Source organism: Eleutherodactylus coqui, chromosome 3 (genome assembly GCF_035609145.1).
Source record: "Eleutherodactylus coqui strain aEleCoq1 chromosome 3, aEleCoq1.hap1, whole genome shotgun sequence".
Lineage (NCBI taxonomy): Eukaryota > Metazoa > Chordata > Amphibia > Anura > Eleutherodactylidae > Eleutherodactylus > Eleutherodactylus coqui.
The window spans coordinates 82775801-83064158 of NC_089839.1; the positions used below are offsets into that span (position 1 = coordinate 82775801).

Here is a 288358-nt window from a genome sequence, read left to right on the forward strand (position 1 = left end):
GCCCCTTGCAGTGGGCGATACTCTCAAGGTGGGACAGGTTAGCGCGATCCCTCGAGGGGAAGATAAGGTTTCCACCAGGAGTTCAGCTGTCACTCCAGTGGTGGTTGGACTCGCCACGCATCCAGCAGGGCAGGTCGTTCCTGCCCCTGCAGTGGTAGGTGCTGGCTACAGTCGCCAGTATGACGGGCTGGGGGTGCATCAATTCCTTTCTTTCCTCGGATGCTCAGGAGGATCAGTAAGGAAGGGCTACCAATGATTCTCATAGCCCAGATTGGCCGCGAAGAACGCGGAACGCTGAGCTCATGGACATGTTAGCAGACGTGCCCTGGCGATTACCCCTACGAAAGGATCTACTCTCTCAGGGGAACCATTAGCGGAAGTACTGTGGCGCTTGCTGTCTTGGAAAGTCGCTTTCCTGGTGACGGTTACCTCCCTTCGTAGGGTTTCGGAGATTGCGGCGCTGGCGGCAAAACCACCCTTTTACGGCGCGTGGCCTGGACCATGAGGAGCTAAGTCTCACATAGCAGGAGCTCCGTCCTTCCCACGCCAAAATAAGTAAGAAAAAGGCATCCAGACCTTCCAGAAATAGCCCAAGAGCAGGAATGGGCAAGAAGAAGAGAGGAGAGAACACACCAGGAGGCAGAGAAGAAGACGCGGGACCGCTGGATCGTTTTATCAGGACCGCCGGTGAGCGCCGCAAGCAGCAGGAGGACAACGGCGGGAAGCGACCTCCAGCGACACAGACGGAGGAGAGAAAAGGGAGAAGACGCCGGCCAGCAGAGGACGAAGACTCCGGTCGGAGCGACAACTCCCCGATCCAGGCGCCAAGGGGAGCACCGCACGCAAGCCCGCCACCATCTGCAGCCCAGCCGAGCGGAATGGCGCCGGAGGAAAGCGCGCGAACGCGCGAACACTCCGAACCGCCGGACACCCACCGCGAGCCGACATCGAGCCCCAGCTGCCCCCCGACATCAGACAGCAAGTACTCACCATCCCCGCGCGGCTGCGGGGCGCCCGGGCCGGAGCTGCAGAGCGGAGAGGCCCCGCCGGAAGTGCGCGCACGGCCGCCATCTTCTCGAACCCCGAGAACGGAAGTGCGCGCACGGCAGCCATCTTCCCCGACCCCGAGACCGGAAGTGGGGAGAGACCGGGACGCGGCGGCCGGGGGGACGGCGGGGAGCAGCGAGGACACCCGGGGAGCCGCAGAAGAGCGCACAGGTACAGGGGCGGGGAGCCACATTAACCCCTTAACCCCCACTGAGAACAACCAGACACCCACAGGGGGAAGGGGCGCCGAGGGACATAAGAAGGGGCAAGCAGAGGCCTTTAAGCAGGCACATAAGCCCCTGGAGCTCCCCCAGGAAAGTGAGGAGGAGGAAGCAGATCCCTCAGGATCACCACCAAGGCCCCAGGGAAATAAGGGGAAAGAACCCCCCATAGATCCAAGAGACTCCGAGTGGTGGGCTACCCCATCAAAAGATCATGAGGGGGGAGCGCACATGAGACAAGGGGCAAGGAGGAAAGAGCTGCCATGCACACCTACGCCCCAGATAAGGGGCAACAACAAACACTCTGAACGACATACTCCCGCAACTGCAATCTTAGCTCAGCAAGACACACCAAGGCCAGGAAAGAGCAGCATGAGTACAAAATCGCATCAACCCCAGGGCGATGCCAGCAACCAGATACAGTCGTCCGAATCAGACTCGGACGATTGGAATTGGAAGGAACACCTCCGATCCATTCCTACTAAAAGGGACTTAGACAACCTCTTTGCTCAGTTTGCCTCATCCCAAAAATCCGCGCTACAGTCCCTACAAAAAGAAATCCACCAGATGGGACAACGTCTCCTGGAAACAGAAGAGACACAAGAACAAGTGTTCCACCGAATAGACGAGCATCATGATGTCTTATGTGAACACGCGAGCCAAATCGCCGAGTTAGCAACCCAATTAGATGACATAGAAAATCGCCATAGGCGTAACAACTTGAGAATACGGGGACTAAGCGAGGAAGTCGAGAACAAACACCTAGAGGCCTGGGCACAGAAATGCTTCGGCGATCTCCTGAACAGAAAGCCGAACAACCCAATCGAAATGGACAGGATCCACAGGGCGCTGGGCCCTAGATCAATAGATCCTGCAAGACCACGAGACGTGGTGTGTAGGATCCACTTCTATAAGGAAAAAGAGGTAGATAGATAGATAGATATGACATTGATAGAAAAGAGATAGTAAGATAGATCCAATGGATAGCAGCGATCACGGAAAAGTTCAGAAAATTGAAATAAAGTTAAAGTTTCACCTCCCCTCATGGATTGGATGATGTCTTGTGGTGGTATGGTCCTTTCAGGACCTCATGTCCCCTTCTTTGCATGTGTGCTCGACAGAAACGTCGGGCGCGTGCTCAGAAGGGCACGCGCCCCGGGAGATTTAAAATCCCTCTGCTCCTGGCCAGCATGTGGAGCCTGGAGCAGAGAGATATCACTGGGGACCACTGTATGTGGTTTCCAGTCACATGATCAGTGTTATCCAATGGATATCACTGATCATGTAAAGTTAAAAAAAAGTGTAAAAAAAAAAAGTTTAAAACGTTTAAGCTTCATCTCCCCTCATGGATCACATCTGTGAGGGAGGAGAAAATTACCTAAGGCTCTCGGCTTTATCCACGGACCTTACCCTGGCTTCTGAGCACGTACCTGTCGCCAAACTGGCGGATGCATGCGCAAAAGCCACAGATTGCCAGGGTAATTTAAAATCTCCCTGCTCCTGGATACCAAATGTAGCCGAAAGCCTGGAGATTTCACTGGGGTGCCATGGTATGCAGATCCTGGTCATGTGATAGCCGCTATCCAATGGATAACAGCGGTCACGTTAAAGTAAAAAAAAGTTAACATTTCACCTCCAGTCACGGATCTGATCCTAAGGCCTCTGACGGGAACTTTATCTGTGGCCCTATTCCCAACTTTGGCGGATGCAATCGCAGAAGCTGGGAGGGCCTGGTAATTTAAAAAAAAAGGTATCCAAGAGCCTGGAACAGTGACCGAGGGTCGCGGTGAGCAGTCTCAGATCATCACATGATCACTGTTATCCAATAGATAATGGCGATCATGTAAACGTTAAAAACAGTTGAACTTCAATGGTCCTTTCAATTTGGCACCGTAGCAATGAAATCCTTTTTCAACTTTAATGAAACTTGTCACCGAAAGGACCAAAAATAATAAAACTTAGCTTTTATTGATTTTTAAATAATAAAAAGGCGTCCTTATATTTTCTCATATGTGCTAAAAGTCACACAATAATTAAAAACAGTAGGGCTTAGATATATAGACGAATACTGCTCTGTCCCAACAATCTAGGTGCATTGGCCGGGAATCGAACCCGGGCCTCCCGCCTGGCAGGCGAGAATTCTACCACTTTTGTATTCCCTGATGTCTTTTTCTATTCAGGGTTACTCAGATTTCTATTTGTCAACGACTTGCACCACCAGATGTTTATTAAAGTGTGGTGAAGCACTCACTGTCAGTGACCTTGAACACTTATAGTTCTCTATCACAGGGTAGGCCTGATGTCCTCTGATTAGTCACGGTACAGTGATGTCTGTTAATTTACAGTCAGTAATATTGTACCTGACACACACATTTACTAGTACTGTCGTCCCATTTATAACAGTTGCTCATTAATATTGCTTGGGTCGTATTTGTTCTTATTATTTCTAGACCAATATCGTGGTGATTGATTTATATAGAAATCACCCCGATATGTCACCATTAGGTGTTAAGTCCGGAGTATGTTTTTGTATAACGCAGACCCAAGCTTATATTGGCTTGATACTCTATGGTATTCCCTTATGCCTATGACTGATCGCATGAGCCATTCATTTCTTATGGCTCATGTGATTATATACCAAGGTTAATTGCAACCAGACGACAGTTTCAGTGATTATCAAGGATAGAGATAAGTTGTTCCAAATAATAGTGTGTTTTCAATATGTTCTCTCTCCTACTTATACATAGGCTCTATTCCGGAGAGATGATGCTCCCACTTGTATAAGTGATTATTACAGGTAGAACATATATAAGATGAATAAAGACAGTGGCTGCATTAAATGGAACAGCTGCAGTATTCATCTATGAGCTACTCATCCTTCAGGATTTAAATAGCTGCAATAAAATGCACATAGATAGTTTGGTGGTAGCCCAGAATGAATTCTAGGCTATCACCTATATCCAATGCCCTTTTGGATAAATCTCTGTCTCTGTATATGCAGTCTGTTGTGATGCACCAACAGCTGCTGACTAGAGTGATAATGATAGACTCTGTCTGTTATAGTTGTAGTTGTATATGTCTACGTGGGTTGCATTATGATGAACATACAACCCCCACATAGATTAGTTCTTATGGAGAGAATCGGCCCATGGAACCTATCCCTCCCTCTCTGAGAGGGAGGGATAGGTTCCATGGGCCGATTCTCTCCATAAGAACTAATCTATGTGGGGGTTGTATGTTCATCATAATGCAACCCACGTAGACATATACAACTACAACTATAACAGACAGAGTCTATCATTATCACTCTAGTCAGCAGCTGTTGGTGCATCACAACAGACTGCATATACAGAGACAGAGATTTATCCAAAAGGGCATTGGATATAGGTGATAGCCTAGAATTCATTCTGGGCTACCACCAAACTATCTATGTGCATTTTATTGCAGCTATTTAAATCCTGAAGGATGAGTAGCTCATAGATGAATACTGCAGCTGTTCCATTTAATGCAGCCACTGTCTTTATTCATCTTATATATGTTCTACCTGTAATAATCACTTATACAAGGGGGAGCATCATCTCTCCGAGATAGAGCCTATGTATAAGTAGGAGAGAGAACATATTGAAAACACACTATTATTTGGAACAACTTATCTCTATCCTTGATAATCACTGAAACTGTCGTCTGGTTGCAATTAACCTTGGCATATAATCACATGAGCCATAAGAAATGAATGGCTCATGCGATCAGTCATAGGCATAAGGGAATACCATAGAGTATCAAGCCAATATAAGCTTGGGTCTGCGTTATACAAAAACATACTCCGGACTTAACACCTAATGGTGACATATCGGGGTGATTTCTATATAAATCAATCACCGCGATATTGTTCTAGAAATAATAAGAACACATACGACCCAAGCAATATTAATGAGCAACTGTTATAAATGGGACGACAGTACTAGTGAATGTGTGTGTCAGGTACAATATTACTGACTGTAAATTAACAGACATCACTGTACCGTGACTAATCAGAGGACATCAGGCCTACCCTGTGATAGAGAACTATAAGTGTTCAAGGTCACTGACAGTGAGTGCTTCACCACACTTTAATAAACATCTGGTGGCGCAAGTCATTGACAAATAGAAATCTGAGTAACCCTGAATAGAAAAAGACATCAGGGAATACAAAAGTGGTAGAAGTGGTAGAATTCTCGCCTGCCACGCGGGAGGCCCGGGTTCGATTCCCGGCCAATGCACCTAGATTGTTGGGACAGAGCAGTGTTCATCTATATATCTAAGCCCTACTGTTTTTAATTATTCTGTGACTTTTAGCACATATGAGAAAATATAAGGACGCCTTTTTATTATTTAAAAATCAATAAAAGCTAAGTTTTATTATTTTTGGTCCTTTCGGTGACAAGTCCTTTCAATTTGGGCCTCGTTGTGCATACAGACATAAGATTAGGGCTACAATGGGTATGTCTCTGAACACAGGACAAACAGGGGGATCCATTTTTGGGTGAAAGTCTTCATTTATATGTATGCTGTACAAAAAAATGGTTTTGAAATTAAATAATTGGCAAATGAAAATCATAATTTTTTCCTTCTGCTTTGCTTAGATTCATTCAAAAACTATGGGGTGAAAATATGCAGTGCACCCCTAGATTAATTCGTTAAGTGGTCTAGTTTTCAAAATGGGGTCAATTGTGGGGGTTCTCCATAGTTTTGGCCGCTTAATGGCTCTACAAGTGGGCAATGGGGCCTAAAACACCTTCAAGCGAAATTTCTGTTCTAAAAGCCACTGGCTGCTCCTTTCGGTTTGGGCCCTGTTGTGCATACGGACATAAGATTAGGGCCACAATGGGTATGTCTCTGAACACAGGACAAACAGGGGTATCCATTTTGTTGTGAAAGTCTTCATTCATATGTGTGCTGTACAAAAAAAAACTTTTTAAAATAACACGATTGCTTCAATTCATTCAAAAACTGTGGAGTCATTTGTGGGGGTATCTATCATTCTGACACCTATGAGCCTTTGCAATCTTGGCTTGGTGCAGGAAAACAAAGTGTTCCTCAAAATGTTGCTAAGTAATGTTAATTTGTATGTCTCCTAAATGGTTAAAAAAACAAAACAAAGTTTTTCAAATGTGCGCCCAGAATAAAGTAAACAGATGGAAATATATATCTTATATGTCTCACATATTTAAGATGTTATCATTAGAGATGAGCGAGTATACTCGCTAAGGGCAATTATTGTCCTTAGCGATTACCTGCCAGCTCGGAAAAAAAGATTCGGGTGTCGGCATAAATATGTCCATGTCCATGGGCATTAGCCCTAATCCATGTGAAGGAGGTTTGGGATTGGAGGCGGCTGGGAATGTTCAGCTGTCTGTGCTGTGATTTGCAGCAGATTATTGCTACAGTATTTGCACTTTGCAGGCAGCAAGTGGGCGGAGCTCTAGGAACAGAAGCTCCAGAATTGTTACTTTATGGGGAACACAAGTATTTACTAAAGCAGTCTGGTTTTCAATAAAAATAGTGTCTGGAACAATCTAAGTACGGTTATGTCCACACATCGCAGATTCGCTGCAGACTGCGCTATTTTTCCGTCCAAAAGAACGGAAACCTGATGGAGTGGAAGCGAGCCAGAGGCTTTCTGTTTGCTTTCCTTTTTTTTTTAAAACCCCTTTGAAATCAATGGGAAGAAAACTGTTCAATTTTTTCAGTTTAATTTCAGTTTCTCTCCTCCGAAAACAAGGGAGAGAGGCGGGAACTCTGAACTGACCCTACGGCCTGAGTGCTGCGCAATGAACGATGCTTCTTTACATGCGCATCGGAGCTTTTGTTGCACTTTTTGCCCCCACAAGGCGTATTCAGTTGCACGGCAAACAAAGATGCACCAATAGAAAAGGCTAATTAGTTTAATGAGTTCCAGATGTGTTCCTTTTGTTGCACAATCATGCAGTGTTTCACGCATCTCCTTGTAAATTGCGCATGCATTTGCGCCCCCCCCCCCCCACTGAATTCTATGTGGACCTTTGGTACACAAATATGCGAAAAAATAGTTCTATTGGTTTTTTTATTTGCACGACCGAAATGTGCAGGTAAAATACATAAATGTGAACGAACCGATTGACATCAATGGGTTTTATTCTCTGTGTTTTGCGCACACAAATTGTGCGCCCACAAATACAACCATGTGAAGTTGATCTAACGCAGGTCAGAAAGCAACCTAGTTTCTACCGGCCTGAGAAAGAGGCTGCGTTAGACTAATGAGATGCGTTGAATTTTGTACGGACTGTATGTGCATATTACTACAATAAATCTGATGATCCCTCTACTTACTGAAGCCCATCGGTCCCGACCCTGCGATTCCATTGGGATTGGTTTATGGGCGCACCTAGAAGGTGGTTGGTGTCCACGAACCCCCCCTTCCTCCTCGTAATAAGTCGTAGTGTATTCTGTTTCGCCAATTATCAGGCTACATTCACACTCACGCAAGTTTTGTGTGTTGTTACATGCACAAAACTTGCGCAAATAATAACTATGTTTGATGCTGCGAAGTAAAAAATCGCTGCATGTCCCTCGGAACACATCGCCCATTGCTTTCAATGGGACAGTCAAACGCACTGAATGCTGGGCGCTGGGCACACGAGTGCAATGTGATGTTTCCCACTAAAAATCAATGGGAGATACTTGCCAATCCTCTGACGTGGGTGATACGGGCACCAGGGGATCGCAATTTCACAGAAGTGATGTGAGGCGTTTTTGTATGAAAAAATCCTCGCTTCCGTGAGTAAAACACACGTTGACAAGCACGCTATCGGGCCGGGTATCTCGCCGCAATATCACACTCACCTGTGTGAATGTATCCGAAGGGCTTAAAGAGATGGGCGTGATTTTGTCCTGTTATGCGGCTGTAGTTTCAATGGTTTTGTTTTCACTGGAGGTATTTTCACCCATTATTACTATGTATGAGAAAGGTAAGGCAGGTCCTATCTTCACGCTTTTTGTTTTTTTTTCAAACTCATGCACCAGTGCGGAGTTTAATTAGTCCGAGAAAAAGTAAAAAACTGGTTTGGGCACAACTTCGCTCCGTAGCGGTGAGCATAGTTGCGTGTACACCCATCTGTTTAACCCCTAACCCTGGATTCAGACGAATGTATATCGGCTGCGTTTTCACGCCGAGCCGATATACGTCGTCTCTCTCTGCAGGGGGGGGGGGGAGGCTGGAAGAGCCAGGAGCAGTGCACTGAGCTCCTGCCCCCTCTCTGCCTCCTCTCCGCCCCTCTGCACTATTTGTAATGAGGAGAGGCGGGAAGGGGGCAGGGCTAATTCTCGGAAATATAGCCCGCCCCCATCCTGCCTCCTTTCATTGCAAATAGTGCAGAGGGGCGGGGAGGGGGTGGAGAGGAGGCAGAGAGGGGGCGGGAGCTCAGTTCCTGCTCCTGGCTCTTCCATCCTCCCCCCCTGCAGATGAGGACACCGTATATCGGCTCGGCGTGAAAACCGAGCCGATATACGGTCGTCTGAATCCAGCCTAAGGCTGCTATTACATTGCAGCATTTTATCCCTGTAAACCCAGGTGGAGCTACACTGATAGCAGCCGGCAACAGTTCAGTGACTATGACAAGTCAAAGTGCCGGTGGCAATCAGCGTTTCTCTGCCCGCATCATGGGGGGAGTATCACTGGTGTTTAGTTGTCACGGGAGGTGGTATCGCGGGGCAGATTCAGAGTACAAAGCAGCAGAGAGTTACAAGAATGCAATATTTATTGTAGAGCAGAATAATACAAACGGGTAATGTTATGAAAACACGGGGGCAGTTTGGCCTCTCTCATATCTATCTATCTATGTATCTATGAATCTCTCTCATATCTATCTATCTATCTCTCTCATATCTATCTATCTATCTTTCTCTATTAGGCCTCATGCCCACTTGCATGCACGGATTTAACTGCTGAATCCCGCAGTGAAATCTGTGCATGCCCACGGCCATGGAGAGGGAAAATACATTATACTCACCTCTCCAGACGCTGCGGGGCTCCCCTCTGTGCTGGCCTGATCTTCTTTCTTCCGGTCGGCGGACGGGCTCGGCATGCCGGCAGTGTGCCGCGTGCATGTGCACCAATATTTAAAAAAATCTCCTGTTCTCCCACGTATCCGCGCACAGCACAAAAACAGCTGCGGCTGTGCCGCGGATACGAACAGCTTCCATAGGCTTTAATGGAAGCTGCTGCGAGCCGTCCTCGTGGTAGATCCGCAGAAAAATGGCGCATGCTGCGATTTCTTCCTGTGCGCGTTACCCGCACTCTGGGAAGGAATCCCATCTGCATGCTTTTAGCTGCCCTAGCGAAGCCATCTGTGTGGATTAAAAATAGCAAATGGTTTCTGCTTGTGGACAGGAAAAAGCGATTTTAACAGCATGTTTATGGGCGGTATTTGCTGCAGAAACCAGAGGCGCACGCCCGCTTTGAATTCCACAATGCAAACCCGTCCGTGTGCAGCCGGCCTTTAACTTGTACTGTAGATTCACCTGTTGCTAGTCATGGCTAAGGGTGGTTTCATATCTGCGTCGGAGCTTCCATCACAGGTGCGGACTAAATTATCCGGAGAAAGGGCACTTTTTCTTCCATCGAAAGCCGGGGCAGCTGGGTGGAAAGCAGAAATAGGAAAGCGGAATCCCCGGCGCAGATGTGAAAGCAGTTTACTAAATCCTAGGATGGATGGATGGTCCATCCGTCCATGTAGCGAAAGGAATTGATTTTGATGATCCGCTTTCAAAAGTTAGGCTGCCTGTCTACGGGCGATATGTCACTGTGTTATCTGTGGCGATAATCCGGCCGCGGGTAACGCAGTGAAAGCTTTCCATAGGCTATGGAAAGCACAGCGCGACATCCATGAGCAGAGAATCATAGGGATTCTCCATTAATGCTGCGATTTGCCATGATTCTCTATGGTGAGCCTATCTATAAGATAGGCTCATCACGAAGACCTGTCAGTGCTCCCCCCCTCCTCCCCTGCGGTGGAATATCACTAGCGAAATTCCGTCATGGCCATGGACAGCCAGCCTTAGGAGACAAAGGTTTTAGGTGTTTATGCCCACGATGTTAAGTAAATAAACCAGAAAATTACACTTGCAACTGTGTCTTGTCTTTTCTTCTTTTAATAATTTCAAAATTGGGGTTGGGGGGACATAAACGTTTTCTTCACCAGGTACCACCTGACCTCGCTACGCCACTGCATATAAATACATGCACCACACTATATACCACACAGTACAGACAATGACCAGCCAAAAATGGGACAGTTGGGAGGACTATATTTACACTGTACACAGACTACATGCTGCTTCCTATATTCAACAGCCTCAGACTATATACTTTACATATCTAATATTAAACATGCTGGAAAGATAACTGTATATCGGCTGTTTCATCCCATTTCTTTTTGGTTCATAAAGGAGATTTTTCCTCTCTACAAGTCTGTGGTATTAAAAGAGTTAAGTGGGGTGGAGATCATCATCGCAAACTTCTTGGTAGAGAGGCATATTTTGCAAACAGCATGGTATGAACTGCTGACTGGAATTTTTATTGCATTATTAGTTATTTTTAATGATTGGCTGTGCGCTGTGACCAATCACAGCCAGCGCTCAGCTGTCATTCAATGATGGCTGAGCACTGCCTCTGATTGGTCACAACACTCAGCCTATAAAAGGCAGCATTTTCTGGAGGCAGGGATTTTTCAATCCCCGGCCTCCAGAAGACGACTGCCGGGGACGGAGAGAAGAGCTGGAAAATTCGTCTAGGTGAGAAATTTTTTTTTACTGTTTTATACAATTTGGGATGATTTTCAGGGAAGTGCTTTTATGTCAAGTCCTTTCCCGAAAATCATCGCTGCTTGAGTTGCCTGCAACCTACTGCTTTCAATGGGGCTGTAGCAGTGCCGGCCACATTGAAAGCAATGAGAGAGTATTATGGACCTCTGCCCCAGCTGTGACAGCTGTGGCAGGGGATTCCTTCATTCTCGCGGCCCCTGCCGGCCCCCATTGACAACAATGGGCGATAGCACCCGCTTCGAGGAATGAGTGAAAACATTGCAAACGAGAGAGAAACCGTTGAAAATCATTAGTTTCATTATCATGCGTTTTCACTCACTCTCGCATTGAAGAAAGCCTATCGCCAGTGTGAAGCCAGCCTTACTCACAAATGCCTTGATGTCTTTGATTAAGGGTGCATTCAGACGACCGTATATCGGCTGGGTTTTCACGCCAGCCGATATACGGTGTCTCTCTCTGCAGGGGGAGAAGGCTCGAAGAGCCGGGAGCAGTGCTCTGAGCTCCCGCCCCCTTCTCTGCCTCCTCTCCACCCCCTCTGCACTATTTTCAATGAGAGGAGGCAGAAAAGGGGCGGGGCTAAGTTCCGTGAATTAGTGCCTCCCCCGTCCCACCTCTCCTCATTAAAAATAGTGCAGGGGGGTGGAGAGGAGGCAGAGAGGGGGCTGGAGCTCAGAGCACTGCTCCCGGCCCTTCCAGCCTCCTCCCCCTGCAGAGAGAGACGCTGTATATCGGCTGGGTGTGAAAACCCAGCAGATATACGGTCACTGAATGCACCCTAAGGGCAACATGCTTGCCTAAAACATATGAGATGGCACGTGCTCTTTGTTCCTTCACATCTGTCTGGATTGTTTAACCCCTTAACGACCAGCCCATAGTGTTTTTACATCCTCCCGAAGTGGGCTTTATTCTCTGAGGACGTAAAATGTGTCCTGCAGAGAATAAAGCCCCTTGGGCTCTGGATGTGACAGCTCCATGCTGTCAGTGCCCGCAGGTAGCCGACAGCATGGAGCTGTCATCCCGGGCTGCAGGGACCCCCCCCCCCCCGGCAATGCATTGGATAGCGCCGATCCCAAAAAAAGTAAATAAAAGTGCAAAAAAAGTTACATATTCAGCTGCCCTGATGGATCGGATCCATCAGGGCAGTTGAAATTACTCACCTTGGTCCGCCGCACTGCTCCCCGCTCTCCCGCTGGCCCCGAAGCCAGTCTTCTGTGCATGCGCGCAAGGCGGCATTACGTCAGCGACATGCGCAGAAGGCCCGGCGGCGTGGGAGATTTAAAATCTCCTGGCTCCCAGCTCCTGTAGGTAGCCGGAAGGCAGGAGATGTCAGCAGGGACTGCGATCGCCGTTATCCAATGAATAACGGCGATCGCGGAAAAGTGCTAAAAAGTTTTTTAAAAAGTAAAGTTTCACCTCCCCTTATGCATCGGATCCATGAGGGGAGGTGAAAATACTCACCTCAGGTCCGCCGATGTCCCAGGTGTTCCGGGACCCGAAGTCTCCCTCTGCGCATGCGCGCCCGATGATTGACATCAGGCGAGTGCACAGAGGGGCTCGAGCCCCGGGAAATTCAAAATCCCTCTGCTTCTGGCTGTCATGTGTAGCCTGGAGCAGAAAGATTTCACCCAGCATGTGATAACTGTTATCCAATGGATAACAGTGATCATGTAAAGTAAAAAAAAATGTAAAAAAATAAAAAAAAATAAGTTTTAACTTTTTAAAAAAAAAGTTAAAAAAGCGTACGTTTCATCTCCCCTCACGGATCAAATCCGTGAGGGAGGATGAAAGTACGAACATAAGGCCCCCGGATTTATCCGCGGACCTTACCCCAGCTTCTGCGCATGCGCCCGTCGCCAAAATGGCGGATGCATGCGCAAAAGCTGTGGATTGCCAGGATAATTTAAATTCTCCCTGCTCCTGACTACAAAACTTAGCCAAGAGCCTGGAGGCTTCACAGGGGGCCGTGGTGAGCGGTTCCTGATCACATGTTCGCCATTATCCAATAATGGCGATCACGTAAAAGTTAAAAAAAAAATTTGAAGTTTCATCTCCCCTCAACGATGTGATCGGTGAGAGAAGATGAAACTTTTTACCAGAGGCCTCCGTATTTGAACCCCGACGCAATCCTCCTTCGTGAACCTTCCCGAATTCTGCACATGCGATTGCCGGCAAAAAGCCGGACACATGTGCAGGAGTCGGGGAGCCCAGGAAATTTAAAATCTCCTTGCTCCCAGCGACCAATGGTCAGCGAGAGCCTGGAGCAGTGACGGGTGGCCTCGTTGAGCGGTTGCCGGTCACGTAATAAAAAAGTAGCAATCTAATATAGGTCGGTCTCACATGACTGGATAGGAATCGCTAAGCGATGGTGCGGGAAATACAAACAAAAAAAGGTGTACTGTGCATGACCGCCCGTGTAAGTACGCAGTTATGCGCAGTACATTACGCGGCCGTACGCAGGGTCACAGCCGAGCTCACAGATGGGATCCGTTGCGGGCCTCCGCAAGCGGATTCTGCCTACAGCTGCGTGAGCCTGGCGTTATTCAGACCGCTACCTGTAATATGCAATTTACAAGAAGCCCCGGGAACGCTTGCCTTCATGCAGTTCCAGGAGCAGCTTGTTGAGCGCCTTGTGTGTGAGACCGCCGCACCTCATCAAGCTTACGGAGACTCACGGAACGCCACTTTTTACACCACATACCCACCACTGAGGTCAAGAAATGACCCCCAAAAAGCATAAGAGGAGGGGGGATACACGGTTTTATTGCCCCATGGGCCCATTCCAACCAGCCTCCGTAATTACCCCTGTCTTCGGAAATACCACACAGTTCACATTATTACTTTTATCTAAAATTTGCGAACGCCGTAAAGGGCGCGGAGTGTGTGTGTGTGTGTGGGGGGGGATTTTAAGGGAGTCAATTTTTATTCCGTACAAATAAGCAATGGGGCCGGGAATTTATTCAGTTGTGCCCTGAAATCGGGTGTTCCCTCCTTTATAGGCCTTGCCATGGGTCCTGTAAGTAGATGAGGGCCACAATGGGTGTGTTTCTGAACACGGGACAAACGGGGGTATCCATTTTGGGGTGAATGTCTTTATTCCTATGTACCCTGTACAAAAAAAAAAAAGTTTTGAAGTTTAAAAGATTGGCAAAAAAAATTGAAAATCGTAACTTTTTCCTTCTGCTTTGCTTACATTCATTCAAATACTGTGGGGTCAAAATACGCAGTGCACCCCTAGATGAATTTGTTAAGGGGTCTAGTTTTCAAAATGGGGTCATTTAAGGGGGTTCTTTATAGTTTTGCAGCTCAATGGCTCTATAAGTGGGCAATGGGGCCTGAAATTTATTCAGTTGTACCCTGAAATCCAACGGGTATTCCTTTCATTGTGGGCCTAGCCATGTGTCCTGTAAGTCTATTAGGGCCACAATGGGTATGTTTCTGAACACGGGACAAACAGGGGTATCCATTTTGGGGTGAAAGTCTTCATTTATATGTGTGCTGTAAAAAAAAACTGTTTTTAAATTGACGCAATAGCCCAAAAAATGAAAATCGTAATTTTTTTCTACTGCTTTGCTTAGATCTATTCAAAAATTGTAGGGTTAAAATACACAGTACACCCCTAGATAAATTCGGTAAGGGGTCTAGTTTTCAAAATGGGGTCATTTGTGGGGGTTCTCTATGGTTTTGGCCGCTCAAGAACTCTACAAGTGGGCAATGGGGCCTAAAAGGACTACAAGCAAAATCTATGTTCTGAAAGCCACCGATTACTCCTTTCATTTTGGGCCCCGTTGTGCATGCGGACATAATATTAGGGCCACATTTGTTATGTTTCTGAAAACAGCACAAACAGGGGTATCCATTTTGGGGTGCAAGTCTTCCTTCATATGTGTGCTGTACAAAAAAAGCTGTTTTTAAAATGACAGAATTGCCATAAAAACAAAAATCCTAATTTTTCCCTTTGCTTTGCTTGAATTTATTCAAAAACTGTGGGGTCAAAATACACAGTACACCCCTAGGTAAATTCGTTAAGGAGTCTAGTTTTCAAAATGGGGTCATTTGTGGGGGTTCTATATGGTTTTGGGCGCTCAAGAACTCTACAAGTGGGCAATGGGCCTAAAAGGACTTCAAGCAAAATTTATGTTCTGAAAGCCACTGACTACTCCTTTCATTTTGGGCCCCGTTGTGCATCTAGACATAAGATTAGTGCCACAATGGGTATGTCTCTGAACACGGGACAAATACGTATATCCATTTTTGGGTGCAAGTCTTCATTCATATGTGTGCTGTACAAAAAAAGCTGTTTTTAAAATGACAGAATTGCCAAAAAAACGAAAATTACAATTTTTTCCTTTTGCTTGGCTTGAATTCATTCAAAAACTGTGGGGTCAAAATATGCAGTACACCCCTAGATAAATTCCTTAAGGGGTTTAGTTTTCAAAACGGGGTCATTTGTTTGGGTTTTCTATGGTTTTGGGTGCTCAAGAACTCTACATGTGTGCTATGGGGCCTAAAACGACTTCAAGTAAAATTTCTGTTTTGAAAGACACCGACTACTCCTTTCATTTTGGGCCCCATTGTGGACTCAGATATAACATTAGGGCCACAATGGGTATATTTCTGAACACGGGAGAAATAGGGGTATCCATTTTGGGGTGTAAATCCTCATTTTCATGTAAACTATAGGAAAAAATATGTCTTTAAAATGACAGATTTGCAAAAATATGAAATTTTACTTGAATTAATTGAAATTGAATTAATTCCTGAAAAAAAAATGTGGGGTCAAAATACTCATGACACTCCTCAGTTAATACACTAAGTGGTGTAGTTTTTAAAATGGGGTCATTTGTGGGGGTATCTATTATTCTGACACTCATGAGCCTTTCCAATCTTGGCTTGGTGTAGGAAAACAAAGTGTTCCTCAAAATGCTAAAAAGTAATGTTAAATTTGTACGTCTCCTAAATCGTTAAAAAAAAACTAAAGTTTTTCCAATGTGCGCCCAAAATAAAGTAAATGGGTGGAAATATCAATCTTAGCAAAAATTTCTACATTATGTTTGCACATATTTAAGATATTGCAGTTGGAAATGTGAAAAAATGATGATTTTTTCAAAATGTTCCCAATTTTGGCACTTTTAATAAATAAACACAAATTCTATCAGTCTATTTTTTCCGCCTAAATGAAGTACAACATGTGGTGAAAAAACAAAGTCAGAATCGCTTGGATATGCAAAACCTTTCTGGTGTTTTTCCATGTTAAAGTGACACATGTCAGATTTGCAAAATTTGGCCTGGTCATTAAGGCGCAAACAGGCTTGGTCACTAAGGGGTTAATAAAGACTAAAAGCTTTTAACTAAACGCTGTACTCTAAGCGCTGCGGAAAAAGTTGGTGCTATAAAAATAAAGATTATTATTATTTTCCTAGAAACCATAGCATAGTCGAGTGCACTGTTCTTGCCAGCACAAACGTCGTAGACAGTTGCATTTATATATATATATATATATATATATATTTTTTTTTTTTTTTTTTTTAATGGCACCATTTAATGTACCATATAGTGTATTGAAAAGTTTTTTTTAACTTTTGGGGTGAAATGAAGAAAAATGTAGTTCCACCAATAAGCTTCACTATTTAAAGGTGTTGTTAGAATTAATTTTTAGTTAATGTCTTCCCCACGGCAAAACATAATAAAACAGTTTATACTTGCCTTTTTCAAATCTCTTTATGTCCTCCATCACGGGCTCTGTCCTCCATGTCTGGTTTGTGTTTACTAGCTGCAGTCAGTCGGTGTATGGGAGATCACAGGCTGCTGCCTGTAAGCACCGTGTCATTGGGGAATCCCGGATCTACCGCCACAGAACATACAGCGATACAAAATAATATTACAGCCTGTTATGTTTGCCATGGGGAATGCAAATTTATTTAAAAAAAAAAAAAACTTAACTCTTGACAAGCCCTATAAACTTAGTGACCCTCTGCTTTCAGGAAAAAAATTCTATCCCAGGACTGAAGTGGGAGAGAAGTATATTACATGCAGTTTTTCTTCTCTGTTGCTCCTCCAATCCACCGGTTCTGGGTCCTATTTTTGCCCATTCAAGATGGCCAACACAGACTCCAGACTAACTAATTTCCCACAGTACATTGGTAGGGTTAGACTACCAATGCACTATAGCAGCTCTGGTTGGCCAGAGTTATTCATGTGATCAGTACTGGCCAATCAGAGCAGTGCACTATGTAGATAGAAAAGCATCTTAAAGAGCTGAAAATGGGGCCTGAGTCGGTGGATTGCAGGGCTGGCAGAGAAGAACTGCAGGTAATATATAAGAACTGCAGACCTTAGACAGAATTTGTCCTGAAACTAGAGGGTTGCTTTAACCCCTTCCCACCACAGGACATAAATGTATGTCCTGGCAGAGGGGTACTTAACGCAACAGGATGTACACTTACATCCCGTGGGTAGCGCAAGATCAGAAGAGATTCCGCTGCCAATGTCTCTGATAGCCTGCCTCCCACTGCAACAGCATGGGTGCATCAGGACAGTGACCCCTGCTGTTAACCCCCTTCCCTGCTGCGATCTATGTAGATCGCGGCATGTAAAGGGTTTACAGAGGAAGCGCACTCCCTCTGTGACGTAATCTGACTCTCGCGATGAAATCGCAGCGAGCCTGAAGGGTTGCTGTGACATTGCCAGTGCCTATGATCGCTAATACAAGCAATAATACAACAATGAACGACTTGTTAACGAAAACTGCACGATGTCCGTGCAGTTAGACCCAACGCTTCTCACTCAAACGACGGCCCTTACACACAGCTGACACTCACTTTGTGCTCAGCGCCTGAGCCCCTTCCATACACTGCTTGTGCACTTGTGATTTATGTGTGTGTCAGATGTTACTGAGGCGTTAGGAAAATGTATAAAAACTATGTTATAATTTACTTTCAGTTTAACTATTTATTGATTACAAGAAGAAAATTCTGATGACTCAAGGATGAAGCCAATACATTTTACACAGTAGGAAGGACTAAGAAAGCTGGAGTGTAAAATAAAAATAAATCAATCAAATTTCCAGCCTCCAGTTTGTTCTCCTTAGAATTTACATAAATTTCCATACTCATATACTCTGTAACTGGAGGTTCTTCATTGTAGAACCTGGTGAAGATTACAGCTCTTTGCTCTGCAGTGGTCGGCTCGGTTAGGTCCATAGATCTCATTTCAGGAATAATAGGCTTCCCCTCCACTGCTGTGTTCTCTCTAATCCAAGTAATATAGCTGGCTGCCCTAGCAAATATCACTGTTCTGGTGCATTCTGTCTCTTCCACGGATGCTATTCCTACCACCATCCAGGCTTTGGTCATGCCATGCTGGCACATGAGAGCATCTCCACTCTTTACCTGTTAAGAAATATAACATTTTGGTGAAACTGTCAGAAAAAAACATGTAGTCTCGTTAGAGGCGTAACTTGAAGCTCCTGGGCCCCAATGCAAAACCTCTAACGGGGCCCCCAACTATAACGCTTTATTCATAGTACTGGGCTCCCTATATGGAGAAGAGGGGCCTTATGGGCCCCCTTAGGCTCCTGGGCCCGGGTGCAACCGCATCCCCTGCATCCTCTATAGTTACGCCCCTGAGTCTCGTCCTCCGGCTGCAGATTTATATTCACCCAATACAACATCTACATGAACCTTGAATATTCTTCCAAGATTGAGCATGAGCTATGAATAGAGATGAGCAAGCGTACTCATTAAGGCAAACTACTCGAGCAAGTAGAGCCTTATGCAAGTACCTGCCCGCGCGTCTCTAAAGACTCGGGTGCCGGCGGGGGGCGTGGAGATCTCTCTCACTCTCCCCCCCCCCCCCCCCCCCTCCCCGCTCCTCCTGCTCACTCCCGCAACTCACCGCTCTCCCCCGCCGGCACTCGAATCTTCAGAGACAAGAGGACAGGTACTCGCATAAGGCACTACTCGCTCGAGTAGTTTGCCTTAGCGAGTATGCTCGCTCATCTCAAGCTATGAAGTCTTCAATAAAGTCACGCGATATCATTACCTTTTAGGGTAAATTCAGTGTAAATGCTGCAGATTTTCGGCATGGACAATTCACATTATTTACAGTACAAGCCATTTGATTAGATTTTAACAAATCTCATCCATGTGATACAAGAAAAATCTGCATGTTGTGCAGAATTTAAAAGCCACAATATGTCATTTTTTTCCTTGATAAACGGGAAAGAATTGAATTTTTTTTTTAAATGTTAAACTTTGTTTTGTGTAATACACAAGTATTGCAGTATACTGTGTCTCAGCGTGGTCTTATTAAAGAGAGTATCCGGCCGTGACATGTACATCTATACACTTCTGTATGACCATTACAAAGCACTTTGTAATCTAATATAATGTGTGCTTTGTAAATGAGCCATACAGAACATATATACTTACCTGATCAGGTACTTCCCCCCCCTACACACACTATATTTACCTATCCGTCATCCTTATATACAACAATTCCAGACGGCTCTCAGCTTCTTCTCGTTGCACAGGCGCAGTAGCGCTTGTCAGCTGGTTGGGTCCTCCTAAATGCGCGTGTCGTGCACTGTCACAGTAACTGATCATGCCGGGAGGGGGTTGGGCTGTCACAGTAACTATTTGCGCTGGGCAGGTTAGGGTGGTCGGGCTGTCACAGTGACCTGTTGCGCCGGGGGAAGGTGGGGGGTGGCTGTCACAGTAACTTGTCACAACAGGGGTTGTTGGGGGGGGGGGGGGTCGGGCTGTCACAGTAACTTGTCACGCTGGGGAAGGTGGTCGGGTTGTCATAGTATTACTTGACACACTGGTAGGGGGGGTAGTCAGGCTGTCACATTAACTTGTCGCGCCGGGGGAGGGTGGGTGGGGGGGGTAGTTGGGCAGTCAGAGTAACTTGACGCGCCAGGAAATGTGGTTGGGCTGTCACAGTATTACTTAGCGCGCTGGTGGAGGAGGAGGGGGGTGAACGGGCTGTTACAGTGACTTGTCGCACCGGGGAAGGTGGTCAGGCTGTCACAGTATTACTTGGCGCGCTGGTGGGGGGGAGGGGGGTGGTCTGGGGTCACAGTAACTTGTAGTGCAGGGGGAGGGTGGGGGGTGGATGGGCTGTTACACTGACTTGTCGCACCGGGCAAGGTGGTCGGGCTGTCACAGTATTACTTGATACGCTGGAGGCTTGGAGGTGGTTGGGCTGTCACAGTAACTTGTCGCACCGAGGGGGGGTGGTCGGGCTGTCACAGTAACTTGTCACACCGAGAGGGGGTGGTCAGGCTGTCACAGTAACTTGTCACACCGAGAGGGGGTGGTCAGGCTGTCACAGTAACTCGTCGCATCGGGAAGGACGGGGGGGTGTGGTCGGGCTGTCACAGTAACTTGTCGCGTCGGGAAGGGGGGGAGGGTGGTCAGGCTGTCACAGTAACTTGTCACACTGAGAGGGGGTGGTCGGGCTGTCACAGTAACTCGTCGCGTCGGGAAGGACGGGGGTGTGTGGTTGGGCTGTCACAGTAACTTGTCGCGTCGGGAGGGGGGGGGGTGGTCAGGCTGTCACAGTAACTTGTTGCATCGAGGGGAGGTGGCCGGGCTGTCAGAGTAACTTGTTGTGTCGGGTAGGCGGGGGGGCGGACTGTTACAGTAACTTGTCACGCCGGGGTGGGGTGTGTGGTCGGGCTGTCACAGTAACTTGTCACGCTGGGGGGGGGAGGTAGGTGGTTGAGGAAGATGGAAGAATGGATAATGGATACAAAGATGGATGGATGCATGGTTTTAACTTTTTAAAAAATTTTTCTTTACTGCTATTTCATTGCTATGGGCAGGGCCAAGAGAGACTGATGAGAAGTTCAATAGAGGTGGGCGGGGCCTAGACACTGCCCATGAGTTCAATGGAGGTGGGCGGGGCCTGGGCGGGAGCTGAGCGGGGCCAGGAGAGACTGTTTTTTTTGTTCTCCTCTCATCGGGAGTGCACACACAGAGGGGAGATGCTCAGGGCATTGTGGGAAGGCAGCACAACGGCGCCATCTCTGAAAGCTGCTTCTCACATCAAATTAAGAAAAAGACATTACAGTTGATATGCTTGCCGGTTTGAACCCATGTATGCTGTGTTATAATGCTTAATAAAAGGAAAGCATTACTATTCTAAAAAAATTTCTCCCTGCGTAGCCGGACAACTCCTTTAAGCTCTGCCAAGATATCATTTTTGGGGACCTTCACAACCTCCCAGCACTGCATCGTTGGGTTTCTGATCAGATGACAGAGTGGGTCCCCTCCTGCATTTAGATGCTGTCGCATATAAAGGGGCTAAAGGGCCAGGATAGGAGTTATCTCCTATCCTAGCTGTTGCCAGCTGTAAAACAGCTGGAACCTGACCTGTATGGAATGAGTTTGGCTCCTAAACCCTCCTTTCCCTTATCCACTGTAAATTATACAATGGATGTCGAGTATGGGAATAGATTCTAGCCTCAGATTATACACACTAGGGCCAGTGACAGATTAGTGTATTTCAGACACACTTATGCTCATAATTCAGGTCAGGATACCCATGGTTCGGCCAGGGCACTCATCCATATTATGGACTCTTCTATACCTAAGGTTTAATGTGCTTGGAGGGTAAGATTCATGACAATAATTACTTGGTTCATATTGAATTACTGGGGCAAGGGGGTCACAGAAAATTAACACCTTTACTTGAATCCTCAACCCCTACCTGCTCACAATTTCACTGCTTACAATTACACAAACACTGTATCATATCTATCATCTAATCAAAGAGTCCCTCCTTAATTTTACTATAGCATGATGATGGCTATTTGCCTCCGGAATCAGCAGTCACGTCTTAGGATGGAGCAGGAACAGGAAGAATCAAGATTACTACTTCAAGCACATGCTTCCTCTATTCTAAAGGCTTGTGGCAGTTACCTCTCCACTACTGCATACCACCAGGGATATTCACATTAATCCCTTTACTACACTGGCACTCCAGGAATATTATCATTAGTCCCTTCAGCACTCTTGGGCACCATGAAAATTTAGCACTAACCCCTTAAGTACACTACATATTAAAAATGCCTTCAGTACCCTAGACCACCGGGAGAGCTGAATCAGAAGAAAGCTTCACATTTACCCTCCAGTAGCAGCTACATTACTGAACATTTTTTGCTGATAAGCTGCTTCAATGATTAATGAATGTGAACACTTTTGTTCAGGTCATTCAATTTAAATATGAAAAGGATGTAACTTTACATATTCTTGTGGGCATACAGGGAAAAGTGGACCCAAACATTATTCTTATACAGGGGAGACTAACTTGTCCTGGTCCTCTCGACTTTTTATTTAAGTACGAAATTGCGCTTCTAAGGGTAAAAATCAACTGCTTTCGATAGAAGATAACATTATAGATATTAGCTTAACAAGTTCACAGTGGCAACTGTATGAAATGTTGACATTTTAACATCCAATTATGTAGCCGAGGGCGCCATTAGATATATCCCATCAAGGTCGTGTGGTGGAAAAGAAAGTTCTGGGTATTTCAATATGTTGTAGAATAAGATTATGTTATGCTGAATGGACCTTTAGTAAATTACAGTATCTTTTTACACATTACATAAATGACTTAGAAAATTAGATTCTTACCGTACAGTCAGCACTTTTCACAGTGCTCTTGGCGCATATTACATCTGTCATATCGTAAAAGTCACAATGAATGGGAGTAAACTGAGTTAGCATCAGAACAATTGCAGTATTATCAGATCCATCTGGAAGAAAGACATGTGTTCTAAAGGTTTGTCCTCATTAAGCTATAACTAATATGCAGCATAAGGCCGCACATCTCACTACAGCACAATTAGCGGCCTAGCAGGACCAGTTTCTCTAAAGTATCCTGCGATATAATATACTCCACCTTGTGTACTTTCTTTTGTTGTTGCTACCCGGCAGTTGACTAGGAGTTCAGCATCTAGCAGTTTATCATCGGGGTAGCATGCCGGCAGGACCATGTCATTAAATATGATTGGCTTCGAGGTCTCCAGTAAGGCAATGTTCTTGTTCAATAAGTTTTCGTTGTAATTCTGATGGCGTACCAGTTTCCTTATTGGGTAAACCTCTCCTTGAAAATCAAGATTTAGTTCTCCTACTTTCATAAGTATGGTAGTTGTCCTTAAACAAAAACATTAAAAGAAAAACTCATAGAAAATTAATTCTTAAGACAAATCCTAAATTCAGAGTGAAAAACAATCAACACTTTTTTGCTTTTGGTAAGGAATGGTTCCTTCACTTAAGGAATGAAAGTTGGGATCTATTTGGCTGTCAATGGCAGAGGCTTCTTATTAGGCTATGTTCACATTTTGTCTTTATTCATAGAATCATAGAATGGTAGAGTTGGAAGGGGCCTCCAGGGTCATCGGGTCCAGCTCACTATTCAAGGCAGGATTCACTAAATCATCCCAGATAGATGTCTGTCCAGCCTTTAGTTGAAGACTTCCATTGAAGGAAAACTCACCACTCTTCCGTGGCAACTTGTTCCACTCATTGATCACCCTCACTGTCTAATATGTAACCTGTGTCTCCTCCCTTTCAGTTTCATCCTATTGTTTCTAGTCTGTCCTTGTGCAAATGAGAATAGGGCTGATCCCTCTGGTTGATACATAGGAAAATCTATGCCATTTAGGACGAAAATAGTAGATCTTGCACTATACGTTTTTTGCGGGATGCCACTACATTTAAAAGTGTAGTGGACTGTGGTTTTCAATACAGTTGAAAAAAAGGTATGCGTCCAGGACTCTTTTTTGCATACATCTAGTCTATTAAAGGCTATGAATATTTTTGGCATATATGCCATGGCCAGTGCATGCACCTAACCTATTAAAGGAAACAAAATATGAACGTAACTAGAGATGAGCGAGTATACTCGCTAAAGGCAATTGCTCGAGCAAGCATTGCCTTTAGCGAGTATCTCCCCGCTCGAGACGGAAGGTTCGGGTGCCGGCAGCGGGCAGGGAGCTGCGGGTGACAGCGGGGCGGAACAGAGGGGAGATCTCTCTCTCCCCCCCCCCCTCCCTCCTGCTGACTGCCGCTACTCACAGCTCCCCCGCGCCGCCACCCGAACCTTCCGTCTCGAGCGGGGAGATACTCACTAAAGGCAATGCTCGCTCGAGCAATTGCCTTTAGCGAGTATACTCGCTCATCTCTAAACGTAACCTAAGCCATACTTGTGATACTGACAACTGTCTTTATACATATACAATATCAAGAGTAATTTTATAACTGGAAACGAGTGGATCTTATAAAGCAGAACCAAAAATCTCTTGTTTAGTAAAAACTTGGATTCGCCATGATGTAATCATTTTGGAGCACTGTATCATTCCTCTTAAAATGTATGAATAAATTGACAACTGGGCATTAACATTTACCTGGTCAGTTGGGTATATGCCTACACTGTCCGATACTGGTTAAGCAGGCTTACAATTTCTACAGCTCTTTGCTTTAGGGCATGTCCTGCTCAAAGAAATACAAAGGACCCCATATTCTTCCAGTTGGAAATGATTCTATGAATGCCATGGTCATGCGGGTGAGGACTATAATCATATCAGGATATGGATTACTTACATGTCAGTAAAACAATTTGCGGAGGTCAAAATCCAAAATTCACTTATGATAGTGCCTGAGCAAATATGACCGAAATCTGGCTTCATATAGACCTGCCAAGGCCATTCTTCGCTTGATGCCCCACGTTGCATTACATTTTCTGATGTATCCTTCAAAACTCCACAACCTATTAACACGCAATAAAACATTTTAAGCATGTTATTGATTATCTCAAAACTTGTTTCTCAAAAATATCCTGGAGCAATAATAAGGGTAAGGTTTCTCAATGGCAACATCTGACACATAGGATGGAGTTTGCTAAAGACTGGCATCTTAAGCAGCTTTGTGATGGAGAAAGATGCAGCAGGTTTATTAAGAGTTCCATACTCTTAATAAAGTTACTTGGTAACAACAAGAAATTAGTACATGCCATTGAGAAAAATCACAAAAATCTTATTACAATCGTTACTCCAAAACAGGAACTTAAAAAGCATTATATCCGGCCAGTAAAGAGTACAAGTCTCAAAAGGGATACCCATAGATAAATAAGTAGGGAAAATTTCATCAAAGGGGTCGTCCCACCACTAGCGGTTTTCAGACAGCTCTGTACATAGCACAGTGGCTCAGGTTGGTACTGCAGGCATTGCTAATTCCTATTCACTTCAATAGGATTTGTCATGCAGTACCATGCCAGGCCACTGTGCAATGCCCGTAGCTGTTTGAAACCATCTATAAGTGGGAGAACCCCCTTTAAGTCACTTAAATAGATACCAACAGTGCATGTGCATTTTAGAGAAAGGGTATGCATACCTAGGTCCACAAGACAATATTTAACCCCTTAAGGACCAGGCTGTTTTGTACCTAAAAGACCAGACACTTTTTAGGGATTTTACCCATGTGGTGGTTTTACTGCCCTATTTTTTTCCTTTAGCTATCAAAATTGTTTTTGCTGCGTATTTTTTTCCATGACGTATGATTTCTTTAACATTTCTAGTTATTTTTCTTAAAATTATTATATTTACGCTAAAATAAAGTATGAGAACAGGTTCCTTATTTTGTTTCGGACGTTTTGATATAGAATATGTATGGTTTTGGTTTACAGGGCGCTTATAGCGACGGTTTTGGTTGGCCTCGGTGTTGGGTTATTTTCTTTCTTATGTATACATTGTTGTTTTATTCTGTAATTTTATTTTACTTATTTATGTAATTATGTTTTTTACTATCTGTGTCCCCCATGACGTCATGTAAGACCTCTGGGGGACATTCACGCTTTTTTTTTAAATTTGACACTTTTCCACTGAAGCATCTATTGGAGCCCTAGTTACAGGGGAATGCAACCCCTGTAGTGACATTAGTCACTGGCAGAGCTGGTCAGGGTCTAGTAAAACCCTGCAGCTCTGCTATAGCAGGGAATGCCGGCAGTCACGTGACCCACCCCCGACTCCCGTAGTGAAAGCTACACTTCCACTTTTCAGTACACAGTGCTCTATGAGCGCTGTGTACTCGGGGAAGGAAAAGGCAGAAAGGGTTAAAAAACCATCCTGCCTCCTCCTCTGCGTTATCAGCTGTCACTAACAGCTGACAACCCGTCCTGTCTCTGCTTGATTGCAGAGCAAGAGGCTTAAAGGGTTTGTCTCGCACCGAAACGGGTTTTTTTTTTCCATAGGCCCCCCGTTCGGCGCAGGACAACCCCAAGGGATGTGTTAAAAAAAACAAAAAAACATATTTCTTACCTGAATCCCCGCTTTGCGACGTCTTCCTTCTTCTTCCTTCACCAAGATGGCCGCCGGGATCTTCACCCACGATGCACCGCGGGTCCTTTCCCATGGTGCACCATGGGCTCTGTGCGGTCCATTGCCGATTCCAGCCTCCTGATTGGCTGGAATCGGCACACGTGACGGGGCGGAGCTACGATGACCAGCTCTCCGGCACGAGCAGCCCCATTCACCAGGAAGAAGACCGCACAGCGCAAGCGCGTCTAAAAAAGCAAGAAGACATCAGAATTAGACGGATCCATGGCGACGGGGACGCCAGCAACGGAGCAGGGAAGTGAATAACTTCTGTATGGCTCATATTTAATGCACAATGTACATTACAAAGTGCATTAATATGGCCATACAGAAGTGTATAACCTCACTTGCTGCCGCGAGACAACCCCTTTAAAGCCCCGCTGTAATTTTACATATGGCTAGGCTTTAGGCCCAGGACCAGGTGCAGTAAATTTACAGTGTCTGGTCCTAAACGGGTTAATGATATGGTATGGAGATCACAGACATAGGGGTTGTCCCGCGAAAGCAAGTGGGGTTATACACTTCTGTATGGCCATATTAATGCACTTTGTAATGTACATTGTGCATTAATTATGAGCCATACAGAAGTTATCAGAAGTTATTCACTTACCTGTTCCGTTGCTAGCGTCCTCGTCTCCATGGTGCCGTCTAATTTTCAGCGTCTAATCGCCAGATTAGACGCGCTTGCGCAGTCCGGTCTTCTGCTTTTCTCAATGGGGCCGCTCGTGCCGGAGAGCGGCTCCTCGTAGCTCTGCCCCGTCACGTGCCGATTCCAGCCAATCAGGAGGTTGGAATCGGCAATGGACCGCACAGAAGAGCTGCGGTCCACCGAGGGAGAAGATCCCGGCGGCCATCTTCACCAGGTAAGTAAGAAGTCACCGGAGCGCGGGGATTCAGGTAAGCACTCTCCGGTTTTTATTTTTAACCCCTGCATCGGGTTTGTCTCGCGCCGAACGGGGGGGGGGGGGGGGGGGGCTATTGAAAAAAAAGAAAAAAACGTTTCGGCGCGGGACAACCCCTTTAATAGACCATGATTAAGCATCTGCTGAACCCATACAGCCTTAAATAGCCACAAAAATATTTGTCCGTAGTATGGACCCCTGGAGTATTGCTGCCAAATGGCGGCTTCCTCAGGGAAACTAGTATCCCACCTACAATAGTGTAATTTTATAGTTAAAGATAATGACATACCCCAGTGGATAATCAATAGTTGAATCGCGGGGGTCCGCCGCTCAGGATCCCTGCTGATCAACTGATTGCTGGACCTACCGTCAAGGCGGCTTCACACGGATATATTTGTGCATGCAATATGCAAAGAATTTTCACATTTTGCGCACACAAAAAAACTCAGCATGCTCCATTTTCGTGCACATTTGCGCACCATGAGTTCCCCATAGAAGTCTATGAGAGGCATCTAAATGCGCAATTCCATGAAAATAAAACAACACATCTGGACCTCATTAGGCTTAATACCCTGCCTTGCGGTTGCAAAAACGTATAGTAAAATGCCATGATATGCTGAGGTGTGCGCAATTGCACATAAGATCCTGTGCAGGAGCACTCCATGTGGACAGCTCTGGAAGCAGATAGCGATGTCCGTATTGCAGTGGCTCAATTTGGTAGTGCAGATGCTGCTCCTGTTTAATTCAATAGTAGTTACGTCTGGAGTACCAAACAGGACTGCTACAATGTTGACGGCGCTATCTGACCAGTATTGACCACACTGACAGTGGGGTCAGTGATCAGCAGAGATCCTGAGTGGCAGATCCCCACCGATCAACTATGGATGACATATCCTGAGGCTAGGTCATTAATAATAAAAGTCCCAAACAACTCCTTTAGGGCTTTTACCCACTAGCGTTTTCTTTAATGCTGCGATATCACTGCGTTTTTTTCAATGGAACTTTCTAATGTTAAAATTGCATCACACAAAAATCGCAAAAGCAGGAACTTGCAATTTTTGTGGAATGCGATTTTAACATTAGAAAGTCCCGTTGGAAAAAACGCAGCGATATTTCAGCATTAAAAAAAAACGCTAGTGGATGAAAGCCCTTAAAGGACAGTTTACACTGTCCAACTCATCACAATAATTAGCGATAATAATGATAAATGATAGAAGTATTTGTAGTTGATCCTGATTGATCCTGCCTTGGTAAAAGTCATTGGCAACATTAGTCATTGCAACTGCGGCTTCTAGCAACATGCACATTGGGCTTTGCTGCCGAGTGCATCATCGCATTGAATGGCTGTGATTGGTTCATCGAGCACTGCAGTGATTGGCTAAGTTGCGGCACTTAAGAACCAATCAGAACCAGCTCTTCCTGGATTTTTGAACCCCCGAACCAGGAAGCGGTAACTGAAGATTACAAACAACTGCCAAGGAACTGCCAGGGAGAAGTGCGGTGGAGCGGACAGCGCCCGTTAGGTAGTGTATTGTTTTCTTGTTTTTTTTAACCCTTTCGAATCCAATGTCGGGCCTGCCCCGACATCATCATTTTCCTCCACAGTTCCGATGTCGGGACAGGCCCGACACTGCAGTGCAGGAGTGCATCTGCATCCGGTCGTCAGACACATCGGGTGCAGATGCACTCCTGCACTGATCCTCATCGAGGACCCCCGAGGAGAAGGAAGAAAGGGTTTTTAACCCTTTCTGCCTTCTCTTTTACACATTACACAGCACTCAATTAGCGCTATGTAATGCACGGAGTTTCCGCCTGGCGATCATGTGACCGCCGGTGTCACCTGACCACAGCTGTCACATGATTGCCGAGGCTGGGGGTTGAAGGGAGAATGCGGAAGTATTACTTCCGCATTCCCCCCACGGTGTAGTGACTGCCTGCACCCTCCTGAACTCTGTCAGATCAGGAGGGTGAAGGGAAAATTTATTTTTTCTCATCCATTCTCCCCAGCTGCAATTTATTTGGAGCTGGGGAGAATGGATGAGAAAAAATAAATGGATTAGAAAGGGTTAATGTAGCTAAGACTGATTTTTGGGGTAGGACTTATATTTCAACCCCCCGTAAATTCGAACAAAAAAAAGAGCGCCACAAAATCGTGATGTCACCACAAGAAAACTCAGTGATACTGCTCAAAACACAGCTGCGATATCGCTGTGATTTTCTCATGCTGATATCGCTGTCGCCCGCGTGAGAGAGGCCTTATTGTCACAGGAAGCTTCATGACATATCTCCCTTGACATAATCATGCTACCGTAGTATATGTAGTATCTACATAATAGATGAATACCTGTATAGTGAACATGGCTTTATATAGTATGACATCCCTAAGACCCAGTACAGCTTTTACACAAACGCTATGAGCTTCACCAGCGACACTTAGATATGATAAGCCCATAACTATTTCCTACGAACTACTTCCCCTTCCATCTGGCCATAGTTTGTTGTGTTGTGCAAATTTGTTCATAAGGGCGGCTTCACATGACTGTATGAGCAAAAACACTCCCAGGGCGTATTTGCGTATGAACAAGATTTCAAGAGGTACATAATCTGTGGGGCTAACCCTATGGGGCTTCTGCTTTACAAAAAGCAGAAAAATACAGCAGGTCCTACTTTTTCTCGTGCACACTAAATGCACTCAAACAAATCCATTTAAAACAATTGGTTTTATTCTCTGTGTTAAGTACATGCAGATTTTGCATGCGCAAACATGGTAGGGTGAAGAAGCCCTAAATACGGCTTAAGGGCTTATTCAGACGGGCGTATATCAGTCCAGTTTCAAGAGCTAGTGCACTGAGCTCCCGCCCCCTCTCCGCCCCTCGCCACTGTTTGTAATTGGAAGGGACAGGGCGGGGTGGAACTTAGCTCTGCCCCTATCTCGGTCCTCCCATTGCAAACAGTGGCGAGGGGCGGAGAGGGGGCGGCAGCTCGGTGCACTGCTCCTATCCCGTCCCGCCTCCTCCGCTTGCAGAGAGGGGCAGCATATATCCGCTGGGTGTGAAAACTCAGCCGATAAACACCCGTCTGAATAAGCCCCAACACTGACGTATTTCTATGTGGAAAATTTGTGTGAAAAAAATACGCAGAGAATAGAAACCATTGATTTCAATAGGTTTGGTTCTTCCTATGCGAGGTAAGCAAATGCATGCTCAATGTGCACGTAAATGTGCAATACACTGCACAATTCCATGAAAAAAAGAACACATCTAGACCTCATTAGGCTAAATAGGGTGTGGTAGTGCCTCATGCGCAAATAAACGTGCCGTGTGGGCAAAAAGGACAGTAAAATGTGCCGATACGCAAATCTACTTCGTTCAAAACGCAAATACGTTGCGCTAAAGCATGCACAATAGCACCTATATTTATGTGAAGCTGCAGTAAGATCTAATCACAAATAGACTAGACAAGAACATTCACACCTACTTTCACAGGTCCTTCGTAGAATTGTCACTATTAATAACAGTGAATAGAAAAACCTCCCCATTTTGGCAGAAATCGTCTTTTATGTCACTTTTGTGGCCTCTGTGGATACATAAAATACACAATAAACATTCCTGATAAACATAGATCGCCGGTTCGAAATTTTCTTTCAATATACCACAATAATAGAGCTGGTGAAAACACACAAGTCCACCAAGTCAGCATTCACCACCTTCCCGCCATGGGTCCGGGCGCGATAGCGAGGGGTCCACCATATCAAGAGAAGCAGCAAGGATCCAGCGCCATGTGCTGTGTTGGGACTAAAAAGCTCCTGCTTTAGGGCGCCTACCCACTTGCGATTTTTTCTCAAGAGCAATTAGTATAGAATGTGTTCTTGTCCATCTGGGTTTTTTTTTCCGTTTCGTGGGTTTTTTTCACATAGGAACTGTCAGTTGCATATGTCTCCTTATTTTTCTCTTAATGCACCCATGATTGTCAATGGAGGGCTGCAAAAAACGCCGCAAAAAAACGCAGCGAAAACGCAGCGTTTTTCACGCGCGAAAATCGGCACCGCAAGTGGTTAGGCGCCCTTATAGGGAAAACAACCGTAAAACATACAGCTTTGTGGAAGGAAGGTGCAAGGCTACGCGTTTGAGTCCTTTTTCGCAATAAAGTATTGTGCAACAGCGTGGAATCACTGTTGCTTTACCTCTGTAAGGCCGGCTTCACACGGGCGTATTTATGCACGCAATATGCAGGGAATAGAACCCATTGATTTCAATGGGTTCATTCACATTTTCGCACGCATTTCAGTTGACCAGAAAAAAATCAAACATGCTCTATTTTTGTGTATTTGTGCACCAAAGGTTCCAATAGAAGTCATTGACGGTTCACAAATACGCGTAATATGCAAGGAGATGAACAGGAAAATTAACACATCTGGAACTCATTAAGATTAATTAGCCATTTCAATTGGTGCATCTTTGTTTGCCACGTGCAAATGAACATGCCTGGCGGGCGCAAAAAGTACAGTAAAATATGCCGATACGAGTGCAAAAAAGCATGGTTCATTCTGCGAATACGCAGCACTCAGGCACACGCAAATATGTGCACGCTTGTGTGATGCCAGCCTAAGGGCTTATTTACACGGGCATATGTCGGCCAACGTTTTCACGGCCAGAAGATATTCGCTACCATCTCAGCTGTCTTCCCCTTTCCCTCCCTCTCGCTGGCTCTCTGCCTTTCTCCTCCCCGCCAGCTGTTTGCAATGGGAAGAGGCTGGATGGGATGGGGCACAGCTTAGCTCTGCCCCACCCCTTCATTGCTGGCTATAGACAAGGGGCGGGAGCTTAGCTCCGCCCTCTCCTTGCCCCCTTCCATTGCATTGCAAACAGCCGGCGAGGGAGAGGAAAGGGGGAAGCTCAGATGGTAGCGTATATCGTTCGGCCTTGAAAACGGTGGCCGACCTACGTTCCTGTGAATGAGCCCTAAGGCTGCTTTTTTTGCAGCTTTTTTGCCGTTAGCTGTCAGTCAATGGCAAATAATTAAATGCACTACAAACACTGCATTTTTTTTTTTTTTTGGTCGGAATTGCGTTGTCTGGGTCCATCGCATTTTCGGCAAATTGGAGCATGTTCTAGGTTTGGCTTTTTTTTCCTTGCGTTTTCTCATAGACTTCTCCCCGCATTGTGAACTTGGCTACCCAAGAAACCCCATAAATTAGAGGGGTTTTTTCCATTTGGTTTTTAAAGTTCAAAAAAGCTGCAACAAAAAGACGATTGGGGGAATTTATCATGTAAAATTCGCAAGTTTTCTGGTGTAAAATAGTCACACATTTTTTGCACATGCTATAGTTGTGCAAAAATGTGAAATTATTTAGTTTTTGCCACCACCCATGCCCCTTCTCTAGAAAATGTGGCAAGGACTAGTGGTAGCAGGTGGCCTGGCAGATTTACTACAATTTACCCCAGAAAGTGGCAAAACGCTATACCAGCTACAAGGTGGTTTCCTTCAGTGATGCACGGGGAGTCAGACATGCACCGAATTTATTACAATGTGAGCACTTAGTAAATCAGGTGCACGTCCAACTGGAGCACTTTAGACTTAGACCGGCCTATAAAGCACCACTCTAAGGGCTCATTCACACGAGCATATATCAGCCGCCGTTTTCACGGTCGGCTGATTTACACTAGCATCAGATGCATTGGAATCCAACGCATCATATCACATAGACGTATTCTTGCAGCGTAAAAGCGCCCAGCTGGCCAATATAGCACCAGGCAGCAAAGATAGTCCAGGAACTATCTTTCTGCCTGGAACACGTCAGCCACTGCATAGACTTCTATAGGAGCCAATGACAGCGGCCGGAGGAAGGAGGTGGGAAGGAGTTTAGCAGCATGACTGCTAAGCTCCCTCCCCCTTCTCTCCTCCCCTCTGGCTCTTTGCAATGGGAGGGGGCGGGACAGAGCTCCACCCCTTCTCATTGCTGGTTGCAGACAAGGGGCTGGGAGGAGGTGGGAGCTTAGCTATGTCCTCCCCCCCCCCCCCCCCCCCCCGTCCCTTCCCCTCCCATTGCAAACAGCCGGAGGGGAGGAGAGAGGTGGTGAGTCAGAGAGGGGGAGGGAAGGGGGAGACAGCTTAGCAGAGCTAAGTTGTCTCTCCCCGCTCAATGGCATTGCTGTCTCAGCGTATATGCGCCAGGCTTGGGCCGTCTGAACGGGCGCACAAATGTTAGATTTGTTCGCCCGTTAACGCGTTTTTACAGTGCAGCAGGCGCACGTAAATCCGCCTACGGCCGTGTGAGAGGCCGCTAAAGCTGGCTTCATACAAGCGTAAGCACATTTACACGTGCATAAGCATAGCTTTTTTGTTGGACAAAGAATGCTTTTTTGCCTGTGCGTTGACGTATTTTACTATACTTTTTGCACCCGCAAGTCATGTTCATTTACGTGTGACAAAGATGGACTGATTAAAATGTCTGCGTTCCAGTCCTGCGCAATTGCGTATTGATTCACGCATCATATTGCGTGCACATTTCGGCATCCCCCATTGACTTCTATAGGAAATTATGGTGCGCAAACACGCACAAAAAAATAGATCATGTTTTTTGTTTTTTTTGCAACAAAAAATGCGCACGCAAAATACGGAAATGTGGATGAATCCATAGAAAGCAATGCGTTTTATTCTCTGCGTATTGGCAAATACAGCTGTGTGAAGGCGACTGAGTGAATCTACCAGTATGTGTGAAGAAAGCCTAACTGCTGCACAACTACTATGGGGAACTGGTACATGCACTCTTTAATGGCAGCAGTCCATCATTTTGAGATAAAACGTGGACAGAATTGCTACTTGTTCACATCCAGGGCTGCATCACCAGGAAGGCAAAATAAGGGCAATTGCCCGCAGGCCACCACCCACATCCAAGCAGCCAGACCTGGGAGGTTTATCAAGTGATTGTGTCAGAGGCCTTAACGCACTTTGGGGCCATGTGCTGCCCATGTAATTCCACAGACAGCACGCAGCCCCATTATAGCTTATAGGACTATGCATACAAACCAATGGTATGTGTGAAAAAAACCTCACAGCGTGTCCCATTCCTGTCCGGTATACGGATTGCTGTCAGTCTTGTCTCATGCGAGGTGCACCTGAGTATCTCAGACACAACTGACTGTTACAGCTAGTATACACCCAGCCTATGCACAACAAGGTAGCTCTGGCGGTTGCTCCATTACATAGCACTTGGCCTTCTTATCCAACCAGCTGCCAGTACAGCTCTTGACAGGGCATGAAGAAAAAAAAAAAAGGCAAAATATCCCCCCTTGCCGCAAAAACACTCAAAAGTTCACCTAGGAAGGACAACTTCAGCTAGCAAGAATTGGTGATTGTGTAGACATTGCGACTTAGGCCTCTTTCACACAGGCGACAGATATCGCAGCTGTGCTTCTGCAATTTCTGTGTTTTCTTATGGCAATGGCAATGTTGTAGCATTCTTTCCAGGATTTACAGGAGGAGGGGGCTTGAAATATAAGCGCTACCCTGAAAATAAGCCATAGTGGCATTTAAAAAGAATAAACCAATACATTACCTAACAGGCGCTGTTCACTCTGCCACTCTTTTCCTCCCAAAGCTCCGGCACACTTTTCTGCAGTCTTCAGATGCCACTTCCTGGTCTCCTGCCTCCAGGAAGCATTGGCTCTGATTACTTCGAGTGCTGCATTGATTGGTTCATCGAGCGCCACAGCTCAACCATTCAGAGCCAGCCCTTCTTGGAGGCGGGTTTTATGAACCTCCTGACAAGGAAGCAGAAGTTCAGACAAATATTGTGGAGCTTCAGGAGGAGAAGTGCAGTGGAGCGGACAGCGCCTGTTAGGTAATGTAATGTTTGTTTGTTTTTTTAAAGGCAGCTAGGGCTTATTTTAGGGGAAATGGTAGGATTTCCTACACAGGCTACAAATCACCACATCTTGCGGCAATATATAGCATGCCATAATTTTTTTGTGCAATGTAGCAGCCTACAAAGCATTGCTAATGTGAAGGAACCTGTCAGAGAGCATGGGCTTCAGATACATGTGATTTGTAGCGTTGTCGCTACACACTCCCAATCTAAATTTGAATAAAGACATTCACAAAAGAATTACTGCTTGCACTACACAAGCTCCTCTATGCGATTCTCATTAGCAAAGTGGGCTCAGTAATTGACAAGATTCCCTACGTCACGAGTAGTCTGGTGTAAAAAGTCAGTGACTAAACCAAAAAGCACTGCCCCTTCTGGAATATAAAATGTGACAGATTTAATAAATGGCGTGCAACATTCAATATTGTCATAAAACAGTAGTGAACAGAACTGCCACGGAAACAAAAAGGACACAGCAATCCAATACGGAGACATGTGGAGCACCAAGTTATGCCTAGAACAGTGCCCCATGGATTGGTGCTAGAGACAGCGATTCACTCGGACTTGGACACCAAAGCACTCACTTCATTCCCCATCTGGCAACTTCAACTTTCTTTAGGTGAAACTGATGAAGACGGTAGAGAATTGAACCACAAAGTACACAGTTGCAGAAATCAGCTTTATTAACAAAAGCCTTAAAAACATTATGAAGGACAGCAGCCCCGATGCACCACCATCACTTTACACCACAGATTCTCAGTCTTTGTCTACTGGGACAATACCAGTCAGAACATGTCTAAGTCCATGTGATAATGGAACCAAAAGGGTTTTAAGCACCTAAAACTGGGATGTACAGGTCGCTTGGCCTTCACGTCAACACGATGACGTCACCAGCTCGTTCGGTTAGGCAAATGAGAATCGTCCGGTGTACGAGGAGCATAAGAACCTCAATATGAACAAAAGACTCTGCACGAGCATCACAAGAACGATGAACACCATTCCTTCAGGCAGGAAGAACACAACTCAGCTTGCAGAGAATTTGCCCCACAGGAATCTTTCAGCCAGTCTTTAAAGAAATCATCTGAATCTTTCCTTAGAATTAGAAATTGTCCCAGAAGCACGTAGGCCTGAAAAATAAAAAAAATATATATATTTTTCTTAAGATGAGCATGTCAACATTTGTTTTCAGAACAAGTTACATTTAACATAAACTGCAGTCTTTACCATATATGTGCAATTGTATCAGGACTCCTTTATAAATATGACATGTTTTAAGTGACAATTCATCTCAACTAAAAGCCTTGAAGGAGCAGCATAAGGATAGCTTGTCTGATGAAGGAGATAGGCAATAATGGACTTTCTCTTGCCATATCCATATCCTAGTTACCAATGTTTTTGATATACGGTATAGTGGCTTAGTTGAATATAACATTTCAAAAGGTTTCTAAATTCCTATAAAAAGGAAATATGCAATAAATTCTGCCTTGAATAAGAACACTTGTACCGTCTCCAATTCCACAGTGGTGGGAAGGAGATACGATGCACTTCCGGGAGAGCTGGGTTGGGAGCCCTAGCTGTGTTAATAAGACGTTTAAGAATTTGCAAAAAATAAATCGAGAAAAATCAGGAAGATGCAAAAGGAATAAAGCCAGAGATTTGGGAATTTGCAAATGATATGGCGAATCCCCTCCTAAAAAATAAAAGTTACAGAACACTTATGGGCACTCCCAAAAGATACATAGGAGAGAACCTTCCGTTCACCATAGCGAAGAGTAGGAAGGATACATAGCATGCAGTCTGGTGGGGATATACTACCAATGGGACAGCACTTTATATCACACCTCATGAAGCTTACTAGTAATGGAGGATGTGTGGGTGAATTTGAAGATTCTGTCCAGTTGTGCTGGGGTGAAGGAGAGGTTTAACTATTTCTCCCATTTACGTAAACTGTTTTGAAATCTTGGAGGATAAAGCAAAAGTGTTTATATAAAAAAACACCACAAAAAACCCCAAAGCAAACAGATTGGGATCGGGTCTCACCCGTGATGTGCTTTCAAAAGATGGCACAGATTGACCAAATCCTTCAAGTTAAGACATTGAGCTCAAAAACTGTAAAAGATGACGAGATCTCCAAAAGCCCAACTGGACAGGATTCCAAACACCCATTAGATCCATTTGAGAGCAAAATTAACTCCTGATAGAGCCCAACACCGACCTGCGGTACCCTGAACTGAGGGGACCTGGGGATAAGCCTGCGACAAATTCTGGGTTTCCCAAAATAGGGAATAAAGGGGAGGGAGAAGGGGGCATGCCATTAGTGTGGGCCTATGGTTGGGTGCGACCTTAGAGATGTGAAAATAGGGAATTCATCTATGGTAGGAGATATAGCAAGGAGGCAAATATGTTCTATGGACACCCATTGTTTAACCCCTTAGTGACGGCGCTATCGTCTTTCTACGTCCTGCTGTCGCAGGACGTGTATGGAGGGAGATAGCGCCGCTATCTCCTTCCATACAGCACGGGCGTCAACTGTTTATTACAGCTGACACCCGCGGGCAATCGCTGCGCTTGGCCGTTTGCGGCTATTAACCCTTTAAATGCCGCTGTCAATTCTGACAGCGGCATTTAAATCCCCCGAACGCTGTTCGGGGGAGCCGTGCAGGTGTCATGGCAGCCGGGGCCTAATGAATGGCCCCAGGGCTGCCTTAGCAGACTGCCTATCAAGCCATCCCCGTGGGGTGGCTTCATAGGCTGTCTGTGAAATAGCAGTATGATGTAATGCTATAGCATTAAGTCATACTGCAGGAGCGATCAAAGTATCGCATGTTAAAGTCCCCCAGGGGGACTTCAAAGTAAAGTAAAAAAAAAGATCAATAAAGTTTTTTTTAATTGTAAAAAAAAGTAAAAGTTATAAAAGTTTAAATCACCCCCCTTTTTGCAATATCTATTAAAAAATCTAAATCAAAAACTAAAAATATATGTATTTGGTATCGCCGCGTCCGTAAAAGTCCGATCTATCAAAGTAGCGCATTATTTTTCCTGCACGGTGAACGTCGTCTGAAAAAAAATAAAAATAAAGAAGGCCAGAAATACACTTTAGTCACCCTGTCTCCCAGAAAAAACGCAATAAAAATTGATCAAAAAGTCGTATGTATTCCAAATTGATACTATCAGAAACTACAGGACAACCCGCAAAAAATGAGCCCTTCCTCAACTACGTCGATGGAAAAAAAAAAAAAAAAGTTATTGCGCGCACAAAATGACCGCAGAAAATAATTGAAAAAAATAAAATATCTTAAAAAAAGATGCAAGTACTACAGCAAAAAAATACCATATAAGTTTGGTATCGTAGTAATCGTACTGACTAGAGATGAGCGAACGTACTCGGTAAAGCACTACTCGTCCGAGTAATGTGCTTTATCCGAGTACCTCCCCGCTCGTCCTGAAAGATTCGGGGAGCGCCGCTGCTGACAGGTGAGTTGCGGCGGGGAGCAGGGGAGAGCGGGCAGGAGAGAAGGAGAGAAAGATCTCCCCTCCGTTCCTCCCCGCTCTCCCCTGCAGCTCCCCGCTCCGCGGCGCTCCCCGAATCTTTCAGGACGAGCGGGGAGGTACTCGGATAAAGCACATTACTCGGACGAGTAGTGCTTTACCGAGTACGTTCGCTCATCTCTAGTACTGACCCATAGAATAAAAATATCAGGTCGTTTTTGTTGCAGTTTGTGCGCCGTAGAAACAGGACGCACCAAAAGATGGTGGAATGTCGTTTTTTTTCCATTTCTCTCCGCTTAGAATTTTTTAAAAGTTTTTCAGTAAATTATATGGTACGATAAATATTGCCATTGAAAAATACAACTCGTCCCGCAAAAAACAAGCCCTCATACAGCAACGTCGATGGATAAAGGAACTACGATTTTTTTAAAAGGGAGTAGGAAAAAACAATGGAAAAAAAGCAAAAAAGCTCCGTCACTAAGGGGTTAATAGATGGATGTCTATACCAGTCTAAGACTATTTGCGAAAGGAGCGTGGTAATAGTTCTGTATATCTGGCAAACCCATACCTCCACTAGATTTAGGCAGAAATGATTGGAAGTGCCAGTCTAGCTGCTTTATTAGCCCAGATGAATTTGATCGTGTCTGCAGATAATGATCTAAAAAAACTGGACAGTATTTTAATAGGTTCAGTCAGCAAAATATCCAGTATTTGCCATAAAACATTTATTTTGTATATAACACAATGACCAAAACAAGTCTAGAGGTCCTTGGACCACCTGTTAAATCCCATTTGATGGTCCTGAGGAGAAGGAGATGATTCCAGGTGATCTCCTTGGACTTATCAAGATATTTAATAGTTCAAAATGTGGAGACAGAGGGGTATCATAAAAGTTCAACACCTTATACATCCAGAAGCCCCTAGATATAAGTCTTTTAGGGAGCTGTGCATAGAACACAATTTACCGACGTCACATTTCCTCCCATACGCCCAAGTACGAAACTTCTTACAGAAAAGACTAACCGATATAACAAAGGAGGCAATATCCAACCCCATCGATACACTAGTTATAAATCTCTCACATAAATATTCAATTTCTGTTTTATATAACAAATTTAGACAGGGGTGGGTGACAGAGAACAGCTCTAACTTATTCAAAAAATGGTCCCGCGACCTACAGGACTCGGAACTTCCCGAGGGAATAATTAAGAGCTGGATCTCTGTGAGAAAGGCGATCTCAAATGAACGGTGGCGAGAAACATATTTTAAAATAATCCACGGAGCAATTTATGGGTTTGACAAACCGCAGAATCCAAATGGCCCAACAAGGTTACAAGCTTGCCCTAGATGCTCCACGCCTAAATCTGATTTCTTACATGGCATTTGGCAATGCCCGAAGATAGGTAGATACTGGGTTGAGATCCAAAAGTTGGTGCAAGACATAGGGGGTCAGAACCTGCAATTAACACCACAAGTATTTATACTTCACCAATTTCCAGAACAGATGAGAAAGGTTAATATGACCCATACCATACTCCTGATCCGCAAGAGGTGCCTTTTGAACAACTGGCTACTGCCCAAACCCCCGGGAATAAATGATGTCTTACAACAGTTAAAACCCCTCCTGAAAATGGAAAGAACTGAGATTGAACGATGTGCAGAATCTCAAGCCCCTAAGTTTTTCAAAAAGTGGAGGGATTTCATGGAAAAATTTCTTGGCCACGGGGAAATTATAGAATGTATGTCCCAGTTCACCAACACTACTTGGTACCATAATAATGATCATATGAACAGTCTAGGATTATTGAAAGTAACGTGACTGACCGGGGAAGGGAGGAGGAGCTAGGGGGATACGAAGTATATACGATAGTTGTATTCAGTTGGATGTTATATGTTTATTAAAATGTTGATTAATAAAGGGATATGGAGGGAGGGGGGGGGGGGGGGGGGGAGAGGGGAATAAAATGTTTGAAGACATATAGGCGACCGAGAGTTAATCATCACCTTTATATAAACTATAGAGATTGTTCAGCATTGTTTCATAATCGATCACTGCAATTTATCTGTAAAAGTAATATAAGCTGTACGGTCTTCTTTTTGAGTTGTATTTATAATATACTCATGTTTGTATACCATGAAAATTTCAATAAAAACGAGTTATAAAAAAAAAAAAAAAAAAAGGTATTTAATAGCTTCAGAAAACCACCTATATGAGAATGTGGAAACTAGGGAGTCTCGGGGACACGTTAAACTTTAGAAATCTGAAGCATTGATTTCAAAAATTGATCATACATTAAAATTTCATCAATAGACCAAGGAGAGCGCTCACAGGGTTTGTCACGAAAAAAAGCAGTTGTCCACATATGCAGCAATTTTCAACCTGCAACTTCTTAAAAACCACGGCATATTAACCCATAAGTGGCAAACTGCTGAAAACAGTAGTCGCTCTTAACAAGTAGTAACAATGGCCTTGCAAGACTGGGGAACTCCATGTGGATTCTGTGAACAGAAGGCAGGTGCTCACAAGGGCTCAGATTTGCAGACAAGTAATAAAATGGGGACAACTGAATGTTAACGCAATACAATAATGGAAATGGTCAATTTTATTGGACCGCATCACTCCTTAACCCCTTCATGACGCGGCCCCTTTTTCCCCCCATTTTCGTTTTTTCCTCCCCCCTTTAAAAAAATCGTAACTCCTTTATTTATTTCATCGACGTCGCTGTATGAGGGCTTGTTTTTTGCGGGATGAGTTGTATTTTTCAATGGTGCCATTTAAAGTACCATATAATGTACTGAAAAACTTTTGAAAAAATTCTAAGTGGAGTAAAATGAAAAAAAACTACATTCCCCCATCTTTCAGTGCGTCTTATTTCTACGGCGCACAAACTGCAACAAAAGCGACATAACTTTATTTTATGGGTCAGTACGATTACTACCATACCAAACTTGTCTAGTTTTTTTTTTTTTACTATACCACTCTTTTTCAAAGACATTTAATTTTTTTCAATTATTTTCTGCGGTCATTTTGTGCGCGCAATAACTTAATTTTTCCGTCGACGTGGTTGAGCGAGGGCTAATTTTTTGCAGGATGTCCTGAAGTTTCCGTTAGTACTAATTTGGAATACATGGGACTTTTTGATCGCTTTTTATTGCGCTTTTTTCTGGGAGACAGAGTGACTGACAAAGTGCATTTCTGGCGGGGTTTTTTTCCGAAAACGTTCACTGTGCGGGGTAAATAATGTGCTACTTTGATAAAGCGGACTTTTACAGACGCGGCGATACCAGATATGTATTTTTATTTTATTATCTAGATTTTTTAATTATAGATATGGCAAAAGGGGGGTGATTTAAACTTTTAGTACTTTTTTTTTCACAAGTAAAAAAACTTTATTGATTTTTTTTTTTACTTTACATTTAAGTACCCCTGGGGGAGTACAATATGCAATGCTTTGATCGCTCCTGCAGTATGACGTAATGCTACAGCATTACGTCATACTGCAATTTTACAGGGATGGCTTGATAGGCAGTCTCTCAAGGCAGCCCTGGGGCCTTTCAGAAGGCTCCCGGCTGCCATGACACCTGCACGGCTCCCCCGATCTCACCGCGGGACAAATCCGCTTTTAGAACTGACAGCGGCACTTAAAGGGTTAATAGTCGCAATTGGCTGAACGGACGATCGCGGCTATTGCCCGCGGGTGTCAGCTGTAATAAACAGCTGACGCCCGCGACCTCTTCATACATACCCCGACGCTCCAGGACGTACATTTATGTCCTGGAGCGGGAAGGGGTTTAAGGCCCTTTTAGACCTGAAATTTTAGACCTCATTCTGGGTATTTTTGTGCCACCGATTGCGAAAATACCATTCACTTCATTCTAGGATCTCTAGTTTTTTGTTTAAGATATTCCTGATGTCCCTTATCTATTCTTGTTATATTTACTTTATTTTCCCGCCAGCATTTGCTTACTATTAGCACATATGATACATGTCACCACCACTGTACATCAAACTTGTGTTGATGAAGCAATGTGTAAAGACATTGAATAGAAATGTAGAACATTTCCTGTGAGGCTGGAGAAGCTAAACGCATGTAAATTTGATGGGCCACAAATTTAGGAACTCAAGAAAGACCAGCGTTTCCAAGATTCAGGGGCAACTTTGAGGCGTGCGCGGTCATTGGTCTGTATGGTTGTAAAGTATTTCCTTGGGAACTATAAGGCTGCATTCACACAGGGCGGATTCCCGTCGGAAATCTCGCGGTTTGTCCGCAGCAAAAACCGTGAGATTTCCACCGGGAGAACCGCCGCGGTTTAAGCCGCGGCGGCTTTGAAGCGGCTCGGCCGCATGCTTTTCCGTTGCAGCCGGCGCTCCCATAGAGAAGAGCGCGGCCACGATGTAAATAAACAAACAAAAAAAAGTAAATAGACATGCTGCATCTTTTGAAACCGCGGCGGCCGCAGCTGCGGTTTCAACCGGATTTACCGCAGCGGATTAGAAATCTCATCCACATGGCTGGCTAATCCCGAGATTAGCGGCCGCGGGCGGTTTTGCCGCAGGCGGATCTGCTGCGGCAAAACCGCAGCAAATCTGCCCTGTGTGAATCCAGCCTAAGGCCATAAACTCCAGTGAACTTGTGAAGCATACAGGCACTTCTGTTCCTGAACACTTGGGTGTAACATGAGCATCAGATTACATGACCTGCAGTCATTGTGGATGGATTTCCAGATTGTCTTGATGATGTAAGTGATGAACGGGGTGAATGACTCCACCAAGTAGTAAGGGCCGTAGAAGAACAGGACTGCAGACCATGGGATACACAAATGATGGCGGACTACTGGTGAAGCATCCAGCGCGAATGTCCATAAACATCTCATCAGAGGAAATCCCAGAAAGCTTGTTTCGTTAGTGCTCTAGGCTTCTTGGGATTTATCTCTGTACCTTCAGCTTCTGATTGGCAGTCACTACATGTATAATACAATAGGTGTACATGTATACATTTATATGGACATATGTCACATTTTGAGAAGCAAACCTGATGGAGAAAAAAAACTTTCATTTTCAGAATCTAAGACCCCAAAATACCCCAAAAAAGTACCAACATCTCAGTCACCAAAAATTGGTTTCCCCAGTGTAATCATTCAGTGTAAACGCAGCCAAGGACCAAATGATAAACGATAATCGTTCCATTTTTGTTAATTTAATACAGGCATAAAAATCAGTGTTGGCTTGTTCACTAATCGTTCGGTTTAAGCCGCGCTCGTTCAGTCGTTCGCATCACTTATACAGCGAATGTGAACGAGCCAACGATGTATCTGCTGTATAAACAGGCTGCACGAATGAATTCTAACACTGTTCGGTGTAAATGGGCCCTTAGGTCTCCTTCACACTGGCGAGGGCAATAACAGGTCATCATTCACGGACCAATATCGCACTTGCCAGAACGTGAAAGCCCCGTGGATGCGAGGAGTTTTCATGTGGAAATAGGCTCGCATCACTGGGCAGATGAAGGGAATCCCCGCCACAGCAGAGGATCGCAGAGTTCTTCCATGGCTTTCAGTGGGGCCTGCACTGCTGCTTCTGCCGGCCCCATTGAAGACAATGGGCGATATCACAAGATAGGACATGCTGTGATTTGTTTCCTGCGTAGCATCACATCGCCGTGCCATTCAGGAAAGTGCTAATGTGAATGAACCCATTCAAGAGAATGGGGTTCATATCTGTGTGAGACTTGTGCGTCTCGCAACACAGAAATCTTGCGCGTTTTTCTCACCAGTGTGAAGGCAGCCTTAGACATAAGTATTACCTTGTCAAACCCTAGATCTTCTAATTTGCCACCAAGAACATCTCCAATACCAGCCAGCGCTGTAATTGGCTTATCGCCCATGGGCTCAGAGACGAAGTCTCGATGCTTCTGTGACGTGTGAGACATCTTTCCTGCAAAACGGAGAAACGCAAACAATTAGGTTTTCCCAACGCTAAACCTGACATTCCCAACTAGATTATACAGTACTTTACTAAGACCAATATTCAGGGTAGCTCATAGGGAACCATCGATCAGCCATACAGAGCGCCATTACTTCTAGAGGAGCGTATCACCTTACATATGCAGCACAGACCTGTACCAGCAGCATACACCGCGAGCCTTAATAGTCCTGGTAGCCAGGAAAATAAAGAGACACCCGGGTGTACTTGCGTACGCAGTATACAGAAAATACTGTAGAAGCCATTGATTTCAATGGGTTTGTTCACATTTCCATATTTTGCATATTTGTCGGTCAAAAAAACATAAACACGCTCTATTTTTCTGCGTATTTGCACACCAAAAGATCCCCACAGAAGTCAATGGGGCGTATACAAATGCGTACGCATTACACAAGGAGATGCATGAATAATGGAGATGCTGGAATAAAAACACTTCTGGAACTCTGTGAGGGAGGGAAGATGAAATTAAGTATCTAAGGCTTCCAGCGTTGTCCCCCCCATAGGATCTTTATCCGTGGACCTTTCCCCAACTTCGCTGCATGCGCCCATCTTCAAAATGGCGGATGTAAACGCCGAAGCTGGGGAGGGCCCAGAAAATTTAAAGTCTCCTTACTCCTGGGTGCCACAGGTAGCCAAGAGCCTGGAACACTGACCGAGGGCCGCAGTGAGCAAAAATATGAATTTTTTTTCTCCTCTAAATTGCAGTAATTCCTTAAAAAAACTGTGGGGTCAAGATACACATGACACCCCTCAGTGAATACATTAAGGGGTGTAGTTTTTAAAATGGGGTCAATTGTGGCAGTATCTATCATTCTGAGGGCTTATTCACACGAGCGTATATCGGCCACCATTTTCATGGCCGGCCAACATATTGGATCCCAATGCATCAGATCACACAGGCGTATTCCCGCAGCGTAAAAGCGCCCGGTGGGCAGGAAGGATAGTCCTGGAACTATTTTTCTGGCTGGACTACAGCTGCTGCCATAGACTCCTAAGGGAGCCAATGACAGCGGCCGGAGAAGGAAGGTGGGAGGGAGTTTAGCAGCGTGTCTGCTGAACTCCCTCCCCTTTGGCTGTTTGCAATGGAAAGGGGTGGAGCTAAGCTATATATACGCAAAGCCTATGCATCACATGGTAACGTATATCGGCCGTCTGTCAAAACGCTGGCTGATATACGCTTGTGTGAATAAGCCCTGACACCTATGGGCCTTTACATTCTTGGCTTGTAGGAAAACAAAATGTAAATCAATTAAAAAATGGGAACATCTTCTAATGTGCGTCCAGAATAGAGTAAACTGATAGAAATATATCTTCAAAAATATGGACAGTATGTTTACACACTAAGGCCTCATGTCCACGTGCGAATTCTATTTTAAAATCCGCAGCGTTTTTCCCGCAGCGTGATCCGCGCCCCATAGAGATGCATTAGACACCCGCAGGTAGTTAAATACCTGCAGATGTCATTTTTCCCTGCAGACACGGATCCGCGTGCAGGAAAAAATCTGGACCATGCTCCATTTGGTGCGGGTCTACCGCAGGCTTCTATTGAAGCCTATGAAAGCCGTCCGGATCCGAGGGAGACCTAAAATCTGAATATACTCCCCTGCAGCGGTCCGTGCGCGTCTTCCCTTCTTCCCAGTCGGATCTTCTTGCTTCGGCCCGGCGGATGTACCCGGTGGTGCGCGGTACGCAGCCGGCGTGCCGAGCACATCCGCCGGGCCGAAGAAAGAAGATCCAGCCGGGAAGAAGGGAAGACGCGCACGGACCGCTGCAGGTGAGTATATTCTATTTTCACTGCTCATGTCCGCGGGGCAGGAGGGACCCGCTGCGGATTCTCCATGGAGAATCCGTAGCGGGCCTGATTTTCCCCGTGGACATGAGGCCTTAAGATATTGCAGTTGAAAATGTGAAAAAAAAAATGACAATTTTTAATAAAATGTTCCCAATTTTGGCAATTAATAAATATACACAAATTCTCTTGGTCTATTTTACCACCTAAATGAAGTACCCTATGGGGTGAAAAAACTGTCAGAATCAATAAGATATGCAAAACCTTTAGGGAGTTATGCTATGTTGAAGTGACATGGTCAGAATTCTAAAACTTGGCTCTGTCACTAAGGCGCAAACAGGCTTGGTCACTAAGGGGTTAAAAAAAATCTTTGAATACAATTTTTTCACTTTTCTAAAACTTTTTGTTTTAGGTTTTATTCACACAGGCATTTCGATTTTTGAGCGCGATGCGCATGAATGAAAGGACACTGCAGCTCAGTCTCACGTTTTCTCGCCCATTTACACAGCCAGGTGCTCACCTGCCCCTTGCTGGCAGCTCCCATAGCCTTCTGTGTGAGCTGCTGGTGATCGTGGCCAAAAGATAGGGCAAGATCCATCTGAATGAATGCATTGGGATCCAATACTTCAAAAAAGCGCCATTTTTGACCAACGTTTTATTGCGGCGAAATAGCCAATATTACCATTTATATCACACGGTGAACGTTGTTAAAAATTTAAAAAAAAACATGCCAGAATTGCAGATTTTGTTAAATCTTTCCTCTGGAATAAAAAAAAGCAGTAAAAAGGCAATATGTTCCTAAAAGTTGGATAAATGAAGACTAGAGCTCATCCTGTAGAAGACAAGCCCCCATAGAGCGCCGTCGATGGAAAACTAAAAGCGTTATGGCAAATTTTAAAAAAAGTTTAGTGTACAAAAATAGCCCAACACGAAATATATATATATAAAACTTGATATCGTCTGAATCGAACATTATCACATTGCTTTGCACGTTGAATGCCGTAAAAACAAAAACAAACAAAAAAAAAGGTGGAACTTTTTTTTCCCCCCTAAAACAAAAATAAAGTTATACATTGTATGTACCCAAAAACATGGGAAAAAAAACAAAAAAAGACAAACCACATGTCCAGGGAAAGAAATGAGCCCTCGTATGGCGAGGTCGATGGAAACATTAAAAAAACTATGGCTCTAGGAATGTGTTGGGAAAAAAAACCCATAAAAAGGAGTTGGTCGTTGAGGCGCAAACCGGCTTCATCACTAAGGCTGGGGTCACAGGACGGAACTGCAGTGCAATGCTCAGGGAAAGACCGCACGGAAATTCTGCGAGAATTCTGCCGGAGAAGCGCAGCTTCAAAAGCCACTGTATTTTGCAGCGGTTTCGCCGTCAGCATTCCGCTGCGGCTTTCTCTCCCCATAGAGAAGAGAGAGGGCGCTGCGGAGTCAAAAAAAGAATTGACATGCTGCCGAATTGAATTCCGCGCCTCACGTCCGTTTCCATGCGGTTTGGACGAAGCACGTGGGCAGGATTTTTGCAAAATCTCGTCCACTCCGCTGTCTAATCCCGGGATTAGGAGCCGCGGATGGGTATTCTGCACGGAAATTCCATCCCTTGTGAACCCAGCCTAAGGGGTTAATGTGACGCAACAATTACATCCACATGACTGGCCAACCATGTAACAGAGGGGAGCAGGGCCCCCAGTATGGCATCTGTACACCCTATTCAGGACTATAGAGGGAGGTGTGAGACAAGCCCCTACACAACTTAGTGGGAACACCTAATAAGCACACCACGGATTCTGGGCAGCCTTGACCTATGAGGGGTCACATGAGGCAACCTCACCTCTGCATGCAGAGGCCTCTCCTCCATAGAACAGTGCATACAAACCAGAGGGACACGTTTATCAAGGGAACTGTCAGTCACAGCTCCAATCAGAATGAATTACATGGCACCGTCCAGCAGGGGGCAGTGTAGCATACGGAATACAAGCATCCGTGCCAGTCACACAACCATAGATTAGACCGGTGTTCTACCAAGGGTGATGACAGCAGCCGCGGAGACTCCACGCCGGCAATCCTCCTAGCCCCGCCTCCTTTCACTCGTATATCAACTCCGCCTCGTGACGTCAGAGGGAGGGAACCAATGAAACCCGACCTTCAGAATTGGGCGGGAAACCTGCCTAGCAACAGTTCGCTCCTCACAAGGTGTTGATTAGAAGGCTGTGCTCACACATGGCGCTATGGATGCTGCTATGTTGGTGAATGTGTAGAAAAACCACAGGCTGCATTTTTTAAGCATGCATTTTCTAAAAAAAAAAAACACTTGGGGCTTTTAACCCCTTAAGGACGCGGCCCTTTTTTTCATTTTTGTGTCGTTCTCCCCACTTTAAACAAATCATAGCGTTTTTATTTCTCCGTTAGGCTGGGGTCACACTGCAGAAACTGCACGTATTTTTTGGACGTGATTTCTCCTTTTTGGCGCTGTTAATAAATGTATTAAAAATGCATTCAAAACATGATGTGTGAACGTGGCGTAAGGTAACCTACACGCGGGCGGGCGCGATAACGGGCCGAGAAACTCAGTCCGATATTGCGCTTGTCAACCTGAATTTTACCTCACATCTCTTCTGTGAGATTCTGATCCTTTTGCGCTAGTTGCAGGCGCGATTGCGGATCAGAAGTGTCTGCCATTGATTTCAATGGGAAACCTCGTATGCGCACCGCACAGCATGCGATGTATGTAAGGTCCTACAGAAGTCAATGGGCGATGCGTTCCTAGAAATTCGAAAAAATAGAACATGCAAGGTTTTCTTACCGCGCCGCATCGCTGTAAGGGTATACATAAGGGTATATATATATATATATATATATATATATATATAAAAGGGTATACCGCTCACGTGTATGACTCCGTATAAAAGGATGGAGTTCATATTCCTGCGAGTTTTGTTATAAACCCCATTCTTCTGAACGGAGTCGTACACATATGCGGTGCGGGAAAAAATCGCGGCATGTCCTATATTTTCGTGATCCTCAGAACGCATCGGCCATTGTTTTTAATGGGATAGAGAAACACATCACGTGGCGTGCAATGGGCACCGGAAGGCGATGCTAGGTTTCCCATTAAGAACAACGCGTCGGCGGATTGCTACTTTAGTGTTTTTGACAGAAAAACGCCTCGCATCCGCAGATAAATTGCACGTTGCCGAGCGCGATATCAGACCGAGTTTCACAGCCTGATATCACGCTCGCCCGTGTGTAGGTAGTCCAAGGCCGCTCTCTTACACATGTGCTTTTTACCGCGATTACCGGCATTTTCTATCGCTGACATTTTCAACCGCTGTCTGCTTTATTTTTACGTGTTTTCGTGCTTTTTAACACGCCTCGTCACCCATCACAATGGTAGGGTGCGGTAAAAAGCACTGTGAATGCTATGACATGTGCTTGAAAATTACAGTAAAAATGGCGGCCAGCGCCATGTGTGAGAGTGGCCTAAGAGCAGTCAGACAGCGCTATTTGCTATGCCGTGTGATTTGGTCAGCGGGTTCTGTCACTGCTGCTGAAAACAACGCTGTGACGGAACGCAAAACACAGCCGTTCACTTGCATTGGTGGATTGGACGCCACTTTGGTGCCCTTTTAAATGGGTTTCCATTCGTTTCTGTCATATTTAGAATATAAATTGCGCTGTTGACCCGACCATTCTATATTACAAATATTACAAAAACAGACCCAAAGTGCTGTCCGTTCCAGCAATGTAAGTTCCGGGGGCCCAGCACCGTGCTGTTCTCTGCAGCTGTGATGGAATCCTGACATAATCCCACAGTGTAGTAAATGGCGCTGTGTCAACAGAGAAACGTGAACCTCAATTCTTGACAGTGGGGATACTGGATGCAGTAGGGCCTCGTTCCCACTGCGTGGGGTGCCGTATGGGGGTTACATTTTAGGTGCTGAAGACAACATTGTGACAGAACTCCCGGGTGGAACCATTCGCTGTCATTAGTATAACGGATACCACTGTGGTGTCCGCTTGGCGAGGGTTCTGCTCGTTTCTGTCATATTTGAAAGACAGAATAGCGTAATCAAATCTGCTATTCTGTACTCCAAGCATAACAGAAACTAACAGAACCCTCGTCAGGCGGACCCCACAGTGGTATCCATTATACTAATGATAGTGAATGGTTTTGTTCAATTCCGTTTTGGGTTCTGTCACAATGCTGTTTTTGGCGCCTGTGACAGACCCCCCAGACGGAATCTCACATTATTGTGAAAAACGCTGTGCAAAAGCTTCCTAATGTGAATCAAGACAGGCAAAGTATTTTATTTAAATGGCGATTTTACTTAGTAAATTCCAGATGGGTTCTTCTTCCTGCAAGGTTGCGCCCCATATTGCGCATCTCCTTGCATATTGTGGGTGCATTGTGGGTGCATTTGCACACCCCCACAGACTTCTATGGGGACCTTTATTTGCGCACAAAAGTAGAGCATGTTGCATTTTTTCCACACATGCAAAATGCGCACGAAAAAAAGAGAAAATGTGAACAAACCCATTGAAATCAATTATTTCTATTCTCTGAGTACTGTGCATGCAAATACGCTCATGTGAAGCCGCCCTCACTGAGGAGTTGCCCTTCTTGCTTCTTTAGCTGACCCTTGAGCCTTTTTGCTTTACCTCCTGCCTGCTCCTTGCTTTGTGTGCAGTGAAGTGAGGGTGGCGCTGTACACGCAGAACAATGCCTGGGGAGCTCCGTGTAGTCTGTATTCTAACCATACAGTGCAGCCAGTGCAAGGTGCTGTTCAGATGTCATGGCATCAGGGGGCCTTCTGGGCCCCCAGAGCTACCGTGTATTTCTGCCTATTGAGACCAACCTGTGGCCTGTGTTAATATAAGGCCTGCAGAATATCATGTACTGCAATACTGTAGTATTGCAGTATATGGTATAAGCGATCAAATGATCAGAAGTACAAATAGGTGAACTTTTTTTGTTACTATTGTAAAACAAAGGATATTGAAATTTTAACCCCTTAACCCCTTAATGACACAGCCTATTTTGGCGTTGAGGACCAAGCGATTTTTTGGTATTTTTCCATCTCCATTTTTCAAAAGCCATAACTTTTTTATTTTTCCGTGGACGCGGCCGTATAAGGGCTTGTTTTTTGCGTGGCGATCTGTAGTTTTTATCGGTGCCACTTTTGGGTATATAGACTATATCGTAAAATTTTTTTAAATTTTTTTTAATGATAACAGGGAGAGAAAACGCATCAATTCTGCCATAGATTTTTTTTTTTTTTTTACAGCGTTAATCATGCAGCATAAATGACACACAAAATTTTTTCTGCGGGTCGGTACGGTAACAACGATACCAAAATTGTTATATTTTTTTTAGGTTTTTACACTTTTTTGCAATAAAACCCCCTTTTTTTGGAAATCTTTTTTTTTTCTCTATAGCTGCATTCAAAGTCCTGTAACTTTTTTATTTTTCTATGTGCGGAGCTCTATGAGGGCTTATTTTTTGCGAGACGAGCTGTAGTTTTTATTGGTACCATTTTGGGAAATGTACGGCTTTTTTGATCACTTTTATTGCATTTTTTGTGAGGCAAAATGCTAAAAATTAGCATTTTGCCTCTGTTTTTTAGCGGTTTTTTTTACGCTTTTTGTCGTACAAAATAAAAAGCGTGTTCAACTTTTTGTACACGTCGTTACGGACGCGTCAATATCCAATATGTGGGGTTTTAGTTTTTTTTCCCTTTTTTTATGCTAATATTAGAAAAAGCATAAAAAAGGGGTTTTTTACATTTTTTTTTTTTACATTTTTCTTTTTTTTACACTTTTCTTTTCTTTTTTTTATACTATTTGAGTCCCTCTGAGGGACTTACATCACTGTGCCTATGATCGCTGTCATAAGGCATGGCAAAGCTACTGCTCTGCCATGCCTTATCGCTTATACAGCGATTATAGGCACAGGCAATACAGGACGCCAGTGTCTGGCGTCCTGTTGCCATGGTGACAGGCCGGGCTCTCGCGATAACATCGCGAGTTCCGGCCGGAGACACACAGGGATCGCGATCCCTCTGTGAACTCTTTCCTTGCCGCGATCTACTTAGATCGCGGCAGGGAAGGGGTTAACAGCGGCGGGCGCATCTCCGATGTCCCCCCGCTGTTGGAGCGGGACGCCGGCTGTGACTGACAGCCGGCTCCCGCTGCGGGATAGCGCGGGATCTTATGTGATCCCGCGCTATCTCCAGGACGTACCAGGTACGTCATGTTGGGGGAAGTACCAGGCTGCCATGACGTACCAGGTACGTCCAGGAGCGGGAAGGGGTTAATGACGCGGCCCCTTTTTCCATTTTAGTTTTTTCCTCCCCCCTTCAAAAAAAGTCGTAACTCCTTTATTTATCCATCGACGTTGCTGTATGAGGGTTTGTTTTTTGCGGAACGAGTTGTATTTTTTAATGGTGCTATTTGAAGTACCATATAATGTACTGAAAAACGTAAAAAAAATTCTAAGTGGAGTAAAATGAAAAAAACCCACATTTCGCCATATTTCAGTGCGTCTTGTTTTTACGGCGCACAAACGGAAACAAAAGCGACATGATAACTTTATTCTATGGGTCGGTATGATTACTACGATACCAAACTTGTATGTTTTTTTTTTTACTGTACTACTCTTTCTTTTTTCAAAGACATTTAATTTTTTTCAATTATTTTCTGCAGTCATTTGTGCGCACAATAACTTTTTTATTTTTCCGTCGACGTTGTTGAGCGAGGGCTCATTTTTTGCGTGATGTCCTGTAGTTTCTTATAGTACCAATTTGGAATACATACGACTTTTTGATTGCTTTTTATTGCGTTTTTTCTGGGAGACAGGGTAACTAAAAAAGTGCATTTCTGGTGTTCTTTATTTTTTTTTCGGACGATGTTCACTATGCGGGAAAAATAATGTGCTACTTTGATAGATCGGACTTTTACGGACATGGTGATACCAAATACATATTTTTATTTTCTGATTTAGATTTTTTATTAATAGATATGGCAAAAGGGGGGTGATTTTAACTTTTATAACTTTAACAATTAAAAAAACTTTATTGATTTTTTTTAAACTTTACTTTAAAGTTCCCCTGGGGGACTACAACCAGCGATGCTTTAATCGCTCCTGCAGTATGACGTAATGCTATAGCATTACGTCATGCTGCCATTCAACAGGCAGTCTATGAAGCCACCACACGGGTCTGGTAAGGCCCCTGGGTGCCATGACACCTGCACGACTCCCCCGATCTCACCGCAGGAGGGCCGTGCCGGACCTCCGAACATCGTTGACAGAATTGACATTGGCATTTAAATGGTTAATAGCCGCGATCAGCCGAACGTCTGATAGCGGTTATTGCCCGCGGGTGTCAGCTGTAATAAACAGCTGACGCCCGCACTGTATGAAGAGAGGTTGCCCCGCATCCTCTCTTCATACATACCCCGCTGCTCCATGACGTATCTATACGTCATGGAGCAGGAAGAGGTTTAACTCCCCCTGCGCCACATTTATAAAAAAAAAAAAGTTTAAAAACATATATATTTGGTATGGCCTCATCTATAAAAATTCAATCTATTAAAGTAACAAATGAGTGTAAAAATTCCAACAAAAGTCACTTACTTTTGATTCTGCAATCAGCCTATTATAAAAGTAAGTGACTTTCTCTTTTGATTATGCTTGCAAAATGGGTCTTCTGTGCCCCGAAATGAAAAGTGATCAAAAAGTTGTATGCCCTCCAAAATGGTACCAATAGAAACATGACGTCCTGCAAAGACGAGCCCTCATACAGCTATACTGATGGAAAGATAAAAAAATTATGGTGGTCAAAAGATACAGCAGAAAAATTTTCAAAGACATTTTATTTTTTTAAAGTAGTACAGCAGCAAAAATAACTATAAAAATGTGGTATCCTCATGATCATACTGACCCACAGAATAAGGTTTTCATGTGAATAAAGTTATAATTTTTGCTATAGTTTTTATACCATAAAACTAGACTTGCCTTATTGATGGACCACCCCTGCCAGGAACACCCACAACATTTTCCAGAAATGTTCTCACTGTGGCACATCGGCATAAGCTCAACCCCTTTTCAGGTCTCTTGTGGGTCTATCCCATGAAAAACGGAACAGTTGAGCGTTACGTCTAGCTCGTGCCTCGAGTTGCCAAGTCTAAATTTCAAAGTGAACCAACTGAAAAGATACCCCTAAATATCCCAATGTGAACATTATAAAAAGACGTAGTAAATTATAGTAAAAAATATTTACATATAAGTAGTTTCTGGAATGTTCTGCTTTATAATCCAGGCTTCCTAGAATACGTTTTTTGGCTTTATCTTTCAGATAATATGGTATAAAGTACAATTATCATAAATCATTATTTCTTTAGCTTAAATACAGTAAATGGTCACTTTGTATCAGCTTGCAGGCAGTGTTTGTGTGAGTCTCCTCCTCCTCTCACTACCCTCTGCTATCCATACACTTCAGTGAACACATGACTCATCCTCCTCCCTCCCCACCTCTGTTCTAACATCTCCACCTCTCCTAACAATCATCTGAGAGCAGGCACAGTGGACAGCAATCTAGGAGGAAGAGAAGCCCCTAGTGGCCGGCACTTTAAAGGGATTTTCAGCACAAAAATTTAATTTTAGGTAAATAAATAGCAGTTTTGCTAGTTATCACACTGGCTTTCATATTAGCATAAGTTGTTTGATCATTTAAAACCGATTCCATTGGGCATACAAAGTACAGTAATGGTCCTGTGCACTTGAATAGGGTTCCTATTACAGCTATGTAGAAAAGGGTGTGTAATACGATGATACTTGCTAATGGACTGTCTCTTTCTAAGTATCTTTGGCATGTGCAGTGTGGTGGATTGATAGCTGTGACAATGTCTGTTTAATCCAGTATACCTTATCCTAGTTCTGACTACCTTGTACTAATTCAGTCTAGGTTATCCACTCAGTGTGGTCTTACTCATTGATTATTTCTTGTTTAGCCTAGTTTCCTAATCCTTGGTTTGTCTCATCATTCCTTGTATTAGGTTTCGAGCCCTGGACCGCCTGTGCTCCAGAAGGTGGCTCTCCCCAGTTAGCAATCCAGCTCACTGGACAAACTCCCCTGCCGAACCTGGCTTTGTTTTATGTTCCTGTTAGCCTAGTTCCTGCCTCCCTGTTCTGGCCACACCCTGTTTCTAATTAGGACTTCCTATAAAAGCCTGGCCCTTCCCCCAGCTCCTTGTGATTATTCCCCCTCCACCCCTCTATCTACCTCAAACCACTTGATACCGATCTCTGGCTTTCCTGCCGACAACAATACCCACCCCTTCTCCCTCCCGCAAACCTCAGACCACCTGATACCGGTCTCTGGCTTTCCTCACGACAATGATACCTGCCTCCTCCTCCCTCCCACGAACCTCAGACCACCTGATACCAATCTCTGGCTTTCCTCCCAACAATACCCACCTACTCCTCTCTCCTGCAAACCTTAGGCCACCTGATATCAACCTCTGGCTTCCTCCTGACTACTCTATGGACCCGCACAATAACTACACCGATAACTCCATACCTATCCAGTGCCGGAACATGTTACACCTTATTTGTTTCAGTCTACCCTGGTTCATGTTTCTGCATTGCTCTCGAGCTCTCTAGCTTCTTGCCTGGGTCCTATTGCCCGCTTGCTCTCAGGAATAGTTTTAGACAGGGATGCAAGTGTAGACAACTGAGGACTACTTAGTACCAATTTGGCCTTGAGGGACAGAGTAACAGAGAGATTAGGGAAAGACATAGGGAGAGCTAGCATTAGGGATAGCATTTTTCTGCTTGTTATTATTTCGCTTCCATACTGTCTGCTCCAGTCTTCACTCCCAGTTCCAGCATCAACATTATCATCTTTATCCTCATCATCCAATACCATCACCCTCTGTCCCTGTCATTCTATAGCAAGTTCCTAGTATTATTTGTATTTTACCGTGTTGATACGTGTTTCACATCTATATTTCTTTTTTTTTTTTTTCCAAATATTTTTTATTGGGTTTTACAATGATAAAGAAAAAACAAAAAAACAAGAAATAGTATTACATACAAGTCACCGCAGTAATTGCATAGTCCTGCACGGATACAGAGCGTTTGAGAAACAGGGTTGCGGTGGGTTGCATCAAACAACAACAGTAGTACTGGGTGATAGTAGTTTTGATAAACAGAAGTTATAAAGAAAACCCATTTGGGATTGTGAGAGAAACTTTTTTTTTTACAAAAGAACATTAAAACTTTGTAACCTTAGTGCGGTCCACTTACACCCCAAAGAAATTGTATACCTGAGCAGATTTTACAAGTAATCCCGGTTAGGGGATAGAAGAAACGTATTTTAGCCAGGGAACATCTATATTTCTTGAGACATCCGGTTGTTACACAATGTGACTCTTCTATAAGCCCTTAGGTTATTTTAGCAACATGGCTAGTACCCAGAAAATGGGATTGCTTAAAGGAGTCGATTTCTGCCTTTTGTCTCAAATACAGTCTTACTTTTCAATATCATCTATTGGCACTCATCAAGGAGATCAGATGCTTTTACACAGAAGCGATATCGTTAATGGAAGTGGAACGGCCGGAGATTTCGTCAGGCTGCATTTGTTGTAAACAGGCAATTTCTCAAAGATTGAGTGACTCCTGTTTGCACAGGCAAACAGTTGTTTGGTTTTTAGGTGAGCTAAAAACTAAGTGACTCCAACAAATGATCAATTTGTTGCTCAGTGCCCTGTCAATGGCCGCTTGTGCATAGGACAACTATAGGACGGGGTACCAAAGAGAGAATGCCACATAGGGATGCTTACACATTCTTACAAGCAGGTTTTAGCCTGGCAGAAACATTGCATAGCACTTGCTCCCTAGGTATTACTCATCTGCCACAACTCGGGCTCACTCCGACAACAGCTCTGGGCTCGATACGGGTATTTCCACTATGCCGGCTATGACATCTGCTCACACAGGCCCTTTTAGCATTGTCCTCTTTAGCACAACATCCATGGAAGCACACAGCTCTGCTCCTCTGTATCTCACAGCAGCGCACTACAAAACCATGCTGGAGTAACATACATCATTACTGGGGTATAGCTAAGGGTGTGCAAGTGGGGCAATTGCCCTGGGAACAGAAAAGACTGAAGGGAAAGGGGGCATCAGCCCAGACTCACTGTATCATGCAGCATCTACAGGCATAACTTCACTCCTCCTGGCTCCAGATTCATAGGGATGAGAGCAAGGGGTGGGGGAGGAGTGAAATAATCTGTATGTGGTGAGCTGCCAGGTCCTAAGTGATTACTACAGGCTGTCAGGACCTGTGACTGATGGCTGCCTTTACTGTAGATGAAAATAGATAGTGGAGTGCAGTGTCAGATTGTGGTGCCTAGGGGCCACCAGTAAAAGTCATTCTGGGGCCCTCTGTACAACTGCATGCAAACATTGCCAGATCCCCATTCATATGTTCTCTATATACTTCAATAGAAAGGTGGCTGCATTGGCATGTGACCCTGTTTCAACTGAAGTATATGTGGCAGGTGGGAATTGGTTGACTCCCAATGTGTAGATCTTGTGTTGAGCGCTCATGCAGGGGGTGGGGGACAGGAGGCCTACCCTAGCTCAGGACCCAACCGGGGGGATTTACTTGTACTCTTGTGGGCTAGTCTGAGTCTGGTGGAATGGGCGTATTCCACTATCTACTTACTAGTTATAATTCCACTCTTAAGAGCACAGAAAAAATGGTTTTCTCAAACGTCTTGTTGTCCTTTTTGCCCCATAGTAAAAAGTTTGGTGCTGTGTTAGCCAGCAGGACAAAATGTTGTTGCTCTCAGTAAAAGCAGCAACATAATCTTGTAGATATATCTTTTAATGGCTAACAAAAAATAAATGACGCTACAGCAAGCTTTCAATGCTACTCAGGTCTCTTCATCAGGTTTCTAACGGGATATATCTGAAGAAGAGTATACAGTATACATGCAATATTGCAGACATGTCGCAGGGAGGTGGTGCGTGACACAGATTTCAGGATACGATGGAGTTACAGAGTTAATAAAAATATGTGCTTTATTCAAGAATATAGGAGTGATTATTATACCGGTTTGAGCGTAACTAGCAACAAGAGTAAAGGCACATTTAGACACAAAAATGATCGCTTAAAAATCGCTCAAGCGACAGTTAGAGTGACAGCTTTGAGCGATCATTTTGCATAAACTACTAAGTTGCTACTCAGCTACTTAGTAGCTTATTAGTATGCAAATGAAGCCTTTCGCTGAATGCAGATAACAGCTAGAGGTCTGTTATCTGCATTCAGATTCATTGTTTTCGAGCTGGACTGCAGCTGAAAGAATACTATCAGCGCTACGCAGGGATAACTCATCATGTGGTCCTGATAAGCAGGAACGGCTGTTTTCAAGCTAGCTTGAAGTCAGTGATGAATGAATAGTGCACCGAAAGTGCACGATGGGCGTGCGTTTAGACGCAGCAATTATCACTCAAAAGATCAGCTAACTTTGAGCGATAATCATTGTGTCTAAATGGGCCTAACTGACAATAAACAAACAATCGATTTTCACTCTGTGGTCACTTAATGCTGTGTGCATCAATCAAAACAATATGAATGTTATTTGCAAGTGTTAGAGTGGTAACAGTGGAACGCAGATATGGCAGGTGGTACACAGTCCTTTTGAACAAGGTTGTAAGTGCACTACTATTAAGGTGCTAGAACTTAACGCAGAGTCTGTACTCCCAAAATTAAGTCTCTGTAACCAGGAAACACTGTATCTTTAACTATAAATCGCTACAGGCATTCAATGGGAATCCCAACCGGTCACCCCACTCCGTACAGGTTTGTCGGGATTCCCCTCATCATTTGGGACCTCACCATCCTTAGGTCTAACTGTCTATATACTTCAACCAGCTGAACTGATGAAGGGGTTTTACCCTAAAACGCGTTTTCCCATGCTGTACACATTATTTAATAAAGGAAGAGTTTCGCACTGTATTATCTTTCATATTTAGAGTGTTGCGCCAAACCACCAGTTCTTTTACAACACCCTTAAGTTCTGGCAGCGCCTTCTCTTCTCAGTCTTGCACCCTCAGACCGCCTTCACACAAGCCCCTTTCACTTGCCACCATGCTCTAGCCCTTGGACCACTTCCTGCAGAGCTCTAGTGACTGTAGGACCTGTGAAAAGGGGGCAGACTCAAACCCATCTACTATGCACAGAGGCTGCCTGTATTAACCCCTTAGCATGGCACATCAGCGTTCACAATTGTTTTTTATTACATAGAGTTTATACAACCAAGTGCTTGCTGGTTAAAATGGGATTAAGCTTGGAACCCACCTGTCCCCATTGTCAGGAGCCCAACATGGATCTCCTTCATATGTTTTGGGCTTAAACCTCGAGAACGTCCTTTGTGCAGGCAGTTTATAATCTCATCAGAGATGTTGGTGACATTCAGGTTCCCAGTATTCCTGTAGTTGGAGTTTTGTGGTATGTGGGTAATATCCCGGTGGGTCAAATGCAGGAGTGAGCATCGCTGAAAGCGCTGCTAGCATGGAGGCAGGGTGACCGAGGAGCGATTTCCCCTACCCACCCGCCTCCATTCACTGTAAGCAGACTGTCATTCAGAACTGAATGGCTGCTGTTTACACTGAGCAACTAGTTGTTCAGGTTTCTGCATGCAGAAACTGAGTGACTGAACAACTCTCATCCAATCGTTCAGTCTTTGCATGACTATTATTTAAACTTCCATGGGTTTGAAAGAAACCCAATCAGCCACGGTGGAGGATCGTGGAGTTTCCCCCATTGTTTTCAATGGGGAAACCTCGCATCACACTGCGGTGCTGCTGCCAGCCCTATTGAAAACAATGGGAGATGCGATGCGAGGGCACGTCCAAAGATAGGACATGCCACAATTTGTTTCCCCGCATTGTGGTGTGATGCAGGAAAAAAAATCACTGATGTGTATGATCAAATTCAAAAGAATGGAGTTCATATTCGTGCAAGATTTCTGTGTCTCGCAACATACTAATCTCGTGCAATTTTATTGGCCTTGTGAAAACGGACTAATTGTTCCGTCTAAAAGCACATTTATTTCCACACCTTGTGAAGACTCTTAAGTCCAACCATACCAGATACAAGAAACCACATTCTGTCGCCAGTGCCGGGCACTATAGCAGCCTTCAGACATTATCCAGCACCCATGGTGGTTGGAACTTGAATTACATGGAGTTCAGGCAGGTGGGGAGTTGCTCCTGGCAGGGCAAGGATGGCTTCTTGGGATAGACATGGCAGTTGAGAAGCTTGTGTGATCTGTATATTGATAACAGTCATCTGTACGAAACGTCAGTCCTGAGCCACAGCTATGTATACTGACCCCTCTGGTGATGTGGTGTAGTATTATACCTAACTCTAAACTGCTCCCCCAGTGATGTGTTTTACAACTGACTATACACTGCCCCCTCTGGTGATGTAGTGTATGATTGTACCTGACTCTATATTGATCCCTCTGGTCATGTGGTGTAGTATCATATCAGACTCTATACTGCTCCCTGTGGTGATGTGTATTACAACTGACTCTATACTGCCTTGTCTGGTGATGTAGGGTACGATTATACCTAATTCTATACTGACCTCTCTGTTGATGTATATTACACCTCACTCTATACTGCTCCCTGTGGTGCTGCTGGATATTGCCTCAGATTCTATACCGCCATCTGGAAGTGTTGCTGGGTATTGCCTGAATTCTATACTGCCCCCTGTAGTGCTGTTGGGTATTGCCTGGGCTCTATACTGCCACCTGTGATGCTGTGGTGTGTATTGCACTTGCCTGTATGCCATTATGGTGACAGATCCTCCTCTGTACTTACGCGGGTCTCACAATGTCTCGTGGCTGTCACATTTTACTCCTCCTCATTGTCCTCAGCCTTCCTGTCCAGAGTGGGGTGCTATCTTTGCTGCTTTACCTGCAAGCCTTCAAATGGGACATCTACCCCCCTGAAGCAGCCACCCGCAAACCTCTAGTATCTTCCCAACGCCCCATCTAAGATGAACACAACTGATGACCAGTGTCTAGCGGGAGCCAAACCTAGAACTGTATCCTCTGGATGGCTGTCACTTCAGTGTACAGCATGGATGGTGGGGGTAGTCATCCTGTGCTGCGCTTCATGCCATCCATGATGGTCCTAGTACAGGCATATCCACATCTCCTAGATTTTTAGCTCTTAAGTCCTTCACTACATTTTTGACACATCATCTTGCCATGTACAATGTTCAATATGTACTTATATTGTACTTCCAAAGGTAAGTCCTGTGTTTTACTCCAATCACATTCAGAGCTGCATCCACAGCAGACAGCAATATTCTTTGACTACTCCCATTAACACTCTTTGGCCATGTCAGATGAGCATATTTCTATGGAGGGGATGAGCGGCTCTCAGGCACATCTGGTGCTGCTTATCTTGGGCAGAAAAAAAAATACACAGCTCCGGGTGTAACTGGAGTATAGGTATTGTGAAATTTTTCCCTACACTCAGGCACTGCTCTGTATCCTTGTGGCAATGGTGCTTCGTGTCCCATTGCAGATGGTGAATCAGTGAAGGACGTCGTGCACAGAGTTGTCGGAAGAAGAGATTGCCAAGTTTGGGGTCTTGGTGTTCAAGTGCCAGGCAGAGGGGCTCAAGATGTACCCCTGTACTGATAACATGCTAAATGTCTAACCTGGATATATTTTGGTAAATAAGTGTCAGTCTTTACTGTGGATCCGGCATTGTATTCATGAAGCAGAAAGCTCAGGATGATGAAGGAGAAACGTTCCACTAAGGCCGGCCTCACACAGGCGAGATTTGTACGTTGCTAGAAGCACAAGTCTTGTACTAATATGAACCCCATTCTCTTGAATGTTGTCATACACATAAGCGATGATTTCCTGCACCGCGAGCAACCCGCCTGCTATTAGTGTGTGGACCCATCTGACAGCAGGGTCACCTGGACCTTGGTGGATGGGCCAGTATACTTGGATCAAATTATATACTCAGAACCTTGCACTATTTAATGTAGCTAGTATATACATTACAGTTATGTATTTTTTCTAATAAAAAATGTATTTTGAGTACTGTTACCATTTGTTTCTCCTACCTCCTATCATGTGATTCCTCTGTCAAGTGGGAAACAGCACCATCAATACTTAAAGGCACAGCGGCTTAATAATAAAACTAGCAATGAAGGAAACAATACTGTAATAAGCATAAACATTTTACAGATGTTACCTCACCCCCATTACATCTATAGCTATTCATATGGCCACATTTTGCATGCCTGTGCTTTAAAAACGCAGCATGACCTATTATTGTCTGTTTTTGCCTTCACATTTGCATTAATTGGTATTATTTTCTAGAGCTCTCTCTGCTGGTGTGCTACTGCACTACAGGTCAGAGAGCTCCCTCTGCTGGTACACTAGAGAACTGCTGCACTAAAGATCAGAGAGCTCTCTGTCTGGGTGTATTGTTGCCCTCCTTCCCTCTGGACCCGAAAGCTCCCTGTGCCGGGAAAGTTGCCCCCTATGATCACAGTGTTTTAGTGAAGGAGTCCTGTTCTTTAACCCCTTAATGCTCCATGACATACATGTATGTCATGGAGGTTCAGGGTTTGGATGGAGGGGGATCAGAGGTCGATCCCGCTCCATACAATGGGGGTGCTGACTGTTTCTTACAGCTGACAGCCTCCGGCAAGAGCTGCGACCAGCACTGGCGCTGATCGCCGCTGTTAACCCTTTAAATGCTTCCATCAATTCTGACAGCAGCATTTAGATGCCCTGATCAGAATTCGGCATCCCAAGGCCTCCTGTGATGAGATCTTGATGGGGCCTTCTAAAAGCCCCCAGGGCTGCCATTGCAGATTGCCTATGGCGTGGCTTGATAGATTGCCTGTCAGATTGCGGTATAATGTAATACTATAGTATTATATCATACTGCAAGAGCGATCAAACATCCAAAGTTCTTGTCCTGGATCAAAAACTTGTACATACCCCAAAATGGTACCAATAAAAACTACAGGACGTCCTGCAAAAAACAAGTATGTTGATCTCTCTCTCCCCCCACTCCCTCCTGCTCACTCCTGCAACACAGCGCTCACCCACGCCGACCCCTGAATCTTTGCGGGCGAGCAGGCAGGTACTCGGTAAGGACGATATTCGCTCGAGTATCTGTCCTTACCGAGTACGCTCGCTCATCTCTAATCCTTAACAAGTTAAAAAGTTTGTCCTGTCTCAAGGTATCACTGTTTGATTCCCTGGCCTTACCATCTTATATGCTTGTTCTTTTTGTATTGTCATGATGAAAGAGGAAACCCTATCCGACCTCATGTGGAATGGAGTTGTCGAAGTGCTGCTCTTTATCCTGCTCCATATGGAGGAGAGTTTTGCAGATTTTGCGCATTACTTCAGTTTTTGGAGAACAGAGCATTTATTGCAGATGATATTATGGATTGTCCTTCAGAATCTGGAGCTATGTGGTCCCTGATATGGGCCCTTGCCTGAGATGATTTGCCTGTGACCCTGTTCCAGAAGGCTACCATATTTAACCTCCATTCTGCATTGCCTCCTATTTTGCAACATCTTAATTTTGGTTTTAGCACTTTGCATCCTATGATTCATTGGCTTTATTTCGATGAAAAAGGGGCCTTTATGATTTTTTTTGAGGCTGGTGGTACTTTCAGAGGAAGGCAAAAAAAAACAATGAGGCAGAAGCCAATTTAGCACATCCTGGGGGGAAAAAATCCTTCCCGACTCCATAATGGTAGTCAGAATAATCCCTGGATCAACATGCTTCAGAGAAGGTTCCTTCCTGACTCCAAGGGATGAGAACTATATAAGGCACTTGTCAGGCCTCACATGACACACTGTGTACAGTTCTGGACACCAGTGCTCAGGGAAGATGTTACAGCGCTTGAGGGGGTTCAAAGAAGGGCAACTAAATTAATAAATGGAATGGGAGGACTAGAATACCCAGAGAGGCTGTCAAAATTAGTATTATTCACCATGGAAAAAAGACTGTTAACCCTTTCCAATCCATTTATTTTTTCTCACCCATTCTCCCCAGCTCCAAATAAATTGAAGCTGGGAGAATGGGTGAGAAAAAATACATTTTCCCTGCACCCTCCTGAACTGACAGAGTTCAGGAGGGTGCAGGGAGGGACCTGCTTACCTGACCGGCGTCTTCTGCATTCTCCTTCTGCCTCCCGGCTCGGCGATCATGTGACCGCTGGGGTCAGGTGACACCTGGCGGTCACATGATCGCCGGGTCGGGAGACAGAAGGAGAATGCACAAGACGCCGGTCAGGTAAGCAGGTCCTTGCACGGTGCAGGCTCCCGGCTCGGAGTTCATGTGACCGCCGGGGGTCAGGTAACACCGGCGGTCACATGATCGCCGGCCGGAATCTATGCATTACATAGCGCTAATTGAGCGCTATGTAATGTGTAAAGGAGTGGGCAGAAAGGGTTAAAAACCCTTTCTGCCTTCTCCTCGGGGGTCCTCGATGACGACCAGTAAAGGAGTGCATCTGCACCCGATGTGTCTGACGATCGGGTGCAGATCCACTCCTGCACTGCAGTGTCGGGCCTGCCCCGACATCGGAGCTGTGGAGGGAAATTATGATGTCGGGGCAGGCCCGACATTGGACTGGAAAGGGTTAAGAGGCGACCAAATAACTATGTATAAATACATGAGGGGACAATACAAGGATCTCTCCGGTGATCTGTTTATACCCAGGACTGCGACGGTAACAAGAGGGCATTCGCTATGTCTAGAAGAAAGCAGGTTTCATCACCAACACAGAGGGGGAATCTTTACCGTAAAAGCAGTGAGACTGTGGAACTCTCTACCTGAGGACGTGGTGATGGCAAAATCGGTAGAGGAGTTTAAGAGGGGACTAGACATCTTTTTAGAGTGCTATGATATTACAAGACATAGGCATTAGGTGTCCAGTGGAGTTGTAGATCCGGGTCTTGGAATTAGGTAGAAATCAAACATTGATCCAGGATTACTCTGATTGCCATTGGAGTTGGGAAGGAATTTTTTTCCTCCAATGAGCTAAATTGGCATCTGCCTCGTTTTTTTTTTTTTGCCTTCGTCTGGATCAACAAGAAGGTGTGTGTGTGTGTGTGTGTGTGTGTGTGTGTGTGTGTGTGTGTGTGTGTGTGTGTGTGTGTGTGTGTGTGTGTGTGTGTGTGTGTGTGTGTGTGTGTGTGTGTGTGTGTGTGTGTGTGTGTGTGTGTGTGAGTGAGTGTGTGTGAGTGAGGGGGGGGGGGTAGCGGTGGAAACAGGCTGAACTAGATGGACATTGTCTTTATTCTGCCTAACATACTATGTTACTAAGATCGGCAGTCGTAGATCCCCTGATCAGCGACCCTTCTGGCTATTTAATGTCTATTACCTGTAATGTCTTATTGCTCAAAGCAGACATCTAATCCCCTCTTAAACTTTTGCCATCACGTCCTCAGGCAGAGAGTTGCACAGTCTCACTGCTCTTACAGTAAAGAACCTGTGGAGGAGGGAGCAATAGCCTGCAGCAGCGCCACAGACCATCGCGAGTACGAAACACCGGCAACAGGTGAGTATGGATCCCTCCACTGAGCCTCAGCTTGTGAGTTTTTTGACTTGCAAGCAGGCTCGTACCCCGAGTTTTTGCTCGTGCATCAGAGCAAAAATTTGGAGGACAGCCTGCTCACAAGTCAAAAAACTTGCAAGCTGAGGCACTCACATCCTGAGGTACCACTGTATAGTGGAAGAAGAATGTTTTCGTCCCTCGCCCCTATACCTCTTTTAATGCAACCCAAGACTTTATTTGCCTTTGCAGCAGCTGACTGGCATTTATTGCTCCAGTTATGTCTACAGTCCACTAGTACCGCCAGGTCTTTTTCCATATCACTTTTCCCTAGCAGTACCCCATTTAGTGTATATTGGTGGCATCTGTTTCTCCTGCCCATGTGCATCACCTTACATTTATCAATATTGAACTTTATTTGCCATTTTTCTACCCATGCCCTCTGCTTATCTAGGTCCGTTTGCAGCTGTACATTGTCCTCTGTTGTATTTATCTTGTATAATTTCGTATCATCTGCAAATATCGACATTTAGGCCTCCTGTCCACGGGTGTAGCGATATCCTGCGGCAGATCTCCACCGCGGGAGCCACCACAGGGAAGAGCTGACAGCTCTTCGCACTGAGCCTATCTGACAGATAGGAGAATCGCGGCAAATCGCAGCATGCTGCAATTTAAATCCTGCGAGCGGAGAATTGCTATGATTCTCTGCTCGTGGACAGCGGGGCTGTGCTTTCCATAGTAAGTCTATGGAATTGTTTACTCCGGATAATCGCTGCAGGAAATGCAGTGAAAAATCGCCCGTGGACAGGAGGCCTTACTGTGCATGAATGACCAACTCCTGATCTAAGACTTCCCTCATGTGGACATGTTCCTACCATGCTAAGTGTTATGCTGTGTCCAGCATGTGATGTGTATTTGCTGCATATGTTAACTCATCATAGCCTATGATTGGGCGCGAGAGGCCCAATAGAAACCAATGGGCTTTTAGCAACACATATTTTGCGTGTGAAAAATACTCAGGCCACATACGCCTTTGTGAGCCCTAACTCACAAGTCCCAGCAGAGCTTCATTCCTGGACTCATTTCTCCTTCTACAGCCTGTGATCTCCTCTCTCCTTTGCAGACATTGATGTGACCTGTGTTTGTGTGATTTTCCCCTCTAGAAGACCCTGTTGTGTGCTTCATTCCTGATTTACTTCTTAAGGTTTGGTACCATGTTAGCCAGTACAGCAAAGTGTGATTGTTCTCAGTGAAAGAAACTAAGTAATCTTGTAGATATGATACCTTTTAATGGCTAACAAAAATACATGATGTTACAGCAAGCTTTCAGGTCTTCTATCGATCCTTCATCAGGCTAGAATGGAACTGGTTTGGATGGGGCACATATATAATATACAAACGCAGAGAGGACACCCCTCTTGATTGAAAAACAAATGTTCACGCACAGATATTTGAGACTGTTTTGCACTCAAAACTTAAAACAAAAGAAAATCTGAGCTGAGACATAAATACTTAATTAGTCCACTGAGCTCAGGAATGTGACAGTTTTAGGATGTGTCTTATCTCTCCTTCAACCTGCACATGGAAGGAGATGCAGCACCACCTATTGGATGGCAACATTATTACAAGTCAAGTTCTGAATTTTTATGACGTTTAAAAAAAAATGATTGGGAAGAGGACATCCCTCTTAACCTCCTTCAGACCTTTCATACTCTCCACTTATGCAAGAATTCTAGGCTGAGATTCATTCCATTCTTGAGGGTATCAAACGTGGCCATAAATTTAAGGCAGTTAGAAGTGACATGTGACTACTTCATGCAAATATGTGTCAGAACTCTGTATTCAAATTTTGCCCATTGGCAAAGCTAAATCCATGTGCAGATGCATTGCAAAAACCACAGCGAAATAGCCGCAAATATTCTGCCAGGGTTTTCCTGGCAGAATCCATGCAGATAATTCTGCTGCAGATTTCACTAGGTCAACGTACCCTCAATATTTGTCCGTCATCCATAGCCGAACAGAAAAATGCAGTTGTGTCTGGCGCAGGAAGGCATGTGATGTGCCGGATATTTCACTTCAATGCCAAAGGTAAAAGCAGGTGGGCCAGACGTGTGGGAAGCCAATCTTACTGAAAGTATAACAAAACTGTGTGAGCAAACAGAGGAGCAGAAGTATTACAGACAAGTGCTAGGCAAAGCAAACATAAGTGAGCTTGCAAGCTGAGTGAGTGTGCTAGGCTGTATAATAAGTGTATTGTATTCTAAGTGTCCTGTTTCTTAAGTGTGTGATTTGGGATTAGTGATTTTGAATTCAGGGACTTTGGAAAAATCACTTGTATTGGATTTCTGCTTATCTATTTGAATTGTTGCATATATTACTTCTATCTAATCTATCTGCAGGGTCCCCATTTAGAATGTGCTCCATGATTGACAATGCCGTCCAGTGTACATCTTGTGTCATGTATGCAGTCCTTGAAAAGCCATTCGAGGGTGCATACTGCTATATGAGATGTGAGCGTCTTGCACATTTGGAAGTCCAGACCCTGGATCTAAATGCGCAGCTTGCAACACTGAGATCCATCGACAATATGGAAAGGAGTTTGCTGCTCGCTGGGGTAGATGTGGGAGTGGATGGTAGTTTGAGAGAGCAGGATGAGCAGGCAGCTAGCTGGGTGCGTACTGGTTGCATGCCGCCCATAGTCATGAACTTTCATGGCGTGTATGTACTCATAATACGCACCAAGATAGAACATACTGCAATTTTTCTTGCACGTGTATTTCACGCAGATCATGTGAGTGGCAACATTGCTGCCTTCGGCAGATTGGTGCAGCAGGTATTGTGCGCTGAATACGCTGTACCTACACGCTCATGTGAGTCCAGCTTTAGAAGGGTAAAGCAAAGAGATGCAGGGAAACTAGTCCTGAACTAGAGGATGCCATTACAGGCTTAGCTCTGCTGCAGCACGACATGGCCTCAGACCACCATAGGAAGTCTACTCCAGTAAGAAGAGGAATAGGAGGGCAGGACAGGCTAGACAGGTCCTGGTAGTGGGAGACTCAATTATTAGGGGGACCGACAGGGCAATCTGCCACAAATACTGGGATAGTCGAATGGTGTGTTGTCTTCCTGGTGCTCGAGTATGACACATTGGGTTGCCAGATCACTGGGGGAAGGGGGGGGGGGGGAGGGGCTGGTGAGGATCCAGTGTCATGGTACACATTAGCACAAAATTAGAGGTCTTTGGAAAGTCCTTAAAAATTATTTGAGGGAACTAAAATGTAAAGGTTAGGAATAGAAGAAAACCAACGTGTGTCAATAAAGATGAAAGGGGGCAATAAACAGCTAAAGGAAAGCATTTAAACTAGTAAAGCAAGAAGACAGCGAAGAAGCACAAAAATCTACAAGGAAGAAATAAATTATGTAAACTTGGTAAACTTAAAGGGGTTGTCCCGCGAAAGCAAGTGGGGGTATACACTTCTGTATGGCCATATTAATGCACTTTGCAATATACATCGTGCATTAAATATGAGCCAAACAGAAGTTATTCACTTACCTGCTCCGTTGCTAGCGTCCTCGTCTCCATGGTGCCGTCTAATTTCAGCGTCTAATCTCCCGATTAGACGCGCTTGCGCAGTCCGGTCTTCTCCCTTCTGAATGGGGCCGCTCGTGCTGGAGAGCTGCTCCTCGTAGCTCCGCCCCGTCACGTGTGCCGATTCCAGCCAATCAGGAGGCTGGAATCGGCAATGGAATGCACAGAGCCCACGGTGCACCATGGGAGAAGACCTGCGGTCCACCGTGGGTGAAGATCTCGGCGGCCATCTTCGCAAGGTAAGTAAGAAGTCACCGGAGCGCGGGGATTCGGGTAAGTACTATGCGGTTTTTTTTTTAAACCCCTGCATCGGGTTTGTCTCGCGCCGAACGGGGGGGCTATTGAAAAAAAAAAAAACCGTTTCGGCGCGGGACAACCCCTTTAACTGGAGCAACCAGTGTCAGGCAGCTGCTGCCAAGGCAAATAGGATCATGGGGTGCATCAAAAGAGGTCTAGGGGCAGATGACGAGAACATTGTTCTTCCTCTTTACAAGTCACTGGTCAGATCACACATGGAATATTGTGGACAGTTTTGGGCATAGGTACTCAAGAAGGACATATCAGAGCTTAATCGGATACAAAGACGGGCAACTAAAGTAATAAACAGAATGGGCGGGCTACAATACCCAAAGAGGTTATCAAAATTGGGGTTATTTAGTTTCGAAAAAAAAAGGCGGCAACCTAATACCCATGTATAAGTATATCAGGGGACAATACAGAGGTCTCTCCTATCATCTATTTATACCCAGGACTGTAACTGTAACAAGGGGGCGCCCTGTATGTCTAGTGGACAGAAGGTTTCTACACAACATAGAAGGGGGTTCTTTACTGTAAAAGCACTGAGACTATGGAACTCACTGCCTGAGGATGTTGTGGTGGCAAACTCGATAAAAACGGGGCCTGGATGTCTTTTTTGAGTGTTACAATATGATGTTATAATCATTAATTACTTCAGGAGGGTCGGTGATCTGCAGATAATTTTGATTGCCAGACATGGACTTGGAAAGAAATTATTTTTGGCCCCTTAACCCCTTAACGATGGCCCCATCGGGAAACTACGTCCTCAGAAAGTGGGCCTAAATCCTAGAGGACGTAGTTTTATGCATCCTCTTTGGATTGATGCCCACTGGCCTGAGGACGTGACAGCTCCATGCTGTCGGTGCCCGCAGGTAGCCGACAGCATGGAGCTGTCATCCCAGGATGCGGGCAGTCCCCCCCGGCATTGCGATCGGCGCTATAAAATGAATAGCGCCGATCGCAAAAAAGTAAATAAAACAGTGTAAAAAAGTAGTAATTCAGCTGCTATGATGGATCGGATCCATCACGGCAGCTGAAAATACTCACACGGCTTGTCGGCGGTGTCCCCCGGAGATCTGGTCCTCCCGGACCCGCCGGCGGCCTTCTGCGCATGCGCGCCTGACGATGACGTCACGCGCACGCGCAGAAGCCCGGGTGTCCCCGGCAAATTTAAAATCTCCTGGCTCCCGGCTCCTGAAGGTAGCCGGGAACCAGGAGGTGTTACCGGGGACCACTGCGAGCGGTCCCCGGGCCCGCGATCACCGCTATCCATTGCGATAGCGGTGATCGCGAAAAAGTTTAAAAAGTAAAACAAAAGTAAAGTTTCACCTCCCCTCATGGATCGGATCCATGAGGGGAGGTGAAGATACTCACCCCCGGTCCTCTGCGATGTCCCGATGTCCCGGGACCCGAAATCCCCGTCTGCGCATGCGCGCCCGATGATTGACATCGGGCGCGTGCACAGAGGGGCTCGAGCCCCGGGAAATTCAAAATTGCTCTGCTCCTGGCTGCCATGTGTAGCCAAGAGCAGAGGGATGTCACCAGGGACATGATCACTGTCATCCAATGGATGACAGTGATCATGTAAAGTAAAAAAAAAAGTGCAAAAAGTAAAAAAAATAAAAATAAAAAAAGGGGTAAAAGGTAAAAAAAAAAAAGTGCAAAAAGTAAAAAAAAAGTTTTAAAAAGTTAAAAAAAGCTTGCGTTTCATCTCCCCCCACGGATCATATCCGTGAGGGAGGATGAAATGACGTACCTAAGGCCTGCGGATTTATCCGCGGACCTCACCCCAGCTTCTGCGCACGCGCCCGTCGCCAATGTGGCAGGCGCATGCGCAAAAGCCGTGGTTTTTTAAAATCTCCCTGCTCTTGGCTACAAAACTTAGCCGAGAGCCTGGAGATTTCACGGAGGGCCGCGGTGAGTGGTTCCTGATCACGTGTTCGCCGTTATCCAAAGAATAATGGCGATCACGTAAAAGTTAAAAAAAGGGGAAGGTTCATCTCCCCTCACCGATGCGATCGGTGAGAGGAGATAAAAATTTTTACCGGAGGCCTCCATATTTGCACCCCGACGCAATCTTCTTCCGTGAACTTTCCCGTATTCTGCGCATGCGACCGCTGGCAAAACACCGGACACATGTGCAGGAGTCGGGGAGCACAGGAAACTTAATATCTCCTTGCTCTCGGCGACCAACGGTCACAGAGAGCCTGGAGCAGTGACGGGTGGCCTCGTTGAGCGGTCCCCGGTCACGTGAAAAAATGGTAGCAATCTACCTTTGGCCGGTCTCACATGACCGGATAGGAATTACGGATTCCACATGCGTTTGATTAGCGGTAATACGCAGATCAATCGCATTGGATTACACAATTCCGCTCACATTAGTGGGTTGGAATTGCGTAATCCACTCGCAGAAAAGAGAACGCAGCAGGTTCTATTTTACCGCGGATATCCGCAACATAGAGCCCATTGTGCTCCATGGTCGCGGATATACCCGCAGCCCATACGCAACTACGTTGTATACGGGCTGCGGGTACCCGCGTCATCGCTAAGCGACGGTGCGGGAAATACAAACAACAAAAAAAAAGTGTACTGCGCATGACCGCCCGTGTAAGTACGCAGTTATGCGCAGTACATTACGCGGCCGTACGCAGGGTCACAGCCGGGCTCACAGCCGGGATCCACCTACGGCTGTGTGAGCCCGGCGTTATTCAGACCGCTACCTGTAATACGCAATTTACAAGAAGCCCCGGGAACGCTCGCCTTCCTGCAGTTCCAGGAGCAGCTTGTTGAGCGTCTTCTGTGTGAGACCGCCGCACCTCATCAAGCTTACAAAGGCTCACAGAGCGCCACTTTTTACACCCCATCCCTGCCACTGAGGTCAAAAAATGACTCCCAAAAAGCATGAGAGGAGGGGGGATACCCGGTTTTATTGCCCCATGTGCCCATCCCAACCAGCCTCCATAATTACCCGTCTTTGGAAATACTACACAGTTCACATTATTACTTTTATCTAAGATTTGGGGAACGCCGAAAAGGGCGTGGAGGAGGGGGGGGGATTTTAGGGAGTCAATTTTTATTCCGTACAAATGAGCAATGGGGCCTGGAATTTATTCAGTTATGCCCTGCAATCCAACCGGTGTTCCCTCCATTACAGGCCTTGCCATGTTTCCTGTAAGTAGATTAGGGCCACAATGGGTATGTTTTTGAACACGGGACAAACGGGGGTATCCATTTGGGGGTGAAGGTCTTCATTCCTATGTAAACTGTACAAAAAAAAAAGTTTTTAAATTGACAAAATTGCCAACAAAATGAAAATTGTAATTTTTTTCTTCTGCTTTGCTGAAATTTATTCAAATACTGTGTGGTCAAAATACGCAGTACACCCCTAGATGAATTCGTTAAGGGGTCTAGTTTTTAAAATGGGGATATTTGTGGGGGTCTTTATAGTTTTGGACGCTCAATGACTCTATAAGTGGGCAATAGGGCCTGGAATTTATTCCGTTGTACCCTAAAATCCAACGGGTGCTCCTTCCATTATAGGCCTAGCCATGCGTCCTTTAAGTAGATTAGGGACACAAGGGGTATGGTTCTGAACACGGGACAAACAGGGGTATCCATTTTGGGGTGAAAGTCTTCATCCCTATGTGTGCTGTACAAAAAAAACAGTTTTTAAATTGATACAACTGCCAAAAAAATGAAAATTGTAATTTTTTTCCTACTGCTTTGCTTAGATTTATTCAAAAATTGTAGGGTAAAAATACACAGTACACCCCTAGATAAATTCGTTAGGGGGTCTAGTTTTCAAAATGGGATCATTTGTGGGGGTTCTCTGTCGTTTTGGCCGCTCAAGGGCTCTACAAGTGTGCAATGGGGTCTAAATCACCTTCATGCTAAATTTCTGTTCTGAAAGCCACCGACTACTCCTTTCATTTTGGGCCCCGTTGTGCATCCAGACAAAAGATTAGGGCCACAATGGGTATGTCTCTGAACACGGGACAAACAGGGGTATCCACTTTGGGGTGCAAGTCTTCATTCATGTGTGTGCTGTACCAAAAAAGCAGTTTTTAAAACGACAGAATTGCCAAAAAAACGAAAATCACAATTTTTTCCTTTTGCTTTGCTTCAATTCATTCAAAAACTGTGGGCTCAAAATGGGCAGTACATCCCTAGATAAATTCATTAAGGGGTCTAGTTTTCAAAATGGGGTCATTTGTGAGGGTTCTCTTTGATTTTGGCCGCTCAAGAGCTCTACAAAAGTGCTATGGGCCTAAAACTCCTTCAAGGAAAATCTATGTTCTTAAAGCCACCGACTACTCCTTTCGTTTTGGGCCCCATTGTGCATCCAGACATAAGATTAGGGCCACAATGGGTATGTCTCTGAACACGGGAGAAACAGGGGTATCCATTTTGGGATGAAAGGCTTCATTCATGCGTGTGCTGTACAAAAAAAGCTGTTTTTAAAATGACAGAATTGACAAAAAAATGAAAATCACAATTTTTTCCTTTTGCTTGGCTTGAATTCATTCAAAAACTGTGGGGTCCAAATGGTCAGTACACCCCTAGATAAATTCGTTAAGGGGTCTAGTTTTCAAAATGGGGTCACTTGTGGGGGTTCTCTTTGGTTTTGGCCACTCAAGAGCTCTACAAAAGTGCTATGGGGCCTAAAACGCCTTCAAGCAAAATTTATGTTCTGAAAGACACCGACTGCTCCTTTCGTTTTGACTCCCGTTATGCATCCAGACATAAGATTAGGGCCATAATGGGTATGTTTCTGAACACGGGAGAAACGGGGGTATCCATTTTGGTGCGTAAATCCTCATTTTCATGGGCTCTATAGGAAAAAAATATGTCTTTAAAATGACATATTTGCAAAAATATGAAATTTTATTTTTTGGCCCCTAAATTGAACTAATTCCTGAAAAGAACTGGTGGGGTCAAAATACTCATGACACCCCTCAGTGAATACACTAAGGGGTGTAGTTTTTAAAATGGGGTCATTTGTGGGTGTATCTATTATTCTGACACTTATGAGCCTCTGCAAACTTGGCTTGGTGCAGGAAAACAAAGTGCTCCTCAAAATGCTGAAAAGTAATGTTAAATTTGTACGTCCTCTAAATGGTTAAAAAAAACACAAAAGTTTTTCAAGTGTGCATTCAGAATAAAGTAAACAGATGGAAATACATATCTTATCAAAAATTTGTACAGTATGTTTGGACATATTTGAGATATTACGGTTGAAAATGTGAAAAAATGACAATTTTTTCAAAATTTTTCCAATATTGGTACTTTTAATAAATATACACAAATTATATCGGTCTCTTTTTACAATCTAAATGAAGTACAACATGTGGCAAAAAAACAATGTCAGAATCACTGGGATATGTAAAGCCTTTACGGAGTTATGCCACGTTGAACGACGCATGTCAGATTTCCAAAATTTGGCTCCGTCACTAAGGCGCAAACAGGCTTCGTCACTAAGGGGTTAAATGAGGAAAATTGGCTTCTACCTCATTGTGGTTTTTTTTTTGCCTTCCTCTCAATCAACATTGGGGGTTAATAGACAGAACTGGATGGACATATGTCTTTTTCGGCCTTACATACTATGTTACTAAATGATTGTTCATTCAGATGGTCCTCTCTTTAGAATGTTGTGTTTGTCATTTAGGCTACATCCACACAAGTGCCAGTTTTCTGTGTTGCAAGATGCACAAAATATGCGCGAATATGAACTCTATTATTTTGAATGGAGTCATACACAAGACCGATGTTTTCCATCACAGCGATGCTGCAAGGCAAAAAGAATCGCTGCATGTCCTATTTTTTCAAGTTCCTCAGAACATATAGATCAGGGGTGTCAAACTCATTTTCACCGAGGGCCACATCAGCCATATGGGTGCCTTCAAAGGGCCGATTGTAATTGTAAGACAGTATAGTAATAGTGACCCCCATAGTGGCCGCAGTAGTAATAGTGACCCCAGTAGAAATAGGGTCCCCATAGTGGCCCCAGTAGTAAGTGACCACAATAGTGATAGGGACCCCCATAATGGCCCCAGTAGTGATAGTATCCCTATAGTGGCCATAGTAGTAACAGTGACCCCATAGTGACCCGTCATAATAGTGGCCCCAGTAGTAAGTGACTCCAGTAATAAGAGGGACCCCCATAATGGCCCTAGTAATAACAATGACTCCCATAGTGAACCCAGTAGTGATAGTGAGCCGCATAGGGGTAACAGTAACCCCAGTAATAATAGTGACCACAGTAATCAGAGTGGCTCCAATAATAAGAGTGGTTTCTATAGTGGCCCCAGTAGTAACAGAGCCCCCCATAGTGACCCCAGTAATAATAGTGTCTCTCATAGTAGCTGCAGTAGTAAGCAACTCCAGTAATCAGAGTGGCTCCAATGATAAGAGTAACCCTTATAGTGGCCCAAGTAGTGATAGGGTCCCTCATTGTGGTATCAGTAGTGATAGTGACCCCTCCAAGTGACCCCAGTAGTAATAGTGACCCCCATTGTGACCCCAGTAGTAACAGTCACCCTCATGGTGGCCACAGTAGTAACAGTGACCCTCATAGTGGCCCCAATAGTACCAGTAGTAATTGTGGCCCCAGTAGTAACAGTGACCCCCATAGTGGCCCCAGTAGTAAAAGTGACCCCCACATCATCCTCAGTAGTAATGGGTCCCTGGCCAGCCAGCATTTCTACAGACATTCCGCTCACCCAGCCTGTAGCTCCAGTCCGGCGGCAGACGCTTCTGAGCCTGTAGCCACTGGCCTCTCCCCTCGACATCTGCGCTGTGTACAGGACGGCACACACAGACATGGCAGGGAAGTGGTCAGTGATCACAGACTATGCACTACCGCTGAACTGGAAATGCAGGCTGTGTGAGTGGAGTGCATATTTGGTTGTTGCACGGCCAGTGGGCCACATAAAATGAGGCGGCAGGCCCGCGGGCCTTGTGTTTGGCACGTGTGGTATAGAGACCATTGTTTTCTATGGGGCATTAAAGACATCACATGGCACTCACATGCTGTGCGATGCGCATGCGAGTGAGATGTTTCCTATTGAAATTAATGGGAAACACTCGTGATCTTCTTATCGCATGTGAAACACACACGGGAGGATTGCTATTTTGCCTAAAAACGCCTTGCATCCACTGGTAAAATGCACGTTGGGAAGTGCAATGTCAGGCCCAGTTTCTCGACCTGATATCTCGTTCACCTGGGTGAATGTATCCTCAGGGCATGATCACATGGCAGAATCCGAAGCAGATTATTTTGCGTTGATTCCACCTCTAAAAACTGCTGCAGAAATCCGCTGTGATTTCTGCTGCGGATTCACACGTGGATTTGGATTTGTCAATGAGTAAAATCAGTGTGCGGTATTTTCGATGTGATTCCACATGGATCCATGTTAAGAAGTGACATGCTGACTATGAGCATGTACCATAGCAAAATGACTATAATACGGTTTACTCTTTTTCAGTTCAGCTGCCTGGCATTTTACACTACAAAACTGCGCTGCACGCTGCACTATTAGCTCCTGTATTTTAACGTAAATCTGCAACAGAATAGCTCAGTGAATAAATACAGTACTAGAACCAAGCTCATAACATAACTACAGTATCAGAATCAACCTCAGTACATAAATACAATACTTGGACCAAGTTCAGAACATAGAAACAATACCAGAACCAAGGTCAAGCTATAGATACAATACAATAACCAAACTCAGTACATAAATGCAGAAGCAGAACTAAGCAATTCTGTTGTGGGGTCCCGATGGGCTGAAAGTCGTACCCCAGAACATCAGAGGGGAACAGCCAGAGCCAGGAAGAGGATGATTCTGGCAAGTGCACAAGACGCTACCACCTGGAGGAAGAAGGACAACTGGCTGGGTAAACCTAAGGGAGAAGATCGCTGTCCCCCGTACAAGTTGGTGACCGGCACCCTGTGCGACTCCATGCACAGTTTATATGTAGTGAAGGGTCCTTTTAGACGAGCCGATTCTTGTTTGAACGAGTGAGTGACGTCACCACTAGCTCATTCGCTGTCATGCAGCCTGTTTTTACAGGCAGATACATCGTTGGCTTGTTCAAATGAGAAATCGTTCAGACGTTCACATTCGATGTGTAAGTGAGAAGGACTGAACGAGCGCTGTTTAAACATAACGATAAGTGAACGAGCCAACCATGATGTTTATGCCTGGATAAAATGACCGAAAAGTGAACGATTATTGTTTGTCATTCAGTTGTTAGCTCATCTATAGACCGAACGAGCACCTAAAGGCCAGCCATGAATATTAACCCTCTCTTTTAGGAAGATGTGACTCCCAAGCTGGCCATCTTGGCTTGTATTACTTTCTGAAAGCAACAGAGGTATGGCCTACTACTGATGTCATCTTCTTGCAGAAATGTATGACGTCAGATGATCATTTTGGGGTGGATTTCCCTTTTATCTTTAAAGCCGAATGTTCCTATATTGCAGCTCTGGTCTGATCCCAGCGTTTGTAGCCATCCAAACTCACACTGACAGTGTACATAGAATGAGGAGTAAAGCCACCTCTGCTATTACAGGAAGGGCAGATGCTAGCCAGGAGACAGTCAGCAGGTACAATAGCTGGGAGGAGCAGGGGAGGAGCAGGTTGGTATTTGTGACCCTGTGTAGAGGAGGCAGGTCTGCAGAGTACAGAACACACAGCGCATGTACATCCCTCCTCCTTCCTCTGCAGCTAGAAGAGAGCCTTCCGACCTACACAGCGCTGCACACCCAGCTCCCCTCTGCTGAGCCATGGCTGCCCCACTGTCTGATAGTGACAAGAGGAAGCAGATCAGTGTTAGGGGCATCGCAGGGCTCGGAGATGTAGCTGAGGTCAGGAAGAGCTTCAACAGGCATCTGCACTTCACCCTGGTGAAAGACAGGAACGTCTCCACCCCAAGAGACTATTACTTTGCCCTGGCACATACTGTCAGGGACCACCTGGTTGGAAGATGGATCAGGACCCAGCAGTACTACTACGAGAAGGATCCCAAGGTAAATGCAATCCTCACTTCTACATGATGCCAGTCTATAGCAATGCAGGTCCAGTGGCACATCATCCATCTTGGCATGTTTTTTTGCAGAATCAATGCAGCATTCTCAGAGCCCGATGCCAGCCATGTAGTAGGATTGAATTCCTACACAGAGCAGTGCCATTATAATGAATATTTCATTGCAATTTTATTTTTAATGTCACATCCACTTCTACAGCTGGGCTTCAACACTAGCTTTTATCAAGTCTGTTGTGTATTTGCATTGAATGTTATTGCACTGCAGGGGGTAGGGGCAATGCAAAGTAGGACTGCAGTGAGGCTGCTTTTATTACTGTGCCAGTGCTGCAGTGATCCAGTGTTTGTCTGACCTCACTCTCACCCTACAATCCCCTTTGCAATTATGGATGTGTTATATTGATGAGTTGTGAAGCTGTGATGACTATGTAACATATTCCTGTATCCTCCTGTGTCATCAGTGCAACAGAGCTGTGTCTTCTGTGCCTCCATTTATAGATCAGCTGATGAGGCCTTCTCCAGGAGAAGCCACAGAGTCCCCTCATCTGTTGACCTTGAGGGAATCATCTCCACATCCTCTCTGCAGGCAGCTGTTTTTCTGTACATCCTTTTTTTCTATTTATATATATATTTACAATTAATGTTTGTATCCTTTGAACACTTATCGCAAATGTGTAACAACACAGTTCAGTGTGTCATAATACTGGGATCACCTACAAATCTAATGAGAAAGGAAAAACTATTTAATCTGTTTGTTTTGTCTTTTGGGGGGTTGTAAAAACACTATGAATTTAAGGCCCAGTGTCCACTTCCATGCACGGATTCCACTGCTGAATCCCGCAGCGGAATTCGTGTGTGCCCACGGCCATGGACATAAAAAGACAGTTTCTTACCTTTCCAGATCCAGCACGGGTCTCCTCCGTGCTGGCCGGATCTTCATTCTTCAACATGGTGGATGTGTCTGGGCGCGCCGGTCGACATGCCTGGCGCAATTGAGGTGCCTTTCCCGCAGATCTGCAACACTTTCACAGTGACAGCTCCTTGTGGGCCACGGATCGGACAGCTTTCATTAACTTCAATGGAAGCTGTCCCTGCAGGATTCGCAGGAAAATGGAGCATGCTGCAATTTCTTCCCGCACATGCAATTCGCACACCGGGAAAAAAAATGTACATCCGCATGCTGATAGCTGCTTTGCGGGCGCCCATGTCTCCCCATGGGCGGCTTGATTTGCGGATCTCAAGCAAATCAAAAAAATCAAATCCACCCGTGGACATTGGGCCTAATCCTAATGCCAGGAAAACGTTGCAAAAAATATTTGGCGACGATACCCAAAGGGCTTATTTACACGAGCGTATATCGGCCGGCGTTTTCACAGCTGACTGATATTCGCTTCCATCTAAGCAGTTTCCCCCTTCCCTCCCCCTCACGGGCTCTCTGCTTCTCTCCTCCCCTCCAAGCGGTTTGCAATGGGAGTGGGTGGGATGGGGGTTGAGCTAAGCTCCCGCCCCTTGTGCATAGCCAGCAAAGGGAGTGGCCGGGGCAGAGTGGAGCTTAGCTCCGCCCCCATCCTATCCACTTCCATTGCAAACGCCGGAGTGGAGGCAGGGAGGGGGAGGGACTGCTTAGATGGAAGCGTATATCAGCCGGCTGTGAAAACCCTGGCCGATATACGCTTGTGTAAGTAAGCCCTTGGGGCGCTTTCGCACAACAGTTTTTGTGTTCAGTTTTTTTATGAGCCAAAACCAGGAGTGGAGAGAAAGTATAAATGGGAAGATCTGCAGTTCTTCCAGATTTTGGACCCACTCCTGGTTTTGCTTCACAAAAACTGCCGTGTAAAAGCGCTCTTAGGGCTCTTCCACACTTGCGTTTTCTTGCACTTTTTTTTACACGACTGTCAATGGGACTTTTTAATGTTAAAAACACATCGCACAAAAATCACAAAGCACAAACTTGTAGAGCATCCAGAAGTTGGCAATCCAGCGATGATTTTCATACTGGTTGAAAGTGAGTGACTAACGAACTGTAAACGAATTGTGCATGATGGCTGCGCATTTAGACATGGTAATTATTGCTGAAATCCGTTCATTTGAACTAATCTTGCACAATAATCGTCCCGTGTATATGGCTTTTAGGGCTTATTTACATGAGTGTATATCGGCCGGCGTTTTCACGGCCGGCCGATATATACGCTTCCATCTAAGCAGTTCTCCCCTTCCCTCCCCCTCACCTGCTCTCTGCCTCTCTCCTTCACTCCGGCGTCTGCAATGGGCGGGGTGGGAGCTTAGCACCGTCCTGCCCTGCCCACTCCCATTGCAAACCGCTCGGAGGGGAGGAGGGAGGAGGGAAACTGCTTAGATGGAAGTGTATATCGGCTGTCTGTGAAAACGCTGTCCGATATACGCTCGTAAAATAAAATAAATAAATCTTGGTATTTGTATAGCACCAACTTATTCCGCAGCGCTTTCAGGTAATTATTACTTATTACCCCCCACCAAGCTGGGTTCTCATTTTACCGACCTCGGAAGGATGGAAGGCTGAGTCAACCTTGATCCGGCTACCTGACTCATATGCGGGGATCGTACTTGCAACCCTCAGGTCGTAGGTGAGAGCTTACACTCTGCACCACATGAGGCTCATGTAAATAAGCCCTTAAAGGTGCCTTAAGTAAACCCTGCTCCTGGCTACAAGCACCAAATATATTTAGACGGGCAAAACTCCTAATACAGGTGTCTTATCTAGTGGCACTTCTGTGTGCCACATGAAAACCTACTCTGCTCCGAGCTGCAATAGCTTTTTGCTATGATCTTTGCCAGTTTTTGGCATGGATTTTAGTAAATGTGACCGGATGTGTGCAGCCATTCTCTTGTCCACTTTAAAAACACAAATGGCAAAGATGCGCGTAAATCTTTGAAAAGTTGCAGTTTTGTCACATACGCCATACTTGCAACGTTTGCTTGACATATAGCTGCTATTGCTTATTAATTTTCATGTCCCATAGTGGTCATACTTACCACAGTTTCAGTTGAGTATGGTCTGTGCTATAAAACTGCGTACAGTGACAGGTATATCAGGCTTTTACCATAATGAGTTGTCAAAAAAGATCTTTTTTTATTTCATAAAGGCAGGTGCGATGCCTTGGGCAAAGCCTTGATAAAAAAAAGGACAATGCTCAGCCGAAATGTCGCACCTGGTTCTATGGAATCCAATGCATCAGATGGTAGCGTATATCGGCCGGCTGTGAAAACGCCAGCTGATATACGCTCATGTGGATAAGCCCTAAAAGTGTACTAGAAAATGTCATTTATCCATAAATATTTGGTGTTTCACTTCGACCTTCGATTGACCCCACTTACCTGTCTGGATTCTTCTTTATCTGTACTGCGGAAACATGGGCCGGCGCACATGCACAGTACAGATTATGCAGCACTGTCACTAGCAGATGACGCGTATCCCGCTACCCTTCTGCAGTGCTCACAGTGTGCCTGTGTGCAGTGAGCCCTAAGTCTGAAGACTGTACAGGCCATTCATTCTTTGAAGCCTACCAGCTTCTTCTTGTCGTCTTAAGTAGTTCTGATATAACCTAGTAGTATATTTCAGATCATTGTTTTGCTGTAATATAAACCCCTGACCAACTAGGAGTATACCAGAGGGTATTGCATGGCATATCAAAATGCTGTGGTAGCTCTTTTTGTCCAGTCGCCCTGTGCAAATTGTCAATTCAGGATCCAGTAAAAGAGCTCCAGACCTTCATGCTTTCTCCTCTATGTTTGACAGTTGGTATCACACCCTCGAAAACCATCCTTTCACCTATTCGACAGCATACAAAAACCCTGCATGATGTAACCCAACCCCCTCCCCCCAATGTTCTTGAGAATGGGGGTCCCATGTCCTCCTTTTCTTGTCCTATGGATAGATGATAAAATTTAATATTGGTCCAACCCATTTAATATGTGTTTTGAAGATATTGCAGCGGAGTCTTCTAGTAGTCCATGCTGCAGGCTTGGCAGAAAAGTGCTAAAATGTAGACAGAGCTTGGCATTGTCTCCTGGCCTTGTGTGTTCACTTCTGGAGCCTTGATATACAGAATCAATCTCAGTGGATAGGAGTTTTTTGGCAAGACCCATATTGCTAATTATGCAGTTGTATTTTTTTATTTTTGCTACTAAACAGAAATATAGAGGAAGCTCCCCACAATGCATGGTGCTACCATTTATATACATTGCTAAAGCATTACCATGGTCACAGAATAGAAACTTCCAGAAGTGCATTCATATAGAAAACAAAATGTTCAGAATTTATCTTATGTGCAAGTAGTAAATATTTTAAGTGTTTGTTTGGCTTGATAAAGGGCAGCAGATAAACTATCTGAATCAGATCATGCCGAAACGCATTAGTGAATAGATATATAATATGAAATCTATTAGATGCTTCTAAATAGAAGAGCTGATGTGATTGATGGTTGATCAATTGAATGACCTTCCAGCTAGAGGACTGTGCAGTGAATGAGTTATACAGCTATTTGTGCACATAATTTATGGATAACCTCTTAATTTCCTTAGATAGGACATCAGTATCACATCAGTGGGGAATCACAACTCTCAACAGCTTTTGATTTTGTAACTAAAGGGGCAAAAGCAAAGCACCACATCCTCTTTATTGTTTACCCGATACAGCTCTGTAGATTTGGTAGTCCCTGTGCCTGGCACTGCAGCTTATGGCAACACAGTCCCATTCAAGTTCAATGGGACTGAACTGCAGTACCTGACATAGCCACTGCCTAAGGCCTCATGCCCACGGCCGTGACTGACTCTGCCAGTGGAATATTGCAGCCCAGTGAGTCCATCACTGCGTCCCCCCCCCCACCCCCCACCCCAAAGACCCCATACTCGCCTCTCTGGATCCACTGTGCGAAAAAAGCGTACTCGGATAAGTACTACTCGCTCGAGTAATTGGCTTTATCCGAGTATCGCTGTGCTCGGGGCTAAAGGTTCGGGTGCCGCTGCGGCTGACAGGTGAGTCGCAGCGGGGAGCAGGGGAGAGCGGGCGGGAGGGAAGGAGAGAAAGATCTTACCTCCGTTCCTCCCCGCTCTCCCCTGCAGCTCCCCGCTCCGTGCCGGCACCCGAATCTTTAGACCCGAGCACAGCGATACTCGGATAAAGCCAATTACTCGAGCGAGTAGTGCTTATCCGAGTACGCTCGCTCATCTCTAATGGCTGCAAAACTTCTCACCGTACAATATTAATTTTTATTTGTATCAAGCCCCATAAGCACTTTAAAGGGAAGCTGTCATCAGAAAATGACCTATTATATAAATCACATTTATATGTTTATTGCAATCTATACTTAAAAAAAAAAAAATCCTAAAATTGGGCATTTTTCAGACTGACCACAGAGCTTGATAACAGGCTGATGATACTTTCTGTTATGTATAGAAAGTTTTGCAGCCGTCTTCTTGCTATCACAGACAAGATTGCACTAAAAGGTGACACCTATATGTAGATAACACAGGATCGACCATTCACAATAGGTATAAGCTGTGATCATCTACTCCCCTCCCTGCACAACGACCTCTACACAGGTCACAGAGCACGTCTAGAGCAGTCTCCATAATAGTCATTGTTCTATCTCTAAATCCTGTTAAATCTAGCTCAGGCAAGATAGTCACCTATAGACCACAGAATTAAAAAAAATATACAATCAAAAAATAAAAAACAGATGAGAAAATGGAATAATATGTTTTTCTATCTGGTTTTAATTTATAAAACATGTTTGGTGATACAATCCCATTACGATTTTTCTTAGTGTAGATATCTTTTCAAGTAGCCTTATGCAAAACCCAAGGGTATACGGTAGATCATAGTATACTCCAAGTCAAATTAAAGGTAAAGTTGATGCGATCAGCTGCCTGTTATTGGCAAGGGACGGTCATCCTGTAAAGATGCTCTGCCGGTCTCGCCTGCACCGATGGCCTATGTGTAGTGTCATTCACAGTATTTTTACCTACAGTGAGAAGAACCCCCGCTTTCTGTTAATTGGTTCATCTGCTTTTTCCATAAGCTCATTAGACACATTGCTATCCAGTGATGTACGATGAGCTGTATAAACAGCAGTCATTCACTTCTGAACGACTATCTGCTTACAGGGAATGGAGGTGGGTGGGTGGGAGAATGCTCCCCGGCTGCCCCACCTCCATGCCAGCAGCGCTGTGAGCGATGCCAGCTATACTCGCGCCTGTGTAACAGTGAGCATCACTGGGATGAGTGTCGGGTATCGTTTGCCTGAATGGGGCATTAGACTAGACCGTTTTAAAATTTGACAGATTTGGCATTCAGGAGAGCTATTGTAATAAATGTGGCGCGTTTTATGACTGTCTAGTCTACGTTTGTGCTGACTTAGACAGTAAACAAGCTCTATTGTGTTTATTACACACTTATCATGTGCCTTGTGTTTATTGTATTATGACTAAAGATAAATTAATAAGGGAGTCCTTCAAGTTAAATTAGCCTGACTAAACTAATTACTATAGGTTTCACGATTTATGGTTAGTGCTTAGTTCTTTATTGGATTAGTGCTCCTTATGGTTTTCACAGACAGCTCTGTACAATAACAAAGTGACCTTGACAGCTGACCTTATTGACTGAGCCTAATGCTCCACTTATCTATTTTTCATTGTATGGATCCGGTTCAGAAAATGCTTTAGACCATAACATTTAAGGAAAAGCTTTGGATCTCCCTGGTATAATAAAGCTGGATTCTACAATTTTGCTAAATGTAATCATTTTTAATAGCAAAGGATTCCACTATCATTTCATACTCTTCAGTCCCTAACATTGGGGCATTGCTATTGATTAAAAGGCTGGTGACTCGAAAAGACTCATTTGACAGTCCTCACAATATACCATGTCTGATGACACAAGTATATTTACTGTACTTTTATTTGTTTCTAAGCAAAGCCCACCAGGGTCCTTTTAGACGAGCCGATTAGCGTTTGATCGAGCGAATGACATAATCGTTGGCTCGTTTACACAGGCAGATACATCATTAGGTCGTTCAATCGGTATTTAAACTGAATGATAAGTGGACAAACCAGCAATGATTTTTATACCTGCCTAGAATGAACAACGATTAAAAAGTGAATGATTTGACGTTCGGTTATTGACTCGCGTTAAGACTGAACGATTATTGTGTATTTTCGCTCGTTTGAACAATTTTGTTTTCGAACACTAATCATTCCATTTAAAAACACCTTTAAAAAGTCGCTTTATGGCTGGCCTCACACGGGTGTAATCCACTGCTTGCCATGTGTAAGGCGGCACACTAAAAGTGCGCAATGACATTGTATACTTGCTGCGTGCCACCAATAGCCATGCACTATTTTGCCTGTATATGTGCAAAGTAAGCCCCAAAATATAACATGCTGCGATCTGTGCCATATGTCGAACAATATTTGAGCCTATGGCAGATCGGTATACCGTATTTCACGCACAATACGCTGTCACCACACGCCCCATGTGAAGGAGCCCTGTAACTTCTGTGCATTGCATGAATCCCATTGATTTGAATGGCTGCTCTGTTATACTTCACGTTCGAAGCTCCAGGGAAGTGCAATCTGGCTGAGACGTTACACTAATGATAGCGTCTGATAGCGGGGAATCTATGCCATAATGTATTGTCTGCATATTACTTCATTGGATGGGTGGGAGCAGCAGAATTATAAGGAATAGCAGGACTGACAGCAACACAGGGCTTTGGAATATAGTTACAATTTACTCCCCATTTGTATGAACCATAAAAATAACATTTTATCAATATGCGGAAAGAATATTTTGAACCTGAAACCCTTTTGTTGTATGACTTGGAGACAGAATCATTTTCTGGGATTGTAGTATATAAGCAGTACAACTAATGGTAAGAATGTATTGCAAAACCGCGTCTGTTTTCTGTTTATTATATCGTATTAAAAGAAAATACAAAGCACAGACCATTGTGTACTAAAAGAATGTTACACAAAGCTGCCTTTGTAGTTCGGAGAGGCAACTATAAATAATTTATGAGGGAGTTGCATAAATACTAATCTCTGATACAATGTTGCTAAAATTACTGTTTTAGTCACAGGAGAATTAAGGTACCTTTTACACTGGGCGATTATTGCTTGAATCATAGCTGGAAACAACAATGATATTTGTACGCAAGATAGTCGTCTCGTGTACAAACCACCCCTGAAAGGGCATTGAGTGACGTAGCAAACTGCTCACTTGGAGTCGCTTGTTCTTTTTAGCTTAACTAAAGCAAGTGACTATCAGCTGCTGTAAACAGTCAGTAGTTCATCTATTTGCCTGTTTACGGTGAATGGAGGTGGGCGTCCGGAAGCGATCTGCAGCATCCACCTCCATTCACAGGAGCAGTAATTATTGGGATGGATATGGGGCACTTTAGATGGATTGTCTTGTGAAGACAGCCATTATTCACATGAACTGTTAAGGAATATGGGCATCATAGAAGGGGGTCTCCTGTCATGGAATACTAAATTTTCCCTGCAGTAACATAGTAACAGTTCGTAAAGTGGAAAAAAGACATCCATCTATTTCAGCCTATTATCTTCTTGTGTTAATCCAGAGGAAGACGAAAATCCCAAATAAATTAGTAGCCAATTTTCTTCATTTTAGGGGGAAAATTCCTTCCCTACTTCAAAAGCGATAATCAGAATAATCCCTGGGACAGCCCTTCTGAAATAATCAGTGACTATAACATGTAACATTGTATCATTGCCATCACTACAATATCCTCTGTCAGAGAGCTCCATAGTCTCACTGCTCTTACAGTAAATAACCCCAATTTTCATAACCTCTCTGGGTATTGTAGATGCTAATTCCATGTATTAACCACTTAAGTGATGCATTTTTTAGTTATTTACGGGTTAAAAAAATGGCACTTTTTTATTAGCAATTCAAATTCTATGATTCTTTCTGAACTTGGGAGTGTATTGTTTTTAAAAATATTTTGTGTAGTTTAGGAAATATGATGCTACACCCGCCGGCCCCATTAAAAGCAATGGTATGCAGTGATTTTTGGGAAAGGGCTTGAAATATAAGCCCTTTACTGAAAATCATACCTACGGTAGTTTGTGTAAAAAAAAATAAAAAATATGTATATTCACCTCCTCGCCGCTGCCGGGGCTGAATTAATGAATGGCTGAGCGCTGCCTGTGATTGGCTGAACGTTCATGCCAATCAGACACAGCACTTTCAGGAAGTGGGGATTTTAAATCCCCACCGAATTAAAGATCTTCAATTCAGAGCCAGGGAGCTAAGCAGGAGGTCGCGCCGAGCCCCGGCAGCGGCGGAGAGGTGAGTGTGTGTGTGTGTGTGTGTATATATATATATATATATATATATATATAATATATTCTTTTTTTTTTTTTACGCATGTTTGGGATAGTTTTCGGGGAAGGTCTAGTATATCAAGCCTCCCCGCCCCCTCACCCAACCCCCTGAAAATCATTGCCACGGGGAGTCCCTTCATCACTGAACCCTGTGACAGCACTGTCACAGTGTTCAGTGATGAGGGGCCTCCCCGCGGGGGTGAAGGAATCCTCTGCCACTGCTGTTACAGTAGTGGCAGCGGATCACGATTATCGCACATTGATTTCAATGGGGCCAGCGCCGCTCTCACGCGTTGCATGTCATGCATTGGAGACAAATTTACATTTTTTTTCTTCCAAGCGCATGCCTAACGACTGAGTCAGGCAAGGGGTTAATTTAGTTACCCGCCTTAGAACCCACCTAATCTCCAATAGGTCTTTTTTGAGTATCGGTACCCAAAACTGCACACAATAATCCGTTTGTGGACTGACAAGTAACTTGTAAAGAGGAAGAACAATGTAATCATTCTGTACATCTTTTGTTGCACACCATGATCCTATTTGCCTTGGCAGCAGCTGCCTGACACTGGTTGCTCCAGTTAATTTTTACAGTCTACTAAAATTTCTTTTCCATGCCGGAGTAAATGTTAGGAGACCCAAGGCTTCTCATTGCAAAATCTGCTTCTGACTTCTGAAAGGGGTTATTTCTGATTAGACAACCCTATTTACAGAGTTTTCCCACAAATGTTTATCAATGCGATATGCCATACACGTTTGGGGTTGGGGGGAGGATCCAACTGATAGTGCATGCTTATTTTTTTTTCTGTATCTCCTATATGCAACCACGTCTGAACTGCAAGTAGGAGGATGGAATAAGCTAGTTTTTGGCATCTAACACTATCCATTATACTCCATTAGAGATGCAGAACCCAGTGAGCATTGACATGCTTTTAAATGTGGTGAGAAAATTCCTTTGGTACCTTTTTAGCATTTTTTCTAATTCAATGCAACATTACATATCACTCCTGTGCAATCACACAGTTGTTCAGAGAATGTAGATGGAGCGAGCTGGAGATCTCTTCGGCCACCCGCCTCCAATCAGACATAAATGACTGCCTCTTTATATGGGCTTATAGTCGCTTGGCTTTTAGGTAAGCTAAAAATCAATTGACTCTGCCAAGTTAACGATGACTTGCTCAGTGCCTTGTCTGTGGCCGCATGTACACGGGACGACTATCACTTAAATTCGCTATTTCCTGTGATTACACGGGTGATTATTGCCCAGTGTAAAGGTGCGTTTAACCCTTTGCAATCCAATTTTGGATTTAGTGTTTCCTAGGGGGCTTTCTCTTTTTGCCATTTTACAACGGCTCCATCTGCTGGCTAGAGCCAGTACTGCAGTATGTGACATGCTGGAAAGGCCCCCGACAATAAAAAGGGGCCAGTAATATACAGTAAGAATACCCTGCCGGACGTCTTCCGACATTGGAGCTGTATAGCCTTCAATCAGAATGTCTTCTGACGTCAGACAGTGGATTGGAAAGGGTTAAACAGAATGATTATCGCTTCAAAAATCGTTCAAACGAACAAAAGTCAGCGGTAATCGTTCATTTTATACTTGTCCAATGAATCACACACTTCTCTTTCGTTGTTCAGTTTCACCCGGCATAAAAATCATTGTTGGCTTCTCGTTGCATTTAAACACTGATCGTTCATTGTTTCACATAGCAATGTGACATGTTGAACGAGAAGTTCACAATTCCCAACGATGATTTGCCTGTCTAAACAGGCTGGCCAATTGCGAACGTGCTGATGATGACGCCACCAGCTTGTTCACTCGGGTAAACAAGAATCGTGAGATGGAAAAGGGCAATACTGCTACTTTAAATTGTATTAAAATAATCTGACTGTCCTCTAACCACTGCCATTGGGGTAAAGGCTGATCAGATACGTTGGATTTAAAAGTCCACTTCTTTGTTCCCACAAGGACAAGCTGCTGCTGCAAGGGGTGTTTTATCTTTTCCCTTAATAGAAATAAACATGATTGCTTAAGGCCCTTTGACATGCAAAGATAATGTTTCAAACTGAAAGATTGAAAGATTTAAGGCCCATTTAAACCCGACGATTCTCGCTCAAAAATCGCTCAAAGCTGTCTTTTGAGCGATAATCGTCAGGTCTAACTGCACTGATATTGTGCAGTTTTCATTAACAAGTTGCTGATCGCACTCTTACAACATGCTGAAAGAGAACAATCAGCCTTATCAGGAGTTCACAGCGGGATACAGCTGATACTATTGTTTCAGCTGATATCCCGCTCTGTAAACAGCGGTCCAGCTGCGTTCTGCATATTCTGAACGGAGCGCACAGCTGTATAACAGCCCGGCGCTCTGAGCAGAGAACAGCTGGATGCAGAAGACAAGCAGCCCCGCTTGTCTTCTGCATACCCCACTAGGAGTGCAAAGTGATCGCTCAAAACTTGAGCGATCACCTTGCCCTGCAAATGCACATAACGATTATCACTCAGAAGACATATTTTGAGTGATAATCGTTGTGTCTAAGCCAGGCATTAGTGATCTATTTGCATAAAGTGTTAATGGTGATTGACACACATCCAGCTGTGCAAACAGTTTCTGACACCTTCCATTGCTCTGCTCATGGCTAGTGTATACATGGCACGGGGAGAACATCATGCAGTCTATTGAAAGATAAGCGAAATACATTCAAATGGAATGTATTTGCTTCGTCTTTCAGCTGTTGAATGATTGATTTTAAGTGAACTGAAATCCATTGTTTAAACAAACTGTACAATGCCCGATTATCGCTCATTTTCAGCTGTTTAGATAAACTTTGAATGATAATCATTGCGTGTAAAGGGGCCTTTAGCCAGTACATGTTAAAGGGGTTGTCCCGCGAAACAAAGTGGGTCTATACACTTCTGTATGGCCATATTAATGCACTTTGTAATGTACATTGTGCATTAATTATGAGCCATACAGAAATTTTTCACTTACCTGTTCCGTTGCTAGCGTCCTCGTTTCCATGGAGCCGTCTAATTTTCAGCGTCTAATCGCCAGATTAGACGCGCTTGCGCAGTCCGGGTCTTCTTCTTTTCTCAATGGGGCCGCTCGTGCTCCGTGTAGCTCCGCCCCGTTACGTGCCGATTCCAGCCAATCAGGAGGCTGGAATCGGCAATGGACCGCACAGAAGCCCTGCGGTCCACCGAGGGAGAAGATCCCGGCGGCCATCTTCAGCAGGTAAGCAAGAAGTCACCGGAGCGCGGGGATTCAGGTAAGCGCTGTCCGGTGTTCTTGTTTAACCCCTGCATCGGGGTTGTCTCGCGCCGAACGGGGGGGCTGTTGGGAAAAAAAAAACAGTTTCGGCGCGGGACAACCCCTTTAATGGTGTGTCAGTCTAAATAGCTATCTTATTTGTATGTATGCTTTTAAAAGGCTTATCCACATCTGTACTAATGATAACCTATCCTGTGGATAAGTCAGCAGTAGGTAATCTGTGGGGCTCCTCCACTGGACACCCCTGGCGATCAGCTCTTCGCCAGGCCATGCGGAAGGACCCGAAAGCTGATGGCTCCCTACACATGGTAGTGGTCAAGATTAGTGTTCTATGCACTGTTCACATTAAATTGGAAAGATCTGTACTAGAGATGAGCGAACGTACTCGGATAGGCACTACTCGTCCGAGTAATGTGCCTTATCCGAGTACCGCTGTACTCGTGCTGAAAGATTCGGGACGCGCTGCGGAGCGGGGAGCTGCAGGGGAGAGCGGGGAGGAACGGAGGGGAGATCTTTCTCTCCTTCTCTCCCGGCCGCTCTGCCCCGCTCCCCGCTGCGACTCACCTGTCAGCAGCGGAGCGCCCCGAATCTTTCAGCACGAACACAGCGGTACTCGGATAAGGCACATTACTCGGACGAGTAGTGCCTATCCGAGTACGTTCGCTCATCTCTAATCTGTACATTTTTTTTTTAGCATTTTGGATTTGCTTCTGCTGTAAAATACTGACGAAATACACCTGTGTGAATGAGGCCTTACTGATAATGTCTGAACAGTTTTGAGGTTGTTGAGTTGGCTCAGAGTTCTAAACATTTTCATTTTTGGTTTTATATAAATGGAACCTAAAAATAGAATGACGCCAGAGAATTGAACATGATGTGTGCAGAAGAAAAAGGAAATGTTTATGTAGTTCGCTCAAGGAAAAAAGTTCACCGACTCACGTCCGCCTGCGCCTTGTACAGGAGCTATAACGTTCCAACAGGAAAGAAAAATAATGTTACTACTTATCATAAATAATGCTGAGATCACGTGACGTACATTTCTGAAAATTGGTTCTTAGAAAAACAAATAGATAATAATTTGTTTTGTAATATCTGTAGCAGGAAGTCAAGTAATTTCGGACAATGCAACTTTCATACCAGTCGTGTCATTTTAGTAGAGGAAAAATGATTGGTGCTGTCTGGTTTACGAAGAGTAATGGGCAAACCTCATAAAATGCAAATGTAAAAATCTTTATTGCAATAACCTTAATTCTGCCTCATTATTGCTGCAGCAATTCCGTCATGTCCCAATCCGCTGTGTTTCAAAGATGTCACATCACAGCAGCGGATGATCTCTAGCAATTGATGTGATGTCACCATAGATGGATTGTCAAGGCTTAGAGCTGCAATTGTCCAACCTGTGGCAAAAGTGCAGTCTACAGTGTTGTATTGCAATGGGTTATATAAATTGTACAAACTCATGTATGTGCAACTATCTATTACTTCCAAAGTAGCACATCCATGTTCTTCCTACAGGTGTAGTCTAAGACCGCTTTCATAACTGAACGGAGGTTCCTAACACAGAGGTTCCTTCGCAGCTCCAGCACAAAAAGCTGAAAGTAAAAGTCCGGCATGCAGGACTTTTTCATCCGGTAAGATGCCGGTTGAACGGAAACTAAATGGACCAGTTAGGTGCTGTTTGGTTCTATCATAAGACTGATCTGTTTGAGCAGCTGATTCCCCTTACTTGCTTTTATAATGGAATCTCCACCGCAGATGTGAAAGCAGCCTGACATGGACTTTACAAAGATTATTTTGTGTTTTCCAAATATTCCAATATTTCCACATTGCTTTTCAGGAAAGTAATGGCAGTGTATACAACATGTGTGTTGATGACCAGCAGTTGCATTCAATAGAAATGTGCATATTTCTTCCAGGCAAAGCTGGATAACATTTTTGTGCAGTTTGAAAAAGTTGTATGACTTGTTTACCCTGTTATGTATCTGCACTTCTGCTGCCCAGTGAGCTGGTGAAAGGATTGACGAAAGGGGATGGCAATAGCCATTAGTGTCATAAACTGCGGAGAAGCAAATTGGAACGCAGTTGCAGGGAATTTGCGTTGCTCTGCTAAAGAGAATCTGTTTACTGTATATGTGCTGTAATAGAAAAAAAGGTGAGCAGGTGCTATAACCTTCCCTGAGCTCCAAATCTGATGACTGATAGTTGCAGTGGCCGTGTCAAAATGACTCCATAGCTAGAATGTGCCCTAATGCTGTGCAGCAATGGTGTGCCTCCAGAAATTGCAAATAAGGAAGATGGAATTACTTACCTCTGTAGCGCCATCTATTGGATGGCAGTATTCCTTCATATCAATGTCAGACTTTTTATACAGGTCTTTTTAACAATGATTGGGAATAGTAAACCAAGACAGAAAACTATACACAGACAGCTGTTTTGGGGTGTTTGCCCCTCATCAGTGTGCAGTAGGTTTCTGGCTGAGTTGGTGAGAGGCCTGGGATGTGGGTCAGAAGGGGTTTCGTTAAGGAGAGCTGCACAGGCAGTAATTCCATCTTCCTTATTTGCATATTACCCAGAGGAGCTTGAATGGCCTTATAAGTCTCCTCACTCACTTCTAGGTGTCTTCACACACTTTGTGGGTGCTCTCCTTAAGCAGACGCGGCACCCTTTCTTATCCAAAAATTGCTGGACATAATGTCCCTTGTCACTTACAATGCGCCCCAAGTATACACCATACACAACATTAATTCAGTCCTAGGCACTTTTACCTCATCCCTATTTCAGCCACAGTTCCCAATCACAATATAAACCTCTTGCCATAAAGAATGCCGTCCTAGTGTCATCCATGTCCTCTAGTCACAGTAACTGCTCACCTCTTAGCCCGCCTCCGCTTTCTGTTGTTGCATCAGGCTGTCAGAACTTGATGGTATCTTTACACTGAGCATCTATTGTTCTGAAAAGTCGTTTGTTTGCTTTTACACAGAGCAATCATTGTTCTTTAGGTGTTTGCTGAGAGATCGTTCATTCAGGGGATTTCCATGCAAATATGTTCTCAAATCGTAAAATACTATAACTTTACACGCATTAGTTTTTTGATCAGCGACTATTTTTTGGTAAAATGAAATGATTAGTGAGCAACTTATCACTGGTTGTACAACGACTATCGTTTGATTTTGCTCTTTTGAGCAATTATTCAGTTGCCAGTTGTCCCATGTAAAAGGTACCATAAGGTACTGCCTATGCATCATTGCCACTAGACTGAGTTCTAATCTTCATCTTTCTTCTAGGTGCTTTTGCCAAAAGTTATTAACATAATCGGAATTGCTGTCTGTTCTGAGAGTTTTCTCTGGTCTTATTTTACACTTTGTTCATTGTTGTTTGTTTACGTGTCTTGCTATATTTTGGGCGAGTCTATACACATTCTTGTTTGCATTCAGGGGCTGTATTTTAAATTGAATGTATACTAGATGTATATACCTTTATGATGTCTAAGCTTCAAAAGAATTGCAAACTTTTACCATCCGTCCTGGTTGGTTCACATATGTATGCAGTAATTAGTAGTGTATATATTCTAACCAGCATTTGTTTCTATCCTTGCAGCGTATATATTACCTCTCTCTGGAATTCTACATGGGGCGCACTCTGCAGAATACCATGCTGAATTTAGGTCTCCAACATGCTTGTGATGAAGCTATATATCAGGTATGCACTGCGGGACGAATACATGGTTTGTTTGTTTTTTTAAACCCATGAAATGTAGTTTGCTTGCTAGCATGTTCTCTTTTAACGTATTATGTAACTGTAAGCTGCAAACGCGCATAATATGCTTTCATTAAAAGAATTGTGATCCAAAGTGACAGAAGGCAGCAGATCATAAATCCACTTCCATTAGGCTGCCTTCACATCTGCAGCGGGGATTCCATTATCCTGCTCCGTTCGGGAAAGGGGAATTTCCTAGCAGAACAGGTCTGACTTATGATGGGACTGAACAGCGCTGAATTGACCCCATTGACTATAAGGGGGCCATTCGATTTCCACTCAGCAGCCGGCATTTTACTGGAAGAAAAAACGCTGCATGCAGCGCTATTTCTTCCTGTATTTTGTGCCGGGTCTGCTACCGAACCAATGCAGATGTGAAGGTTGCCTTAGTTAACCCTTGGAGTATGTTCTCATGTATTTGGGGGCATGTGTTGTTTGTGTTCATTCATTGACAGCACACAGCCCAATTATACGGCTATGAGGCTATGCACATTGACGCTCCTCCTGAAAAAAACCTCATGTCCTATACCTGTCCATATCATGAATGAGAAATGGGACCTGTTAATGCACTGTGTCCATGTAAATCGGATCGCACACGGACTAGTTTTCATGTGCTTTCCGATACGAAAATCTGTCAGGTGCAACTCCCATTCACTGGTAGTGTAGACTGAGATGCAAGTTCTGGAGAAGCTGAAGATCACTGATGGTTTTTATACTGAGAAGTCTGCAATGTAGGAGAATACACGCAGGTTGGAGAAGACAAATGCTTCAAAATTTTTAATAAAAAACAATTGAGGAAAAGGTTTTTTTTTTTTTAAACACCAACTAGGTATAATGCATTAAAAAATTATTCAAAGGTGTCCATGGGCTTTAAATAGGATAATGCTTGTATGTTTGAAACTCCTCAAAAGGGCAAAGTACAAACTAAACCTAATACAAAGAACTAACACTTTCATGTACCGTACATATGGCAATGTTCCTGAAAATTCCCAGAAGAGGAGATAAAGTAGTGATCATAGGACAGATATTTTATTTGACTCCCTGTCAGTCTACCCCATCCTTGAATTGGTTGATAACAGAGATAAAGTGTCCATTTAAGACAAGCCCTGTGTATATTGAATTAGCATAGAAAATATTTGACTTTGACTACCCCCATGGCAGCTATCATAAGCTATGAGCATAAATGTAATGTGTATTTGTTTTTGCCATTTATGACAGTGGTTATGACATTTTCTAGATGTTTTTATCAATGGCTCTCCATAGAGTGCTTGTCATCATTAGGAGCTTGTGAAGGGCAGATATAACCATGTGATAAGCCATTGTCAAAGTGCTTTGACATTGCCACTTTCTTACATGAAGAGCTTTGTATGGTTTATGCTTGGTGTGTATTATGGCTTCCGCTGTTCACGACTTCTTTCCCAGTCTTCCTCACATATAAAGATGCAGAGGTTATGTTCACACTTTGGCCCTGGAGTCCAAAAGGTTCCTCTGACCCATATGAGGGTGCTAGTACCATCAATAAAAACATGAGACGACAAGAAGTCTCAATATTACCTTTTCCAATCCAGTTTTGGACCTTGCCCAACATTGAGATTTTCCTATGTTGGGTGAGGTCCAACACATTATTCTAAGGGGCAGTTTACACCAGACGAATGTCGAGCAAACGATGCCTGACACTGATGGAAGATAAGCTCATTGCTGATCGCTCCGTGTAAATAGCGGCCGTTCAGTACTGAATGGCCGCTGTGTTATGTCAATGGAGAGGGGCAAAGGAGCATGAGAATGAAAAAGTCATCGCTAACAATGCCTCGCATGAGCCCAGGAAAAACTTCACTGGACCTTGGTCACATGACAAGGTCATCTGGAGTGACAAATATCATTTCCTGATGAACCATATAGATCGCTGAGTCCACATTTGGCATAAACAGCATGAATCTGTATCCCGGTGTCATGGTCAAAGTTTTGCCATGCGGCGGTTGCTGGTCCTACCAGGGCGACAGTGTGCGGGGTCTCGCAGTCGGGGCGCGTCCCCCCCCCCCCCCCCCCCGGCTTGTTATCCAGCTGCCAGTGGCGCGGGTGCCTGGCCGGTAAGGGCGGCATGGTGCTGGTGGCGCGCAGCGCCATGCGCGTCCACACCTGTGAGTGCAGCTGCCGTGCACAAGCTCCCTTTTGTTGTGCTCTGTTGGGAGTTGGCTTTCTTCCTCTCTCCGCCCCCGGGCGGAGGCTTTTGTTTTTAGGTCAGGCAGAGACTTGCAATCACTGCCAGTTATTGGTTTCCCTCAGTGTGCTAGCTAGTCTTCCTCTGTTGGTCTCCTGCTTCTGTCATCTTGTCTGCTATACTTTGCTATTATCCGCTATTATTTTCCATCTGCCTCAGTTCTGCTTAGTATTGTTCGTGTTGGGTCTTTTCATCTGCCTATTCTGTCGGTATTCTATCCCTTCCATCCAGGTACGCCAGTGTCCCTTTTTTGGTCCCTAGTGAGAGTAGGGACCGTTGCCCAGTTGCCCGCCTGGGGTTAGTCAGGAATGGAGGCAAGTAGGCACGGACAGGGGTTGTGGGTGAGATCTAGGGCACCCAGGCTGGCATATCAAGGGTAGTATACGGTAACATAATAATTGGCTCTTAAAATTGCTCTCCAATGGAGGCCATGAGTACCCTCGCAAGTCAGTTGCAGGATTTAGTGGTCATGATCCAAGACCTGTCCAGTCGTATGGTGGCCCAGGAGCAGCGGGAGTTAGTGCATGTTTCTACTGCGCCTTCTATTCCTGAGCCCAAGTGTCTGCTTCCTGAGGTATTTTCAGGGGAGAGGAGCAAGTTTTTTGTTTTTCTGCAGGCATGTAGATTGTATTTTCGGATGCGGCCCTGCTCCTCCGGCTCAGAATCCCAGAAAGTTGGATTGATTATGTCCTTACTTCGGGGTCCCCCCCAGACATGGGCCTACTCCTTACCAGAGAGTTCGGCTTGCCTGCAGTCAGTTGATTTGTTTTTTCGGGAACTTGGAGGTATTTTTGATGAGCCGGACCGTGCGGGGTTGGCGGTATCCCATCTCATGTCTCTACATCAGGGGCAGCAGTGGGTAGAGGACTATTGCTCTAAATTTAGACTGTATGCAGGTGAAACCGCTTGGAACGATAGTGCCCTTAAAGATGTTTTTTGTTGGGTCTTTCTGACGCTGTCAAGGATCTACTCATTTCTCATCCCGCCCCCGTGACACTCAATGATACGATGGAATTGGCGGTTAAAGCTGACAGGAGGCTGAGAGCTAGACAAGAGGAACGTCAGGCCCGTAAGGATAGGGAATCCAGCAGACCCGTCCCCACTTCTCCCATGCCAACTTCTAGTGCCAAGCCTATGGAAGTGGACCAGCTAAGTCCCGAGGATTCATCGTCTCTGCCTCTATTGTGCGAAAGCAGGACATTGTGTAGCAACCCTTCCTCAGAAAAGTCTAAAGCATCAGTCCGAACCAGCAGAAAACTTCAGATCCTAGGCGATTTTGGGAGGATCGCCTAGGATCACAGGTACTCCCTCAATTATTGGTGCCTTGTCAGATTGGCTTCGGGAATTTCACTCGGTCCGGTCAGGCTTCTATTGATTCGGGTGCTGCCGCCAATTTGATTAGTTTAAGTTTTGTCAGACATCTGATGACTGAATTCTCGTCGTTAAAGATTCCATACGCTTCACTAGTATTGATTCTACCCCTCTGTCTGCAGGTGTTGTACAATGAAGGACTCCCATTTTACAGTTCACTGTGGGTGTTCTTCATTCTGAGAATCTGTCGTTCTTGGTAATGGAAAGGATGTCCGTTGATGTAGTGCTTGGTATGCCCTGGTTGGCACTGCACAATCCCCGATTTGATTGGTCCACTCGGGAATTGACACATTGGGTCACTTAGCTACTATATCCATGTACTCAGCAGATACCATACTTATTTGTTTGATTTTCACAATGTATTTTCCAAGAGACTGTCTGAGACTTTGCCTCCCCATAGGGAGTGGGACTGTGGTATTGATTTGATCCCTGACAGTTCCATCCCTAAGGGAGCCATTTTCAGTTTGTCTGGGCGTGAGCACAAAGCCCTTAAGTCCTATATCTCAGAGTCTCTGGCCAAATGACATATCAGGCCGTCCAGGTCCCCTGCCGGGGCAGGTCTCTTCTTTGTAGAGAAGAAGGATGGGACATTGAGGCCTTGTGTGGATTATCGGGCTTTGAATAAAATTACAGTGAAGAACCAATGCTCCTTACCCCTGATTCCTGATTTATTGAATCAGGTGGTAGGGACCCACTGGTTTTCCAAATTGGACTTAAGGGGTCTTACAATTTAATTTGCACCCACTGTGTTCCAGGGGTTTATGAACGCGGCCTTCCATGACTTCCTGGGGGTATTTTTGGTCATATATCTCGATGACATCCTGGTGTATTCCCCAGACTAGGTTTCACATGTGCGGCACTTGAGGCTGGTTCTGATCTGTTTGCAAGAAATGCATTTTTGGTACTAAACAAGTGTCTTTCCTTGGTTATGTGATTTTACCCACGGAGATTCAAATGGAGTCTGATAAAGTGGCAGCAATCTCCCAATGGGTCAGACCAGATAACCTGAATGGTCTCTCCAGTGGGTTTGTAGGTTTCACGAATTTTTACCATAAATTCATTAAGAATTATTCTGTTATTGCTCAACTCTTGATCGATCTTACCAAGAAGGGTGCCGACTTGGTAAGATGGTCGCCAGAGGCCCTAGAGGCTTTTATTTGTCTCAAAAGGACGTTTACTGCGGCCCCGGTGCTAGTACAGCCAGACGCGCGGCGACCGTTCTTCATTGAGGTCGATGCATCTGAGGTGGGGGCAGGGGCTGTATTGTCTCAGGAAGTCAGCGGGAGATCTGGGTATAGTCCATGTGCGTTCTTCTCACGGAAGTTCAGTTCGGCGGAACATAACTACGACGTGGGTAATCGGGAGTTATTGGCGATTAAGTGGTCTCTAGAAGAGTGGCGTCACCATCTTGAGGGGGCAAGGCATCCCATTACCGTGTATACTGATCATAAAAACTTGGTATATCTCGCCAACGCTAAGAGACTCACAGCTCATCACGCCAGGTGGGTGTTGTTTTTTGCCAGGTTTAACCTTGTCATTACATATATTCCAGGGGAGAAGAACGTGAAGGCAGACTCCCTCTCACGGAGTTTCGGTTCGCCGGAAAGTGAGACAGTGGCTCCTGAGAATATCTTGGCAACTGGGATGGTGGTGGCAGCTGTAGAATCTGTTCTAGTTCCTCATGTACAAAATTGTCAGCAGGACGCTACCTCGGGGTGCTGGAGGGCAGATGGTTTGTGCCAGAGACCTTGCATCTTAGAGTCATTGAAGAGTCTCACTCATCTGTTCTTGCAGGCCATCTGGGGGTTCAGGGGACTCTGGATCTTTGTTCTAGACACTACTGGTGGCCAGGCATGTCTCGGGAGATCCGCGACTTTGTTAAGGGATGCTCTGTCTGTGCACGCAGTAAAAGTCGGCATCGGCATCTGGAGGGGCCTCTGAGACCGTTACCGGTGCCTTCTCATCCGTGGTCACATTTATTGGTAGATTTTATCACCGATCTACCGGAGTCTCAGAAGTTCACCACGATCCTAGTTGTTGTAGACCGTTTCTTAATAAATGGCACATTTCGTGGCGTTAAAAAAGCTACCTAGTGCGATAGAAGTTTCCAAGATTTTTGTAAAAAATCATTCGTCTACATGGGGTTCCCGAGAACATTGTATCTGATCGTGGTGTTCAGTTTGTTGCGCAATTTTGGCAAGCCTTCTATAGAAATCTGGGAAGGTTGCTTTCCTTCTCGTCAGCATTTCACCCGCAAACCAATGGTCAGACTGAGCGGAAGAACCAGGATTTAGTGCAATATTTACGGTTGTTTGCTAGCGAAAAGGCTCATCAGTGGGCAGAATTCCTGCCGTTGGCAGAGTTTGCGCTAAACAACTGTACTTGTTCTTCCACTGGGGTATCTCCATTCCTTTGCGTATATGGTCAGCATCCCCGCTTCCTTACAGCTATTTCTGTGCCGTCTGCCTGTCCTGCAGCTGATGTGGCCACAGATGCGCTGCAGGGGGTATGGAAAGAAGTACAGAAGAACCTGGAAGCAACAGGGGCTTGTATGCAGTTGCATAGTGGGAAGAGTCCGTCAGTATTTGAACCTTAAAGGGGTTGTCCCGCGGCCAAAACGAAAATTTTTTCACACCCCAGTCCCCCATGTTAAGTAAGCATCACAAACTACCCATGTAAATTGTTTTTTTAGAGCGTTTCTACTCACCATGAAGCTGTTTCATGAAGTTATAAAAATCTTCTTCCAAGATGGCCGCCGTCATTTCCCAAGGTGCACCGCTGGTCTTCTCCCATGGTGCACCGTGGATGTTCTTCTCCAGTCTGAGCTCCACTGCCGATTACAGCCACCTCATTGGCTGATCGGCACCACGTGATGGGGGCGGAGCTACGCGATGACGCTGAGAAGGGGGAGGAGCCAGGACGCAGCTCGTGGAGGAATCTTCAGTGCGCAAGCGCGACTGTTCGTGCGACCAGAGCAGAAGTTTAGTCGTTGCCATGGAGACGGGGACGCCAGCACCGGAGGGGGTAAGTGTATAACTTCTGTATGGCCAATATTTAATGCACGATGTATATTACAAAGTGCATTAATATGGCCATACAGATGTGTTTAACCCCACTTGCTGTCATGGGACAACCCCTTTAAAGGATGAGACAGAAGGTATACTTGTCTTCTAGAAATCTCAAATTGAAGGTTCCGTCTTTGAAACTGGCGCCGCGTTACGTGGGTCCCTTTGTCATCACGTGTGTAGTAAACCCGCTTGCTTATGAACTTGATTTGCCAGTTACATGGAGGGTTCACAGGGTTTTTCATAAGTCATTATTGAAACCTTTTGTCCCTTCAGTGTATATGCTGTATGATCTTTTTATTCTAAAAATAAAAGCAAGTTATCAGTCTGTTGCATAAATCTGCTTCCCGCATCAATCGATACATAGCCGCAGCTCATTTCTCATCTGCAAGCCCAGCCACAGTATAATGGTGTTTCAAGAAGGCATGCCAGCATTCTGAATTATTTAGTAGAAAGCTGTAAAAATAACAAAATGCGGCATGATTCACTTGTATATTTAAAGCCTACTCATCCTTCTAGAAAACAAAAGCATAATTACTGAATCTGTAGATGTGGATTAGAAATAATGCACCCAGAAATGTTGGGTCTCAGGTTCTATTCACACACCAAGGTATACTTTGGAAGGATTTCCCAAGCTACACATCTGACAGAACGGTCTGATGAAAGTTGACACTACATAAAAAACTACATTTATCTATACAGTTGCAAAAAAATGTTTTACTGACTTACAATATACTGGCTTGATGGAATCTAAAAAGACACTCTTTTGGCATCCACTGGTAAATGGAGCCCTATGGGTATGTTCAGCTAATGTGCTAGGAGTTTTTCCAGGCACACATACGAAACGTAGGGGATTTCTGATCTGAACATAACATAACCTAACCTGCACGTTTTGGATCTTTCCTCCCCTCTCCATTATTTTTACTATGTAAATATGATAAATTGGGAAGGTGCATGATCTTTTTTTCTTGCAAAAAACTTTATTTTTCTGGACAGGGGAGACCATCTTTGGCCTAGAAGGGGAAACTTGACCTGAAAATGGGGAGGATGTCTGGCAGAAAAACGAATAGATTTATTGGTGATACACTCGACATCTGCTCCCCAAAGGAGATTGACCTCATCATTTTAAGCATCCTTTGCCTGATGGTTATCGTTTCTCATAAAGTTTATTGTATTTTCAATAGAGTAATAATACATTAAAATAAATATAAACAAAGCTGTCATTATTTGATAAACATCGGATATAGGATACACCAATGAAACTTATAATCTTGATAGAAGGTCATGCGTACCTCGTCAAAATATAAAAAAACAAACTACTTCCTTTTATCCAAGTCAAAAATATAATCATTAGAAATAATTATCCAGAATTAAAACTGCCAAGACATGGGGGGTGGAAGAAAAAGGGAGAGGGTTATTGAGGATAAGACACGGGGTTTATATGTGAGGATAGGGAATGGTTAGAGGTTGGGCACCTTCATATCTGCCTGCTCTATAAAGTTCTTACAATCTCATGGTTTCACTTGAGCCGCTTCCAGTTATACAGGGGGTGTAGAAGAGGCACTAATAGGCTGACTCAGATCGCAGGGGGTAGTCTGGGCAAGGGCCGTGGGGTTCCAGATTCGCATAGTAAGCAAATATTGGTACCAGAATGCCCATGTGCAATCAAAGAGTTCCTCCTGGTCCATGCCTGATGGTTATTGGACCTGCCCAGAAGATGGGACCTTGTAGAAGTGATGCTCTCAGGGTGCACAAGGCTTGATGTTGCTGCCCTTATTCTACTTTCTGGCTGTTAAACCATATTTAAACCTTTCCAATTCACTGTCTGACGTCTTCCTACATTCTGATTGAAACTTGTACAGCTCCAATGTCAGAAGACGTCTGACAGGGTATTCTTATCGTCTATTGCCAGCCACTCTGCTGTCAGAGCCTTTCTGGCGCACACACTAGCTTTAGCCAGCAGATGGCACCGTTGTATAACAGCAAAAAGAGAAAACCATTTAGGAAACCCTGCATCCAAAATTGGATTGGAAAGGGTTAATGTATGACTGTAAAAATTACATTCAAGATTTGAATAAAAATCCTTATTTTTCTATACGTCGACTCTTTCCCAGTACGCTGTTTGTCTCTGCCTAGACGCAGATTTGGTGTTTATCGGTTTGCTCCTCTTTGTTAGGATATTTTAGTGCCTGGAAGGAAATGGCTTTCTGCTGCCAAGTTTCTTGCTCTTTAGCTGTGACTTGACTTTCTTAAACATGACAGACCAAAGTTGCTTATTGATTTCCAGGGTATTTCCAGCTAACTGGTTCTCTTATCGTAACCACTCTAACCCTACCATTAAAACATTTGGAAATCTAATTGAAAAGATCGGACAGCGAACAGGCTCAGCATTTCAGCTGTGTCAGCCAGAATCTAAATGCACCATAGATGATGCAGATTTATGATGCGACTTTATCACTGCACATCTGCAGCACTTTACAGCACAATCCCATCCACATACACCAGAAATTTTCTGCGCTGAAATTAGAACTTGAGTATCTTCAAAGCATGCTCATTCTGTAACGCTGTAGATTGTTACTACATATTTCACCCTTTTGCAATGCAATGGGTAAAATCCTCTACAAAATCCACAGTGGAAATGTGAAAGCCCCTTGATTTGTAGCAAAACAAAGGAAGCCTTTTTATGGGGGTTATGTTAACACTTCTGTATATTGTAATAAGTAGCTTGAAAATATACATATTATATTTTTCATAGTAGACTACAAATATGGCTTTCACGACCTTTTGGCCACTCACATACAGAAGTACCCTTCACTTGCTTCAAAGATCTTGAACTTTAAAGTGGATGTCCTATATGTGGTAACTTTGCTTGAGATCCCCTCTGTTGGCCAGACCAGAGTGATTCCTGTTCTGGAGGAGACCATGACCATTTACCAGACCATGTATTACATAGCCATCCAAATTAATGACATGCTATTTGGCGCAGTTCATTAGTTAAGCCAACCCTCTTATCCGTGGCTTTTTACTGTTGTAGTATTCTCCATGGTTCTGTTTTTAGTTTGACCTCAGCTCATCAACCTTCCAGGCATGGGGTGCAATAACTGATTTCCGACTTACACAGGTCCGTTGGATTCCACAGTGGAAGACCTGTGATCATTTGTGTAAAACAATTGTGAATGATTGCGGATGCACCTGATTTTCTGCACGGATATACGCTATGCACAGAGTATTGTCCACACGGAAATTAGCTCTCTTCTGCTTGGACAATACGCTCCAGCAGACCGGCTTTTCAATTGAAGTAGCGAGCGTTTCCGCCACTTATATGCAATGTTAATTGTGCATGAGCAACGAAACACTCACATGCATTGGCTTCAGTTGGGGCTGTCTGCATGGAATCCATGCAAAAATAGAACATTCTGCGACTTTGATTTCGCTCACGGGAAATGCAATTCCTGTCCTCACATGTGAGCGAAGCTTCATGCCTTTCAATGGGCAAGTGTTACCATGTACTGTCCACGCAACTGCGGATTGTGGGTTCCACAATTCAAATCTGCCTGTGTGATCCCGGCCTGACTCAAATTAACCCCTTGAGTGGCGGGTTTCCTACCACCCTGTCGTGCCCACCAGGGCAGGTTTTTTAAAATGGTCTAATCATTGAATTTCAACTAATTTTGCAGTTGCGTCTCAAGAGCCATAACTTTTTCATTTTTCCATTGACATGGCCATATGAGGGCTTGTTTTTTGCGGGACAAGTTGTGATTTTTTTAAACAGGTGGGAGGAAAAAAAGAAAAAAAGGGGCCATGTCATTAAGGGGTTAAATAATGTATTAACTTCCTTCTCTGGGTCATTACGACGCATGGATACCACATGTGTGATTGCATTTTTGATTTTTTACAAAGTAAAGGGAGACAAGTGCTTTTATAATTTTTTTTCATAATTTTTTTACTTTTGTTTTTTTTTTTTGTCCCTTTAGGGGACTTCCACAGGGACCCATCAGGACCCCCTGATCACATTCTGGGGTCCGATGGTGACAGCCCTTTACATGCTGCAGTGACAGCCCTTTACATGCTGCAGTCACATAGACTGCAGCATGTAAAGGGTTAACACAGCAGAGATCGGAGGTTTTCTCTGATCTCTGCTGTAAGAGCTGGTACCTAGCTGTCCTCTGACAGCCAAGCACCAGCTCTCCCTGCCATAGAGACCATCGGCTTGCTTCTGACAAGCCGATGGTCTCTATGGCAACCTGTAAACAAAGCAGGAGACTTAGAAGCAGGAGATTGCCGGCAGATCGGCAATATCTTCTGCTGGTTTTTCAAAGCCCTTGATTTGTTCTCTGTGGGACTGTGCAGGCAGAGCACAATGTCACAGCTTGTGGCATTGCGCTCTGCAGCTCCCATAGTGATACATAGCCCGGAAATCTTCCGGGTTATATCACTATCGGCAGTGGAGCTCGTCCCGGAAAATTTCCGGGCGTGCCACTCAAGGGGTTAAAAGGGACGTGTCCTATGGATGTGCAACGCTAAACCACCACCAGGGGTGTATGTAGAGAGGGTGCTCCAGGCCTGATTGCACAAAACCCTGAGAGATACGGTTTCTGCCCAGATAGTATGACTGTTCAAAGGATCGAAGTGCCCAGATTGTTGTTGAGTAGCATATTGTGCAGGCTGGATTCAAAGGTCACTTACAGTGTTAGGGCGGGTTCATGTCCACTCTCGAACCTACCGTTGCAGATCCGGCACAAAATATCAGAAGAAAAGCGCTGCATGCAGTGCTATTTTTTGCGGTAAAATGGTGGGTAGCAAAAAGCGAACGGACCACGTTATAATCAATAGGGTCCGTTTGGCTCCGTTTGGTTCCATCATAAGAGGGACTAGTTCGGCCAGAGAATTCTCCTTTCCTACTCCTCCAACAGAGCAGGAAAACAGAACCCCGAGCAGAGATGTGAAAGCAGCCTTCTAACTAGACTTTCTGCAATGGCGCAATGTAAAAGCTCACTTTTAGTATTTTGGGCAAATCGTCCCGTGTAAATGGCCTTTAAATTGTAGCCCATGTATTATGGACCATTTACACGGGATGATTATCACGCAATATTCGTTCAAACGAATGAAATTGCGCAGTAATTGTCCTGTGTAAATGCAAAAAAATATCGTTTACTATGCGTTCACTTCACGTTATCGCTGACTTTCAATTAGCATAAAAAAGACAGTTGAGTGTAAATGCGGTGAACTCTGCCTGTCCAAACGCTGTGCACGAGCGCTAATGACCTTAGCACTGACATCAGCGCTCGTGTGTCATTTAGGCAACTGTCTTCCTGTGTAAATGGGGCATTAGTTGTTGTTTTTTGTTTTTTTTAACACCAAAAATTGAGCCAAACGTTAGGTGCAGTTTAGACAACTCCCCTTTTTTGGGTAAATTTGAAAAACTGTCCAAAAGTGTCTAGAAGTACAGTAAATGTGGTGTAAAGCATGTAAGACAGTTTTCTGAATTATTCTGAACAGTAAATAAGCCCCGATGTGTCTGTCACTATTCTCTACTGCCCAGACAGCTCAATAGAATTGACGGGTTCCCTTTAAATTGTCCTCCTCTTATTCTATATTCTCTGCTGTCTTTATATAAACTAGGCGTACATATATAAAGTGGACTACAATATATTTCTAAATACTGGTAATCCTTTATGTGCCAGCAGGAATGGCATATTGAGAACTGGGTTAAGCCGCATTTTCAGTATTCTGTTTTGTTTTGTTTCTCTTTTTCGATGAAGCTTGATTTGCTGCAGCTTTCCAGTGGTTGCTGCTAGGTCTGTCCCAAGGAAGTGATAATATATGTGCAATGTGTGGGGAAGGGATAGTGCGGACAGCTTTTTGGATCTGTCAGACTGGCGTTCCTCAGTTTCTTGCTTGAGGTCATGTCATGCTGCACGTTCACAGCCCTGCCATTGTGTATTGTACAAATCACATTACATCTAGTTGGCTGTCTGTAATCTCAGTTATGTATTCTTATAAACCTGAAGGTTCAGGATTAGCCAGCAGTATCTTTCATAACTTTTTATGTCATATGGGGTAAGGTGGACGAGGGACATGTATGTTAAATGTGTGCTTTAGATACACTTTGTAAAAAAAATATCAAGCCCCTAGAAGGAGTTTTTTTCTGCTGCAAGACTCGGGCATGCAGTTACATTTTAGGCAGATATACAATTGATTGTGCCAACTGAGATGATAAAACTGGTTACACACGGAGGCTACTTGTGTGTTGTTACCTCTCTTTCCGCTTGTGTGGAGCTTGTTGACCTCTAAACGCCTGTATGACACAATCCAAATTTCACCCAGTTAACAGAGTCTGAGAGGGGGCGCATTATTGGAATTCGAGAAACTGTTTGGATGAGTAGATGTGTGAGGGCACATACAAGGCAACCGGGCACAGGACACACTCGTCAGACCACCAGTAAAGGGGATCCAACCGTTTCATTGTTCGCCATCCAGAAACGGGTGGCACCATCGTTACAGGCCCTGTTTCTATTGAAATTGTTTCCAGTCACTTGGCTGAAGGACATTTGGTCTTGCGGTACCCGTTTACATGTTCTGTCTCTGACACCGACGCATTGTCTCCTCCGTTTGCAGTGGTGTCCTGAATGACAAAACTGCAGTGCTATGGAGTTGAACTGCATTGTCTTCAGCGACAAACAAAGGTTTGTTTTGGGTACTGACAATGGCCGTGTTCGTGTCTGGAGACCTTGGGGTGAGCACCTAAATTCTGGCTTTGCTGTGGAGCAGCACACTGCCCCCATTGCTGGTGTGATGGTCTGCATATGAAAGTCAGCCACCCCTAGTAGTGTTACAACAGTCGTTTACCAGTAGAACATGTATGTGACCATCTGGAATGCCAACTTCAATAGCCTGCGAGTTTGCACAATCTAGAGGTTGTTACAGCAAATGTGGAGCGATAAACCACAGGATACCATACAGAAGCTGTAGTATTTCCATGCCCGCTCATATCACATCTTGCATCCAAGCTTGAGGTCGCCCAACAGGGCACTAGAGCCTCCATGCCCACCTGTATCACATCTTGTAGCCAAACTAGAAGCAGTACAACAGGGTACTAGAGCCTCCACGCCCCCTGTATCACATCTTGTATCCAAGCTAGAGGCGGTACAACAGGATACTAGAGCCTCCATGCCCACCTGTATCACATCTTGTAGCCAAACTAGAAGCGGTACAACAGGGTACTAGAGCCTCCACGCCCTCCTGTATCACATCTTGTATCCAAGCTAGAGGCGGTACAACAGGGTACTAGAGCCTCGATACAAGGGGTTTGTTTTCCACAATAAATTCTCCTTTTGCTCTGATGTTGTAATCACTTATATCAACGTTACATTGACACAGAGAAAGTTTCATTCCGTTCCGACAACTTCTAGGTAAGGGATTATTTTTTTTACAAGGGGTGTATATTGTGAATAAAAAAACTTGCAGTATATTGTAGTTAGAACATGTGAGAATACATTAGTCTATACCTCTGAGGCCATTTTCATTTAAGTGTAGGTATATCTGTGCACAGTGTATAGTATGTGATGCTATCACTGATTGGTAAACACAGGTAAACCTAAAAAATAACTGACTTTTAATCTTGAGACTTTGGGTTCATTCACATGACAGTATCCATAAAACGCTGCTGGAGTCACACAGCATTTTAACAGCCATTTGAGGCTGCGTATGGCCACCAATATGCAATGTATTGTGTATGGACAGTGTTGCATACGCTGCCCATACAAAAGGACCTCACGCAGCGTGGTTCATGGAGAAATAGAGCATGCTGCAATTTATTTATTTTTTTGTGTGTATATCAACACACAGTGTCCACACGCTAATGTGAACAGATTAATGAAAGTCTATTTAGTTTTATTGACTCCATTCACTGCGTGTCACCCAACCGTGCATTGTGGCCGTAACATATGCCGAAAGCACAGTCGTGTGAATGAGCCCTTACAGAAGTTGTTCCATGAAAAACACTTTATCACTATTTGTCCACATGATGGGTAAAAAATGTATGACCACCACTGGAACCTCCACGATCACTAGAATGCCGGTACCAAGCTTTCGTTTAAATGGAGCAGTGGTCATGCGCTACCAGTCCAGTCAAACTCTTTGGAACTCAAGCAGAGTACAGCACTTCATCGAAAAAGCTGCTGAAATATTTTGATCATCGGCTGGCTAAAATGGTTGTTCATTGTTATATTTCACCCAATAATGTTTTTGGTTGAAATTGTGTGTTTTCATCAACTGTAGGAGTGCAGTGGTTAAAGTGGCTAATAGAGGGCCAAATTAGAGAATATTGAAGATGGTTAATGTGAAACCCAGAAAAAGAAATGTGGTGGGCTCTATTCACGGGCGGGTTTTCATTGCGTTCCCTGCAGCGATAATTCGGCCGCGGGGAACGCAGTGAAAGCTCTCCATAGCGTTGCTATGGAGAGCGCTTACCCCCCCCTCCCTGTCCACGAGCGGAGAATCATTGTGATTCTCCGCACGTGGACGGCAAATCGCAGCATGCCGCAATTTGCCACGATTCTCCGTGGTCATCCGCAGTCAGCCTATCTGTCAGATAGGCTGACCGGCGGAGATCCGTCTGCCGGCTCCTGCTCCCAGACGGCAGCTCCCGCAGCGGGGTACCACAACGCCTGTGGACAGGCAACCAAATTATGAGGCACTTAAGAGGGCTTAATGAAAAGGACGTGTGCCTCTCTTAAAATGCTCCAACTGGGAAGTGACGGCAAATTCGTGCCAAAGGCCTCTGGAGTCACTATTATGTTTTGAAACCATTCTGTTTGCTTGAGGTGTGAGGCAGAAGGCCTACATTTCAGGAGTAAGGGATATTTGTATATGTTTAGTTAGAGGCTAGACGGCCAGGTGTTGATTTGATGTTTTGCACTGAAACTGTGAATGTTTTTGCTGTGAAGAGATGCAGTAAAGCTGGCTGAAGCTAGTTTAAAGAAGATCTCTGGTGTTGGACTGAGTTCCACTGAGTGTATGCCAACCATCTTGCCCAGAATATGGTGATCCAGCATGACACAACCTTAGTCTAATGTGTATGAGCACTTTTAGGCTGCCCATACATTTTAGATAGCTGTTAGGTATGCACTTTTCAAGTTGACCATTATCTCTCCCGACCCTCGCACCTTGGTCAAGCGCACATGTGTTCTGAATGTGGAGAGTGAGAAAGCTGCTGCCAGACAGCTGTAGCGGCAGCTTATCACCCAAAAATAAAAGGATCAGACAGGTGAAATCCAACTACCCATTCCTTCTCTCCCCAACATCCACCTTCAGGCAAGAGTCAGGAGGCCACCATACATGTTAGGAGATCTACCAAGATACTGCTGAGATCTGCATGTTCGGCCAGTCTGTATCAAATGTGTATGGTCGCCCTAAGATATGCCAAAGGCATTTTGGAATTAAGTGCTGTGGTCCAATGAAACAAAGGCTGAAGTCATTAGTTATAATCACCAAAGGTTTGTTTTGCAGAAGTAAAAAAGATGCATTTCAAGGAAAAAGCATCTTGCCAACCGTGAAGCGTGTTGATGGTTTGGTTATGCAGCAGTTGGTAGCACTAGAGATATTGTGAATGGATTCCTTTAACTGTCAACTAAGGGTGACTACCCACTACAGTTTTTTTTCACTGCGAAATTCGCAGTGTTTTTTTTTTTTCTGCAGGGGTCTATGGGACTTGTAATGTTAAAATCGCAATTTTGCGGTAAATTGCGATTTTGCGCAATCGCGATTTTAACATTACAAGTCCCATAGACCCCTGCAGAAAAAAAACGCTGTGAATTTCGCAGTGAAAAAAAAACTGTAGTGGGTCTCACACGAGCGTATTGTAGTCGCTCGCGACACACGATGCCAATAGCTCATTATTTGTATTAGGTCACTCGCACACACCTGCGTATTTATTTATTTTTTTTTTACGCATGTATTACCGCAATTTTTTTTTTCACGCGAGTATGTTCTATCTTTGTGCTTTAACACGTGGATACACACCAAGATAGTGCATGGGGATTTGTGGCATGCAGCAAGTACATGGCATTGCATGCTTATGAGTTGGCACACACAGTCTTGTGAACCGGCCTAATTCTGGAAGCCGGGGCCCCATAACTGGTTTGTTCTACAGCTGTTTGAAAAGGGCAACACTTATGTATATATGACATTGTGGTGTCCGAGAATATCCAGTTTTCTACTAATGTAGGACAACAAGCTATAAAGAGGTGAAAAGCAGTTTTGTATTTTATCGTCTTAAAAAAAAAAAAAATGCGGTATTGTGATCCGTAGGAAAAAAAACCTGGTCTCTTGCAAGTTTGGGAATCGTAGATGGAGGGGGAGTATCAAAGTGAGTAATATGTTTTGCAAAGGATACAGCTGCACAACCCGCTGGGATGTCCGTGGTGACCCCCTCCCCTCTGCTGTTGTTGAATCTCGTCAAGAGAAAGTTATTTTGATAGTAAATAAAGCTTAATCCCATCTTCTTGAATGGCCTACATGGCTCCCCATCCCACGCTTCAGAAAAGTCTATCTGCATAGTCTCAAAGCATGCATTTGTATTGTACATGGGTCAAACCAGCTTACTATAAATAATGATGACTGTACAGCCTCAAAAGGGCATGAACTAGAATCTGTGTGGAAAAGTCATATCTGGTACTCCACTAATATCGGTGATACGATTTTTGTAGCACCGAACCATGAAAACTTGTAAACTCACATGATCAGAAACTAGAAACTGACCAGAAATGACCACTTATAACATTCTTCTCATAAAACAGTGTCTTGTAGAATATTCCATGTTTGCACTGAATTCTGAGCTGTTTTTTTGATTTACTAGTTAGTTTTTATGTACTTTTTTTCTTCTTCCTTTAATGGCTGTTGGCTAGCCCAGAACTTTTGATAATCCACCCTCAGACAGGTCCCATTATTGCCAGATTTGTTTTATGCATTTACAAAAGGGTTAGAGAAATAGCTGGGTACTTTTATAGCCTTTTAGTTCACTCCAGAAGCCAGCTTGATTTTTTTTTTTTATTTCTAGCAGACAGAACTCTTAGGCCGCCTTCACATAGGCTTTAAATGTATCTGGTTCTTTTAGGGAAAGGATTGTTTCTGACAATGAGTGTATATAGTACGAAAGTCAGAAGTTGTTTTTCATTTTTATTTTTTTTATGCTGAGAAACTAATATACATGATTATGCTATATATTAATTACATAATGATAAATCTGAGATTTTTGGGTTGTTCCTATATTTACACCAATAGTCCCCAACCTGTGTCCCTTCAGCAGTTGTAAAGCTACAACTCAAGCTGTCAGGGCATGCTGAGAGTTGTGTTTTTGCAACTGCAGGAGAGCGGCAGGTTAAAGACTCCTGGTGTAGACCATGCACCACGGTGAATGGTTTGAATATGATCTTTGCTCTTTTATTTCTTCACAGCTGGGCCTGGACATGGAGGAGCTGGAGGAGATTGAAGAAGATGCTGGCCTTGGAAATGGGGGGCTGGGCCGTTTGGCAGGTAATTTATCCATTCCCTCTCTGAGCAACTTAAATCATTTTCATAACTTAAGGGTCCTTTTACACGGGACGAATGTCAAGTCCTTCAGCGCCTGCCAGTCGTGTGTCCCCCCTGACCTTGGGGTGCAGAAGGTCTGCATAAACCGGACTGTTACACACTAGAAACATCATATTAGCTGGAGGATTCCTCACATATTATTATGCTTAAAGGGGTTGTCCCGCGGCAGCAAGTGGGTCTATACACTTCTGTATGGCCATATTAATGCACTTTGTAATGTACATTGTGCATTAATTATGAGCCATACAGAAGTTATCAGAAGTTTTTTACTTACCTGCTCCGTTGCTGGCGTCCTCGTCTCCATGGTGCCGACTAATTTTCGGCCTCCGATGGCCAAATTAGCCGCGCTTGCGCAGTCCGGGTCTTCTGCTGTCTTCAATGGGGCCGCTCGTGCAGAATGCCGGCTCCGTGTAGCTCCGCCCCATCACGTGCCGATTCCAGCCAATCAGGAGGCTGGAATCGGCAATGGACCGCACAGAAGAGCTGCGGTCCACGGAGGGAGCAGACCCCGGCGGCCATCTTCAGCAGGTGAGTATGAAGACGCCGGACCGCCGGGATTCAGGTAAGCACTCTCCGGTTTGTTTTTTTTAACCCCTGCATCGGGGTTGTCTCGCGCCGAACGGGGGGGGGGGGGGGGGGGTTTAAAAAAAAAAAAAACCTGTTTCGGCGCGGGACAACCCCTTTAATTTTGAAAAACTTCCCTTGTGGTCGTTCTCCATACTACTGGATTAGGCTCTATTCACACCGCTGTTAGCATTTAAGTGTTTTTCTTTGCCTGCTTGCCGTTCTATATTTTATTTTATGTGGCATATTGAAATTCAATGTCCCAACATTACGTGTCGATGGACAGTTGAGCAGCCACCATACACATTAGAGAGTCGCCCAGCCCTGCTGAAATTGGGGAGGGGAGTTTGAACGATTAAACACCAATGTGTATGGGTGCCTTAAATAAAGTTGTTCTCCTCTATTTAATCCTCTTTCATGGAATTAAATGAACTCTGGTAAACTGGGTTATACAGGGAGTAGGAAAGAGTGTATGGACCCTGAATTTTAATCAAGCCTGGCTGACATTGTGTATAATTCCTCAATGGCTGCTAAAAATGGCTGCTGTTTCTTTCCTGGATGTAACCGCAAGAGCCCAGGAACATAACTGGATGCCATAGGAAGTAAACCACATTAGCAGGGAATAGAGAGAAAGATTTAAACGCTATTACAGGCCTGAACTTTCTCAGTCCAGCTTTAGTTTGACAGTTAGTTTGCTAATGTGCCAATTATTTGGGTGCCAGCTTGGCATGGGCTCATGTGGTGCACTAATGACTTTTCGAGAGATGAAGAGATTGTCCCAGAAGCATTTCTAGGCTTCTAGCTTGAGTACCATAGATACTTGTCAGCACTCTGAAACACACAATGCATTCCTTATTAGCGGACTGACACTTTGCGCTTTATTCTAAAGCAGCTTCACTAGAGCGCACTGCATTTTTCATTAACGTCCTGCAATGATTTGTCTCTTTTCTTTTCCTAGCTTGTTTTCTTGACTCTATGGCTACTTTGGGACTAGCCGCCTATGGCTACGGAATTCGCTATGAGTTTGGGATATTTAACCAAAGGATTATCAATGGCTGGCAGGTAAATCTAGACATAAATGTACTACTATTGAATGTTATGAGCAGAACGTATCGTCATGCTTGACCCTTGCAATGTAGACTGTGTAATCTTCTTTGTTTTAAACATAAAGGACCTTTAAAAATATATATCTTCTTGATTTTAAAAAAAATGTGCAGGGTGAATGCTGAGCCAAATTTTGTTTCAGGAAAGGGCCTTCATTACATTGAGAACCTTTTTTTTTTTTTTTTCCCCATGAACTGCACAAAAAGTGTGTAAAATCTGATTGTTTTGCTCTATGAAAAAGGAGCCTGAAGTTTTGCAAACTTGAGTATCAAAAAGACCTCTAAGGCCGGCTGTACACGGGCATATTTGCATTGCAGAATCCAGAGTGGATTCCACCTCGGGATTCCGCAGCAAATACCGCCAATGGCATGCTACGGAAAAACGCTTTTTCCTGTACACGAGCGGAAATCAATTCCGATTTTCCGCTTGAGGAGGAAAAATCGTAGCATGCTCTATTTTTAAGCAGATTCTGCATGGATGGCTTCCATTGAAGACAATGTAAGCCGTCCGACCCGTGGCCCTTCTACAATTGACATTGTGGAAAGGTCGCGGATTTCACGTCATTGCCTAGCGAGGTCGTGAAAAATCTCTACTGCACATCTCTGACAGCTCGGCGTGCAGACCATTCGCAGTACAGAAAAAGAAGAATGACAGTCATCGGCCGGGCACAGGGTCAGATTCCGATGCGTGTTTCTGCATGCAGAATCCGACCCGGTCATGTACAGCCGGCCTTAGTCTCCTTGGTACAACTTTTAGGTAGTCACATTAAAGATACCTTTACATGGGGCAACTGTCACAGTAGTCCCAGCTACTATTACTCCTGTGCTTTTATACAGAACGTTAGTCTGCTCAGAAAATTGAGACGGAGCGGGCTGGAGAATTCTCCCGGCGGCCTCTATTACTTACATGTGCATTTGTGGGTTGGGCACAAGCTTGAGGCCTATGGCACGCCTTCATAGATTGCCTGTCAAAATGCACGATGGACAGCAGTCAGTTGTGCATTATACTGTATGAGTGATCAGATGATCATAAGTTCAAGTCCCCTACAGGGACCGAAAAAAATAAAAAAAAAAGAAGTTTTAAAAAAAAGAAGTGTTTTCCCCCCTCCCTTTTACTTATTGGGAAAAAAGAAAGTAAGGGTTTTTTTTTTTTTAAATCCTATTTGGTATCGCCGTGTCCATGAAAGTCCGATATATCTATCAAAGTAACACATTATTTATCCTGCATTGTGAACACTGTCAGAGAATAAAAAATAAACAATGTCAGAATTACGCTCTTTTGGTCACTTTGTTTTCAAGAAAATATTTAATAAAAAGCGATCAAAAAGTCACACAAACTCCAAAATGATACCAATATAAACTACAGGATGTCCCACAAAAAATGAGCCCTCCCACAACTATATTGACACAAGAATATTATAGCAGTCAGAAGATCGTGGCAGAATTATTTTTCCCCAAAGATTTATTTATTTATCTATTTTAAGTAGTACAGCAGAAGTAAAACTATATTAATTTGGTATTAAGCCCTTATGTAGCTATGTGAAGGAAAAAATAAAAACGTTTTATGATTTCTTTGACAGTGAGGAGGGAAAAACAAAAATGGGCCCGCATCCTTAAGGGGTTAAAAAAGAGTCAACTATGTTCTATTTTTTTATAACAGGTTGAGGAGGCTGATGATTGGCTGCGGTATGGTAATCCCTGGGAGAAGGCTCGTCCGGAATACATGCTTCCAGTACATTTCTATGGCAGAGTAGAGCACACAGCTGAGGGTGCTAAATGGGTTGAAACTCAGGTTTGTATCAATATTTTCTTTATCCTATATTATACACGCAGGTACAGTACATGCTTATTGTTGCAATGCATTACAGTGAGCCAATATAGCTGTGAAGCTACCTTATTACATACAGATAAATATTTACATACGGAATTTGCATTTTCCTATGGCAATGGTTAAAGGCCCATTTACACGGAGTGATGATTGCTCAGAATTTGCTCAAACAGTATGAGTGACACATTTGAACAATCATCTTTGCATAACTGTAAGTAGCTAATTAGCTACTAAATAGTTATGCAGGTGGAGCAGGATACCTCCACGATTGCTCTGAGAACAATACAGCTGTTTTGTATAATCAAACAGCTGCATTGTTTTCGGAGCTTTTAGCTGGTGTCCAGAACTGCCACAATCTGTCAAAGTTTGATAAGTCAGAGAACAAAGTAAAGTGTTACATTGGTTGTTACCAGTTGTTTTAGAATCATAGATATGACTATTGTTAAAGCAACCTTCTGGTTTCGGACAGAATTCTGTCCCTGGACAGGCAGTGTATCACCTGCAATTGTTCTTCTCTACCGCCTCTCTCCAATCCAACAGTTTTGTGCCCTGTTTTCGGCCATCCAAGCAATTTTCTTACTACCTAATGCATGTTGTGCTCTGTCTGAGATATGAGCAGCTCTGACTGATCAGTGAGGTATAGTGCATTGCCAATGCACTGTGGGGATTAGGTTGTCTGAATATTGTGTTAGCCAACTTGGATGCCAAAAGCAGGACTTTGAATCGGCAGATCAAAGAGACTGCAGAGAAGAACTTCTGCAGGTAATACCCCCGCCTCATCAAGTCCCGGGATCGAAATTTGCACCAAAATCCGAGGGTCGCTTTAATGATCTTTATTTATGACCAGACCATTAAAACAATATCACTCAGGTAATTAATTCAGTTTCCATAACTATAACGTGCTAATTTTTTTTGTGTGAACTAAGGGTTGTTTCACATCTGCGGTCCGGGGTTTTGGTTTACTGCTCCATTTGGGGAGCAGGACAGGGAAATCCCCATGTTGAACGTTTCCATCATATAACTGAATCGAACAGCGCTGAATGGACTCATTGACTATAATTGGGTCTGTTTGGTTTCTGCAAAGGCTGCCCGGCTTCTTGCTGGGGGTAATAGCGCTGCTTGTGCGCCTTGTCTTCTTGTATTTTGTGCTGGATCTGCGATGGAACCTCCGACTGCAGTTTCGGGCGCAGACGTGCAACCACCCAACAAGTAGTAAATTCGCTCTATGTAACAATTGTCCCTTTTCCTGTCTGCAGATAGTCCTTGCGATGCCTTATGACACTCCGGTTCCTGGCTATAAGAATAACACTGTGAACACCATGAGGCTTTGGTCAGCAAAAGCACCAAATGAGTTTGACCTGCAGGAGTGTAAGTTATGTTGGGATTTTATTCTATATATCAGAAAGAATATTTCCTAAAACCCTCGATTTAGTGTGACTTCACACACAGGTTTTTGTGGCAGCTTTTCATGTAGTTTTTTGAGCCAAAGCCAAAAATGGATCCAGCAAGTAGAAGTACAAGTCCTTCCTTTTATACGGGGTTAGTGAAATTAAACTTCCTCTACTCAGAGGCCTGTTGAGGACGTTCTGCTGCTTCACATGATATGAAATTTGGGCAACGGCCACTTCAGACGATGTGCTCGCCATTTTTATTTTTTAAAAGTTTGTAAAGTCACCAGTAAGTGGCGCTGTAGCTATGCAAATAATGCTAAAAATGTTCAATAAGTCCCCCTTGGTCTTCAACGCCGCTCTCCATATGCAAAACCGTGTTTTCCAACATTGAACACAGTGAGTCATCTTTAATCGTTACAATATACCGATGAATGCTGTCTTTCAGATCTGACACTGATACAAGTCTGTCATGGTAGACCTGGCATGCTACAGCGCAACCTATCTGCAACTTTTTCAAATGTTTTTTTCCCCATAAATTGCAAGTGCCGAATTTCGCCACTTGAAGCAGCAAAACGCCCTCCAGAGGCCTCTGAGTTAGGAAAGTATAATTTCGCTAACCCTGTGGTTCACATTGCTTTTGAATCTACATCTGACTTTGGCTCAAAAAATTGCATGAAAAACTGTCACAAAATCCTGTGTGTGAAACCACCCTTGTAATGGGGAAAAGCTGCTCAACCAGCAGTTCGAAAACATGTTGTAGCCAAATGCTGATGGTAATATAGGTGACAAGTCACCGCTGCAGATACAACAGGAAGGCATAAGGGACACATCTGACTAGTGCCATGTGAACGTGTGAAATGAATATAAAAAAAATGCAAGTAAATGTCCCCAAAGGTCATTCAAAAAGAAGTACAAAAAAATGAAAGAATAAAATATATATGAAAAAACAAAAATTACCCGATTCCAACATAACCAGTTGCAATGTTCGCCCTGTAATCTGAGATTATACAGATCATATATCAAAATGTGTTCAAAACAAAATGGCAAACCCATTTCTGTATTTTATTTTACTGTCAATATAATTTAAAAATAAAGAACTTTTATACTTTTTGTATGCATGACGTCTAATAAAATAAAAAATAGAGAAAAAACTTCAGTGAAAAAAGCCATGAAAAATAGCCCTATATGTGACAGGAAACAAAAACTGCAAAAAGTTATTTCGTCAGGGAAGAAAAAAAAAAGGCCATAAACACCCTGATCCTTAAAGGGTTAAATGAATGAAGTAAGGAGCATGTACTAAAGGAAAAGAAGGCAGTGTAGTGCAGCTTGCCTTGTGAGACGTACAATCTAGATAACATTAGTTTTAAAATGTCATGCTGCTGGGGCTCAAATTGTCGCCTGAGTCCTTTTAAAAATGGATTGTGAATTGTAGCAAGTGAAGAAAAGTTCTGCAGTGCCGTAAAATGGTGAGATCTGTTTCCCAGGATAAATCCAGAAATAATAACACTGCGAGTTCCTACTATTCAGGCTCTCCAGTGGCACAATCATATTGTTCTGCTTGTAAGTGACATTTATGCTGGAACGGCTCCTGGAAAGTGATGTCACTCTTCATTTTCTTTACTTTTAATGGAGTTTTAAAGTCGGCTCCAGGGAAGCAAACTTCTCGAAGTGAGTTACAGCAGCTCACTAACAGATGAGCCTCACATCACAATTATAAAGATTGTGTATATGTGTTTTATCAGTAATGGTCTGCACCCAGTACTTCTGGGGACCATCGCCCAGCCAGATAAACTTACTGTATTGTTGACTTGAAATTGCTGTATATGTGGTAATCAAATGGTGCTCAAGGCTTGTAACATTAATGTATTACATGTAGATATTGTTCATACAGTCTAATCTCTATTGATGGGGGTTTGGCTGGCCAGTCCAGTTGATTCCATCCTCTCATCTGTATTGAAGTTTGCTGTATTCATGTGTAATGCATTTACTTGTCTGTTCACATCTTGTTTTAGCCATGTTGGATGTATATATCAGGAGTATTCCCTGTCATATACTTTCAACAGAGGCATCTAATGCATGCGTTGGCCATTGAAAGCTTATTGTTTAAAGAAAACCTAAAAAGTGTGTCTGTGTGTATATATGTATTTATGTGTATGTATATATATATATATATATTATATATATAATCTCCCATTGTAGGCAAACAATGGGCATAGGAGTCTTTTGATAATTTGGAGATGTACCTCAACAAATATTCCCAATACATGGGGGGTATCCAAAAGACATGGGAGTCTTCTTCTGATGGACGGGGTGTTTCTAGTTCAGGCTTCTGTTGCTAGTATGCCAGCCGATATTGTTGGGGAAGGTTGCGTTCGTTCAGCTCATGTGATTTTTTTTTTTTTTTTTTACCCAACAAGTTGTTCATATGTATCGTAGAAAAAGTAAACCTGTAGCTGTGAAATCTTGTTTGTACAGAGCAAGATTGGGTAAATACGGAGGGTGAGGCAAGAGTGTCATGCCGTTTATCGGCAAAAAAAGGCTAAAGGCTCAGCTTGGCATAGGCAAACGGGTGACTGGTTCTTCCATCATCATAACACGCACCTGCCCACAGCTCGTTACTGTAATACCAGCAAAATAGGACTTTATCATTTTGTTGAGATCTAAGTGCATCAGACTAATGTGACAATGTTTTCCGGTAAGACATCTGGATGAAGGACTTCGTTGAGTTGAGCCCTGCGTTAGATTCACTCTCTATTCTCATACATTATTCGCTTAAAGGCTATGAAAAGCTTTGCATGAAAAATCGATACGCACAAATCTTCTAAGTTCCTGCAGAAAAAAAGATGTGCCTTTGAATTTCCTTTCTCATGCATTTAGAAAGACTCATACTTGGTTTGCAGACTCTCCTACACTCAAGGTTTCTAGCTCGGGAGTCAGCTGAACACTCATCAGCTTGTCTTCCTCATGAATTTGTGCAAACTAAGCTCCATCTTACCTTCCCTTCCTTTCCCTCTTTCAGAGGCTGTGTAGCATAGCCACACCCACTCAGTACTACACAGCTACCTCTGAGTAGCTGCAGGTTTTTCCTCCTCACCATTGATAACAGCAGAATTCGCCCAGAGTGATTTACAACCCTCTGTAATATTAGCTTTCTCTGATCTCTGTCTTCCTGATCTCCTCCATGATTCCCCAACACCATCATACAGCCTTTTGTAACAACCCAGTGGAAAGACAGTGAATGCACGTTCACAACAGGGAAGCAGGCTAGGAGAGAAGTGTGTCCGTTTTCTTTGACTGACTGAATTAGCTACGATTTCAGTCCTCCAGTTTGCAATGCCTTTGAAAATATTACAAGCATGGAAGCCAAACAATCAAACATTTTTAATGAAAGACAATTGGAAAAAGTCTTCATTTCCCAAAACACACTGGGCACATTTATTAACCCTTCTTATGCAAGTTTATGGCATCTAAAAGTTGAAACAATTTGCAATTGTTCTCCTTTCTGCGCTGGCCCTACCCCTTTTTTTTTAAACTAGTGAGGGCATGGCCACCCCAGACTAGGAGAATTATTTGTAATTTACACCAAAAACTGGCGTAAATGATACCAGAAATATACGCTAAATTGGACCTGGTATACATTTCTGTTTAGGCGCATGAAGCTGCCAGGGATGCGCTAAATACATGAAGGGGCGTTAACCTCTCCATTCATTCAGCGTACCTCGCTCCCGGGAAAACTGTACAAAGCCTGCCACAGGAAATGCCGGGTTTAGTAAATTTCTCCAATGATTAAAAGAATAAAAAAGTACAAAGGCATACATGGCCTTAAATCATTTAATTAATGCACAAAATCACATTGAGCAACTAATTATGTGTATAACATACCAACCCAGAATTCCAGTACTTGTAGCCAGTGGTTACACTTGTCAGCGCCTCTTCCTAATGTTGGTTCTGTCCATTCACTGCAGCTGGTTGGCACAGCAGTGTAGATAGAGGCTTCTTTCACCAGGATTCCCCATAAGAGAACATTATAAGGGCTTTGACAACATCAGGCTCTTGTGATTATCACTGCAGGTCTAGTAGCAGCTCAGAATGGCTATAAAAGGCAAATGCGTAATTCCCGAGCCGTCGCTATTTAAGGGTGAACTCTGGCAAGGTCATCAGGTTGTAGTTTTACTTATATCTGAAAGCTGATTGTTAAGCAGATGGTAACAAAATAGAAAGAAAGAAAAATCATTACAATGGGAAAACGCATATATATATACATATATGTATGTGGAAAGGGCTTTAAAAGGGATTGTTTGGGGAAATAAACTTAGTCTGCGTTTCCTACAGGCACCTCTACTTACAGCCTGGTTCTGACATCAGGAGGAGAGAAGAATATCTATATATGATAGATATATGTGATATTGTGTTGGTACTATGCCAGACATGGAGGTGCTGGCACTGCTGGACCTGAACTGAATTTGGGTTTATTTTTCTCAGACAACCCCTTTTAACCCCATCCTATACTATGCATGTATGTCATGCAAAGGAAACATATTGTACATGTATGGCACATAGAAGGTGTGGGCTCAGGAGCAGAGCCCACTCCATTTGCAGTGGAAGACCACTGCCAAGTCTGGGTTTCTACCATTAACCCCTGAAATTTTGTGGTCAACATCATCAACAAAGGGAGGGAGCTGACTGTGTGACATCATCAGCCCTCTACCATCCACTCACAGAAGGCTGATAGTTTGCCATTGCTAGTGCCATGATAAAAGAAATAAGATGTATTATGAGCAATTAAAGAATTACAAGTTCATGTTCCTTACAAGGACATAGAATAAAGTTCAGCTTTTGATCAATCAAAGGCTATTTTATTTATTTTTTTATAAACTGAAATGAAACAAATAGACTTATTGCTCATTGGTGGCCATCTTTACACTGAAATATCATTTGAATTCACTATGAGTGATTATTTGAATGGTCGTCCTGTGTAAAAGTACCTCCAGTAATTATCTCGGGTATGAGGGTCAGAAAGTCTCCATCTATTTCAGTGACATGCGGTTGAGTTCCTTTTTTTTGACATTTCATAGTTTTGCAGTTTGTTGCCGTATGTACTGCTAAACTTTAGTTTAAAAACCTTTTGATGCGGATATGTCGGCATTACTTAACTGTACACTGGATTGGAAGTGTGCTATACATGGTCTAAAGTGATTAATTTCATATTTATTGGGAAAAATTATAATGTGATTAGAGTGAAAGGGTGTAAGGCAGGGGGCTAAAGCCCTTCTTAAAAGACCATGCCATTACTTTGTGCTTGCTTCCCCCATACAGCTGAGAATTTGTGCTGACTTCCTATATAGCAGAGGCGGTGTAGTTACCCATGCCGGCCACTGGTTGGTGCCGCTACTCCACTAATGAGAAAACTCTCAGTTAAAATAACCTGGAAATTAGCACACTGCACAAATATGTTTAAAATAGATTTCATTATCAACATCATTAAAAAGAATATATGAAGATGTCACAATTCTAGACACAGGGTATAATAGAGGCTCATACAATATAGGTGACTGCTGCATTAGGAACTACAGTAATAAATCTACAGAAAGCACAGATTGCCAACCTATACATAATAGCGAGCTGATATAAAGTATGGCTGAACAAAGTCACATAGTTACCAACCCTGGGAGTGGTCGCACCCTAACATGCGTTTCGTACAACTTTGACAAAGGATAACCAGGCTTGGCATATATAAAATTTGTGTGTATATATTCATATAAAGTAAGGGTAAAGTGCAATTCTATTTTTTTAGAGACTTTGCTTGGTGGGGGTCCAGGTGCTGAAACTCCCACTGATCGCTAAAATGAACACGTAGAAGCGCTAATCTAAGCTACTTGCCTATTCAGCTGTCATTGCCTTTCTGAGAATTCGGAGCAGTGATGAAAACTGCGAATGTGCTCAGAAGAACGCTTCTGCCTTTCATTTTAGCGAATGGTAGGAGTCTTGGCTCTGCAAACTCCACCAATCAAAACTTCTGACATGTTACTATTATATATCAGAAATTTAATAAAAGTTTAATTTATACTTTTTTTAGTTTTGCCTCCACCTGCCTTTTATTCCTGCACCATCCAAACCAAGCTGCCCCTGTACGTTACAGGGCTTAGCTTAGTCACAGGTGTAAGGCCGATATTTCTCTAGTGCATATTATAGATTTTGTAGAAGATTTTAAAAGCTAGAAGTCTCATGTAATAACCATTACATCCCTTTCTATTGCAGTTAATGTTGGTGACTACATACAAGCTGTTTTGGATAGAAATTTGGCTGAAAATATCTCCCGGGTTTTGTACCCCAACGATAATGTGAGTCGATGTTATCTTTGAATACAAACTCTGTAGTTTTTTTTATTGGGCTTAAAGTTCTTGTACATAATTGTATGTGGATCCATTATATGTTGCCTGCAACCCGCCATTGGCTTATACTAAACCTCTGTGTTCCTTTTAGATTTAATGCAGTGCCCTTCTCCCCATTGCATGCTATATGACGCATTCTACTAGATGCATTTCTTTTGGGGAAGCATATAGTGTCTCCCAGAGTAACTATATACAGCACTGCAACGAGTACCTACAGTACAATAATGCAGGCCTGTAGGGACTCCTTGTGCTGCTGTAAAGGGACTTGTACACATGGCAAGTCCACAGTGTAATGTAGCTGCTGTGATATGAATAAAGATGATAATCTGCTGCCCTTTCTGCAGTTCTTTGAAGGTAAGGAGTTGCGTCTGAAGCAGGAGTACTTTGTGGTAGCTGCCACTCTGCAAGATATTATCAGGCGGTTCAAGTCTTCCAAGTTTGGATGTCGTGACCCAGTTAGAACCTGCTTTGATACCTTCCCTGATAAGGTAAGTCACTGATTTTATAGACTGACTGTAGTATGGAAACAGTGACTTCAGTCATATGGTGGAACGACCTTACAAAGTGTAAGCAAAAAATATTTTTTAGTGTGGCCAGCTTTTTTTAATTTGCCTTATAAATAGTAATGTCACTTGAATACACAACAGGTTGGTGGGGCGCACAAGAGTTGGCCCCACTCCTAATGGGTCACTTAAGTACAGTTACTTTAGATTACAAGAATGAAAATGTCATGAAAGGAGTTTATTTCTGCTCATCCACAGAGGGCTGTCCAGCTGTCTTCTTCATAGAGTGAAGACTGAGGGGTACAGCAGCACTCACCAACCGTATAGGGGGACCCTTCCAAAGAAAATTGCTGCTCGCCTGAAAAAGGGATTGAATCCACAGGAATCCCAATGTATCAAATCCAAAAGGAAGCAGGGTCAGGCAGCAGATTAGGTGCTTAAAGGTTTTAATGCATAAGCATCAATTATAAACACCTCATAGCCATAAAAGTAGCGACGTTTCGACCCTATATAAAACGGGTCTTTGTCAAGCCTATTTGTTTTAAGTTGTTGTAGGCTTGACAAAGACCCGCTTTATATAGGGTCGAAACGTCGCTACTTTTATGGCTATGAGGTGTTTATAATTGATGCTTATGCATTAAAACCTTTAAGCACCTAATCTGCTGCCTGACCCTGCTTCTTCATAGAGTGGGCATTATTTTGTGTGGTTTCATATATGATACATTTTTCATAATTTTTCAACAATTAGATTTATTTGCATATTCACGGCATCGTCTTATAATTAAACCAACTTGACTAGTAATTTAGTTTTTTTTACTTTTTTAATTTTGCAATTTTCAAACAATGAGACAAAACTAAACTTGTAAGTAGGTCAAACGCACACACTGATCGGCTAGTACAGAAGAGCAAGAAAAAGGAACGGTATACATAGAAGTGAGAATAAACCATAATTAAGGTATAGAAGCAGAAAATAAAGAGCAGAATCTATGGGTCCTGACGTGTTACCAAAGGGTAGTACTGTAATGTGATCCTATGCAAAGATCAGTTATCTGGAGTACCTATGATACGCTCAACTAATTAGCTAATTGAACTTCTAAATACAGTATGTTACTAAGTCCCCAAAGCTTAAAGGGAAAGTGTCAGAAAATGACCAATTTTTTGTTTCAAATTTCAATGTCCCTATCTGTATTTAGAAAACAATATCCTAAGATCCTGCAGTTTTCACACTGACCACTTAGGGCCCTTTTACAAGAAATGATTGTCATTCAGATTACCAGTGAATTGTGCAAAACTGAACGCTATTCATTGCATAAACACACAGTCAATGACTGAACAACTAACCATAATTTGTTTGCTTATCCTTTAATTTTTATGCTTGCATAAGCTGAACAACAAACAACGATCATCCCAAATAAATTGGCAGTCGTTCATAGATTTCGCTCCTTTCTTAAAGCACAGGAGTGTTAGTTGTTGGAATAGTTATCCTTCTCCAAGGACCCTTAACCTTAAGGCTCATGCCCACAAGCGATGTGGGATACGCCCACAAACTTACGCCGTGGGAGTCCTGCGATTAAAGACAGAAAAGTGCATGCCAGTGATCGCAGACTCCCACGGCGTAAATCTATGGAAAATAGAACATACCATGTTTTTTTCCCACTCGTGGAAATCCGCGGTAGAATTCTTCATGTGAGCATTGGAAGGCAGAAAGCTATTATGTTCAATAGAATCTATTAGCTGCGGAACTTACACATGTAGCGATTCTGTTCGTGGGCATTCACCCTAAGGCCTAAGTCACACTGGTGTTTTTTCCTGCAATTTGCGGATCGCATAACGGATGCGCATCCGCAAATCGCGTGACCGGGGCTGACGATTCGCTGAAAAATCTGCACTTAGCAGCGTTTTCAGCGAAACGGCCCAGTGCTGCCCGCTATCCTCTGCCACAGCTGTGGCAGAGGAGAACGATGTTCGCTCATTAAATTCAATGGAGCCGGCAATACAGCCGGTTCCATTGAAAGCAATGGGCTGCCGGCAAGCGCTGGATGAATTTTCGGGGAAGGGCTTAAAATATAAGCCCTTCCCTGAAAACCATCCTGAAAATATGTAAAAAAAAAAAAAGTATACTCACCTTTTTCCTGCAGCCGGAGTTCAGCCGCGTCCGTCCGGCAGTTCTCCTGAACTGCTCTCTGTAGTATTCAGCAAGCGGGGATTTAAAATCCCCGCCTGCTGAATGGGCTGCCTCTGATTGGTCGCAGCCCTCACCAATCAGAGGCAGCTCTCACTCACCCATTCATGAATGGGTGAGTGAGTGCTGCCTCTGATTGGCTGAGCGCAGGGACCAATCAGAGGTAGCTCTCAGCTGTCATTTAATTGCAGTGTATTTCAGCGTTACAAACATATTGCATCACTGTACATGCGTTTTTCAGTCACATTAAAAAAATCGCATGTGCTTCATTGGTTAAAATGGTAAAAAAAAACAATACAACCCACTCACATACAAATTGTATGGCATGCGAGTGCGACACGTGTGTTTCTTGGTGTTGTTTTTCAAGCTCCCATTGGAAATAATGGGCGATTCTTGTATAAGAACTGCCCAAAAATAAGAAATGTTGCAATTTTTAGATCTCTGACTCTGTCCTAGAGAAAAATAGCTCATGTGAATTAACCAATTGAAATAAATGGTTTCTTTACACATGCAAGTCCTTTCCTTCTCGCAATTAGATGCGTGAATACACACTAATAATGGTCTGACACTTTCTGTCTGGTAGAGAAAACCTTTCAGCATTAATCTCATTATCCTCACAGAAAGGATTACAATGAAAGGTTAAAGCTATACAAATAGATAACCCAGGATCCACCAATCACAGCAGGTGATGGTCACCGTTCCTCTCCGAACAATGACCTCTGCACGTTTCACAGAGCAAGCCTGTGGTACTGTCCCATAAAAGTCAATGACTCAGGTCCTGTCCGTCGTGTGAATGGCCCATATTTTTTGCACTAAAGCATCTCTAAGGCCCCATGTCCACAGGGAAATCAGGCCCGCCGCGGATTCTTTATGGAGAATCCCGCAGCGGGTCCCTTCTTTCCTGCAGACATGAGGCTAAAAAGAATAATTTACCCACCTGTTCGGACGCTGCGGATCTACCCTCCATCGCGGCCCGATCTTCTTTCTTCGGCCCGGCCGATGTGCTCGGCACACTGGCAGCATGCCGCGCGCATGCGCCAGGCACTCCATTTTTTTTAAACTCCTGCGCTCCCGCGCACAGAGAGCAGAAATTTAGGCGCGGGTGTACCGTGGATCCGGATGGCTTCTATAGGTTTCAATAGAAGCCTGCAGGAGCTGTCCCCGCGGGAGACCCGCACTAAAATGGAGCATGCTGCGTTTTTTTTCCTCGCACACGCAATCTGTGCCTCAAGGGTAAAATGACATCCGCAGGTATTTAACTACCTGCGGGTGTCCAATGCACCCCTATGGGGCGCGGATCCGCATGCGGGAAAAACGCTGCGGATCTTAAATAATCTTTTTACCGTGGACATGAGGCCTTAATGGTAACTGCAGCTTGGGCAATATGGCCGCTTCCATATTCATGTACAGACAATAGAATAAAAAATATCAACAATTAGAACAACTGAAAATGTTTCGCTATCTAGTTTTAATTACAAAAAACCCATAGGTGATACATTCCTCTTAACTTAACTTTGACTGTCTACATTTTTATTGCACAGGTTGCTATACAGCTGAATGATACCCACCCTGCACTTGCTATTCCTGAGCTCATGAGGATCTTGGTAGATGTGGAGGACATGGAGTGGGACAAGGTGAGGCAACGCAACAGATTACAAAAGAAAGCTAGTATGGCACCAGGGGGAAACTATTGATGACCTATTCTCCGGACTGGTCTCCAATAGCTGATCGGCGGCGGTCCACCTCTTGGAATCCCCTTCCATCAGCTGATTAGAAGGAAGTTTGGACGTCTGTAAGTGACAAAATTCCGTCTATGGTGCAGTGGTTCGGTTTGGCAGTTCAGCTTACTCTTGTTGCAGTGAATGGGAGTCAAATCCAAACAGAGCCAAGTTTAATTAGCACAGAATGTTGGACCTAAAGATTACATAATGTTTAAAAGTAAACATTCACCTTATTCCTTTATTTCTTTGAATTAGTTACAACATATTAACCCTTTCCAATCCACTGTCTGACCTCTGAAGACACTATGATTTAAGGCTGTAGAGCTCAGATGTTGGAAGACGTCCGTCAGGGTTCTCTTACTGTATATTGCCATCCTCATTGCTGTCGGAGCCTATCCAACGTGTCACCTCATGCAGTACTGGCTTTAGCCAGCAGATAGCGCTATTGTATAACAGCAGAAAAAGAGTAAGCCCCCTAGGAAAACCAGGATACAAATTGGACTGGAACGGGTTAATTTCCTCACGCTCTTTATTTATGTTGGATAAATTGCATTCTCTTTGGTCACTGTTTGAGTGAAATAAATAATATACTGTATATCGAGACTAAAAAAAAATGACTGGATGGATGACTGAATACACATTTTAGCAATTTATTGTGTTTATACAATAGAATGAAATCTAATGATTGTGTTGATTGTCATCTGCACAGTGTAGCAGTTCTCCAATGTATTTACCGTGATAATGAACTGCGCTGTTTCCCCTCAGGCCTGGGACGTAACAAAGAGGACTTGTGCTTATACCAACCACACCGTGCTGCCTGAGGCTCTGGAACGTTGGCCGGTTCACTTGTTTGAGAAGCTGCTGCCGCGCCACCTTGAGATTATCTATGCAATCAATCAGAAACACCTGGATGTAAGAGCTCACGTGTTGTCTACGGGTCACATTTCAGTAGGCTGGGGTATTCATTCCACAAAGCCTCATTATAGATAGCATAATTAGGAATATTTCAAAAAGGTTTCAAAACATGTTCTTTTGCGGTTATGATCTCCACCGTGATGTCGTAAGACCTGCCAGGAAGTTTTGTTTGTAGTTGGTTGGACTTAGAACCAAATCTAAGTGTGAATTGTAATGACACCAAAAATACCACGGAGCTGATTGCTTCTTCTATATAATGGTGATGTGGATTGTTTCAAAATGTGCAGAATTTTTGCCTAAATTTGGATAGATTTTCACGAAGAAAAAATAATCCAACAAAGTCTAAAAATCCTGTAGGTGTTGGGTGCTCTTCACATCCAGTAAGGCCCAATGTCCACAGGCGGATCTGATTTGCGGGTCACCTGCAGAGAAGATCCACAAATCAAGCCATCCAGAGGGATCCATGGGCATCCGCAAGTTAAAAAAAAGCTTGCAAATTAGATTTGTGGACTTTTTGGTTCGGAAAAAAAGTCACAGCATGCTCCACTTCACTGCGGATCCCACACGGACGGCTGTCTGATCCGCAGCCTGTTCAAAATTGAATTGCGGACAGGCCGTGGATTCTGCGGGAAAGCAAGAGTTTAAAACCCAAAACTTCACTGCGCATGTGCGATGGTGTGCCAGACGGCACTTCCACACACATCAGTGAAGAAGAGCGAAGACCCACAGTAGACCCGGACGGGTAAGTGGAAGTCTCGCAGTGTGCTCGGTGGCGGGCTCCTGCATGCGGAATCCAATCCGCTCGTGGACATGAGGCTTAAGTGTTGCAGTAAATGGAAAAATCTATTCCATGACTTGTACAGGCAAAGGAAGGCTGTAGTAGAAGGAGTTATATCACAAGTTCCTAACCTCCCATAATGTCAAGAATGAGGAATCAAAGCACTGGAACACAGTAACTTGTACTTCTTTACATCTTACGTCTAGTAATGACCACTGCTACTGATTGTATAACACCAGAGGTGTCTATAGAATTATATTTTTACCTACCTATTTGTAGGAAGTGGCAGCTTTGTTTCCCGGGGATGTGGAACGCCTGCGTAAGATGTCCATCATTGAAGAAGGTGACTGTAAGAGGATAAACATGGCTCACTTATGTGTGATCGGATCTCATGCCGTCAATGGTGTGGCTAGGATCCACTCCGAAATAGTGAAGCACTCAGTGTAAGTATATAGAGGAAAAACTCAGCATTATTTAATAGTGTGCAGAACAATCAGACATCTGACATGTGAGGGCTCCTTCACACGGCGTATTTACATACGTAAAATTTATGTGCGCAATACGCAAGGAATAGAACTCATTGATTTCACTCGATTTATTCACATTTCCGTATTTAGGTTGTGCAAGAAAAAAACAGAGCATGCTCTATTTTGCTGCACATTTGCGCACCAAAGGTCCCTGTAGAAGTCAGTGGGGGGTAAGCAAATGCATGCACAATACAGAAGGAGATGTATAATGCACTATGTAATTCCGATGGAAAAAGAACACGTCTGGAAGTAAGCCATTTCAAGTGGTGCATCTTGTCATGAACGTGCCCTGCCGGTGTAAAAAGTACAGTAAACTACGCAGACCTACGCTCAAGAAAGTTTGCTCTGGTAAAACGCAGCGCTGATGCACGCACAACTGAATATACGCCCGTGTGAAGGAGCACTAATTAAGGAATGTGGAAAGATGTTATCCATAGGGCTCAAAAAGCTAGGACAGGGGCCTTTATTGATAACCTTTCCATAAGTCTAATTGCCACCAGCAACATTATCACCTCCATTTAGCCCTATAAGCCAAGCTTATGGGCTGAAAGTAGGTGCCCCGTGGAATTTGGGGATGTAAGTTTTATACTTGCCTCATGTTATTGTGAGTGCTGAAGGCTGGCTCTGCAGTGCTTTGAGCGGTGCTGCTAAGTCATCCCATTATAAAATTAGAACAGGCGGACTACTTAGTGCATTGAGCGGAGGCTTTCAGCGGTGATACCGGGGGAATGACAGTGGGAGGTGAGTATAACACTTACATCCCCAGACTCAGCGGGTCACCTACTTTCAGGCTATGAGCTTGGCTTTTAGGGTTAAAAGTAGGTGACTGAGTCCCTTTAAACATTGCCTACATGATATGGTTAATACCAGAGATTAGTACATTTGGCATTCAGGTATAAATGAAATCTAATCTTAGTATCTCTCTAACTTAATGTGGTTGAACATGTCATTCTGACACACACACAGCTCATGTAATAATACAGCTTTGTTCTTCATGTTATAGCTTCAAGGATTTCTATGACATCGAACCAGATAAGTTTCAGAACAAGACAAACGGCATCACTCCAAGGAGATGGTTAATGCTTTGCAACCCCGGCTTAGCAGACATCATTGCTGAGGTAAACTGCATTCATACCTTGGGGGCTGTAGTATGGCAAACTAAAAATTACAAAAGCCTTCAAGAATTATCATGTATCTATATACACTGAATGGACAGTTTATTAGAGGCATCCATCATGTATTGAATTAGACCTCCTTTGGTCTTCACCATTGCACAAGAAACCCGACGGAGTGGCCTATTTCTGAAATTTTGACCCTGACTAGCCTAGCACCGATGACCACGCCTCATTGGAAGTCTCAAGGATTGCTCTATCTTCCCATTGTAATGTGGACTCATGATGATGAACCCCATTATAGTCAATAGGGGCCATCCGTCACTGTTGGTGTCTGACATATTCTGCTCCTGTAACGGAGCAGAACAATGGCCAAGTTATAACAGCTGCAAGTGTGAATGTGAACGAGCCCTTAGTCTGCTGGGTGTTGTATGTGCCTATATATCTAATTTGTATTGTGAGGAAGAGGAGTCCTTGCAGAAAGGTAAGGTTGGACGCATCTGTAAAAGGTTTTCTTCTTTTTGTACAGAAAATTGGGGAAGACTTTGTGACTGACTTGAGCCAGCTGAGGAAATTGTTGGATTTTGTAGATGACGAAACTTTTGTGCATGATATCGCTAAAGTCAAGCAGGTAAGTGCACAACATCTGTGGGCTTTTGGCTTATTCATAACTTTTATCTTTACCCCATAAAAGTTAAGCACAGTATCATTCCAGGCCATACATTACATTCAGCATCCTGCATCTCTGTAGCAGAGATTTGGCTGCACATACGGTAGATGGTCACTCTACATTTAGAATCTAGGTCACATACAGAAAAAAGCTAAGTGAGCTCGCTGAGTACATTTGTCCTATTCCTTGTTGTGGAGAGCAATCTAACATGATATATTACATTGGCGTGCCAGAAGTCATGGGACATAAAGTGATATCTTGTAGGACCCGCTGTAGTCCAGTGAAGTGCAGAAACTCAATGTGGCATTGATTCCACAAGGTTGAAGACATCTGGAGAGATGTCAAGCCATGCCACATGCATAGCCACCCACAGCTCCATTGTATATGTAAGCGCAGGATCTCGGGTGCGAATGGACCTCTCTACCATATTCCATGAATGCTTGATTGGGCTCATGGTGGGCAATCATGTAGGCCATATTATGCATAGGAATTCTCCAGAATGCTCCTCTAACCAATTCTAACCAACATAGGCCCAATGCCATGGTGCATTATCCATCTGGAATATCCCATCAATGTGGGAGTACAGGAAATCTATGAAGGGCCTCAAATGGTCGCCAAGTAGTGAAACATTGAGCACAGGCCAATAATGTGTTTAGGTGGAGCAGTGGACCCAATCTTTGCCAGGAGAACACTGCACACCAGTATGGAACCACCACCAGCCTGCACAGTGCCTTGTTGACAACTGGGGGCCATGGCTTCATGGGATCTACGTCACACATAACCGTAGCATTAGCCCGAAACAATTGGTACTGTGACTCCTAGCCATGCGCCACATGTTTCCAGTCCTTTAGGATTCAGTTAGTAACCAGGTGAGGCACTCTGTCAAGTGTTATGGATATAACATGAGATATTGGATATATTGTAAATATGGGTATTCCCATATTGTATGGAAGCTAAAGAATTTTGCACGGACCTGCGGGATGTGTATGTGGGGCCTCCTGTACTGAATGTGGATGTGATTTCTGCCAGAGTCGTTTGTCTGTTCACACGGACAATTCTAGCCAGAAGCTGATGGTCATGATCATTAAGCCCCCGTGCGCAGCTACTGTGGTGTCCACTGAGTAGTGATGCGTTCTATGATGTTTTCTCCGAACATAAGTGACACTGGATCAATGAATGAATACTGCTATCCCATGACTTTTGGCACATCAGTGTATGATACCAAAACAGTTCAAAAGTAAGGGTGTCTGAGGCTGCAGTAAGAGAAACTGAAGGCTGCATGCGACCCCCTAGGCATTGGCCACCACTGGGATGGACGTGTCATTTTCTGTATTTTACCTGAGCGGGGTTTCAGTCACAAATGGTTTATGCAGCATAGGGGCCAGTTTCACACAAGCATTATAATAGTGCATAATACAGACAAGTGCCCCGATCCAACTGAACTGAACGCCAAGTATCACCTGGACAGTCGTTCATATTACAGGCATGTAAATGATGCACCTGTAAGACACTCATGTCAAATGACCTAAAGATGTTCTGGTCCACTTACTACTCTTTTTTTATTTCCCTAATTGCCAGGAAAATAAGTTGAAGTTTGCAACCTACCTTGAAAATGAATACAAAGTGAAAATTAACCCTTCATCCTTGTTTGATGTACAAGTCAAGAGAATCCACGAGTACAAAAGGCAGATTCTAAACTGTTTACACATTATCACTCTGTACAACAGTAAGTATCCTGGTGGCGGCCCGTTCACTAGTGGCCGAGGGTCCTAGAAGTATCCGGGCCTTGTGATTGATATCATGGCAGGAAGAATCCTGCCATAACACCGATGTGTGGTAAAGTGTGTCACAATGTTTGTCTCACAGAAACCATGAACCTAAAGCGCTGTGTGCTTCCATGTGAACTCAGAGGGGCGCTGTTTTTGTAATTTGTGTGATACAAGTCCAAATCCAGCTATGTGTATGAGGCCTTAAAGGGGTTGTCTCGAGGAAGCAGTGAATTTTTTTTTTTGCCCAGTCCCCCTAATTAAGCATACATTACTAAGCCCCCCTGTAAATGACTTTTCTAGCTGGTTTGTACTTACAGTTCCAGCGTTTCAGCAACTTATAAAAATTTTCCCAAGATGGCCGCCAGCTCTTTTCCCATCGCTTGCTGTAGCCCGACGTGCGCGCTTCCGAGACGCTACCAGCTGTGTCTCCCTGACAACCAGACGCCCCGCAGCCGCCGACCGGACCCCTGGATTGAACGCGGCCGACCACGGCACACAGTCACCCACCGCCAGGCAGCAGGCAACCGACACAGCGGCAGCCCCCCCCCCCCCCCCCGGCACAGCGACAGCCCCCCCCCCCCCCCCCCCGGCACAGCGGCAGCCCCCCCCCCGGCACAGCGACAGCCCCCCCCCCCCGGCACAGCGACAGCCCCCCCCCCCCCCCCCGGCACAGCGACAGCCCCCCCGGCCCATCACTTACCTGGGTGGCAGGACAGCGAGACAGCTGGGCGGCTTCTCGGGACAGCTGGGCGGCTCTGCACCTTCCTCTAACAGAGGATGGTACAGAATGGCCGCTCCAGCGCGCTCCCGAGCAGTGACAGCTCGTCTGCGCATGCGCAGAAGAGCTGTAGCGGCGAGCACACCGGACTGCGCAAGCGCGTCTAAAAAAGCAAGCTGCCAGCGAATTTAGACGGAACCATGGAGACGAGGACGCTAGCAACGGAGCAGGTAAGTGAATAACTTCTGTATGGCTCATATTTAATGCACGATGTGCATTAATATGGCCATACAGAAGTGTATAACCCCACTTGATTTCGCGAGACAACCCCTTTAAAGGGAACCTGTCGTCTCCAAACAACACCATAAACTAAGTTATGATGCTGTTTGGGGAGGTGACGGGGAGCATGTGCACAGTAGTTTGAAAAGTTAGATTTTTGGACTGTGCGTGGAGTGGGTATAAAAAATACATCCTTCGGCTCCCGGTCACCCACCCGAACAGCACCATAACCCAGCTTAAGGCCCATTTACATGCATTACAGCTTAAAAAACGAGTGAAAGTGAGTGATAATCGTTACGTGTAAACGCAAGCCATCATCCACTATTCATTCCCTTGTCATTTATCGCTGACGTTCGGCCTGCTAAAAATAGTAGTTAGTTCACTTGTCGTTAGGTTTAAATTAGCAATCGTTCAGTCTTTAAAAGGACTTGAGGAGAGAGGTGATTGTTTGCTTTGCTCTTGTCAAGTGATGTTATGTCTGTTATAGGAGACAGAAAAACAGGAAAAATAGGAGGGGGATGAGACATCCTGTTCATTGAAATCTAGGAGAGGGAGAAAGAGGGAAAGAAGCAGAGACTCACACAGATGTGCTGTTAGAGCTAATGCTCAGTTATTTACTGCAATTTATTTACATATCCACTGCTCAGTACTGCTTGATATGTCTCTCTGTGTGTTACAGACAGTTAGGCACAAATTACATACTCTGTTCTCTTTGTATAGAGAACACAGCACAGCAGCCAGGCTTCTCTCACCAGTTTTGAGAGAACTGAGAATGAGATCAGAACTGAGAACCAGACCCACAGCCTGCAGAGGGGAAAATGAAGGGGCGGTTAATACAGGATACATGTCATATCATAGGAATATATAGTGTTATTCCTCATGTACACACACGGCAGCTTATTCTGAAAAGTAGGGTGCACTTTAACTGTAGGTTGTTTCAGAGGGTAAGTATATTTGTTGCAAAAAAGGTGCATGTGGTAGAAAACCATGCCAACCTATTATGGGTGGGGTTTCAAATACATTTTTAATACACTCCATGATTTTACAGTGAATAGCAATGTTACCCGCAAAACCGAATGACCAATAATTATAATTAGTATTAATGGCAACACAGTTTCATGGGTACAGCTGCAAGTGTCCACCACAATGTGTGTCCTTGCCCCTTCTATTTAAGCAAGTCAATTCCTTTTAAATTATCGTCTGCTTCTGCCCTTGCGGTCAGTTAGCTACCAGGTCTCCCTTGGTTGCTCCATCCCATGACACCCAAGTATATTCATAGGGAACACAGCTATGACTCAAACCCATTTTATATCGTGACACAGATGTAAAAGCCCATTTACACGGAGCGATGACTGCTTTAAAAAAAAAAGCGCTAAAAAGCGCTCGTTTGAGCAATCATAGCTGCGTCTACACACTTGGCCATCGTGCACTATTCGGGCACTGCTAGCTGAGCGTTAAATTCAGGCCAACCTAAAAATCGTTGTTTGATCTTGTCAGCAGTTCTCCACGGGTAGTGTTGATAGCATTGTTTCCTGCTGGAGAACAAAGGAACTGAAAGCAGATAAGAGCTCTCGGGCTATTAACTGCTTTCAGCTAAAGGCTTCATTTGCACGCTAATAAGCTATTAGGTAGCTGAGTAGCTACTTAATAGTTTATGCAAAATGATCGCTCAAAGCTGTCACTCAGACTGTCGTTTGAGCGATCATCGCTCGGTGTAAATGGGCCTTTACTGTCCAAGGTCTCATTCACACAGGCGTATTTATGCTCCGTATTACACTCGTAATATGGAGTGCTGAAACACCATTTATTTACATTGGAGTATTTAGGCGTGTGTTTTTCACACAGGGGAAGAAAAATTGCATGTCTCATTTTGTTCTGTATTATGAACTAAAACAGCTGCAATCAGAGACCATAGCATCGCTGTTTCGAACTTCTGGCATCATGGTGCCAGTGATGTCAGCGCTAATGCCAGGATAATGGGCGGTGATGCTACAGCCATCAGATGACTTCCTGTGATGACATACTCCACAGCAAATACAGGGAAGATGGCAGGCCTACAGCATTGGATCCCTGCAGCAGTGGAGGGCATTGCTATTTTACATTTTCTCTTTTAATGCAGTTGCAACTCTTGGGAAATATTGTCCAGTAACCGGACAACCCCTTTAAGTGAATACAGATCTATCTCATTACCAAAACAGTTTGTAGATTTTATAATTTTCACTTTTTATAACACACTTATAATTTTCCAGGAATCAAGAAGGATCCATCCAAAATATTTGTGCCAAGGACCGTTATGATTGGAGGAAAGGTCAGTATATAATCAGCTCTATCTATAAATAATTAACATTCATATATATATTTTTATTATATTATTTATTTATTATGTTATAATATAATCCTGATATATTACAGTTAAAATATTATAAGCTAAAAATGTAAATAAAGTGCATTGTTCGCAGTTCAGTCGTTTGCTCACATTTCAAAAAATAAGTTGCAATGCACAAAGTAGAAGTTGCTTTGTCTAGAATAACCATTCTGATTGCTGCCCTCGCTCTCTAGTAGAGGCTATAGTATAAAATCACTGCCCTGATTCGGTTTACTAATTAGCCATCTCGTTACATTATGGTTTGTTTATGAATATTAGTGACTCCTTTTTTTTTTCTTCACCTGTTACGTGTGCAATTAATCTTTTCTGTATGTTACAGGCAGCTCCTGGTTACCATATGGCGAAAATGATCATCAAATTAATTACAGCGGTTGCCGACATTGTGAACCACGATCCAGTGGTGGGAGACAGACTGAAGGTTATATACTTGGAGAACTACAGAGTGTCTCTGGCAGAGAAGGGTAGGTTTATTATGGGTCCAGAAGTATTCCATTAGGGTATGTTCACATGTAGCAGAAAATCCTCATAGTTTCCACGTCAAAATCCACACTGTTTATGCAGATTTTGGTGTTAGATCCACAGCAGACTTCATGCCTTCTCTTGAAACGGTAAAATCGTCTGTGCTTGCGCACCAATGGGGCAAATTTAGACGCAGAAATCGTGGATTTTCCACTGAGGAAATTCAGCACCATTTCCGCTACATGTGAACGCACCCTCATACTCTATGTATATTGTATCAGAGCCTTCCGTTGGAGCTATGCCTGGAGGATTTACCAATGTATTTATTAATTTAAATAAAAAATAAAAATAAATATATATTTTTTTTGCAGAATGCCTTTGTATAAAAAAGTGCGGTTGACTAAGCTTTTTTATACAGTTAAATAAAGTATATTGAAATATACGAGCCCAACTGATACAAAAAGGACATTATTTTGGTGTCGATTGAATAAACTGGGGCCTATAGATATATTTGGTATATGTGCCAAGAGTTTTTTGCACTGCAAACATTGTACACATGGCTTTATCTTAATCATAATCATTTAGGACACAAGCTAGATTCACACCACACTTCATGGTTACATTCATTGTTTGGAATAGCCTTGTTTAAAGGCCCATTTAGACACAACAATTATCGCTCAAAAAACGTCTTTTGAGCGATAATCGTTGTCATTCACATCAGAAGATGATCGCTCAAATGTTGAGTGATCACCTTGCTCTCCGGAGGAAGTGGAAGACAAGCGGGGTGTGCACTTGTTCTCTGCATCCAGCTGTTCCCGCTTCGAGCGCCTGGCTGTTATTCAGCCAAGCACTCTGAGCGGAGGATGCAGAAGACAAGCGGGGTGGCCCCGCTTGTCTTCTGCATCCTGCTGTTTTCTGCACAGAGCGCCCGGCTGGACAGCTACGTTCTTCGTACCCCGCCTGTCATCAGGGAGCAGGATACAGCTGAAACAATAGTATCAGCTGTATCCCGCTGTAAATCCCTGAAAGACAACGCTGAGCAATGGTTTAACGAAAACTGCACAATGTCAGTGCAGTTACACACAACGATTATCACTCAAAAGATGGCTTTGAGCGATTTTTGAGCAATAATCGTTGTCTAAATGGGCCTTAACATCTTAGGCAGGGTCCACATCTGCGCTGCAACCTCTGTTAGGAGGTTCCAGCACAAAATACTGGAAAGAATAGCGCCGCATGCAGCACTTTTTCTTCTGGTAAAATGCCAGGCCGCTGAGTGTAAACCGAACCGACCCCATTAGAGTCAATGGGGTCCGTTAGACACTGTTCATTTCTGTCATAAGACGGATCCATTCAGCTATGGGATTCCTCTTTCCTGCTCTCCAAATGGAACCCCCGACGCAGATGTGAAAGTAGCCTTAACCTATCTATATAGTCTGTAGGACCCTGATGCATCCCAGCCAAAAGGACGCTTCTATATCATGTTTGCCCATAAGTCTGTGAGCATGGGCATTACAATTTTTTGGTTAGCAATAAAAGTAAGTCTGGGATACTTAGTAGAACAGTATATGTTATGAATTTAACAGTCTCCAGTAAAGGATGGGAGCAGATACCAGTTGTATAGTATATAGAAGGCAATATTAACTGACCAACATGCAGCATCGGGTGTAATAAAACCGAACAGAATAACTAGGAAAACAAGGAAGGGCGAAAGGAGTAATACAAGGAGTCAGGACAGACAGGCGAGGAAGTAGTTAAATAAAAAGACGGGATCTTGTGCTTTAAGGGAGTTAGAGAGGAGGTGGTGTCATGTGAGGGGGCTTCTGAAGTGCATAAGGGGGTCATAAAGATGTTCTCTTTTTAAAATAAAAAAATAAATATATATACACATATATATGTAATATTGCCAGATTCAGAGGTTTCCACTTGGCGTTATTTTCTGAGTATCTACTCACAAGTAATCATTTAAATATTTTTTTTTTCTAGTGATTCCTGCTTCTGACCTATCTCAGCAGATCTCCACCGCTGGCACTGAGGCTTCTGGGACTGGGAATATGAAGTTCATGCTGAACGGAGCACTTACCATTGGTACAATGGATGGTGCTAATGTGGAAATGGCAGAGGAAGCGGGGCAGGACAATCTGTTCATCTTTGGCATGAGGGTGGAGGATGTAGACGCTCTCGAGAAGAAAGGGTTTGTATTCCTTCAGGATTACTGAGGCTTGAGACACCGGCTCCTGTTGCATTGTCATGTAATCTGTGCCGTGATGGAATTCGCAGTATTCGTCAGTTCGTAGTTAGTAATGTGGCCTTGTGAATCTGACATGCCACTGACTTATTTTATTAAGTGCATTGGACGTATGTTTAGCAGAGCTGTATGATCTGGGGCAGGGTAATCATCGAGAGCTGACTTTACAGTCTACCAATGTAGAGAAAAAAGAATACAATTCCAAATCATGGATGATGTGATCATGGGATATATTCAGTGACGTCGGTACACATGACTTTTAGCCTACGCTGCTCCTTTACTGTTTACTTGGAGCGCTTATATAACAAGATCTCTGAATAGGGGTAGCATTAACCCCTTTAGTGGCACGCCCAGAAAATCTCCGGGGCTTGCTGCACTGACCATCCAGTTAAACCCTGGAAGATTTCCGTGGACAATTCTAGTGCTGAAATGTGCAGAGCGCTGAGCCATCATCTGAAATCTTCCAGGGTTTTTACTGCATACTCAGCGCAGCAAGCCCCGGAGATTTCCCTGCCATAATACCAACTGTCAAAATGTGAGGCATGTCATGGTAATAATAAATCTGCCACTGAAGGGGTTAAGCCACCAAATATATTAACCCAACTAAGGACATGGCCTATTTTGGGCATAAGGACGCAACAATTTTTGGGGGAATTTCATCTCAACTTTTCAAAAGCCATAACTTTTTGTATTTTTCCATCAACATGGCTGTATGAAGCCTTGTTTTTTGTGTGGCAAACCATAGTTATTATTGGTACCATTTTTGGGGTAAATGTACTATATTGTAAAATTTTAATACAGGGCAGAGAGAAAACATCAATTCTGCCATTTATTTACTTTTTTCATGGCATAAATGACACGAGGATTTCTATTTTGCAGGCTGGTATAGTTGCAATGATACCAAAATTATTACTATTTTTTTAGGGTTTTCCACTTTTTGATCTTCCAATCTTTCACATCTTCCAATAAAAACCCCTTTTTTGGAAATTTGTTTTCCATCATTGCATTTAAAGTTCCAATCTATAGTTTTCATTAATACATTTTTGGGGTACATATGGCTTTTTTGATCACTTCCATTGCATTTTTGGGAGGCAAAATGAACAAAATAAGCATTTTGCCTCTGTTTTTTGTTTTATTTTGTCTTTTTTTACGTTTTTTTGCCATACAGGATTAATAGTGCGTGCAATTTATTGTACAGGTTGTTACAGACACAATGATACCAAATATGTGTTTGTATAAAGAAAATAATTAAAAACAAACGGGAAAGTGCGCAAAGGTGGGTTTTTTTTTCCAACCTTTTTTATATGTTCCTGAAGGGGACTTAAATCATAAAAGCTCTGCTCTCTATAATAATACATTGTACTACTTCTGTACTGCAATGCAATATCGCTCACAATAGCTATCACAAGTCATAGCCGGGACGGAACACCAGTGTATGGCTTTCTGTTGCCTTGGCAGCCCATCGGCCCTCCGTGATGTAATCAAAGGGGGAATGCATTCCCTCTGTGAATCCTTTCCATGCCGTGGATGTACATTGATCGCAGCATGTAAAGTTAAGAGTGGGGATCGGTGTTCTCATCCGATTATTGCTGTTGCAACCAGAGTCCGGTTGTCTGTGACAGCCGGCTCCCGGTGTGGTATGGCGCAGGCTCACTTTGGATTCCACATCATCCACAGGATGTAAGTTTACGTCCTGTTGCGTTAAGTGTCCCCCAACCAGGAAGTAAACTTAAGTCCTATAGCGTTAAGGGATCAAGTATGTTGTAACATTATTTGATTAAGTCGGCAGTGGCAGGAAGTGTGCTGTGTGGTCAAAAGCCAAGCGGCAAACTTGCACATCTTTTACTTAGAGTTTCCGCAGTTTTCAGAGACGCTGTTTGTACGGGTGAAGCACATTATTTTTTTATGAGTGCAAGCTGGTTGGTCGAGCTGCAGCAGTTCTACGTGTAGGGTTTCTTGCACGACCCACTGCCTGCCCATGTGAATGCACTCTTAATTAGCAGGATTTAACAATTAGTATGGTCACGTGTTCACAATTCATGTTTTTGACATTATTGTCATCTTCTAACTAAAGGTTTTATCAATTTGGTCTTGTTTAGATACAATGCTAAGGATTACTATGACAGAATTCCAGAGCTTCGGGAGGCAATCAATCAGATCAGAGATGGACGCTTTTCCCCCGGAGAACCAGACTTGTTTAAAGATATTGTAAACATGCTGATGTTCCATGACAGGTGAGAAGAGTCCCAAACTGTCCGTTCAATGACCCATTCAAAAGGCCATACATTTAGTCCGTGTGCTGCCTGTGTATTCCACGGACAGTACATGCCCAATTAATTCACAAGGACCTATGAAGAATAGCAATGCATGTCCTGTTTTCGTCTATTTTCACAGAGACGAATAGCATATATGATTTGCAGGGATTGTGAATATCTGACCGCACATTGATGGGTGTCCATATTCTATTCAAGTTGCGACAAAGTTAATTGGACACAACACACACATATGACCATGTGAATAGGACCTTAATCTGCAGCAGCCCTGCATACTGAAATATGATAAAGAAAAGTAAAACTTTCTAACAAGAAAAGGAACAGCCATAAGCTTTTCTTCACAGCACTTATTTTGAAGGGGTTGTTCAAACTAAAATTGATATCTAGTATTTCTGAAATGAGTGAAGATTATCTATAAATCCCCACTTGCTAATGTTATTGTCAATGGTATTCTGCCAGCTAACTTTCCCCTCTAATAGCACCCATCAAGGTTGCCCTTTATCCCCTGCCTAATTTTTATAGCCATAGAGCCCTGGGCATACGACTGTGCTGCACCCCTGCTGTCATTTGTTGGGGGGGACGGGAAAGTGTGATGGGGTTATACGCTCATGATATGGTTCTCTTCCTCTAAAACCCAGAACATTCATTTCCTTAAGCTGGGCAACTTATAGATTCCTTTCCCAGTTTTTTGGGCTGCATATGAATTGGCAACAGTCTGCCATTATGTATACCGCTCATAACCCATTCGTTGACCCTCGCATTTCTAGTTATGGCCTCTCTGTTTTGAAGTTCAAATATCTAAGGGTTTAATATCAACATTATATATGCATCTACTATCTGCTAAGGTTAGTTATGACCTGCTACCTGCATAAGACAAGTAAGTGCCCTATATTCCTACATTAAATATCAGAAGGTTAAAAAGTTGGGTATAAGGCGTGACCTCAGAACATATAATTACACAAGGTAGATTTGGTCAAACGTCTCTGTTCATTATAAAACGAGCACATATATGCATTTTGAGGTCAGCAGATCTCTTCCTCAGTACTTAATGGGGACACACTATACATGTTACTATAGCCATTATAAAAGGGAAAGGGGGTGGGGGAGGGGAAAACGAGGAGGAACAAGGGATAAAAGTAATGATGTATACAAAAATGAATCCAAGGGATAGTTACAGGTTTGGGGTTGAATGTGAAATTATACATGCGAGGAGCAAAACAACAAGAAAGAAATAATTTAAAAACAAATGCAATTAATGATGAACACTTATTAGGCAAATGAGCAATAATAAAATCAATTTGTTTCTTATTTAAATGTATAGTAGATATGTAAAGGCCATAGGTGATGTGATAAAAAGGTAGGGCCCTCTCCATTTTCCCCATGTTAAATAAAGCTATCATGTTAACACTCTGATTTACATGGGACGATCCCTGCACTAGTAACAGCCGGAATGTGACATCTTGTGATCAGTACGGCGTGATAGCCACATCACTGTCTCCTCTGCCAACCTCTTCTCTATGCAGCAAAAGGCAACATTTGGCAATCATGGGTAACTGTAGTGTCTTGAGTGACTTTGACCGTGGGCAGATTGTTGGTGATCGGAGATGTGGTGCCAAAATTTCTGAAACAGTCACACTTGTTGGCTGTTCCTGAACCATGGTATCCAGAATGTACCAAGACTGGTTGAACCATGCACAGACATCTAACAGAAGGCCACAAAGCAGCAGGCCACATGTGATTGATCTTAGGGGGAGTGAACATAGAGTAGCATTGCTTGTTATCACTGCAACAACATGCCACTGTGCACCAAAACATCCAGCAGTACAACCGTGGGGAAGTTTCCATAATCACCATGCGGTGTCGACTGGGGGATAAATAGGCAAAGACCGACAAAAGTGCTCTTCATAACCCAGCATCATTGCCAACACCTCACATGGGCCCAGGAAAGAGGTCAGTGGACACAAGGCAGCAGTTCATCTGGAGTGATGAGTCTCGTTTCCTGCTGAATCATTTGGCTGATTAGGTCTGCATCTGGTGTAAGTAGCATAAGGCCATATACTATTTTGGTTTAACAGGCAAGTGGTGTGGCGGTGTCATGATCTGGGGAGCATTTTCCTGGCATAGCTTAATATCGTTGGTTGTCATACCACCATCTCCACCCATATCTTCAGTCTTCCCCGATCACAGTGCCATCTTTTAGCAGGAGAGCATGTTGTGTCATCAAGCTCTGATCACTACGGAGTGGTTGGAGGAACCCGACAGTGAATTCTGCACATTGCCTTGGCCCCCAGACTCACTGGACTGTAACCTTGTTGACCATGTTCGGGATATGCTGGAAAGAGCTGTAAGATTTGCACTCACTTATCTGCAGAATGTGCACCAAGTGATGAAGCTGCTGCAGGGGGCATAAATCAAGTCAAGTATGGATATTTGTCACCTTTTGTTATATTTTCCTCAATGTCCGAAAACCGTAATCTCCCAAAAAGGTGGAGCAACCTGTTATTGAGTATATTTTCCTAATACAGTGATCATTCAGTGTACTTATATTAAAAAGTCTAGTTTTATGTTTGCCTTGATCAGTTATGGGCACGTGTAAAGAATGCAGCCACAGCTCAGCCATTAGTGGTTCCTCACCCCTCTTCCATATATTGCATGGAGCATAGCACCATATGGTGGCCATGAATAGTAATAGAGCTGGTAGTATACAATTACAGCACAAAATCTATTGGATGAAGCAGCGGCCATATAAGCAGAAAGGGGGAAACAATGTACAAGCTTCTGCATTCCAAAAAGGAAGAACAATTTTTATTACCAATAAATTAGAAAGTTAATGTACTATAGTCACATGATCACGTCTGAACAATCCCAAACTTGAAGAACTCCCAAGTCCTCTCAGCACTTCTAGGATTGCAACAGAGGAGATAGTCACCACTCACACTCAGCAATATCTTCCAGCCAAATGATCAGTACCTTGGTGGAATATTTAGAAATCCGCTTCAGGCTGGTGACACAGAAGCATGTGCTCTTGAGTTTGGGTCCAGATATCTGTGGTCAGGCCGAAACATTCCTTCATATTACAGACTAATAAGTGCAACCAGAATACGCTCTATTCACTTGCTGAATAGAGCGTAGCTCTGTCACTGGCTGAAAGCTGATAAGCCTGCTGATGGAGCCAGTGACTGAAACCCTTTGCTTTGAACAGACTGGTACAAGAAATTCTGTTGGCTCACAGTTGTCACAAACCAAGGGGCATTTCAGTAGCATTGTACTGCGAATAACTTTTTTTTAAAACAAATTTTAATTGATATTTTTTTGAAAAACAAGGATACAGAAAATAAAAAAGAAGGGTACAGGGTACAAATGATGCTCCTGTACCAACGAGCATAGGGAAGAAGAAAGATTAGGAACATTGGAGGGAATACAACCTCACATTGGATATTTAGGGAAAAGAGATGGTAGAGAGAAAGTAGTCATCCTCATGTAGGTATAGGGCAGCAGAGAACGAGTCCCACAAAATCATATATGCCCATGGTGTTATACAGCGAAGCGGTAAGGTATACCATCTGGTGAATATCTTCAATACGAGTGTAGAGATCCATAGAGGAAGGTGGTCTGCCTCGAAAAGAGTCCTATGAGGCATGTAACTCCTGCCATAATACAACAGATTGGTCTGGTACTAAATTTACCAAAATTATTTGGGGGTAGATTGAGAAGATAGATGAGGGGATCAAGTGGGACATCTGTGCTATAAGAGATTTCACTGAGTGCCAGTAAGGTTGAATAAGAGGATACTCCGAGAACAGATGCTGTAGGATGCCTCTATAAGATTGACAATGCCAACAACAGTCAGGACTTCCAAGGTTAAGTTTTATGTAGCTGTGAAGGGGTATTATACAATTCCATAATTTTATATTCGTTTTCTTTACGTAATGGGCAAATCGAATTCTTAGCTGCTCCTGTCCAGATCCTGGATCAGAGGGACAATTCCTTATTAAGCCAGGCAAATAACTATTTCTTATATGTGCATCAACCCAGTATGCCTTGACTAAGTTTATATTTCTAACGATTAGTTTATATTTCTTTTGATAGGTTCAAGGTATTTGCAGACTACGAAGACTATATTAAATGCCAAGCTAAAGTGGACCAATTATACATGGTAAGACGGAGGCACTTGGCTATAGCCACTCGCCATATTCTATTCAATGGTTCACTATAAAGTAATTGTAATATCTCTTGTTGCAGAACCTCAGGGAATGGACCAAGAAAGTAATCAAAAATATTGCTTGCTCTGGCAAGTTCTCTAGCGACAGGACAATTAGCGAGTACGCCACTGAAATCTGGGGGGTAGAACCCTCAGCTGTGAAGATTCCTCCACCCAACATACCCAGGGAATAGCTCTACGGAAATGCATGTGCTCACCGTCTCTGCTGGTAGTTTGGTCGGCTCAGGATTAGTGTTTGTTCACCAGTTGTGATCGCTTTCCCATCAGAGCATAGTCTTGTCTTTTGAGGGAAACAAAATTGTGTTGTTCTACTCCAACTATCAATATTCTAACCTGTTATTCCAGTTTTTTGTAGAATGGACTACATAAATGGGTAAATGTTGAGGTCACAATGGAACGTTTTGGCTCGGTCCAATAATTATATAAGAGCCAATCCCAACACCTTTGCTTGTAGATAACTTAGTCACGGTCTCGGTGTGTGTGCTGCTGTGCTTCATGTTAAGCAGCAAACTTCATCTATGAACAAACCACTATAAGCCACAACTGTTCAGTGTATCCGTGCCCATTTACACGGGATTATTTTACATACTTTATTCGCCCTGTATGATCAAATGGGAAGCACACATGTAACGCCTCTCCACTTGCATTTCACATTTACAAGTGTATCTTTTGTTTTAAAACTTTTATCACTGCTGCTTTAGTTTTTTTTTCTACCATTTTAATGTATGAACACCTTGTGAACTGCTGGTGAAAGCAGTTTGAGACTTAGTTTTTAGAATTTAGTTTATTCACAAAGACTTCTAGAGAAGATATATTAGGCAATTGTAGCGGAGAGGAGCCCTGTATGTCAGGAGATGGAGCATCCTCAGCGGTAAAATTGGTCTATAGACTACTATTTTTGTGACATAAGCCTCTGGGAAAAGCCCTGGCAAGAGCTTGAAGTACTGTAATAGAAGGGATTAACCCTCGTGCAAGCATAGTTTATGGTGTCAGACCAGAGAGAGTAACACTTTCCAATGCCACAGTGATGCATCAGTAAGTACTGTATGTGGAAGTCATACTCATGCTCTCCACACAACCTCATATAAGGTGGGAGAGGATGAGCAAACTTTGTGTGAAGCATTATATTCCGTGTCTTTGTCTTTGTAAGGACGCCGTTGTTTTAGCATTTTGTGTGTGTGATTCCAAAGTACTGTATTTCTGACTAAAGATTTGCACGTTATCTTCACCTTCATGCTTGTGGGATTCTTCCTTCAATAAACCTAGTACCTAATTTGAGCTTATTGACTGTCATTTATTATATAGTCTCTGGTTATTGGGACTCGGGAATGCCTCCTTTATCTGCAATGGACACTACTAGAGATCAGCGAGCCTACGCGGTAAGGCAGTTACTCGAGCGAGCATTGCTCTTCTCAAGTAACTGCTTAGTGATCCGAGCAGGCTCAGGTGGGCTGCGGGGGGGGGGGGTGAGAGCGGAGCGGGGGGATCTCTCTCACTCTTCCTCCCGCTCCGCTTAGCTTCCCCTCGCCCCCGCAGCCCAACTGAGCCTGCTCGGATCACTAAGCACTTACTCGAGAAGAGCGATGCTCGCTCGAGTAACTGCCTTACCGAGTAGGCTCGCTCATCTCTATACACTACAAAGGTGTCAAATCACACTTCAAATGTTACTGTTGCATTGAGGCCGTATAGGTTCCAGAAAAAAACGTTTTAGGCAAAGTAAAAACACCAACACCGATCAACAAGACACAGATCCGGAGAAAAGGTTTCCATCTCCGCCTTAGGTCATGTTTACCTTATTGTTCTTCATGTTTAGATCAGCAGAGCTCCGTTGGAGCATGAACTGGGCGAGGCAAGTATAAAGTTCTTTGAGACAACAGCTCAGCGAGTGTGCTGGCAACGCGTTTCATGACTGTACCAATAGCATTCTCAGGCAATACAGAACACAGAAAAACTGACAAACTCCTTGTAAAGCCATGGGCAGTAATGTCAGCCCATTATCACTGCCCATGGCTTTATAAGGATCATGTCAGTGCTTGTTCTGCATTGCCTGAGGGAAGTGATTAGTACAGTCGTGTAATACACCTCAAAATAGGACATGCTGCGTTTTTGTTTTTTCTTTCACGTGCGTAGTAAATACGCAGGTGTGACTGGCCCAGTGGAAATCAATGGGCTTTTAGCACCGCATATTATTGCGGGTCACATACACCTTGTGTAAATGAGCCCTAAAGCCGCTCCACACAGGCAGTAAACACTGCAGATTTTCTGATAGTAGAATCGCAGTGGAATTTCCGCAATGCTTACAGTACAAGCCATGTTGGGGACATTTTAAAAATTCCCTGTACATGGTGCGGTGACTTTCCACACTGAATCCGCAGTATGTCTAGGCTGCAGAATCAAGCTGTGGAATGCAACCCTTGAAATCCAATGGTTAAATTCCATAGCTGTTCCACAATTAAAAATGTGGCCAAATCCGCACCTGAATGATGCTCTTTTTTTGCGAAAATGCAGCACGTGTTCACATACACAAAAGCTATGTGCAAAGTCACATTGATTTGGTATTTATATGTGCAGTGAATATGCAGGTTTTTTGCATGCGCCATGCTCATTTACACACATTCATTGATTTCAATGGGCTCTTGCGGTGCGCAAATGCACACTGTGATAGGTCACGCTGCATATTTTTTCACACGATCGCACGGAAAAAATACACTTGTAAACAAACCCATTCAGATCAATGGATTCTACCATGACTTCATAATACCACCATACTGGGACTTGATAACACCACGCTATAGTGACTGAATAACGCCACCATACTGTCACTGAATCAAAAACACACTATGAGAAAACCAAGATTCCCCCCATAGTGTCTGTGAACGTTGCCTCAGTGCAGTGGTAGACTATTGTGATCATACTCTGGTCAGACACCAAATTGGCAGTATGCAGAGTATTACCACACTGCAGAGTAAGCAATAAAATACTGATCATAAATGGCTGCACATCCAAGTGGAAGAATGTATCAAGTGGGGGACCACAAGGCTCTGTCCTAGGACCAGTGGTGTTCAACGTTTTTATAAATGACCTGGAGGAGGGAATTGATGGGAAACTGGTCAAATTTGCCGACGACACAAAGCTAGGAGGGATAGCTAACACTAGAGAAAAGAGAGGGAAAGGATTAAAAAAAACTAGAAAAGCTTGCACAGTGAGCAGCAACTAACAGAATGGTATTTAACAAGGAGAAATGCAAAGACTTGGGTATACTAATAGATCATAGACTGAACATGAGTCAACAATGTGATGCAGCAGCCAAAAAGACAATACTGGGATGTATTACGAGAAGCATAGAGTCTAGATCACGTGAGGTCATTATCCCCCTCTACTCTTCCTTCGTCAGACCTCATCTGGAATACTGTGTCCAGTTCTGGGCACCGCACTTTAAAAAAAGACATTGACAGACTGGAGCAAGTTCAGAGAAGAGTTACCAAGATGGCGGACGGTCTGCAGATCATGTCCTATGAGGAACGGTTAAAGGATCTGGGAATGTTTAGCTTGAAAAAAAGAAGTCTGAGAGGAGACTTTATAGCAATCTACAAATATCTGAAGGGCTGTCACACTGCAGAGGGATCAGCCCTATTCTCATCTCCACAAGGAAAGACTAGAAGCAATGGGATGAAACTGAAAGGGAGGAGACACAAATTAGATATTAAAAAAACTTTCTGACAGTGAGGGTGATCAATGAGTGGAACAGGTTACCACGGGAGGTGATGAGTTCTCCTTCAATGGAAGTGTTGAAGCAAAGGCTGGACAAATGTGTCTGGGATGATTTAGTGATCCTGCACGGAGCAGGGTGTTGGGACAGATGACCCTGGAGGTCCCTTCCAACTCTACCATTCTATGAAACTGCATGCCTTCAGTTTACTGACATCCAATTGAACTGGTCTCGTTATTTCATTACCATAAGTAAGGGTTTTTCTCATATAAAGGCATTGGCGTCGCATACAGATATCAGCAGTCAGTACCTAAACTACGCAGAGACTCTTACCAACCGCCTGCTGTGCGAGTTGCCATATCTGTCAGAGTAGCTGCCACTGTGACAAAGTATAAACTGACACCACCCACTCGAGCTACCTCTGGCTCGCTGCAGATGTTCCTGATATTATTATGTTTCTCTCACCAAGGGGCTTTGTACTGTTTGAGAGGGAAATGCAGGGAATCTTGGTAGCTAGAAGTCCAGGTTTTTGGATGACTTAAGAATACCTAATTCACATTAAAGGGGTTGTCCCGCGGCAGCAAGTGGGTCTATACACTTCTGTATGGCCATATTAATGCACTTTGTAATGTACATAGTGCATTAATTATGAGCCATACAGAAGTTATCAAAAGTTTTATACTTACCTGCTCCGTTGCTGGCGTCCTCGTCTCCATGGTGCCGACTAATTTTCGGCCTCCGATGGCCAAATTAGCCGCGCTTGCGCAGTCCGGGTCTTCTGCTGTCTTCTATGGGGCCGCTCGTGCAGAATGCCGACTCCGTGTAGCTCCGCCCCCTCACGTGCCGATTCCAGCCAATCAGGAGGCTGGAATCGGCAATGGACCGCACAGAAGAGCTGCGGTCCACGGAGGGAGCAGACCCCGGCGGCCATCTTCAGCAGGTGAGTATGAAGACGCCGGACCGCCGGGATTCAGGTAAGCGCTGTGCGGGTTGTTTTTTTAACCCCTGCATCGGGGTTGTCTCGCGCCGAACGGGGGGGGCGTTAAAAAAAAAAAAAAAAAACCCGTTTCGGCGCGGGACAACCCCTTTAAGGTAGGAGGAGGAAAGAGCTGGAGAGGGTCTACTAGAGTAAGGAGTCAGCACCTGTTCCCACCCCGTTATAAAATTAAGAGCCCTTTTACAGGGAACAACCTGTCTGGCACAGATGCCCAGGGAGAGAAAGCCATCCATGGCCTGTATATAACTGATAGCCAGAGAGATCTATACGTAGATGGATATACTGTATGATGAAACTAGGTGACGAAATGGGGCTCTAATAGAGATCCGAGGTCCCACCATAAATTCTAACAAACCCAGCTAATTATAAATGGCCAACAGGTCACACAAGGGTCTGCAAACACTAATCACTGAAAGGCATAATTGCTCTTCGGCAAAACTACCCCTACGGTATGCCCATATATATATAAAATACAACCTTTATTATTCTCTTTAAAACATCACAAGAGAGAGAGAGTAATAAAAATCCAGAGCCATGTCTCTGACTAATAAAGAATTGGCTGGAAAATCCTAATCCAGCTAAGTAGGGAGTACATCACCTAACTTTCGAGAGCCTGGAGCTAAAATTAGGCAATAAGCCGCTCCAACATGTTTCATCGGCATTCTCAGGAAATTGGGGCTATCTGTGGGTGGCCCAAATGACAGATCTTAAATTTTTTTTTCCGTAAAAATAAAACTAGAGACCAAAAAAAAAAAAAAGTACAATTCCAGAGTTGTACATTTTTTTTCCATGGTGACATTTACCATGCAGGATAAATAATGCATTTCTTGAAAGGATCAAACTTTTACAGACGTGGCAATACCAATTTTCTTTTTTTTTTTTACATTTATCAGAAATATGGGAAAAGGGGTTTTAACTCTTAATATCCTTAGTGTTTTCAAATAGCAAAAAAATATAAATTTTTTTACTTATTTTCCTTTTATTTTAGTTGCCCAAGGCTAATTTCACTTGGGCGAGCGTGATATTGGGCCGTGAAACTTTGTCCAATATCGTGCTTGGGAACGTGCAATTTTCCCACGTATGTGAAGTGTTTTTGTGTCAAAAGCGCCTCGCATCACCTGTAAATAAAACGCTGCTGAAGGCATAGCATTTTTCTCAATGGGATTTTCTATATAACTTTTAATAGGGCTGGAAAACCGCAACTAAAAATGCTTGAAATACGAATTTTTACATAAACTTTTAAAAATGTGTGAAGATTGCATGCAAAAAAATAATAAATAACTCTTTGTATAGCGCCAACATATTCCGCAGTGCTTACAAAGACTGGGGAAATACAGAAAGACAAAAGTACAAAAATTACAGAACCACGGTTACATAGTAATCAGTTGATGGAAAGAATAGGGGTGCGGGTCCTGCTCCAACGAGCTTACATACTACAAATAGTGGGGTAATGCAGAAGGTAAAGGGGCTGGAGATGTGCACGGTATGGAGAGGTGGAGAGTGAGGGGTGATATACACATAGACAATAGTTTTTTTTAAATTCGTTTTATTTATTGATAATGAACATTCTGTGAGACATACAGTATAAAGGAATTTGTACAGTACATAGTAGTGTGAAAGCAACCAAAGTCATGTAATAGATTAACTCGGACTTTGTTACTGCATCTCCTAAACTGTCTGACTTTGTATTTATTGGCATTGAACTTTTTTTAACTTATAAAAACAATAAAATCGAACTCTGCTCTTCTTGTTCTGGATCTTGGAAAGTGTGGGTTACAAGTCTTCCAGGCGTTTGCCAGTGGGAGGGGGGGTGTTGGGGAGTGTGGAGGGGGGGGGGGGGGGTTAGTGTAGGTTGGGTTTGCGTTTCAGTCAGTGGTCAAGGTAGAGTAGGAGTCTAACCAGGTTCCCCATACTTTTTGGAACTTAGTCGGGCATCCTCTATTTTGATATATGATTTTTTCATATGAGATAATGGTATTTACGGTTTGGACCCAGTGTGGGATCGAGGGGGGCTCTGTTGCCATCCATTTCATGGCTATCTCTTTGCGTGCCAGGAATAGTGTCTTTTCAAGGAAAACACGAATGTGGTATGGCCACACCTCCTCTTCCAACAGGCCAAACAGCGCCACCTTGGGGTCCAATTCGATAGATAGTGGGGGTTGTAGAAGTGAGTTTACGAGGTTTGTCACCTTTAACCAGAATTCCTTAACGAAGTGACACTCCCAGATCAGGTGCCAAAAGTCTGCTCTTGGTTGGCGGCATCTCTGGCATGAGTCTGAAGTGGTGTTGCGCATTTTATGTAAGCGGTTGGGAGTGAGGTAGGCTTGGTGTACAATGTATAATTGGATTAGCTTATTGTTTGCGGCTGGTGATACTGACAAATGGGATTCAGAGATATCCTGCCAGTCCTCCGGTGTGAGGGAAGTAATGGCGGTTTTCCATTTATCGTACACTGGGGGAGGGTTGGGATCTATTTTAGCTGAGAGGAGGTGTGTGTATAGAGCCGATATTAAGCCTTTGGGTCCCTGGGATTTGAGGATGCCTATTGTGGGGAATTTGGATATACGGGTCGAGGGGGGAGGGAATTGGGAATTTAGTGCATGTCTCAGTTGGAAAAATCTGAATAGCTGGAGATGTGGGGCCTGCATCTTGTCTCGCAATTGTGTGAATGTGGGGAATGTGCTGTCTATATATATGTCTTTGAGTGTTTGTACCCCCTGTGCGATCCAGTACTGTGGGTCTGGAACGGTCTGTAATGCAGTAAGGCCGGGGTTATTCCAGAGGGGGAGTTCTGGTATCACTCCCCGGTAGCTCTGTAGTGTCTTTGCTTCTTTCCACACGCTGAGAGCCAGTTTATGAAGTGGGATTAGTTCAGTTGTTTTGGTGTGTTCCGGGAATTCTAAAAAGTTCAGGAGGTTATGTCCTGTTACTTGTTTTGCAAGTTGTTTGTCTGCTATGGGCAGTTCTTTTCCCAAAACCCAAGCTCTAATATTTCGCAGTTGTCCTGCTAGGTAGTAAAGCCGGAGGTCCGGAAGGGCCATTCCGGCTTGCTCTTTGGGTCTTTGTAGGGTTGATAGGCTCAGTTTGGAGCGAGAGGAATTCCAAATAAATGTTATAATTAGGGAATTTAGGGATTTGAAGAAACGCCTGGGAACACTTGTTGGCATATGTTGTAGTATGTATAGGCATTTGGGCTGGACGACCATTTTGATGAGATTTATGCGCCCGGCCACAGAGAGTGGTAGTTTAGCCCATCGTTTCAGTTTGTGTTTTATGTTCTCTAGAAGTGGGTTTATGTTATCCGCTATTGCGTTGTTGTGGTCATATGACATGAGCATTCCCAGATACTTGAATTTTGAGACTGGTTTCAGTCCATATCTTGCGATGCAGGGGTCATTTTTTGGGTTGGTCTCTGTGTAAAGGATCGTTGATTTGGACCAGTTGACGTGTAGTCCGGAGAAGTGGGAAAATCTATCTATGTGTGTCATGGCTTGGGCAAAGGAGTTTGACGGGTTCGATAAGAATAGGATTGTGTCATCTGCGTACAATCCTAGTTTGCTTTCAAGATCCGACCATTTAATGCCGGTCACACTGGGGGCGCTTCTCAATCGGATCGCCAATGCTTCAATGGCTATGGCGAACAAGGCCGGGGATAGAGGGCATCCTTGTCGGGTGCCTCTTGTCAGTTGGAATTCCGCCGATGGGACACCATTAACGACAACATTTGCGCTCGGGGATTTATATATGGTTTTGACCCACTGTTGAAAGTTAGGTCCAAATCCGAACCGGATCAAACAGGCTTCTAAAAAGGGCCACTCCACCGAGTCGAAGGCTTTTGCCATGTCGAGTGAAACCAAGGCCCAAGGCATGTTATATTGTTTGCCTAGCTGAATAGCTGTTTGGACTCTGCGGATATTTATAGTTGTGGATTTTCCTGGCATGAAGCCCGTTTGGTCAGGGTGTATGATAGAAAGGATCACCTGGTTCAGTCTAGTAGCCAGGATTTTAGTTAGGATCTTATAATCTGTGTTCACCAGTGATATAGGTCGATAGGATCCGCAATCTGTGGGGTCTTTCCCTGGTTTCAGGATGACTACTATGGATGCTTTATAAAAAGAAGTTGGGAGTGTTTTGTCCAATTGCGCTTGGTTTAATACCTCGAGGAGTTGTGGGCCTAATTGTTCGTAGTATTTACGGTATGTCTCTATTGGGAGCCCATCGGGTCCTGGCGATTTATTGAGGGCCATATCTTGGATTATTAGTTGGATCTCTTCCAGAGTAAAGGGAGCCTCTAGAAGGTCGATCTGTTCTTCGGAAAGGGTTGGGAAGTTTAAGTCGCTAAGATAATCTAAAATGTCTGTCACCGTGTTATGAGAGGAGGAGGTATACAGGTTGGCGTAGAATTCTTTAAAGCAATTTGTAATGGATGGGGCATCAGTGAACTCTGTTCCGTGTTGGTTTTTAACCTTAAGGATCGTGTTTGTTTGGTTTTCACGTTTGATGAGGTTGGCGAGTAAGTGGCTGGATTGGTTCCCTAGTTCAAAGTAGTGTTGCTTGGAGAAGAATAATTGACGTTTGGTTTTGGCGTATATTTGGTGCTTGTATAGTCGGGTTAGACTAAGCCAAGCTATTTTATTGGCTTCTGTGGGGGCTGATATATATGTTTTCTCGGCCTCCAGGGTCTGATTTTCTATCTCTTTATCGGCCTGGGTTGTCGATTTTTTGATATACGAGATGGCAGATTTGAGGAATCCTCTAATGTAGGCCTTTAGGGTGTCCCATTTCAAGGCAGGGCGAGTGTTATCCTTGTGGGCATCTAGGAATAAGGAGATATGGAAGGGCATCTGGTCATCCGATCCAAGAAGTTTGAGCCAAAATGGGTGTAGTTTCCAGGTGGGCCTTATTTTGATTTGGGGAAATTTTAGGGTCAGCAATATGGGGCTGTGGTCTGAGATGCCTCTCGGGCAATGTGTTATGTTTGAGAGGTATACTGCCAGTTCTATGGAGCTGAATATGTAGTCGATTCTTGTCAGCGCATTGTAACCTGGTGAGTGGCAGGTATATTCCCGTGTTTCGGGGTGGTGGAGTCGCCAGAGGTCCACCCATCCTACGCTTTCGATAAGTTGTCTTAGAGGGGAGTTTGAAGTGGGGGTGGGGTTAGAGGGTATGTAGAATTTATCTTTGATAGGGTCCATTGTCATGTTAAAATCACCTAGACAAATCACCTCCGCCGATGGGTAGTGGTGTGCAAATGCAATAGCAGTCTGTAGAAGATGGAGGTTATTGTGAGGTGGGTTATAGATGGATAAGATGACATATGGTTTAGAGTCTATTTCTCCGTATATAAATATGAACCTTCCTTCGGGGTCCCTACGGGTGGTAATTGGGTTCCAGCGTACCGACTTGTGAATTAGCACTGAGACGCCCCTTGAGGAGGAGGTGTGGAAGGAGTGGGAGGTCCACTGGATCCATGGTTTTGAAAGGGTATCTGCCTTATCTCTGATAAGGTGGGTCTCCTGCAGGCTGATGATGTGTGGGCCTAGTTGTTTAATATATGAAAATACTGTCCTTCGTTTGAGTGCTGTACCAAGCCCTCGGACGTTCCAGCTAAGACATTTTAGGGACGTCATTGTCTCCATGGGTGTAAAGTTTAGCCCTCTTATCTGTGATTTTGGGGTGGGGGAGGGAGCAGGGTATTGGTGGGTGTGAGGGGAGGGGTTGTGTTAGCGCCTGTTTGTGAAGAACATTAGTGAAGAGCAGTATACAACAATACAAACTGTTAATTATTGACATCTCGCTAAAATTATACCGCGGATATCAAAGAAAACAACAAAATAAAGAATTTAAGAAAAAGAGAAGAAAGAAAAGAAAACGAGGAGAGAAAAGGGAAAGTATGAAAAAGAAAATCAGGAAGAGAACAATTTAGCTACAATCTAGTTAGAAGTAGCAGATGTTGCGTTGCTGGGGGGAGTCTCTTGTTGGCCTTTAGAGGCTTGAGATTGACCGCTGGGCTCCAGCAATAGCTTTAGAGGTGTCCCGGTCGCGTTGCACACCGCCCACACGTCAAGGGATGTTGAAACCTGGGACGTAACAAAATTTGGAGTCCTGCTAGTAAACATAGGGAGTCTCTTGTTGGCCTTTAGAGGCTTGGGATTGACCGCTGGGCTCCAACAATAGCTTTAAAGGTGTCCCGGTCGTGTTGCACACCGTCTATACGTCAAGGGGTGTTGAAGCATGGGTCGCCACAAAATTTGAAGTCCTGCTAGTAAGCATGGCGGGGACGATCATCCTTTTGGTGTTTCGGAGTGCATATCCAGCCACTCCAGGGCCTCCGTGGGGGATTGAAGGAAGACAATCTTCCCCTGGGCCACTATTCGCAGACGCGCAGGGTATGCCATTGAATAGGGGATCTGTCTCTCTTTAAACTTTCGCTTCACCTCTGCGAAGGTGGCTCTTTGCTTTTGTAACTCAGCAGAGAAGTCGGGAAATATGGATATCGCTGTGTTATTATATTTTAGCGGACCTTTTAGTCTGGCTTGGCGTAGTGCAGCGTCTCGGTCTCTGCAATTTAGGATCCTTACTAGGAAAGGCCGTGGGGGGGCTCCCGGTTGTGGTGGCTTTGCAGGGACTCGATGGGCTCTTTCCACTGTAAAGTGGGCAGAGAAGGTGTCATCTCCCAGTAGCGTTTTAAGCCAGGTTTCTGCGAATGTTTCCAGATGGGAGCCCTCTGATTTTTCGGGCAGGCCTATTATACGCAGATTGTTGCGGCGCGAGCGGTTTTCCAGATCGTCTGTTTTAGATTGACAGAATTCTATTGCTCTTGTTGCTTTTTTGACCGCCGTAGTTAACGGGCGTAGTGTGTCTTCTGCGTTGGAAACGCGATCTTCCATTTCTCGCATTCTGTCACGCATGTTGTGTAGGTCTTGTCTTAATAGGGAGACATCGGATTTAATCCCCTCTATTTTGTCAGTAAGAGAAGATTTGCAAGCGTTAATTGCGTCTAGGAGTTGACGCATGGTGGGTTCTGGGTTTTGCCGTGTTTCGTTTTCAGGTTCTTTCGCCTGTGTGGGTCGCGTTGCTCGCGGGGTGTGCTCAGGGGTTTCGGAGCGGGAGAATTCCTTTAACTTTTCGGCGCCGCCGCCGCCTTTCGCACGTGTACTCATGTTAAAATCCGTTAGATTGGTGCGGCGGGTTATGAGGGTTGTTATAGTATAGACGGTGTCGGTGTTTACTTGTAGAAATCAGGGGTCTGTATCTTTGTTTTTTTTTTTTTTTTCTTTTTTTTTTTTTTATGGGTTACTAGAGGAGAATGCTCAGTCGCTTAGATCTTAATAGCGCCAAGTTGTCTCTGGCCCAGGTCTGGCCGCGGTAGAAGAAACAGGGGGCCGCACTAGTTGAATACAGTAGTCCGTCAGCCGCGAGGTACAACAGTTCACCTCCACCGGAGCGGTTCAGGGTCGAAGATGGGTTGGTGTCCGCTACGGGGTCTCTTGCTTACTAGCCCGGTGCCGTACAGTCTATTCGTAGGAGAGTAATAGGGTAGCTGGTCCCTCGGTTATCCTGGGGGGTAGGGTAGACTTATTATGTTGTGGGCCTTCTGGCTAGGGTTTGTATCTGTGAGGTGTCTATGTAGTTCTGAATGTTGCCCTCAGGCCCTTTATGGGTAACTCACGGTTTGTTGCCGGCTCCGCAGGGCCGGTTCCGAGGGGGGGAGGGGTCCCTTCAGGAGTGGAGTCCCGGGTGGTGCAGTCCGCTGGCAGCTGAACGGTCGGTGGATGAGATGTGCCGTTGAGGATGGGCTGTCGGGAACGGCCGGGCGCACCACAGCCGGCACTAGAGATGGAAAGAGGGAGTCTTCAGCCCGCAGGGCCGGGATCAAGTCGGCGCGCGACCTCACGGCCAGCGCGCCCTGCAGCGTTAGATGTCGCCTCCGTGAGGTAGTAGGAGAGCTGCCGTGCGGCGGGTCCAGCGAGACGCGGCCTCCTGCAAATCCCGTGGCAGCCGCACAGGTATGGGGATTCCCCTTGTCGCCCTCCGAGGAGGCGGATGTTCGGCGGCGGCGGCGCCGCGAGGCAGGGAGGGGGGAGCGCGTAGTCCCGCTTCGGGCTCAGCCAGGGCAGGCACCCGCCAGCAAGGAGCGGGCAGTGAGCGGGGTCTGTCGCCGTTGGATGGCGTCGGGGCGGTCGGCAGTTGGTCTGCGGCTCCCGCGGCAGCGGGTCAGGCACGGGCACAGGGAGGAGCGGAGCACCTCGTTTTCCAGAGGTGAGTCTGGTCGCTTCAGCGGAGGGGTTTCCCCCACCCGATTCGTGGCGGGCGCAGGTCTCTGCGGCCCGGAGACAGAGCGGAGGGGGCTCCGGTATGAGTGGAGCGGTGTGGACGGTCCCCAACACCAGCGGGGTCTCCTGCCGGGTGGTAGCTGGGAAGAGGTGGTCCGTCAGGATCTTAGTGCATCCGAGCAGCAGGATGGAGTGGTGAGGCAGGCTGTTTGCAGAGCGCGGGAAAAAATGGCGGGACGCTGGCGCCGTCTCTCATCCGCAGCTCTTTTATGGGAGTCAGAGGGCTGCAGTTGTTTCTCACCACGGTCTGGTTTGTTCCTGATGCTTTAAGAACCCATTGGCATCGTTTGGGTTGTTCAAGTTTTGGTCAGGCCAGGATTTTGGACGGATTCTGGTATCCCCCCTGGGGAGCTCCTCTCAGTTGCGACTTCTCATGCCGGTCGCAGACCACGCCCCCCACATAGACAATAGTTAGGCGTTCAGCCGTGTGCCGGCCGAATCGGTATGACTGCAGGGGTGGTTTATGGTGCCTAGCAGGGATTGCAGTCACTAGGACAGGGAGCATGTTATCAGGCGGAGTACAGAGGGGTTTGGTTTAGGGGATGTGGTATGCCTCCCTGAAGAGGTACGTTTTTAGAGCACGCTTGAAGTTTTGTGAGTCCTCGACTGCCCAGATAGCCTTTGCGTTCCAGAGGACCGGTGCTGCTCTGGAGAAGTCTTGGGGGCGGGAATGAGAGGTTCGAATTAAAGAGGCACGCAATCTAGTTTCGTTAGCAGAGCAGAGAGCCCAGGCTGGTTGATGGATTGAGATGAGGGAGGCAATATAGGGGGGCGCTGCGCTGTGGAGGGCTTTGTGGATTAAGGTAGTGAGTTTAAGTTGAATTCTGAATTTAACGGGCAGCCAGTGCAGTGACTGGCACAGGGCAGAGGCGTCCGAGTAGCGGCTGGACAGGAATATGAGCCTGGCTGCCGCATTCAGGATGGATTGGAGAGGGTAGAGTCTGGTGCAGGGGAGGCCGATCAGCAACGAATTGGAATAATCGATGCGGGTGTGGATGAGGGCAACAGTGAGCGTTCTTAGAGTGTCTAGAGTGAGAAAAGAGCAGATTCTTGTGATGATCTTTATGACCTTGATCATTAATGACAACATCTGGGTGCAACAATCACAGCTGGATTTATAATGTAAATGAAAGGTAGTAAACAAGCTCCATATACTGTAGCTGGTGGGAATATTTCCAGTCTTAATTTCTATGGGCTCAGTGGATCCCATATGTCTCACATATAGTTGAGTATGGTGATACCATATACTCTTTTTCTCATCATATGACATGCAGCCCTAACCTAATTTATACCGAGTATAGCAACTCCATTGCAAGTGGAACTAGCAGATGGTAGCTATAACAGGTTGTAAAGGTTCTGGGCTACTGATAACAAGCGCAGGTCACTGACAAGTCTATTACAATTACAACCTGAAATTTCTAGATCACAAGCAAATTAGAATACAAAAAAAAGTGGTGATTTAGTTTTGGTCCTTTGGTCTCATATTGATGCTTGTTCTAACAACACATTTTCCTGTAGAGACATGCTTATTGGGCCTTTGGAGTATGTTTTATATACAAGTATGTACCGGGACCCATGTCACTGCAACATGGCCCATAAAGATACAGGGGCACTAGTTTAAGCTAAGCTCACCTGCCAAAGCACCAGGTTCTTCTGACCCGAGTAACAGGAGTGAACTAGCTATCCACTACACGCATCCCCGTAATCTTGTAGATATGATACCTTTTAATGGCTAACAAAAATACATGACGTTATAGCGAGCTTGCAAACCTCTCGGGTTGTTCGTTCAGCTAAAATCTTTAGCCTGACGAAGAGCCTGAGAGGAACAACCCTTCAATACGCGGAGTGCAGACTAGTAGGGAGGAACGCAAACTATCACTCTACGCAGATGATCTCCTGTTGTATGCAACTGAACCACACGTTAGCTTCCCCAACATCATGCAGGAGTTTGCTACATTTGGCAAGCTCAGCAATTATAAAGTAAATGCTCAGAAGTCAGTAGTCCTAAATATCACCATCCCACAACAGGAGGCCAGTAACATTGCCGCAGCCTTCCCGTTCCAATGGAGAAGCGACTCATTCAAATATCTGGGAATCCAAATCCCAGCCGACCCAACTCAACTGTTCGAGTTGAACTACAAACCGCTGCTACCGACCCTGAAAAAGGACATGGAGGGCTGGGCAAGAGGTTCACTGTCATGGTTTGGTAGAATGAGTGCTGTTAAGATGGACATTCTCCCTAGGATACTGTACATCTTCCAGTCAGCACCATGCAACCCCCCTAGAATCTTTTTCAATAGACTGAGAAGTTTGATACTCCAGTTCATATGGAAGGGAGGTTCCAAAAGACTCAGCTACAAAAGTCTATCCAAGCCAAAAGCCAAGGGAGGGGTGGGCCTACCCGACTTACATCTCTACCACAAAGCCACAATCGGAACCCTAATATTAGACCTACAACCTCATGAATCAGATAAACTTTGGGTACAAATAGAAAACGAGAATAATACCTTTTCACCAAAAGGAGCATTTTGGATCCCGAAAGGGGTCAATTGGGAGAAAGCGGAGGCCTCGGGTCTGATGACCTACTGGGGACATGGAAGGGAAGCTGCCGGACAACAGTCCCGGGTCCCCTCGCCCCTTTAACCGGAATCCCCGCAACACTGGGCATTCGCAGCCTGGGATTCCTACCCACCGGAACAGAAGCTAAAATAGGGGAAGTGGTGGACACCCAGGGCATGCGAGATTTGGCGACCATACAGGGGACAGGGGGAACTCCCCCGGGCTCATGGATGCAATACCTACAGGTCCGTAGCTATCTAGGAAAGGTGAGGCCGGAACAGGGGTGGAATCTAAACCTTACCCCGTTTGAGAAATTATGCAGCAGAGAGGAGGCGCCTAAGCATACCGTGTCAATATTATATAGTCAGCTATTGGAGGAGAAACTTGACAGTCACACCCCCAGGTGGATAGCCGCGTGGGAGGAGGCACTGGGTAGATCCTTCCCCGGAGAGCTCTGGAGCAAAGCATTCCAACACACCCACAAGATGTCGGTGGCCAGTAGGTTGCAGGAACTGAATTTTAAAATACTATCGAGATGGTATACAGTTAGGGCCAGAAATATTTGGACAGTGACACAAGTTTTGTTATTTTAGCTGTTTACAAAAACATGTTCAGAAATACAATTATATATATAATATGGGCTGAAAGTGCACACTCCCAGCTGCAATATGAGAGTTTCCACATCCAAATCGGAGAAAGGGTTTAGGAATCATAGCTCTGTAATGCATAGCCTCCTCTTTTTCAAGGGACCAAAAGTAATTGGACAATGGACTCTAAGGGCTGCAATTAACTCAGAAGGCGTCTCCCTCGTTAACCTGTAATCAATTAAGTAGTTAAAAGGTCTGGGGTTGATTCCAGGTGTGTGGTTTTGGATTTGGAAGCTGTTGCTGTGACCAGACAACATGCGGTCAAAGGAACTCTCAATTGAGGTGAAGCAGAACATCCTGAGGCTGAAAAAAAAGAAAAAATCCATCAGAGAGATAGCAGACATGCTTGGAGTAGCAAAATCAACAGTCGGGTACATTCTGAGAAAAAAGGAATTCACTGGTGAGCTTGGGAACTCAAAAAGGCCTGGGCGTCCACGGAAGACAACGGTGGTGGATGATCGCCGCATACTTTCTTTGGTGAAGAAGAACCCGTTCACAACATCAACTGAAGTCCAGACCACTCTCAGGGAAGTAGGTGTATCTGTCTCTAAGTCAACAGTAAAGAGAAGACTCCATGAAAGTAAATACAAAGGGTTCACATCTAGATGCAAACCATTCATCAATTCCAAAAATAGACAGGCCAGAGTTAAATTTGCCGAAAAACACCTCAAGAAGCCAGCCCAGTTCTGGAAAAGTATTCTATGGACAGATGAGACAAAGATCAACCTGTACCAGAATGATGGGAAGAAAAAAGTTTGGAAAAGAAAGGGAACGGCACATGATCCAAGGCACACCACATCCTCTGTAAAACATGGTGAAGGCAACGTGATGGCATGGGCATGCATGGCTTTCAATGGCACTGGGTCACTTGTGTTTATTGATGACATAACAGCAGACAAGAGTAGCCGGATGAATTCTGAAGTGTACCGGGATATACTTTCAGCCCAGATTCAGCCAAATGCTGCAAAGTTGATCGGACTGCGCTTCACAGTACAGATGGACAATGACCCCAAGCATACAGCCAAAGCTACCCAGGAGTTCATGAGTGCAAAAAAGTGGAACATTCTGCAATGGCCAAGTCAATCACCAGATCTTAACCCAATTGAGCATGCATTTCACTTGCTCAAATCCAGACTTCAGACGGAAAGACCCACAAACAAGCAAGACCTGAAGGCTGCGGCTGTAAAGGCCTGGCAAAGCATTAAGAAGGAGGAAACCCAGCGTTTGGTGATGTCCATGGGTTCGAGACTTAAGGCAGTGATTGCCTCCAAAGGATTCGCAACAAAATATTGAAAAAAAAATATTTTGTTTGGGTTATGTTTATTTGTCCAATTACTTTTGAGCTCCTAAAATGTGGAGTGTTTGTAAAGAAATGTGTACAATTCCTACATTTTCTATCAGATATTTTTGTTCAACCCTTTAAATTAAACGTTACAATCTGCACTTGAATTCTGTTGTAGAGGCTTCATTTCAAATCCAATGCGGTGGCATGCAGAGCCCAACTCGCGAAAATTGTGTTACTGTCCAAATATTTCTGGCCCTAACTGTATGACACCAGAGAGGCTTCGTTCCCTCTTCCCGTCGGCTTCAAATACTTGCTGGCGATGCCTTGGGGAGGTGGGCTCGATGCTACATATATGGTGGGAGTGCCCTATGATCAGACCCATCTGGTGAGACATGGGAAAACTATACGAGAAGGTGTGCAGGGAACCACTGACCCTGACACCCGAGGTGGTACTTCTTTCCATCCCTCCACCAGGTGCCCACTCTCTCAAAAAAGGCCTGCTGAAATTCTTTATCATGGCCACGAGGCAAGTAATACCCAGATTCTGGAAGCAGGACACAGAAATCCCCAGATGTGCGTGGGTAGCGGCACTAGACGAAATTGAAAGATTAGAGAGATTGAGATCACAAGACGACCCACCCGGAAGCGAAAACTTCTACCGCACCTGGGCAGTCTGGATAGACGCACATAACTCTCCTGCAATCATTAGATGGCTACAGGACGGTAACTGCGGGTAACCAACTCATACTTTAAGTAGTAAAGATAACCTGAGGGTATCAATCTGGATCCCCCCCCCTGACATCCCCCCCCCTATACCGCTCTTCCCTTGTACCATAACACACCCACCTCCCCTTGTCTGTCAATTAACAGAAGATAACTCACACATAACATAGTTTTTCATAATACTCTTTGTATTTCTTAATAGTTGCAACAATAAGTTTGAGACGTGATTATCACGCCACTTTTACTACATGTTAAAGTAAAGCAAAGTTACATATGCAACATAAAACCAATAAAATATGTTGAAACAAAACATTACATTTATCAAGCATGGAAAATTGCAGTAAAAATATATAAAAAATAGTTTTCTGATTATCTGACTTCCACTAAACAGGAAAAAAATGAATTTAACAAACCATATATACCTAAAAATGGTATCAAAAAAAGCTACAAGTTGTCCCACAGTAAGCAGGCCTGATACCGCTCTGTCGACTGAAAAATAAAAAATGCTATGGTCCTGAAAGGTGGAACCACACAAAAAGTATTTATTCTAGCTAAAAAGGCGTTTCTGTTACAGTAACATTTGGTGTTGTTATAATCGTGACTACTTGTAGAATACAGGTAACATGTTTCCACCACGCTGTGAAAAAATGCTGTAAAAATAGATCACAAAAAACTCAAAAAAATAGCTTTTTTCTATTGTCTTCAGCAAAAAAAATTAAAATAAAAGTTTTTCAATACATGTACCCAAAATAGGTTTCTATGAAAACTAGAACTAATCCTGCAAAATAAGAGGTGTCAGACAGATAAGTGGCAAAAACTTTAAAAAAATATATGACCACTGGTACACAAAAAGGATACGGTTTACTGCCTTTAAAGCTAAAATTAGTTATGTCAGTAAGGGGTTAAAAATGCACTTAAAGCGACTGAGTTCTACAATAAATACAATTATATGACACACAAATTCAAAATCGACAATAAAAAAGTAACATCTTAATGAGTGTTTTTTTCCAATTTTAACATAACTGTTGGGGGTTAATATATCTTTTATGCTTCTCCTCGTGTCCCAGCCGCCTCTGGTGCCGCTTTCCTTGCCAGCAGTCACTTTAAAATAAAAATTTCTACAACAGAACATGCTGCGGATTTGAAAATTTACATGATTCAAGTCTGTTACAAAACTGTTCTGCTGTGAGTGGAGTTGGTAAAACTCTATTCACCAACATTGTATCATACTTAGGCCCCCTGTCCACGGGCGTTGCTGAGATTCGCCGCGGGAGCCGCCGCCCAGGAGTAGGAGCCGGCAGACTGTTCTCCGCAGGTCAGCCTAACTGACAGATAGGCTGTCCGCGGAATTAGGGCCGCGAGCGGAGAATCGCAATGATTTTCTGCTCGTGGACACGCAGCCGGCGCTTTTCATAGCAATACTATGGAAAGCTTCATCTGGCATGATTAATGATGACATTGTGTTTATTACTGGATCGTATGAAACTGAGCGATAATCTTCAGTGTAAACACTGCCAGCGACTGAACAACGCATTTGTTCATTGTTCACTTTCTGTAGTCATAAACATTAAACGACGATCAGCTCAATTTAACCAGGCAGTCGTTTATTTAGGAATGACTACCTGTTTACTGTGAGAGGAGGTGGGTGGCCAGAAGATATCTTTGGCACTCGGCCCCCATTAACTTAATGATTGCACTGGCCTACAGAGCAGGACTTTTTTTCATTTCACATTTACTGGTGATTCTAGTTGTATTTCACCTCCTGAATTCAAATATGATGTTACAATTTTTCCATCAGTGTTTTTTTTGTGACACATTTACAGTTTTATAAAACTATTACTTATGTAAGTCATCATTAAGTGAAATACAGTTTACATAGAAAGTTTCTGATGATGACCAACGGTTATATTTTGCTTCTGGGATGGCTCTCTTCATGGTCCGGCAATAGTCAGCCGGCATACTGGGACTCCACTTGCCTTTGTACCTCTGTTCCATCATAGAAATCTGCTGATGGAAGCGCTTGCCCGGCTGGTCACCGACAGCCCCAAGATTTTCTGGGAAGAAGTCCAGGTGGGAGTTCAAGGAGTGAAGTTTTAGGGGCATTTAGCATCCCATAGCTCGGTATGATTTCACCAGATCACTCACTAGATCACAATAGTTTTATGATTTCCAAGAATAGAATACCTTTTTGGAAGACAACCAGGCTGCTTTTTGCAATGGATTTAACAGTTCCTGAAATTTTTCATCATCCGTCACTGATATTATTTGTGGCCCTATAAAAATTCCATCTTTCTGTTTCGCATCACTGACTTTGGGAAATTTAAGTTTCAAATGCATAAATGTTGCAGAATGTCTATCAATTGCTTTTGAAAATTATTTCATCAGTCCCATTTTTATATGCAGTGGGGGCAAAAACACTTTCAGAATTCACTAAAGGTACATTTGACACATTTTTTTTTGTTCAGGTATAAGAGATGCATGTTAGACCAGCACAGGAGAGATGATCGTTGGTATGAGGCAGGGGCACAATGATTGAGTCTCTGCCGCAGCTGGCGCGACTGTGCTGTGAGAGGGGAGGGGGAAGTGTGATTGTTCTCAGTAAGAGAAACCAGGTAATCTTGTAGATATGATACCTTTCAATGGCTAACAAAAATACATGATGTTACAGAAAGCTTTCGGGTGGTTCTGTTATTCACTCTTCATCAGGTTAAAATGAAACTGGTTTGGATGGTACACAATTAGAACACACAAATGCCCCAAGCAAGAAACAGCGCCGCAAAAGAACGGGACAACGGCTGACTTGGGGAACATGGCATCCTCGAAGATGGGCATTTTAACGTCGGGACTGAGATGCGGCCCGCCCCCCCCCCCCCCCCCCGCCTCTAAGATTACATACCAGTTTTTTTACATGTTTTTTGTGTTGTTGGTTCGAATTCCTCGCCCATTATGACAAGTGGTACTGAGGGTCCTGCGGCGGACTTAAGATTTGTCTTCAGAGTTGAACTTCCCTTTCTCCTTTTTTTCCCCCGCCCTACCCCCCCCCCCTTTTTTTTCTTTTCCTTCCCCTTCTCCCTTCTTTTCCTTTCCCTTCATAGGATTCAAGATGGCGGTGTAGTCGGGAGTGGACCTCTGTTTTTGGTCTCTTCTTCCCCCACATAGGTTAGGTAGCCTTGGGCTGCACCGCTTGATATAGAGTGACTGGCTACTGAGTTTAGCCAGTCGAGGTTTTTTTCTGTTTTGTTTCTTGTCCCCCTTTTCTTTCTTTTCTTTTCTCCCCCCCCCCTTTTTTTTTGTTCTATTGCTCATGTTAACTCTTTCCTTTTTATCTTGTTTTTCAAACTTGAACATGTGACTGTTCTTCGTTCACCACCTTTGCTCCCTCCCTTCTTTCCCACACAACCTATCCCCTCCCCCCCATGCCCAACGTAGACCCTGGCGCGGGAAGGCATTAGGGCCTTTCCTTACTGCCTATCATGGCTAGTCTACCAGTTTGCGCATATAACACCAAGGGGCTGAATATCCCATCCAAAAGAGGTTAAATACTTTATCACCTGCATAAGAAAGGGATGAAGGTGCTTCTTTTCCAGGAGACGCACTTCAGAGCAGGTGAGATACCCAAGTGTTCTAATAAATTTTTCCCCAAGTGGTTTCATAGCCCAGACTCACTCGTAAAGCGGGGGGAGTGTCCATTGCATTCCACAAATCCCTACAGATTCAGCCCCTTGGGGTATTAAGTGACCCAGAAGGACGTTTCATATTCATTAAGACTGAAGTGTTGTGTAAAGTGACTGTGTTTGCTAACCTCTATTCCCCAAACCAGGGACAGACCTCCTTCGGAATTACCGCCTTGGGGGAACTGGCGAAGTTCGCAGATGGCGCCACCATAGTTCTAGGGGGTAACTTTAACCTGGCGATCGACCCGGGACACGACTCCTCCTCAGGTAGGTCCTCTGTCTCGCGGGCGGCCCTGCGCTGTCTTTTGAGAGAACTGGGGAAGCTGCAATTGGTTGATCTGTGGCGTGTGCTGCATCCGGGCGTCAGGAACTACACGTTCCACACATCTCCTCATAACACTTATGGCAGATTGGACTATCTTTGGGTCTCCCATGGGCTCCTAGATTCCCAGACATCTAGCTCGATTGGCCCCTTCATTTGGTCAGATCACGCTCCAGTTTATGGGGAGTTTGCAGGCTTTGAGGGAGAAATGCGTTCAAAAGTGTGGAGGTTAAACGACAACTTGTTAAAAGACCCCCTATACGTACGAGACGTAAAAGCAACCATTACTAACTTCATATCAGACCACCAAGCAGACGTAACGCAAGTTCCACTCAAATGGGAGGCTTTGAAGTGCGTCTTGAGAGGGACCCTGATCTGATCTCCCACAGAGCCAGGCTGAAAAAGGAGGGCTCAAAGGAACTGGGGGAATTACTGCAAGCCCTACATGACCGAGAGTTGGCAAATAAAAGAACCCCAAGGGACTTTCTACGGGAAAAAACCTCATCCCTACGCCAGCGAATCAGGTCAATCTTAGACCAGAGGACACTGGCATATAGGGACAGGATCCAGAGGGAGGCTTTCGAGATGGGAGATAAATGTGGCCGCTGGTTGGCCCGGTCCCTGCACCCTAGAGCGCCTCAAACATTTATCCCAAAAATCCACAATGCTAGGGGAAATCTGGCTTTCTCCACACGGGATATCCTAGAGGAATTTAGCCTCTATTATAACAAACTATATAACATAGAGGGGGAGCCCGCGGAGACAGGGGTAGATGGAGAGAAAGAAGATGCGTACTTGAGGGAGTTCGGGCCGGGCCCCTTAGACCCGGAGGAGTCTGGGGCTTTAGAGGCTGACTTCGCCCACGACAAGATACTGGATTGCATTGGGGAACTAAAAATAGGCAAAAGCTCGGGTCCTGACAGGTTCTCGGCAAGATTTTATAAATTATTCAAAGAAGAGCTATCCCGGCTCCTGACACAACTCTTCAATGCAGTCTCGCGGGGAAGTCCCTTCCCGTCTCAGGCCCTCCAGGCTCATATTGTGGTGATCCCGAAACCGGGGAAAGACCCCTCCTCCTGCGCAAACTACAGACCGATCTCCTTGATCAACATCGATGTTAAAATGTTCGCTAAAATCATGGCTAATAGACTAAGCAGACACATCCCTGACTTTATTCATAAAGAACAGGTGGGGTTTGTTCCTGGAAGAGAGGCCAGGGACAATATCATTAAGGCCATCTCGCTAATTCATAGGGCTAGGAAGGGGGATAGACCACTGTGCCTTCTTGCGGTTGACGCAGAGAAGGCGTTCGACAGGGTCAGATGGAGGTTTTTGGAGGGGACTCTCCGGCCATTGGGTTTGGGTCAGAAAATGAGGGAGCGAATCATGGCACTTTACAATCCCCTCTCGGCTAAAAAAAGGGTTAATGGTGCCCTCTCGGATGCCATATCGATCTGTAACGGCACCCGTCAGGGCTGCCCCCTCTCGCCGCTGCTTTGCATCCTCTCAATGGAGTCCTTAGCGAATGCCATAAGAAAAAATGCCTCAATTAAGGGATTAGTAGAAGGCCCCTCTGAACACAAAATGGCGTTATTCGCCGACGACCTCCTTCTGTTCCTGTCGAACCCTAGAGTAGGATTACCGGTCGTCTTGAGGGAATTTGCGAGATACGGTCGGGTAAGCAATTTCAAGGTCAACCTCCAGAAGTCCGAGGTCTTAAACGTGACCCTCCCCCAGACTGAAGCACAGGAGCTGTCAGAATCGTTCCCCTTTAAATGGAGATCCCTCTCCATTAGGGTACAGCTGCCTGCAGACCCCGCTCGGATCTTTGAAATAAACTTCCGACCTTTCCTGTCAAGCCTTAAGACGGACCTGGAAAAATGGAACCTGCTTTACGTGTCATGGACGGGCAGAGTTAACACAGTCAAGATGGACTCCTTGCCGAAATTCTTATACTTGTGTCAGACACTACCTATCCATCTTGACCGGCGATACCTGCAGAGTATACGAGCCATGATTGGCGACTTTGTTTGGAGGGGACACAAGCCCCGTCTTAGTTATAAACTATTAACACGCCCTAATGAGGAGGGGGGACTGGAATTACCTGACATTGCCTTGTATTACAGGGCGAGCCTCGCTAACTTCATATTAACACTACTTCAGGGCAGGGGCACCAAATTGTGGGTTGACATGGAGCACGGGTACGAGACAGCTGCAGTTCAGGGTGCTCTGTGGATTCCCTGGATGCACCTGAGAGAAATCCCTACCCTCTCGCCACTGGTGTTAGGAGTCCTTCTGATATGGGGAACATTTGCCAAGAGGAGGGGCTTGATACAAATACCAGGACCACTGACCCCGTTGGTTGCCAATCCCCAGTTTTTGGCCACGAGAGATAGTTCTACAGATCTGTCTCTTCCCGAGGACCCTATCCCGCGAACCAGAGACGTGGTAACCCAGTCGGGGATTAAGCCTCTAAGGGACTTCTACGGAGACGCTAGACCTCCACCGGCCTGGCTGAGCTATTTTCAGGTGAGGGGGTTTGTCGGGTCCTTGACGCCCGGAGGTTGCTGCACCCTGCCAATGACACACTTTGAAGCTATGTGCATGTCAACATCTCCTGTTGAACATGGTGTCTCAGTAATATATAAATTGTTGCTGGCCTGCGAGACAGGGGACAGCCTCCCCGGTTATGCGGAGCAATGGATGAGGGAACTGGGAGATGTCTGTTCTGAACTAGACTGGAGGAGGGCCTTCCTCTTATGCCACAAGAGTACTAAATTTGGTAGACTACAAGAACAGAATTTTAAGATTTTATCACGCTGGTACAGGACACCGTTGAGGCTGCATCAAATGGATGCCCAGATCTCTCCCTGATGCTGGCAATGCCAAGACAGCCCGGGGACAATGTTACACATTTGGTGGGAATGTCCAGTGGTCAGAGATCTCTGGAACAGTGTGGAACTTCTCTATAACAACATGACCAGGTGGACGGTGTCCTTGTCAGCTAAAATGGCTCTCTTACTGATGTTACCCCTCTCTGCCTCTTCTCCACCCCCTCTCCAATCCCCTGCACTATTTTCAATGAGGAGAGGCGGGACAGGGGTAGAGCTAATTCCCGAAACTTAGCCCCGCCCCCATCCCACGTCCTCTCATTGCAAATAGTGCAGAGGGGCGGAGAGGGGATGGAGAGGAGGCAGAGGGGGTGGGAGCTCAGTGCACAGCTCCCGGATCTTCCAGCCTCCTCCCCCTGCAGAGAGAGACGCCATATATCGGCCGGCGTGAATACCCGGACGATATACGGTCGTCTGAATGCGCCCTTAGACTAGATCGTATGCAATTTGACAACTTTACAATCCAAAAAACGAACCAGTCTTGCCTGTGGCTGCTGCCTTGTATTGTAGCTCACTCTATTCTCTTGATCGCACACAATCCCTTTTTACCCCTTAAAGACGTGGCCCTTTTTTCTTTTTCCATTTTCGTTTTTTCCTCCCCTCTTCAAAAAAATCGTAACTCCTTTACTTATCGACGTCGCTGTATGAGGGCTTGTTTTTTTGCGGGACGACTGCTATTTTTTAATGGCATTAACGTACTATATAATGTACTGAAAAACGTTTAAAAAATTCTAAGTGGAGTAAAATGAAAAAAAAACAACATTCCACCATTTTTCAGTGCGTCTTGTTTCTACGACGCACAAACTGCAACAAAAACGACATGATAACTTTATTCTATGGGTCAGTACGATTACTAGGATACCAAACTTGTATAGGTTTTTTTATACTGTACTACTCTTTTTTTTTTTTTCAAAGCCATTTAATTTTTTTCAATTATTTTCTGCAGTCATTTTGAGTGCGCAATAATTTTTCTATTTTTCCGTCAACGTAGTCGAGCGAGGGCTGATTTTTTTGCGGGATGCCCTGTAGTTTCCGATAGTACCAATTCGGAATACATATGACTTTTTGATCGCTTTTTATTGTGTTTTTTCTGAAAGACAGGGTAACTAAAAAAGTGCATTTCTGGCGTTCTTTAGTTTTTTTTCGGACGACGTTCACCGTGCTGGAAAAATAATGCGCTACTTTGATAGAGCGGACTTTTACAGACGTGGCATATCAAATACATATTTTTTTTTTTTATGATTCCGATTTTTTAATAATAGATATGGCAAAAAGGGGGGATTTAAAGTTTTATAACTTTTTTTTGTACAATTAATAAAACTTTATTTTTTACTTTACTTTAAAGTTCCCCTACGGCAGGGGTCCCCAACCACCGGTCCGCGGACCGGGGCCGGGCCGTTGGGTGTTTACTGCCGGTCCGCGGCACCGCCGGAAACTTTTGTTCTAAAAGGAACAATCCCGCGGCCCCTTCAGCAGCGCTCTCACACTAACCTGCTATAGTGTGAGCGCAGAGTGCTGCTGAAGGGGCCGCTTCCACACATAGCAGGTTAGTGTGAGCGCAGAGCGCTGCTGAAGGGGCCGCATATATTGTACTTCAGCCGCACTTCAGTAGCGGTGAGCGATTCCAGCAACCTCATTGGTTGTTGGGTACACCCCCCCCCCCCACACCTCAAACTGGGGTGTGTGTACCCAACAACCAATTAGGTTGCTGGAATCACTCTCCGCTACTGAAGTGCGGCTGAAATACAATGGTCCTTGCTGGTGTGGAAACAGCTGCCACAACCAATCACAAGGCGCCTTCTTGAAGCGCTGAGGACTGCAGCACCAAACAACAGAGCGTCCCACGAGTAGGAGGAAGAGCCGCCTCTGTGCAAGCAGCAGCAGCCTCCGCGCCTGTACACCTCTTAGGACCTAGGTCAGTTTTCAAGGTGCTGGGGGGGGAGTAAATTATATGCTGCCCTATGTGTGTGCTGGGGGGGGGGGGGGGGGGGAGTAAATTATATGCAGCCCTATGTGTGTGCTGGGGGGGGGGGGAGTAAATTATATGCTGCCCTATGTGTGTGCTGGGGAGGGGGGGGTTAGTAAATTATATGCTGCACCATGTGTGTGCTGGGGGGGGAGTGAATGATATGCTGCCCTATGTGTGTGCTGGGGGGGGGGGGGGGGAGTGTATTATATGCTGCCCCATGTGTGTGCTGGGGGGGGGGGGTTAGTAAATTATATGCTGCACTATGTGTGTGCTGGGGGGGGAGTAAATTATATGCTGCCCTATGTGTGTGCTGGGGGGGGGAGTAAATGATATGCTGCCCTATGTGTGTGCTGGGGGGGGGAGTAAATTATATGCTGCACTATGTGTGTGCTGGGGGGGGAGTAAATTATATGCTGCACTATGTGTGTGCTGGGGGGGGGAGTAAATTATATGCTGCCCTATGTGTGTGCTGGGGAGGGGGGGTTAGTAAATTATATGCTGCACCATGTGTGTGCTGGGGGGGGAGTGAATGATATGCTGCCCTATGTGTGTGCTGGGGGGGGGGGGAGTGTATTATATGCTGCCCCATGTGTGTGCTGGGGGGGGGTTAGTAAATTATATGCTGCACTATGTGTGTGCTGGGGGGGGAGTAAATTATATGCTGCCCTATGTGTGTGCTGGGGGGGGAGTAAATGATATGCTGCCCTATGTGTGTGCTGGGGGGGGGGAGTAAATTATATGCTGCACTATGTGTGTGCTGGGGGGGGGAGTAAATTATATGCTGCACTATGTGTGTGCTGGGGGGGGGGAGTAAATTATATGCTGCCCTATGTGTGTGCTGGGGGGGGAGTAAATTATATGCTGCCCTATGTGTGTGCTGGGGGGGAGTAAATTATATGCTGCCCTATGTGTGTGCTGGGGGGGGGGTTAGTAAATTATATGCTGCACTATGTGTGTGCTGGGGGGGGGTTAGTAAATTAAATGCTGCCCTATGTGTGTGCTGGGGGGGGGGGGTTAGTAAATTAAATGCTGCCCTATGTGTGTGCTGGGGGGGGGGAGTAAATGATATGCTGCCCTATGTGTGTGCTGGGGGGGGGGTTAGTAAATTATATGCTACACTATGTGTGTGCTGGGGGGGGGGTTAGTAAATTAAATGCTGCCCTATGTGTGTGCTGGGGGGGGGGAGTAAATGATATGCTGCCCTATGTGTGTGCTGGGGGGGGGGGGGGGGGAGTAAATTATATGCTGCCCTATGTGTGTGCTGGCGGGGGGGGTAAATGATATGCTGCACTATGTGTGTGCTGGGGGGGGGAGTAAATTATATGCTGCACTATGTGTGTGCTGGGGGGGGAGTAAATGATATGCTGCCCTATGTGTGTGCTGGGGGGAGGGGGGAGTAAATGATATGCTGCCCTATGTGTGTGCTGGGGGGGGGGGGAGTAAATTATATGGTGCCCTGTGTGTGTGCTGGGGGGGGGTAGTAAATTATATGATGCACTATGTGTGTGCTGGGGGGGGGGGTAAATTATATGCTGCACAATGTGTGTGCTGGGGGGGGGGGGGAGTAAATTATATGCTGCCCTATGTGTGTGCTGGGGGGGGCTTAGTAAATTATATGCTGCACTATGTGTGTGCTGGGGGGGGCTTAGTAAATTATATGCTGCACTAGGTGTGTGCTGGGGGGGTTATTAAATTATATGCTGCACTATGTGTGTGCTGGGGGGGTTTTTAGTAAATTATATGCTGCCCTATGTGTGTGCTGGGGGTGGGGGGGGTGGGAGTAAATTATATGCTGCCCTAGAGAGCGTCCCACGAGTAGGAGGAAGAGCAGCCTCCGCGCCTGTACACTTCTTAGGACCTAGGTCAGTTTTCAAGGTAATCCTGCCGGGGAGGAGGGGGGAGTAAATTATATGCTGCACAATGTGTGTGCTGGGGGGGGGGGGGGAGTAAATTATATGCTGCCCTATGTGTGTGCTGGGGGGGGGTTAGTAAATTATATGCTGCACTATGTGTGTGCTGGGGGGGGCTTAGTAAATTATATGATGCCCTATGTGTGTGCTGGGGGGGAGTAAATGATATGCTGCACTATGTGTGTGCTGGGGGGGGGGGGGGAGTAAATTATATGCTGCCCTATGTGTGTGCTGGGGGGGGAGTAAATTATATGCTGCCCTATGTGTGTGCTGGGGGGTAGTAAATTATATGCTGCCCTATGTGTGTGCTGGGGGGGGGGGTTAGTAAATTATATGCTGCACTATGTGTGTGCTGGGGGGGGGTTAGTAAATTAAATGCTGCCCTATGTGTGTGCTGGGGGGGGGGAGTAAATGATATGCTGCCCTATGTGTGTGCTGGGGGGGAGTAAATTATATGCTGCCCTATGTGTGTGCTGGGGGGGGGGGGGGAGTAAATTATATGCTGCCCTATGTGTGTGCTGGGGGGAGGGGGGAGTAAATGATATGCTGCCCTATGTGTGTGCTGGGGGGGGGGAGTAAATTATATGGTGCCCTGTGTGTGTGCCGGGGGGTAGTAAATTATATGATGTACTATGTGTGTGCTGGGGGGGGGGAGTAAATTATATGCTGCACAATGTGTGTGCTGGGGGGGGGGGGGGGGAGTAAATTATATGCTGCACTATGTGTGTGCTGGGGGGGGGGGGGGGGGAGTAAATTATATGCTGCCCTATGTGTGTGCTGGGGGGGGAGTAAATTATATGCTGCCCTATGTGTGTGCTGGGGGGGGGGTTAGTAAATTATATGCTGCACTATGTGTGTGCTGGGGGGGGGGGGGTTAGTAAATGATATGCTGCCCTATGTGTGTGCTGGGGGGGGGGGAGTAAATGATATGCTGCCCTATGTGTGTGCTGGGGGGGGGGGGAGTAAATTATATGCTGCCCCATGTGTGTGCTGGGGGGGGGTAGTAAATTATATGCTGCCCTATGTGTGTGCTGGGGGGTGGGGTTAGTAAATTATATGCTGCACTATGTGTGTGCTGGGGGGGGGTTAGTAAATTATATGCTGCCCTATGTGTGTGCTGGGTGGGGGGGGGGAGTAAATGATATGCTGCACTATGTGTGTGCTGGGGGGGGGGGGGGGAGTAAATTATATGCTGCCCTATGTGTGTGCTGGGGGGGGGGGGGGAGTTAATTATATGCTGCCCTGTGTGTGTGCTGGGGGGGGGGGGGGGAGTAAATTATATGCTGCCCAATGTGTGTGCTGGGGGGGGGGGGAGTAAATTGTATGCTGCCCAATGTGTGCGCTGGGGGGTAGTAAATTGTATGCTGCCCTATGTGTGTGTGCTGGGGGGGGGGGAGTAAATTGTATGCTGCCCTATGTGTGTGTGCTGGGGGGGGGGGTGGGAAAAGATATGCTGCCCAATGTGTGTGCTGGGGGAGGGGGGAGTAAATTATATGCTGCCCTATGTGTGTGCTGGGGGGGGGGGGGGGGGGAGTAAATTATATGCTGCCCAATGTGTGTGCTGAAGGGGGGGGGGGGAGTAAATTATACGCTGCCCAATGTGTGTGCTGTGGGGTTAGTAAATTATATTCTGCCCAATGTGTGTGCTGGGGGGGGGGGGAGTAAATTGTATGCTGCCCTATGTGTGTGTGCTGGGGGGGAAAGTAAATTATATGCTGCCCTATGTGTGTGCTGGGGGGGGAGTAAATTATATGCTGCCCTATGTGTGTATTGGGGGGGGAAAGTAAATTATATGCTGCCCTATGCGTGTGCTGGGGGGGGCGGGGGTTTGGGGACTACAACATGCGATGCTTTGATCGCTTCTGCAGTATGACGTAATGCTATAGCATTACGGCATACTGCTGTTTGACAGGCAGTCTATCAAGCCACCCCACGGGGTTGGCTTGATAGGCAGTCTGCTAAGGCAGCCCTGGGGCCTTTCAGAAGGCCCCCGGCTTCCATGACACCTGCACAGCCGTGTGGGACCCCCGAACGTAGTTCAAGGGATTTAAATGCCGCTGTCAGAATTGACAGCGGCATTTAAAGGGTTAATAGCCGCGATCAGCCAAACGGCCGATTGCAGTTATAGCCCGCGGGTGTCAGCTGTTATAAACAGCTGACGCCCACGCTGTATGAAGAGAGGTCGCCCCGCGACCTCTCTTCATACATACCTCGACGCTCCATGACGTACCCTTACGTACAGGAGCGGGAAGGGGTTAAAGGAGTACTTTCAAGTTTTGCCACTGAATGTCATTATGATTTTCAAGGCTATCATACAGAGAACGCTTCATGGTGGGGCACCGCACTTAGATTGAGCTTGGTCTGCCATAAATCTATAGCCGTCCTGTAGGAGAGGTAAAAATATTGCTCTGAACACAATATAAGCTGAGCGTTGCATAGGACACTGTTTCAGGCATGAAGGTGATTTACTTATTAAAAAGGACTTTTTTTCCTAGGTGGAAGCACAGTCTTATATTTAGCTCACTCTTCCCTACATCTATTATAGAGCACTATATTCTGTGGGCACCAGTTCTAATTTTAAAGTGAAATGAAATGCTGCATACGCAGCCAGGAAGTCATGAAGGGTTCTTTCCATCTCCAAAAATTTCTTGGTTTTTCATTGTGTATTTAGAAGGAAGCACCCATGAAACACATGGCATGCTACACATCGGGCATACATTCTCTTTACTGCATTGACACAACAGGGACTGACATAGATGGGTCAGTTGAGTTCATAGCTAGTGGTAACAATACCGTGCGGCAGGAGGCCTCAAGTTATGCACTATATTCTGGAGGCGATGACAGAGATCTGTCTTTCAGCACTATGCTTCTATATGCAGCTATACGAACCTCCACCAACTTGTACTAGAAAAGGAGAAAGAATTAGACTAATCACCATATTTTTGCACTCCTCTCTGAGGGTAGCATAAGGTGTGTGTCACACCGATTACAGTGATGTCTGCTGTGGGGATTAGTGCAGTAGTTTTGGAGAAACTTACATTTTATCAGTTGCAGCACATGCACAGAGGACTACTTTAGGTAGTCCTGGATATTCAAGAGCTACAGGCTACCTACACCCACTCTGCTTTCCACTTATTGACCACTGTCTCCTTTTTACTGTGCAGAGAGAGATGCAGGGTGGTTGAGTGGATATAGCTAGCCTGCAGCTCATAAATATGCAAGACTACTTCTGTATCTTGCTGCTACTCAACAAAAGCAAGTTTCTCCAAAACTGCTGCACAGATACAAACAGCAGACATACCAGTATCACTGTAATCAGTGCGATAGGCACTACCTTATGCTGCGCTCAGTGAGGACTGCAAACACATGGTGACAGATTACTTTTAAGGGTCAAATCCTTGGCCATAAAGTATTAATTTGGGCATTCAACCTTTGGCTGCTTTTGGATATGTTGTTAGGAAGATCTGATGGCTAGGATCAAACCATATCCTTGATAAAAACTGAGATAAGTGCACAGGAAGGAAGGCTTGACTGGCTGGTGAAGGTACAGTAATAATAATTTTTATTTTTATAGCACCAACTTATTCCAAAGCGCTTTTAATGCATGGGGAGCTCAAGCAGGAGAGGGTTGGGTGGTGCAGGAGGCATGGAAGCAGAGAGCGTACATGAAGGGAGTAAGCTCAGGGTGGGAAACTAGGTCAGGAGAGCTAGTATGTTTCCTTGAAGAGGCGAGTCTTTAGGGCACGCCTGAAATTTCGTGTATCAGGGGTGGTCCAGATGTCTTGGGGTCGAGTGTTTCATAGGATCGGTGCTGCTCCGGTGAAATCCTGGAGGTATTTTATTCATAAAGATACGCGACGTTGCTGTGAACAACCAGACAAAAGAGGACCTACATAAAATGTGGTCCCCACAACTCAACTGTAGCGGACAGTGCCAAGTGTGAAATGTATAACCATAGGGCCTGCTGCCAGGGTCTGCCTTTTTACCTGAATGAATGGGTACCATAAGAATCAGCAAAATAGACAATTTTTTTTTTTTTTACTTGTGCTCAAGGACAAATGTTATGACTTCTAAATACTGCAGAACATGAGGGCAACTCCACACAGAGGGTTTAAAAAGTCTACACACCCATTATAATGCCGTATTTTTGTCATGTCAAACAAAATGCGACGAGGATGAATCATTTCAGATTGTTTTTAACAGGATCATACAGATAACGGGTCATAACATAAGGTGGAAATAAATCGCAAATGATTCAGCTATTTTTACAGGGATGTGTAGACTTTATCTCCACTGAAGCAGCTGAGGAGTCATTAATTAAAATCATTAATCAGGGCAGTTTTCAAATTGTTATTGAATGTGCAATTCTAATGATAAATTGGAGATTAACAGCCCGGTTGTTAGGCCATTAACAATCAAATTTGAAAACTATGTTGGCATATATTTCTTACATTACCCTGGCAGTGCTGTGGCTGCTACATATAGACTCATCCCAAATGCTAGAGCTTAGTATCATTCTGAGGGCTCCTGCACACTGGCGAGAGTGATAGCGCCCTCGCAATGCGTGTGGAACCCCTGGCTGCGAGGCATTTTCATGTGAAACCAGAATCACTGCGGGGGTTCCCTTCACTCTATTGCTTTAAATGGGGAGGAAGCAGTGACCGCCCCATTGAAAACAGTGGGAGAACATCGCGTTCCCCTGCTCTGCTGTGACAGCAGCAGCAGGGTATTCCTCCAGCCCTGCGGGAGGTCCCCGCATCACTTAACACCCTGTGATTCACAGCCGGATATCGCCCTCACAATGTACATGGAACCCCTGGATAACTGAAGACCTTGCCACAGTGTTCAGGGATGAGAGGACTCCCCGCGAAGATGAATAAATCCCGGGCTGCTGCTATCGCAGGATTATAAACAATGGGCGATATCGCAAAAAGAGAAAACATGCTGTGATGATTTTTTTTCACGCTGCATTGAAATTCATTGGTTTCATAATTATGCATTTTTACTCCCCCTTTGCAACGCAAGAAAATCACCCGATTTTCTCACCAGTGTGAAGGAGCCCCAAGGCCCAGATTCTTAGCTTTCCAATTCTAGCAGCACCAAAGCTTCAGGGTGTAGCTCCCATTTGACATTGGGGAGCAGGATGCAAAGGTTATCTTCCTGGTTATGTGCCTATGCAGGGAAGGGGAGAGCTGCAAGGGACATTACTAAGTGCACTGCCCGTTTGTCATCTCTCCCGCTTTCCAACCTCCAGTGACCCAAGGGCAGACATAGGAACGTTTCTTCATCTCATCACCACTTACCAATAAAAGGATGTCTGACCAGGGTTCATACATGCTTTCAAAAAAAATTTTCCATGGCAAATTCTTGATTTTCAATGACACTCGGGAAACTCAAAATACACACAAAGGTTTAGGGCTCCTTCACACTGGAAATCGCAATATCGCTACATGAAAATTGCAACTTTTTCCCTGCGATTTTTGAGCGTCAGATTTGCATTTTCTTGAAAAACATGGCTGCCACTTGCGAATTTTTTTTTTTTTAGCATAGGACTTTCTAATGATAAAAACGCATTGCACGAAAGTCACAAGTTTCTGCTTTGCAATGTGATAAAAAGGAGTCTCCATGAGGAAAACATGGTAGATTTATAAAAAAAAAAAAAAGGCAAAATGCAGAAACATAGGACATGCGGTGATTTCGTTCCCCTTCGCAGCATCGCAAATGTGAAGAGTACCATTGAAAATCATTGGTTTCATAATTCTCCACTTTCGCATCGCTCAAAAAACACATGATTTTGTCGCAAGGGTGAAAGCCCCCTTATTGTTTTTTTTTTTTATATACAAAAATAAAAAGACACCCCGGGTAGTCAAGCTATTTCCAGTTATATAATTTTTTTTTTTTTTTTTTTTAAATCCAACCATGAGAGGCCGGTTGAGAACAAAAACTTTAAGGCCTCATGTCCACGGGGAAAATCAGATCCGCTGCAGATTCTACATGTAGAATCTGCAGCGGGTCCCTCCTGCCCCGCGGACATGAGCGCTGAAAATAGAAATTTAAAAGCATTTACCTATCCGTAGCGTGCGGGGAAGGTCAGCTGTTCCTCACGGCCGGATCTTCATTTTCGGCCGGCGGATGAATTCCTGACGCCGGCGGCACGTCGTCGACGTGCCGCGCGCATGCGCCGGGCACATCCGCCGAGCCGAAGCAAGGAAGATGCGGCCGTGAGGAAGAGGAGACCTTCCCGGTCCGCTACGGATGGTAAATACTTTAAATTCCTATTTTAGGTCTCCCGCGGATCCGGACGGCTTCCATAGGCTTCAATAGAAGCCCGCGGGAGCCGTCCCCGCGGGAGACCCGCACGAAAATGGAGCATGGTCCAGATTTTTCCATGCTCCATTTTTTTTTAAATCCCTTTTATTGACGATCCGCGGGTATTTATCTACCCGCGGGTGGTCAATGCATCCCTATGGGGTGCGGATCCGCACGCGGGAGATCCGCTGCGGATCTTAAATCATATTTTGCCCGTGGACATGAGCCCTAATGCACTTCAAAATCTGAAATATTTTTTGTATTTTTTTTTTAAGACTCTCAGTATTGAGGTTCTTGTGTGTTTTTAGTTCTGTTTATCCCAAACAATTTTCTTCCTTTGGACTATAGTGTTAAACACAATACTGGATTGTAATGGAACAAAGAAATGGTTTTGAACAAACAGAACTAGAACACACAAGAATCTCAGAAATTATTAATACTCAGAAAAAAATTCCATGACAGAAAACAGAAATCCATGACATTTCCAGGTATTCCATGACTTTCATCAAATTCCAGGTTTTTCATGACTAGTATGAACCCTGATGAGTCACCCGGCCTCCTGCAGTCAGTTTTGGTCTACCTGACTGGGCCCTATTTTTCAAATTTTACAGGTGTCACTAAGTAGTAAAAAGTTTGGACCGCTGTTACTTATACAAGTGATTCAAAGAATGTTTTTACATGACACCATGTTAGTGGTGATTATCCCACATGCCATTGACCATTATAAATTCTGGACATACCAAATTTACATATAGATTTTACTTTGGGACATGAGTTGAAATTGCCCTTTGTACCATTTTAGGGTGCGTATGACTTTTTATTTCATTTTTGTGAGGCAGGATGCTAAAAAGAAATCCCCAATCTCGGATTTTAACAATGCTCGCCATGAGGCCCTTATGTGGAATAAGCTACAAAAATGTTACAGTATCTATCATTACTAATGCATCGATACTAAAGTAACATTTTTTAATTAGCATTTTTCACCAATAAAATAAAAAATTGCGTTTTATTGGGAAAATTACAATTTTATTTTTTTCAGGGAAGGGGTTTACACGTAAACATATATTTTTAAATTCTTTTTTAACCCCATTTATTCAGCCCACAAGGGAATTTGAAAGTGCATTCCTTTGATCGCTTAGATAATTGTCAAATTCTTCATTGACAGTAAGGTCTATTAATGCTAGTGATGGCAGTGACCATAAGAGGCCACCATACATGGCAGACTAGGTGGTCATGAGTTGACCTCCCATTGCTATGGCAACAATTAGCATGCTATGATCGGATTGTGGAAGTGCCAATGGGGTGAAGGAGGGAGCCCTCTTCAAACCCTCTAGATGCTGCCGCCTGCTAGCAGCATCTAAAGTGTTAAATTACAAGGATCGGAGAGGAGCTCTACAACTGCAGCTAAGTTACAACTGCAGCTAAGTTACAACTGCGAACTACTAACCCGCTGCACCGTACATGTACAGTGCATGTCGGGGAGGAGTTAAGGGCTTATGAACACAAATATTCGGCCCATGTGCCATCCATGTATTTAACGGACAGCACATGGATCCATTATAGCCAACTAGGCTGTACACACAAACGTGTTTTTGTTTTTTTCCCCACACATGGACTGATGGCTGCATGGAAAAAAAAAAGAAAAATACAGCATGTCCCATTTTGGTCCTCATCACAGACCATAATTGGATATGAATGTCCACTGTACGTCTGTATGCTGTGCATTGCGTCCAAGAACATCATCAAGAGCACAGGAGCCTAAAGTGCTGGCATCCATTTTTTTCTGCAGGGGCAAGCAGTTTCCTACGTATTCACCCCGTGCCTAATCAAACCACTTGTCAATTCCATGCTGTTTCGGCACTTTTCTAGCATTCTGATAGCCAATATGTTTGGTCTCTTTATAGATAAGCCACAGGCACATAAATGTCACGTTACACGTATCCCAAGCTTGTATCGTTTGGAAATGTTGTGCGTCCCAGGCTCTGCACAGGTCAGACCTTTGGTCAAACACGAATTATTCAGCATTTTTTTTACAAAAGGTTATGTTTTCATAAACAATGTCCAACATTTATTGAGACTGGTGTTTTACATGCCAGTCTATACAGAACAAAAAAAAAAAAAGTTTTCCCCAAGTCAGAAAAATTTCATCTATTCGCGCTCCATTTCACCATTTTCTTGCTTTACTATTAATAAGTGTCACTACAAGTCATTGACCGTGCTCACCCTTCATAAAACAGTAGCACTTTTCAAAACTGCAAATTTTCTGGTGTAAACGGACTAATAAATGTGGGCGAAAGTACATCAGATGTCATCTTTGATAAGAAGAATAGTGCCCCCCCCCCCCCCCCCCCCCGTTCAGGCTCCCAGACCATTTATCCATATTGTATACTGTAAGGACTTGAGCAGCAGATCCCACAAGTCTCCTGCTTATATAGTCGTGTCCTATAAAAAACTGGAAGACGCTGGTTTCAAATTATTATTATTTCTTTTAACATTTAAAATGCAGATAATAGCAAAACACATAATGGAAGAAACAGATTGGTACTTTAGAAATGATACAGGCTGCAATTTTGTAACTCCGTTCTGCAGGTTTACATTAAAATATTAAGCTTCTAGTTCCGTTCTGTCAACTAAAAGGACTAAATAATAAAGTCAACTTTAAAAATGTAGACATTTGTTCCATTGGTGCACAATAAGTAGTTCAAGTAAGCCTTAAAAAGGAATATGCACATATTTCCAGTCGTAGGAGTAAATCCTTTTTCACGGCCACTATGGAAAACCATCTGCTATCCACTTCTAGTGCTTGGATGCTAAAGCATTGTGCGAGATGGGATCTTCGAGAGTGGCGTATATAGACAGTGCATGATACCAAGTAGACCGGAGTGTCTGAACTATGGATATAAGCGCATGTGTAAGAGTTCAGCCCTTATAGGGCATGGTAATTTGGAGTGTTTTATTGACACCCGTGATCCCATTAAGGGTAGCATGTTAAAACAGACCAGCTGTAGAGTGTAATGTGCGTTTATGAAACCTCTTCAATATTAATATATTACTTCTTACCTCTGCATTCTGCTAGCTGAGGCTCTCCAGCTCTTCCTAACTGCAAGGTTAGGACTTCACATAGCTGGAGGGTCACAAGCCGCTGAATTGGGTGAGAGTGGAGCATTGTAGTGGAGATGTAATTAATCTATTTATAAGAATACCCAAAGTGAAAATAATGAGAGTGTCACATTTTACTAACCAAATCCAGATCAGGGTCAGACCTCTGGATTTCGTTACTAAACTCCCCTCCCAAAAAACCTTATTCTACCGTCCCTTCGGATATCCCACTTCTCCTTTTTACTATGCTTTACCCACTAGTCAATCCTACTATACTACAGATTTCATTACCTATGGTAAGGAAAATAGGATTCTCTCCGATAAGACGTCCTCATGTGGGATCCTGCCCGTTCGTTAAATCTCTAATGCCTTATGTTACAGGTACATTATTCTCAGGCTGGGTAGTGGAATCTGTGCAAACGTCCGACAGTCTACATTTCTAGATCATAAAGAAAGGTAGAACCAATAACCACTCACCTCCAAACATAACCAGACACCTATGTGCTATCAGAGAGGAAGTACTGAATATAGGAAATCTGAGCATTAGAAATCACAGTAGCATGCACAACCTCTAAAGTTATTGCGTAGATAGTGCCTATGGGACACAGCTCCTCCAGTTAAAAATATAGCAGCTCTCTTAAAAACCCATTTAGGGCAACAATCTTCATCATCATCAGTAACTTTTCACCGTCACGGCACTGGCACAGGGGAAGCACCGGGATTTCAAGTAACAGATAATCCATCCTCTCCTGAAGGCTCTTTCAGAGATTTCTGCATTTGGTTTTAGGATACTGTTACTTGAAACATCCAATGCAAGTCCCATCACAGTCTGACAACTGCAGGCAAAAAAACAATAAATTACAACGCGAAAATAAAAAGTCACGCTTATCCAGGAGTTGTACCCCAAAAGACACTGGAATGGACTATATCCCATGTGGAAGTGTAGGCAAGCATTGACACAGTAAGTGTCAACCTCACACAGGGATCGTCACGCTGCTGGTCCCCAAATCACGCACAAGCATCTGAGTGATCTTCTTCAGTGGTTTTATTGCTGCTCCGTGCCGCCGAGGAAATCTCTGCCGAGAATAGAAAAAGAGTGAATGTTATCGTGTCAAATTAAGATGCAGCAATACTATGTTTACAGGTCACATGTTTAGACCATGATCAGAAGTCATATTCTTTATATTATATATAATTTTTATTACTTGTATGATTTTAAAAGGCAAACCCAGCAAAAACGATTTTCTGAGACATATATTTCTCAGAAAATAGTTTCTTTGAGTTTGCCCTATAAAATCATACAAGTAATGAAAATTCTTTTCATAATATATAAATATATATACACTAGAGATGAGCGAGTATACTCGCTAAGGCACAGTACTCGAGCGAGTAGTGCCTTAGCTGAGTATCTCCCCGCTCGTCTCTAAAGATTCGGGGGCCGGCGGGGAGATCTCCCTCTCTCCCCGCCGCAACTCACCTGTCACCCGCGCCGGCCCCCGAATCTTGAGAGATTAATATACACATACACTTTTTTTTTGGCTTTCCCAATAAAATAATCAGAGTAAAGCATTGCCCAAGCACTGCAGAACTAAATTTAAACTCCTCTACCTCACCCACAAAGCTCTACATGGCGCTGCGCCACCATACATTGCCTCCCTCCTGTCCGTACACCACCCAGCCTGCTCACTCCGATCCGCTAACACAAACCTCACATGCTCGCCTACAGGACTTCACCAGAGCAGCACCCATCCTCTGGAACACTCTACCCCAAGACATCTGGACAATTCCCGATGCATGAAATTTCAGATGTGCCTTACAAACGCACCTCTTCAGGGAGGCATACCAAATCCCCTAACCTAGTCCCTCGCCCCTCCCTATGGCTCCCCACACCTTCCACCCTGCTTATTGCATACGACCTCTACCCCTGCACCTCCTTACTGCCCCACCTAGTTTTCCTTCTAATAACTGAATTCCACATGAAATCCCCTACTGCCTGTGTTCTCCCATGCCTTGCTCTCTCCCCCCCCCCCTGTACCTGCTGTACCACCCCCACCCCATTTGTTTCAAACTGATTACATTTCACATGTAATTGTTGTATTGTTTGCATTTATCCCATGCTTTAATGCGCTGCGGAATAAGTGGCTACTACACAGATAAAGATTATGATTATTAATCAAGTAGAATTCTGTATAATGCACAAGAACTACTTTTTTATTGTATTTTAATGCACCTAAATACTTGAGACATTCCAGCATCTTGGAATAAAATTCATGTAATAGTGCTGTCCTGAACACAGTCCATTCCCACGACGGCAGAATGGAGATCTCCGAATGTGACGGGCACATAAACTAAGCATGGGTCTGAACATCGCATTTCTATATTGAGCAGTGTTACAGCTGGGCCCCGGTACAAAGGGGACATTATGTACTGGAGCCAACTCACTAGAGAACAGCGCCGTGCTGAAACCCTGCAACTGTGTTTGATAGTAGCTACAACAGATCTTTAATTAGTTAACAGTGACAACTACAGAAAATAAGAACTATATATTTAGATTCAGCTTCCAGCTGAGGATTTGTGCATAAACTCACCGCAGTATCTGTTTCAGTTCTGGACTCCTGTATATATACTTGTGTCTATATCCCAGGTCTTTGTGGAAAGGGACAAACTGCACCTTGAAGTCCCGTAAACTGCGTGCTGGGGCAGCAATGTTGTAAAGCTACAGGAATATACAATAATACGGTGACACAGTTATATTAGAAGGGGAACCTGGAGATGAAGCAGGACCAGAAATAAATATACAGCTAAAAGCAGGAGAATCAAATTTGCCTAGCGCAAACAGTTTTACATATACATACTAATGCTAACCCCCTAAAGGGAGCCTGCCACCAGTTTTTAGGGTAGTTGAAGTCTTTCCCGCATGGCTTTTGTTATTAATGTTGAACAAAGAATACCTCTACAACAGAGGTTTAAAAAGTTTGGTGGGCGGGCCACTCCACCTGTCCATCCACCTGTGACGTGGATGACGCCGTGCCGTCGGCTCCTGGTGAATGTGCAGATAAATCTGCCAACAAATGGCATGACTTAAGTAGCTTATCTGCGCATGCGCCACGAGCTGTTGGCACAATGCCATCCACGTCGCAGGGGGCTGGAGAGGCGGACTTTGTTGGAAACTAATGCATCTATGGGAGCGGCACTGGTCCGCCCACCAGACTGCTCCAGCTGCAGTTACATATAGCACGCAAGATTTTCTCACGTCTATTATACGGATATTTTTATCAACATGGATAACAAAAGCAATGAGAAAAAAACTGCAACTACACTATTGTAGCGGTGGTAATTTTTCACTGTGCTAAAAATTACCGACAGGTTCCCGGTAATGACTAAAGTGTATTGGTCTTATAGGACTATGCGTTTTTTTTTTTTGTCCTTTAAGTGATTTTGAACGAATTGTTATTTAACAGCCATAATTTTGTCGTCCTACCAAATTAATTTGGCTCCTTTTTTGTGTCTTTTTTTAATGCTTTTTCTAGGCTTTGTTTTTTAAAGTGTACAGAAAATTAGAAAAAAAAAAAAGTGTGTGTCTTTTAAAATTTGTAGATTATTCTTTAAGTTTGAAAATTGATACTAAAGTATAGTATTGTATTAAAATGGGATTCCTTATTTTGTTATGGTCATTTTGTGGTATAAATATATATAAAACATCTAAGCAGGTGGTTTGGGTTGACGTGGGCGGTGTACTTTTTGTTTATTTTTATATATGTTTATTTTTGTTGCATAAAAAGGTTATTTCACAGTTTTCCTCCATTGTAATTGAAGCATTCATAAGACCCCTAATTACAGGTCAAAACAGCCCCCTGTTGTAACCGTCACTGACAGAGCTGATCTTGGTCTGTTGTATCATGCAAGGGGGCACCTGATGTAAATGTGTTGATCAAGTCCAATCGAACCCGTGGCAATGCCACTGCCTCTATTCCCTACATATAATGAAAAAAGTTTGGTACGGTGTTAGCCAGTAGAGCAAAATGGGATTGTTCTCAGCAAGAGAAACCAAGTAATTTTGTAGAGGTTATACTTTTTAATAGCTAACGAAAATACATGATGTAACAGCGAGCTTTTGGACCTCTCGTAATGAAATAGATCTGAAGAGACACGCATGCATATTTTATCTATACATACACAAATACTTGTCAGAAGTGTATGTATGTGTATATATATTTCGAAGAGGCATAATATATATTTCATTATGTGTGAGGAAGGACCCCGAGAGGTTCGAAAGCTCGCTATATAATCATGTATCTTTGTTAGTCATTTTTTTATTCACTACACAGAACTCCTTGGGTGCTATGCAGACTGCAAAAGAGAAAATAAAGGCAGTTACAGACCACTTCTACCTTCCCATAAGGGTCCATGGCTGCCTCTGACTCCTGAACTCCCCGATCTGCTCATGCTAGATTCTAAGAGTTTGAAGCGGCACCATTAAAAGATGTCACTGCAGACTCAGGACCTGCCCCCCCCCCCCCCCCCGTCAAGGTGGGTGGTCATTAGGAGAGTAATATTTGAAATGCTCATAACTAGTGTTACAGATTAAGATACAAGTTCAATGTATTCTCATGTTGAGAGTTCAGTCAGTCAGTGTTGAGGAGGCTCTGCCAAATAATACATATAAAAATGTTGACTGTTCCACCCCCTTTGACCCCTAAATTCTCAGCATATTTTCATAACATTTTTGCTGGCATTTACTCAGTTTTCATTCCACAACAGATGAAAAATAGATACTGAAATGCAGATAATAGAAATACCTTTCTTCCTAGATGGAATGGGATCACGGGGTCATCTTCTGCATGTAGTATGAGCAACGGACAGGAAATATACTTGACACTAGAGCAAGAAACAAGATAAAAGATTTCAGTCGGCATCTTTAGAAACGTTATAATGCACAAAACAAAGCCAATTTGTTCGCAAAGCAACTAACAGCAAGCAGACGGTCCCCAATCACATCACCTGTTGACAGGACAGTCAGCCATACAAACAACTGCATGGCATATGGAATAGCAATTACAGCACTGAATGAACGTGTCATTTACTGCAATATTTATGAGTACGACCTCTGTAAGCGTAAGGCGTCTTCATTCCTTGAAGGAAAATCATATTACTGGTCTGAAACTTAAAGAGGGCCTGTCATGAGATAGAATCAGCAGGGCAGGCTGTATGTCTCTGCAGGCGCGGTCTCGTCGTCTATTCCCGTGTGTTGTTTTTTTTTTGAGAACTCAAGTTCCTCTGGGCTTTACTTTGCTCCGGCTACCAGCATGCTTGATGTGTCAAGTGGCTGGTCCCCACCCCTCACTCGTAACGGGTCTGATGTTATATATTAACAGTGAGCGGTGGGGACCACCCATTTGACCCAATGACAGTACCAGAGGTATGGAGAGCTCATCTGGGCAAAAGAGGGGGAAGAGGGGAAAAAAAACCATATATGTAACAAAACCCCCCCATACGGATAGAATGAGCGAGGCCGGGGCTGCAGAAGCATAGAATCAGCTTTTATTTTATTCATGACGGGTCCTCTTTAACCCTTTAGCTGCCAGTGGGTTATGGCTATTTTACACCTGTAAAAGCCCAAATAATACACACTTTTTACATGTACAGATAAATTCTAAATTACAACTATGGAAACCATAATAAACCTCCATACCCATATAATTTCCTTAATGTAGGCACCTTTAACACTTTGAAGATGCCACTCAGCACTTTATACACAAACATCTTCATGCAATTTTGCAACAAAGTATAATATTCCAGAAAAATGCTTAAAGAGTACCTGCACTTTTTAAATGTATAGAATATGCGTTTCTAAACAATTCTGCAATAGGTTTTATTAGCCTATTCTGTACAATTTTCTTACAAGACCTCTCTTCTGCTATGCAGCTAGGTGAAGATGGGGTGAGAAATCCAACTTTATCTAGTTGTATAACAGTAGAGGCCGCTCCAACCAGAGGTGTCTGCAGCTGTTCTCTTCCCTTATTACAGTTTATAAACAAATGTCACTAGTATACACAATTTATTTTTAATAACCCTGTGCCCCGTGACCCCCTACCCGACTGCTTTACAATTCGCATGTCGCTCAGCGCTGTGAAGGAGAAGCATTCTATTCTGCATACGGCTTCTCTCCTCACAGCGCTTGCTCTCTGCTTGAATGCTCTAGTTGCAACGCAGCCCGAGATATAGCAGTTACAGTTTTAGGGTATGTTGACACAGGACAGATACAATGGATTTGCATGCAGAAAATCTACAGCATACTACAGTAGCAGCATAATAAATGAAACTAACAAATTTCATCCAGACTCGAAAAATAATCTATGCTGAAGCGGACCTGATTTAAATTCCACAACACATCAATTTATGCTGTGAATTTTGACACTGAATTTCACCCTTTTCAATGAGCGGTGTGAAATTCGCAGCAAATTCTGTATGTAACACCTTCAGATTTTCTCTGTTGTATTTACATCCTGTTTGGACATACGCTTATACTAAAGGCCTCGTTCAGACGAGTGCCGTTTTTGTGCTGCCATGCAGCGAAAAAACAGCGCTGCTATAGACCTGAAAAGATCGTGTGAACAAGCGACTTCAAGTTCCGTGAAGTCGCCCGTTCACACGATCAGAGGCGCATGCTGCATGCTTTTAAGGTTCCCATAGGAGCCTATGGAAAACATGCAACAAAGATAGGACATGTCCTGCTTCACCTCAGAGCAGGCATGAGAGTTTGCATTCGCTTGCCCTATCTTTGTGAGACACGCTGATTCGGTGCGTCTAACAGTCCTCCATGTGAACGCTTCTATAGGAACCTATGGGGATCCCAACAAACAGTTCCCTATATTTCAATGCCCCAGTGCTCCATAAAAACAATACTCAAGCAGTGAGATGGGAGGTTAATGTCACACCTGAATTTTAAGACCGATAATAAACTCTGCACTTAACTTTACCCTTTATGCGAATGAAAATCTATTGAAAATATAATTTGAATTATATAAAAGGGAATATTTGAACTTACTCTACAGCTTAAAATTACATTCAAACTGTTAAAGGTGTTCTCCAGGCAAAACCTATTGACAGTGGGAAGGGATGCGGAAGTGCAACAACAGCTCCAGCTCGCATCGATTTCAATGGGAGTGAAGCCAGCCAGCTAGGCTGCTTCCTCTCCTATGATGCACGTCCGGCCAGCTGCACTCACAGTAGGCTGAGCGATCAGATGATTCCTGGGGATCCTCAGGATAGGTCATCGATAGTTGTACGGCTTGGATCTGTCACTTGGGACCCCGACCGATCAGCTGATTGTGCACCTGCTGACAGCGCCGCAATTACACAGGGGTCACAGCAAAAGTCTCTGCTCCGACCACTGTGTAGTCGCTGGTGCTTGTAACTGCAGGCACGGCTCGCGTTGATTTTAATGAGAGCCACACTTGCAGTTACAAGCGCAGGCCACTACACAGCGGTTAGAGCAGAGACTTCAGCTTCGACCCCTGTGTAATTGCGACGCTATCAGCGGGCGCACAAATCAGCTGGATCAGCTGACTAGGTTGGTATCCCAAAAGACGGAACCCAGCTGAAACAACTATTGATGACCTATCCTGAGGAGAAGTCATCAATAGTATTTTGCCCAGAAAACTCCTTTAACTATTGATTCTGATAGGTCAACAGTTTTTGCCCAGAAAACCCTTCAAAGCCATGTTCATATGTGCCTTTAAAACTCAGATTTACTGCTCCATTATAAGAGCAGGAAAAAAGGAATCTCCTGGAAAGCGGTTCAGTTTTATGACCGAATTAAACTGAGCCCATTGACTATAATCGGTTTCTGTCATCCTCCATGGGCATTTTAACGGGGGAAAAAGTCTTGCATGCAGGACTTTTTTTTTTGTCTGGCCTATGGCTATTCATCAGAATTCAATTGTAGGCTTATCATTGCTCAATATACAGAAAGAAAGGTGACTTACTTGTCATCATTTGCAAACTTTATTCCACTCGCTGTGATGGGATCAAGGAAGAACCAGTCAAAGCCAGGGAAATACCTGTATATCTAGACAAACAAGAGAACAAGAGAACATGTGACTAATGTAAATAAAAGCACAGTGGATTGCCCCTGCAAGCAAGTACTAGAATAATGACTGTAGAAACTTCCTCCCTATGGCAAGAGCAGCAATATTCCTCTTTACTTATATCACTTTGTATACAGGGTTTTTCATTCTATACATTAACAAACACCAATCGTAGAGTTTTAGCCTTTAATTTTACACTACATGCGCACATAACTAAAAAACACATGCATAGTAAAAACAGATACCAAGTACTTACCACCGAAAATGGATGACTCTTCGCCTCTTCGCGGATGTTTGTAAACGGCGATTCTAATATTAGAGCGTCAGGAGGAGTTTCTGGAACAAATAATTTAAGTCAATGCATGCAGAGCTGTAAAGATTTCCACAATGTTAAGTAAAAAGGCTTAACTCACTTTACTGCTAAGGAAATTTTCACCCGCCAATACCCATATATTTCTTGAAAACTCACTTTATACTCATCGGTCCCTTCATGTAATATTGCATAAAAGCATAACATTTTGTAAGAATAAAAATGCATAAAAATTCAAGTTTATGACTAAAAGTTTGAGTCCAGTAGAGGCAGACACCTCCAAGAAATGAAGGTTCAATGTGTGCAAACTTTACTGATGCCATTTATGTCTATATGCACATACAAGCCAGAACTAAATAGACCCAAAATTTCCATGATCCAGATGTCAATAAACATTAGTTACATATGTTGTGATTGGGTGCAGGGGGTGATTGTGATTACACCTGTAACTACTCAGAATACCCCAAAAAGTGCCAATCGTAGGGTACATATTCGCTCTCACTGGAAGATATGTGATAACATGAAGGAAAGCTGTAGTTACTGTAAGCTGTACAAGGGGAGAGCGATAACAGTAAAAGGCTATGCTTTCTGCTGTTACTTGCAACCTGACCTGTAATTCCCCTCTCACAGTACTGCACCCAAAATACAGTATTTTTTGGACAATAAAATGCACATTTTAGCAAGATAAACTCTTGCTAAAAGAGGCTGCATCTTATACACAACAGCAATAATCGCTGGTATGGCTGTTGGGCGCTTATGTGCCTTACAGTCCTACCTTGTAAAGGCATCTTAACTCGACAAGGTCATAGCACCGTAAATATACGGCACTTAGTCCTGGGCTTTAATCCCAGCTGATAGTAAATATATGGCATGGGATTAATGGTCGAGACCTCCAATGTCACCGACAGCCGATTCTGCTTTCTCTTTGGTTGTGCGCAACAGTCATAGGCAGAGCTAGACCCTGCAGTTCTGACATGCCAGAGGGCACCCTGTGATTATGTGATTGCCAGGTCGAGTTGCATTATTAGAGATGGGCATAGAAAAGATCACACAGCACACGGCCATTGTCCCTGCACTCGATACACTGCTCGTCCTACTCGTGTGCTTCTGAAAAAGGTTAAATAAAAATCTGTAGTCTAAATAGATTATTATGGGGTCACGTGCTGTACGTGGAATACACACACGCACACAACACATAGCCCTTATATACAGCCATGTGTCTGAGTACTAAAATGCCGCTATAATTACATACATACCTCTTTCGCACAGCCTCCTCACTAAGTTTGTAGCAACCCTAAAATCAGAAAATACAATCTTTGAGAATTTATTATGGTTAGCACTGGAGTTTTATTCTTCAGACATCCACTCTGTTACGGTCCCCCATGATCAGTCGAATCCTATAGCAAACCAAAGTCCTTTTCTCTATCCACTCCACAGGGATGAATGGAGAGAGTGACTTCCAGTCTGATGTAGAATTCAGCTGGTCACTGCATGGCTCACGAGAGAACGGTTTTGGCATACAAATTCTTGACGATTGCATGAGACAACTGTTTTTTAACCTTACCCTGTGCCTAACGAATGTCCCCAGATGTACACAGGATTGTCCCCACTCCTGGCCTTTATCCAGTCAAAGACATGGAGAGCGTCATAGGTCATTCCAGTCTCCGACGGAGAGCCAACAGAGTCACCCCATCCTAAATAAAGATAACAAACATTTTAGATTTAACATTATATTAATGGCTTCTGTACAAGCCTGATTATACCATTTGTAGTAGTTTTATTAATTCATCTGCCAATGCAATAATGTTATACTGCATCCCACATTTATGCAATAAATTCGATGAGATGAAAGAGGTTTATGGGGAGGATTCCCTAATCATGTGATGTAGTCAAGACCTGGCATCGTCAATTCAAATATGATCAGACGTCAGTGGAAATGGCTCCAATTCCAGGGTGACCCCACTTCGCTATCGATGAACACACCATTCAGCAAGTGGAAGTTCCATTTTGGAAAATTGATGCGTAACCATTCGCAACCTAGCCCAAAAGGTCAAGATTAGTGTGGGGTCTGTAGAAAAAAAATCATCCAAGACCATCTTCATATGCATAAGATATCCTCTCGCTGGGTTCCCCGGCTGTTCACACCTTTGCAGAAGAAGGAACGAGTTGAATGCTCTCAGGCTCTTTTGACGATGTGCCATAGAAACGAGGAGGACTTTTTCAATAGATTGATCACACAGGATGAGAGCTGGGGCCATTACTATGATCTGGAGACTAAAGTCCAGTCGATGCAATGGAAGCATCCAGACTCACCGCCTCCAAAGAAGGCACGTGCCCAACCCTCGGCAGTCAAAGTCATAGGACCAGCACGGTGTAGTCTTGATGGATACCATGATTACTGGGGAATACTATGGTTCACTGCTGCAGAAACTGCAGGAAGCCATCAAAACCAAGGGACATGCCATGCTCACCAAAGGTGTCCGGCTTTTGTCAGACAATGCGCCAGTTCACAACTCACATGTTACCTAGATGGAAGAAATTCTACTGCATCCCCCTTATGCACCTGACCTCGCACCATTGGACTTCCACCTCTTTCTAACTATTAAGTTATTTTTGAAGGGCAAGCATTTTCCAGATGATGAGCTGCCTGTCGACTTCTACAAGCGAGGTGTTTACAGTTGCATAAAGAGATGGCAGAAGCGTGTCCCCTTAGGTGGCACCCATGTAGAGAAGGACTAATAACTGGGCCAACTTTCGTTGCGCTCAGTCCACAGGAAGTGGGTCAGGGGAAATCTTTAATGAACGCTCCTCACAGAATGGGAATACCCCTTGAAAGCTTATACTATTAAAATGCTATATAGTATACATGCAATGTACGTAGCTATAATGCAGGTAACCAATAAAAATATAACATGCATGCAAATGGGTATTGCAATAAATTCACATAAAACCTTCTGCAATCAAGAACTATTTGGAAAACACTAGCCATAAGAATTATATTGATATCCTCAAGATAAAAGGAGATCTACACCAATGATGGCTAAGCAGTCATCCATGGGAAGTATCAAGTCATAACCTACTATAAGGTCAGTTGCACATTGAAGAAAAGCGAGTAATATGTACAGTATGTGTGTATGCACATAGTCTCCCCGGCAATGAGGTCCATACATCAGGGACTCGCTGCGAGCAGTAATAGCAGGGGATGTGTGCAGCACAGAGCTGCTGGATTAATAGCTCTCTTGATACTCTCACTAAGGGTTGTTATTATGATGCTAATGCCGCCCACACTAACTCTTCTTACAAACACTGGTCTGTGAATTAGCTGCCTCTGTGTATTCCCACAGATTCCCCTGCTAGATACAAGTAATCATGTTCCGAGATGGAAGGATACATAGCAAAAATACTTGTGGGAAAAAAATGTGTAATTAGAATATACGCTCATTGTGGAAAAACAACACCACAATCCCTCCCATAGAAGGATGTCGTAATGGAGTTATAACATTGTTGGAAGTAATTACAAGATCAGAGCAAAAGGATCACTTATTGCGAAAAACTAGCCCCCTCTATGGAGGCTCTAGTACCCTGTTGTACAGCCTCTAGCTTGGATAGAAGATGTGATACAGGCAGCCATAGAGACTCTAGTGCCCTGTTGTACCCTCCTCTAGCTTGGATACAAGATGTGATACGGGCAGACATGGAGGCTCTAGTATCCTGTTGTACCACCTCTAGCTTGGAGACAAGATGTGACATGGGTGGCTATGGAGGCATACAAGTTCCGTATGGTATCCTGCGGCACATCACTCCACACTTGCTGCAATTGAGCCTCAAGATTGTGCAAACTTGTAATCTGTTGAAGTTGGCATCTCATACATGTCCATTGGTTATAAATCTGGTAACTGCGCAGCCATGGAAGTGTGACAATGGTGTGGAGACATTCCTGTGACCCCCTTGTGTGTGCGGCCGAGCATTATCCTGCTGGAAAATACCTCTTGGAAGCCTCATGCCATGAGAGGAACACATGTGGCTGCAGGATGTCCTGAACATATCACTGAGCTGTCATTGTCCCTCCTACCACTACTGGGGGTGACAGACTGTCATATGCAATGACGGCCCGAGACCATCACACCAGCAGGGGGCAGTGTGCCACTCCACAGCAAAGGCAGGACTGAGGCGCTCACCCCAAGGTCTCCAGACACGAACACGGCTGTCATCTGTGCCCAAACTAAACCTGGATTTGCCACTGAAGACAACCCTGTTTTAGTCTGTAGCAGACCAGTTTCGTCGGTCATGATACCACTTCAAACGGAGGAGATGGTGGGTGGGTGTCAAAGGCAGTACACATGATGGGCACCGTGAGACCAAATGTCCTTTAGGCAAGTGCCTGGAAAACTTTCTGACAGACACAGGGATGTAACGATGACTCCACCTGTCCCTGGGTGGAGGCCAATGAAACAGTTGGAGCTTCTTGTGCTTGACGGACGATCAGACGACCCTCTCTACTGGTGGTCTGTCAAAGAGCATCCTGAGCCCGGTCACCTGTGTGCCCTCACACATCCACTGGTCTTCATAACACCTCCTAACAGTCTGGTCAGAACGACCTAGATGGCAGCAATTCATCGATACAACCATCCAGCTTCTCACACCCCAATAATGCGCCCCTCTCAGACTCTGGTAATAGGGTGAAATCTCTTCTTTGCGTCGTAGAGGCATCTAGTGGTCAACAATCACTACACAAGCGGAAGAAGAGGTCACTACACACAAGGTGCCTCTGAGAGCCTTTTATAGGTCAAGGGGAGGGGGGGGGGGGGGGAAACAATTTTAGGGCCTCAGGTGACAAGACTGTTGATCTAATCACTCCACAACTCTCATCATTTGTATATCTGCCTGAGATGTAACGGTGTGCCGAATGTTGCAGCAAAACAACAACTTCTTCTAGGGACTTGACAGAGTTTATGTCCCATCTGGTGTCATTCACAAATTTCCCAATCAGTAGGATATTACTAACGACAAAGACCTAGAACTAGCAGACATCAGAGAGAGATTTAATACCGTCATCAGATAAAAAGGATAGCTTGAATGTCAGCATTGCATCTTTGCAATCTTGCTAGGCAGAAAACCACCCCGTGAAGTTTCAGCTCACAGGAGTCTTTTTCAAACACCCATCCATATGTACCGCACTGCAATGTGCTCCATATCTGTGGTGCAGAATCTACACAGCAAATCTGCCACATCTAAATGCAATCTATCATTCTTTGTAATGTGTCCTTGTAAAACAAATGTGGTCTCTAGCATGCACTTGGCATCCCCACTGGCCAATGATACAACACAGCCCTGAACTCGGCATATACTGGCATAGAGTAAAAGGGGTTTTAGGAAGACGAGCCCTTTTTTAAAAATAAGCTCGAGTGGTGATTAGCTGAGCATATCTCTCTCTAAAGCAATTACCGCCTGAAATCTGGCATCCATAAATATGCCTCGTCTACCATGAAATAAGTTTGCAATTGGAACGTGCTTATTTTATGTGCATTTGCTGTAATCAGTGTGACCTGACAGATCAGCTTTCTGATGAAGGCGGTTAGAAAGAGCAGGCCATTTAATCCACCTTGACTTCAGTTATTCAGACGTCATCTACTGGGATCACATTCTCTATGACATTCTGCTGCATCAACACAACAGCCAATGCAGATCTTTACAGAAAGACTAGAAATGATAAGACTTGAAGGACCTTTTTTTATAAAGTATTTTAGTCCTCCTCGCCTCCCACTAAAGTCTCTTGACTCACAACAAGCTGACTCACCGTGTGCTAAACTTAGACTCTGTTCACATCTGCATTATTGATTTCCGTTCAGCATTGTCACAGGAGCAGAGCAATGAGAACAGCAAAGAGTACTGGATCCGCTACACCCCGGCACATAGTGTCCCCCCACGGACCCCATTGAGTAAAACGTGTTCGACGGGTTTCCGTCATGCTGTCGAATATTTTACCGGACAAAATAGTGCACCATGTTGTCCAGCATTTTGGACCAGATGCACAATGGAAACACGGATGTGCAACAGAGCCTTAGTTCTGTCAATGCAATGTCCTTGAAGACACTGTAGAACTTCTAATATGTGGACCTCTTTAGATATTTTGGTCTGCAATGCAGAAATAAATGTTATCAGAAATTAAAGGTCCAAAGCGGTGACTATGATTGGCTGACTACATGGACTGGCTTTGTCAGTATGGCGGGCAACCAAGGAAGTCCAGCATTTCACTAATACTCCTCTATGGGATAATCCCACTCTGCCATCACTGCAAACGTTGCAGGATGTTGGATTGCTCTGGGGATACATGTATTAGAAGATATGTATGAAGATAATATAATGCTATCTTATACACAACTACATGAAACGTTACAGATGCCCAGATTGCAGCTTTTTAGATACTTTCAACTAAGGCATGCCTTAAACACTCAATCCCCACCAAACTCTGTCAAAATTTCTATATACCCAATAATAGGAATTCTTAAAACACAGGGACCTAGAGGATTGATATCACAACTGTAGACACATTTACTGTCGGCCAAAATGGACCATGACCCGTTGACGATATATGATAGGTGGAAAGCTAATATCCCCACACTCACAATAGAGGATTGGCAGGCGGCAATGGGATCACAGCTACTGGTGTCGCCAGCAATCAATAATAAAGTAATACAATTGTATATTGTATATCAGGCATACCTTACACCAGTCCGTTTGAATAAAATGGGTAGACTTGGCAAAACAACCTGCCATAGATGTTACCAAATAAATGCAGATTTTTGGCACTTGATGTGGGAGTGCTCCTTTGTAAGAAAATTTTGGGAAGAAGAACTCACTAGTGGTCAGGTGCAGCAGCTAAACTATCCATAAACTCCACCGGTTTCAGTTCGCATAGAGAGGCAGCTCACCAATATGCATAAAGAAGTCTAATCACAAATCAACACATGGATCAGTAAAATGTTTCCAAAGTAGGTTCAAAACTTAGTATGTTTAGTGCCGGAGCAGGAACGCCCACAGGCTGAACAGCTCCCCCACCCGCGCACACTGCTCTACAGTTATCCTGGTCCAGCGCTACACATAGTAAGTTTTGAACAACAGAGAATTCCATGCAGGAAAAAGTGTCATCCACGCTTGCTTGCAGAATAAAATATAGAATCTTCCTTTATTTAGACATATTTAAAATTGCCAGGTATACACATCTCTAAACCAGACGCGTATCGGCTGCACAGAGCCTTCGTCAGTGGTATGATACCATTGACGAAGGCTCTGTGCAGCCGATACACGTCTGTTTTAGAGATGTGTATACCTGGCAATTTTAAATATGTCTAAATAAAGGGAAATTATATATTTTATTCTGCAAGCAAGCGTGGATGACACTTTTTCCTGCATGGAATTCTCTGTTCTTTAAAGCCCAGGACCGGGGGCAGGTGAACCCGCTTGAGCAAGCAGTGGATCGTGAGATATATGAAGTGAGCAAGCTGACAGCACAGCACACCATTTTTAAGTTTTGAACAGACTTTGCAAATATTTTAGAAAGACATCTTTATGCATATTGGAGTGCTGCTTCCATAGGAATTCTGAAACTGCCAATTATATCTATTGAGACATGTTAGCGTTAGCTTTGTGCTTCGGTCCATTAGGCTACTCTCACGTGTTCAGAAAACGCAGCAACATTTTACTGTGCTGCGTTTACAAAAGCATATTACAGCGTTTTCTGGGTGATTAGGTGCATCGAAAAGCGCTAAAACATGCAAAAAAAAAAAAAAGGCAGGAAGTGCTCGAAAATCACGGCGTTAGGGCGCTGGTCTGCAAGGCTCCATTGAAATCAATGGCATCGTTGTACCGCAGTGTTCGGGATGCCATGCTAATTGCAGTAAAAGGAGGCGAGAACAAATTAGTATTAATCTTGAGGCTGTGCATTAGGAAGTGCACAAATGTTTAGATCAGTTTTTCTGCTCCAAAAATGGAACAGAGAGACTGGAATCCCAAACACAGATGTGATGGTACTCTAAGGTCTCCCTCACACAGGCGGTTATTGTATAGTGATTAGCGCTGCTTTTTCAGCGCTGTACTAAACGCTGTACAAGGCTCCCAATCATTTCATTGGGCCTGCTCACACACTGCGCTTTGACGGCGTTGCATGTTCTATTTTTGGCCGTTTTCAGCCCTGTGTTGCCCATTGAAATGAATGGCTAGCAGTTTCAACACTGCCGAAAATGCGGCACAACTTGGGGAGGCGCTTTTGGCAGCACTAAACGCCCTAGCTACACTGCCGGAGTAAAAAAAAAAAAAAAAAAAATCAATACTCACCTTACAGGTGATGTCGCTGTCCCCGGCGGCACTCTCGGGACTCGTCCGCCAGCAGGGTAACTGTTTCTCTGGCGACGGGGATTTAAAATCCCCACCTCCAACGAGAGACTGCTCCGATTAGCTGAGCGCCGCTGAGTGACAGCCCACTCAGCCAGTCACAGCTAGTGCTGGATGCGCCCAATCACAGCCATTTATTCATTGAATGGCTGCGATCAGATGCATCCATTGCTGGCTCTAATTGACTTAGCCAGCTGTTACTCAACGGCGCTTAGCCAATCAGAGCAATCGGACGGCTTCACAAGGTCCAGACAGCGACTTCACTAGCTAGGTGAATATTGATTGTTTTCTTTTATTAGCAGCCTTGACTGCGCTTTCAGCTGTGCTAAAACGCAGCCAAAACACTGGCATAACCCATGCCAGCGCTGCTGAAACCGGGCGGAATCTGCAGTGAACGCAGCGTTGAAAAATGCTGCGTTTCTGCAAACGCCTGTGTGAGGGAGGCCTTACTGAAGTAATAAAAGGGTATTCTTCACATAAAAGGTACGTTTACTTGGGCAATTCTCACTTGCTGGAAACAGCAAATTCAGGAGATAACCGTCCTCTGTACCCACGGTAAAGGACAGGGCACCAAACGAGAAATCATTTGTTTGTTGGAGTAGTTTGGTTTTCAGTTTTCCTAAAAACTGAGTAACTATCGACCTTTGTAAACAGCCAGTTGATCATCTATGAATGACTGCCTGTTGGCAGTGAATGGAGGGCTTGGTTTCCTATTCCCAATCATTGTTTTACAGTACATTGATTTGAAGGAATGCTGTCATCCAATAGGTGGCGCTGCAGAGGTACTGTTCCATCTTCCTTATTAACATATAAGACACGCAGAAAACATAAAAATGGCCGTATATCAAAAGTTAGACCAACTTCCCAAGTTGGTTAATTTTAATGTTAATAAATGTTTTACATGCAGAGTCAGTGAGGATCACTCACTTTCTATGCAGCATGAGCCGTCTATATATGTTGGGAACACACAGCCAATGACAGATCAGGTTGCCCTGCAGTACACTTCTCTTCATTTTCTTGGTAAAAAGTCGCACGGTATGCAACTACAAAGTCACTAACTCCTTTTTGAAAAACGTTGTACGTATTGTGGGGAAATAAAAGGGCTTGTGGCTTAGTAAATATGTCTTTTAGCCTGGGCGCTATTCTTTTCAATCCAATAGCATAATAAGATCAATGCAATTTAGAATGAACAACGTGTCCTGACGTAATTTTTTTTATTTAGTTGAAACAGCGAGAAAAGGGACAAAATTTACAGTTTCTGAGAAACTAATTAAAAAGCAACAACTAATTTGGCCGCCCTTCCTGTTACTCTTATAAAGAATAACCGAAGCAATGAAGCCAAAAAACACATTCTCCCTACGAAGGACAAACATTTACCAGACTGTGTCTGCTGCTCTACTCCCTTATGACCCCTTAAGTCTTGGGTGGAAATCCTCTATGTGGCATTCCCCTATAAGTATCACTTCCAGCAAGAGTTGCTGTACAACTGAGCACATGACGGAAAAGCTCTTGCTAAGCTTTGTGTCCTCCTAAAATAAGCTCCTCAGTACAGAAGAGGAAACATGTGATGTAGATTTTACTTACAACTTCAAGAATCTGTTTAACCACAGACTCTAAAGTCACGCGTGTGGGCTGTTATATTATGTATTGATACTTTACCATGATGATCAGTCTCTCACCTCTGTAGTCCAATGAGATTACATGGTAGCCTAAGGAGCTGAGCACCTACAAAAGGACAAAAGCACAAAATATAGAGGATATAAAAGGACCAATAGTTGAAAACACATTTCTCTAAACAGCTTATCTTTTCACTCCACTATTAAACTACTTTCACATCTGCATTGGAACCTCCGGCCGGAGGGGCCGTCACAGTACCGGCTCGAAATACCGGAAGAAAAAGCGCTGCATGTCACACTTCTTCCATCCAAAAGCCGGGCAGTTGTGCGGCAATGGGGTCTATCTGATGTAGTTCGCTTCCGTTGCGGGGATTCCCATTTCCCGCTCCCCGGACAGAGCAGGGAAGGAGAATCCCAAATACAAGTGTTGAAACGGCCCTTAATTCCATCACATCCGTACATAATAATTCTGTGAACCAAGTGTATCACCAGATTGGCCAAGAGGTTAAGTGAGACATCATGTGTTGTCAGCTTATCAGTTGTTTCTCCTTACATACTCATCACTTTTCTGTACATGGCATATCAGAAGGAACATTAAGATAATGTCTTTCTAAACAGACCAAAAAAACTAAAACATACAGTAAAACAGTGTTAAGCCACACTCAGTCACATGAAAATGTGAAAAACCGTCCCGGAAAAGCCATTTTTTTCTTATTGGAGATTTTCCATTTAGGTCTCATGTAAATATATTTGGCGCAGAACTTGGTTGCCTTTGGTCAATTTTTAACCCCTTAATGACATTACTAATTTAGCCTTGAGAACTAATAAATAGTTTCCTCTTTTGTGCTCCGGCAGTCATAAATTATTTTGGCCAATGTAACTGTAAGAGACCTTGTATTTTATGGGCTGAGTTCGAGTTTTCATAGACACAAATTCTGGGTACATATAATGTATTAAATAAATAGTATTAATGGCAATGGGCAAAGAGCCATTTCACCATTGTATTTTGGGGATTTATTTTTTACCTTTATTCTACGGGTCATTGAGACTACAAGGACACTAAATTTAGAGAGGTTTTATTATTTTTGTACAATAGAAGCATTTTTTTTAAACAAAAAGATTATTTTTTGCCATCACATTCCAAAACCAGAATATTTATAATTTTCCGTTGACAGAGATGTATCAGGGATTTTTTTCTTTGCTGGACAACTTGTAGGCTTTTATTGCTACCATTTAGAGAGAGGATCTAATTATATTCATATTTTTATAAATATTTAGTGGAATTTACTGTGCTGGATAAATAGTGTAATGTCTTGTAGTATGGGTTGTTACAGATGCAGAAATACTACTTATGAGTAGGGTTTCTTTTTATTTTTCTCAATGTTTAATAAATTGTGAAAGGGATTTTTTTTTCTGTAAAACCACTTAGGTGCTGCAGTCAACAATGACCACATCATCTACGGGGTTAAAAAGAATAGGGAGGTCTGAACATAAGCATGTGCTCTTTTCACTCCCTTTCTGGGGGAAAGTGGGGTTTGCTATATGTGGCAATCAGAGAGCAAATATGATCTCTGATTGATAAGGGGAGTGATAACAACCAAAAGTCCTAGTTATCCCTTCCCTGGGACAGAGGTACAGGCAGGAGAATTACAGATCATTCTCTGCTGCATGCATGTAAAGGCCCTTTTAGAGATGGGATGACTGTCTGGCAAAAGATGCCCGACACTCGTCCCCCGCACATGCTAGCTCCCGAGCACCTGCATGGAAGCTAGTATCGTTAGCTATGAGCGAGGAGGCTGAAGTAGATTACTCTCCTCTCGTTCCCCTGCCCCTCTTCATTGATATAACACAACGGCTGTGCAGTACTGAACGGGCGCTATTTACACTGAACGACGAGCGATGAGCTGATTGTTTCTTATTTATGCTGCATGGACAATGAGCTGATTGCTCCTTTAGTGTAAGTAGCGTCCGTTCAGTACTGAACAGTCGCTGTGTTATGTCAATGGAGAGGGGCAGGGGAGAGAAATCTTTCGCAGCCGCCCCACCCCCCTGCTGGCTGCTCTGTGAGCGAGCCAGCACTACTAGCTCCCGTGCAGGAGCACGGGAGCGAGGACACAGTGACGAGTGTAGGGCATCGTTTGCCCGACATTTGTCCCATCTAATGGACTTTTAGAATTTTAAGCGTTTGGGTAAAAAGACTTTTTAATTTGTTCTAACGCACAAAATAAGGGACTGCAAAGATTTAAAAATAGTCTCAAAAACTGGGAAAAGAGGTACCCCAATAAAGGTGAAAAGGTTTTATATTACAGAGCTCTTAGGACTGATTCCTAAAGAATTTTGCCTACAAAACCTCCAAACCAGACTAGAAGTACTGTAACCCAACTCACATCAGACAATAATATGGGTATTAACAGCACAGGAGCCGGAGTCCTAGAATCAGCTCATTTTCCACCATCCAGCCTGCATGCCAAAAGAGCAATGCCACCAAGTTCTTTACAACAGATCCCAGAAGGACATGGCGTATAATATGGTTTAATGTATTTATTCCATATATACGTACACAGCGCATACACACAAAGAAATATTGCAAGATTTTGCAATCATGGTTCAAATTAGAACCAGTCACCAATCCATTTAAATTATTCTCAGCGACTAGCCAGAGAAGGGTATCTAAGGTCTGAGCACATTACCTAATCCCATCAGACTAGAAGCCCTCTGACACAGTTTTAAGAAACTTGATCATGACAGTGACCTAACTTTTGGCTTGTACATTGCACCAGTGAGTCATATTGTCTTACACAAAAAGACCTCAGTTCTTGTTTCATGAAGAAAGGTGCAAACCGCAAGCATTTTCATTATTCAGCATCTTCACTACTGAAGCTGCTCTAGATCTCAGTTTGGTGGAAAGGTCAAGGTCAACGCTCAACGAAAGATACAAAATCACAAACCTTATACAGCTGTACTCGGTGATCACCGCCTCTGAGGGAAAAAGGAGAGAAATGCGTTAACACAAAATGCTAAGTATTAATGTTATTATATACACGGTTGTATCCAGAAGTATTGGGACAGCAATGCAGTTTACATAATGAAACAAAGCCACTATCTTTTTGTTGTCGTTTTCCATTTCTATGGTGTTCACTGTGCAAGTATGCATGATTACGGCGATACAAAGTTTATACAGTTTTTTTATGATGTGTTATTTTTTTGTACAAAAGAAAAACACTAACAAAAAAAAAAAGATTTGCTTTTGTGTCGCCGCATTCAAAAAGCGAAGACATTTTTATTTTCCCATCGACGGCGCTCTATGGGGGCTTGTTGTTTGCAGGATCAGCTCTTTTCTTCATTTATCCAATTTTTGGGAACAAACAACATTTTGAATGCTTTTTATTCAATTTTTTTCTAGAGGCAAGATTAACAAAGTCTGCAACTCTGGCATGCTTTATTTTTAACAGCGTTAACCGCACAGTATAAATAATATGTTAAATTAATTCTTCAGGCCAGTCGATTAGGTCAATACTAGAGATGAGCGAGCGTACTCGGAAAAGCACTACTCGCTCGAGTAATTTGCTTTATCCGAGTATCGCTGTGCTCGTCGCTGAAGATTCGGGTGCTGCTGCGGCTGACAGGTGAGTCGCAGCGGGGAGCAGGGGAGAGCGGGCGGGAGAGAGGGAGAGAAAGATCTTACCTCCGTTCCTCCCCGCCCTCCCCTGCAGCTCCCCGCTCCGTGCCGGCACCCGAATCTTCAGGGACGAGCACAGCGATACTCGGATAAAGCAAATTACTCGAGCGAGTAGTGCTTTTCCGAGTACGCTCGCTCATCTCTAGTCAATACCAAAATTTATATAGTTTATTTTTTTTTTTTTGCGCAACTTCACACTTTTTATTTTTTAAATGTATTTTTTGCTCATTGCTGTGATCAAAGACCCCTAACATTTTTCTTTTTTTGTCAATCGTGTTATGTGGGAGGTTTTTTTGCGGGATGAGTTGCACTTTTTAAATGGTACCAATTGTTGATCCATGCAAGGTTTTCTTCACCTTTTATTCCGGTTTTTGTGAGGCAAGATATACAAAATTAGCTATTTTCACCATGTTTTTTGTAATTTTTTTTTTAATGAGATGCACTGCATTGGATGCACTGCACTGCATGTACAATTTTTTTTCTCTAGGACATCATGAACGCAGCAATAAGACATGATTTTTTAACATAGTAAATGGAGAAAGGTTGGGTTTTAACGTTTTATAACTTTTTTTTATACTTTATCTTTTTGTCCCACTAGGGGACTTGATAATCAACATCTTTTAGCATTCTTCTAATACACTACTATACATCAGTACAGTAGTGAATTGGAAAGCCTATGAATCCCAGCCAGAGGCAAACGTAGCTTGCAGACCCGGAGGCTTGGCTATATTGAAGCCTCCGTGTACCATAGAAACCCATCGGGACCCCGCACACTGAAGGCGGCGTGTAAAAGGGTTGAACACCATCTGAGGTTTGTTTGGTTTCCAGTGTTGGAGCAAGTACCTTGTTGTTGTCCGACAGCTGAGCACCAGCTCCCTCTGGCATGGAAGACAGCGGACAGGAGGACCGCGCTGCAGAATCAAGCCCCTTAATGGGTGCCATCTGATCGTTAAAGGGTTAAAATGAAGGAAAGCACTGCAGAGCTCAACCATGCCAAAAAGCCTGGAAGAGCACTGAAGTGCATGACTGCCGAATATTTTCTTTGCTAAAAAAACCACAAAAAACTGGTCGAGTCAAAAGCACTCTCAATGAGAGGGCCTATTATTGACAAAGTCTACAGTCAAGATACGTCTTCATGGATGCAAAATCACTGATAACCCTAAAAAAATGGAAGAGACAGATAAAACTAGAAACATCTAAAAAGCCCCCCCAGTTCTGAAATGAGAATCTGGCAGGTGAAACTAAGATGAACTTGAATCAAAATGATGAGAAGAGGAAGGAAATGAAGGGCTTGTGATATGAAGCATAGCACATCATCTGTCCAACATGCTGGAAGCTGTGATATAGCTTGGGCATGTACGGTGCCAATGGAACTGGCTGACTGGTGTTTATTGATGTGACTGCAGATACATGGAGCAGGATGAATTCTGAAGTGTATAGAGCAAGACTTCTGCACGGATTCCATCAAATGCTGCAGAAATGATAGGATGGCGCTTCACGGATAATGACCAAAACATAACACAGAAGAAACACAAAAGCTTCTGAAGGCAAAGAAATGGAATATTCTTCAATGGCCGAGTGTCATCTGAACTCAAACTGAAAGCAGATTTTACTTAAACGTTTTTATATTGAAACCACACAACCCCTTTTAGCGGCTGGGCAGGAATTGACAAAAAAAAACAACCAAAAAAAAAAACCACTCGCCTGTCTTCGCACCCCGGGGCACAACTAACCAGCTCCCACTGCTCCGTACCACGCCTCCATCGCCGGAGATCACCTATTGAACTCCTGGCATCAGTGTTCACATCCTGGTCATCATGATCCCAGGAGTTTGCTGCGGCCTCCGATTGGCTGCAGCGGTCACCTGACTTCTGGTGGCAGATGGGGATGGAGCGAAGACAGCCAAGTGTATTTTTTTTTTGTATTTTAACTCATACCAGCAGTTAAACATTTTTAGACTGAAGTCAGGCAACACCTGTAAAGAGACTCTATCACCATCTATTTGCAGCATTTATAGTCCAGTGGTCGTGAAGTGGTTAAAATAGGAAACTAATGAGGAATAAAGAGTTGTTTAAAAGGAAGGAGCTCCTTACCGAGTGCCTGCGTTTCCATGTAAGTAAAGGATTACAGGATAGTTTGTAGACATCACTTCTTCATACCATGCTTGGTCTTTTCCCTGAGCATCTTTCCACAGGACAGCAGGAATGGTGTGCCTAGATTCACAAGAGCGCGTCACATTACATTCAAATACACATTAACAGAAAATATATATATATTTCTCATCACTTCCTGTCGCCCGGATTCAGATGAACGTATTACACAGCGTATTGCGCGTGTAAAATTTGTGTGCACAATAAGCAGTGAATAGAACTCATTGATTTTAATGGCTTAGTTCACAAATGTATTTTGCATGTTCATTTTGTTCACGCAAAACAATACGCAGTATTTTCGTACGTTCTGCGCACAAACATAGCACGTAATCTAATTTAATTGCCCATTGAGATCAATGGGAGCATGCTTGCCCGTTTCTTTGCACGTGCAAATATACAAAGCATGTACACGCAAAAAATACAGTAAGGCATGCATAGGCATGTGCAAAAGTGTTAACACCCATCACGTACACACGCTGTGCAGAAGTGCACATAAACAGGCTTACGCGGGTGTGAAGCTGACCTAAGCAATAGTATGTTGTTGGAGTGTCACAATGATGCGGCCTCAGTTTATCGGTTCACTGTCTAATTGCATTCTGTAGCTTACAGTGCTAATGCAAACAGAGTCTCAGGCAGGTTTACTTTCTGCCTGCAGCAAAAATATACAATGGGACAAAGACACCCGGTTACTGTATATGTGCAGGGCAAGCGAGCAATGACACGGCTCCCTGGATTCCCAGTTCCATCACCCTTGAGCCTCATAACGTAGTTTATGGAGCCTAAATGTGATGACAGGTTCCCTTTAAAAATTAACTGTAGTAAGTGTTATAAAATAAAAAAGACTTTAATGAAATCTGGAGGTCCCGGCCAGTCTTTGTTTACCTTCTCTGCCGTGGTAACATCATGTATATCCACATGACAGGCCCGGCCAATCACTGCACTCAGCGATTTCAAACTGTGCACATTAGCACCCCCGCTAAAGCCATGGCTCCTCCACATCTGCGGCAGGACTTTGTTTCAGTTCCTTCTCTCTGCTCTGTTTTTGGAATTGAAAACTGGAATTAAATCTTTCCGTTTTTTTCCCCCCTTTCCGCCATTGGTTTCAATGGGTTTTCCAAAAAAAACCTACAATGCAATCAGTTTGGTTCCACTCTGTTACGGGTTTTTGTTTTTTTCTGGAATAAATAGTGCTGCAGGCGGCATTATTTGTTCCGCTTGACAAAAAAAAAAAAACAGAATGGAAGCAAACTGATGTTGATGTCCGCGCGTTTTCAAAATAATAGAATGCTGTCAGAGGAAAAAAAGGAAACTATTAATTCCATGTCTCTGCTCCAAAAACATACCAGGGAAATGGAATTGAGAAAATTCTGAGCAACCCCTTTAAGAGGTCAAGGAACTTAGTGCAATTACTTTGCCTGATTGGAGATACATGATTGTCAGTAAAACTTCTTAAAGACAGAGAAACCCTTGTTCCCCAACATACCCGCACTCAGCGCTATAGCTGTACTTTTAAACAGGCAGCCATTATTTCTATCTTAATGCTAGAAAAGTTGCTAAAAGAGACCCTTCCATTAAAAACATTTTGCTCACATTTTAACAAGCAACTTTTTTTTTTTTTAAGTCCCTCCATGTCCACTAGGTCCTGTCTGGTGTCTTTACCCTCCTCTCTGTGTGCACCGATCACATGACAGAGAGGATCACATAACGCTCTCCACTGTACACAAGCAATAGATGGATATAAACGGACCTTGGTAATAGGAGTGATAATTGATAGCTCACATCTGCCCATACCTACTGCTTCTGCTGTCCTTAAAGCTCTACTTACATGTAAAAATGATCCCTCAAAATTCATCAGAAAGAGACAGTTTTGAGGATCCTTTTGCATTAGTAGCTAACTAGCTTCATTTGCATGTATTTAGAGAACAGCGGGTGGTCTAGTCTCTAAATAAATCTGCTTTGTTCTGCTGTGGGCTGCTGGCTGCATACAATGCTATCAGCAGCGCCCGCAGAGAACACAGCATGCCATCCCTGTTATTAGGACTAAGGTTTTTATGGTGACTTGAAGTGAGCAATGAACAAAGAGTGCACGGCAAGTGCACAATGGGCGCGCATTTACACGCAACGGCTATCGCTCAAAAGTTGCCTTTTGGATGAATTTTGAGCGATAATCGCTGCATGTAAATGGGGCTAAAGTAACAACTTCCTAATACAGCAGTCTTATCGGTATTGATTGAATTGCTCTCTGTCAGTTGAGCGCTCTGATAAAAAGAGACATGACAAGGAATTTCTATTTTCCTCCTCTTTGGCCTACTTACACGGGCTGACAGTCGTTTAAATGACCGCATGAGAGCCGACGTCTCCGTTAAGGTTGTTGGTGCTTGAGCAGAGAGTTTAAACTGAAAGACTTAGCACTGGATCGCGGGCTTCTCGCTCAGCGTGTCGCCTTCTAAGTGAAGTGCTCAGCGGGGAGCGTTTACACGTAATGAGAAGCCAGCGATCGTTTTTTCGTTGACTGAAAAGTCAGTGATAACGACAAGTGAACGAATAGAGTATTTTTTCGCAATTGCACGTAACGATTATTGCTCAGATTTGTTCGTTTGAATGGATTGTGAGCGATAATAGTTACGTGTAAATGGGCCATTTGTCCTATCAGAATAGAAGCAAGAGCACCTCTTACCAGACACCAATAGATACATCCTCCTCTGGCTGCAGGTACAAATTACAGGTGTGATTTAAACCTTGATCCTGAGGCCTCTTCAGATCAATAAAATATGGAAATCTCACTGAAAGAAGGAAAGCACAACATAAGGCTACATACAGTCCAAACCTGCAGAAAGGCGAACGAATCCTAGTGTAGTAACAAATAGGAAGTGCATACAATCAGCTGTCTCCGCTTCTTGGCTTGAGAAGTTGATACCCTTTGACATAAGCCAACCATAATGTGGGTGAAGGGATACATGTTTGGGGAGAGAATACTGCACTACAACCAAGGAAAACATGGCCAATAATACTCTAGCATTCAGCAGACAATGTGAGTAAGAATGGTAGTATCCCGTCTTACTGACAGGGATACGTGCAAAATAAGTGGTGAAACCATCATGCAGAAGAACATTTGATGGAGTGTTGTCTACAAAAAGGGATTTGCCTGCTGCAATTAAATCATCCCTAAATGTCAACAACAATATTTGATGACAGTCCTTCCCCTTTATGTACACACCCAAAGCAAAGTTCGAGCATGCCAAACATAACTTGAATTTGCATCGAAGACATTTGGTCCATCTGTGTGCTGTACATTCTGGTATCCACCACTTTGGTAGTCTGGGTGTTCCCTGTACACTACACATAACCCACACAACCAAGAAAATCGCAGCGATATCTCGGTTGTGCTCCTGCAATTTCTGTGCGTTATCGCTGTGTTTTCTTTGTGGCGCTCTTTTGCCAGGATTTTCAGAGGGGCTTGAAATATAAGCTGTACCCCCAAAAAAGTCCTAACTGCATTTAAAAATAAAAAAACACAACATACAGTACATTACCTAACAGGCGCTGTCTCCGCACCGCTGCGCTTCTCCTGAAGCTCCAGCACACTTGTTTGCAGTCTTCACCTGCCACTTCCTGGTCAGAGGGTTCATAAATCCTGCCACCAGAAAGCAGTGACTCTGATTGGCCCTCGAGCGCCGCGGCTCAACCAACCAATGCAGTGCTCGATGAACCAATGACAGCCATTCAATGCGAGAACCAATCAGAGCCAGCGCTTCCTGGAAGCGGGTTTTATGAACCCCCTGACCAGGAAGCGGCAGGTGAAGACTGCAAACAAGTGTGCCAGAGCTTCGGGAGAAGTGCAGCGGAGTGGACAGCGCCCGTTTGGTAATGTATTTTTTTTCTTATGCAGCTAGGGCTTATTTTAGGGGAAACAGTCGGACTTTCTACTGTTAAAGTTGCATCGCACCTCAAGAAAACAGCGATTTTGTGCGATGCAACACAAAAGTAAGGCTCCATATTGAAACATGGGCTACAAAACTTCACAATCACGGATGTATAGAGCACGCTGCGTTTTTTTTTATCTTGCAATACAAAACATCGCTAATGTGAAGGAACCCATTGAAAAGCATGGGCTTCACATACATGCTAATTGTAACGCTGTCGCATCGTGAGTAAATCGCACGATTTTGTCGCCCATGTGAAAGTGGCCCGAACGTCCTTATATTGACACATTGAGGTTAATAGTCAGTCCTTCTGAACGATAGCCTATCAGCTGACAGCAGATAACGACAGCCTTGATAGTACAATGCGTGAGAACACGGCCCAGTTATCCAGATTCTTGAAACATTTATTAACCAAAAAAACAGCACTCACCTAAATTCAAGAAGACGAGTTGAGTTTGTATTGCAGGACATATCTTCACAAGGAATGGAATAGTTATATATAGACCCACTAGTGCAAATATAAACATTCGTAACCTGGACCACAATCCATAACGCCTGCAAAGAGACAAAAAATATATATGGAATACATTCATTTATATTACTACCAGCCATGGATAGCACAAGGACTGACACAAATACAGGCAATTAGGCCGCCTGCAGCCGGCGCATGCGCAGACCGGAGCCGGCGGCCTGGTGAGTGCGTGCCCCGCACAAAAATAGGACATGCCACGGTTTGTTTGCCGCGCGAGATTTCGCGCGGCCAAACCGCGGCCGTCTGCATAGGAGTGCGTATTGTAATGCACTCCTATGCAAACTTTCAGTGGCGGAAATCCCGCGGGAAATCCCGCCGCGGGATTTCCGCCCGTGTGCAGGCGGCCTTAGGTGAAGGTTGAAAGAGAGTAGTGACCTGGCTAGAAAACTCCAACACTACTGCCACCACCAATTCGGAGGGTCCGATCTGCAAGTAATGTAGTTCCGTGAAGGAGATTGTGATTATATGTAAAGATACACTTCAGTCTCACTGCTTGAGAGTCAAGTAAGCGGACGGAATAAGGGTGGCTTCACATCTGCGTTCAGGGAGCAGGAAAAGGTTCTCTAGACGGAACTGAACAACGCCGGACAGAACCCATTCACTATAAAGGGGAGCGCCTGCTTCCCGCAGAAACTATGTCTGGTATAGCAACCCATGTAATTAAACTGTATAAGTCACACCCCATAAACAAGAGTTTTTGGGAGATGGGGTGGAGACCCTACTTTGTGATACTGGAAACCCCCTTACCAGCAAGGGCAGGATAAAAGGAGATTACTTCATTCACATTCATGAAGCAGTTTTCAGCATTCACATTAAGGACCTATTACAATGGCCGATTCTCCACCTGTTTAAGGAGCGCCAATCAGAAAAATAGCATGTCGATGGGCGCTTGTTACTGCTGTTTACACACGGCAGATTATTGCTAATGCAAAGGCAAAAGGACCATTAGGTCGGTCGCCCCCATGTTGATAGTATTCATTATCAGCACATCCCTGTTTGTAAGGGTAGATATGCTGCCAATGCCCATATAAAAGATCCGATCAGCCACTGAGCAAATGTTTGATCGTTCGTCGGCCGACTGCGTCCGTAGTCACATGGCTTGATGATCACGCAAACAAGCGTGCGTATCCAACTGCGGCCTGTGTAATGGAGTGTTTTGCAAGCACCAATCAAAACAGTATGTATAATAGAAAAGTGCATGTTTTCGCATATTAACATTGTGACCAACTATACATTGAACCACGTTGGCATGTGTTGTGCCTCTTTTATAAGCTGCATTTCAAGAGGATGAAATGAATGAAAAAGATAATAAATTCCCTTCAAGGCTGTTCAGGACCACTACATCATGCAAAGTGCAAAAAAAAAGCTGAAATGAAAAGGTCAGGACCGTAGTTATGTTCTAGAATACTTGAAGGCATCTGAACACATGAAACCAGTGGAGAAATACAAGCTGACAGAAATGACTCCATCACTGCAAATTCAATTCTAACAAAGACTCAGGAAATCTTAGAGGACTTCCCTTTATAAAGGGCACTTCATACTTCATGATTACTTATACACATAGCTCATGAAAGATTCCCCCCATTATCAGCCAAAAGAATAGTATACAGACTTGTATAAAGTCCCTGCTGTTATAGTGGCCATTTTTAAATGAGTAACACTGATACATTAAAGAGGGATGCAGCCGACTCGGATCCGGATCTTTTTCCTAATGTAAAAGTAATTGTAGCAGTTAATCTTCTGCTTAAAAGTAGGCCAAATCACTAAGAAGAAAAATCCTGTTAGAGGCGTTCAGTGTCTTACCCTCACAAACATCTAAATAACATGATGCCGAGAAACTCAAAAACCTCATTAGATGATGATGGAGGAGAGAATAAAGCACATTCACTTGTGAGACGGGATGGAATAGTCATGGTCAGCAGGTTGTTGAGGTTAATTTGCACTTTTGAAGCAGAAAACCAGGCATGTTAACCCCCTTCCAACCCAGTGTTAGACATAGTCTGACATTGAGATTTCCCTGCATGGCTGTGATGTCGGGTGAGGTCTCAGACATGTTTGTAAGACTATGCAGGACAGCTCTCCCATGTCAGAGGCTGTTCTGCATAGATATCAAAATGCTAACAACCACTTGCCCGAGAGTGTGAGAGTGCTGATCACATGACAGTGACATCATCACAGGTCCTAAAGCATATATAAGGAAAAGAGCATGACAGCAACAGTGCGCTCCTCGGACCTGTGATGATGTCACTATCATGTGATCAGTCAAATGGTCTCCAAGCTCCACCCAGATAACTTGACGGTGCTGTCATCAAAGGTCCTTCAGGTTATTAAAAACCTACAGAGGCGGACAGCAGCCGTGTGCTTACAGGACCAGTGATGTCACTGCCAGGTGATCAGTTCCATGGTCTCAGAGCTCCGCCCCTGATTACATGACAGTGACATCATCACAGATACTTAACCAGCTGAGCCTAATTACATGACTGTGACATCATCACAGATACTTAACTAGCTGAGCCTAATTACATGACTGTGACATCATCACAGATACTTAACCAGCTGAGCCTAATTACATGACTGTGACATCACCACACAGGTCCTTCATCCTTGTGCACTGAATGACTACATCCCCCACAAACCTCTGTGGCTCCAGTTTCTATGGATACAGCAGTACTCAGTCTAGACATTTGTAGCTGGTTGTGAGACAGCTGCACACACCTGTGTGGAGTGTCCAATAAATCACACCTTACAAATTTACACATACATAGCTCACAGTGCATATTGATCAACAACATTGAAGCATAGTCCTTCACAGCTATCTTCACAGTCTCTTGAACATGATATCATGTCATCTCAAGTGCTAATGCTGCCAACACCAGTTCAGTCTTCAACTAATCATGAACTGTTGTCCAGTGTTGAAACTAACAGTCGCTGTCATGCAAACCTGTCACCACAGAGGGATAAACATCGGCATGAAGCTAATGCAGCTTACATGATACAGCGACAAGCCACGATTTCACCTCAGCCACCAGATAAAGTTTGTACATCTCGTGCAGCTGATATCCAAAAGCTAGAAGCAAACAGGTCTCCTCAGCGAGCTGCTAAAGTTCATAAATCACGTGCAGCTCATATGCGAAAGCAACGAGCCAACATGTCTCCTCAGCGACCTGCTGAAGTTCCTAAATCACTGTTTGTAATGTTCTGGAAAATTGTAAATAAAGCCAATAGCTTACCATTTGCATGCAAATATTTATATCAACTCCAATTCCTTACAATATATATTAGTAAGTGGCACATCACGTCACCAGAAATACAGGTTAATGTATCCCTTCAGAATATTCACAGGTGTAAATGTTGCAGTATTGGTATTCCTACTTTGTACATTTACTGACATTCTTATTCATAGGTGTTTGCACTGTTCAGCAAAATTGCAAATAATGGCAATAGCTTACTATTTGCATGGAAATATTTTGATCAACTCCAATCCCTCTCACTATATATTGCATTAGCAAGACACCAGAAACAAAAAGGTACTATAAATAATACTAACTAGTATTACAGTATGCAGAACAGGATTCGACATCAGAGCTCTGTCCTGCATACTGTAATATACATATGTAGAACAGCCTTCGATATCAGAGCTGTCCTGCATAATGTTAGTAAAATGTGCTATACACATTGTGTGCAGTTATAGGATGCCTTTGTATAGCATTGTATTACAGAGATAGACACATAGATATCCATCTATGCATCACTAGGGAAATTGGAAATTAATATAGTCCTATTAAATAAAATGAATGCAATATCAATATACATATATTTACAAGATTACTACAAATTATCTTTCCCGATGTGAAACACACATTTAAATTAAAAAAAATGCTAATAAAATCATCATGACGGGTCGTTATTATGCGTTTCTGTTGAGCAATTCCAAGAAATCTACAACGCGCTTTCCCACCCAAAATAAATAACAGCCGGGGAATGTGTGGGTGGCGGGGAAACTGAATTGGAAAGGTTTAAAAAGGAGTTATCCAAGATTAGAAAACCATGGCTGCTTTCTGAGGGTACAAGGGTTGTTTCTACTATAGTAATGTGGGATGATCTGCAGTTTCACACATGACCTGTGAACCGCTGTGGTGCTGTTGTTGGAAGCAGATATAATGAGGTTCTAGTTCAATATAGCATCCTTAACCTTTACATTTGCATGCTGCAATTACTATTCTGCTTTGTTCAATGCAATAATAAAATGACCGAATCATCCCGAAGAGGCGGCTAATATTTTCTTAGGGATTAAGCAACTTCTTTATAAAGCACGACGATCGTTATTAACCAAGCAATTTTTTTAAAGTGAGGGTCCCTGAGCATCTCGTACGTGCGCCATCCCAGAGCTCAAATCATCTTCCTGCGTCAGCAATGTGTGCTGAATTAAAAGACAACCCAATTTCTCTCCGCTTTCTGGGGGTGGAACTGATGCGAGTTGAACAGTGAAGAGCACGGAGTTACATTGATCACTGCTCAAATGAGAGGTCACTGCGGCTTAGCTGTGAAGGAAGATCATGATGGCAGATCAGCTCTTGATACTACGGAAGTCAGTGAAGGAGGAGGCTAGTCTCTGTAGGACTTGCCATCTACCCGTCTCAAATCACTTAGTGTTGGGAGATTTCGCGTCATTCTAGATTTATGCTGAGACAATAAAGCCAAACAGGACAGCAAAGGGCAACTGGAAAAGAGCTACAACAGCTATAATAAGTTAGGAATTACAGTTATCAAATGCCAAATATTCTATATTCATTCATAATATTTCCCCCTTGGTCGAGCAAGTGCTTGTGCCCTGATGTTAGGAACAAAGTTACTCCAATATACCGCCTTACCAACAAAAACCTGTTCCCATGAAATTAAAGTAAAATGCCAATTTTGTTCACAATTTGTTAAATGGCCCAGTATGTTACAGGACCCTAATAAGACACTTTTTCCTCTGGGTCTCCCAAACACATTTGACTTGTATTATCTGTGTGCACGATATATTACATTCCATTTTTATTTCTGTTTGCATAACTTTGCGATATAATCATAGATTTATTATTCTTGAGCCAAATCAGATCCATGTGACTTGTAAATTCTCGTGCGAGGTGTATGGGTCCCAGCCTGTCAGTTGATTACCATACAGTAAGGCCCATTAACACCAGCCAATGATCGCTAAACAAAAAAAGCTCATTGGCGATTGTTTTAACGATAATCGTTGCATGTAAATGCGCGCCCATCGTGCGCTTTTTGGGCACTGCTGGCTGATCCTTAAATTCAGTCCAACCTAAAAATAGTCATTTAGTTTTATCAGCAGTTCTCCACCAGAGGGGGTGGGGGTGGAAGAGTGCTGATAGAATTGTTTTCATGGAGAACAAAGGAGCAGATAATAAACTGTGTTCAGTGAGGGCTTCATTTACACATCTAATTGGTATTTAAGTAGCTGAGTAGCTACTTAATACTTTATGCAAAATGATCGCTCAAAGTGATCACTCAAACTGTTGTTTGAGCAATCATCGGCCCGTGTAAACCACACAAAGAAAAAAAAAAAAAAATCACAGCATGTTCTATTTTGGCGCATATGACATGTGCACTGCGTACTTGCTGCGTACTTGCTGCGTGCCTGCATTAGAGAGATTTGCGTGCGGCACACGTGGTCATATATGAGCCCAGCTTAAAAAAGAATCCATTTGAAGAAGCTGGCTTTTCCTACATTGTTTGCAGGTCTATAATCACACCTTGCAACAAGTTTATGTACAAGAAGGAAAGCAGTTTGAGCAACCGCTGAACATGTTCTTCTGCAGACAGCACAAGAAGCAGGTGGTTACCCTACAACCGCTACACTTCAGATGAATGGACCGGAGGCAATAATGTATCAATCTTCAGATCAGCTAGATCTGAAACAAGTCCACTTGGCAGAGTTAATGTTTCTGTATATTGTAAAACAATTGTTGCCAGCGAGAACACGCTGTATCAATGCAATGTGCTTATTTTTATGTCACTGGGTAAATACTACTTAACATTTTGATGGTAATCATTGTGAATTCTTAAGTAGACTCCATATGGAAACAAAAACCTGGGGCTTAAACTGTTGGTCCTACATAATCATAACTGCTTTCCTCATAGGTAATTTTGCTACAAGGACCTGCTGACCCCAATTTTAACCCGAAAAGGCGCTTCGTCCTGGGCTTTAATCTGAGTCGATGGTAAAAATACAGCACAGGATTAAAACTCCAATGTAGCAGGACTAGAGATAAGCGAGTGTACTCCCTATGGCAAACTACTCGAGCGAGTATTGCCTTTTGCAAGTACCTGCCCGCTCGTCTCAAAAGATTCGGGAGCCGGCGGGGGGAAGCGTTGAGTTGCGGGAGTGAGCGAGAGACAGAGACAGATCTCCCCCCCCCCCCCCCCCCCCCGGCACCCACATCTTTTGAGACGAGCGGGCAGGTACTCGCATAAGGCACTACTCGCTCGAGTAGTTTGCCTTAGCGACGACGCTCGCTCATCTCTAAGCAGAACCCATAGGAGAAGCGGTTTTTAACCATTTCTGTCTTCTCTCTTGCAGGCTACATAGTGCTCAATGAACGCTATGAATTGGCACTTCTGCTATTTAAGCTGGTGAACACGTGACAGCCGGGTGCGCCCCACCATGGCAGAGCTGTAGGGTCCTATCAGACCCAGATCAGCTCTGTTAGTGACTACAAGGAAATATTGGAAGACGGTTTCCAATTTCATGAGAACATCATGGAGTCACCCAAAGACAAAGCATCTTATAGTGTTACAGAACAGCAGGGTATTAATGTATCTTGACGCCACCAGGAAGCCCTGGTGGAGTCAAGATTGACAGGGGGGGTGACGCCCCCTGTAACTGATTGGCTGCACAGCTCAGGTCCTCTCAGGTCCTGGCAGCCCACTAACGTAATGCTGCAGCTCAAAGTCCTTTGAAGGCACGGCGGGCTGCAGCTATGGCTCTTTGGGTACGCCACTACTGCAGACGAGGATTGCGGCATCTGAAACCCCCTTTACCCGGCGGCGCAGCAGAAGTCGGCACCCCGCTCTGTGTATAAGAGGTGAGCGGGGTCGCAGGGGAGGATTGTGGCAGCATAATAAGCCTTCCCCGCTGTTTTACCACATGCCGGGACACCGGTCTGTGTAACAGCGCTGAGCGGCCTCCTCATTACTCAGGAGGCGCAGTACCGTGAAGCGGGCCACACCCCCACATGAAAGTACAATTGCGCTGCACAGCAGGGAAGACAGAGCGGTGGCCCTCCATTAACTCCAAGAAGCCGTCCATACACACAGGCGCAGGGAGTCTGCAGCGACGCACACAAGTTGCTTATATGCGTCCCCCACCGCACACTGCCTAAGGAGAGCACGGAGCCTACAGCCACGGCCAACTGAGAGTTACAGGCTGTGCCCGCATAGACCTCCGGGAGAAGGAGAGCTTGAAGGCTACAGTGCCCTGGCAACATTTAAAATCCTTTTTAGGCAGCGGGGGAGACCCGTTTGGCTGCGGAGAGCTGCTCAGTCACATAGCAGCCCTTTTGCAACCTCCAGGACCTTCTGCTCTTGACCTTATCAGGAGCTGGGGGTGTGAGAGGGGCGTTTTCCCTGTCAAATCCCTAGCTTCGTTGGCGTCAAGATACACTAATACTGAACACCAGGAGGTCTCTAGGACAAGACTTTCCAAGGAAGACAAGTATATAAATGCTGGACTGTTGGACATGGATTGCATTTGATTTACATCCACTGTATGAGCAAGGTTTAACTAACTGTAAAGCGGTTGATAAGAGTGGTAGGAAACCTGCTACACCCTTCTTCCTAGTGGAAAATAAGATGCTGTACAGGGTGTGTAGTCATTCAAAGACAGGAGAGCAAGTACTAACAGGTGGTTGCGCCAAAAAAGGTCAGATCAGAAATTCTGAAACTGGAACATGATGTTCCTATTATTGGTCATTTGGTCAGACCCCGATCAGCTCTGTTAGGGACTACTGTCACTACAGGGGAATATTTTCCCCTGTCATTAGGGTTCCTATGGATATGCCCTGCAATCCGAGACTATACAAATTCTATATATAAAATGTATGAAACAAAATAAGGAACACTTATTGTACTTCACAGCATAAATATACAAATTAAATGAATTTTTTAGCTTAAAAAAAAAAAAAGGCAAAAAAATTAAATGAAAAAAAAAAAAAAAAAAGGAAGTATATCCCCAAATGACATGGGGGAAAAAAATGCAGCAAAAATAATTTTTGGAGCTGAAGACAAATAGGGCTGCAAAACTACCACATGGGTTAGATCCCTAAAACGTGTCTGGTCCTTAAGGGGTTAAGCCAAGATCAACTATCTAGTGAGCGGTTATACTGGGATAGCAGCCACAAGCATATCCCTAGAGCACACGGGATGCAGTCAATCACCTGATGCATATCACCTGTGAAGAAGTAGATTGTATGTTTAACCCCTTATGGACAAGGTCGCTTTTGGCCCAAAGGATGCAACGATTTTTGGGTAGTTTTCATCGCCACTTTTCAAAAGCCATAACTTTATTTTTTTGTCAACATGGCCGTATGAGGGCTTGCTTTTTGCGTGGCAAAACTAGTTTTTGTTGGTACCATTTTTGGGTATATATGTTTTGTAAAAGTTCTATTAATTTTTTTGGAGGGCAGAGAAAGAAAACAAATGAATTCTTTTTATTTTACACTATTAATCATGCGGCATAAATGGCAGTTTTTCTCTGCAGGCAGGTACGAATACGATGCCAAATTTTTTTTTTTTTCACGTTTTTCCACTCTTGCACAATAAAAACCCTTTTTTTTGGAAAGGATTAGTTTTTATATAGTTGTATTCAAAGTCTCATAACTTTATTTTCCCATGGACGGAGCTCTGTGAGGGGTTGTTTTTTGTGTGACGAGCTGTAGTTTAGTTTTTATTGGTAGCATTTAGGGGTACATACAGCTTTTTTGATCCCTTCTATTGCATTTTTTGCGAGGCAAAATAAACAAAACAAGCATTTTGTCTGCATTTTTTGGGCTTTTATTTTTATTTTTTTTGCCGTGCAAGATAAATAGTGTACAACATGGGCAGAGCTCACCAGCTTCTCCGTGTTTGGGTAGTCGGTAAGCGCACAATTCTCATTAGTCAGTCGGTGGCTCGTGTTTAAACTAAATGATTATCGTTCTGTTTCACTTGTTTCCTGTAAACACTGCATAAAAACTGAGAAAAATGCTCCAAAGAAAATGTGTCTACCTGTTTTGAGTGAAAGCATCACTTACCTGCACTGGTGAAGCTGCGACAGGATGTCTGCTCTATGGCTAGAAGAGGCAGACCAGCAACAATTCAATGATTTTATTAAGAGACTCTGAAAAGGATTGTGGAAATTTCCACTTACATAAAGGGTCACACAAAGCAACCCATTGCTCCTTTGAATATCCCAAGTTTAACATATGGTGGCAGCAGTGGGGTCAAGCGTGAGTATTACTCCTAGGACTCTCCAAGGGTTCAAAGAAGTAAAGTACAAGACCTGTTCCAGGTGCGTTAAATCAAAAGGGACAATATCTCCAAACCAAATTGAGAATACACGTGAAAAAAAAAATGAAAAAAGTCAAGGTGCCCGACCTAAAAAAAAGTCAGGATAGACTGAATAGAGTGATGCAGAAGCAAAGGAGTAGGGAGCTGGCGCTCCAGTAGGTCCAAGTCTGCCGAAAAGACTATCTGAACTAGAGATGAGCGAGCATACTCGCTAAGGACAAATACCAGAGCGAGTATTGTCCTTTTCGAATACCTGCCCAATCGTGAGAAAAGATTCGGGTGCCGGCGGGGGTGAGCGCTGTGTTGCGGGAGTGAGCAGGGGGGGGGGGGGGGGGGGGGAATCTCTCTCTCCCTCCTGCTCACTGCCGCAACACAGCGCTCACCCCCCCTCCTGCTCCTGTGTTGCGGGAGTGAGCAGGGGGGAGAGGGGGGGGGGGGGGGGGATCTCTCTCTCCCTCCTGCTCACTCCCGCAACACAGCGCTCACCCCCCTGGCACCTGAATTTTTTCTCACGAGCTGGCAGGTATTCGAGAAGGACAATACTTGCTCGGGTATTTGTCCTTAGAGAGTATGCTCGCTCATCTTTAATCTGAAAGCATTGCTGATTTGATGAAATCGCCGGCTATGCAGCAGATTGAAGCAGAAAAAAAAGACAAACTGAGGAAGCCAGGAGAAATCATACAGAATTGCAACGTCAGAATGAACATTGGACAGACCTCTTCCAAACCCTATGTGAACAGCAAACAGTTCCACCTGTGACGGTCAACTTGGAAAGACCCTCACATGACAAACCTACTCCGCCAGAGGTTACAGAGGCATATTTAACTATCTTTTCCCTGGCCTAAGGGAACAGCTTATGGCAAGACTAGCACCATATCTTACTGGATAAGCCCAGCTAGCATATAGCCACAAGACTATACGGGATGCAAGTGACTAGGACTTGGTTATAAAAAGGAGATCAGAAATCAGGGACGAAACCCACAGGCGGCGGTTCAGAAAACTCAAGAGAAGACGTTCTTACCAGTCTGCAAGAGATATACGTATGAAATGGATGAACCAAGACACCAACACGATTTAACAAATCAGTGCAATACCACTTTCTACAAATTCATTCAGCTAATGTTCATGCCTGGATTATAAAAACATCGACCCAAAAATGCTGACAAAGCAATAACTTTGGCAGATGACTTTCTCCTTCCAAAAGCCACATAGAGCAGATCTGTTAGCTGGTTTCTAAAGACCATGCAGACCGATCTCAGGGGGTAGAAGTCAAGATGCCCGGGCACAATTACAAACAGTCATAAAATGTACTATATTTGTCAAGAAAAGAGACGTGTAGTTAAATTGTACCTCAGAAAAAGCACTAAAAGCCCAATTAACTTGAAAGAAGTTTTCTTATTTCATGAGGACATCATGGAGTGACCAAAGACAAAGCATCCCACAGTGTTACAGAACAGCAGGAACTCTCAGGGAAGAGACTTTGCAAGGAAGGCAAGTATACATGAATGCCTCACCATTTACATATCTGCCTGAGATGGAACTGCATGCCTGGTTTTGCAGCAAAACTCCTCCTCCTAGGTTTTTTTTTTCTTTTTTGAGAAAGTATATTAAGCAGCACGTGGTCATTTCTTGCCACTGATGTGTTGGAAGTAAGAAAAACGGGCAAGTGCAAGGATGTGAGCAACTTTAAAATGGGAGAAGTTGTGTTGAGCAGACAACTGGGTCAGAGAATCTCCAAAAACGGCAGTCTTGTTTGGGGGACAATGGTCCTAGACACACCAGGCTTACTGATACAAGCGGGTTGCAAAAGCTAGCCTATTCAGGTCAACCCACAGATCTTTAATGGGATCTGAGCCTGGGCCATTCCAAAACTTTGAACCCATTCTTTTGTTTATTTGGAGGTATGCTTTGGGTCATTGTCATGTTTAACGGTGAAATGCCCGTTCATCTTCAACTTTTGAGCAGAGGCCTGAAAGTTTTATGGCAAAATATCCTGATATTTGGAACGGTTCTTAATTCCCTCCACCTTGACTAAAGCCCAAGTTCTAGAAGCAGAAAAACAGCCCCAAAGTATAATGCTGCTCCCACCATCTTCACTGCGGGTATGGTGGTCTTCTGGTGATGCACAGTATTGGCTTTGCACCAAACATACCTTTTGGAATTATGCCCAAAAAGTTCAACCCTGTTCTCAGACCATAACAGGTTTTCCATATACTTCTGGAAGACTAGATGTAGGTTTTGGCAAAACATAGCCGGGTCTGGATGTTTTTGTTTGTTAGAAAAGGCTTCCGTCTTGCCCTCCTACCCCACAGCCCAGATATATGAAGAAAAAGGGAGATGGTTGTCACACGCACAATACAACCAGTACTCCCTGCAGCTCCTTTATTACTACTGTAGGCCTCCTGGCAGCCTCCCGCACCAATTTTCTTCTGGTCTTTTTATCAACTTTTGATGGACATCCAGTCCTTGGTAATGTCACTGTTGTGCCAAATTTAATCCACTTCTTGCTAACGGTCTTCACTGTGTCCCATGATGTATGCAATGCCTTGGAAATGTTTGGTCCCTTCTCCTGCTGATACCTTCCAACAATCTGATCCCTTAGATCAGGGCTCCCCAACAGGTCATGTTTTCAGGATATCCCATGGTAAGAACACCTGTGGCAATGTCTGAGGCACCGACAATAATTACATCACCTGTGCAATACTGAGGAAATCCTGAAAACATGACCTGTTGGCGGTCCCTGAGGACTGGAGTTGGTGAACACTGCCTTAGATGAACTGTAAGCTCTTTACAGCTTTTGCTGAACAATGCTACTAAGAAAAGGTCATGAAATCCTCCTAGAAGAGCTGAACTTTATATGGGGGAGATCAGAATCCCTGTACATAATGGCAGCAGAGTGCTGACTACTATATTATTATTTTACATGTGATTGGCTGATTCTGAACACAACCCCATCCTCAAATATAAGAGGGTGTTCACACTTGTACAACCACATTATTTTAGTTCTGTTTTTTTTAACATTTTTGCACCCTAAAAGATTTCCCTTTGGTTTTTTCATAGAATTGTACAGATAAAGGGTCACACAGAGGTGGAAATAAACCTGAAATGATTCACCATATTGGATTTTTCAACATAATATGGCATTGTAACCGGGGTGTTTGGCCTTTTTATCTCCACATATGCTCTACATTATATTTCATCCTGATGTTGCAGGCTAAATCCCACTTCTTTTTAGCGGCTCTGATGAGCAATGGCCTAGAAAAAGAAAAAGCCTTGAACATAGGCATTTAAAACAAAAGGAACATCGGACCCTAAAGTGACGGCAGCGCACAGGATACTATAAAAAAAGGTAAGTCAGCAATTGTGCTGCAAGGCTGTAATTTACTATAATAATCAGGAGATTCTAGAATAACTGCTTCCTGCAAAGCATTCAGTACAGTAAATCAGATGAGACGTTATCGCTGTCCACCATAGATGGATGGAGAATACACTTACTGGTCACGTAAAACCTGAACGCCACACATTTTGCACATCACTGCAGTTTTTTTTTTTAATTCCTATCATCAATAGATTCCTGTTTTTGGCAATAGAATTGCATGAAAAAAATAAAACTGCAATGTGCGCACTTGTGCTCATCAGTTTTCATGTGAAAAGCTAAAATTATAGCGCAACATTGATATTATAACAGCTTTCTATTGTGTCTGACAGCAGGAGGGGACAGCCATAAATACTAACAGCAAGGTAAACGTTAATAAAAGTGATAGCCGTCCAAATGCTACTAAAATCCAAGAAAAGCTTGTGTAAATGAGGAGGATGCGATGCCAGCTGACGCCACACGCCGTTCCCTATTTATAGACTGCAATATGTTCAGAGCTGTGAGAAAAACCCAGGGAGAGGGCACCGTATCCTGGCAGCGCACAGAGGCACTGCCGCCGGCAGCTACAGCAGTCAGCTCCTTTCACCCTCCTCTAAAAACATGCTTCAGCGGGCACATTTTTCTTTTCAGACCACATTTGTTTCTTTAAGACAAGGGAGTACATGGCCATTTTACTGTGCTCGGAGGTGGTGCCGCAAGTCGTTGGCACTGAGCCGCCCGCCCGGGGCATTTGCACAATAATAGCAGAAAAATAATATTTTATTAACAAAAGAATTTGGGGAGGAAATCCCAGTTTTGGTTTAGTGCTATTCTTTGGATCTTGTCACTGCTGCAGGATTGCATGCTTTGTACAGTCAACGGAGCCCTTTATTTTAGGCTGGCGTCGTCTAGATGTGCCAAGGGTACACAGACGCAGGCAGCAGCTTTGTTGCAGAAAATCAGTTGCATTTATCTGAAAGGAGTTAGTTTGGCCGTAAGCACGTGGATTTCTGCAAGCTCAGATTAAAGGGACAGTCAACCTTCTGCAGTAAATCGGCTGCGTGCAAATCTACTCTTGCATCCAATGGTTCCCAGATGAAAGACTCCCTGTGCGTAATGCTAATGAGTGCATGCCAGCCCTTCTGGGACACTTTACTCCTCTGATCCTCCCTTCTGGCTGCTTAGATCATTTTGTACAAGAATAAGCATTTTATATGCAGAATTAAAGGTTTATATTGATTTTTACAGACTACCTGCGCTTTCACTTTGGAGCGCTCCTGTGTCATTGTCCGTTTTCGGCTGCTTGCAGGAGTTGAAGATGCCTCATATAGCGCCATTGACTTTACTGCTACTGTAAATGCCACAGGATTTCCATGCGGACAGCATGCTTCAAAAGTTCCTTGGCAAATCGGCCTCATGTGAACCCAGCGTTACAGTTAAAGGGGCCTCCGAATCTCCCATCATTCCTTGCTGTCTCAAAGCTATACATGTTATCAGCACTGATACATCTAGCCTTTACTCCAGACAACCCAATAATCTAATGTTTCCACAGCACTAAGTGTCACAGTGAGCTTGTTCGCCATTTCCAATGACAATCAGCTGAACTGTGAATACAGCTCTGGCATATAATACAGCATCTGTAACTTAAATTAGGAGATGGATTTTCAAAGTTACTAAACTTTTTAAGCAAATCAGACTTACAGTAAAATCGGATTCAAATCACCCAAAATTGCACTATTTTTTTTAGGTCTTCTTTGAGAGCATCGCCCCCCAAGAAGACAACCAGTAGATGTTGTATATGATGTAACTAAAAAGTTTTGGAGAGGTTTCACTGTATATATAACTATGTACAATCATTTCATGCCCAACGCCGGGCCATAAATCTGTCCTTAAATGACTTTTGGATTACCTTCTATTTATAAGGTTTGTCATCTACACTTTATTGTGCACTTGTAAATCTTTCTTTGAAATACAAATAAGTGACCTAACAAGGTTACAAAGACAAGAGTATTTCAAGAGACTTTCCAACTATGTATCAGCTATCCATAGGTTAGGTGAAAAATGGTGATCACTGGGGGCTTCACTGTCAGGACTGATCACTAGAACAGCGGTGCCAAGCCGCCAGGAAGAAAAACTTTGAATGGAAGAATATCAGCCGAATATGTAACCTGCTGCCCAAGTGTTGCGGATCTGCATTCAAAGTCTAAGGGGCTGACAAGAACCACCAAGTGCTGTATTTTGCCATCTCCATCAGTCCCATAAACTTTGAATGGAGTGCCGACTGAGCATGTGCTCTGTGGCTCTATTAAAATATCTCATTGTGGCTGTCCAGACAGGAGGAACGAGGGCTCAGGACCCTCATTCTAAGTGGTCACGGAAGTGCGGACACAAGTGATGAGAGCTTTTCCCCTCACCTGTGGATAAGTGATAAATGTCTGTTGCGAAGCAACCCCTTTAACCCAACCAGACAGAATTCAGAACTTCGGGCATGTTCACTATTTTGATTGGGAAACTGCCGGGCAGCATGGTATAAGCCCACCGGGCCCCATTATAACCAATGGGGTCTGCCAGGCTTCTATGGCAGAGCCAAACAACAGAAATTCTAGCGAGGAGGTGATCTAAGCTTGCTGCAGTTTAAAGATACACTTTTCATGGTTTCCTACAGGAAAACGTTTGAAAGAGGACGCAAATTTTTAGGCTTGTGGATGGCAGATGGAGTCAAACTCTCAGCACTAGATAGCAGTCAGTAAAGTCCATGTTTACGTCTGCGATAGAGGCTGTGCTTTCCATCCTGGAAAGTTCCGGGCAGTATGCCAGAAGACCCCGTTACAGTCAAGGGGTCCCATCAAGCGCTGTTCAGGTACAGTCCGTGCCATATCTACTACCTCCGACATTTTCCCTGTTTGGCTTCTAGGACAGAGCTCAACAATGGAAATTATATTGGAGATGTGAAAAAGACCTTTAACTGCTTTTCGGTACTAGTCCAAGCAATAGCGGTGGCAATTTCGGCACGTTTGGCATCTGCCAATGGAACATCTGATAACAAAACTGGAAAGGGACGATGAAACTTGTTCTACTAAACAAGATCCATTAAAACATATTGCATTAACTGTGGCCACAGGGATACTAGGTCACAAAGGCCGCTAGATCACTTTAGGTATGGAGAGAACATAGATTTCTTTCAGTGAAGGTTTGATCTATCTTCAGAAACAATGATACAGCTTCTCAACTTAGAGATGAGATTACAGGTGGCCATAAACGCTTGGACGAGAATGCAGTTACTGAAGAAGAGCCATGCTCGCTCGAGTAACTGCCTTATCCGAGCGTGCTCGCTCATCTCTACTGAAGGCTCTCATAAATGTTCTGTCTCTCCCAAGTGGTGGATTAAAAGCTACACTGCTGAGCACCGATACATAATGTCCTCTGTGCCACTGCCGCCTCTAGGGGTGTGCTAGAGGGAGATAGGGGAGCAGGACAACCTCTTCCGTGTGTGTTGCTGCACAGTAGCTCAGTGAAATCTGACAATAAGGCCCAATGCACACAGGGCAAGTTGTCAACCGGTGCGGACGATCCGCTGCTCAATGTACCCATTGATGTGTGTCGAGATTCCTCTCTCTACGCACACCAGACGATTTTATTTGCGTCCACTATGTGACAAAATAAAAAAAAACAAACAAACAAACCCCCCCCCCCCCCCCCAGAATTCTCTATTTTCAGAGCGGATATGCAGGGACGGCTTCCCTTGAAGTCAATAGAAGACGTCCCTCCCGCAGCACTTCTGCAATGGGCATTGCAGAAGTGTTGCGGATCTGCATCATTGCCTAGGCAACGACGCAGCGTCCTCTGTACTGCGCATATGTGCCGGCTGCACATCCGCATACAGAAAGAAGATGACTTCTGACAGGTACGCAGGGTCGCAAGCACGGGAGGATTACGTGCGGAAATTTCCCACAAGGAATCCGTGCGTTCCCGTGTGCATGAGGCCTTAGAGAGCCTGCAGAAGGAAAAGCTGCAGGCAGTTATAGGTCATGCCATGGCCAGAAATAGCTATTCCTCGTGTATACACGACAGCTTATTTTGAAGACCGGAAATACAGGTACGGTTTAAGCATTTCAGCAGGCAATTTGGAACTACAGTATGCCATAAAGCTAAAAGCGTGACTTTAACGGAGGCAATAAACTAAAAATTACATTTGTTTATCTAAAAATCTATTCTTGAAATCCACAGCATGTAATGGAAACCCCCTACAAGGAGGAGCGAAGGAGCGCTGCAGCAGGAATCCAACAGCCTTGAAAGAGGAAAAAGAGTCCAGCTAAGCCCAAATAAGAATAAATGTTACTATAAAGTATGCAGCAATTATAGCAGGAAGATGGCCAACACTGCAATCTTGTCTGTGGAGCGGGGGGGGGGGGGGGGGGGGGGCGCAATTAGAGGGCTGGAGGCGAGATACAGGACTTCTAGCTAGATTAACAATCAAACATTTGTTAGACTGTGGGCCCTTGATGCTTTAAACGCATGCACCCGCGGCTGCAGAGGGCCACACGATCTTGCCAGCATCGGCAAGATCATGTGGCCATTGCCAACCATGGTTGGGCAGGGTTTGGCTGCATTGATCCTCCTGTCCTGGACAAACAAAAACGTCCGGCCATTCTTTCTCGGACTACCTGATGCACACTGTACATTAGTATCCATCCGTCTGATACATTGCACCCCATTGTGATTGGGCAGTGCTGCCCACATGACCTACATTTAGTGTCTTAGACCACCAACACATACTAGTGTGCAATGTGCATCAAGTAGTCAGAGAAAGCGTGGCCATCTTTGTTTGCCCAGGACCGGAGGGTTGCTTTAAAGAGTTTTTCTGAGCTAATGAGAAATATAGAAAAACTAGCTACATGTGTGCCGAATAATCCCCATGTGATGCCACAGTAGATATTAAATGGCCACTAACTATTCAAACAGCTTGTGGTTATTTAACAGCCAACGTAACAACTAGCAGAAGTGCAAATCATTTGGTTTACTGTAAGTTACGTTTGTGCTGAATAGACCCTTTAGGCTGGGTTCACACAGGGCGGATTTGCCGCGGAAGAAATGCTTCTGCGGCAAAACCGCTTCAAAGGTTGACTTTGGCTTGCGGAATTTCCTGCGGAAAAATCCGCAAGCGTTTTTTTCCGCAGCGTTTTTAACTTTTTGCCACGGATTTTGCTGTGTCCATAGAGGTCTATGGACAAAAAAGCGCGGTGGAAAACACCGAAGAATGGACATGCTGCCTCTTTGAAAACCACGCCGCAGTTGCATTTCCGCACTGCGGCTGTGCGGAAAAAAATCCGCCCTGTGAGAACAGCTTTTTTTGCAAAACTCATTTGTGCTGCATTGCACTGCAAACACAGCGGTTTTGCCGCAGTGCGGATATGCAACGGTAATCCGCGGCAAAACCGCGGCAAATCCGCCCTGAGTGAACCCAGGCTTAAAGTGCTGGCCACTGAGGGGTCTCCCTTCCTTCTCCTATGTTCACTGCCTGTTATCATGTGACAGCCATCTCTATTAACCCCTTCAGTGGCTGGTTTATTATTACCATGTCATGCCTCACAGGACAGGTTTTCTAAATGATGCAATTTAATCTTGCAAGTATTTATTAAGGAAAGCAATAATCACATTGCAACATTTTTTGTAATGGAAGAATACATTATAACAATTTTAACTCATGGTCAGCGGAGCAAGCCCCAGAGATTTTCCAGGCGTGCCACTAAGAGGGTTAATAGAGATTTAAAAAGTTGAATAAAAAGTGAATGAAAGGGATAATTCATGCGGCACACTTAAGTGTATAGAGAGAAGAGGGAAAGGTAGAGGAGAGAAGCAGAGACTCACACAAACGTGAAGGTAGTGCTAATGGTAGCTTATTTATTCACATCTCCACTGCTCAGTACTTCTCTAGTGTCCTCTATGTGATGGTATAACTTTGTGTTAGGCCACACGCACACGCTTTTTCTAAACGCTCTAAAACACCCCTATTGATTTCAACATAGACTAGCGTTTGGATGTGGCGTTTCTAGCACTGTCTGCTCTATTTTCGGACATTTAAGCGTTTTTAAGTGCATTGCATTGCCCAGTGAAATCAACGGAGAGCGTTTCAAACGCTGTCAAAAAATAAGTAGAATGCTGTGTACAGCATTTTACTGCATTTTTAATGCAGTGTTCTACGCCACCAGAAGGGGAAGTGAAAGTGGGAATGTCATTGGCTTTGTTTGCCTGCGTTGTTACTGCGCTAAAAGCGCCTGTGTGAGAGTGACCTTACAGACAATTAGAGTGCAGGATCTGCAGTTTTCTCTCTTTGCAGAAGACCTCGTAATAGCAGGCTCCTCCCACCAGCTCAAAGATAACGGAATGGGGGAGTGGAAGGGGGGGGGGGGGGGGGAAGCAAAAAGAAAAAAAAGACAAAATACAGCCTGCAGAGGGGACAAAAAGAATTTGTAAAAAATGTAGGAAAAAGTCATAATGGCCGGATAGTATTATTCCTCATTTTCACATGGCGGGGCTTCTTTTGAAAATACATCTGAAAATCTAGCTATGCTTTAAGTAGTTACTTTTTATTTATCATGTCCACCCGTGCTGCACCTGTGTTTTGATGCTGCCGGAACTTGTTGTGGGCAGGGAATACCATATTAAGAAAACTACAGTTTTCATAATTTTTCTCCCCTCTCAAAGACCCTGCCTCTATTTACAGCTTCCTGCCCTTCTATTACATGGTATAAGGTAGTGCTATAATTCTTCCCAGTCTTCACATACAGCAGAGATTTCCTGCTGCGACCCTGCAGACAGGACATGATTACATGCTCGTCTCCCCAAGATCAGCTGGATTATACTCCTCACACGGACCGCAGGCTTATAGACCGGTTTATTAGTTGGTAATGTGTTTGCTACAAGAAACAAATAAAGTGAAGCATTCAGAAGAATTCAGTGTTTGCACACACTTATGTCATGAATGGGTCCCCTTTACTCGTTATCATTTTCATATCCCATCTCGTTACTAGACTGTTCTCAATCAGGTTGTCGTGCCACAGAAAGTAGGACACTTCCATGGATGCCATATGGATCTGTATACGGATTACGTCTCCACTGACTATGGAGAAGCCACAAATTATACACAAATACTGCTGGAATGAATATAGACTAATACTTGCTGCGCATCTGGGATCTCTTCGTGCTGCACCCATAAGGATCCCAAAAATGCTGCATTAGCCAATTACTAAGAACATTTATTGGCATTCGTTCTATGCATAGCTTCTCATACAAATAAATAAAAAAAATACACATCCCAAAAATTTTGAGGTGTGTGTGTGTGTGTGTGTGTGTGTGTGGGGGGGGGGGGGGGGGTACCAACAATGTAATGTATACTCTGATTATACAAAGATCAAGCACGCTGGATTTGGGCTCGCCTGTTCCTTTATTGCAGGTGACAGATCCAAGCATGCATGCTTATAGAGACATTTGGGGAGAGTGACATTGGTGCAATAAGCATTCTTCCAACAGCTATTTTATGGTGATGCTAGCTTAAAGCGAATCAGTCATCACCATCTCAAGCCAAAACTAACTACACTGGCTGACAGGGTATGCAAAAACATAATAAATCATTTCTAATGCCCTCTCTTCTCCAAACAAGCCCTTATACCTCCGTTCCAAGGTCATCCTATGCCATATGTACATCAGTAGAGAGGAGCTACACTGATTCATGAGCAGTCGAGCTAACTTCACCCCCTTACCCTTGGTACACAGGGTTTCCAGGGGATGCAACGAGCCGTGTGCCACGGATAGCTCATCAGCTCATGAATCAGTGTGACTCTTCACAGCTAAATGCCTCTCCCCCATATGGTACAGGACAAATTTGGAATCAAACTGCAGGGGTAAGTGACCCGTTACAAGAAGAGAGGGCATTAGAGGTCATTGATTTTTCATCCCCTGCCAGCCAGTGAAGTCAGTTGGCATGGTAGCGACAGATTCCCATTAAGCGGGTAAATACAAATATTTACGTTTTCCAGAAAAGAATTACTTTGCAATGGCTTGAAAAGAAACATATTTAAGAAGGGGTTTCACATGATTTAGCTTGTAAGTTTCAGCTATGCGACTATTAGTCAATACTAAAAATTGGATCAGTCAAAACTCCTGACGTTTGGCCGCCTGCACACGGCCAGGTCAGATTTCGCATGTGGGATCTGACCCTGTGCTCGGCCGGTGACCCCTATGTACCTCTCCGCAGTCGTCTTTTCTTTATCGCGGATGTGCCGGCTGTATAGAAAGTGCTGCTGACACTGAATCCACGACCCTTCCGCAATGTCATTGTGGAAAGGATGCGGATTGGACAGCTTCCATTTACTTCAATGGATGCTGTCCGTGCTGGAATGGGGCATGCAGCGATTTTCCCTCCATGAGTGGAAAATTGCAATTGATTTCCACTCATGGACATGGAAAAGCGATTTTCCATAGCATGTCTATGGGCAGTATTTGCTGCGGAATCCGGAGGCAGAGGCCCACAATGAAAATACGCCTGTGTGCATTGGGCCTTGGCTTTAGTAAATAATCTAACTCACCGTGAAATAATGAGCTTTCCTCTACGTTGCACTGTTCCTAGAAATGCATAAATAAATTGACAAGTGGACCTTTCAAACTTGGGGTCCAATCATACAGTATCCAATCAGTGCTCTCCGATTATGAACCCACCTCTGAGGGGAATGGTAACGCCCAGTTGTCTCTTTATAGTTATTCAGAAGGAATAATAGAGCGATGACAACGCCGTTATAAAAAAAAAGATGTAAAATTGTTAATTTATGCGGAATGCAAGTATCTAGTAAAAATGACATCAGGAATGGCGAAGGGGTCCTCTTTAACAGTAGGACTTGTGCCTTATAAAAGTGGGTAAGAAGGATTACAAATTGGGTGTAGAACTCATATTTGCATTTAAACAGATTGCTGTGTAAAGCTGCCATCACATCCCCGTCGGCGGTTCCGCTTTCTTGTTCTGTTTTGGGAAGCAGGAAAGGGGGAATTCTCACAGCTGAAGGGCTCCGTCCTATGACGAAACAGAACAGCAATGAACAGACCCCACTGACTAGAATGGAGTCTGTTCGGTTTCTGCTCAGCTGACTGGCATTTTACCGGAAGAATAAGTGTTGCATGCAGCGCTATTTCTTCTGGTATTTTGGGCCGGATCTGCGGAGGAACCATCAGATGTGAAGCCGGCCTTACAGGCATTTGGCATTGGCAACATTTTAGAAGACATCTTGTTTCATATTTAGGACTTTGCTTACAGAAGATAAAACTTGTCCCTGTGATGATGATTTTTCCTAATGAATGACCTGATGCTGACTCCACGGTGGTCGGCACTAACAGGGTGCACACTACTGGTCCTGTAGAGGTAGTCGGGGCAGAGTCCACGGTGGTCGGCACTAACGGGGTGCACACTACTGGTCCTGTAGAGGTAGTCAGGGCAGAGTCCACGGTGGTCGGCACTAACGGGGTGCACACTACTGGTCCTGTAGAGGTAGTCAGGGCCGACTCCACGGTGGTCGGCACTAACAGGGTGCACACTACTGGTCCTGTAGAGGTAGTCAGGGCCGACTCCACGGTGGTCGGCACTAACAGGGTGCACACTACTGGTCCTGTAGAGGTAGTCGGGGCCGACTCCACGGTGATCGGCACTAACAGGGTGCACACTACTGGTCCTGTAGAGGTAGTCGGGGCCGACTCCACGGTGATCGGCACTAACAGGGTGCACACTACTGGTCCTGTAGAGGTAGTCGGGGCCAACTCCATGGTGATCGGCACTAACGGGGTGCACACTACTGGTCCTGTAGAGGTAGTCAGGGCAGAGTCCACGGTGGTCGGCACTAACGGGGTGCACACTACTGGTCCTGTAGAGGTAGTCAGGGCCGACTCCACGGTGGTCGGCACTAACAGGGTGCACACTACTGGTCCTGTAGAGGTAGTCAGGGCCGACTCCACGGTGGTCGGCACTAACAGGGTGCACACTACTGGTCCTGTAGAGGTAGTCGGGGCCGACTCCACGGTGGTCGGCATTAACGGGGTGCACACTACTGGTCCTGTAGAGGTAGTCAGGGCCGACTCCACGGTGATCGGCACTAACAGGGTGCACACTACTGGTCCTGTAGTCGGGGCCGACTCCACGGTGATCGGCACTAACAGGGTGCACACTACTAGTCCTGTAGAGCAGTGTTCCCCAACTCCAGTCCTTAGGGACCACCAACAGGTCATGTTTTCAGGATTTCCTCAGTATTGCACAGGTGATGTAATTATGCTCGGTGCCTCAGACATTGCCACATGTGTTCTTACCATGGGATATTGTGAAAACGTGACCTGTTGGTGGTCCCTGAGGACTGGAGTTGGGGACCCCTGCTGTAGAGGTAGTCAGGGCCGACTCCACGGTGGTCGGCACTAACAGGGTGCACACTACTGGTCCTGTAGAGGTAGTCGGGGCCGACTCCACGGTGGTCGGCACTAACAGGGTGCACACTACTGGTCCTGTAGAGGTAGTCAGGGCCGACTCCACGGTGATCGGCACTAACAGGGTGCACACTACTGGTCCTGTAGAGGTAGTCGGGGCCGACTCCACGGTGATCGGCACTAACAGGGTGCACACTACTAGTCCTGTAGAGCAGTGTTCCCCAACTCCAGTCCTTAGGGACCACCAACAGGTCATGTTTTCAGGATTTCCTCAGTATTGCACAGGTGATGTAATTATGCTCGGTGCCTCAGACATTGCCACATGTGTTCTTACCATGGGATATTGTGAAAACATGACCTGTTGGTGGTCCCTGAGGACTGGAGTTGGGGACCCCTGCTGTAGAGGTAGTCGGGGCCGACTCCACGGTGGTCGGCACTAACAGGGTGCACACTACTGGTCCTGTAGAGGTAGTCGGGGATGACTCCACGGTGGTCAGCACTAACAGAGGGCACACTACTGGTCCTGTAGAGGTAGTCGGGGATGACTACCCCTGGACCACCCCATACAGATGCAGGCTAAACTAAGGGTGCATGCGTTTTTGATAGTGAGAGGGGACACTACTAACAGCAGCTGATCTTCCCTTAAGGATGCGGCATGTTGTGATCCAACGTCCCCAAGCCTTCTTTCCCCAGACCTCTGCACCCTCATTTACATCGGATGGTCCGTCGGTCAAGCTGACATGTATAACATGGGTACGGCCACTGTAACATACAACTCAGTGGCTGCTTCAGTTCTCCTAAAAAATGAGGTTCTGCAGCAGATGCGGCGAGCTGTAAAGGCCCTTTTAAAAGGTGCTATTAGACGTAATAATAATTGTTCAAATGAGTGAAAGTGAATGATAATTGTTTGGTCTAGACGCGAGCCGACGACCGGATGACGTTAGTAGTTCGCTTTTCGTCCACTTTCTGCAGATATAAAAATCGTCGTCTCATTCGCTTATCGTCCGGTGTAAATCGCGCTCGTTCTGCCCCTCTCAGACACTTATACAACGAATGGGGATGACCGAGCCAACAGTGTATCTGCTGTATAACCAGTCTGCCCAAACTCTGACATGGCGAGGCCGCTCACACAAGCGTTTGTAAAAGGCAGCGATTTAGGGCGTTGAGCAGCGTTTTTACTGCCTATTTCGTGCAGCAAGAAGGCACTAAGTAGCCGCTGATGCCACCATTGCATTATAAGCAACTTTAAAAACGTTGTACACAGTTTTTAATGCACCCCATTTATTTCAAAGGGTAATGCAGGGCGCCAAAAACACGCTGAGAAGACAACACACAGCCTTAGCTTTAGTGCGCGGGATAAACGCTGCGCTAAAACCCTCGTCTGAGAAGCCCCATTGAAATGAATGGAGGCTTAGTGAAAACACCCGCTGAACGATGTAAAAAAAGAAAAAAAAACTATTTGAGGGGCGACCCAATAGTTTGGTGTAAGGACCCTTAGGATTAAAGGTATACGGCCGGCTTCACATCTGCGTTGGCTGGACGCAGAATCAGCTCAAAATATCGGAAGAAAAATCGCTGCATGGAGCGTTCTCCCCCGTCCAAAAACTAAGCGGCCAAGTTACAACCGAATGGCCCCCACCATAGTCAGCGGGTCGGTTCGGCGCTGTTCGTATGCGTCCAGAGGTTGAGCGGTTCAGCTGTTAGTGACCGAACGGCGCAAGGAAGCGGAGCCCTAACGCAGGTGTGAGCGTGTAGTGACCCTGCTGAGCGCCAAACCACATCTTATACCAAACTCTGGGCGTTCACAGCAGGGGATATAAACATATAATCTCCATGACAACCCCTGTGAGCGGACGGGATACATAATGGACCCCGTCAGGCGCGAACGCACAAAGCCCACAACAGCTATAGGGTCCGGAGACAAGAGAAGTTTTGCGCTGACTCAGCGCTGCCGACCCCTTCTGCAGCGTCAGCTTATTTACTGCTAGCCGCAGACTGCAGCACCGAGGAGAGCGGCTTACAGCAACCGTCCCGAGACGCAAAACTGCGCTGAAGTGTCCAGACGACCCTGCCCGGCTTTATGTCGCCACTACTGGGGCAGAGGGGGGTATTCTACCCTCAGTGCACGGCACAGACAAGAGGTGACCGGGAGCACCCAGGGACATCCCCGGGTACTGCAGTGAGGTACTGCAGCACACCTACCTGCCCAGCCTCTTCATGCCCGCGCTGTCGCAGTCCGGCGGGTAATGCCCCGGCAGCCGCAGCTTCTTCAGGCGGCAGTCTCGGTCCAGCGGAGCCGCCCCGTAGCCGTGGTCATGCTGGCGGGCCGCGGGCTCGGCTCTCTTCCTCATGCCGGACTAGGATGCGCACATCAGGGAGGACGGCGCGCAGTGCTCGGCTGCTCGTGCTGCTCCCTCCCCGCTCAGCCTGCACACAGGAGCCGCCCCCGTGACCCCGGCCGCCCAATCACAAGGGGGGACGGGGGACGAGCTGTCGTGTGTGTCCCGACAACCCCCCGCCCGGACTGTCACACGGGGGGTGGGGGGGGGGGCTTGGGGACCGAAAAATGCCACATTACTGACCAAAACAGGCCGACCATGTACACAGACAAGCCGGGCCGGCAGGGGAATGTGCAGCGCTGCAGTACTGACATGTGAATGAGCCCCTCACAGGGGATACTGCCCACAATGGCGTCAAAAAATAACGCAGCACGCTCTATATTAGTGCGTCTCAAAAGGCGCCATGGGAGACTATAAGGGGTGCAAATGCGCGCCCAATACTGTCAAATTGCGCAATCAACTGCACAATTGTGCAGAGAAACCACCACGCCGGGACTAATTAAGGCTGCGCAGCCCTTTAGGTGACGCCGCGGATGTGAACGGTCCCCGGCAGCGCAGAAAGTACAGTAAAATGCACAAAGATGTCCGGGATCTGCAAAAAGTCACACCATTACGTGCATTTTTTGCACTTTCGCTCGCGTGAAACCGCGCTTAGGCCGGGCTCATGCGAACGGGCCAGATTCTGCATGCGGGAGGCACACAGTGAGCCCGGACGGCAGCCCTGTGTACGGGACTGATCCGTGTTGCGGAGGCTCACAGGCGGACATGCGTAGCGCAGGTTCAGGGTTTTTGTATTTCCCACGCCGTCGGTTAGCGATGCCGCGGGTGCCCACAGCCCATATGTAATGGTCATTGTGTATGGGCAGCGGGTCTTTACTGACATCAATGGAGGCCTCTGCGCAGATTCTGCGGCAAAATAGAGCATGCTGAGAATTTTCTACTGCTCACGGAATGCGCAATTCATATCCGCGAGTGGGATATGTGAGAAGGGAGGAAAGAAGTCAAACACGCATGCCTTCCAATGCCCATGTTTTACCGCAGATCGTCCGAGCGGACGGCGATGGCAGAGTCCGCTCTTCATATCCAGTCCTGTGAGCGCGGTCTTAGTCTGAGATAATTGGCAGGACGGAGAGCGGCAGACGACAATCAGGGAAGATGTATACGTTATATCCACATGGGGCGGAATGTGCTGCAGGCAATAGGCACAGCCTAATGCACATTTTATCACAGATTTGGTGCAGATCCGCAGCAGACTGCATCCTTTCCATTGAACTTTAATGAGAAGCGTCACAAACTCTGCATCACATGGTGTGAATCTTGCTGCAGATCTGCTGCAGAATGTGCGCCGCGGACAGCCAGCACCAAATTCCCTCTTGTGTGGATAAATCAGTTCTATATTCAGAATATTGCACGCGCAAATACTCCCACGTGACGCCGGCCTTAGAGTAGTACCACACACTGGGATGAAAATGTCAGGTTTAGGTCAGGTAGTAAAGGGTGGAAACAAGAAAGGTTTCTGAAAGAACCAGTTTCATAGAGGAGATGATGTTAGGGACAGCGGGTAGACTGGCACGGGTGGTCTGCAGTAGTGAAGGGGTCAGGTCTCAGGAGAAACTATATATAGCTGGGTGCCAGCGGCGTAGAGAGGATACTGAAAGCCAAATCTGCTGCTACTTTGTCCATATAGGGCAGTGCAGATGGAAAACAGGGGCCAAACCCTGAGGAACCCCAACAGCAAGGGGAAGAAGAGAAGAACTGGTAAATTATACCCTGAACGAGCGGTCCGAGAGGCAAGAGGAAAACCAGAAGAGCGCAGTGTCCAGGGAAAATACTATGGATGGCTTATCCACCGCAGAGTGGTCAGAGCAGAGACTGCTGTGTAATTCCAGGGCTGTCACCTGATGGGTTGGGGGTCCCAAACGTCAGACTCCAGCCGATCAACTATTGGTGACGTCCCGAGGATAGGTCATGAATAAGTATTTTCCCTGGAAAACCCCATTAGGGCCAACACAGAAGAGCATCCTGGGGGGCTCTTGATCTCTCTGAGGCATTTGACACTGTAGACCCCAAAGCGCAGTCGTCATTACATTTCACCATCATCAGGAAATCATTTGACACTTAAAGGGGTTGTCCCGCGGCAGCAAGTGGGTCTATACACTTCTGTATGGCCATATTAATGCACTTTGTAATGTACATTGTGCATTAATTATGAGCCATACAGAAGTTATTCACTTACCTGTTCCGTTGCTAGCGTCCTCGTCTCCATGGTGCCGTCTAATTTCAGCGTCTAATCGCCCGATTAGACGCGCTTGCGCAGTCCGGTCTTCTCCCTTCTGAATGGGGCCGCTCGTGCCGGAGAGCTGCTCCTCGTAGCTCCGCCCCGTCACGTGTGCCGATTCCAGCCAATCAGGAGGCTGGAATCGGCAATGGAACGCATAGAGCCCACGGTGCACCATGGGAGAAGACCTGCGGTCCACCGTGGGTGAAGATCCCGGCGGCCATCTTCGCAAGGTAAGTAAGAAGTCACCGGAGCGCGGGGATTCGGGTAAGTACTATCCGGTTTTCTTTTTACACCCCTGCATCGGGTTTGTCTCACGCCGAATGGGAGGGAGGGGGGGGGGGGGGGCTATTGAAAAAAAAAAAAACCTGTTTCGGCGCGGGACACTCTCGTGGCAAGCATCAAAATTTAACATTACCCCATTCCCCCTGTCACCCCCCTGGCATAAAATAGCAATTTAAAGCGGTTTTTAAACTGCTTGCTACTCACCGATCCGACGAAATATGGAGTTATATAAATCTTCTCCCTAAGATGGCCGCCGGTCCTTTCCCAGGGATGCACTGCTGTTTTCTCCCATGGTGCACCGCGGGTCTTCTCCCATGGTGCACCGTGGGCTCTGTGCGTTCCATTGCCGATTCCAGCCTCCTGATTGGCTGGAATCGGCACACGTGACGGGGCGGAGCTACGATGACGACGTGGTGACCAGCTCTCCGGCATGAGCGGCCCCATTCACCAGCCAGAAGACCGCACAGCGCAAGCGCGTCTAAAAAAGCGAGAAGCCAGCGAAATTAGACGGATCCATGGAGACGAGGACGCTAGCAACGGAGCAGGTAAGTGAATAACTTCTGTATGGCTCATATTTAATGCACGATGTATATTACAAAGTGCATTAATATGGCCATACAGAAGTGCTGAACCCCACTTGCTGCCGCGAGACAACCCCTTTAAGTATGGTTTCTGTGGCAAGCAAAGTACAAAAGCCAGATTGTAAGGGGTCAAGAGGAGAGTTTGCAGAGAGATGGCTTATAAGGCGAGAGTAGACCAAGCATTCCACTGGAGAGCTGCCAATGGTTTGCCACAACAGGACGGGTTGTGAGAAGTTTTGTGGTAATGGGGGATATGGCTGCGTGTTTAAAATATGAAGGAAAGATATCAGAAGAGAGTGGTTAAATGATTTAGTGGGGTAACTAACAACATCCAGGGAGACTGGGCAAGGTTTGAGGGAAGGCGGCTAGTTTCACATGGGCGAGATCGGGCCGATATCACTCTCGCCTCCCATGTGAAAGCCCTGTGGATGCAAAGCATTTTCATATGAAAAAATGGGGTTCAGGGAATCCCCCGCCGTGGCTGTCACAGCCGTGGCAGAGGATCGCGGAGCTCTTCCATAGTTTTCAATGGAGTGGCTAGCTGCAAACTGGCAGCTACATAGAACATGCTGCGACTTCTTTCCTGCAAAGCATCGCGGTGCTATGCAAGAAAAAAAAATGAATAGGTTTCAGATTTATGCAATTTTCGATACAAGTGAAAAAAGGCCTAAGGTCACTGATGCCGGTAGTAGGGGGGAAAAAGGAGCCTTGAGACTTCTGTTCTTGGGTCAAAAGCAGAGAGTGAACCGAAGCAGGAGGGAAGGAGATCAAAGCCACTTGCAGATCGGGGGATTGTGTCCTGCTGAATGCTGGCACTTTGAACTAAGGGTCAGATCCTCAGCACTGAGATTAGCCATAGCCTGCACTTTAGGGCCAAGGAGGGGAGAAAAGCATGACCGTTTATGGGGTTATCGGATAGGGAGGGCATGAAGGAGGTGAAGCAGGCTCGTCTGACATGGGGAAAGAGCCACATATGCTGCTTTTCATACAGAAAAATGGTTGTAAGAAGAAGAGCTCACTCATCATCCGCACTAAATACTCTATTCTGCACCAAAAATCAAAACACTAAACCCGAGGCAAGTAAGTGCTAACATATATGCAAATGTTGCTGCATATTCACTGCAAACTCAATCCTCAGCTGAACATATCTGCACGCCTGGGCTTGGCCTTAGGCGCTCCATACTGAAAGGAGTTTTCAGGTTTTACATAAATGCAGCTTATTCATTGTCTACCTCTTTATAACATGCACTCATTGTCAAAAAAGCACCAGGCAGTTGTCGGGATGGAATGAAACTTTCTCCGTGCGATTGTAAGGTTGTCATAAGTAAGTGATTACATATCAGAGCAAAAGGAGAATTTATTGTGGAGAACTGACCCCTCGTAGGAAGTCTCCAAGTACCCCGTTGTACCGCCACTAGCTTGTATGTAAGATGTGATAAGAGAGCATGGAGGCTCTAGTACCCTGTTGTACCGCCTCTAGCTTGGATACAAGATGTGATACGGGCAGGCATGGAGGCTCTAGTACCCTGTTGTACTACCTCTAGCTTGGATACAAGATGTGATACAGGGCGGGCATGGAGGCTCTAGTACCCTGTTGTACTACCTCTAGCTTGGATACAAGATGTGATACAAGTGGGCATGGAGGCTCTAGTGACCTGTTGTATCCAAACTAGAGGCGGGACAAGATGTGATATGGACGGGCATAAAGGCTCTGGTACGCTGCTGTACCACCTCTAGCTTGGCTACAAGATGAGATACGGGCGGGCATGGAGGTTCTAGTACTCTGTTGCACCAGCTCTACCTTGGATACAAGATGTGATATGGGCGGGCATGGAGGCTCTAGTACCCTATTGTACCACCTCTAGGTTGGATACAAGATATGATACAGGTGGGCATGGAAGCTCTAGTACCCTGTTCTTCCGTCTCTAGCTTGGATACAAGATGTGATATGGACGGGCATAAAGGCTCTAGTACCCCGTTGGGTCGGCTCTAGCTTGGATACAAGATGTGATACAGACAGGCATGGAGGCTCTAGTACCCTGTTGTGCCGCCTCCAGCTTGGATACTAGATGTGATACAGGCGGGCATAGAGGCTCTACTACACTGTTGTACCACCTCTAGCTTGGATACAAGATGTGAAATGGGAGAGCATGAAGGCTCTAGCACCCTGTTGTACCGCCTATAGCTTGGATACAAGATATGATACAGGTGGGCATAGAGACTCTACTACACTGTTGTACCACCTCTAGCTTGGTTACAAGATGTGATACAGGCAGGCATGGAGGCTTAAGTACCCTGTTGTCCCATCTCTAGCTTGGATACAAGATATGATACAGGTGAGCATAGAGGCTCTGATACCCTGTTGTACCCCCTCTAGCTTGGATACAAGATGTGATACGGGCAGGCATGGAGGCTCTAGTACCCTGTTGTGCCGCCTCTAGCTTGTATGTAAGATGTGATAAGAGAGAGCATGGAGGCTCTAGTACACTGTTGTACCACCTCTAGCTTGGATACAAGATGTGATACGGGCAGGCATGGAGGCTCTAGTGACCTGTTGTATCCAAACTAGAGGCGGGACAAGATGTGATATGGACGGGCATAAAGGCTCTGGTACGCTGCTGTACCACCTCTAGCTTGGCTACAAGATGAGATACGGGCGGGCATGGAGGTTCTAGTACTCTGTTGCACCAGCTCTACCTTGGATACAAGATGTGATATGGGCGGGCATGGAGGCTCTAGTACCCTATTGTACCACCTCTAGCTTGGATACAAGATATGATACAGGTGGGCATGGAAGCTCTAGTACCCTGTTCTTCCGTCTCTAGCTTGGATACAAGATGTGATATGGACGGGCATAAAGGCTCTAGTACCCCGTTGGGTCGGCTCTAGCTTGGATACAAGATGTGATACAGACAGGCATGGAGGCTCTAGTACCCTGTTGTGCCGCCTCCAGCTTGGATACTAGATGTGATACAGGCGGGCATAGAGGCTCTACTACACTGTTGTACCACCTCTAGCTTGGATACAAGATGTGAAATGGGAGAGCATGAAGGCTCTAGCACCCTGTTGTACGGCCTATAGCTTGGATACAAGATATGATACAGGTGGGCATAGAGACTCTACTACACTGTTGTACCACCTCTAGCTTGGTTACAAGATGTGATACAGGCAGGCATGGAGGCTTAAGTACCCTGTTGTCCCATCTCTAGCTTGGATACAAGATATGATACAGGTGGGCATAGAGGCTCTGATACCCTGTTGTACCCCCTCTAGCTTGGATACAAGATGTGATACGGGCAGGCATGGAGGCTCTAGTACCCTGTTGTGCCGCCTCTAGCTTGTATGTAAGATGTGATAAGAGAGAGCATGGAGGCTCTAGTACACTGTTGTACCACCTCTAGCTTGGATACAAGATGTGATACGGGCAGGCATGGAGGTTCTAGTGACCTGTTGTATCCAAACTAGAGGCGGGACAAGATGTGATATGGACGGGCATAAAGGCTCTGGTACGCTGCTGTACCACCTCTAGCTTGGCTACAAGATGAGATACGGGCGGGCATGGAGGTTCTAGTACTCTGTTGCACCAGCTCTACCTTGGATACAAGATGTGATATGGGCGGGCATGGAGGCTCTAGTACCCTATTGTACCGCCTCTAGCTTGGATACAAGATATGATACAGGTGGGCATGGAAGCTCTAGTACCCTGTTCTTCCGTCTCTAGCTTGGATACAAGATGTGATATGGATGGGCATTAAGGCTCTAGTACCCCGTTGGGTCGGCTCTAGCTTGGATACAAGATGTGATACGGGCTGCCGCAGCCATCTGCAGTACAGACATGTACGCAAGGTCACCGGCCGCAGTCAAGGACGGATTCTACTGCGAACTTCCGTATGCAGAATCCGACCCGGTCGTGTGCAGCTGGCGTTAGATTTTTTTTTTCAGAATTGTAGGAAACCATTCTATTCATATGCATGGAGTTTGCAAAAATCCATACACATGCTGCAGAAACAACCCGTTAAGATGAATGGAACGGGCTTTCAATCGCAAAATTAAAGAATTAGGTTTCTTAGAATTCAGAAATGAAAAAAATAAATTTTCATGTCCAGAAGGCCAATATAGTCTGTGGAATCAGGCCACCGACTGGTTATTTTAGTGCCAAGTTTGCCCCAAAATACATCCCCAAAGAAATGCATTTTCACTGACAAGTCAGCTGACTGATTTTCATCTTTCAAAATTAAAGTTTGAAGTTTGAAATGAAGATAAAACAGCGACAAGAAGTAAGATAACAGTTGTAAACAAAGAAGAGCGAGTGGAAAAGAACTGATACTTAACTGAAGTTCAGGATAATGTAGATGATGGATACATAATATATCATCAAGTAAATTACAAGTATAACATTCCATATTTCAGTTTGTGAGGATGTCACTCATGTCACATGCCTAAAGTTAAACAGTAACGACACAGAGAAGGGGTAAGAGGGAGGCGAAGCGATCCAGAGATAACGAGTATACCAGGAAATCCCACTTGTCAACTAGATGACTGTCGTCTATAACAACCAGTGTGACTGCACTGCATCAAACTGGACTAACAAGTCAATACACTGGTGGGGCCATCTCACACCAGCGTGTTGGTATAGCGGATTCTGTGCGTGGAATACTCTGTACCAATCTCTCACAGGCGACCATGTTGGCACTCATGCAAATTGCAGGAAAAAAAAAAACATGTACAAGAAAACTCGCAGCATGCACCATCTTGGCGCGTTTTACACACATACATGTCAGGGTAGTGCAGGGCGATTGGCAGTGTGCAAGTATGCAATGTCATTGTGTATTTGCTGCGTGCGTCACACAATGAATCACAGCGGTCTGAGCCTAGCTTAAAAACAGTCATTTACCATTATCCATCCCAAGTCCTTTCTGTCTCCATTTAAGGAACTGGACAAGTTTAACAACTTCTGGCCGTTGCCTTTTTAAAAAAGGGTTTTATCATTAAAAGAAAACCCCGTACTCCTAGCAGGGCCCTGCCTAAAATAACAGAGGGTATACTCAACTCTCCTGGGACCCCAGGACGCACCGACAGCCGGCACTGGAATCAGCAGTGACTTCTGGGTAGACTGGCCAGATGGAAACATGTGACTGTTGTGGCCAATCAGAGGCTGCAGTGTCACATCCCCATGGTCCTGGCAACATGGCGGGCAGCGTATAAGTGCTGATGCCAGGAATGCCAACAGCGACGCTGTGCCCTTTGATTGGCTGCAGCAGTCATATGGTTCCGCCTGGCCCATCTTTTTGGAAGTCTTGACCTGCAATGTGACCCGTTATCTGTACAATTCCATTGAAAAACAAAACTGAAATCTTTTAAAAGGTAGAAGAATGTAAAAAATAAAACTAATACGTTGCTGTCATAAGTCAAAAGGTAGATCAACATTTAGTCTTTTTGGGTAAGTGACCATCAGCATAGCACATCTTGACTTGGCAGTTTTTTTCCCACTCTTCCTAGCAAAACCGCTGCAAAGCTCCAGAACGTGAGGGCATCTCGTGTGAAGCGCCCCCTTCAGGTCAACCCACAAATCTTCGATGGGGTTCAGGCCTTTGATCTTCTTCTGGTGAAGCCATTCTCTTGTTGATCTGGAGGTATGTTATACTTTGGGTCGTTGTTGTGCTGAAAGGTGAAATTCCTCTTCAGCTTTTTAGCAGAGGCCTCAAGGTTTGTGCCAAAATGGACTGATATTTGGAACGGCTCCTACTTCCCTCCTCCTTGACTGAAGCCGCAGTTCCAGCAACAGAAAAAACCAGCTTCAAAGAATAATGCTGCCCCCACCATCTTCCCTGGGGTCTGGTGATGCGCAGCAGTTGGCTTTGCGCCCAAAACATACCTTTTTGAATTAAGGCCAGAAAGTTCCCCCTCAGTCTCATTAGACCATAAGACGTTCTCACACATACTTTGGCCAGATTTGATGTAGATTTTGACAAAAGCTATCTGGGCTTGGATGTTTGTCATTGTTAGAATCCAGGAGATGGTTGTCACATGCACAACACAACCAGAACTCGCCAGAAACTTCTGCAGCCCCTGTAATGTTGCTGTAGACCTCCTGGTCGCCTTCCGGATCAATTTTCTTCAGGTCTCTTCTTGAGGAACATCCAGTTCTTGTTAATGTGACTGTTGTGCCAAGTTTCATCCACTTCTTGATGACCATCAGATCACTTTGCTGTGCTGTAAACTCTTTACGGACCAACTAAGAAAATGTCATGAAATCCTCCTAGAAGAGCCGAACTTTATATGGGGGAGATCAGAATCACCATAAATAATGGCAGCGGAGTGCTGACTACTATTTATCAGGAGGTTAAATGTGATCGGCTAATTCTGAACACAACTACATCCTAATTATAAGAGGGTGTTCACACTTATGTAACCACAAGGAAAGGTGACAACAGGGCACAAAACAGCTGGCCTTTTTAGAAGGTAACTTTATATGAAGCCATTCTTGCCCAAATTCTTTTCAGGAAAGCAAAGACAATTGCCTGATCATAAGGAACATCTCCGCGCACAAGATCCTTCCAAGAGTATAATCGGGTTTAGGAATATACATTAAAAATACAACATGTAGCAAATAAGGGGTTGTACACACGCGCATATATACAATACAGTTCGTGGCTTTTTCTACGGACATGTATAATTTGTATGCACCAATTTCAGATCACACAGATGACAATGCAATCTGTCACAGATCACTTGTGCAGGAAGTCAATAGACTTCTATTGGCAGCTGCTGTAACCTGATCCCTGAGTGATGCTGAAAATTCATCTACCTAGACAAGATGGTGTTGCGGTACGCTGGCCGCAATCAGGAAGTTGAGCCTGGGTAATGTTCCGACATCTGACCCGGTCCACATGAATGCAGCTTTGGCATATGCGCCCTGTGAATTGGTGTTGGGTGCCGATGAGAGCCTTAGCCCCTGTTCACAGGCGAGGCGGAATATCGCTAGCGACAAATGACATAACTTTATTCTATGGGTCAGTACAATTACTACCATACCAAACTTATGTACCCTGTTTCCTTGAAAATGAGACCTAGCCTAATTTTCAGAAATATAAGCCCTACCCCCAAAATAAGCCCTAGTTACACTACATTAGAGGTTCGGCGTGGTTCCTCGATCCTCAGCCGCTTGTACATCACTTCCTCATTACAGGATTCATAAATAGATCCCACCTTTAAGAAGTGCTGGATGAACCAATGTGATGGCTGTGATTGGCCGTGGCTCAGTCAATTCATTAATCCTGCCTCCACAACGTAATGGCTGCGATAGGTTCTTCCACCGTGGCTAAGGCAATCACAGCCATTGCATTGGTTCATCCAGCGCTGCATTGTTTGGTTCTTCGGCTTCTGCTCAGCCAATCACAGACATTGCTTCCTGGAGGCAGGATTTATGAATAAATGATGTTGTACGAGTGGCTGAGGACTGCGGAAAGCGCGTTGGAGCTGTGGAGAGCAGTGGGAGGGACCAGGACCTAGCCTGCTAGGTAAGTATAATAAGAACCCCCCCCTCCCCGAAAATAAGACCTAGCACCTCTTTTGGGGAAAAATAATATAAGACAGGGTCTTATTTTGCGGAAAACAGTAGTTTTTTTTTTTTGCTGTACTACTTTTTTCTGCTGCCACCTTCTGTGCTCAATAACTTTTTTATTTTTCCGTCCACATAGTTGTGCAAGGGCTCATTTCTTGCAGAATGTCCTGTAGTTTACGTTGATACCATTTTGGAATATATACAACGTTTTGACCACCTTTTACTCATTTTTTCTTGGCGACAGAATGACCAAAAAAGCGAATTTCTGGCGTTCTTTAGTTTTTGGGGTTTTTTTGGACAATATTCACCATGCGGGGTAAATAATGCATTACTTTGATAGATCAGACTTTTTCGGATGCAGCGATACTAAACATGTATTTTTATGATCCTGATTCTTTTATTTAGTCTAACCAATGACCTGTAAAAACACAGTTCATTAATTACAACTTATTGGTGGATGATCCGCAGTGTTTACAACACATGGAATCATACCCTATATGTTACATAAACCTACCCTTATAGTGTTAAGTCAGCATGCAGTATGTAACCGTAATTGTGAAATAGTTGCGCAATCACTTTTGCTCTTCTTATTAAGCAAGTTTAACCCCTTGAGTGGCGGGTTTCCTACCACCCTGTCGTGCCCACCAGGGCAGGTTTTTTAAAATGGTCTAATCATTGAATTTCAACTAATTTTGCAGTTGCGTCTCAAGAGCCATAACTTTTTCATTTTTCCATTGACATGGCCATATAAGGGCTTGTTTTTTGCGGGACAAGTTGTGATTTTTTAAACAGGACCATGTCATTAAGGGGTTAAATAATGTATTAACTTCCTTCTCTGGGTCATTACGACGCATGGATACCACATGTGTGATTGTATTTTTGATTTTTTACAAAGTAAAGGGAGACAAGTGTTTTTATCATTTTTTAAATAATTTTTTAACTATTTTTTTTTTTTTAATTTTTAGTTATTTTTTTATCCCTTTAGGGGACTTCCACGGGGACCCATCAGGACCCCCTGATCACATTCCGGGGTTCCGATGGTGACAGCCCTTTACATACTGCAGTGACAGCCCTTTACATGCTGCAGTCACATAGACTGCCGCATGTAAAGGGTTAACACAGCAGAGATCAGAGGTTTTTTCTGATCTCTGCTGTAAGAGCTGGTACCTATCTGTCCTCTGACAGCCAAGCATCAGCTCTCCCTGCCACAGAGACCATCGGCTTGCTTCTGACAAGCCGATGGTCTCTATGGCAACCTGTAAACAAAGCAGGAGATTGCCGGCATATCGGCAATATCTTCTGCTGGTTTTTCAAAGCCCTTGCTTTGTTCTCTGTGGGTCTGTGCAGGCAGAGCACACTGTCACAGCTTGTGGCATTGTGCTCTGCAGCTCCCATAGTGATATATAGCCCGGAAATCTTCCGGGCTATGTCGCTATGAGCAGTGGAGCTCGTCCCGGAAATTTTCCGGGCATGCCACTCAAGGGGTTAAAGGAGAGCCGACTGGATAAATTGCATAGGCAGATTTCCAAAAATACAATACAACGACAATTGGATTACATTATTCCCCATAACTGGAAAACCTTACGTGGCAGAAAAAAAACGGATATCATATTTGAATTCAGCGCACTAAAGTTACTATGAGCCGCCTATCTGCTTACCTGTTACGAAAATTGTGTTGCACAGTGTAATTGTTCAGTGCAGTGTTGGATTAGGGTACCTAGGATCCACCAGAATTGATTCTGGGGGCCACCTTCCAGCTTCATTAAAATATTACCTATTCATTTTTAGGCCTGCGAGGCCACTGTAGATGTTAAGTGCCCTGACCCTTGTCTAAATGGAGCCCCTGTGATAAGAGAGAAAGGGTGCTGTTTGGTTGTTATGGCAGTCAAGGAGCCTTCTGATGGCCCCTTATGGCTGTCCTAAATAAACGCCCATCGAAGCGTGCCTGCAACATGCCTTCATAGACTGCCTGTCAAAATGCAGTATAAATGTGATACTGTGGTATTACATTAACCCTTTCCAATCCAATTTATATCCTCGTTTTCCTAGGGGGCTTACTCTTTTTCTGCCATTACACAACGGCGCTATATGCTGGCTAAAGCCAGTACTGCATGAGGTGACACGTTGGATAGGCTCCGACAGCAGAGAGGCTGGCAAAATACAGTAAGAGAACCCCGACGGACGTCTTCCAACATCGGAGCTGTACAGCCTTAAATCATGTCTTCAGAGGTCAGACAGTGGATTGGAAAGAGTTAAACTGTATGAGTATTAAAATGATCGCAAGTTCAAGTGTCCTACAGGGGCTAGAAAAAAAATGTAAAAATAAAAGTTTAGAAAAAAAAGTTTTCATTAATTATTGAAAAAAATTTTTAAAAAGTTTTAAGGCTGAGTTCACACAGGGCGGATTTGGCGCGGTTGTGCCGCAGCAGATCCGCCCGCGGCCGCTAATCTCGGAATTAGCCAGCCATGGGGACGACATTTCTCAGAAACCTCGTCCACACGGGACGGCTAATCCGCTGCGGTAAGTCCGGCTGAAACCGCAGCTGCGGTTTCAGAAGATGCAGCATGTCTATTTACCTTTCCTTTTTTGTTTATTTTCGTCACGGCCGCGCTCTCCTCTATGGGAGCGCCGGCCGCAACGGAAAAGCATGCGGCCGAGCCGCTTCAAAGCCGCCGTAGCTTAAACCGCGGCGGTTCTGCCGGCGGAAATCTCGCGGTTTTTGCTGCGGCCAAACCGCGAGATTTCTGACGGGAATCCGCCCTGTGTGAACCCAGCCTAATTAAGGCTGTCAGCAGAAAATTATTTATTTTTCCAAAGATATTTTATTCTTTTAAAAGTAGTACAGCAGAAGTACCTGGATATATTTGGTATTGTTGTAAGCATACTGTCCTACAGAATACAGTTGTGTCATTTTTGATGAAGTGTATGCCATGACAACAACCCCCCCAGGAATCTGACCCCGTTTGCGTGCAGGTGGCCTTAGAAATCCTTTGCACACTTTTTGCAGTACATTATATGGTATATTACACAGTACCATTGAAAAGCACAATTTGTCCAGCAAAAGAACACACACTCAGATATCTACATCAGTAAAACAATAAAAAAAAGCTATGACTTTTTGTAAGTGTGGAAAAACTAAAACAAAACAATGGCGGAAAAAAAAAAAAGAGCGCGTTCTTGAGGGGTTAAGAATGCGCACCAAACCCATGAACAAACATGCAACGTACGATTGTGATCAGCACAGAAGCCTCGGCGGGCAGCCTTGTACTCTGCCTACAAATCCGAGGAACGACTCGGGGACTTGTAGTATTTTTAGCCTTTGACAATAGGTGCTACATTACGCCATATATCATACGAAGAAGGACACGTTCATGAACGGACAGCTCATAATCTGCATGCTACAGTAATGTACCATGTAATATTCTAGATAGTCACAGAGCAGATATTAGCAGCTGGAAGATACGGAGTGTTCTGCATATTTACTGAGAGAACAGGACATTTCTTGTAGGTTGTTATCTTCAGAGTCACAGTACTAAAGATCGCAGATTGTGGAGGAACGAGGTTAATCTGGTCTAGCAGGGACGGCTTCTCATCATACATAGGGAGGCAGAGGAAATTAAAGTCTGGGGCATTAATAAGAAGGGCGATCTTGTCTGCACCCGAGGAAGTTCAATAACACCACACGGCAGACATGAAGTGCCGCCACCCGCTGCATGTACAGAGGGGGACGCATGCATTTACACGGGGCGATTATCGGACAAGGAACTAAAGAGGAAACAAACGGTTACATTGTGTTCCCCATTTCAGTTTGCTTCTGTGGCTTTAGGTTTTGAACAAATGGCGCAGTCTGTACAATCTGTTCAGTTATACAAAAAAAAAAAAACAGGGTTATGTGCTGCAAATATATTTCGCTATCTGTAGCCCCCCCCCCCCCGTCTTGTATCCATACAGCCATGAATGTTCAATGTATAAATGATAAGGATTGTAGAAGTCTTATAGACTTGCTGGAACCATGTTAGTATCTGCACACAGTGTCACCGTTGTCTGGTAATTCTACCACCATTGTCTATAGAGTCTTGTTAGCTATTGTCTAAGTAATCATGCATATCTATCATCATGGTCTTTAGGGCTTATTCAAAGGGGTTTTCACGCTTGGCCGATATACACTGCCCCTCTCTGCAGGGTAAGAAGGCGGGACGGGCCAGGAGCTAGTGGACTAAGCTCCCACCTCCTCTCCACCTCTCACCCCTGTTTGCAATGTGAGGGGGCGGGACGGAGCGAAGCTAAGTTTTGACCCCGTTCTGCCCCCTCTCATTGCAAACAGTGGCGAGGGGCAGAAGCTCAGTCCACTGCTCCCATCCCGTCCCGCCTCCTCCCCCTGCAGAGAGGGGCAGCATATATCAGCTGGATGTGAAAACTAGGCCATATACACCCGTCTGAATAACCCATACACATTTAGACACAAAGATTATCACTCAAAAGACGGCTTTCGAGCAAATTTTGAGCAATAAACATTGTGCTTAATGGGGCTTAAGGCTCTTGGCGATGCGAGTATTGATGTACCCGTTGTTTAAGGGTGCCTGTCCACGGGCGTGATTTCGCTGGTGGTTCACACCCTCTGAAGCTTTCCATAGCACGGCTATGGAAAGTGCTGTCACACTGTCCACGAGCGGAGAATCGTTGGGATCCTCCGCTCGCAGCGGGCAATTCGCAGCATGCTGCAAATTGTCCCAATTCTCCACGGTCAGCCTATCAGATAGGCTCCCGGGCGGCAGTTTCCGCGGCGCAGCTTCGCCGCATGACTTCGCAACGCCCGTGGAAAGGGGGCCTAAGAATTGATTACAAAAATAGCACCTATTTTTATGTAACTTTGTTTTATTTCTATCATATATATTCATTTGTATCAATGAACTGTGTTGTATCAACCCACTTGTCCTTCTGTAAAGCCGTATCCGAACGCGTTTTCAAGTTGGCAAAACAGGTTAACAGTCTGAAAGATTTCCCTTTACTTTCAGTTTTGTTTTTTAAATCTGTTCAAATCAATGGAAAAAAATGTTAATGTATATTCCCGTCCGTCTGCTCCAAAAATGGAACAGAAATGGAATTAGAATTGAAAGTAGTAACACAGGTGTGAACCCACCTGGTACCCATAAACGTTTTATTGGTGAACAGATTTTAAATCTACTTTGTAAAAAAATTTAAAATAAATAAATAAAAAAAACAAAACAAACAACAACATTTTAATCCCTGACATGGTTTTCACGGCCGGCCGATATGCGCTTCCATCTGAGCAGTCTCCCCCCACCGGCTCTCTGCCTCTCTTCTCCACTCCGGCGCTTGCAATGGGAGGAGACGGGATGGGGGTGGAGCCAAGCTCCGCCCATTCCCATTGCTGGCTATGGACAGGGGACGGGGCTGGAGCTCAGCTCCACCCCATCCACGGCCATTGCAAACCGCTCAGAGGGGTTCTCGAACAGTCTTCTTGTGACTTTTCCCCGTAGCATGTAAAAGGTTTTTCTCTCTCTTTCAAGCGTATTTTTCTCAGGCCATTACTGACCGGGATGAGAGTTCCCCTTTAAGGGCAATGTCACACCATTGCAACTTACTTATATAGAATCCATTTCTGCATCTGCAGCATGAGGCCATGTGAGTTTTAGGGCTCATTGACACCCGTGCCTACGTCCGGATTCCACATGTGAGAGGCCCGCAGCAGATTCAGGCTGATGACCCTGCGTACGGCACTTTACTGGTCTGCGTATGACCGCGGTGGCTCGCAGGCGGTCATGCGCAGTACAGGGTTTTTGCGTTTGTTTGCATTTCCCGCGCTGTTGCTTAGTGATGACGGAGGTAACTGTAGCCCAAACACAACATCAATTGTATATAGGCTGCGGGTCGGACACCTCCACCAACATCAATACAGGCCGTCTGCACAGATTCTGCGGTAAAATAGAGAATGCGGAGACTTTTCTTCCACTCGTGGAATATACAATTTGTATCTGTGAGTGTGAAGGAGTATGTATGCCCATCAATGCCTGCATTTTATTGTGCACAGCTTGCGTGGACGCAAATCACAGAGTTTGCAATTCAAATCTGGTTGAGAGAGGCCGGCTTCACATGGGTGTAGGCATGTACTCGGTGGGCATTGCATTTTTGCATGCGTGTGCATATATTACTGTATTTTTTGCGTGTGCAAAGAAGAAAAAAAAACTGCATCAGCATTCACCCACTGATTTCAATGAGCAATGTGGTATTTTCGAACAATACGCACAAAATAAGAACATGCAGTGTATTTTTTATGTGCGCAAAATACGCTTTTGTGAATGAACCCATTGAAATCACCAAGTTTTAATCACTATGTATTGCGGGTAAATATTGCATGCGTAATACGCAGTGCAAATGCGTTCGTGTGAATAACCCCTTAGCTTTTATTCCGAACCTTCATTGCAGATTCAGCTGCAGCGCCATTTTCCAATAAAATGTCAGACACTACGGCGCGAACTGGACAAACCAACTTAGGGCCCATTATTATTTTTCATTAGATTAGTCCGAAAAACATAAAAATGATTTTTTTTTTAGGAAATCGTTGACTTTGATAGTTTCCTATCAGCTTCCAATGGAAGTCTGGTACTTCCTTCCCCGCGGCAGACAGACCTGACATGGGAATAGAAGGTAACATGGGAGCGTGAAGGATGGAGCCGCGTTCTAGTATCCAAGATAACAAGCTACTCCCAGCGGACACACCTGTATACACAGGCAACCACTCAGTATATACACGGCCAAAGTCCTCGCACTAATCTCCTACATAACAAGTGTGGTGCGAATACAAGTCTACATGTTAGCCCTCCACACTAGAGCCACTGATGGCGGTGCCCCTACCACCGGCTGCATCGCAATAGCGTCCAGAACCTGAACCACTTAATGACGCGGCCCCTTTATTCCCACCATTTTTGTTTTTTTCTCCCCCCTTTAAAAAAATCGCCGTCGCTGTATGAAGACTTGTTTTTTGCGGGACGAGTTGTATTTTTCACTGGTACTATTTAATGTACCATATAATGTACTGAAAAACTGTTAAAAAATTATAAGTGGAGTAAAATGAAAAAAAATGACATTCCACAATCTTTCGGTGCGTCTTGTTTTTACGGCCCACAAACTGCAACAAAAGCGACATGATAACTTTATTCTATGGGTCAGTACGATTGCTACGATACCAAACTTGTATAGCTTTTTTTTAACTGTACTATTATTTTTTCAAAGATATATAAATATATTTTTTACTTATTTCCTGCCGCCATCTTCTGCGCGCAATAACTTTAATATTTTCGTCAACGTAGAGGGCTCTTTTTTTGCATGATGTCCTGTAGTTTACGTTAGTACCAATTCGGATTACATACGACTTTTTGATTGGTTTTCATTGCATTTTTTCTGGGAGACAGGGTGACTGAAAAAGTGCATTTCTGGCGTTCTTTATTTCTTTTTGCAGACTACATTCACCCTGCGGGGTAAATAATGTGTTACATTGATAGATTGGACTTTTACGGACGCGGCAATACCAAATATGTATTTTTGTTTTATGATTTAGATTTTTTTTATTATAGATAAAGGCAAAAGGGGGGTAATTTAAACGTATTCCTTTTTTTTTTTTTTTTTTTTTTTTACAATTAATAAACCTTTATTTACCATATATACTCAAGTATAAGCCTTGTTTTTCAGCACATTTTTTAATGCTGAAAAAGCCCCCCTCGGCTTATACTCGAGTGAGGTAAAAAAAACAAAAAAACCCCCGCAATACTCACCTCCCAGCCAGCGTCTGTGTCCCCGGCGTGATGGTCTCCCCGGCGGTGCGGCAAGCTGCTTGAGAATTCTCCCCACTGTCATCTCCCTGCTCAGCTTTGAATTCCCCCACCCTCAGTGCCGTGTAGGTAAGTGCTGTGATTGGATTGAGGGCCAGCCAATCAGAACTGGCGCTCGATCATTCACAGCCATTCAGTGGATGACATAACTGAAAGGCTGTGATTGGTTTATCGAGTACCAACTAGGATTGGCTGGTGCTCGAACCAATCACAGTGCTTACTTACACAGCGCTGACGGCGGGAGAATTCAAAGTTGAGCAGGGAGATGACAGCGGGGAGAATTCTCAAGCAGCTTGCCGGACCGCCAGGGAGACCATCACGCCGGGGACACAGACGCAGGCTGGGAGGTGAGTATTGCATTTTTTCTTTACCTATTAGATATTTGAGTATAGCTAGGCTTATACTCAAGTCAATAAGTTTTATCAGTTTTTTGTGGTAAAACGTATTGACTCGGCTTATACTCAGGTCGGCTAATAGTATATACGGTATCTTATTTTCACTTTTTCTTTAAGCCCCCCCTGGGGGACTACAACATGTGATGCTTTGATCGCTCCTGAAGTATGATATATATGCTATAGCATTACGTCATACTGCGATTTGACAGGCAGTCTTTAACGCCACCCCACAGGGATGGCTTGATAGACAGCCTGCTAAAGCAGCCCTGGTGCCTTTCAAATGGTCCCCGGCTGCCATGGCACCCTGCACACCTCCCCCAATCTCACCACAGGGGAAGGCCGTACGGGACCCCAGAACATCGTTCAGTGGATTTAGATGCCGCTGTCAGAATTGACAGCGGCATTTAAAGTGTTAATAGCTGCGATTGGCCGCACGGCTGATTGCAGCTATTGCCCGCGGGTGTCAGCTGTAATAAACTGTGACCTTCAACGCTCCAGGACTTAAATGTACGTCCTGTAGCGGGAAGGGGTTAAAGGGGATGTCCGGGGAACCTAGGAAAAAAAAAAGGCTCGCCACCTAGCGTCCCACACACAAAAATGCTCGAGTCTCCCATTGAAGTCAATGGGGTTCGTTACTTGAGTAGAGCTCTCGAATTTTATGAAAAGCCTGACTCGAATAACGCGGACTCGAGCATTTGGGTGCTCGCTCATCTTTGATCTACACTTATCCCGGACATGCTTAAATTTATTTATTGCTGATTTTCCAACCATGTCTGCTGGAAGTTTGTTCAGGATTGGTCATCAATAGTTGATTGAGGTCCCCACTGATCAGCTGATTGCTGGGCCTGCTGTCAGTGCAAAACAGTGCTTGAAGCAAATAGCACCAGCAACATTGCAGTGGCCTGGTTTGGTACTACAGGCACGGCTCCCACTGAATTGAAATGTAGCTGTGCATACAGTACCAAATAGGCCGCTGCAATTCGGACCGTGGCATTTACTTCCAGGGTTATCCGCACTGACAGTGGGCCTGGTGATCAGTGGATCAGCAGAGACCCCAAGCTGCGGACCCCAATGATCAACTCCTGATGACCCATTCTGAGGACAAGGCTTCAACAGTAAGGCTGGGTTCACATGGGGCGGATTTGCCGCGGAAATTCCGTGCGGAATTTCGACGCGGCAAATCCGCATGCGGCCGCTAATCCCAGGATTAGCCAGCCAAGTGGACGAGATTTCTCAGAAATCTCATCCACACGGGACGGCAAATCCGCTGCGGCTAAGCCAGCAGAAGCCGCTGCTGCGGCGCAGATTTGCCGAACGCAGCATGTCTATTTTTTTTTCCCCGCTGCGGCCGCACTCGCCTCTATGGGAGCGCTGGCCACAGGGGAAGAGGGAGCATCTGGGCCGTGGAAAAAGCCACGGCGGTTCTTCCGACGGAAATGATGCGGTTTTTGCTGCGGCCAAACCGCGACATTTCCGTCGGGTATCCGCCCTGTGTGACCACGGCCTAAAAGTTGCAGATATCACTTTTAAAATGCAAGATGTCAGGGACTATTTTTCCTCTTCGTGGCAGAGAGATGGCACCAACAGACTTGTGGAAGGCTCTACCTGAACATAGAGCACCACATGGAGAAGGCCCAGAAGGCCCTTTACAACAGTACTGCACTGTACTATACTGTGAGCTACATCCATAGCTTCCAGTTGTGATTACTTAGACATCACATAACTGAGTCACAGGTAATTTCACTTATGCAAATCTTCTTTTAAATGCATTTCTGCAATTTCACTGCTGCTGTCTAATAAAAAATGTAAATGCGCTGCCTTCACTGACTAGTAATGTATCACTAGCCTTAGGCTACCTCCACACAAGGCGAAACACCGTACATCTTCTGCAATGGAGCTGCATGCCGAAAATTCAACAAAGAAGGAAATTTTAACAAGTTGCGGTAAAAATCAGCTCAAGAATGACCTGCTGTGTAGATTCCAAATTTGCAATATGTCAGTTGTTTGGTGCAGATCCTCACAGCAGAATTCACTCCCTTCACTATGATCGAGCTGAGTTCAGAGGCAAATCTGCAGCAAAATCCACATATGGCAAGCGGGTGGACCCCTGAAGGGAGACAATTTTTTTTTTCCAAGTTCTCACGCATTGGCTGGATGGGTGCAAACTGATGGTCCGACCGCTGGGACCCCCACTGATCCCAAGAACAGGGATCCGGTTAGTTCCCAAGGAAGCATAAGCACTCGTCAATACCTAACGCTCTCATTGAAATGAATGGAGTGGCGGTATGTCTGCGCTTAGTGTAGCGTTTTTAGCATGCATGCTAAACAATGTAAAAAAACAAAAAACAAACAAAAAACGCCTAATAGTTTGGTGTAAAAGACCCCCCAGGATGTGCCCTCTGCTATATATTTAAAGTATAAGGCTGGTTTCAGCTGCCGATAGCGTGAGGATAAGTCATCCCTAACCGGCCTCACATTACAGCACAGACGCACTAACTTATGCCTATTGTTGAGCGGCCAGGTAACACAGATCATTCTGCACACGCAGTGGAACGTGCCCTACAGAACGCCTGCACTTACTATTATTAGCTTTCCTCCCCCTTAGCCGGCTTCTCCGTACCTCGCCCACCTCTTTACAAATCTGACGGATGCATTAATGTTCCTGGGAGCCGGCACAGAAAGGAGATTACACCACAGATACGTCAGCCATATAATGTGAGCAAATTCATTAGAAACATCGAGAATGCTTGGAGTGGTGAATGGCAAGAGAAGACCCGGCCGCCAAGGAACGCCAATAGGGGTCCTATTACCAAGTGGAGGCACACAGAGCACCGCTAGTAATGAATGGAGCCACAGGGGGCACGTTATTACTATAGGGGGCACTGAGAAGTTCATTAGGGGCTGACTATTATTAAGTAGAACCACAGCAGGCAGAATATTACTATAGGGGAGGCACTGAGACGTTCATTAGGGGCTCACCAGCAGGATGGGGAGAGAGTGCAGAGGAGAGTCATGGCTGGACAGCATTTCAAAGGCAGTCTGGGCCCAGAGAGAGAGAAAAAAAGCCAAATACAGACGACTCCAGGGAAGACATCACATGTGATCACTGGAGGTAACTGCACTGTAACTACTATCACTGTGTACAGCTGCTGTTTGACTTTAATTGAAGGGGTCCTGCAGATCCACACCGAAATCTGACCAAGTGGTTATTTGTTGTGGTCGCGAATTTGTTTTAGCAGAGAATATTCTACATGGGAGGGGGGTGCTGTGTGAAGGGTCCCAGGGCCCATGGTCCTCTTAAAGGGGTTGTCTCGCGGCAGCAAGTGGGGGTATACACTTCTGTATGGCCATATTAATGAACTTTGTAATGTACATTGTGCATTAAATATGAGCCACACAGAAGTTATTCACTTACCTGCTCTGTTGCTGGCGTCCCCGTCTCCATGGCTCCGTCTAATTCTGATGTCTTCTTGCTTTTTTAGACGCGCTTGTGCAGTCCGTGCTTCTTCCTGGTGAATGGGGCCGCTCGTGCCGGAGGGCTGGTCACCGCGTCGTCATCGTAGCTCCGCCCTGTCACGTGTGCCGATTCCAGCCAATCAGGAGGCTGGAATCGGCAATGGAACGCACAGAGCCCATGGTGCACCATGGGAGAAGACCCGCGGTGCACCATGGGAGAAAACCGCAGTGCATCCCTGGGAAAGGACCGGCAGCCATCTTAGGGAGAAGATTTTTAAAACTTCATATTTCGTCGGATCGGTGAGTAGCAAGCGGTTTAAAAACCGCTTTAAATTGCTATTTTATGCCAGGGGGGTGACAGGGGGAATGGGGTAAGGTAAAATTTTATTGTTTGCCGCGAGACAACCCCTTTAATCCAACACTGGTGTAAAGATGGCCGCCCCAGCTTGTCTGAGTACCTGGTGCACACCGTGCATTAGTATACATCATTAGTCTAAAGGCCCATTTACACACAAAGATGATCTCTCAAACTTTATTCAAAAGATAGGATGATTGACAGTCTGAGCGATCCTTTTGCATAAGCTGCTAATGGGCACTGATGGCCATTAGTAGCTTATTAGCTTCATTTGCATGTAAATAAGCCTCCCAGCGCCTTATGCAGATAACATATCTGCATACAGTCCCTTTGTTCTGCCATGGGACTGCTATGGAACACAATGTTATCAGCGCTCCCGTGGAGAATCACATTGAGCAGTCCCTGCTATCAGCTGCCTGGCCGAAGGATGGATTTTGAAGTCAACATAAAATTATCACTCAGCCAAAAAGCAAGCGATTGTAACATTTACACGCAACAATTATCGCTCAAAAGACATCGTTTGAGCGAATTTTGAGTGATTATCGTCCCACATAAAACGGGGTTTAAGACATTATACCCACTTGAATTGGCTAATGCTGCCCACCTGAGCATCACTGACGAGTCAGAGCAGCATGTAGTTTCTTCTACTACCAATACATACTGTACACAGTGCACATCAGGTAGTCAGAGAAGCGGTGCGGCCATCTTTGTTTTTCCAGACCCGGAGGATTGCTTTAATAATAATACAAGACTCCAAAAGGGCCCCAAAAAATACTAAAGGGGAATTTTGTAAAAATCAAACCCATCATGGAATGTTTGGATCTGATGTACCGCCCGCCCAATGAATGATTCCTTACGCCGTCATATGCCCAACAGTGATTCAGTACGCTCACATATAACAGTACATCTCTGCTGCCATCTTCCTTCCAAAAAGTACATTGCAAAGAAATGCAGACCTGCTAAACGTAGCGGATGCCCTCTTGTCACCGTCGCAGTCCAGGGTATAAACAGATCTTGGGAGAGATCCTTGTATTCTCCCCTCATGTATTTATACATAGTTATTTGGTCGCCCCTTAGGCCGCCTGCAGACGGGCAGAAATTCCGCAGCGGGATTCCCCGCAGGATTTCTGCCCCTGGACACCTGCAAAGGATTGTATTACAATATGCAATCCTATGCAGACGGACGCGGTTTGACTGCGTGAAATCACGTGCAGAAAACAAACCGCGACATGCTCCAATTCTGTGCGAGGCTTGCAGAGCCCCGCACAGAAACGTCACTCACCGGCTGCCCAGCAGCCGGCACGTGAAAGAGCCGGAGCTGCGGGAGCGGGTGAGTTCCACGCTGATCTCTGCAGGCGCTTCGGTCGGGTCCCGCTGCCAGAATTCTCGCAGCCGGATCCGACCCGGCCATCTGCAGGCGGCCTTAGCCGTCTTTTTTTCCAGGGTGAATAATCCCAATTTTGTTAGCCTCTCTGGGTATTCCAGCCCCGTCATTCCATGTATTAGTTTAGTTGCCCTTCTTTGAACCCCTCTAGCACTGCACCATCTCTCCTGAGCACCGGTGACCAGAACTGTACACAGTATTCCATGTGAGGCCTGACAAGTGCCTTATATAGTGGGAGGATAATGTTCTTGTTCCTCACCCCTATAACTCTCTTTTAATGCACCCCAAGACTTTATTAGCTTTTGCTGCAGCTGACTGGCATTGGTTACTCCAGTTAAATCTCCAGTCCACTAGTACCCCCAGGTCTTTTTCCATATCACTTTTCCCTAGCAGTGTCCCATTTACTGTATATTGGTGACATCCATTTTTGCTGCCCATGTGCATAACCTTACATTTATCAACATTGAACTTCATTTGTCATTTTTCTACCCGAGCCCCCAGGCTTATCTGGGTCTGTTTGCAGCCGCACATTGACCCCCTTTGTATTAATTATCTTGTACCCTGTGGCACCCCGCTAGCAATGGTGGCCCAATCAGAGCACAAACCATTTATTACCACCCTCTGCTATCATTGAGCCAATTCTTTACCCAGATACACGTTTTCACCCAGTCCGAGCTGTCTCATTTTATATATCAGCCTATTATGTGGCACAGTGTCAAATGCTTTAGAGAAGTCCAGATATACAAGACCAATAGATTCTCCCAGGTCCAGCCTAGATCTTACTTCATCGTAGAAGCTGATCAGATTGGTCTGACATGAGCGACCCTTCATGAACCCATGCTGGTGAGGAGTTATTCCCTTGTTCTCCTTGAGGTATTCTAGGATGGCGTCTCTCAGAAACCCCTCGAATATTTTTCCAGTTACTGAAGTGAGACTTACTGGCCTGTAGTTACCAGGCTCACTTTTGGACCCTTTTTGTATATTGGAACCACATTGGCAATGTGCCAATCCAGTGGTACAATCCCGGTCTCTATAGTGTCCATAAATATAAGAAATAGCGGCCTAGCAATCACGTCACTTAGTTCCCTCAGAACCCTTGGGTGTATTCTATCTGGGCCTGGCGATTTATCGATTTTTTTCCTCTTTAACCGGCCCTGCACTCCCTCCTGTGCTAGGCATGCAATATTTATAAAGCAGAAAATGCTACAGATTTTCACGTGGATCCGCATCAAAATCTGCATGTAACACATTTTAGTGCAGATTATCGCATGGATTTTACATCCTCACCTGAAGAGGTGAATGGGAACCTTGTGTGTAATAATAAGGTGGGCCACAGCAATGGGATTGGAGCTGTCGTCTTCTGACAGAAACCATCTCCGGTCAGTAGCACAGCGGCCCGGTGAACAGCTCATCACCAGTGGTCCTATACGGCAGACCACCTCCAATCCAGCATGGATGGCTTATCCTGAGAATAGACCCTCAACAGTTTAATAGAGAACCTGTCATCAGCTTTGAGCTCCACAAACCATGTCATGGGGCTAAAAGGGAAGGGAGCGGTGAGTCCATTCACCGGGCACGCCATTCCAGCGCTGTGTCCCCGCGGGGCTGACGTGTGCACATAGCTTGACTCCAAAATCATCGTTGGCTAGTTCAAACGATAAATCATTTAGTGTAAACAGACCTAACTTGTTGTCCCCATTATGCTGTCAAGTAGTGCCCATCTCTAGCAACAGAGATAAGACAGAAAACAGCCAGCGAAGAGGGGTGAGGGGTCATGCAGCTAATAGAAGTCTATGGAGAGAAGAGGAGAGGAGGGAGAAGAGCTGACAATAAGTGATTTACTGTGTTATAGCTATTGAAATATCAACATTGCAGTATGATGCGGTTATTTATCTATCCGTACTACAGAGTTCGGGCTTTACACTAGCAATCATTGTTCCTGTGATTTTGGAGCGTCGGCGATGCTTTTTCCTCAATCTGGCGTTACATCGCTGCCGCCTGCAATTTTCTTGTGCGATAAAAATAGCATGATTTTATCATGCAAAAGTCAATAGAAGTTTTGAATGTTAAAAACGCATCGCACGAAAATCGTAACTTCGTGTGCTGCGATAAAAAGGAGGCTCCATAGAGAAACATGGGAGATTTAAAAAAATAAAAAATAAAATATAGGACGTGCTGCCATCTTTTTCCCATCCACATCACACGAGTGAAAACATTGCAAATGGGAATGAAACCATTGGACATCATTGGCTTCATAATTCTGCGTTTACGCTAAAAAAATAAATAAATCACTGGATGTTATCACAAGTGTGAAGGTGCCCTCAGGGAGCGGAATCTCCAGTTTACAGAAGACATCCTAAAGCCGATCTCACACAGACGGGTCAGATGCCGCATGCGGGAGCCTGCAGTGGCATCCGGGTACCTGTTCTTTTCTGCATTGTGGCAGCGGCTCGCTGTTGGTCAGGCGCAGCACAAATTTTTTTTCAAATTTTTGTTTTTAGGTACCTGTGACCTATCCACAAGGTCAATTGCGGATGGGCCGCGGGTCGGACGGCTTCCATTGACTTCATTCTGAAGAGACAGGCACGCTTTATAATTCAGCGCCTCCCATAACAGCCCCCCCAGAACGGCATGGTGTACCGCAGGATGCGCACCCCGGCTTAAGGGACTTGTGCCAAGATATAAAAGTATCCCGCAGCAATAATGTGGGAAATAATGTAATGCTCAGTAGGACCTCTGGCACCCCCACTGATCCCGAGAACTGGAGTCCTGAGGACCCCTGAATGAATGGGGTATGCATACCACCGCTTAGTCGCTACAATAGGCGTGCTGGAGATGGTCCAGCGGTGGTATGCGCCAATTTCTGGTGCGCCTATTGACATGAATGGAACGGCAGCACGCACATACAGCTTGGACCATCCGCTTCCGCGATCAGTGGGGGTTCCCGTGGCTGGCCCTTACCCATCACATCCAGTACCCTGTGGAGGAGGGGTAACGTTACACGCTGGCACAACCCCTTCACAAGCGGGAAGCAGAAGACAATAGTGACAAACACCAGTGATTTGGTCTGCCGTGAGAGCGTTGGCTGCCACGTGTCATGCGGACTTAGCGAGAACCGTTCGCCTCGGCAGATGAGGTCGCAGTTTGTTCGGCGGCGATTAGAGAACGAGCCAACCATGATTTTTAGACTTACATAAAATGAACGATACGCAAATAACTTATCATTCAATCGTTCGCCGCGTTTAGACTTAACGATTATCGCTCAAAATCGAACAAGCTGCCAATTTTTTTTAAATAAGAATAATGCCTAAAAAGCATCTTTTGCTAGTTGCCGTGACGATCGCAAGAAATCCAAACCTGAATTTTTTTGCACCTGTTATACTGCATCAACTTGCAAGTCACGCGGCGACATTTACATACTAGGACGCAGTGCAGCGGGGTCACAGCGCGATCCGTGGCCACACAAGGCCAGTCGCGGTCACACTCATCTTCACACGCGCGTAGCCGCAACTGCACGCGTTTCAGCGCTACGAACGAGGTAGACTTGCGCGTCTATCAGCGCATTTTAATGTGCTTTTGCGCACGTATCACAACCACACCATGATTGATAAATCTATTTAACCTAACGAGGTCCTGATGTGTTCTTTATCTGCGGTTTTGCGGCGTTTTTCACGCAAATGCTCACAAAATAGGTTTTATTTTTTGCGCGTACAAAGAAAGGAAATGTGAACGAACCCGATAGAATCAATGGGTTCGATTCTCTACATATTGCGCACGTAAATATGCCCGCGAGAAGGCGCCCATAGGCCCTGCCCACATCTGCTAAGACACCAGGTGGCACAACAAACCCAACGGACCCCATGATGGCCAACAGGGGTCACTGCGTACCGTCCGTGTGCTGGATGCGGCACTTACGGTATTTTCGCTGATCTGCTATGACAGACGCGAACTCTGAAACGTATTGCGCAAACGGCAACAGAGCTTACAGACATGTTTTTTTTTAGTCCATGCGTCATCTGTCCAGTTCTTGCCAACAACCTTGGATCCCGCTGGCGATCAGCGGCGCCTCCACCCATTATCAATCCGGGCAAAATATGCGCGGAAAACCCACAGCGCGCCAATACAAGCAGCAGTGCGCCTCCCTGATCGTGACATAAACCGTAAGGAGGCAGAAAAGAAAGATCTTCCCATTTGGGCAAATTGAGGATTATTTTGGGATGTCCATCACAGATAAACCATTTACTGCATTAGTACCCATGGAGGGCTCCACAGCATCCCCCATTGCTGAGCCTCCCCTCATACATGGCGGCATGGGCTTCTTCCCCACACACAGCAGGTATCATGGACGCCCCTAGCTGCCGCTGCTCACTACTATGTGCCGGACTCACCTGCGACCCCGCGGCCACCAGCTACGCATCAGTTCCTCCAGGGCGATCATAAGCCTCGAATAAAGATTGTCCGTCCTCGGCTACCGTAGCAGCACCCGTGGGCGAAAACCTCCCCTCATTGGCCAGGTGATAACTTGGCGCCAATTTCACCAGTTTTGCTGTACTTCAGGCTTTTTTTTTTCAGGGGAACTCCGAGCGGCCATGTTTGTTGAGGGCAAAGTGTAAGAAAAGGTCTTTTGTTTTCAGCTATAGATATGTTGACGAAGCGGAGTAATACTAGTATTAGCGGAGTATAATAGTCTCTGTGATAAAACAGGGAGTAGTTATACGGTTATATAGCTGGACGCTTTCAATGCCGCTTGCAGGTTTGCCAGGACTAAACATGTCCGCCGTCACCTCACAGATCCCGCCTTTGGCTATGTAGTGACTGTGTGGCGGGCGGTAGAACATACAGCGGCTGCTGGGCTACCCGGGGTTGCTATGTTCTGTGAGAAAGCCATAGAGCTCATCCGGGAGCTGCAGCGGGCGGCGGACGGACAGCTACCCGCCTTTAATGTGAGTGGGGGATGGAGGGAGGCTGGTGTTCTCTGTTATCAGCCACTTTTTGCTGTTTTTGTGTTTTCCTTTGGTCCCCAGGCAGCAGTGTCTGCCAGGCATGCTGAGACTTGTAGTTCCCCTGCACCAGTTTCAATGGAAATTATTTAGTCCACATTATATCCTGTGCAAAACTGAAAAACATGGCGGTAGCTCGCATTTAGGGCTGTCAACCGCTAACAATAGAAAAAATACTTTCTTTGGAAGAACGTAACTTTGGGGATAAATAGGACATTGTTTTCAAGTGACCTGAGAACCTCGTGATGCGCCATTTATACATTTATAGACCTGGTTAGGACTGTGCGCTCCTCCGTTCCGTTCATTTCTGTCCCACCTTGAGGATCAGCGTCTTCTGTTTTGGCCTTTGAGAGTACAAATTTATGGCCACGTTTGATACCCTCAAGAATGGCATGAACCTCAGTCCAGGATTCTTGCAGAAGTGGGGAATATGAAAGGTCTGAAGGAGGTCAAGAGGGATGTCCTCTTCCCAATCATCATTTATTTAATTTTTTTTACACTTCTTCAAAACTTCATGAAAATTCAGAACTTGATTTGTAATAATGTTGCCATCCACTAGGTGGTGCTGCATCTCCTTCCATGTGCAGGTTGAAGGAGAGATGAGACACATCATAAAACTGTCACATTCCTGAGCTCAGTGGACTGATTAATGATTTATGTCTCGGCTCAGTTTGTCTGTTTTAGGTTTTTGAGTGCAAAACAGTCTCAAATTTGTGTGTGAACATTTATTTAGATCAAGAGGCGTGTGTTCCCCTCTGCATCTGTATGTTATAACTATGTGCCATCCTGAGGGCTCCTGTCCACGGGCGTAGCGATATCCCGCCAAGGAGCAGGGGAGAGCTGACAATACTCCGCGCTGAGCCTATCTGACCGGCTAATCGCAGCATGCTGCGATTTAAAACCCATGAGTGGAGAATCGCTACGATTTTTTTTTTTTTTAATGGGACTGAAAGCCACATGAATAATACATAGATGTGGATTTACCCATTGACATCAATAAACACACACCCACATCAGAAGCGTGTGTAGCCTGCTCATACATGCAGTGGACATTGTGTATTTTCACAGCCCGAAATTCTGTGTGTTCCTGTAAATGAGCTGTAAAGTAACCAAACAATCTTTGTGCATCTGTTGTGGTCCTAGATGCAGAAGAGGGAGAGACGTTTATATATCTGTGTGTCTTTCTAGGAGGATGGAATCCGTCAGGTTCTGGAGGAGATGAAGGCTTTGTACGAGCAGAACCAGGGCGACGTGTAAGTAACGGAACCTCAGGAAGCAGAGGTATTACAACTGGACTGCGGACGCCGCACTACAGGATTTTCTATACTGCGGCTTCTCAACCCTTCTCTATTGTGACCTCACCAACCAGAAGATGACGCCCGTGTCTCACCAATGTCCACCACTAAATAAATTCCTTAGGCCAGTTTCACAAGGCAATCACGTGAGATTTGTGCATCACGAGAAGCACGAATATGAACCCCATTCTTTTGCATGGACTCATGCACATGAGCGATTGCTTCCCGCATTGCACCAAGATGCTGGAAACAGATCGTGGCGTGTTCTATCTTTTTGCGTGCTCTCACATCGCAGCGTCCATTATTTTCAATGGGACAAGCAACGGCATTGCACCACATGCTAGGTGCACGCTGTGCAATGCGAGGTCTCCCCATTGAAAACAATGGGACAAATGCTGCGATCCTCCACTGTGGTGGATGGCTTCTTCACCAAAGTGATGCAAGGCGTATTTAACAGAACAACGCCTCGCATTCGCAGAGAATTCACATGTTGGGAAGCGTGAAATCGGGCTGGGAAACACAGCTTGATATTGCACTCGCCCATGTGAAGTTTACTTTAAAGATCCCTAGCTAAAATGGCCATCAGGTCACAACGGGATGTATGAAGTAGGCTTGAAGCCGGGCATGCTTCACACCCAGTGGCTGCCACTTGTTCTTGAAGGCTAATAGTTGCCAGCAATGGCCTGGGTCGGAGCTAGCTCAGAATGCAGCTGTTTACATGCCATGGTTATTCTGCCCTCTGACCGGAGTCTAATAGCCCAGCTAATTGCTGTAAATGGTGTTTCGAGCATATAGGTACAAATTGGGGTTTTATTTGTCCCACGCCGCATTCAAACTAAAGTCCATCGGTCCAGTGTGTGGGCGGACTATCCGTGACAGACATGTGGAGACGTTCTCTACGCATCGCCCCAGCGGTCTGAATCTCATTAGTGATGGGACTGGTGTATTCGCAGTTACTAGTTTTGGGCAGGTTCACCAAGTTGAACTGTACGTGCTCTGGTCCCAGGACTAACGCCAGATCTGAACCTCGTGTGGTGCAGAGTGTAAACTCTCGCCTACGACCTGAAGGTTGCAAGTTCGATACCCGCATGAATCAGGTTGACTCAGCCTTCCATCCTTCCGAGGTCGGTAAAATGAGAACCCAGCTTGGTGGGGGGTAATAAGTAATAATTACCTGAAAGCGCTGCGGAATAAGTTGGCGCTATACAAAATACCATTTGATTTGATTTTTGAACCGGTGATGATGCGTAGAGAATGTCTCCACATGTCTGGCACAGAGAGGGTTGTGTTTGGGGGGGGGGGGGGGGGTACACAAGGTATCAGTCAGTATGGCCAGGTCACTGGATTGATAAACCTTAATTTGCATGCAGCACGGGACAGATAAGAAACACCTGATTCTTATTATCCTTTACATCAAAGTAACTTTGTAAATACCTGTAATATCATTGTTTGAGTGGTGGAGGTAGCTGCTTGTGTAAAAAAACCAAAAAAAAAACAATGACACGTTCCTTTAACACCTTGTTATCCCCATCAAAACCCAAAGCTTGACTTTATTTTTAACCTGTTGTTCTTGGAGTATGTTTGCGTAAGACTAAACCCCCGAAACATATGTATGAGTGATGAAAATATACCACAAATATTGAAGGATCCCCCAATTAAAAAAAGTTTTGACCAGTGCTCCTGGGTTGGTCATTGAGGTTACATTTTGACAAATGTGTTTTTTGTTTTTTTTCTAACAGCAATGAAGCAAAGACCGAGAGCCGCAGTGAATTGATACCAACAATTAAATTTCGCCATTGCTGTCTTCTACGAAATCGCCGGTGCATTGTTGCATATCTGTAAGTTGTTGTCGCCATTGTCCCCTGCTGCCTTCATACTTGTCTCTGTTTGTCCAGGCGGGCTCTTCTTAGGTCCTAGCTCTCGCAATGTGTAAAGTGGGCAGTCCCCACCTCTTGCTGTCCTCTGACTGTCATTCAAGTTCAGGCAAAATTGGCCTTGGCTACAGCCAAAAAACTATTCAATTGTCACAGAAATAAAAATCTTAACTGCATCCTGCTGTTCAGTCTGAAACTTCCTACAGTAGATCTGGCCTTTGGGAGAAAAGGGCCTAATATAACTTGTCATGAGCCTTGGGTAACCTTGCCATGGGATCTGATCTGCTTTTGGACATTCATAGCTCAGAGACTAATAGCAATCACTTCAAAAAAGCTCTGGGTAAAATCCCACAAATACGCCATAGGGTGTTATATCAAATGAAACTGTTCATTATAAATTAATGTAAATAGATGCTGTCCACAAGTCATTACTCTATAAAGTCTGGGGTGACCTTGCTTTTATTCAACTTCAAAAAGTATTGGAATGTTAAAACCAGTCTGGCAACGTTCACATCTACAGATTTCTGGTTTTCATCTTCTGTTTTTTTTTTTTTTTGCTTTTAACAGTAAAAATAGAGCTGTATGACAGAACATATTACAAGCTTATATGGGGAGGGGGGTCATTCGCCACTGGTGTACCCTGTGGGATGGCACAGCATCCTGGTTTATGTAGGGCAAATGGAGTGTTGATCGGAAATATCCCCCAATATAACTTGTATTACCAACTTGTTGCTCCTTCCAGGTATGACCGTATGCTGCGGATCCGTGCTCTTCGATGGGAATATGGCAGTGTGCTTCCCAATGCTTTGAGATTCCATATGTCTGCAGAGGAGGTAAAACTTCACTGTTTCTTTACTAACAGTCTGCCACCAACACGTGAATTCCTAATCTGGATATACACATGAGATGGGGTCAACAGGAATTTCTTCCATTTCCAACTAAACATGCATGCTTGGCTCGACTGGACGTGCATGTTTAGTTGATTGCGAGATGTGAGACGTCTGGCAGTAGCTTACAACCGATCACTTGCGGCAGTTAAAGAATGAAGGATCCATTGTAGTTTTACGGCTTCCTTCAAACAGTTCAGTTTTAGCTTTTCTTGAGGATCGCAAAAAGCACATGCTACGTAATTGGAGGGGGGGGGGTCGTGGCTTTTTCTCCATGGAGAAGTCTATGCGGTGGGAGGGTCTATAGCATGCTTTAGCTTGAAATGCACTGCGTGTGTGAAACTACCCTAAGGGCTGCTTCACACTGGCATGGGTCATATATGGCCGTGAAACTCGCCCCCAAATCGCCCTCGACAGCCATGTGAAAGCCCTGTGGATGCGAGGTGTTTTCATGTGAAAGCAGCCTTCTATCACTGCAGAGATGAAGGGAATCCCTCCCGCCACGCCTCACAGCCGCGGCAGAGGATCGCAGAGTTCTCCTATTGCTTTTAATGGGGCTGCGCTGCAAGATCTCGCAGCTAGATAGGGCATGCTGCGATTTGTTTCATGCATTGTGGTGCCATGCTAATGTGAAATGAATCCATTCAAAAGAATGGGGTTCATATTTGTGCATCTAGTAACACACAAATCTCGCACAATTTTCACTCCAGTGTGAAGGCAGCCTCAGGCCGCACTCGCATATGCCACTTTTTACAGGGATTAGCCTGGCATCCCAAGCGTGCTCTAACCACGGTTCAGCACTGCCATTGATTTCAATGGGGCCTCGCAGACGTGCTAGAACGTGGCGTCTCCAACGCCTATTACACTCAAACACTGTCCTATTCTTTTTTTTTTTTTTTTGCGTTTCAGCCCTTTTCTAACACACCTCATCACCCATGACAATGATGGGGTGAGTTAAAAAACGCTGTCAAATGCTGTTTAACATGCCGCTCAAAATCGTACCGATGCCGAGATTTAAAGCAGCGGTTTCTGAGAATATCTTAAACTCTCACTGATGGAGTGCGTCAGTCTTCATCACTTTTGTCCTGATCCCCTTATTCAAACCACTAAGATGAATGAATGAGCTGTATATTAAGAGGGTATTCTAGTCACAGCAAGTTACCTCCTATCCACATGTAGGGTCGATGACTTGCTGATTGTGGGGGACCAACTGCTGGGACCCCCACAGATCACTAAATTGCAGCCCCAGAGCATCCCAAAAGTACATGCAGAAGAGGGCATGCATGCTTGAATTTAGCTATCTCTGGCAGTCCCTGTGAAGTGAATGCAGCGACGGCACGCATGTGCATCCTCTACTATCCGCAGACCCATTGTATTCTTAAGTGCAATTCAGTGATTGGTGGAGGTCCTGGCGGTCAGATAGGGGATAACTTGCTGTGATGGAAATACCCTTTAAGAGCCAAAATTGGATCTGATCACTTTCCGATAGCAAATGTTAACTTAACGCCTAATGTGTTATAACTACAATGATGTAAATAGTTATCACGATGCAGCAGTCACATTGATTACTTCATCTGTACTTGCAGGTAAGTTTTGCAGAATCTCATTCCATGTTGGCCATTAAGTATTTGGCTCCCACCCGGAGCAGAGGGGGAAATGTAGCTTTACTTCTGCTTTCCAGGTTTCAATTTATTTCTGTTGTTGCTATAGACAGACTGGTTTAATCAATACAAGAAATCCTTGGCTACATACATGAGGTCTCTGGGAGGTGAAGAAGGACTGGACATTACACAAGACATGAAGCCCCCAAAAAGCCTATACATTGAGGTAAAAACAAATGTATGCTATTAATTCTGCCATAAATAAATTAGAACACTGCTACGTTCTGCAAATCTTTGAAGGGGAACGCAACTTTGTAAATACCTTGTTTTCGCGAAAATAAGACAGCGTCGTATAGTAATTTTTGCTCCCAAAGATGTGCTAGGTCCTATTTTCAGGGAATGTCTTTTCCCATGAAGAATAATTCACATTTATTGTTGAACAAAAAAAAATGAACATCTATTATATACTGTACAGTAGTTGTCATCACACACCAGTATAACTAGACAAACTTTGAATCCTATCAAGAACTTCTTGTTCCTACCATTATTTCCATGTACACACTGTCTGGAGACTGTAACGATCACCCGCTAAAGAATCAAAGTGACACACTGGTTGCCTGACTAGCACAAAGGGCCACAAAAATAAGTGCTGTAAAGTATCTGGCTCCCACACACTGTCTGGAGACTGTAACCATCACCCACAGCAGTTCCTGGGCCACTTGTACAGCAGTGCAACTTCTGGCCACCAGGGGGAGCTCATCACAGCAGACTCACAAGGCAGGGACAGAGCTAGGTCTTGCTTTCGGGGGGGGAGGCCTTATATTTAGCACTTTAGCAAAACATCTACTAGGTCTTATTTTTAGGGGATGTCGTATTTTTTTTCCCTGTTCTGGGTTCGTGTCGTTGGAATGAAGGCATCATGTCCACTTATTGCCCCTAATCCAGAGGCTTGCTTATGTTAGAGGCAAGTCAGAATCTGCATTGACATCAATGGAGCTCTTAAGAGTATGAATGCATCAATTTTACATATGAGTAGTATTAGAAGTGGTATAACTATCAGACTAAGGCCGGGTTCACATGAGCATTACGTCTTTGCAAAACGAATGTTGCTGCTATTTGCGCACACATCTGCATATTTTACTGTACTCTTTACATGCGCAAAACATGTACGTTTGTGTGTGCAAAAAGCACAGATGCTCCCAGTCTTTGAAATGGCTAATTAGCCTGCGTTTCAGATGTGTTCTTCTTCCTGGCGTTTTGCATGCGCATCCTCGTTGATTTCAATAGGAACTTCTGCTTTTGGTGCACAATTGGGAAATAGAGCATGCTGCACTTTTTTTTTTTTTGAACGATTGAAATGCACAGGAAAAATGTGTGCGTGTGAATGAGCCCATTGAAATCAAATAGGTTCTATTCTCGGAGTATTGCACAAGCAAATGCACCTGTTTGAAGCCAGCCTTAGCCTGTATGAAAAAGTAACTATAAACGTGAAATAATTCTGCCACTCTGACCGCAGTGTTTGGTTGTTAGAGCCATTACCTTTTTCAATTGGCCCAAAAAGTAATTTAAGCGACTCTTGGCTTTCAGGACAAAACTGTCACAGGACCAAAGGGTGGTGGGGTATCTTTTCTGTTCTCTATCTGGCTCCCCCTTTCCGCCAGTTCAGTATTCAGGCAGCCAGGTTGACCACCGCCATTTTTAAACTACCAGATCATCCATAGTGCATCGGTCCTGTTAGGACTACTAATGTACTGTAGCTGCTGTGACTGGCCAGCACTAAGCACATAAGTTCTGTCCAGACGAAGCAGATCAGTGTTCATTAGCTGCCATTTTCCAGTGATCTAATCTGGCTTCCTATAAACGAAGCACTCGTTCAGCGGAAAGGAGAGGCCGGGAAGAGAAGCTCAAGTATAGGTAAGATACCCCTGTGGTCCCCGTCCAGAGTTTTGTCCTGAATCTGGAGGTTCGCTTTAAACTGGATTTGATTTTAGTCTGTTGATATTAAAGGGGGTGTTTTGCGTTGTAAGATCTCGGTACAACCCCTTCCCCAGTAATCTATTACTGAGCTCTGTTGTTGGCTGCAGCCCTTCTAGCATCCCGTAAACCGAGTGGGACTGCAGCTGTAAACAGATCGGAGTGGGGGACCGAGCATAGACATGGGACACAGCGGGAGAGGTGAGTATGACACTTTGTTACTGCATGGTGAAAGGGGTGTACTAAGAGCTTACAACACTGACAACCGCTTTTAATGCATTAGTTTTAAATTCTGGCATGTAAGGTAAAAAAAACCCACTATGTATTAAATTATTTGGCCTTTTGTTCTGGAGCTGCCAGTCCCTGCTGATTTTTCAGAATGGAATAGCAAATTAATGCTTGTCATGTCACTCTCTTTGCCTACCCTCAATACTCAATTCACTTATGTTCCTTCTTACGTGGGCTGAATTCTCGGCCTGATGTAATGAGCACCAATGGGCATGTATGTTGTGTATTTTTTTTTTTTTTTTCTTCTCTAAACAAGGACCAAGAAGTTACTTGATGTGATCGTTCCTCCCCATAGGCAGACTGTACAACTCCCTGTACACATGGGGAGACTTATTGCCAAACAAAGAAAATATTTTCTGTGCTTGTAGAAACAAGCAAATCAGTTGACGATGGAATCTATTAGTTAATTATAAAGGAATTGTGTTTAGTTTGTTTTTCTTTCTAGTGGAAAAATTCTGAAATCTATTGCTATGTGTTTCAGGTGCGCTGTTTGAGAGATTATGGTGAATTTGAAATTGATGATGGCACAACTATCCTTCTGAAGAAAAACAGCCAAGTAAGTAGTCTCAGCTTTCTTGCTTAAAGGGCTTCTGTTAGCAAAACCCCTTCTTTTTAGCTCTACTCTGCATCCCCGTACATTCTAACCTGTTGAAAGAAAACTGTTAAACACACAAACAAAAACTAAGTTAACTTACCTAATCATGTAGTATTTATTCCCTCCCTTGTCTGCCTGCCGCGTGAGGGGTCCTCTCCCATCGGCACCTGTGCGCGGACCTGGCCGCATCTAACCTCTGACGCCCTCGGAGAGTCGACGGCAAGCACACTGGGAAGTGGGGAGATGTGCACTCACCGTCGTCAGAGGTTAGATGCAACCAGGCCAATCGTTGGACGACGCGTCCGGCGACCACTGACCCGGGCAGCAGTACTTGCCGTCAGGCATTGATCGAAGCAGTGGCGGAAGCTGGAACTTTGCCAGCTTCTGCACTGCGATAGAAAGGCTGCCGGAGGGACATCAGGACAGTAGCAGGTTCCTGGTGAGCGGCTGGTAAAGCACAGGCGAGTATAGATTTTTTTTTTTTTTTTTCCTGACCGAACCCTTTTAACAAAAGTGCAGTTTTAGCCACTAGTTTTCCAGGCAAAAGTCGATAACCTATTCTCAGGGAAGGCCATCAATAACTGATAGCGGTGGCCCCCAGACTAGGGACCCTGACCGATCAGCTGTTGTAGGATAGGTCATTAACATGTGTTTTTGTATTAAAGAAAATATTTTATATATGGGAAAATAAACTGTACAAAACCTCCCTGAGCTACTATAAAATGCGGATAGCTGAAGAGAAGGCAGATTTCAGTGATATTATCGTCTCCAAACTCCCCTTCACTGCCCCATAACAACTTTTATGGTCTGACAAACTCCTGGATGCTTCATTATCACACAGCATACAGACCTTTTTGCAAGAGAGTGAAACTGATACTGTTCGCACACGAACAGGTTTGATTCAACATGCAGGAGCCCACAGCGGAATCTGGCCCTGACCGCAGCTGGCATACCTGCTTCTTGCGTTAGGCTGTACTGCGGACGGTTCAGCGAGCCACTGTTGGACAAATATATTTATAGAATTATTATTATTTTTTTTTTTCTTTTTCCCATGACATTGCTTGGCGATGCCTGGGTACCTGTGACCTATCCGCTATGTGACTTGTGGCTAGGCCGTTGGTCGGATAGCTTTCATTAACTTCAATGGAAGCCGTGCATGTGGAATGTGCATGGAAATAGAACATGTGATTTTATTATCTTTTTCCTCTGCACACAGAAATCGCAATTTATTTCTGCGAATGTGTAGGAAAAAGCGATTTTACATAGCATGTTACGAACTTTATTTGCTGCAGATCCGCAGTACAGATGCAGACTTTGGATTCTGTAATGCAAATCTGTTTGTGTGCAGCCGGCCTGAGTCTAGGGTTAAGATTAACATTGTAATTTAAAGTGAAGCTGTATATTCAGAGTATGTAAAGCCTAGAGATTTGTTTATAAGTCCTTGTATTTTATCTTGCAGCATTTCTTGCCCAGATGGAAATGTGAACAGCTCATCCGTCAAGGCGTTCTGGAGCACGTATTGTCATAAACTGTGTCATATTAAATTTATGGACCTGATTGGGGGGGGGGGGGGGGGGGGGTTGTATAGCATCATGTAAATATGTCTTTCTCCTGATTAAACTAACTTGTTTTTGGTCTTCTATGAACTTTTCTTTAAGGCCTCATGTCCACGGGGAAAATCAGATGCACTGCGGATTTGTAGTGCGGATGCACTGTAATTGTCTTTTATTTTTCATGCGGTAGATCAATGTAGCTATGTGCTCTATGAGCTCCCGCATGCGTTATCCGCACTAAAATGGAGCATGTCCATTTTTTTTCATGCTCCAGAAATTTTTTAATTACCATCCGTGGGTATTTATCTACCCGCGGGTGGTCAATGCATTCCTATGGGGCACGGATCCGCGTGCGACAAAAACGCTGCGGATTTTAATTCTTATTTTCCCCGTGGACATGAGCCCTAAAGAAAAAAAAAACCTCCAGCTAAGCAGCAAGAAAGAAATAAGTTGCTGTAAGCTAGCTCAATACTTATTAGTTCTGATTACTTTAAATTTAGGGCTTCTTCATATGAGCAGATTTGTGTGCACAATACACGGTGACTAGAACATAATGGATTCGTTTGTGTGCAAAAAAATAGAACATGTTCTACTTTGTGCGCATTTGAGCATCAAAGGGCCCCATCGAAGTCTTTGGGGGGATTCACAAAGGAATGTGTGAAATACAGCAGAAAGCTGTAGAGAAAGAACACATCTTGACCTCATAAATAGCTTTTTCAATCATATGAATCCTGCGTGCGCAAGAAAGTACAGTACAATGTGCCGACACATGTGCAAATCAAACTCGTTAATGGCATAGCAAACTTGTTGTGCTGAAGCATGCGCATTTATGTATATGCTTTGTCTGAAGGAGCCCCTAATTTCGAGTTTTGGGCAAGAAGTGTGTCCTTTTGAGTTTGGTTTATGTAATTACAGACTTGGATTCAATACCTGTGAGATATGCAGTTATAGCTTTCCAACAATCAGTTCCATTGGAACGGTCTTCAGTGTAGGTGATCTGATAACTAAGTTACTGCGTGCGATCATCCTGTGCCCCATACATAGAAAGGCATTACCCTGTTGGTTATTTGGTTGCTATGAGCAGCCATGATGTTTGTATATTAGCTTTATGTATGAAGGGCTCTAGTTACAAACTGAAGCCACACTAGCGTGCTGGACTCGTAACTCGACTGATATGGGTGGTGAGAAACGGACCCCATTGACTTATGTGGGCTGCCATTATGATGGAAAAATAGTGTTGCATGCAGTAGTCTTCCTGAGAATGGTGAATGCTGCAATGGAGGTTTGTGAAGGAACCTCCAGCGTATCTGTGAACATGGCCGAAACTAACTTTCAACCTTAACCCCTTAACGACCAGCCCATAGTGTTTTTACGTCCTGCCCAAGTGGGCTTAATTCTCTGAGGATGTAAAAACATGCGTCCTACAGAGAATAAAGCCCCTCGGGCTCTGGACGTGACAGCTCCATGCTGTCGGTGCCCGCAGGTAGCCGACAGCATGGAGCTGTCATCCCGGGCTGGGATGTAAAGGGCCCAAAAAGTTAAAGTTTCAGCTGCCCCCAGTTTCAGCTGAAAATTCTCACCTGGCTTATCGGCGGTGTCCCCCGGAGATCTGGATAGTGGCGATCGCGAAAAAGTTAAAAAAAAAAAAAAGTGCTAGTTTCGCCTCCCCTCATGGATCGGATCCATGAGGGAAGGTGAAAATACTCACCTCAGGTCCGCCGTTGTCCCCGGTGTTCCGGGACCCAATGTCCCCCTCTGCGCATGCGCGCCCGATGATTGACATCGGGCGCCTGCACAGAGGGGCTCGAGCCCCGGGAAATTCAAAATCCCTCTGCTCCTGGCTGCCATGTGTAGCCAAGAGCAGAGGGATGTCACTGGGGACACCATCACTGTCATCCAATGGATGACCGTGATCATGTAAAGTTAAAAAAAAAAAAAAAGTGTAAAAAAGGAAAAAAAAAGTAAAGTTTAAAAAGCGTACGTTTCATCTCCCCTCACGGATCATATCCGTAAGGGAGGATGAAAGTACGTACATAAGGCCCCCAGATTTATCCGCAGACCTTACCCCAGCTTCTGCGCACACGCCCGTCGCCAAAATGGCGGACGCATGCGCAAAAGCTGTGGATTGCCAGGATAATTGAAATTCACCCTGCTCCTGGCTACAAAACTGAGCCAAGAGCCTGGAGATTTCACGGGGGGCAGCGGTGAGCGGTTCCTGATCACGTGTTAGCCGTTATACAATGACTAATGGCGATCACGTAAAAGTTTTTTATTAAAAAAATTGAAGTTTCATCTCCCCTCACTGATGCAATCGGTGAGATGAGATGAAACTTTTTACCGGAGGCCTACGTATTTGCACCCCGACGCGATCTTCATCCGTGAACTTACCCGGATTCTGCACATGCAACCGTTGGGAAAACACCGTACACATGCGCAGGAGTCGGGGAGCCCAGGAAATTTAAAATCACCTTGGTCGCCGAGAGCCTGGAGCAGTGACGGGTGGCCTCGTTGAGCGGCCACTGGTCACTTAATAAAAAAGTAGCGCTCTAACATAGGTCAGTCTCACATGACTGGATAGCAATTACGGATTCCGCATGCGTCTGATCCGCGCTAATACGTGGATCAATCGCATTGGGTTACACAATTCCGCTCACATTAGCGGGTTGGAATTGTGTAATCCACTCGCAGAAAAGAGAACGCAGCAGGTTCTATTTTACCGCGGCTATCCGCAGCATAGAGCCCATTTTGCTCCATGGTCGCGGATATACCCGCTGCCCATACGCAACTACATTGTATACGGGCTGCGGGTACCTGTGTCATCGCTAAGCGATGGTGCAGGAAATACAAACAAAAAAAGGTGTACTGCGCATGACCGCCCGTATAAGTACGCAGTTATGAGCAGTACATTACACGGCCGTACGCAGGGTCACAGCCGGGCTCACAGCTGGGATGCGCTGTGGGCCTCCGCAAGCAGATTCCGCCTACGGCTGCGTGAGCCCGGCGTTATTCAGACCACTACCTGTGATACGTATTTTACAAGAAGCCCCGGGAACGCTCGCTTTCATGCAGTTCCAGGAGCAGCTTGTTGAGCGCCTTCTATGTGAGACCGCCGCACCTCATCAAGCTTACGGAGACTCACGGAACGCCACTTTTTACACCCCATACCCACCACTGAGGCCAAGAAATGACCCCCAAAAAGCATGAGAGGAGGGGGATACACGGTTTTATTACCCTATGGGCCCATTCCAACCAGCCTCCGTAATTACCCCTGTCTTTGGAAATACCACACAGTTCACAATATTACTTTCATCTAAGATTTGTGAACGCCAAAAAGGGCGTGGGGGGGGATTTTTAGGGAATCAATTTTTATTCCGTACAAATAAGCAATAGGGCCTGGGATTTATTCAGTTGTGCCCTGAAATCCAACGGGTGTTCCCTCCTTTATAGGCCTTGCAATGGGTCCTGTAAGTAAATTAGGGTCACAATGGGTATGTTTCTGAACTCGGGACAAACGGGGGTATCCATTTTGGGGTGAACGTCTTCATTCCTATGTATGCTGTACAAAAAAACTGTTTTTAAATTTAAAAAATTGCCAAAAAAATTGAAAATCGGTACTTTTTCTTCTGCTTTGCTTAGATTCATTCAAATACTGTGGGGTCAAAATATGCAGTACACCCGTAGATGAATTTAAGGGGTCTAGTTTTCAAAATGGGGTCATTTGAGGAGGTTCTTTATAGTTTTGGCCGCTCAATGGCTCTACAAGTGGGCAATGGGGCCTGGAATTTATTCAGTTGTACCCTGAAATCCAACGGGTATTCCTTTCATTGTGGGACTAGCCATGTGTCCTGTAAGTCTATTAGGGCCACAATGGGTATGTTTCTGAACACGGGACAAACAGGGGTATCCATTTTGGGGTGAAAGTCTTCATTTATATATGTGCTGTACAAAAAAAAATGTTTTTAAATTGACGCAATAACCCAAAAAATGAAAGTCGTAATTTTTTCTTACTGCTTCGCTTAGATCTATTCAAAAAATTGTAGCGTTAAAATACGCAGTACACCCCTAGATAAATTCGTTAAGGGGTCTAGTTTTCAAAATGGGGTAATTTGTGGGGGTTCTCTATGGTTTTGGGCGCTCAAGAACTCTACAAGTGGGCAATGGGGCCTAAAAGGACTTCAAGCAAAATGACTGTTCTGAAAGCCACCGACTACTCCTTTCATTTTGGGCCCCGTTGTCCATGCGGACATAAGATTAGGGCCACAATGGGTATATTTCTGAAAACAGCACAAATAGGGGTATCAATTTTGGGGTGCAAGTCTTCCTTCATATGTGTGCTGTACAAAAAAAGCTGTTTTTAAAATGACAGAATTGCCAAAAAAACAAAAATCCTAATTTATTCCTTTTACTTTGCTTGAATTTATTCAAAAACTGGGGTCAAAATACACAGTACACCCCTAGATAAATTCGTTAAGGAGTCTAGTTTTCAAAATGGGGTCATTTGTGGGGGTTCTCTGGTTTTGGGCGCTCAAGAACTCTACAAGTGAGCAATGGGGCCTAAAAGGACTTCAAGAAAAATCTATGTTCTGAAAGCCACTGATTACTCCTTTCATTTTGGCCCCTGTTGTGCATCCAGACATAAGATTAGGGCCACAATGGGTATGTCTCTGAACACGGGACAAACGGGTATCCATTTCTGGGTGCAAGTCTTCATTCATATGTGTGCTGTACAAAAAAAGGTGTTTAAAATGACAGAATGTGAAAAAATGACGATTTTTTTTTCAAAATTTTCCCAATTTTGGCGCTTTTAATAAATAAACACAAATTCTATCGGTCTAATTTTTCCGCCTAAATGAAGTACAACATGTGGCAAAAAAACAATGTCAGAATCGCTTGGATATGCAAAACCTTTCTGGTGTTTTTCCATGTTAAAGTGACACATGTCAGATTTGCAAAATTTGGCCTCGTCATTAACCCCTTCATGACATGGCCTATTTTGGGCTTAAGGACGCAACAATTTTTGGCGGATTTTCTTCTCCGTTTATCAAGTCATAACTTTTTTTATTTTTCCGTCGATGCGGCCGTATAAGGGCTTGTTTTTTGCGTGGCGAATTGTAGTTTTTATTGGTGCCACTTTTGGGTACATAGACTATATTGTAAAACTTTTTTTTTATGATCGCAGGGAGAGAAAACGCATCAGTTCTGCCATAGATTTTTTTTCTGCGGACCGGTACAGTTACGATACCAAAATTCTTACTTTTTTTTTTTTTTTTAGGTTTTCCCACTTTTCTGCAATAAAAACCCTTTTTTCTGGAAATCTTTTTTTCTATTCTAAATTGCTGCATTCAAAGTCCTGTAACTTTTTTTATTTTTCGATGTACGGAGCTCTATGAGGGCTTATTTTTTGCGAGACGAGCTGTAGTTTTTACTGGTACCATTTTGGGGTACATATAGCTTTTTTGATTACTTTTATTGCGTTTTTATTGAGGCAAAATGCTAAAAATTAGCATTTTGCCTCAGTTTTTTGCGTTTTTTCCGTGCACAGTCAAAAGCATGTGCAACCTATTGTACGCGTCGTTACGGACGCGACAATACCAAATATGTGGGGTTTTATTTTTTTTACTTTTTTTTTTATGCTAATCTGAGAAAAAGCATTTAAAAAATGGTGTTTTTACTCTTACATTTTTTTAATTTATTTTTTTAATCTTAGTTTTCTTTACACTGTGTCCCTCTGAGGGACTTTAACCACTGCCCTGATGATCGCTGTCATAAGGCATGGCAGAGCTACTGCTCTGCCATGCCTTATCGCTTATACAGCGATCTCAGGCTTAGGCAATACAGGACGCCAGTGTCAGGCGTCCTGTTACCTTGGTGACAGGCCGGGCTCTCGCGATGTTATCGCGAGAGCCGGCCGGAGACACAGAGGGAATCCTCTCCCTCTGTGAACTCTTTCCCTGCCGCGATCTCCGATGCCCCCCCGCTGTTGCAGCGGACGCCGGCTGTGACTGACAGCCGACTCCCGCTGCAGGATATCGCGGGATCATATGTGATCCCGCGCTATCTCCAGGACTTAAGGTTACGTCCTGTTGCAGGAAGTACCCTGCTGCCAGGACGTAAACCTACGCCCTGCAGCGGGAAGGGGTTAAGGCGCAAACACGCTTGGTCACTAAGGGGTTAAACAACATCTTGGTCAGAATGAGGAGACCCCATCATGATTTGTAGCTTTGGGGTCACTGTCTTTGGTATCTGCGGCATAAATATACATGTCACATACAAAACTGTACATATTTTATGAAATAAGATGTATACAGCTGTCCAAGAAAGGAAATGGTCTATGTACAAATGACTTAGATGTTACATATACTGTGTGATATACACAACTTTTCATTATATTGTTACATGGATAAGAAATATAATGCAATCTGTTACTTCCAATGAAGGTTATACAATCTGACTTGGGGTTGGAATTATATACATAGTTTGAGCCTTGTCAGCTGGATAAAGGGAGGGCAGAAGTAAAAATGTGACTACTACACGGGGTGACATCCGCATACAGTATTACCTGTTAGGGACTAGACCAAAATAAAAAATTTTATAGTTCGTTTGCAGCATTAACTTTGTAAAGGAGTTCATTATACAGAACATCTTACTGCCATAGGGAGAGGGATAATGAAGGTCACAAAGGATAGAACAATGTCCAAATCATGCCACAGCCTTGTTTTCCCTTACAGCAGACCGTGGCTCTATGAGCTGAACCTGCCTTAGCTTGTGTGATGCCACATTGCAACCCGAGAGACCTGGCTAGAGCCAGATCTTGGCCTATATCCATCCTATTGGAATTTGACATGATTGCTCTTGCCTTAAGGTGAAGCACTTCAACATGCAAAGATGTACCGCACAATTGTACAATGGTTTATGGCACCTGCTGCATATACACCATTGTAATATATACCTTGTATTTACCACACCCTGATCAAGCTGTATTTCAGCTACTACTTGGGGGGCACTCAGCATTATGTGGTTGCTGAATGTGTCTATTGTGGGATGGCCCTTTGCTTATTAAAGATATAATACAGATTTTTTTATACCTTGGAGGGCTCCCTTATTTAATTGGGTTATTTTCTCTTTGTGCAAGCTACACAACGGGCTGACATCATAGTACTGTTGCTGGTAGAAATCGGGCACTATTTTCCAAATCTTGACAAACCCTTTAATAAAGCAATCTTAACGGAGCATTGTTTTTATACTGACACAGGACAAGATCCAGCTTCTATATACTGTGCGGCTACAACTATATTGTCCCCTATTCTATGCATGCATTGCTTTATCTTCTGTCCAAGCTGGGCCGCTTAGCAGAAACCAAAAGGACCGCAATAGTCAATAGGATCCATTTGGTTCGGCCCTGAGCCATAGGGATTCCCCTTTCCTGTTCCTGGAAAAGCGCAGGCAAGCGGGATCCTGAGTGCAGATATGAAACCACCCTAACAGAATTTTGGTGTGGCTTCTTCAACATTAATGCAATATGTAAACGATGAAGAGTAGCTCGGACCGGGGAGTCTGGTGCTTTGTACTTTAAAGTAAGGTTACATGCACACGAGTGTAAAGTTTGTGCCAGAGATTCATTTGATAAGTCATCCCATCTGTGTGCTGAATATGGACCATTGACGTGTGCTAATCTTGTCCAAAAATCAGACAGGACATGGTGTGATTTTTATTTTATTTTTTTTAATTACTCTGTCTATCTGAGCAAGCAAAAAAGCCCAGCTCCACACACCCTATTCAAATGAATGGGTGCCATTTCCCTCTGATTTTTGGTCTGAAAATTGGAAAAATGTTGTGTAAATGCATGTACCCTAAGGCTGAGTTCAAACTATTGTTCAAGGGCTATGACATAAGCACAGCTAACACTTATGTATTAGCGCTAAATGCCAGGCTGCCAGTGCTTGTCTACTAGCAGTCATAGGCCTTCCAACTCCATCAGGGGCACACAAAAACTGAAATCCTTATTGTTCCAATGGTAGAAACAAGCAGCATCAGCAGGACCCTCCTTAACAATAGGATCGATATGGCTTCTGTAGTGCCTTCCAGCCTGCTTATGGGAAAAATAGTACTGCATTCTGCACTACTTCATCTGGGTTTTATACCTGTATCTGCACAGAGCCTCTAATGAAGCCGTGAACCTAGCATAACCCTTAGTGTTTTCTAGGATGGAGAAAAAATATATATTTATACTGCCTCAGTAAGTGGTTTCAGGGCTCAGTTAGGATTCCTGTATATAAAATACCATAAACCCCCTTTTTACCATTGCTTGGAAACTAGTCAATGTTAGACATTTCTCGGTATAAAAAAAAAAAAAAAAAGACTACAGGACCCTCCACCTTTGTCTGTTATGGACAGGAGAATATATATTTACATTTATGTCATTTCTAGCAAGATGTAAAAGAAAGACCTTACACTTTGCTCCAACTACAGTGTTGCACGGGAGATGTACAGGCTCAGGCAGGGGCCATGGGGGGAGGTTGTTCCCATTAAAGCATTTTGTAGAT

The 288358-nt window shown here is 44.5% G+C and overlaps 4 protein-coding genes across 7 annotated transcripts; 2 read left to right on the top strand and 2 right to left on the bottom strand.

Annotated features, from left to right (window-relative positions):
- Positions 1–35924: 35924 nt before the first annotated feature.
- LOC136619779 (barrier-to-autointegration factor-like protein) lies at positions 35925–76849 on the bottom strand. Of its 3 annotated transcripts, none has more exons than XM_066594541.1 (3): positions 76760–76849; positions 44550–44680; positions 35925–36383 (listed from the first exon to the last, which is right to left on the bottom strand). In XM_066594541.1, the coding sequence occupies exons 2-3, from the start codon at positions 44673–44675 to the stop codon at positions 36234–36236; spliced, it is 276 nt and encodes a 91-aa protein (XP_066450638.1). In that variant the 5' UTR covers positions 44676–44680; positions 76760–76849; the 3' UTR covers positions 35925–36233. The 3 variants fall into 3 exon arrangements, with proteins under 3 accessions (XP_066450638.1, XP_066450639.1, XP_066450640.1); XM_066594542.1 differs by lacking the exon at positions 76760–76849 and adding an exon at positions 57726–57786; XM_066594543.1 differs by lacking the exon at positions 76760–76849 and adding an exon at positions 48358–48376.
- A 1881-nt stretch (positions 76850–78730) lies between these two features.
- Positions 78731–149055, top strand: PYGB (glycogen phosphorylase B). The gene is made up of 20 exons (XM_066595796.1): positions 78731–79071; positions 95336–95437; positions 113605–113683; positions 115263–115366; positions 117068–117199; positions 118492–118603; positions 124885–124967; positions 125363–125506; positions 129245–129337; positions 130190–130336; positions 131397–131560; positions 132648–132762; positions 133286–133387; positions 135005–135152; positions 138442–138500; positions 138898–139039; positions 141021–141228; positions 143382–143516; positions 147645–147711; positions 147798–149055. Exons 1-20 carry the CDS (start codon positions 78829–78831, stop codon positions 147948–147950), a joined length of 2532 nt encoding a protein of 843 aa, XP_066451893.1. The 5' UTR covers positions 78731–78828; the 3' UTR covers positions 147951–149055.
- Positions 149056–185574: 36519 nt separating this feature from the next.
- On the bottom strand, positions 185575–269287 carry ABHD12 (abhydrolase domain containing 12, lysophospholipase). 2 transcript variants are annotated; one of them, XM_066595798.1, is made up of 13 exons: positions 269137–269287; positions 214797–214921; positions 213121–213226; positions 210387–210506; positions 207563–207593; positions 204678–204723; positions 196172–196301; positions 195864–195901; positions 194554–194633; positions 194196–194278; positions 191007–191085; positions 188796–188923; positions 185575–187283 (listed from the first exon to the last, which is right to left on the bottom strand). In XM_066595798.1, the coding sequence occupies exons 1-13, from the start codon at positions 269184–269186 to the stop codon at positions 187253–187255; spliced, it is 1047 nt and encodes a 348-aa protein (XP_066451895.1). In that variant the 5' UTR covers positions 269187–269287; the 3' UTR covers positions 185575–187252. The 2 variants fall into 2 exon arrangements, with proteins under 2 accessions (XP_066451895.1, XP_066451894.1); XM_066595797.1 differs by lacking the exon at positions 269137–269287 and adding an exon at positions 240463–240682.
- Positions 269288–269536: 249 nt separating this feature from the next.
- GINS1 (GINS complex subunit 1) lies at positions 269537–279837 on the top strand. Its single transcript, XM_066595799.1, has 7 exons — positions 269537–269691; positions 270937–271001; positions 272783–272881; positions 273660–273750; positions 275515–275631; positions 278149–278223; positions 279722–279837. Exons 1-7 carry the CDS (start codon positions 269617–269619, stop codon positions 279788–279790), a joined length of 591 nt encoding a protein of 196 aa, XP_066451896.1. The 5' UTR covers positions 269537–269616; the 3' UTR covers positions 279791–279837.
- Positions 279838–288358: the final 8521 nt, after the last annotated feature.

Coding starts and splice junctions, on each gene's coding strand:
- LOC136619779 (XM_066594541.1), bottom strand. CDS start 44,675: ATGTCTCACACGTCACAGAAGCATCGAGACTTCGTCTCTGAGCCCATG. Junction 36,384..44,549: donor AAGATCTAGGGTTTGACAAG/GTAATACTTATG, acceptor TTTATTTTTCAG/GCCTACGTGCTTCTGGGACA.
- PYGB (XM_066595796.1), top strand. CDS start 78,829: ATGGCTGCCCCACTGTCTGATAGTGACAAGAGGAAGCAGATCAGTGTT. Junction 95,438..113,604: donor GTGATGAAGCTATATATCAG/GTATGCACTGCG, acceptor ATTTCTTCACAG/CTGGGCCTGGACATGGAGGA. Junction 147,712..147,797: donor AAGTGGACCAATTATACATG/GTAAGACGGAGG, acceptor CTCTTGTTGCAG/AACCTCAGGGAATGGACCAA.
- ABHD12 (XM_066595797.1), bottom strand. CDS start 240,611: ATGAGGAAGAGAGCCGAGCCCGCGGCCCGCCAGCATGACCACGGCTAC. Junction 214,922..240,462: donor GGCATGAAGAGGCTGGGCAG/GTAGGTGTGCTG, acceptor GTCTCTTTGCAG/GCGTTATGGATTGTGGTCCA. Junction 210,507..213,120: donor GATGTATCTATTGGTGTCTG/GTAAGAGGTGCT, acceptor TTGTGAATCTAG/GCACACCATTCCTGCTGTCC.
- GINS1 (XM_066595799.1), top strand. CDS start 269,617: ATGTTCTGTGAGAAAGCCATAGAGCTCATCCGGGAGCTGCAGCGGGCG. Junction 273,751..275,514: donor TCCATATGTCTGCAGAGGAG/GTAAAACTTCAC, acceptor TTGTTGCTATAG/ACAGACTGGTTTAATCAATA. Junction 275,632..278,148: donor CAAAAAGCCTATACATTGAG/GTAAAAACAAAT, acceptor TATGTGTTTCAG/GTGCGCTGTTTGAGAGATTA.